The 274,032-nt window shown below is 47.8% G+C and overlaps 5 protein-coding genes, 3 long non-coding RNA genes and 1 other non-coding gene across 14 annotated transcripts; 4 read left to right on the top strand and 5 right to left on the bottom strand.

Moving 5' to 3' along the window:
- Nucleotides 1-41,443: 41,443 nt before the first annotated feature.
- On the bottom strand, nt 41,444-58,930 carry LOC108933052 (sentrin-specific protease 7). Of its 4 annotated transcripts, none has more exons than XM_018749859.1 (23): nt 58,891-58,930; nt 58,074-58,183; nt 57,610-57,714; nt 57,137-57,258; nt 56,527-56,754; nt 56,339-56,439; nt 55,553-55,689; nt 55,111-55,450; nt 52,285-52,391; nt 51,052-51,201; nt 50,064-50,097; nt 49,102-49,275; nt 48,407-48,657; nt 48,207-48,286; nt 47,326-47,442; nt 46,991-47,110; nt 46,258-46,350; nt 45,523-45,707; nt 43,113-43,174; nt 42,840-42,883; nt 42,324-42,392; nt 42,002-42,152; nt 41,444-41,887 (listed from the first exon to the last, which is right to left on the bottom strand). In XM_018749859.1, exons 2-23 carry the CDS (start codon nt 58,146-58,148, stop codon nt 41,756-41,758), a joined length of 2,877 nt encoding a protein of 958 aa, XP_018605375.1. In that variant the 5' UTR covers nt 58,149-58,183; nt 58,891-58,930; the 3' UTR covers nt 41,444-41,755. The 4 variants fall into 4 exon arrangements, with proteins under 4 accessions (XP_018605375.1, XP_018605374.1, XP_018605376.1 ...); XM_018749858.1 differs by having other exon boundaries at nt 58,790-58,908; XM_018749860.1 differs by having other exon boundaries at nt 56,527-56,742; nt 58,790-58,908.
- A 24,908-nt stretch (nt 58,931-83,838) lies between these two features.
- Nucleotides 83,839-85,310, top strand: LOC108933119 (uncharacterized). The gene is made up of 3 exons (XR_001966040.2): nt 83,839-84,332; nt 85,129-85,169; nt 85,276-85,310. It is a non-coding gene; the product is annotated as an uncharacterized LOC108933119 (long non-coding RNA).
- trnaw-cca (transfer RNA tryptophan (anticodon CCA)) lies at nt 84,061-84,132 on the top strand. Its single transcript has one exon. It is a non-coding gene; the product is annotated as a tRNA-Trp (tRNA).
- An 85-nt stretch (nt 85,311-85,395) lies between the features above and the next one.
- LOC108933115 (uncharacterized) lies at nt 85,396-90,242 on the top strand. Its single transcript, XM_018749940.2, has 6 exons — nt 85,396-85,789; nt 86,860-86,969; nt 87,058-87,390; nt 87,787-87,873; nt 88,164-88,237; nt 89,109-90,242. Exons 1-6 carry the CDS (start codon nt 85,740-85,742, stop codon nt 89,196-89,198), a joined length of 744 nt encoding a protein of 247 aa, XP_018605456.1. The 5' UTR covers nt 85,396-85,739; the 3' UTR covers nt 89,199-90,242.
- Nucleotides 90,243-91,412: 1,170 nt separating this feature from the next.
- On the bottom strand, nt 91,413-93,074 carry LOC108933118 (uncharacterized). The gene is made up of 3 exons (XR_001966039.2): nt 92,889-93,074; nt 92,317-92,418; nt 91,413-91,937 (listed from the first exon to the last, which is right to left on the bottom strand). It is a non-coding gene; the product is annotated as an uncharacterized LOC108933118 (long non-coding RNA).
- A 6,651-nt stretch (nt 93,075-99,725) lies between these two features.
- Nucleotides 99,726-107,727, bottom strand: LOC108933120 (uncharacterized). 2 transcript variants are annotated; one of them, XR_001966041.2, is made up of 4 exons: nt 107,516-107,727; nt 107,156-107,303; nt 100,640-100,807; nt 99,726-100,407 (listed from the first exon to the last, which is right to left on the bottom strand). It is a non-coding gene; the product is annotated as an uncharacterized LOC108933120 (long non-coding RNA). The 2 variants fall into 2 exon arrangements; XR_003798004.1 differs by lacking the exons at nt 107,156-107,303; nt 107,516-107,727 and adding an exon at nt 106,610-107,068.
- Nucleotides 107,728-115,019: 7,292 nt separating this feature from the next.
- LOC108933117 (BCL-6 corepressor-like) lies at nt 115,020-155,695 on the top strand. 2 transcript variants are annotated; one of them, XM_018749943.2, is made up of 14 exons: nt 115,020-115,110; nt 125,143-125,246; nt 127,670-127,748; nt 128,685-131,627; nt 133,522-133,675; nt 135,035-135,298; nt 137,022-137,333; nt 139,921-140,177; nt 141,603-141,857; nt 148,459-148,625; nt 149,096-149,241; nt 152,083-152,163; nt 153,398-153,554; nt 154,608-155,695. In XM_018749943.2, the coding sequence occupies exons 2-14, from the start codon at nt 125,161-125,163 to the stop codon at nt 154,900-154,902; spliced, it is 5,196 nt and encodes a 1,731-aa protein (XP_018605459.2). In that variant the 5' UTR covers nt 115,020-115,110; nt 125,143-125,160; the 3' UTR covers nt 154,903-155,695. The 2 variants fall into 2 exon arrangements, with proteins under 2 accessions (XP_018605459.2, XP_029112169.1); XM_029256336.1 differs by lacking the exon at nt 137,022-137,333.
- A 13,214-nt stretch (nt 155,696-168,909) lies between these two features.
- LOC108933112 (cyclic AMP receptor-like protein A) lies at nt 168,910-258,800 on the bottom strand. Its single transcript, XM_018749937.2, has 13 exons — nt 258,648-258,800; nt 256,125-256,177; nt 252,551-252,605; nt 241,986-242,042; nt 241,689-241,749; nt 235,226-235,313; nt 222,439-222,528; nt 219,729-219,767; nt 212,130-212,208; nt 206,043-206,090; nt 186,761-186,843; nt 172,828-172,975; nt 168,910-169,904 (listed from the first exon to the last, which is right to left on the bottom strand). Exons 1-13 carry the CDS (start codon nt 258,732-258,734, stop codon nt 169,740-169,742), a joined length of 1,053 nt encoding a protein of 350 aa, XP_018605453.1. The 5' UTR covers nt 258,735-258,800; the 3' UTR covers nt 168,910-169,739.
- A 5,550-nt stretch (nt 258,801-264,350) lies between these two features.
- On the bottom strand, nt 264,351-266,150 carry mid1ip1a (MID1 interacting protein 1a). Its single transcript, XM_018749941.2, has one exon. The coding sequence runs from the start codon at nt 265,394-265,396 to the stop codon at nt 264,965-264,967; it is 432 nt and encodes a 143-aa protein (XP_018605457.1). The 5' UTR covers nt 265,397-266,150; the 3' UTR covers nt 264,351-264,964.
- Between the last annotated feature and the right edge of the window lie 7,882 nt (nt 266,151-274,032).

Raw genomic sequence — 274,032 nt, 5'->3', positions numbered from 1 at the left:
TAAAGCAGTTTGAATTGTCTTAGTACCAAGAGCCAAAATAATTTTCTAGCTTTTGATTTTTTTTTTTTTTTCCAATTCCAAAAGGCAGCTATCGCTGGGCCGGAAAGCACCTGGACTGGACGCCTCACCTCACCTCAACTCTGCACAGATGGGCCTTTCCACCCATCATGACCACTGTTTGCATGAGCACCAAATGGGACACCCACCCACACACACACACACACACACACACACACACACACACACACACACACACACACACACACACAAGCCCAGCAAGAGACAGATAGAGGCAGACGTCTCATGTTATTTAAATTACACCAGGTCACATTTTGCAAGGAAATGCATTTCTTCTTTAATCCTTTGTCCGCCATTCCACTAAGTCCTCACGGTTTCACTGTGATTAGGGCGCTTTGTGTCACCTTGTGCTCCCTAGCGCCATCCACAGCTCCCTTGAATACAGCAGCCTCCATGGAAGCGTCTTGGAGCACAGCTCCCCAGAGGACATGTATCTTACGCCGACTGGACTTCTTGCAGTCGCTTTCAGGGTCTAATAAGGACATGTTTCGCACTAAGAAATTAAAAAGGCAGAAATGCAGCCAAAGGCACATAGAATGAGCACAACCAGAGAGAACTGCAGAAATCAGAACGGCGCTATAGGGCATATCAGTTGCTCAAAGATTCTGTTATCCCACTGCCCATTTTATTACATACATAACTTTTTGTCTTGGGATAAAGGAAAATAACTTCTTTGGTCTGACATTCATCTGGAAGCCACATGTCTATGGAAGACAATTGAGGCTAATGGCTGGATGTTTGCCACTGAGAGCAACTAATATCAGGTTTGCAAACATCGTCTGAGGCCAACACTTTCAGCCAGACGAAAAATCCACAAAATTAATCTCAGAATTTGTGTTGCACATGCAAATAAAGTGTGCCTCTAAATGGCCTTAAACCAGTTCTCATTACCAATGTTCCAGTGTTCATTGTGAAAATAGAAAAGCAGCAATTTTTTTAAGCTCCAGGAGATTTCTATTTGCTTCTCGGAAAAGAATCAGCTTTATTCCACATTTAATTTCTAGGAACATACATATGATATTTATATGAAAATTAACAGCGTATTTCCGAGCTCACACTGCATTATCTGTGCACGTGTTTCTACATTTGGTTGTTTCTGCAAAATATAAACGAGTTCATTTTTATAGCGCGCTCTTCTCATGCAAGGGGGGTGTGGCGGCGCGCTGGTGCAGTGGGTTTGGCTGGATCCTGTTCTCTGGTGGGTCTGAGGTTCAAGCCCTGCTTGGGGTGCCTTGTGATGGCTGGCCTGTCCTGGGTGTGTCCCCTCCCCCTTCAGCCTTGCACCCTGTGTTGCTGGGTTAGTCTCTGGCTCGCTGCGACCCTGCTTGGGATAAGCAGCTTCTGACAACGTGTGTATGTGTCTTCTCACTCTTTGCCGCAGAGTGCTTATACACAGGCAAAGAAACAAATACATCAGCCAAAGTAAAAACAATCTACAGAATTAGCATAGTATGTTATCAATGCTTTTATAAAGCTATAAGTATGCCTACTGGCCACGGAGGAAAGGAACAAAAAACTCCCAAACGAAAGTCAAGGGAGAAAAAAAACCTCTGGGGCTCCAAGTGCCAGTGGCTGCCCACCCCTCCTGGGCATTCTAGATTAAACAGGACTTCTAAATCAGATTACAGGTAATAATGACATTGTGGCTGTATGGTAGCTTGATTTCCCAGTTCAGCAACGTACACCTTGTCCATCATTGCAGTTGGTCGTCATCTTCAGTCAGCATGGGGTGCTTGTGTGACGGCTGGCCGGCCTCCTCAGGTCTTATTGTAGGGAGACAATGCTCAAAAAGAAGAAGTAGTTAGTAATTTATAACTTAAAGAAGTAAGTTAAATGCATTTTGATACAGAGGTTGGAAAAACAGACAAGTGGAATTACATTTCGAGGTGGAATGCCCGAGTGAACATGTAAGTCTTTATTCTGGATTTGAAGACTGAGGCAGACGGGGCATTTCTGATAATAACTGGTAGACTATTCTACAGTTTAGGTGCTCTATAGTTAAAGGCACGACCTTCTACTGAGATCTGATAAAAATGGTCATTATAAACATTTTAACTGACTTGGATGTTTTATAAAATTAAAGGGCGGTTTTTAAATTATGTCAACTGGCCATTATATTGCTCACCTACTGCAGCAAGATAAATTCATGGCGCTGGTGTTGTTGAGGGCAGCAGCTGATCTGGTGAGCACTCCTGCCAGGGTGCTCGATGTGAATTGCAGGTATGTAAGAGAAACAACAGGACCGCTTTTGCACTGGAAAGAAAAATGCAGACCAAAAAGGCATTGCAGAGATTAATTCTTTTCTTCCCGATGGAAAAATTAAATTCAATGAAATAAATAAATGCCTTCAAAAAAATCTCCTGAGCTTCTGGTGCCAGCAATCCATTATGGATGACCTCATTAGCTTTCATACGTGCAGTGCTGGATAAAATATTTAAACATGTTGCTTTTCAGGACTATTTAAGTCTCCCACTGGGCAGCCTTTGGAAGAAAAGGCGCAAAAGTGATGGTAGGGAGTTGGGGAGAAGCCTGAAAATGTGGCTGCAAGTGTACAGAAGTAGCAGCAATATTTTACGAAACTAACTGTTCACTAATCAGGATCAGAAGCACTGGGATTTAGAGATCCTTTTTTCACAAGAGATTCACTATGTCCCATACATACAAATATCCAAGCAGAAACAAGTCAAAATTAAATACTGTAAATGCGCTTATGAACAGTCTGTGGACAAGATTTCAACATCTCACCTGCAAAATTGGGACTGATGGATTTTCACTGCTCCGTTATTCTTTTTATTTGCAGCACAACTTCCTGCAATTTAGATGCAGATGCGTTCACACACACACACACACATTTTCAGAACCGCTTGTCCCTTACGGGGTCATGGAGCCAACCCGGCAACACAGGGCGTAAGGCCGGAGGGGGAAGGGGACACACCCAGGACGGGACGCCAGCCCATCACAAGGCACCCCAAGCAGGACTCGAACCCCAGACCCACTGGAGAGTAGGACTGCGGTCCAACCCACTGCGCCACCGCACCCCCTCAGATGCGTTCAATACTCGCAAAAATATTCAGTAAGGGTTTCACATTATATTCACCGAAGACATTCCTTTTATATTCTTTTTCAAATAGAATAGGCCAGAAAAGGTCAAGTCAAAATGAAATTATGTCTGTGTGTTTAACAGTGAAAGGTGCCGAAAAGAAAACAAAAACATTTGATATCTTTACACCTTGATAACTTTTTATTGGAGCAATTCACATTAAATACTCTGCCGAAGGGTAGTATAGCTAGAAGGTGATTCAAATCTGCAACTCTGGGGTCCCAAGACAGCAGCTGTAACCATTACACTACCAGCTGCCCTAGTGAAAACCAGACCTAGAGTTGCAATCATAGTTGTGCTAGATTAAAAATGGTCAACTGCGTAACAAAGAATAGGAGATAAACTTACACACACACACACACTTTCTGAACCACTCATCCCATACAGGGTCGCAGGGAACCAGAGCCTAACCTGACAACTCAGGGCGTAAGGCTGGAGGGGGAAGGGGACACACCCAGGACGGGACACCAGTCCGTCACAAGGCACCCCGAGTGGGACTCGAACCCCAGTCCGACCCAGTCCGACCCCTGTGCCCCCCGAGATAAACTTAGACAGTATGAAAATGTTACATTTCCAAGAATATTTATTAACCAAAATCCAAGGCCAAAGTTGTTACCTTTTGTGAATTTTGAATCACTGTTAAATGTAACAGTCCAAACATTTATAATTCAATCAATTCAGTTCAATCAAGGAAAAATGCTGGTTTTTTTCCACTGCAAGGAGGAAATCGAAGATTGAGCTTTCAACTTTCTGTTTTACCATGTTTCTCAGTTAAATAGCAAATTGAAACAGTCATTAGAATAAAGTGCAAAAAAATTTTAAAAGACCTTACACTCCAGAAATTTACACAGCAGGCTGGAGCTTCAGGGTCACGACGCAAGAACTTTAATGAGACGAAACACTTGGGAGAACTTCTATTTAATTTTTATAATAGTTGTGTATAACGTGAATCCAAAATTTGGTACAGTTTAGTTATGTACAAAACGTCCCTGGAAATTTTGTTTCATTTTTTACATCAATCATAACACATTTCAAAACAGTATTAAGTTCTCCCACACAAGACGACCATGGAAGAAAAAATTACAGACGGTGAAAGCCAACAGAGAGAATGTAATAAGTGCAAAACAAGACTTGTGCTTTGAGGTTTTTAGCTTTCAGTCTGGGCTCAGTTTTGGAAATCCACTCACCCTTTGCTTCTTTTGTGTTTACACAGCTGAACCGCTTGCTTTCTTTGTGGCTCTGGTTTACTTGGATGTGATTTCATATTTTTATCTAGCGTTCACTAGTATTCATAGTCAATTATTTATCCCATGGCTGAAATGATAAAATATATTCCTCCATGCATAAATCCCGTTTATACGTGTATGGAGGTATGTCACCATGCATATGGTCAAGACCCTTCAAATACACACACACACACACTTTCAGAACCGCTTGTCCCATACAGGGTCACGGGGAACCGGAGCCAACCCGGTAACACAGGGCGTAAGGCCAGAGGGGGAGGGGACACACCCAGGATGGGACGCCAGCCCGTCGCAAGGCACCCCAAGCGGGACTCAAACCCCAGATCCACCGGAAAGCAGGACCCTGGTCCAACCCACTGTGCCACTGCACCACCGCACCCTTCAAATAACGCATATTAATTCTAAAATGATTTTTTTCAGAGGGGTGCGGTGGCGCAGTGGGTTGGATCGCAGTCCTGCTCTCCGGTGGGTCTGGGGTTCGAGTCCTGCTTGGGGTGCCTTGTGACGGACTGGCGTCCTGTCCTGGGTGTGTCCCCTCCCCCTCTGGCCTTATGCCCTGTGTTACCGGGTAGGCTCCGGTTCCCCGTGACCCCGTATGGGACGAGCGGTTCTGAAAGTGTGTGTGTGTGTGTGAGCTCAGTTCCAGGACTTCTCATGTCAGTGCTGGCTGCAATCTGATCCTCTGATCCCATGAAAAAAGAAATGTACACTGGAGATACTTGTTCTTTCGTTCTCCTTGAAATATCTCAATCACTTTTACCTTGATTACAACGTTCTCTTGAAATAAAACACCACCCATGTTCCATTCCCCTCTTCCAAAGCGTAGGTAATGATTGCAATGGCAAAGTGTACAGCTCTATTTTAACTGTTTGTTTGGTAATATGTCAGTTTTGATACCCTAGCCCAGGTAAACAGGTTGTATTAGTAGTACATTCTTAATGACAACAGTAGCTAGAAAATGCAATTTTTCAGCAAACCAGTGTTATGATGTGACTCTTTAGGTGGGGACATCACTTTCCAGCACCTCCTGCTGTAATAATCTGTGTCCTCCCCTTCATTTGATTTACTCTCCTGCGCCTTGAGATTTTCAAACCAAGCACAGGTTAACAGTTTCCCAAAGACAACCCCATAGATATAATATTTTGAAAGCCGGCTGTATGATTTTCTAAAACTACAGGTTATGAGCAGCCTGACCATTCAGGTAATTTTTCAGCGACGGACAGACAACTTTTTAAACTTGCCCATTTCAATGTCAGTAAGAAATTAATATCTGAAATAATATTATGATTATATTTATTAATTGGAACGTAATATTACACATCACCTCAGAGCACCCTGGGGGAGAGGCACGGACAGGTATCGAACGGCAATGGTCCAGGACAGGATCAGGGCTCCACCTGCACCCTTTCCAATAGTCTTTAGCACCCTGGTCTTGCACCCCCCCTTCCCCCTGTGCTGGCCCATTTTATGGGCTTCAGAAGCTCCAGCACAACTGGCGCACTCTACCCTGGGAGGCCTGCAAGATCCATTAGGCCCTGTATAACTCGGACAGGGTTCCAGACCAACATTCTGCGGATCAGAGCCAGTTACGCAATGCTATATTTCAATTCCTCACAACGTAAGGGCTTTTTTTATCATTTAAATGACAGTCCGATTTGCATCAAACAAGTCAGGTTTCTTTATGGACCGCTGCCCCGATAGCACTGCATCCTTAAAAAAAATCGCTCAACGAAGAAATCGAACCCTGCAAACAAATGAGGGCGGCTGTGTAGAAAAAACCTGGGGGACTTCACGTGTAACATTATACCTTTCAGGAGGCACATTTCGTGAGTTCACATCCCTCTCTTTTCCCATGAGGGTGCTTTTGGAGCGAGAGCTGTAAAGGCTGGGCTCGAGGTTGTGTGTGAGTGGCAGAGTCAGAATGGGGCCAACTCCTATAGTCTGCCATAAGGTTTGCATTGGCTCCCCAAACATCAGAACCCGATGTTACATAACCACCCGTTCTCCCAGGCACCTTGGGTTACATAAATCGCTTGTCTCCGTGACGACATCTCGAAATGAAAACCGCAAAAATCCCTTACGTTATGGAAACTGAGAAAGCAGCACCTGACGTTCCTTGTGAATACGATTATTGTGATGAGAGTGACGGCGGCACATTTAATCTCTTTCCTAAGTACACTAACCAGTTATGACCATAAAGCATTGATCTCAAATGACAGAAGCTGTTTTCAATAACTATTTCCCCCAGGGGCAGAACTCTGCTAGCTAATGCAAAACTGCTTTGCGCCAGAATTACATTTATGATTATCATATGAGTTGTGACTTAGGTCAGTCATCTGGTGAGATACACCCATTCGACTAATAAGAAGAATTTGACGTTACAAGCAATTTCAGTCAAGACCCCGAATTTGTGCTTACCACCTCCCCACAGCTGAATGGCATGAGACATTTACATTAATTTACTCAGCAGACACTCATCCGTAAACCAGTTTCCAGTGTTACGTTACTCACAATTATTTGTCAATTTACACACTTGGAGCAATGTAGGGTAAGAATCTTCCTCAAGAGTCCTACACCAAGAGGTAGGAATGGACTCTGGGTGCTTTGGGTCTAAATTCAGCTCTAACACTACCTGCTGCCCCCTCAGTAAAGCTGTTTGTACCAACTAGTATAGTCATCATCATTACCATAGATCAAAATGCATCCGCTGTATCAAGAATTTAGTTTACCCCCTTGACCTCCTCCAACACTTTTTCCACCTATTGAATTGTCAGTCTGTTAAAAAGAAAGCAGACAAGGGCCCTACTGTCCTCCACCTGTCTTGTGCATTTGGAGGGGTTTTAGATCTACTGTAAAACCTGTCAGTTTTCAGTTTTAGCACAATGGAATCCATCTGTCACTCAGAACTCCTGAATCCTTTCCAGTATTCAGGACAGATCTCAAAACTCATTGTTTTTGGATCCATTTGTCTTCCCAGCTCCTGACCACTTTTTTTTTATTTGTATGCCATTTCTGTAGGTAGCTACTGTAATATGTGCACTATGGAAATGGCTGTATCAAACAAAGAAGCTGAGCTTCAGTAGAGGTGGTCCCCAATTTACGAAGGGGTTACCTTCCGCGAAACCCATCGTAAGTCGAAAATATCGGAAGTCAAAAATGAATTTAATACACCTAATACACACCTCTGCATGACAGACTCTGAGACGTGGATCGCTGCTGCTGCCCACCATCGTGAGAGAGTATCGCACCACATATTGCTTGCCCAGGAAAATTCGAAATTCGAAGTACGGTTTCTACTGAATGTCTATCGCCAGCACACCTTTGTAAAGTCAAAAAAATTGTAAGTCGAACCATTGTGAATTGGGGACCATCTGTACTCATGTGTATGTATCTCAGCCCTTTTTGTCACATGTATTTTTGCTTATTGTGCTGCACATCGCTTTGGAGCAAAGTGTCTTCCAAATACGTCAATAAAAATATACAAGAACATAGCGATAATTAACCTACAAAAGTGATTAGGTACATTTAATAAACGCTTAATAAACCACTCATTTTCCAAATGTGATTTAATTTCGGACACTGTAATTCAGATTTAATGCAGATTTTGGTGGTATGTGGGCAGAAAGAAAATATTTTAACTTCAGTAATTTCATTTTAAATATTGACTCTCAGTCAACATTCATTACAAATATTCCTGATTGCAGTATTTTGTGGTATCTTGACTGATTTGCTTGTCTTCCAGTCAATGTACATTTTCCATGGCACAGAACTCAGCATTGTACACCACACACGGTAATCAACTCAGTTTATTTCACTAAGATTTGCCTGTTGGTAGAACTGATGAAACAGCAACCATAAAAGCCCTGGCAGTTCCATTACAGCACATGCTTTCCTCCAAAGTGACATATAAGTTTTCACCCATTAACACAGATTGGCAATTTTGCTGCAGTGGTACTTTAGAGTAAGCACCTTACTCAAGGGTACTATAGCCAGAGGTGGGATTTGAACCTGCAACCTTGAGGTCTAAAGGCAGCAGCACTAAGCTCTACACCATCAGATGCCCCCTTTAAACTTCTAAAATATATTTTTTATCCACTGATCATAATCCAAGTTTACCCAACCCTTCTAATTACCTTCTTGTAAGCAAATAAAACCCTACTTAAAAATGGCATGGGATTATTTGTGCGAGGACAGCCATTATTGAGTAAAAAAAGAGAATAATGTAAAAGGGTGCTTTATTAAGAGTTTTTGAGGATCTTTGACCAGGACCTGGAAGAGGCAAAACATTCAATATCAGAGACCCATATCGATCTGATTTTAAATCCAGTGTTTATCTGATGTACAACGTATCTATAGAAAACAAAGTGTTGGTCTTACTTGTATACACAGGTATTTCTACTGGCGCATATCAGGACACACACTTTGCTCAAGGGTAATGTGACAATGAGAAAAAAAAAAGAGCTTTCACACACTAGCATTCTGCCCACAGTCTTAACCACTGGGTTACCTGCTTTCCCATACAAGGCTTTGGTACTCCAGCTGCACATCATCTACCCCTTAGAGAAAATATGATATGAGACATACAGCCAACATTTCATTATAATTCAACATAATTATATGCGGTAAAAACAAAGAGAGGCTTGTCCTTCACAAAAAATGATTTAAATTGTAAAAGCAAAATTGCCATAGAAGTATCATTTGCACATTGACCCAGAGCCGGGGGAGGGAGACTCATTTCGAATCCACAGCTTCAGCTGATTGCTTTTCCAAGAAACCGTTGACTTATAAAGGTGATTTCATAGCACGGACTTTCCACTGTCTGAGCGAATTAGGCTCACAGTGGACAATCTCAAAAAACATGATCAGCCTCTTTCAGGATGGAAATCTAAACTACTTCTCCTTCAAATTATGTTTAAAATAAGAATTGTGGAGCGATTCTTCTATTTCCCTAAATAGATTAGTATTTTCCAACTGTCAAATGCTGCCTTTTGGAAACTGTAAAAATGGTATTTCTATTTTAGCGTTTGCTACAGTAATGAACAGTCCCACCCAAAAAAAGTCCCACAAATCCTAAAGAACTATAATAGTCCTGGAGATGAATGCACCCACGTGTGTAATGCAGCCCAGCTGAGGGATATTGAGAAGGGTGGACACAACTTTGTGATTTTTTTTTGGGGTGGCACAATCAACAAGCCAAGGAAAGGAAAGATTTTGAGTATCCATATCCCATGGAAACGGCAGAGACACAGGTTGCCATACCAGGGTAGATGGCAGTATGACATCTGCAGGAATGCCAGTCACCAGGGCAAGGGGGATATGATGTTCTTATAGACTGCTGAAAATATTCACTTTTTTTGACAGCAAGGGAAGACATGGAAGAGTATGAGAACTTCACTAGGTGCTTATGTATGGATTTGTGCATGCATGAAAAAACAAACCATTTAATAATTATGAAATATTCTGTATATGAGAGGGGCATGGTGGTGCGGTGGCACAGTGGGTTGGACCAGGTCCTGTTCTCCAGTGGGTCTGGGGTTTGAATCCAGCTTGGGGTGCCTTGCAATGGACTAGCGTCCCGTCCTGGGTGTGTTCCCTCCCCCTCCGGCCTTACGCCCTGTGTTGCCGGGTTAGGCTCTGGTTCCTTATGACCCTGTGTGGGACAAGCAGTTCAGACTGTGTGTGTGTATTCTGTATATGGAAAAAAGCAATTGACAGCATACTGGTCACAGAAAGTAATACATATTATCAGCCATCATCTTGAATTCCAATTAAAAATGAGTGTTGGCAAAATCAAATGTAGGAATGAAGGCAGGAATAATTCATTTTTTTATTTTCTAAGGCCATCATTTATAAAATCATATGGCTTGGTTCACATGGATCGAGAGTTTATATCGACACAGAGCGGAAACTTTGTACACAACTCATATGTCTGCAATTGTTCACGAAAAATTCCGTTTTACAGAGAGCACTCCACTCTCCTTTGCAATGAGAAATCCTCCTCATGCATGGTTGATCATAATTCATTTTTCCACATTTTCTTCCTCTTTTCCATATCTCTCTGCACTTATTAACAGCTTCTCCTCAAGTTTGTGCTTCCAGTATTTCAAAGCGACTGTCAAGATAATAATTCCAGGTTTTGTATGAAGTTTGAGTCAGTTAGCATGTTGTTGGATCCTTTTTCATATCCAGAGTCACTGGACTCAAGAATTTCCACTTTCGGACCCTTTTCTGAGATTATGAACAATACCCCTTTTTTAAACAGTTGGGAAAGTTAGTGGTGTAGTAGTTAGAGTGGATGCAAAGGTGTGAATCCCACCTCCAGCTGTTGTACCCTTGAGCAAGGTACTTACCCTAAATTTCTCCAATAAAATTAGCCAGTTGTATAAATGGATAAATAACTGTAAGTAGCATAACACTGTAAGTCACTTTGGACAAAAGTTTCAAATGAATAAATGTAAGGTATCTTTAAATTGTTGGTAATCACTACTTCTAAATAAGTAACCTCCACACACTGACATCTTTTCTACTTAATTAAAGCTTTAATGTCTTATTTGTAGTTTGGATGAGGTGCTGATAATATTCTTATGCACTCCTGAACATGGCAGACTTTCACTAGTTTCTAAAACAGAGATGAGAAGCTCATGGCTCAGCAATGTCTGGTCTGCCAAGACCATTATCATCTAGTCCATAGAGTCCTTCTTCTCCCTCTGCTTTATTATTAATTTTGAATGAAGCATCTACTGGTAATGGGAGGTGGTTTGGTATGACGTTCAAAAAGTACAGCATGTGTCCTTCAACACGTTTCCAAACTCATCATGCAGAAAATGACGATTCTAAGATGCTGTCAGTCCTCAGTGTGCCAAAGTAGGGACAAAGAATCATCCTGTCATCAGAGAGCAGCCTAGGGGGCTGTGACATTTTTCACGCTGTGCTTGCTGAAAATATGGGTTTCTTGAGGTGAATTTGTTCCAAACAAGAATCAGCAACACATCATCAACACGCGTGGGGAGGAAAGGGATCCCCTACACAGGCGGGATGAGTTATCACAAGGCATCCTGCACACTGCTCTCCAAGTGAGACACACAAAGCGAAGGAGCGAAATAGGAGTCTGGGAATGAGTTTAGGGAACAGGCAGCAGAGGGGAGCATCGCTTCTTCTTGACATGGCTTGACAGTCCTAAAAAAAGGCACCCTGAATTTATTACTTAAGAATTTTTTTCTTTTTTCTTCGAAACGTTCTTCGTTCCTCAGCGAGTCTGAAGAGACATAAAAGACATCTTACTGAAAGCTCATTCAACTGAGTTCCTTTGATCATGAACTCCAACGCCAGGCTGTTACACAGATTTACACCTCATAGTTCAGGTGAAATACCTCAGTGTACAAATCACGGTCATGTGGTCCACAAGGACCAAAATCTGCTCACCGTAATGCAGCCAAACATTTGCCACTAGAGCTTGCTGTATATCCCGTGTTCATAAAGTAGAAAGGGCAAATGCTCACATGGTAGGACACATGTAGGAGCTAACTGGGGTTTTAAGTCTTCTGGATGAGATCGCGTCATGTAGGAAATGGAACCAGTTTCCTACATGACGCGGTCTCATTCAGAAGACTTAAAACCCCAGTCAGCTGACACCAGCCGCGGAAGCATACGTGTTTTGATATGTTGGAGCTAGTATGAGATATACAGTATAAAGGTGTCTGGGCTGATAACACTATATAGAGTTCACTGGAAGTCTATTTGGAGAAAAGCATCTGCTAAATAAATAAATGTAAATGTAAATAAATGTAAACTTGATCCAGTCAAAATGTAGATGCAAACTTGGGGGGAAACCAAATTATTTAGTGTGACGACCGTGTTTATAGTTGGTGAAGTAGTAGTGAATAAGTAAATATACAGGGCCCCCTAGTGGCAGAGCAAAGATTCTTGAGGATGTGTGGTGAGAATAATTGATCTCTTCAGTGTCAGAATATAGACTCCCACACCTCTAACTTAATACACACTCTGGGTTCCTTACCTGAGTCTCTTGACATGAGGTGACAGTTCTAGGAAAACTGGGACCAACACAGGGAAATTTCCAAAACAGCAATTTTCCTTGCTGTCATCCAGAGAACAATGCTGAGTCAACTAAATGAGGTTTTCCCATTCTTGCAAAGGTCATTCCCTCAGTTCTTTCTGTTTCCTGTGTTAGTAACACACATATTGTGACACCAGAGTGGAGGATGAGGGCTGCACAGTGGAGCACCAAATATCTCTGTTGAGTCTAAGGTACTGAGTTGTGGGCTGTGGTAATACAGAAAGACGAGTGAGCTGGAGAAAGTATTAAAAAGTGTTAAGTGTTTCGCCTTTAAATCCTGACTCTCTTACTGACCAGGAGGAAGCGATGTCTTCATCACACAAACAGTTTTGTCAGTAGTTTGGTCAATTTTAGCTCTGCAATCAAACAACAATAGACATGTACCCCATTTATTCCCTGGGAACTTTCTGTAAAACTTTCAAATATAGATTTAATAAATAAAAATACAGTGAATGCAGTTTGTCAGGAAAACCCTTGCAAACCACCTTTCGTCCTGCATTCCCACTCTCCCGCCCCACCCCGGCCAGTTCCTCCTGCTGTTCCCCCAAGAAAGTACCGCTAGAAATTAATAAATAACCTCTGAAGTATCAGTATCTTTGAAAACTGATATACTTGAGTACTGAAGACAAGAGACAAATGCTGCTCAGTATGATGGTGTTATAATACTTATACTCTTCAAAGAAATGCTGAAACTTCAGTAACTTTCGCAAATTCAAACTTGGGAAAGTGACTTGAACTGAAAGAACTCAAAGAACTTGAAATGTGGAACTCAGCATGTGATCATGTAAAAACGCTGAAGCTTTATTTAAAAAAATACAAAGATGTCAGACAGCAAAAATTTATGAACTACATCAGTGCATGGTATGTTCCCATGAAAACATGTTCTCCTCTGAAGCTACCCATCTAAAACATATTTTCAGCAATGGTCTATGTTGATCAGATGTTCATAAAGAAGGAAAACATTTACCTGTTTCTACAAAAATAACAAGACAAGTTCATTGAGATGTTATATTATGAGGCTGCATTGTAATCCCTGAGGTTAAAATATAGAATCCACATGCAAATGACATGTACAACTCATTTCTCTAATACCAGCCTCATAATGTATGTAGACACATAGTGCCCACTACCCTGCAGAAAATTACAGAAAGTCATTTTTTCAAGAAAACACAGTCCCACAAACACATTCTCGTAGCCTACAGCTTGTGCTAAAACTAATTAAACTGGTTTCTAAGCAAAATACAGTGGACAATTCCTTTTCCACTGTGACCATTTGTAAAAACAAGTCTTTCCTTGCAGGTGGAAGATGCCCCAACAAACAGGGTACAAGAGTTCAGCCATCCTACACTGTTCACTTAGCAAAGCTTTCTGAACCAGAAGAAGGCACTGGCAAAGGAAAATCTCTGTGGGAAGTTTTAGCCATCATGTCCTTGTATTCAAATAAGCAGATGCCAAAAATATCCAGAGGTGGGATAGGCTGAGGGATGGAAGTATGCTGAGACAAAAAATGGTAATGAAAGAAAAGACAACCCAATGAACTCAACCAAACCGAACTGGCAAAAATCACCCATGAAATCAATTTAAAAAAGCATGAATCGTTGGAGATAAAAGGTCTGCAACACCCCATCTTAAACATCAAGCTCCACTGTGACTTAATGGATTGCTTCTGCTTCTTTCTTTCTCTTCATAGTTAAAGGCAAATGTCTAGAAAGAACAAAGTATGGTAAGAGTTAATAACATGATATGGGGTAACCACAAAATAAAACCAGATTCAATCTCTTTACATTATATAAGAACCCAATGCCCCAGTATTCAATAATGATATTTTCTTTGCTCTGTCTAGTCTACAAATTCCAAAACCATCTTGCAACTAAAAACAAAAACTGGGCCATAGTTTAGAAAATAACTGTTTTCCATTTTTCTGCACTTAGAATTTTCATTTAGGAAAAAGGTCTACTGAGCGATTTGGAAATTCCAAAAATATGGACTACATCTAATGGCCATTTAGAGCATTTGGTTAACAACGAAGTCCATTTCATTCACCGTGCTTGAAATTAGGAGACGAAACAAAGTACCTCACTGTTCACAACCACTGTTCCCTCAAGGTCTATGTGGAGGAACTTTCTCGTCGGATGTCCAGCGCTCTGTTTTTTTACAAAAAAGACAATTTGGTAATTTGACCAGGAATGACACAACAGACTGAATGACCAGAAAACTGCAAGCAATCTAGACAAAAACACATCAACTGTTGTGAACATCAGTGAGCCATTTATGGTGGAAAAATTTACAGATTCGCCCTTCATTTATTTTCTCAGATTGTTTTATTGTGTGTTCTACCCTCTATCCTTATTCTTCACTACACATTTAGAAAAGTAAAATGTCAAATACTATGTCAGTTTATGAGAAATGAGCACAAAATGTAAGAGATGATGTCATTGTTGTTTATCATTGCAATTTCCCAGAGGTGATGCTCATTGAGCTTCTCTGCGTATTTAATAAAGGCTTGAGGGAGGTTAATTAACAAGCACTAAGCTTCAACCTCTTCAGGTATTTTTTGTTACAGACCTTTTATGCTATTAAATAGACTGGCTGAGTGGTGCAAAAGGCGAAGGAATCTCCATACCCAGGGCAAAAATGCAAAGATCGTGATAACCTGTGGCAGAAGTTCATCCCTGGTGAGACAGTATAATCTCTGGAGAGCTTTGGTGTGTCAGTCAGACTCATTAGTAAACTATAATAATAGCTGCACTTACACTTGGTGCTGTCGCACAAAGTCAGCAAATTGCCGGTCTTTGGCATACAGCTCAATTATCCGAATCCGATCTTGGATTTCCTGTAGACGGGGAAGGGGGCAGGGGAGAGTGGAGTAAGAGAGAGATGCTTATGTAATCGAGGCCTTAAGAGCATTCCATGGATAAAAAATAACGTGAACACCCAATGCAAGCTCTCAGATTTACATACATAACATTTATTCATTTAGCTGATGCTGTTCTCCAAAGCAACATTAAAGTACTTACAATTATTTACTTATTTATACAGTTAGGGGGGCAGGGGTGAGGTGATGCAGCAGGTCTGGCTGGGTTCCACTCCCTGGTGGGTCTGGGATTCAAGTCCTGCTTGGGGTGCCTTGCAGTGGACTGGCATCCCATCCTGGGTGTGTCCCCTCCTCCCTCCAGCCTTGCACCCTATGTTGCCAGGTGAGGCTCTGGCTCACCACAACTATGCTTGGGACAAGCAGGTTCTGACAACATGTGTGTGTACAGTTAGGTAATTCTACTGGAGCAATTCAGGGTAAGTACCTTGCTCAAAGGTACTAGAGCTGGAGGGGGGATGTGAACCAGCAACCTTTAGGTCCAGAGGTAGAACTACTAACCATTACACTATTAGGTACCCCTATTGCTCAAGAAAATTGTAACCACCTGTATAAACTTCAGGTCTCATTCCTGATCAATGACAAGGGACATCAAAATCCTACTGTTATTGATTAAAGGCTCTTCTAGCTGACATACAAAAATCCCAGTTGCGTTGATGACTGTGTACAAATATTGCATTTAACCTTGAACGTAAAAGCAACTCTCACTGATACATGTACAGAAAATTACCTAGCTGTATGAATGATAAATTATCTTCTTTGAAAAATCGTTCAAACAACTTTAACATTGTACATTGCTGTGGAGAAAAGCACCAGCTAAATGAATAAACATGAACATGAATGGAAAGTGTGGTGTGTTTAAGTGTGTGAAAGCGTGTGTTTTCAGTTAAAAATCTAAATGGGGAGTACTAATCAATGTCACCAAAAGAAATGCATTATAAAGTAGCAGTGTCTGTGTGCTCATCTTGCTGTGGTGTTTGGAGACTACACAGAGCCTACCGTGGCCCTCAGCATGGAGACGAGTGCTGAGGTCATGCCGTACCTCTTTGGTGAGCTCACTGTTCTCGTAGATGTGGCGAATCTCCTCACTGCTGAAGTCGGAAGATGCCTCGCCGCTGGCGCTGCTGAAGCAGGGTGCCTCCGGGTAGCGCCGGTAGTAATGGCTGTAGCCAGTGGTGGCGTCACTCTCATACATGGGGTTGTACTTAGTGGCCCGCTCCATGGACGGCAGGCTGTCCCCCCGCCTGGGGATGCCACAATGGAGAATAACAGTCTACAACAATACACCATCTGTGACCCAAGTATATTAAGGCTCCAGGGGACCAGGGAAAGTTACCATAGGCCCTGTGCTTTGCCACATCACAGCTTGACCTCTCCATGACCCAGAACTCTTCTTTTTAGCAAAAAAGCCATAAGACAAATAGATTTTCCTTTCACAGTCCAAAAGACACCAGGCAATTCTCCCTAGATGATATTGCCTCTCACCGGACCGGATCCTCCGTCTCGTCCTTGTCATATTGATCGCGCAATGTCCTGGCCAGGAAAAAGATGATTCCTGAGGCAACAAGCAGGAACCCGGCCACCGAGGCAATGGCGATGCCCACCACCAGCGGCTCCGATACATACTCCTCACAGTGCTCCCCTCGGAACCACCAGTTCTCCCCGACTCGACACCTGCAGGTGGCACAGTGGCAGAAAATCCAGGACGCAACCTATACACACATCTCTGCACTGCAACCTTCAGTACCAGCAACAACTCTATTGCACATTGCGCTACAAAAGATGGGTGCAGTGATTGTCCTTAACAAAAAATATACACAATGATACAAAACAGTAAGTGCACCTTTGAAAACTCTTGGTCATCTTAAATATTCTAAGTAATCAACATTTGGTCTTCGTTTAAATCAATGTGTTACATTGAGCACATTAAACAAATGACACCTGAGATTTGTACTTTCGAATTATTCACTGAGCAGAATTCAACAGAAAAGCAGTTTATGTGGAAAAGTGAGTACAACTCTAGTTTTATCGTCTCATTAACGAAATATACTTTGCCTGTGGAGCACCAAAATGGGTGTAAATGATTTACGAGTTAATAGCTTTATGGGCTCAGGTTTGCACACAGATGAGAAACTTTCTTTGGTTTATATGGGCCAAATTGCTAAGAGGGAATATAGCATGACAAGGTCAACAGAGCTGTCAGAGGAGCTAAGAAAAAATTGTTGATGCCCATGAGTGTGGGAAAGGATACAGAACCATTTCAAAGGTCTGGAAGTCCATAATTCTACTGTGTGAATATTAATTTACAACCAGAAAAAATTACAAACAGTAGGCCATTGCACTGACAGAAAGGTACACCAAGATGTCTTCAGGAACTCTGGGTTACCATCAATGGACCTATGGGCATCTCTTGTCACACTCGGTCTCAATGTCAACAAGTCAAGAACCGGAAAGAGACTGAGCATAGTTGGGTTTCATGGGCAAACGGGGGGGAAAAAACTCAATCTGAAGCTCTATCTATCTTTCTATTGCATATCTGAACCATCACCTGGGTTTAGAACACGAGCAAATCCACAGCTGAATATCTCCAAAAGAAGGAACAATGACTTTTGGTTTCACCAATTCAAAGTATAGATTTACCTCCAAACAAAACGTTGTGAGTGAACTCAATGCAAGCTGTGCATGCATGAAAGCCTGTGAATAAGACACACTTGAAGCTTTTCTGTGTGGAAGAGAGAACCAAAATCCATCCCAGAGGATGTAACTGACAGACAGTTAAAGAAAACACCTACATGCTGTTATTTTTCTGCCAAAGGGGGCAACACACACTGCTGATTCCAGAGGTTTACTCATTTTTTCCACCTCAGGAAAGTGCATTACTGTTGAATTTTGTTGGATTAACATTTGCACAGTACAAATTTCCCATGTTATTTGTTTACTGTGGTCATCTTATCCCATAGATCGTATTTATTTAAAACAACCGCAAAAAAAAAACCCATTAAGTTCTGGGGGTCCAAGTACAAGAACGTGCCTACTCCTCCTTCCAGCATATTAGAGTGGGCCTGTGTGGGGTGCTTCTCTTACCAAGATGATTTTGAATCCATAACAGTGATAATGTGGTACTTTTTGCCCCACACGAGCAAAATGGATACAAAGACAGAAAGGAAGGTGACTATTATTTTCAGGCTAAACTGACCTGCAGATGGCCCCCTGCCCAGGAATGATGTCACACTTTCCATCATTCAGACAGAAGTCCTGCTGCAGCTCACAGATGCTCTGACATGGCAAACCATCCACGCTGAAGTAGCCAGCGTTGCAGACGCATTCCGCCTCACCGGACCACTGGTTCACCAGACACTGAGAAAACTCATTGCAAGCCTGGAATTTACAGGGGTCCGCTTGGTCACCTGGCACACACATGCAGTGATAAACATAAGTTAGAACATGGTGGTCATCAATCACTATATTTACATTTTTTTCTGCTTTTGTTCCTTCTGTTAACCCATGTGATCTGAGTGAGTACATACTTAACGGCATAACTACATTTGTGGACAGATAAGCAATTAAAACCTGCAAAGTATGACACAGCAAGTTGAGATGAACCTTGATGTTGCTCCTAAACACATAGGGTAACAAACATTGTCTCCTGCATCTCTAACTTTGTTTAGAAAAGTTTTGGAAGAATGCAGCATGAACTCAAATGAAATGCTTTAGAAGGAAGCTGACCCTGTTTATGATTATAGGTGTCACTGGCTCAGACAGATTATAATAGATAATCTTTTCAGCAGCAGTCATGGAGCATAAACAAGTACATGAATCATCTGCCTAGCTCTTATTTATGGAGGTGTAATATAGATCAACTGTGGGAGTCTCATTAGTAGCTCAACTGTATTGGGTCATTTGGTCATTTGGTCATTTGGATTTCTATCTCCTAGTAACCACAATAGTCACCCAGCAAAGTTAATTAAAGTGCTCAAGGCTGTATTCACAAAATGTTGACCGATTTTTTACTTTTAGCTTTTACAAAGATTTGCCTGAACTAATTCACACGCTTCCTTTAATATACAATGTGGATTGTTTTCTTTTTGTCTCATCTTGCAAATTCTCACAAATTTTAATGAAAATAAAATTATTGTCTGTTCTATGTAGAACTTCAGTAGAGTATGACGTTGAATAGCTATACATCACATAGTTATTTAAAGTGCTTGTATGACATTTAATATTCAAAAAATTATCTGTTGGTTCCAATTAATTCCTTTAAGATAGAAAAACATACTTTTTTGGTGTATGATGAGATGTTTGAGTATTGTGCCACGAAGATGAAAGTCTTACCTGACTCCACATCCAGAGAGTACTTGTCAATGGCAAGGTTCATAGTTTGATAGGCTGTGTTACAGAACTCCTCCAAAATGAGGTAGACTGCGTTGTTGACACCACGGGGCACAGGCTTGGCAAACTTCATCCTGCTGTTAACCACAATACTTCCATTCCTGAAGTTGAGGATTTCAAGGTTCTGGAAGTTGCTGAGATTTGACTGTAAGTAAGGGACAAGCTGCAAAAGTAAAGAGAAACTTATTACTGTTTAGGGTCAATACACATTGTAGGACATTCAGACCTATCGTACATTTGATACCAGACATAAAAAGATATTAATGAAAATATATTATGGCAGGTTATTTATACCATTTTCTATAGACAGGACAAAGGAATCTTTGGACACATGTATCCCAAGTAGCCCTGTGCTTCTAGAATAGCATTGGATTACCATTTATTACCACTAATTACCACATCTACCCTGAATTTAACAAGCAGTAACCAACACCGAGTGAGTGAGTGAGTGAGTGAGTGAGTGAGTGAGTGAGCGAGTGAGTGAGTGAGAAATTATACTACTCTTTACTCAAGGTAAATGATTATCTGTTAACAATTCAGGGAAAAAAGTTTAATTACCAGTTCCAAAAATCTCTGCTCCAGTGATTTGTATTCAGGTGAGCTTTTGTTAAAGAGGTCATCAGAGAAAATCATATTGGTGACCCTAAGGCTAAAGAACACAATTAAGGCTCGGCCCCGGTTTGTTGGCATAGCAACACTGGCTACATCAGTTCCATGGGCAATACTGGAAGGGTATGCACTGCCATTCCCTTCTGCCTGGGTTGTTCCATAATGAATCACTTCAAATAGGTCTGAGTCAGTGACATTGTCAGAGTCTAGACCATAGGTTTCAATCTCCAGCACTGTAGTCTCGTCAAAATAATCCTCTGAGATGTCTGGTAACGTAGGATCTGTGACAGCAGGAGCTACTGTAATACCAAAGTTGGCTTCTCCCTCTGTTGAGAGTTTTGCTGAGTTAATCAAGTTCTCTGTTGGTCTAAAGGTTGGCTGATAAAAAGGAGGAATATTGGTGTAATTAATCTCTGTTTCTATGCTGTCCAAATTATCAGAGATGACAGTGTTTGAGTTTGACTGTGATATGTCTGATGACATCCTCACAGAGTCCTCTTCTTGTGTCACTTGAATTTCTGAAACCATTGGGGGCTGAGTTTCAGTGTAGGGAATCCCCGTAGGTGAGGATAATGCATGAGTCTCTTCTTCAGGCACAACTTTGGATATATGAGTGAAAGAAGACTCCTCTGCGGGAGAGATCGGAAATACAGGGCTGAAGGAATCTGTGACCGGTGGTTGTCTTGTCACGTTCGCTGCTAGATCTTCATCCTCCGCTAAATGTCCTACAGAAATTTCCATGGGAGGGGCTTCAGTTGTCAAGGGCTCTATAGCCTCCACTTCCTCCATGACCTGGACCTCTTCAAGGCCCTCTCCAACAGTAGGACCAGAAACTAATAGCCCATCTGTGAAGTGTTCAATGACAAGATGATTATCTGTGTCAGTTTCATTAACTGGATTCTCCACTGTGAACTCTTCAACAGCTATGTTTGTTGTTGGGGCTGGACTGGGCTCACGTTTTGTTGTTTCAGTTGGTTTTGATATCAAAGTAGTGTCAAGCGCCTTTACAAAATTATCTTCCAAATCTGATTTTGTGGTTGACAGTTCTGCTACGGTTTCTAGTCCAAGAGTTGGCTGATTAAACTGATTTGGGTTTACGTGAGCATCAGTCGCAGTGATGTCCAAATCAGATGCAACAGTGGGGACATCACCAGATACAGCTCCCTCAAAGTCACTGGTGAACATCACCTCTGCTGGTAATGGGATGATATATGGAACCTCTTCTTCCTTAGACACATCAGACACTTGAGTGAAGGTTGCCCCTTGTTCAGTGGAGTATGAAAAGGGGGAGGCAGGACTCAAGGGCTCTGTGACTGATGGAGCTGATTTTGTCACAGTAACTACTGGAATATCGTCCTCAGATAAAGCTCCTTTGCTGATCTCCACAGCAGGAGCTTCTGTTTTCACAGGTTCTTTATCTCCAGTTTCCTCCATGGTCTGGACCTCCCCATAATCCCTTTTAATAGAAGGTATCAAGGACAGTTCAGTTTCAGTCAAATCATCAATGTCAAGTTCACTAAGGTCTCTTCCAACAGTTGTAACTTTTGGTGCTTGTGTGATCCCCAGCTCAAAGTTTCTGTCTAAAGACAAATCAAAGTCATGATGACCTGAGACAACTGGCTTAAATGTGGGTTTCTTTGTAATTGATGCTGAAGTTGCAAGACTTGCTGGAAGTAACAGGGCCTCTTCATTCATTGCAATGACAGATTTTTTCCTTGAGTCACTGTCAAGTATATGAGAAGGACCTTCCACAGTGATGCTGCCACCTGAGTCTGATCCAGAGGTTGTTAACACCTCCAGACTTTCAGCTGGTTTAAAGGTTAGTTGATAAAATGAAGGAACATTGGTGTGAGAATTGTCTGAAACAATGCTGGGGGTTGACAATGACACAGGAGATGAAAAAACGGTTTCAGGTGAATCCCGGTCCTCCTCAGTAGCCATAGTTGTTTCACCAGAAGACGATGGCGCCTGTCTGGATAAATTAACCCCTTCTTCATCAGGCACAACATCAGAGACTCGGGAGAAAGGGGACTCTTTCTCAGGGGAGAGTAAAACTGGGGAGTCAAGGCTGAAAGACTCTTTGACCAGTGGCCCTTGAGTTGTCACACTAACTATGACAATTTCACTCTCAGTTAAATCCACTTCAGTGATCTGCATAGAAGGAGTTTCTGTTCCCAGTGGTACTTTAACCTCTTTCTCCTTCATTATCTGGTTCTGGTCACTATCTTCTTCAGCAGCAGGTATTAGGTATGGTGGAGCATTTGTGAAGTCTCTGATAATTAAGTGGTTACTGGGGATCTCCACTGTAAGGTGTTCACCAGGAACATGTGTCGATGTATGTGTGATACTCTGCACAAAGTTTGTCTTCAAAGTCAGATCAAAATCAGACTGACTTGGGATAAGTGATTCTGTGTTAAATTTATTTGTAGTTGGGGGTAGATTGACAAGACTGTCTTCAGTAGATGGCATTCCCTTCGCAGCAGAATCAGTTGTGTCAAAAGACCCTCTTGTAATGATGCTCTCTTCCAATTCTGAAACTTTTGTTTTTGGTCCCCCCAAGATGGGTGTTTCAGGTGTAATATCATTTTGAAGGAAAGGGTAGTCAATAGTTGGCATGATCATGGTGGGAGGTTCTCTTACATAATAATCATCATAAATTCCCGAGGCTTCAGTGGTCTGCATGGACAGCTCCACTGTAAGAGTTTCTAAAGTCCAGAACACTGGTGCTTCTTCGGTGGTTGTGTATTGGTGGTAGGTACTAAAGCCCTGTGTCACCAGAACTCTGTCCAAAAATGGCTCTTCCACTGACAGAGCTATTTCTTGCTTCTTTTCTGTAGTTATAGCCACTCCTTGCTCTGATTCATTATAATCCTCTGATACAGGAGTCTTAAACTGAAATGTCTCTGGGGTTTCTGTGGGTAAAGCCAAACGGTCTTCTGATGCTTGTCTCATTGTTGGAGAAAGTGAGGAATCGTATGTTCCAACGGGCTCAGTATGATGTTCTCCTAGCTCATCTACAGGCATTGCAGGCAACCATGGCCAAAATTCAGGTCCTTGGTAATCTCCAGAAGGTCCAGTTCCAGACTCTGTGTCTAGTGTGTCATCCAGGAGATTCTTTAACTCATTAAATGGTGCTTCAGTTGGTACAGTGGCCTTGGAAATTAAAACAGGGCTAACAACCTCTTCAGCTGAGGTACTGCCAATAACAGAAGGTCGTGAGGTCATCTGAGTTATGGTTGGAGGTACCCAAGAAGGAATACCCATTTCAACCACTATGTTATCTTTCCCTGGACTATTAGTTGGTATGGCTTCAGAAACCACTACATTGTTAACAAGGAAATCTTCTGCTTCAATGTCTCCATCACCTGCCAGAAAAAATAATTTATAACAATTAAAACAGAGTGCTATTAATGCTGCTATTTATACTTAAGAATATATCATGAAAAAACAGTATGGGTTTGGTACTTTTGTATTCTATTATATGAAAGATGCAGTCACTTACCATCAGACTTTGGCTGATGAGCACCAGAGTCAGATCTTGGAGAAGTGTTCTCATTCATGTCAAATGTCCCATTAGGCAGCTTTGTGGGGGACAGCATCAAGCTTTCCTCCATGATCATTATATCATTCTCACCTGCACCCACATCCTGGGATACAACCCAGGGGTCAAGGGGGTGGGGAGGGCCTGGCAGGAGACCATCTTTGCCAAAGCTGCTGTTGAAAATGTCATTGTTGTCAGGCTTTTGTTTCAGCTCATCTGGGGGTATTTCTGCAGCAAGTGCATTATCCTGCAACACCCCAAAATACAACATTCTGTTATCAAAGTATTGAGTAACTGGGAGTGTAAAGAGAACATCCGAACACAAAGTAATGCATTAAATACACTTCAGATTATATGTACTCTATAATTTAAATACTTTTTATCTAAAATCAATAAGCTGTACATTTTCCATATATTGTAATATGGCATATGAACTCTAGGCCTCAGGTACCTGCATTTAATTAGTGGCATAACAAAACCAAAAATATAGCATTTGCATTTGTTTTTAACAACATGAATAACTTTTTAACAGGCCTTAAGAAATCATTCTTGAGACACTGAGACAAATCTGTAAATCTTTAGGTTACAGAGAAAGAAAGAGTGCAGTCTATTAAGTGTGATCAAAAAGAGATGTAGATTATTAGGACAAGGGTCCTGGAATCTGTACCTAGTCAATAGGATGTAGAAATCCCCTTAGGAAAAAGGAGCACATTACACCATCAAAAATATCAAGCATGACGAAATACACATTCAATTTAAGTACTAAGATTATCTATTCAGTGTGGTGGTGCAGTGGGTTGGACCACAGTCCTGCTCTCTAGTGGGTCTGGGGTTCAAATCCTGCTTGGGGTGCCTTGTGGTGGACTGGTGTCCTGTCCTGGGTGTGTCCCCTTCCCCCTCTGGCCTTATGCCCTGTGTTACCGGGTAGGTTCTGGTTCCCTGTGACCCTGTATGGGACAAGTGTGTGTGTGTGTGTGTGAGATCTATTCATGGAATGTCACCTCACTGGAGGGGAAGGAGCCTGAGCTAGTGCAGGAGGTTAAGAGATAAAGTTGGGCTCACTTCCACTCACAGCTTGGGTTCTGGAACCACTCTTCTTGACCAAGGGTGGACTCTCCACTATTCTGGCGTTGCCTAGGGTGAGAGGCAGTGGGCGGGTGTGGGCTTATTAATAGCCCCCCAGTTCAGCCGCCATGTGTTGAAGTCTACCCCAGTGAACAAGAGGGTTGTGTCCCTGCATCTTCGGGTCAGGGAACGATCTCTCACTGTCGTTTGTGCTTATGCACCTAGGGGCAGTGTAGAGTACCCGGCCTTTTTAGAGTCCCTGGGGGGCGTGCTGGAAAGTGCTCCCACTGGGGACTCTGTCGTTCTATTGGGGGACTTTAACGCCCATGTGGGCAGCGACAGTGACACCTGGAGGGGCGTGATTGGGAGGAACGGCCTCCCTGATCTGAACCCGAGTGGTGAGTTGTTATTGGATTTCTGTGCTAGCCACGGTTTGTCCATAACGAACACCATATTCATGCATAAGGGTGTCCGTCAGTGCACTTGGCACCAGGACACCCTAGGTCGGAGGTCGATGATCGACTTTGTAGTCGTTTCTTCTGATCTTCGGCCATATGTCTTGGACACTCGGGTGAAGAGAGGGGCTGAGCCTGTCAACTGATCACCACCTGGTGGTGAGTTGGATTCGATGGTGGGGGAAAAAGCTGGACAGACCTTGCAGGCCCAAACGCATAGTGAGGGTCTGTTGGGAACGTTTGGCGGAGGCCCCTGTCAGAGAGGTCTTCAACTCCCACCTCCGACAGAGCTTCAACCAGGTCCCGAGGGAGACTGGGGACATTGAGTCCGAATGGACTATGTTCCGCACCTCCATTGTCGGGGCGGTGGTTCGGAGCTGCGGCCATAAAGTCGCCGGCGCCTGTTGTGGCGGCAATCCCCGAACACGGTGGTGGAAACCGGAGGTAAGGGATGCCGTCAAGCTGAAGAAGGAGTTCTATCGGGCCTGGCTGGCTCATGGGACTCCTGAAGCAGCTGACGGGTACCGGCGGGCCAGACGGAACACGGCTCTGGCAGTCGCCGCGGCAAAAACTCGGGCCTGGGAGGAGTTCGGTGAGGCCATGGAGGAAGACTTTCGGTGGGCCTCAAAAAGATTCTGGCAAATCGTCTGGCGACTCAGAAGGGGGAAGCAGTGTTCCGCCAACACTGTTTACAGTGGAAGTGGTCCGCTGCTGACCTCAACTGAGGATGTCCTCGGGCGGTGGAAGGAGTACTTTGAGGATCTCCTCAATCCCTCCAACACACCTTCCGTAGAAGAAGCTGAGGCCGGGGACTCAGAGGGGGGCTCGTCCATTACCCTGGCTGAAGTTGCTGAGGTAGTCAAAAAACTCCTCGGTGGCAAGGCTCCGGGGGTGGATTAGATCCGCCCCGAGTTTCTCAAGTCTCTGGATGTTGTGGGGCTGTCTTGGCTGACACGCCTCTGCAGCATTGCGTGGAGTTCGGGGACGGTGCCTCTGGACTGGCAGACCGGGGTGGTGGTCCCTCTTTTTAAGAAGGGGGACCGGTGATTGTGTTCCAACTATAGGGGGATCACACTCCTTAGGCTCCCTGGGAAAGTCTATGCCGGGGTACTGGAGAGGAGAATCGGACCGATAGTCGAATCTCGTATCCAGGAGGAGCAATGCAGTTTTCGCCCTGGCCGTGGAACACTGGACCAGCTCTATACTCTCACTAGGGTGTTGGAGGGTTCATGGGAGTTTGCCCAACCAGTCCATATGTGTTTTGTGGACCTGGAGAAGGCATTCGACCGTGTCCCTCGTGGCATCCTGTGGGAGGTACTTCGGGATTATGGGGTTCAGGGCTCGCTGCTACGGGCTGTTTGTTCCCTGTATGACCGGAGTAGGAGCTTGGTTCGCATTGCCGGCAGTAAGTCAGACCTGTTCCCGGTGCATGTTGGACTCCGCCAGGGCTGCCCTTTGTCACCGATTCTGTTCATTATCTTCATGGACAGAATTTCTAGGCGCAGCCAGGGAACGGAGGGTGTCTGTTTTGGTGGCCGCAGGATCTCGTCTCTGCTTTTCACGGACGATGTGGTCCTGTTGGCTTCATCGAATCAAGACTTACAGTGTGCACTGGAGAGGTTTGCAGCCGAGTGCGAAGCGGCGGGGATGAGAATCAGCACCTCCAAATCCGAGACCATGGTTCTCAGTCGGAAAAAGGTGGATTGCCCCCTCCGGGTTAGGGGGGCTCCCTCAAGTGGAGGAGTTTAAGTATCTCGGGGTCTTGTTCACGAGTGAGGGAAAAATGGAGCGGCAGGTTGACAGACGGATCAGTGCGGCGTCCGCAGTAATGCGGTCATTGTACTGGTCTGTTGCGGTGTAGAAGGAGCTGAGTCATAAGGCGAAGCTCTCAATTTACCAGTCGATCTACGTTCCTACCCTCACCTATGGTCATGAACTCTGGATCATGACCGAAAGAATGAGATCGCGGATACAAGCAGCAGAAATGAGTTTCCTCCGCAGAGTGGCTGGGCGCACCCTTAGGGATAGGGTGAGGAGCTCAGTCACCCGGGAGGAGCTCGGTGTAGAGCCGCTGCTCCTCCGCATCGAGAGGAGCCAGTTGAGGTGGCTCGGACATCTGTTCCGGATGCCTCCTGGACGCCTCCCTGGGGAGGTGTTCCGGGCATGTCCCGCTGGGAGGAGGCCTTGGGGCAGACCCAGGACACGTTGGAGAGACTACGTCTCCCAGCTGGCCTGGGAACACCTTGGGGTTCCCCCAGAGGAGCTGGAGGAGGTGTGCAGGGAGAGGGAAGTCTGGGGGGCTCTGCTTGGACTACTGCCCCCGCAACCCGGTCCCGGATAAGCGGAGGAAGATGGATGGATGGATATTATCTATTCATTTTCATTAACCACTTGCCCTGGTCAGGGTGGTGCAGAGTCCATCCCAGAATCCCTGAGCACAAGGCCAGGGGGTACACCCTGGACAGGACAGCAGTCCATTGCAAGGTAGCCACATGTACACACACCCACACTACAAATAATTTCCCATCACCAGTTCACCTGAAGTGCATGTCTTTGGACAGTGAGAGGAAACCAGAGAACCCTGAAGAAACCCATGCAGACAACATGTAAACACCACACAGAGCAAGCCTGATTTAAACCTATGCCAAAACAACTCAAGCACTGTGAAGCAGCAGTGATACCCACTGCATCACTGTCAACAAGCAAAAATATTAATATATTTAAAATGTAAAAGCACTAATAATTATGCATAAATTACATATACTTTAAATGTCACCACTAACAAGACAAAGGTATTGAGTGAATTTGAATCAAGGATTTTAAAAAAGGCATACTGACAGCTGGCGCTGATTTGCCAGTAATCTATATTTGCAAGTCTTTTTATATTTGCTTATCAAAAAAACCTTTCTCAATTCCTCTTGCTTCACGCTTTTCAGGTTTAATTCTTTCATATGCCATATGATGATGCAACAACCGTGTGTATGACAGTGTGTTGTTATAATCAGTTTAGCGTCACTGAAATATGAGAACTGCCCAGCTAATTTACCCTCCCAGTAAATGCAGTACATAATATCTAAATATTTAAGTTCACCATGTACCTTATGTAAGAGTCAAATTTACAGTATCATGGAGACATGAGAATCTGATATTTTCAGGTCAATACTATAGTGGTGCAGGTAATTGTGTAGCAGGAGACACATCAGCCTAGTTAGAAGGGTCATCACACAAGTTGTTACTCACCATGTCCACTATGGTAAAACCAGAGGTGGGTGTTATGGGAATCTCAGCTGTAAAGAATGAGGAAACAGATGCGATCAAACCAATAATATTTTTATGTTCACAGTATTAGAAACTTTTGAGGCAACATAATAAAATTTACATATAAAGCCCTCGGTTGAGCTTGTGCTTTTGTAGTAATACCTCTTACATCACCACACTGTAGAGGTAAGCATTACAGCTAAGCCGTATTAGTTTGCCTAAGGCGCTGTCAAAGCTGCATTTTTTTAGTTTCCCAAAAAACATAGGGGCTTTAAGGAGTTTTCCTGCTTCCTCACCATAATAAAAACTTCATGTGAGCCAGAAAAGGCAAAAATAAAATCAGGTAGAGCCTCTCAGAGCGAAGGTTCAATCATGGCTGGGGCTGGAAGCACAACTAATTTAAATTTCTGCTTTACTGCTCCACTAAGCTACCTTGATCATTATTGCAGTCTCAGAGAGAACTGGATTGGAATTTCATCCAAACTTTAACATCAGATTTCTGTCTCACCCCACCCCACAGCTGTGCTGATGTTCTCCTACCATTTTCCAGCTGCAGTGAGTCTGGGTCCAAAACCAGAGTGGAGTTTCCAACAAGGTTTTCCTTGTGCAGGGCCTCAGTGATGTAGCTGCGGAGGTCAGTGACTGTAAAAACCACGCTGGGCTGCTCCTCAGACCCTGGGTACGACACCTCCACTGCATTGGACGGTAGGTTGATGTGATCCAGTGTGTTATTGCCGATGCCCCCAGCATCAACCTCCAGGGTCACAGCATAGTGGACCACCACAGTGCTGGGCCTTTGCAAGAGATACACAGGACCATCAGAGCTAGGGGACCCTCCATCATTATTTGCATAGGGAGTAAAATCATAACTCGGAGCACTTATTCTATGTATTCGACCCAAAAAGCTCTTGGCAGCTGTTATTTGACACCGCATTGAAATAATAAAGTTCTGTTTCATTTCCAAAAATTATACTGTAACTATACTAATTTGATTTTGCATAAATTGTCCAAGTGACAAAAAATTTCCTGAGTTTATAACACAAATGACTTTCTGTTTTAACCATTGGAATGACTCTTTTTGCAGCTCTCCCCCTTGTATAACATGGCACATTCAGAGTATACATTTAACGTGCAGTTTGAATACACTGAAAGCACACGTGGATTTCAAAGACCTCGGTAATCTTTCAAAGTGCATTCAGCTGGGGAACGGCTTGCCTGAAAGCTGGTGATTAGCCGTGAGAAGCGCCTGACTGTGCCAAAGGTTGACGAAGGAGAAAATCAGTCTGGCCATAAACCCCATCGGTTAATCCAGCCCTGGGCAGCCCAGCAGTGGGTCACGTTGTAAGCAGGGCTTCATCCCTTTTGCGGGAAGGGGTGGTTGGCCACAATAATTCCATTAAAATGAAAACAGCGGAGACATCCGAGGGCACACCTGGCCTGACTGAAAGCTCTTTACGAAGTACACGTATGCAGCACTTTGACTGACTTGAAAAGCCAACTTCATTTTAATACAAATACTCACCCCTTGGTATCCATGTGTTCCCTATGGAAATATCAGAAATTAGCAAAATTAGTATAAAACAATTATGAATTTTTCTTTTCAATGAATCACGTTTAACGTTTTCTTACAGCAAAATCGTAGTGTTCGAAACATACCTGAACTCCAGCACAAAGACACCCTTAAACCAAGGAAACCCTTCAAATGCGTCTTCGATCTGTAAATGACACCGAAAGAAATAAAATGAACGATATTCAAATGCAATTCATCAGCTTCGTTCTCGTCATTTTCAAATCACCTGGGCAAATATGTCCAGTGTTTTGGGGGGTCTCCTGTGTCAGCTGGACCCTCCTGCAGCAATTTAGCTAAAGTTGAGCAGCAAGCTCAAGGAGTCATTCCCTTATTCAGTGAGTGACAAAGTGCTCCCTATAGATAAGCTTTTTCCAAACTGTCATAGTACATGGACAGCATAAGCTATCAGCTGGAAAAATAGTTCTCTACATGGAGTTTGAAATATGACCAAAGACCTCATAAAACAACTCACATAAACATTGTCAGAGAGCACCCATAGGAGTGTGGAAATCAGTGCAAAAAATCAGTTTTGAACTCACCACCATTAAAAATCCCCTGACAGGTCTGTGTTTGGTGGGCTCAGACCATGCTATTTCTCCAGATCCTGTACAACCCCCTTAGTTACCAGGGGATTCAACCATATTGTGATGCATGTTCATGTTCACACCTTGCTAACCCCCCAGCTGTGGAATTCTCATATAAAATCTCTGCAGGCACCCACCAGAAATGGCAGCTGGTATATATTTGGTTTCCAAGCAGCAATAAAGTTTCCAAACCCTCGCTCATGCAGATGCTAGAAGGCAAGTTGACTCACACACACACACACGCTGTCTGAAATCACTTGACCCAAGCGGGGACGTGGTGAACCAGAGCCCAACCCGGCAACACAGAGCACAAGGCTGGAGGGGGAGGGGACACACCCAGGACGGGACACCAGTCCATCGCAAGACACCCCAAGCAAATCAAACCCCAGACCCGCCAGAGACTGGAACCCAGCAAAGCCTGCTGCCCAACATGCCCCCTATGTAAGTTGACCCATGGTGCTCAAATAGCTGTGCATTCTTCAGTTAAGACCCACTTGTCTATGTTACAGCACAGCCTGTAGTGTAGTGGTTAGAACAACTGCATTTGGACCCCAAGGTGGTAGGTTTGAGCCTCACCTTTGGCTGTAGTACCATTGAGCAAGGTACTTACCCTTAGTTGCTCTAGTAAAATTACCCAGCTGTATAAATGAGTAACTAATTGTAACCTTAACATTGTAAGTTGCTTTGGAGAAAAGTGTCAGGTAAATTTACATAATACAGGTAAGATTCTGGTTGAACTGTATTGATTTTCTGTGGAATAAGAATATAGATCATAAAAAAAAATATTTGTCTGAAAGTCTGCCAATCTTCATAATGTCAACCAAAACTGTATATTTCAAAGGACTTAAGCAGGAATGAAAGGGATCCATGAAAGAGGGAGGTAAGGAGGACATTAGGAGCAGGCCCACCTTTTCGGTGAACTGCTGGGCCAGGTTTTGATACTGGGGGCTGGAAGGGTCCTTCAGGTCATCACTGTAGACCTCTCCCATTAAATGGACACTGAACTCTACAATCTGTTCCTGCAGATGTTCGGATGGCCACACACCAGCCTCCACATTGATTTCATTTATTATCTGAGTACAGAAAGAAGGAAGAAATCAGATGAAAACCATTGAGAATGAGACAAAGAGCTGATTCAAATAAATCTTCAGTGGTTTATGTATGTTATCACTAGTTTTGGTAACAAGCTTAAATTACATTGCTCAGAATACTTTTGGAAGTGTGCTGTTTGGTTGATCCTTCATAATTGGTGTACACTATCATTACTTTACTTCCGTAATGTGTCAAGACATCTCCAGATTCAAATCCACTTCTGTCCCACTCACCACAACATCCTTAAACTTGCTTAGACTTACTGAAGTAGCTGCTGTTTCTACAGCTGTTGCTCCAAGACTGGATGTCAAGGTGTCCACAGCTGTACTCCCTGCAGTGACCTCTCTGGGAATCTCTGCAGTGGTCTCAAAAGGAACTTCCACAGTGGCTTCCGCTGGAACCTCCAAAGGGTACTCCACTGAGTTCTCCACAATGGGTGCAGCATGGACCTCTACTGTGACTTGTGCTGGAGCCATCACCATAGGATCCACCACGGTCTTTGTGGGAAAATCCACAGTGGGTTCTAAGAGAACCTGCACTGTAGGCTCTATAGAAACTCCACCAGGAATCTCCAGAGAAACCTCTGCTGTGACATTCTTCAAGTCTGTCTCAGGCGAAAGGGTATTGACCATCGCAACTGCTAATGAAGAGGACAGAATACAGACGTTAGAAGTACGAACAACAGGAACCTGCAGTGTATAGTTTAAGTGTACCCCTATTTTTTCCACCTTTTTGATTTTTTTGCAACTACGTGCTAAGACATTACAAATTGGGTCTCGTTATATAAAAAACTGACATAGTAAAGGATTACAGAGTTGAGTGCTCCAATCTCAATAAAAAAACACTGAATCCATAGGGAAAAGTAGTTAAGGAATTATGCTAACTAAAAGTAGGTCAAAATCCTATGATTATTATTCTGAGTGAACTCCATAGGTGACGTTTCACAATTGCATCTGTAAGTCAGCTGTTATATGACTCTGACTAAGTACGTTGGTCTGCTTGGCATACTAGTTGTCCTGTTGGCTTGCGCTGTATCACTTTCTGAAGGTGTGAGGTCACACGGGTCTACTAACATGCTGGTGCACTGCCACAGAGTTTTTCACCAAACAGACCTTGCTGGGTCATAGCTGTGTCCTGCCTGGAAGGTGAAATCGGCATATCTGGGCTGAAAAATGATAAAGCATGCAATTCGAGGATGTAAAATGGTGCAGAACAGCCATTTAATTTCTGAAATTTTACATATGTCACAAGATCACACATGACATTAACGCGAAGCCACTCCGAAGAGTCTTACGGAGAAAAGACCACAAAAAGTGGCTAATGAGGAGATGGAGCTCTACAGAGGACGTAGAAAAGAGGACCACCGGTTGCGTTCGGCCTGATGTAGCCATACCTGCACAGCTGCAGCCAGGGGTTGGTGCGTTCACTAGGGTTGGTTGCATAGGAACGAGAGAGAGAAAACACAGTAGGGTAAATATATGTGTACATCTCAGAGAAGAAACGAACACAGATGAATATGAACCAGCTTGTGACCTAGCAACATTGTCTGACTGTTGGACCACTGTGTGTGTTTTTTTGGGGAAATTTGATTGAGTCATACCTATTTGTCTCAGTCGGTGACATTCTCTGAAAAACAGTAAAGAGAGAGTCAAACTACAAACATAAATGGAGTAAGAGCAACACAATCAGACCCAGATATCAGGTATCTTGTGACATGTTTAGACAGCCGGAAGTCTTGCTACTTCAGAAGAGTTATTTAGTTCATTAATACACTCAACATTTCAACATGTTTATGTCAAGCATGTTAGTTCCTGAAAGGCAAATGCAAGATCTCATTCTACTCACATTGTGCACCAATAACTGATGCTCCTCGGACTGGCTAAAGTGGTTACCGATCTCAAAGATGCTGGCAGTGCCTTCCTGGCACAGAGTTATCCAGCTCTGGTATTCATCATGCTGCGGTAGACGGTCCCAGAAAATCTTAAAAGCCTCCCACACAGTCTCCTGGCACACTGAGGGACGACCACACACATGTAAGGGGAAGAGGGGACAACTGGTAGCGGCATGGTTAGAGGTGCTGCCTTTAGATCCAAAGGTCATAGGTTTGAATCCCAACTTCAGCACCCTTGAGCAAGTACTTACTCTAAACTGCTCTGCTAAAATTACCCAGCTTTATAAGGAGGTAAATAATCATAACTAGCTTAACATTGTAAGTTGCTTTAGCGAAAGGTGTCAGCTAAATAAACTGATGTAAATGTAAATCTTCTCAAACTGAAAGTCATATGCATTCAATTTAGCCTCGTTTGTTTTTGGAGAAATTCCCTGTACTTCCACATAATTTGCAATGCAGCTTTCCTTCATTTTTGACTTCAACTTATTCACACCATCAAATCTTCTAAATGGCGTAGCTGTCTCAGCTGACAGTGTGGGCGGACACAAGCCAAAGGTCTGAACGTTCTGGCACAGCTAACATGCTAACAAAGCCAATGACAGACATCTTCAACAGGCGAAACATTGCAGAACTTGCTTCCAAACTGACAGATGTCTAATTTTTTTATGCATATTTTGATATTCCATGTTGTGGCAGAGACTTATTCAACAATATTTAGGAAGCGGGTGGCACGGTGGCACAGCGAGTAGCGATGCTGTCTCAGCGCCTGGGTGGTGCAAGAGGACATAGGTTTGATCCCTGCTCAGTCTTTGTGGAATTTGCATGTTCTCCCTGTGTCTGTGTGGGTTTCCTCCGGGTGCTCTGGTTTCCTCCCACAGTCCAATGACATGCTGTTCAGGTTCACCCATAGTGTGCGAGTGACAGAGTGAGTGTGTTCCACTGATGTATGGATGAGTGACCCAGTTTAAGTAGTATATCTAGCAGTGTAAGTCACCATGGTGAATAAGGTGTGTGGGCTGATAACACTACACAGAGTTCATTGGAAGTTGCTTTAGAGAAAAGTGTCTGCTAAATAAATAAGTGTAAATGTAATTGTCACTGTAAGTGACCCCTACTGAGTCTGTCTTCAGGGCAGAGCACTACATAACAGTAAGTCATATTGTATGGCATTGCAGATGTTCCCAGTTTAGTTAAAACATAGATCCTTTTCACCAGTGTGTTTTGGAGTCTAGGTGGTGCCATAGAGGAGTATCTAAATTGGTGACAAGTCTCAGCACCGACATGGAAATGAAACCAAGTAACATGAGAAACATGCTGGAGTGTAAAATAACATGTCTTAAAAGTTCCCCTTGGAGTTCATCTGAGATGTACTCTAAGCATAATTGCCAAAACTGGATATCCCGGTGCGTATATCCAAAATAAGTTTAGAATAAGCGCTGAAAAAAATTACTGGAAATTATTTAAAAAATTGTGGGGGCGCAGTGGGTTGGACCGGGTCCTGCTCTCCGGTGGGTCTGGGGTTCGAGTCCCGCTTGGGGTGCCTTGCGACAGACTGGCGTCCTGTCCTGGGTGTGTCCCCTCCCCCTCCAGCCTTACGCCCTGTGTTGCCAGGTTAGGCTCTGGCTCCTTGTGACCCCAAATGGGACAAGCGGTTCAGAAAATGTGTGTGTGTATTTATAAAATTTCATCTACAAGAAAATTATCTATACCTATATTGAAGGCACTAATGATACTGCAGTTGTACTTTCCCTATGTGTTTGACTCATTATACCTTACAGTAATGTTAATCCAACTGTTGTCTACAACAGCTTTTTTTTCATTCGTTCGGTTGACCCTGAGGTCAGAGCGGTGCTCTAAGCTCCTGTACGAGAGGAGAGCCATGTGCTCTCAGAGATTTCACTTGAAACACTTGTCATTGTGACCTCCAGGGTCAGTGTCACCCGGCATGACCACTCTGGTAAAACGTGACCTGGCAAGCAGTGCACCTTTACCAAACACCCTTCACTATCTAACAAAGCAAGTATTTCTTTCTGTATATCATGCATACACCTCCCAAGGGAAATTAACACGAACTTTGGTGCACCTTCCACCTAATGTTGTCAGAACAGTCATCGTGAATTTATTTGTTAATCTATTGTTGGACTTTGGTCATTAACTGCATCTTTCCACCATATATTCTTCAGATGTATACAACTAAAAGGAGCATCCACAGTACATCACTGAAAATTGCAACGAGGTATCTCACTTTTTAAAAATCCTACATTAATATGTGAATATAAACAGTATTTTAGTGAGAAGGTGAAAAGAAACGTACCTCGCAGGTGGAAGTAACTTAAATGGTTCGCAATTGCTTGTTCAACGGTCTCTTTTGCACAAAGTTTCACTCCACTGGGAAACAAGATGTTTCGTTTTCTCCTGGAAATTGCACCAAACTCTGGTTGTGGCAGTTTGAACACTGAGGTCTGAGTACTTTTTCGCCCAGCAGATGAACTTCCCACAACGTCCTGACTTTGAACATGTATATATCGAGAAATAGGTCCATTTGGTGGAAGCGTACGCATCGAGTCTGTAATAACCAAAATATATCAGACATTAAAGAATAAATTTACACGCAACTATAAACTACAAATGTTGATTAGAAATACATACCTGCACTCGTGTCGGAATGACTTGTTATGCAAAATACTGCGAGAAGGCAGAAAAAATGTTTCCATGAAAGTTCCGGCATTCTTAAATCCAAAGTCTGCTTGAGCCCACAGAAGACAAGCTATTTTAAGACTATCTATTCCAGTTTATTTATTTATGTTTTTATAATTTGCACTTATATTCCCCCCCCTCAGGATACAGAGGCAAAGACACAAGGAACAATACAATCGTTATTTTGGCCTTGGTGTGTGTCCAGGAGAGGAAGGTGCGGCAGTGCCGAGGACAGTTCCAATCTCAGGTAGGCAGATGGGACGTCATAAGATTTTCTTTCTCTAATCCTATTTGCAAAATCCTTGAGGGAAGCTCATCAAGAAGTTAGCAATACTGTAAGAGTGTTCAGTACCACACAAGACACACGGCGATTCATTCGGAAACAGTTAAAACAATAAAATTCACAAACTATGCAAAGAGAATAAACTTCCAGTTACATTTACATGTATTCATTTGGCAGATTCTTTCGCCACTTTCTTTCAGAGAGCACCATTTGGGGTAGCTGCTAAATTAAGGAAATTTAATACAATAACTACATTGTAATTATACAACATAATATAATAACGCCTTTAGTCTTTAAAACATAGTCCTACAATAAAACTACTGTGTGAGATTGGCTATACACATGTTGTATTTAAACATTAACCATTATAAAGATGTTTCTACTTGATGTTTTTTACTGTTTCCCATTTCTACGAAGGCTATTATAACTACGTAAGTCAAGGAATTAAGGGTTTTCGGTATTCAGGACTTCACACATTACAACTATTCCGCTTCTCGGGATTCTTGCATACAGTCATCACTGAACTGCTGAAGCCCTTAGGAGAGTTTTTCTCTAAGGTTCAACATCAGGTTCACATCAGTGTTAGCTGCACCCTTCTTCATGAAAAGACACTGGGATCTGGAGCTGATCTCCTGTTCCGTACATCCCAGAAGGGAAAGGGTACAGATTTTGGCAGGTGCTCGAGCTGTGAACATGTTATGTGGACAGTTTTTTGAAAAGAGAAGTATGAATTTTAGAAATCATGTAAGTCACACGTGGAAGGGCACTGAGAATTCAGAAAAAAAATACATGCAGTTGTCAGGTAGTTAAGTCCCAGTTAAGCACTTGATATTTTCACCTTAAGACAAAGTAATTTGTATAGATTTCCTGTAGATAGGATGGTAAAAGCAACACCCACAAGTCCATAACAGTGGAACTACCCATTTGCTTAACAGTGAAATTTAAGAAAATTATTTTCTCGGGGGTTCCGCCATACTACTAGACGCCAGGTTAGGGTTTCCTACCCTTTAATCCATACACCTCCTCTGAAAGTGAACTTCATATTAACTCCTCCAGTCCTTACCCAACTTAATCAGTGAACCTGTTATGATTAATTTTCTGGGAGGCACCTCACACCTTGACTGAATCCTCTTTGCAGCACCTCTCCTGGGAAGGCACAGCCTACAGGTTAAGAACCCCAGCTCTAGGCGAACAGACGGTCCCATTAGGACCAAGCGAGCTATTCATAGGTCGAAGGCTTAATGAAAATCCATCTAAGCCTTCCATTGATAAATGCACCTATCACTGACACACACAAACACTCATAATGAGACTTTTTCCAAGATCCAGTCACAAAAAGAAAAGGTTTATTAAAAAGAATTCATTTCAGTTTTGTGGAAAAATTGTCATATATAGTAGCGGAGAGTGCTTGGTCAGTAGTCTGGATGGGCCCTCGTACCTGGGTCTCGGGTCTCGGTTTCAGAGTGAGGAAGCTGTGTCATGGGACCCTCCGTTTACACAAGAGAGCAGGATCCAAGGTCATATTTCCCAGAAACAGGACAAAAATGTAACCCTGCAGTCCAGTTCTCTGATCAAATTAGCAAACCCTGAACACACAATTACGTTTAGCAGTAGTTTAAAAAAAAAAAAAATCATCATTCTGGTTAAAATGCAAGAAGGAAAATTTTTGTGCATCACATATGTGCAATATGAATTCAATAATAAGCATAACTGCAGAAGTATTGGACTAAACACCATTGCAACAATCAACAGTGTCTATAACAGTGTAAATATCTAGTATTTCAGGTGATTCTGAATACCGTGGTCTCAATTTAGGCTATTATGACTTCAGTTAATCTTCTCTTCACCTGGAGCACTTGGGTCTGCCAATACTTTGGAAGAGCGAAACATTTCTGCTCCACTCTCTTTTAACAATTGTTCAGGACTAAAAGGAAAACATCATAAATTGCCCAACTTGCCACTTGCAATGGCTTTGGATGAATTACATATTGTTACAGGTGTAATGCAATGTAATCATCTTAACACGCTGCAAGAGCCTTACAAAACACTCTAAGGTCCGTGTGGAATAGGTACGCTTTGTCAGAAGGAGCATTCCATTACTTTGACACGAAAATTCACAAAGTGCAACTATTCCCCAAATCCCCTTAGACCTCAGCACCTTCATCTGTTTGGATGCATTAGTCACCTGGTCCATCAGCTCAGTCGCATTTCCAACCCTCCGACCGTTTGATCAAACCCAACACAAAAACACATGTGAGCCATTTAAAGATGGAGAGCAAGGGAAACTATTCACAGTGAACACAAATCCCGAATTACTGATGCACATGATGCTCAATTTTTGTACCAGTTTTTTATTTACATATTTTGGTCTCATACACATAAGAATTTTTTTTTTTACTGGAATAAAACTAGTTGATGACAAGAAAAGTGAACAAATAAAACTTTGATAAAGTAAACCAAAGGAAGTAGTAAAAGTAGAAAAAGTAAGAGTCAACAGGAATAAGATCTGAAAATGTTTCTCCCTTTTATTTCTCCCTGAGATTTTACATGTAGTACCCGATACGTTCACCTAAAATTGAACAGCTCTGCGATCCCAGACGTGAATAGTGTTAGAAGTTAGGATGGTTTTTACGGAAATGGACTAGTTCAAGCAGCACTCCCTATTACTAGTCTACTACCTTTGAGTAAGGGAATTAACCTGAGTCGTCGCAGCAAAAATATCCAACTGCATAAATATTTACTGCAGGTCTCCGGAGAAAAATCTCACACAAGCAACAGTAAAAAATAAATAACATCTTTAACCAAAAATTAACATAATAATTAAAAATACACTAAAACTACATTCACTGAAAATTATTAAAAATATTTTTATTTACAGAATAATTTGAACATAAGCTTTCCTCCTGTGGTGCTGAATGTTAAATAAACCCTGGTGCAGCAGGGTAAAGGCAGGTTAGACTAGGACAGGACTGGGGAGGGAGGGAAGAGGACGTGGCATTTGGGAGCTCTTTAAGGAAGCATCACGAAGCCCTCTGATAGGGCACAAGTTGAGCGCACGCGGTCATATTTGATCACAAACATTTCTTTAAGCAAACACTCATTGCAGGAATGGCTATTATATTTGCTCTCCCACTAACCCCAATGAAACTCTAACAAATGCCACCAAACTCACAAGTTTGTTACCCTCCACACATTAATAACCCACCATTAATAAACTCTCAACTTCATAAAATCCACAAATGATTGCCATTAAAGACAGTGTCAAAGTTCTTTCAATATTGACTCCAAAGCAGACTATGAAAAAAATCTTATTTAGGGATCTAATTTTGAGACAGCTGGTAGCACAGTGGTTAGAACTGCTGCCTTTGAACCCAAAAGTCACAGGTTTAATTCCCACCTCTGGCTATAGTACCCTTGAGCAAGGCACTTACCCTAAACTACTCCAGTAAAAATCACCCAGTTGTATAAATATGTAAATAGAGAGCGTGTGTTCCATTGATGTATAGATGAGTGACCCATTGTAAGTAGTGTATCTAGCAGTGTAAGTCACCTTGGTGAATAAGGTGTGTGGGCTGATAACACTCCATAGAGTTCATTGGAAGTTGCTTTGGAGAAAAGCACCTGCTAAATAAATGTAAATTTTTCATAATATTTTTTCCGATCTGCTTTTTCAGAATTTCTAAAAATTCCTTTGGGTGAAGGTGGTGGACTCTAAAAACACTTTTTTTTTTTTAAATGAATCGAAGTTGAATAATGATTCATTAACCACTGCTTTTGAGTTGATTTTCACACTTTTAAGCATATACTAATGCAAAGACAAACCACATCTCTGGCAAAAGCATGTCACAGCTGCTAAAGACTGAAAAATGTGCTTCTTTTTACTCAGAACAAAACCTTTAACTACTCTATCATAAGTAAAGGTACAACACATGCTTTTTGTCAAAAAATGCAAAATAAATCTAACTGAAGTATAAATAATTATTAAAAATTTGATTTTCACTACATAGTTACATATTTTACATATACATACACACACACACACACACACACACACACACACACACACACAAAACAGTGTCAGATCTGGCAGGTATTAATACAACCTGTTGAATTATTTTAAATGAATTTGCTTTCACAATGAGGGAAGTCATCTTGTAACAAAATTAAGCAGACTTTATTAAAAGAGCATGGGAAAACCAGTACTAGAACAATCATAGAAACAATATTATTTTACATATAAATAAATATGAATCAGCTTCCCATCCCTTAAATCCCATTTGTGTACATTATCTTTTATTTATTTAGCTAGATGATGCATCTCTATCCATGACTGAAATGGTGACTTGAAATGCTAGGTTTGTATAAATAGCTGTTTACATTTACATGTATTCATTTAGCAGATACTTTCCTCCAAAGCAACGTACATCTTAAAGAAAATACAATGTGTGCATTACATTAGCAGGAAGAGACACATAAATGCAGATGTGTGATTCTTAAGTGCAGTTAGTTTGTTTCCACTAATGAACTAATGTTCATCACACAAGTAGCTGCATAAAACTATCAGAATATCGACGATTCCTGATTACCTTCCTAGTAATTTTTTTTTTTTTTTTTTGGAGACACAAACATTTACGTTACATTAGAGGAGTAGCTGCATAAAGGTTGACAATGTTGACAATGATTTACCCATTTATACAGCAGGTTATTCTCACTGTATAGATTCACGGTAAGTTTCTTTGTTAAGGGTACTACAGCAGAAGGGGATTTTAACAGTGAATCTTAAGATTGTAAGGCAATAGCTCTAACCACTCTGCTATGCATAACCCTGAATATTTCCATAACAACAAAAAATGACATCTATCTTATTAAACAAAAATACATTTATATAATAAGTGCACTATCTAGTTTGCTGCTTCTTGCCTAGTGGAGGGTCTGTCCTAGTTCTTGTGCAGCTCAGGATACACCTTTCTGCTTCCTGTAAAGTTGCAGCACCAGCTCTCGAATCTCATCCCGTTTCCTCCGCACCTGTTGCCGTGGAAACCAGTTCTCCAGGTTCAGCGGGAGGTCAAAGTGCACCACTGGGTTCTGAAGAGACAAGGCCACAAAAAAAGATGTTAAGGGATGTAGGGGTGGGGTTTTGGTATCTTGCTGAACACAGTTCCTTGAGAACAGGCAGTATTTTAGTCTGGGTGAGAGTACCTGCAAAAAGCTCTCGGCAAACTGCAGAAGGTACACTCCACAATCACTGCTGTTGTCCTGCAGAGGTACACGGCAGAGGGACCCCTTCATCTGCTCTGCAGTGAAGTTTCGGGGGGATCCCCTCCGCACCTCCCACTCCACCTGCAAGTACCTGTCGGACAGGTTACACAAACTGCCGTGTGTTCCTTCACACCCAACCAGTTTTTCTTGACATCAAAATACAAGACTTACTGAATGGGAAAAGTCTCATTGTGTTCTGACACACAAACAGCCAGATGAACTACCCAAAAACCCACTGTAAGAAAGCAGGATGATGGCTTACTCCCGTAAGAGTGTGAAGATCTTTTCATGTAAGGACAGTTTCAGAGAGTCCATGATGAGGATACAGGGCCTGGAAGACCAGGACACATCTTAGTGACAACAGCGCATCAGAAGAGGAAAGACAATAATGGCATGTGAACAATTACTTTTGTGGGTTTTTTTCAGCACTTATTACACTGGTGGAGTCAACCCTGGCAACCAGAAACAGGAAGCCATAAAAACTGCTTGATGTCAAGCACCCAAGTTCACATATACAGTCACTAATGAGTTTCAAGAATCCAAAACAATTAAAAAGCAACTTAAACTGATGTGAACTATTCAAAAATTTGAATACACACTTGCATTATAACACAAGAAATTTAAACATGTAAATGTACATTTATAAAAACAAAACCATAAATTATGAAGCCAGTGGTGTCAACAGAAGGAAACCCTCTAATGTACACTGCAAGTTAGCAAAAATGCACATTTCGTAGTCCTTATGACAGTCACAGGGTCTCTGGAGTTATACACTTACCTCTTACTCACAGTTTCCCTTTGGCAACCGAGCTGTGTACATTTCTGTAGAAGACAGCGAAATAAAAGCTTGAGCCATGTAAGCTTTGCCTGCATTTCTTGTTTTCAAATGCATTTTCTTGCAAATAAACTTATCTTGCTAAACACCACAAAAAAATAGAGAAATACTAATGACATAATGCCATGTCTGCCACAATCCACCTTTACTCTTCCACTCGATACTCTGTTTCCCCACTTTCCATATTTATGATGAGATGAACGTGATAAGTCTTACCGGCACACTCTTCAGCTCCCTCTGGCCACACACTGAGTTGTCACCTGTCCTCTCCATGACACCTGCAAATAATAATAATGTCAGTGAATCTCTTATACCATCACTATTTTTACCAAGGTGGTACCACAAGAAAAATATTCAGAGAACTTTGTAAAAATAACTTATTAAACAGTAAGGCTATGCAGCAAGATATATGTACTGATCTATACTCTTAAAATCAGGTCTTTTGAAAGTTGTAGTCTACAAGAGCAATGAGACCACTTAGGTTCTAATCCAGACCACACATTTTGGCAGACCTTAGTATTCCTGGCTGCCAAGCAGGTAAACTACTGCACCACTGAAACAAGTTCTGATGACAGTTACTTTCAGTTAACCACAAAAATATACAGTACATCCATGGATACTGAAATATCAGCATGTTTATACATGCACAGGACTGCTATTACAATAACATTTCTGGCTATCCATCTGAATAATCCTCCCGACTATATTTGGCATTTCCCCTTTAAACTCGTAAACTCTGGCTTTAGATACCTAGGAACTGTTGTTACTCCTAATTTTGAGCATCTTGCAGACAACTACTACTGACCGCTAATTAAGCAGTTTAAAGAGGATCTGGCCCCATGTACCTCTCTAATCAATTTCAACTCCTGGTAAAATCAGTCTTGTTCAAATGAATGTTTTACTTCATCTGCTATACTTACTTCAAAACATACCGTTACCTTCCCAATGATTTTTTATTACAACTGGGTTTTAAGATTTATCTGGACAACAAAAGTCCCAGAATTAAACTCAATAAACTCTCAACTGAAAGACGAGAGTGAGGATTCTGTACCAAATGATGAGACTTTACTACTGAGCAGCACAAATTAAATCAATGACTAACTGCTTCCAGACTAAACCAGATTTTCTATGGGTAGACATGGAGTCTGCTTCATGTTACGAAAGACTATTAAGATCTCTTCCTTTCACTGAGAAGTTTCACAAGATCACACTTTTATCCAAAGTATCTGTCATATTCAATACTCTTCTAGTTTGGAGAATCATTAAGAAATACCCAGGGACTCAATGGACTATCCTTAAGGCCTCCTGCTGTTCTCAACTCAGACCTCCCCTCAACTATTCACAAAATTTGGCTCAGAAATGAATGTGCAAAAGGTGAACTGGATATATCATTCTCATTCACAAATCAAAAATGGCAAGTTTCAACCTTGCAAGAAATAACTTTGACCTCCCAAATACAGGCTTCTATAAATATATGCAACTGCAACAATTTATTGCAACCATAGAATGGGAAAACCAGACGAGGGACAGAATTAACTAAAACTGAGAAACAGCTCATGAAACCAAATAATTCCAGGCGTATGATCTCTGTATCTCATCTTTTAGTGACTATGAACATATGTGATAAAGTCTTCACTGTCTGCATCTCCCTCAGCATCCAAGAACAAAACTTAAAATGTAATCACAGAATCCACCCCACTTCACAGAATATCCCCAGGAACATGTCAACTGTGCTTTAAATGCAAAGCCTCTCCAAGCACTTTGACACACTCTTCTGGTAAAGTGATAAAACATGACTGGAGTTTATGCAACCATTCAAAAAACCTTTTGACAATATTTCAATTTGTCTCCATCTACTTTTTTGTCAAACCACAATCCAAGTTGTTCTTGTGATGATGTTATGTTACGTAGGCTAACGCAAGTAAATGTATTTTAATGTTGTGATCAACCCCTGAAGCTCCCGCTGTAAATATTTAGATGATTGAAGTGTTTGAATTTCTTCCTCTGGAAAAATGACATTTGATTTGCGTAACAATTTTAATGAATTCTGAAATGTTTGGACACCCTTCTGGGTGTTAGAAAGCATTACATGAACATACCTGTGACCTTTTCACCCTGAGCCTTAACTATATGCATGTGGACACAGTATTTAGAATCCCTCAGTGTACTGTCTCTATCTGTATGTTGGTGTGGGTGGTACAGTGGCACAGCTAATAGCACTACAGTCTCACAGCACCTTGGTGGTGTGAGAGGACATGGGTTCACAACCCACTCAATTTACGTGAAGCCATCTTCTCCCTGTATCTACGTGGGTTTCCACCACGTGCTGTGATTTCCTCCCACAGCCCAAAAATGTGCTGTTCATCTGGATTGGGAACTCTAAATTCACCCATCGTATGTGAGTGACAGAGATAAAAGTGTGTTTCGCTGGTGTATGGATGAGTGACTCATTCTAAGTAGTGTATCTCTTGCATCATAAGTCACCTTGAGTGAATAAGAAGTGGGCTGATAACATTACATGATGTTCATTGGAAGTCGCTTTGGAGGAAAGAATTTGCAAAATGAATAAATGTAAATCTTGTGGCCTAGTGCTGTTCATAAATTTTAAGAAAGCCTGCTTGTTTACCCATCGCTCTTTTGAAATATGTAGAGGTAGTCTTAGAATTGCTATTCTGGCTTCTGTCCTCTAGAGCCGGGGATTCAGTTTTCTTCTTCGCTCCAGAGTTTCCCGTAGTGGCTGAGTTTCCCCATTCTTCATACAGGGGGTTCAACAATGAGGGAAAGCAGATCACCACCAGATACCAGTGCGCCCTAGTAAATACAGAAAACACAACTTAAAGTCACAGCTAAGACAGGCAGAAAGACACATGTATACATGCAAAGGGAAAATATAAAACAGCTGCATAGCTGTTACCCCCTAGACCCCATAAAACTGTGCACTAAAACACACCAGAGCCAAAACACTAAAATACACAGAGGTCTGAATTTTCAGTCATTTATTCAAGTAAATTTCACATGTGAATACGTAATTTTTCACGTGGAAAAAGCTTCACAATTTCCACATACAAATACAAGCCAACAAATATAAGCAACATACCACACCACAGCACTAGTTTCCAAATGTAAATCTGGCCCCACAAAATTTGAACAGGGAGCATCGTCCCAGAGTTCAGAGTAGCATAAGTTTCTGTTTTACGGTTTTAAAACTTAATTTTCACTTTACATTCAGATTACTGTTCAAACACGAGACCAGTCTAAGTGAAGAGCTAAGTGAACCTGAACAAGCTCAAGTTTCGTGAGTTTCTTTGGTACATTTTGCATGTGTGTTTGTATAATTGGCTGCACGTATCGACACACTTACTCTTGGTTGACAGGTACAAAGAGGTAGTCTTTTTTGAAAATGTCCACATGCCGAGTCCACGTCCTCACTCTCTGGTGGCGCCTGTGCTTGGCTCTGAGGAGACACGGGAAAAACATCACTATAGACACCCAACAACAGATGAGGAGTCCAAAGCGATCCTCCGTGTGAAAAGTAATTTCTGGAAATTGGTGATCTCTACAATTGCTAGCATGTAGGCAAAATTGGAAGAACAGTAAAATGATGTGCAACCATGCAAAACTTACTGCTGCCCTCAAGCGACTGCTCACAACTGTTCTATGATAAGTGTCCTCAAATAAGTATCAAAATCAAAAAATTTCAACAGCATTTTGGGCAAAATCTAGGGCCAGCTGGCAGCTTACTGATTAGAGCTGCTGCCTTTGGACCCAAAGGTCACAGGTTCAAATCTCACTTCCAGCTATAATATTCCTGAGCAAGGTACTCACCCTAAATTTCTCCAGTAAATTTACCCAGCTGTATAAATGTGTAAATAACTGTAGGTAGCTTAACATTGTAAGTTGCTTTGGAGAAAAATGTCAGTTAAATGAATAAGTGTAAAATATTCTAATGAAGATGCACTAACTAATACACCTCAGATACTGTTTCCCATCACTTCATTTCTGCTCATATCGGTCCTCCAAGGAACACAAGTGTCCATGTACACTTGGAGCATGACCTTGGACAACCCTTGGTGTGGGAGAGGTGAGCTACTTACGCGACACTGGACACCTCCTCCCCGGAGACATCTTTTCGTGTGAGCTGCTTGTAGAAGAAGCTGCTGAAGATGTGAGACCTCTCCACCATTTCCTTTGGTGCCTTTTCTAGCATCAGGTACCTGAGCAGCAGGGTGCAGTTCAACAGATAAGGTCAAAATTCAAGGTACGTTTCAACAAACCACTTAGCTTTTTGTTATTGTTTTTAAACCGTTCTCAAAGGACTAATGGATAACAGTACATCATCATCTGTTGGAAAAAAAAGCACAGTAAAGGTTGGACTAAATGTGAAAACGGTAACATGGATACAGTAGCAATAGTGGTCTGCACAACTAACTTCAGGTAGAAGTCAATGATGACATCATTCAGGAATTCGCCACTGTTCAGACATTGCAGGTCTTCTGTTGTCACAGCAATCCCTCCTTTCAAAGGAGGTGGCGGGAACAGAATGAGTCTGAAAATAGAAAAAGTAAAGATAATATTTAAATTCTTCCAACAGCTGGCTTACTTTCACTTCGTACTGACATGTTTAAGATCCATCCAAAAATCATCAATAACCACCACACAGGTTGTGGTGGTCCACAGCCCATCTCAGAAAAATAAGCTACAAGGCAGGGTACACCCTGGATAGAAGGCCAGTCTGTCACAGGGCAATCACACACTCACACTAACGCTAAGGACAATTTAGGACAACCTTGTCACCCAAAACATGCCTTTGGACTGTGGAAGGAAACCAGAGCACCTGTTAGATACCCACACAAATACAGGTAGAACATAAACATCTCACACCCATGTCCAAACCCTCAGCCCACAAACTGTGTGGCACCAGCACTACCTGCTGCCCTACCATGCTGTCCCCATTTTTAACATATGTCTGAAACATGAATATTTATGTAAAAGGTTCAGTACTACTGAAAAGTCTGACTTCAGTTACTAGAGAATAGTTTGTTCGCAATGCATTTGGTTAACCAGTTTGATCAGGGAATGAGCACACATCTCTTCCCAGCTCTTCTGCAGCAAATCCCTGAGATGTGAGACACTTAGGGGTTGCTTTGCTTTCACCCCCGTTTGTCCCAAATTTGTCCCATACAAGTGTTGCATAGGCAGCCTAGGCATACTCAAACTTTTGACTGGTACTGTATATAGAAACCACATAGTACCAGCCAATGAAGAAACATAGAAACATGCAGTTGACAAGCAACGTGTTTGATGGCTCACCTCTGCGATGGACCCGAATCCTCCAGGGTCACGGCAGAGCTCCTGGTTCTGCCTTTTCTGAGCCCTGCTTGATGCTCTTCCTGGGAACACGGGAAGAGACAATCCAATCAGAGTGCAGGAATGTCACTCAGTTACAGACCTCAGGGCTACTTGCCATGAACTTCACAGGAAGACATAGCTCCATGTCAGATTCCATTGACCTTTCCACTTTGTCCTTTGTGGTCTGGTGGGTCTGCTGAAGAGAACACTTCCTCTCTGAGGAGCAAGAGAAGCCTTGAACCCCAGCTAGAACCTTGCACCAGGGCCTGGGCTCTGTCCCGAGAGAGAGGCTGTCTGAGCCCCAACCTGCCACTGCGCAGACCCATCATATCCATCAGCGAGGCCAGCAGTGCCTCCTGCAGGCTGTCCAGGTCTTTGGTCAACTTCAGCAGCATGAACGGACTGGCCTTCCCTGTATGGAAGCACACAACACCCCACCACACATCACCAACATTAGCAGGAACAACATAACACACATGCAGTTCATGCAGCAGAACTTTTATCCTAGCTAACAAGTTAATGGAAATTTGTGCCCAACAGTTCAGTAGGTAAGTTAAGGTTTTAACTTATTCTTTGGATGTTTTTTCAAGAAACATAAAACTAAATGAGTGTTGCTATTCAGTCACCACCTATGAGCCAGCAATTCTGCTTAGCTTCAGTGTACTAACAACCAAATGCCCAGAGACCCTTCTCTGGACCCCCCCTTTCTTTCTCTGACTATTCTGCAAAGTGTACTCCGCAAAATTGCTCAACATCCAAAAAACATGTAGCTAAAATGTAAACACAAAAATAAAATAATCTGACAAAGCTAACCTGATGTTCTGAGAGATGCTGTTTGCATAGGAGCGAGCCTCACCTGGAAGGTCGACAGAGCAGAGGGCCGAAAGCTCTCGCTGGATGACCTGAGCAAGAGCATCTGAGACCCACAGGAAAAGGAGCGGTACGGTAGGCGTCCCCTGACCCCACATGCCATATCCACGCATCTCCGAAGGTACCAGAGCCAAGGACACCTCTGCATCTCCCTCAGGATCTGGGCATGCGGAGAGAAAGGGAGTCAGTAAAAGTATGGCATCCGACAGGTCTCCAGGGTCTCCACCTCCATCCAAGACTGCTGTAAACTGATTTATTCTCCAGATAAAATATAAATCATACTAACAGACATGAGTAACCAGTCACTTTCAGTAACGTTAAAATGATTTTGTGCTGACACTGAAATGAGCTTACATGAATACTACAGTAAATTACATTCATTAATCAGTTATCAGTCATTCTTGTTATTTAATTCCCCAACAAATATGCAGGCTTAAGGAGAACAAGGAGGGACAAAGAGCAACACAGTATGTCACCTGCCAGAATTTTTATATTTTTTTTAAAAAATCTATCCTCAACACCTTGACTGTATTTTTTTTTTTTGAAAGTCTCAGTCATATAAACTGTGCTGTTTTGCTGCTGTCCAGCAGGAGCAAGCAAAATACTTAGATTATTTGCTCCTGTAACACCAGCCAATAGTTTTTCCAACCCCATAGTTTAAAAAGTAATGTATGCATTTATAATATGGAATGCATTTTTCACGTTAAAAATAAGTGTTCACAGTTGGTAAAGGGGGGGGTAAAAATAAGCTCTTTAAAATGCAACAAGAGCACAGGTGAAGAAGAATGGCAGCTTCTTATCCAGCGAGGGTCACAGACAGTTGAGAAGTCATTGCAGAGGTCATGGTGCCTATTTGTCCTGCCGCTGAACCCCCTCCAGGACACAGACAGGAGTAAAGCTTACCATTATCATTAATGCTTTAAAAGACTGAGGATACAAAGGGATTACCTTTCAGGGGTATTGTGATACAATCTTCAGTGACCTAAGAGGACAAAGAAAAGCATTATATAAGTAAAGCAAAAAATAAATAATACACTGCAACAAAATAGTACGTAAATAACGATTAATATAAAGACAGTTAAATTCCAGAGAAGGGGAGGCTCGTAAAAAAGTGGACAGATAGCCAAGTGACACACTTCAATTAAGTACCTGATAAATATATTTTGTTCAAGTTATGCTGTCATAAAGTTGCCTCTGTACACAGCATATAACAACACCCCATTTGGTACCATTCAAACTACATTGTCACAGCAGTGTAAAACTAAAAATTTTCAACACACTGTCCCTCAGAACAAAGGGGGGGGGGAAACTTGGCCCATTTTTTTCACAATCTAATTATATCAAGTCCACAACAGTTCTAAATTGCTCATGAAGGAATACAAAACAACTTTTAACAGTCTTGCATTCTTTGAAGTAAAAATATTCAATAACATTAAACATGAAAAGCATTGCTATGAACAAAGTTAACAGCAGGCTCTGTGGATAAAATTGCCCCAATATAAGCAACACACACTGTGATCAGGCACGGTGGAGTGTTTCAAATCAACCATATGAAAATATTTTTGGTACTTTACAAACACAGGCACTACACACAGTTACCCCTCTACCAGCATTTTTTTCCCTCACATCTGCAAGACTATGAAGTTGTTTTCATTTATTTTTTTAATTGTTGGCATAAATTCCAGTCTGGCTTGGCCAGACATCTGGAAGATGACATGGGAGAAAGAAAAAAGAAAAAGAGAAAAAAAATGAACACACCATAGGGCCAAAGTACAACATGTACTGCAGGGAGGGAAAGAGTAATTTTGAATGAAATCAAGCAAAACGCATTAAGAATTGCAATAATCTTATACTTTTCTCAGAATTAAAACTTTAATTCTAATAGTGACATGACGCCTTCTCTACCGCCTTCGCTCCCTGAAGAGAGGTATCTTACCATAATATTCCCGTTAGCCTTTGCCTTCATTTTCCCAGTGTACAATGTAGAGAAAGGCAGCTCTACCACAGATGGCTCCTCATCGGGGTGTTTCACGCTTCCTGAAGGTTCTTTGTTTCCAGGTCTGAGTACCAATCTCTCTTCTGCAGCCTACCAAGTACAAAACACACCATGCTGACACTTACTACCAGCAGAAACACATGCGCATACGACAAGCATGAGCTCAGCGCAAATGGGCTCCAGTACTGTACCAGTGAAAAGTGTGGGTAAAAGTGGGCAACAGGACATACTTGCATATGACAAACTAGACAGGAGAGTGAAAGCAAAGTAACCAACAATGTGTCCTACATCTCTTTGATGTATCTGCTCACCTCCTGCTCAAACTTGTTGGCTGAATGCCTTGTGGAAAAAGATCAGTTTTCAACAAGTAAACACAAATGTTTACTGTTGGTTGTTGGTCTTTTTGAAGACAATCATTCCAAACAATGATGACGGCAAGGACTATTTCTTTGTTTTTCTTTTATTACCTGACATACAGCTGCCTGTCTCTAACAAACTTTGATTGACTTTAACTCAGAGTCTAGGGATATGCACAAGGTAGCCAACAGCTTTTCCCTGTCATCCAAGGACCAGCAGCAAGCGGCAGAAAGCACTGTAATAGCAATCTTTTAATCCAGACACTTTAAGGCTGGTACACCATAGTAATGTCTCCTCTTCGAAAGCCAAGGTGGTACTTGGACAGCCAGCGTGGAACATCCTCATTATGTCAATGGCTGAACACGCAGCAGATTTAAAGTGACTCATCTGCTCCAGAACATTGAGGTTTGAGAGCTGACTTCTTTCTGACGCAAGTTCTGACTCTAGATTGTCATTCACCAGCCACCTTGACCATAGTGATGCTACATAAATCAGAAGTGGCTAAAGTCAACAGCCAAGTGCTTAATGTATCGTGCAGCAAAGTGTCTGACCCTGTGTGATAAAACGTATTGTTGTTCTCCTTCAAAAATTACATTTAAATGGCCATTTCATCTTGGGACTAAGTAATTAATGAAATGGCACAGAACACTGGAATATCTGAGATCTACAGACAGACTAAGGATTTTATAAAACACTTAATATCATGAGTAAGCATTTATGTGCTTGTGGACGTAATGGGTATCTGGCTCAGACTCTCCTAACCTGCACCCTAACCTGTCGGCCAAAAGCATCCTTCTGACCATTCCTTGTCCTCACCTGCATTTCCACCTGTTTCTCCTGGGCGAACTCAGCATGCACTGCTTGTACACTAGTGCGTCCTTCATTGTCTTTGTCCACCTCCTCTTCATCACTGGACAGCACAACTGAAACAGAGATGCTTGCTTGAATACAGGAACAGCTCTCAACACCATTAGAAGTATAGGAAATGTGACAAAACACTGTGCTGGGAGCTCTTTTCAGTATAAACACAGATGGTCCAGGGATTTAATTAGTGTGACAACCTGGGTAAGCAGGTTGCCCAGTAAAACCCTGGCAATTTTAAATTCACAGCTGTACTGAGATGTTTTACAAAAGAGAAGAAACAAGACTGATAAAGACTGAGGGCAGTTTTTTAAGTTAAGTAGGGCAGTTTAATTAGAAATACCCAACCAAAGTCCCATAACAAGTTAAAGAAAGAAAAATTTGTTACTCAATGTTAACAATGTCTGTGGTGTTAATGACATAATAGCAAAATGGACCACTTATTTACAAAATACCTGTGTGTATATAAAATATACATACACAAAGACACACATATATATAAAATCACTAAAAAAAGTGATCAAGGCAGTACAATTTCATCCAGTTTTGACCCAAGACCGCATAGCCAATAATGGTCTATAATGTGCTCTCAGACCACTCTCCCCATCAAAAAAGAAAAAAGCAAAGCAACAAAAATGCCAACTCTAATCTTCTTGCTGCTTGACCAGCCATAAGAGACACCCCAGGGTAGTACAAATTGACTAGCACAAATAAGTGCATAAATGACTCGCTGCCAGACAAGCATCCCTAGGTGCAGGGGTCTTTTTGTAGGCTGAAGCCTGAGTTCCCTCTGCCACAACCTTCAGTGGCCCTGCTTGGTTTGGTATCTTAATGGGCTTTAGGGGAGAGTCAAGGATAGGCTTAATCCTGCCAAGGACAAACCCCGAGCCATATCTCCTGGGCAGGTGTTCGTGTAACAAGGCTGCAGGTACTACAGACCAGCAACAGTTATTCCATAACTGTATAAAATCTTATTTTTAGAGCTCCTTCGGCCATTAAGGCAGTTTTATCGCCGCCCTCATGCCAAAGAAGGGGACACGGGGCTGGCAGGACAAGTGTGCGGGCACCATACTTGGATCTGTCACTGCAATAAGCTTTAAGGGAACTCTGAGGTGACGTGGGCCTGCGGAATTCACTCTGCTCATACCTCACTGCACCGCCAATTAACATTCCCAGAATACCGAATGTGGCAGAGTGAGTCAGGCCGCCACAAATCACTGCACACACCGTGCAGGAGCCTTATCCTCTCCTCTAAAGTTTAAGTAACATAACAACAACCAAAACCTACAGTACCTCATACAGCTTGGATTAAATGAGGCATTCCTCAGGCAGAATTAGTAACAACTGTCAGTTAGTGACACACACTGCTGTTAATACTGACCTCCAGCAAGAGAAAGAGGTCAAAATAAAGGATGGGTAAAAATCAGTCCAATCAGTAAGGCAACAAATGGGCCTCCAATATCCAGAAAAACTGTTTCTCAAAAGGAAACAATTCTTAACAGCTCACTAGCATCTTGGAAATACACAAATCGCACAGTGACGACTGTGCGATTTGTGTATTTCCAAGATGCCAGTGGGCTGTTAAGAATTTATCATAAGTCTCAAATTATGGTAAATAATCTTGTCTTGGACACTTTCCTAAGTCAATCACCAAACACTGTGGACGTCACCCAAATAAGATATTCGAAAATAAAAAAAAATTAACACAACTAAATCGAATAAAAGAGAAAAAAAAATTTTAAACAGATCATTGGTGAATGTTTCTCCTTTTGCTTCCAAGCATGTGTCATACTTAACAGCTGACAAACAGAAAGTACTTCCTAACAACAAATTAGTTCCACAGTAATCACAGATTTGTAGACATAACACAGCCAAGCAAGAGTTATGTTCAGTTGCAGCTTTATGTTTCCCATTAAAAATATAACTAGCAAGCAAAATGTTGTAAAACAAACATAAAGGGCTCTCTAAAATTAACTACAGCAATCAGTTATCTTTAACCATGCTTTTCTGGATAGGAAACACAACCAGGCTGTTAACTATGCAACTGTGTTATGTACATTCCATAACATACTTCTGCGAACAGGTTTCATTCCACAAGTGCCCATCCCTGTGCATCTGAACTCAACTTTCCAATGGCTGCCAGTATCAAGTTCAGAAATCTTGTTCTTTGTGGCCTACAAGACAGCCAATGTTCACCACAGTACCTACAGGGCCTGATCAATCACAAGAACAGAATGCAACATTCCTCCACCTCTGACCATCTGGTGATCCCAAACACAAGAGGCTCGCAATCTACAACCCCATCAGTTTTCAATCTTGGCCCTAATGTGTTGGAATGAACTCTCTGTATTGCTCAGAAATGTTGAATTCTTCCAGCATTCAAAAAAGGGTCTCAAAATACATGTCCTGAAAAGTTCCTGAAACATTTGTCCTTCACCACCTGCTACTTTTGGACCTTTCCTGTGTCACTCCTATAGGCAACTACTGGCATTTGTGCACTATGACAATGGTGGTATCAGGCAAACATGCTGTGCTTCAATAATTGTGTGTCCATATTTAAGCCCTCTGTCTGTTGTGGGATGCCCCTTTGTTTACCCCGTGTTATACACTGCCTTTTCTAGAAAAACATCCACCAAAGGCACAAATGTAAAAAGGAAATGCCCCTGGGAAACCAGTATGTTGAGCTGAAGCCTTTCTCCATAAGACATTCTGGTAAAGATGGGGCCTCAAAGAGAGGTAGACATTGATAGCCAGGACCTGTGACATGACAGAAACACGTACTGGGTTCTGCAGGCTTTGGCTTAGCCTGTCTGAACTGACTGAAGGACAGCTGCAGCCTCAGTCTGGGGTTCTTCCTTTGGGCCAGGAGCTTGGGGGGATGCCAAGGGGTAGATTGCAGCCCCTTCTCCTCTGACCTCAAGTATGGCTGGCCCCCACTCTTTAGGCCAGTGGATATGGGTGTGGCACCAGACTTCTCGAGGCAGATGCGCTTCGCTGCTAAAGCTTCATCCTGCTCTCTGGGTGGCTGCTGCAAAACACCAGCAGACTGTGCAGGATCCTTGCTAATCTTTGCCTCCCTTTTCTCCTGGGATGACAAAGCAGCTCTGCCTATTCTCTCAGTCTGAAAAACACAAAAGAGTAGAGTCCACTTCAGCAGCCACAAGATCTAGCAACGCATTAGTGTAGGATCACCTCAACAGCCACTCCAGAACCCACATGCTACCTCTTCAAGGCCTTCAGAGGAGAAAACATTGCCATCTACTGAGACCGGTGACTTCACCACTCCATTCCTTGGAGACACTTTCCTTTTCCAGGGTTCCTCCCATTCAAGATCCCTTCCTCTCACCAGCTGAGAAGAATCTTAGGGAAAAACATGAAACAGGAACTGACAATTGGCATATGAAAGAGAAAACTGGTGTTGGCAGTTGATAAGATCATCCTTGATAATGTAAATGAGCCAGTAAAATTCTGGTGCTCAGAATGAGACACTGAACGAATAACTTCAATTCAGAAAAAAGTACAATAGCCATCATCAAGCAGCACATAAATACAGTGTGTGATGGATAGCACACAGTATTGGTCCAGATTTTTTATCTGAATTCATGAGAAAACCAATAACCCAGTAGTAACCATAGAATCAGTATGGAACCATTCACAACCCTGATACCAAAATAACGTAAACAGCAGTACTTCAGCAAACAGAGGGATTAAACTGTGTTATACTTTTCAAGCTCGGACACTAGATTTCCAGAAAGGGGAAAGAAGGGCATGAAATAGAGAGAATCGCAAGCTGGGCTTTTTAAAAGATCTACAAAGATCAGGAGGGTTTAATTTAGACAAGAAGTCTAGAAATCAAATAATAAATCATAAGCTCTCATGTTGGATGAAAAAGTAAAAGATAATATAAACTGGCTTGGCATATTATTCTTATAAGGCATTATTAAACTCCAGAAAAAAATAACAAAATTATTTTTAAAAAATGTGTAGGTTTTACAAAACCTGTTCTAACCTTTTAATCTAATGCTACATTTCCTGTGTCGAGGAGAGGAATGGCCCCTCTGCAGGTTCTCATCCTGGCACAAAGTGTCCGACGCTCTCTTTGGCCGAAATCTCCAAAAAAAAAAAAAAAGGACACAATCAGTATCACTATAACACAGTAATAAATCTGTTTTTTTTCCTGCAAACCTGAAAATTTACCCTTTGGATGCACTGGACTGAGAAGAGCGCAGGAATGGCCTCTGCTGCGATGTGTCTGTTGAGGGCTCTGAGCAGGTATGTGATTCCACAATCTTTCTGAGAGCTGGGGAGTCATTTTTCTGGCCACTTGTTCCTATCTTCACAGCCAGACTTTTCCTCTCCCTGTTTAGATCGTCCTGGCCATGTTCCGTCTTCCGGACATCAGCCAGCACCAACCTACAACGAACACTGAGGACAGTTACACACATCAAGCATCACGGCAAGGTGGTGCACCTGGCTTTCAATATATCTGGTCTCCATACAGAAGCACATTCCAACACATCGCTTTTATTTAATAACTAGCTGCAGTAAAAGGAAGACACTCTTAATCTAGTTTACATGCGCCACCTAGTGAAGATTTTAAACACTGCACCAAAAATCCACAAACACAATCTCAGTTACTGGCATATTTTAATGGTAAACACAAATAAATAAATAAAGCCAGCCTGACATGGATGTCTGGCAAAAAATTTATACAATGTTAACCTCTGGGGTTAACTAAGTAGGTGTTTCTGTAATATGTGTGTATCTCACACCATTCCAAATCAACACATACAATTATAACACTTACCCATCTGTACCGTCCTTGGTATTAGACATTTGTCTGCAGCTTGAGGAACAACTACCATTCAGCTGTCTGAATCCAGGGAGCTTCCTTGCTCTTGCTCTCACAGTGAACTGGGTCCAGGAAATCTGTTTGATGAGGAACATATCTCATCATATTAGTATTGGACAAACAGATTATGAGAAATTAATAGTAAATGACAAACACAATGGTGAATACAAAACCAAGCAGACTCACTGGTGTTATTCAGAAATAAAACGCATAAATTACAAGAAACAAGATGGAACCCAGTTTTTAAGCTTATTTAGACGTTTACCAGATTTTTTGAAAGTTTAAAACAAGAAATATATGAAAACACAAGCTGAAATGTTTTAAATTTTCTTTTTCTTTAACTAAATTTCAGTATAAAGTTTTACATGATGACAGATATAAGAATAAAAAGTAACAGCACAGTGTGCAGAAAAGAAAGTTCTTCTCACCTTGCTGCTGCTAGCATCTTTAAGGCGAGACAGCGGTGACTCCATCCGCAGGCACGTGGACTCCACCGGTGACTTCTTCTTGGGAATTCTGAAAGAGATTCCCGACTGATGGGGAAAAAGGAGGGGCGTCACTGCCGCAACATTACCCGATTTCTGTAAAACATATGCTTCAGTGAGCAGAACAAAAGCAAGCACCGTTCCACTTAGAACCTCAAACGTCCCCATGGTCATTATCAGTAGTCAGTACTGCTCAGGGATTTCTGAATGGTGGCCTTGTCGGTACTGCTCAGGGATTGCCAAAGGGTGGCCCTGTAGGTACTGCCAAAGGTTGGCCCTGTCGGTACTCCTCAGGGATTTCTGAATGGTGGCCCTGTCGGTACTTCTCAGGGATTGGGAAAGGGGGGCCCTGTCGGTACTGCTCAGGGATTTCTGATGAGTGGTCCTGTCAGTACTGCAGTACATACGCTGGAGCCAGCAGATCGGTCTGCAGGGAGTGAAGAGTTCAGGGTCTTCCTTTGGTCCATCAAGACGGCACTCATGGTAAAAAGACCTGAGCTCTTCACCTAAGGAGTCCCTGGTATCAAAGACAATAGGTACAGCCATACTGAAGTAATATTTTTAAAAATTCTACCAGTCATTAAAAAGCAAAAATCCATGTTTTCATGTACTTTTACATTTTACGTTATACATACTCTGTACACGACACGTGCAGAAACTAGTACACAGTATCCACTGAGTCACTTAATACAGCAATTACTCGATTCTAACATGCCTGAAACAGGTATCTAGTTGACAACAAGGACATACACAAATACACATTTGTAGGACGACTGCGACTGGAAAAAAATAACTACAAATGTGATCATCATGGTCGCCTCGTCTCGAGGCTGTAGTGTATTCACTGACGCCTTGGCTTACGTCAAGACTTCAGTAACGCTGACGTGTACAGTATTGCAGTGAACAACGAGGTAAAATGGTAGTACAATAAGTAAGTACTTTTATTAATCTTGCTTTATGTTGTGTTCTTAATAAAATTACTTGCTACGCACGGCACGCAGCGTTATTTTTGCGCTACGAACGACGTCGTCGCCGCCGGTACTTCTTGAGTTGAACGAGGCTAAATGAATAACTAACTACGTTTATGCAAGCTAACGTCATGACAACCGATTTTCAAACTTACCTACAGTAAAGTCATATTCAAAAACAAATCTGAACGTCCAGAAAAACTGCACCCGCTGACTGAAATACATTACTGTTTTTAACACCCGAAAGCAGACTCACTTCCTGTTTTGACCGGATGCCTTCTTCTTCGGCGCTGGGTACAGTATTTCACAGCGGAATTGTTGCTGAGACAATACTGCTACCTGTCGGTGGTTGGTGAAATAGCTTATTTTTCAACACAGTCTCCCCTGGCAACGAACGCGCACGTTACTGGGAACGCCTTAATTAAACAGGAGTACAAATTATTTATAATACTTGTACAAACTTTACGTACCACACAAGGTAAGCATTCTCCCCCATGTGTGGTGTGCTACTCCTGTGCCTCTCAGTTGTCTTATAGTATCTCTCCGAACTCTTGTGATTTCCTTTTATCAATCAAGTGGAAAACATTTCCCGTTAATAACTGCACTCACTGTTCTTCTCACATAGTGACACAGCATGAACAAAGGTTCAGAGACATAATACAAATGAGAGGCTGATTTTACATTAAATTACTACAGCAGTAATAGTAATGTAAAACCTAAAGCCATAATAAACATAATAAAGTACTAAAGCAAAAAATTTTTAAAGGAAATGCTAAAATTGAAAAGGCAATGAAGCCTTGTACACTTTAAAATGCTGCATTTCTTGAAAGCATCATTTTATCTGGCTTTGTTTATGTAAATTGATTTACTTTTCATTTATTGCCAGTGATATTCTACAGATAGCTCAGGATAGAGGGGTTGCATGCCTTACGATGGATACAAAGGGACTATAAACATCCAAAATCACAACAATAAAAAAAAAACAAATGTGTAAATAAAAAAACAGTAAAACTCTGGATGCTCTGGTTTCCTCCCACAGTCCAAGCCATGCAGTTCAGGTGATTTGGTGACTGTAAATGCCGTTAATTTGTGTGTGACTGTGTGTGTGTGTGTGTGTGTGTGTGAGAGAGAGAGCGAGAGAGAGATGAGAAAGAAATTTTGAAACGGAAACTAAAAAGTTTTTCCAGCTATCCGTGAGAAGCAAAGCAAGAACAATACTTGGTCAGACTGTGAAGATTCATTGTACACTCATTGCTACGTAGTTCTGAACGTCTGTAAGCAAATGAGATATGACAGCCGTCCAGAACACACAACAGGTCTGACTTGCTCCATCAGTGGAATTTTGGAACAATGGCTTCTTTGCAGAGAGAGAGGACAGAGTGACAGAACAACAGTAAGACAAAACGACTACTCGTTTCTTCCTAATAATATGTGAGAAATGGCTGATTTTGACTTATATACCAGCAAAATTTTTACTTATTTAGTATCATGTTTTGCTTTTTTCTTCACTTGCTCAATATCTAACTTCCTTTAGACTATGCTGTGGGATTTTAAAAACAGGCAGTTTACTGAAGTACACGGTGTTGCTGGTTTTTGATGAAGCCATAGTTCAGCAGTATTCGCCTTTACAGCTCGGTGGTACAGTGGTGCAGCAGGTAACACTGGTGCCTTGCAGCCCCTGGGCCGTGGGTTTGGATATGTTCTTCCCGTGTTCGTGTGGGTTTCTTCTGGGTGTTCATTTCCACTCACAGTCCACAGACTTTATTAAAGTCAGTTGGTGAACCTAAATTCCCTTTAATGAGAGAATGAGTTATATTGCTGTCAGTGTGTATATATTAGCTTTATTTAGGTGTGTATGTTAGCTTTATTCATTAGAAATTATTCTACTTTGCATATACTCTGGGTTCTCAATTTGCAGACATAATTGGGATAAGAAGATTGTTTATAATTCGATTCGTTCATAAATCCAACCACTGTCAGTGTCATTGAAAGCATAATAAAATAGTCTTTTTTCACGGACTAGGTTCTGTAAAAATGTTACACTAAACTGTAATGAATAAAACATTTATTGTAAGATTTTTTATTTGTTCACTCCATTTTCATCAGCCACTCATCTTATGGAAAGTTTCTGTGTTCAAGAGTCTATCCAGGGTAAAAAGTGCATGAGGCACGGAACACCGTGGACAGGACAAGAGTCTATAGTTTTTATAGAGCTATTTATTTTTCTGATTTATGAGGAAGTTGAATATAATGTTTTAAGCACGTACATGTATGTTCCTGTAATATATTAAATACTTTCGGAAGTGATATAGGGCAGATGGATTTGTGAGTGTTGCTGATGAATAGTGTCTTATTTCTTTGTGATACTAATATAATACTAAGTAACCCAACTGTTTCTTCAAACCCTTCATGCCCTTCTTCCAACAACAGCACTACTTCTGTAGGCAGTTATATAGTGTTAAGGCACTGACAGTTGGTCAGTGGCTTCAACTGCTTTGATCTGAATCCATCTGTCTTATGTTCCATTAATGTTTAATCAGAAATCCATACTCAGAAAGAACCAATTTTTAAAGAATTTTATACTTAAGGCTGAAATAAGAAATGGCATTATTTCACACTACCATGCAAGAAACTAAATTCGGTGAAGAATATTGACTCTCTTGCTTCTTCACTTCATTACTAATCAAAAACGAAAAAGCAACGTTGATCTCACTTCTACATCTGACTCAGTATGAGCGCTACAGTTCATTTTCATTACTTGCCTACACAGTTTGTCTCGCTTGGCTATATAGTTTATTTATTTATAAATATTGATAAATACACTTGGCTAAATAGTTTATTTTTATGATTTTTATAATTAAAAACAAAACTAACCATTTTAAGAGCAAGTTTTAAAGCCATTAACTGAGGCCAAATAATGTCAAGTTCCTTGTAGAATTTACTATGCTGTTTAAATATTGCATATATGATGCATAATTTCAGTTTCATTAATCTGACATTACAACATGAAAAAGTTGCATAAAATAGATTTAGCTTCTCGGATAGGGACAATTAGCGCATTCTACTCATTCTTTGTAGAATGACAAAACTGCTTAGCATAGTTGCTGAATTACTCACAATGTGCCGATCCAGTTTAACAAGAATTACCACTCAATAGCAAATCATTCTACGGATCACCTTTTATGTTGACGTTAAGTCGATGGATGCTAAATACCGCATTACTGCTTTTCAGGACCTAAGAAGAGCATTCAGCCACAGAAGCTGGTATCACGTTTTTTTTTTGTAGAGAAAGGGAGAAAAAATGAACAAGTGTATGAATTCTTGCTTTAATTTTTTCAGGGAAATTTCTCTACCGAAAGAATTATTACACTACGCTTGATAACAGCATAGTCTTCTATGCACTGTATAGTAAATAATAGAATAAATAGAGCTCATCTAAACAAAATAATAAAAAAATCTTTAAAAATTAAACAGGAAGAGAAAAAAAGTGTCGTTGCGGGGTTCTCCGAAGCCCCAGATAACTTTGGTGAAACATACAATACAGACTAGTAATACTGTTGGTCAATATTCAGTCGACAGCTGGTAGTGTAGTGTTAGAGCTGCTGTCTTTGGATCCAAAAGTTGCAGATTTAAATCCCAGCTGCAGAATCCTTGAGAAAAGTACTTACTCTAATTTTACTCCAGTAAAATTGTCCAGCTGTATAAATGGGTAAATCATTGTAATTACCTTAACACGGTAAGTTGCTTAGGGTTCAGATCAATGCATATGTGCTTTTCGGTCACCTTCAAAACTGCAGTCCACATTTATAATCATTTCATATAAAAAATGTAAGCATCCAAATCAATGGACAGCCTACATAGATTAGTGAAGATGTAGCATTTTTACTCTAGAAAATTTACTGTTACAGCTCATACACAAGCAACAATTTATTATCAGTAACTGCTCCTGCAGTGCTTAAATATACAGCATGAAAGGCTGAATGCTACAGTGTTGAGACTACACGGAAGGCACTTCCTGCTGTTATTTGAATGTGACACATTTGTATATTCAAACAAACTTTATTTACAAGTCTAATAGTGATAATAATCTTTTCTGACACAAGAATGACAAGAAAACGTCACAGTTTCACTGCTGGAAAAGGTCACTTGCTCCAGTAGAAGACCTGCTTAAGGAACAGATCCAAGGTCATCTTCAGAACTGCAATCCACATTTATATGTGTCCCATAATCTTCAAATAACACTTTATAGCAGCATCAGTTCCTCCAATGAGCAAGCAATTAAATCTTCATTGATGGTTTTTCATTTTGACAACTGATCCACAAACTACTACGTCTGGGATTGAGTGCCGCATTGTGCAAGTGGATCCTGGACTTCCTCCCAGCAGACCCCAGCGTGTGCTGATTGGCAGAAATACCTCCTCCCCACTGACCCTCAACACTGGCACTCCACAGGGAAGCGTCCTGAGCCCAGTGCTATACTCCTTGTTCACACATGACTGTGTGGCCAATCACAGCTCCAACACTATCATAAAGTTTGCTGACGATACGACCATTGTGGGTCTGATCACCAACAACGATAAGACGGCCTACAGAGAGGAGGTGAGGCTCCTGGGAGAGTGGTGCCAGGACAACCTGTCCCTCAATGTCGGTAAAACTAAGGAGTTGCTGATTAACTTCAGGAAACGGGATACGGTTCATGCACCCATATACATAGGATGGGACCGTTGTAGAGAGGGGTCAACAGCTTCAGATTCCTAAGGGTCGCCCTCACTACGAAACTCACATGGACTGAGCACACAGCATCAACCATCAAAAAGGACCATCAACGCCTCCACTTCCTCAGGTGTCTGAAGAAAGCCCGGATGTCCACTACAGTCCTCACCACTTTCTACAGGTGTGCTGTGGAGTCCGTCCTCACGGGGTGTATTACATCCTGGGGTGGCAGCTGCTCCACACAGGACAAGAAAGCCCTACAGAGGGTGGTCAAAACGGCTCAGGGAATCATCGGCACACAGCTACCAGCAGTACAGGACACCTACACCATATGCTGCCTCAGAAAGACTGCATCATGGAAGATCATAGTCACCCCGCATGGGCAATTTTCTCTTCTCTGCCGTCTGCAAAGTGGTTTAGATCTATTCGAACCCGCACTGCTAGGTACAGGAACAGCTTTTACCCCACTGCTGTAAGAGCATACAACACCCACCAATGTGCCTCACTTTTAAGTATTCTGGCAGTCGTTATTTATTGTTACTGTTATTTATTGTTATTGTTATGGGGGTGCGGTGACACAGTGGGTTTGGCCAGGTCCTGCTCTCTGGTGGGTCTGGGGTTCGAGTCCTGTTTGGGATGCCTTGCAATGGACTGGTGTCCTGTCCTGGGTGTGTCCCCTTCCATCCTTGCACCCTGTGTTGCTGAGTTAGGCTCTGGTTCGCTGCAACCCTGCTTGGGATAAGCGGTTTCAGCCAGTGTGTGTATTATTGTTACTGGCATTATTTATTGTTTTGTTTTTGTGCAGTAATATCTATTGTTTTTTGTTCATGGTCTGTAGAGAAGCGCTCAAACAAGAAATTCATAGTACTTTGTACAAGGTACTTGTACTTACGACAATAAACCTTGAGCTTGAACTTGTTATTAATTTTTAGAGCTGATATGTGTAAAAATCTCCAGAGGTCAGCTACATAGGGCCAACAGGTAGCATAGTGGTTAGAAATTCCATGTATCTGCCCTTCTAATCTCTTTCCATTTGCTTCCTCTTGTTGCCAGTATCAAGTTCAAGACCCTAGTAAAGGCATACAAGACCATCAATGGATCTGCTCCCCGATCCACTCGCTATGCTCCTGTCAGACTGCTACGCTTCTCCACCTCTGCCTGTTTGGGGATCCCACATACAGCAGGTCCAAAATCAAAAGCCTGAAGGTTCTCCGTTCTGACTTCGATGTGGTGGATTGAGCTCCCGCTGTTCTTCAGAATTGCTGAATCCCTCATCATTCAATAAAGGTCTGAAAACGCCGCTCTTTGGACTCGATTCTCCCGATCTCCTGCACACATGATAATGTTATCTGTTAAAAAATACACCTTAAGCCAGTATTCATTACACGGGTAGCTACATATATCCAGCAAAAATTACTCAGCTGTACGAAGCGGTAAATCATTGTAAGCATGTTAACGCAGTAAATGCAGAAAAATTTCTTGGAGAAAAGATTACGAAACATGGAAATTTTGTAAAGGTAACATATACTGCCTTTTAGAAAAAGCAACTCAATCATTACCATACGAAAGGTAATTTTATTTATTATTATATTGGAGGGGGGCGTGGTGGCACGGTGGTGCGGCGGATCTAGGGTTCAGCCCGAAGGCTTCGGTGCCTTCTGACGGACTGGGCGTCCCGTCTTGGCTGTGTCCCCTCCTCCTTCGCCCCTGCACTGCTGGCTAAGGCTCCAGCTCGCCACGACCCCGCTCGGGGACAAGCGGTTGTCGCTAACAAAGCATTTCTCATCTCGATCCACTTCCTTGCACGTGACGGGAAAAGGTGTGTTGCGTTTTTTTTTTTTCTAAATTCTTATATTGCTTTGTTCACAATATGAATATACAAAAAACATAATATCCAAAAAATCTTATAATGTTATATTGCTTAAAAACAAATCCAAGTAAAATGTAAATTAACCTTGAACCGGAAGTGACCGTATGGCAATACAGAACTTCTCAACTCAATGCTTGACATGCTTTCGATGATTAATAGCTACGTGTGTTTTGAGTAAACTAATTAAGTTGATTTTAAATATATTCACACATGATGGTTGTGCGGTAGGTATTGCTCATTTACGAAGCATGAGGAATAGGCTACTGCATTTTTCGTGATAACTTTGTCAGTACAGCTACATATGCGGTAACCTATTGAATTGGTGGAAGACAGCAAATATACGGAAGTGGCAACTCAATTCTTTGCACGCTTTCAATTTTTTCCATTACGTATTTAATAGCTATCTGTGTTTGATTACACTAATTAATTTGATTTTTAATACATAATACATGACGATTATGCAGTACGTATTGCTCACGTAAAGGAGGCATTTTTCCTTAAGTTAATCTTCTTGTTTGTCAGTACGCCGGTACGGCTAGCTAGCTAAACAGGTTTGCCTTAAGTTCGGAAGACACGAGTTTTCGCAGCTATTAGCTACATGATTTTTCTGTAATCTAGTACGTGTTCCTCTTTCACCAAACAGTGAGTGAGCGATCTTCTTGGTGTTATGCTGGGTCTAAGTATTTGAAACATACATACCCAGGCCATTTGATTTCATTTGTTTCCCTTTCACATAACCTTTTTTATTTTATTTTAAAGTTAAGTTAATTGTTTCATGGTGCATTACTTCTGCTAGTTAGGGGGAAGCATTTCTGATGATTACACAACCTAGTATAAACATTGGTACACTCTTAGAGTGTACTCTAGCTACATGTGTTGGGTGTGTTACGGCCTTTTCTGCTGTTTTTCGCATTGAATTTTTGTGACACAAGTAAACCCTGGACATAATCATTGTACGGAACTGAACAATTAGGTTATTCCCCGATTTTTATAAGCACGGTCGGGACGAGCTGGAAATGAGAGCTATGTCAATGTGTGAAATTCTGCACCGGCCTTAAAATGCCATGGGAAATTCGGAAAATAATGTTACAAGTACCGAAAAATTACACAGATTATGTATTCGGTGTGGTGTTTGCGTTGAATATAATATTTCAAGATTGTACATGTATAGTCCTGTAATATACAGACACCCCTCGACTTACGCAAATTGACCATTCTTCCACCTTACGTAAGTCGAAATGTACGTAGTTGGATTCCCCCACCTCTGTACAGAGCCAGGCTTCTCATTGCCTTCGCATTTGTTGTAAACACAAGAAGTAATAAATAACACAATTTTTTTGTACTAAAAATACACAATATAATTATCTAGTAAATGTTAGACTTATTAAATACTGTATAAGGACATAGGCCTAGTCAATGAAGCAAATTTTTGTGTTCTATAAAGCATAAATTTAATTAAAAAAAGACTACTTCATACGGTATGTGTACGGTATTGTACTGTGGGTGTTTACTTTATATCTAGTATTATTCTGGCATACGAGGGTGCTTTTACTGCATAGTCTATAATTTTTCCATCTCAGTTATTGCACCTTGACATTTCTTCATTATTATTGTTTTCATGCTAGTTGTTGCTTTCAGATGCTCCTTTATATGTGCGGCATTCTTCACTATTCACAGTCAATACAGCTAAACTTTCTTCCCGTACTATAAACGATAATCTTTGTCCACCTTTATACTTCCTTATTATGTTTAATTTCATCTTCTAAATGAATAAATGTATAAATAAATAAATGTAAATTGTATTTTTATAGACGTATTTTTTTTAACTTATAAACATTTCTTTCACATTTCACAGGTGTTGGCTGGTGTTAACAGTCTTGTGGAACATAGGTATGTTCCATTAAAGAGCCTTTTTGTTTCCTGTTAAAATTGTACTTTAAATTCTCAGATTTTATTAATATTTGTCAATCTGACCATTTTCATTGTATTTTATTACAGTCTCTGCAGATGAAAAAGTGGAAGCATATGAGGGAGACAAAGTAATCTTGCCATGTGTTTTCAGTGGAACAAATCTGAAAGATGTCACATTATGTTGGGAATATAGAACACTAGGAATAACAAAAAAGGATGTCTATACCCTCAATGTTGGAAAGGAAGATTTGCTGGACCAGGACATCCAGTTTAGGAATAGAACAAGGATGTTTCCTTCAGAGTATGCAAAAGGAAATTTCTCTCTGTTGTTAAATGATGTAAAAAAATCTGATAATGGGAGCTACTTATGCAGCTATGTGGACCATAACTTTTTACGCACAGTTCAACTCACAGTCAAAGGTATGTGTCCCATAATCTGCAGATAAATATAGAGGAGCATCTTGTGTAGCTATAGTTGTCACTCTTAAAACTTGAGCATTCTTCAGATGTGTGTAAATAAATTTATTTTGTGTTTGTAATATGTATATGACATCTGTCTTTCAGGTAAACTGCCACAAGCCACAACCAAACAGCCAGAGAGTAACACAGCAGAGGCAAGAAGCAACATTATTGTCTTGCTGCTTGCCCTCTTTGGAGTAATTTTCAACACTGTGTAATGTGTATACACTATGGAATGGCTTGCACGGCTTAATCTTCAAGTGCCTTTTATCTCCAAAGATGGAGCAACTTGTACTTTTACATCACTTCTGTTCATTGTATTTGCATCTGAAACACCTGCTATACTTGACTTTATGTATCATAACTCTCAAACATACACTGTAGGTCAAGTAGTTACTGCTTATATTGAGTAAAGCAGATTTTCATTTGTCATGTTTCCTCGCTGATACTGCCATAGTACCCATGAGCAAGGTATTTGCAATCAATTTGTGTGTTTTTATAGAAATGTAAAGATGGCTACTGCACCAATTGCCTGTATTAAAGCCATCAGTGTTCACAAATGTTGTGACGTTGCCATTACTGAAGGATAGAGATCTAGAGGATACATTTTATGAAAGGACAGGGCATCCAATGTTGCCAAACTTGCCACACGATCACATAAAATGTGATTACAAAAAGAAAATAAAATTAGAGTAAGAATGTCAGAAGCCAAAAGCATCATGGTCTGTTGAGGCTGAACAATTGTTTGAGATTCACTGTATATGCAACTTCACACAGGCTAAAAATCTTAAGGTAGCAGTTCTGTTCAACAGATATTTTTATATTTCTGTAATAGCTCTGCACTGTCAAGCTCTGCAACACAGCTACAACAAACTTGAATCATTTATAGTTTAAAATCCAGATGAATATTAATTACAGAACACCAGTGACTTAATATATTGAGTATTTTAGTGACTTTGTAAGGTGTACAATATAGATTCAAATTCAATGTCATTAACTGCTTTTGTATTTTGTAAAGAGATCATATAAATGTCTTAACATATGATCATTTCCTGCATTAAAGAACCTGGGAAGCCAAGAATGGAATCAAATGAAGATTTTTAAATTATGATTACTGTTAGAATGTTTAGTTGATTATCTGACATTTTTGTCTAAAATGACTTCTGGTTAAGGGGGACACAGTGGAGCAGCAGGCTTGGCCAGGGCCTGCTCTCTGGTGGGTCTGGGGTTCAAGTCCTGTTTGGGGTGCCCAGTCCTGGATGTGTCCCCTCCCCCTCCAGCCTTGCGCCCTGTGTTGCCAGGTTAGGCTCCGGCTCACCGCGACCCCACTTGGGACAAGTAGTTTCAGTGTGTATATTATTGTTACTGGCATTATTATACATAATAATAAACATAATAAAGTACTAAAACAAAAATTTTTAAAGGAAGTCCTAAAGGAAACTGGAGAGGCAATGAAAAGCCTTACTTGTCAGTTTAAAACACTGAATTTTCTTGAAAGCATCATTATACATTGCATGACTTTGTTTGTGTGATTTGATTTACTTTTTATTTATTGCCAATAATACTCCACAGATGTTACGCCTCCAATCAGTGGACGATCAATGACACCTGCTGCTGATTCGGGGAATACCACATAAAAGAGGTGCCCAGGAAGCACCTTGATGCACAATCTTGTAGATGTGTCCCCTTGATTTTCCTGGTCTGGTTCTTCTGGTATAGTTCTTTGGTCTGTTTTTTGGATTTGCCCTTTGTCTTCTCCCTTCAACAACGTTTGGCAGTCGTTTGACCTCGGCCCATCCCCGGACCAGTCTTGTGCGAAATCCCAGAAATAAAGAAAACCAACGCCTGCACTTGTGTCCGTCCTCTGTTCTGGATCCTACCATGATGAGATAGGTCAGGCGAGAGGGGTTGCAAGCCATACAACTGATTACAAAAGGGGCTATAAGCTTTCAGAGCACAACAATAAATAACCAAATGTATAAATAAAAAAAAACAGTAAAACTCCGGTTTCTTCCCACAGTCCAAAGCCATGCAGTTCAGGTGATTTATTGACTATGTGTAAATAGCCCTTAATTTGTGTGTGTGGCTACACTGTCTTCGACTGACCGCCCCAGCCTTGCACCCAGTGAATCTAGGATAGGACCCAGACCTCCACAACCCTGACCAGGACAAGCAGTTCAGTGAGTGGTTTACAAATATAAATTCTCTAACATGAACTGCTGTGTGATACTTTTATCAAGTTTGTGAAGTAAATATTATTTTAGAAATACATTTTGTGAATTGTTTTCGCCTTCAATACCCACAGAAAGCCAGTCTCCTCTGGTTAAGAACTATACTAGCCTGGACCACTTTACTTACTCAACCTCTTAATATTTTAGCACAGCACAAATGAGGGACACCTTAGCCTGTCTCAGTGTGTTATTGACAGTTACCTTCTTGTCAAACAGATGATGCGGAAGAAGCTGGACCCAAGTGCAGGATCGTTTATTCAGAATCAAAGGACTAGACATGTTCTCGTGGTTGGCGACGAGTAAATGGTCAGGCAGTCAGCGAACTGAACAGAGACGTGGATCCAAAATCGGGGTCAAGGGACAAGGAGTGCGGTTGTTATCAAAGAGACGTGGAGCAGGACTTGGGAACCACAAAGTAGGTATGAGACCACAAAGGGGCCAGTTGTCTCTCAAGTGAGATTCCACAACTGGCAAGAGTCCGAGTTGTGTTTTATAGCTGAGTGTATGTAAGAGAGAGAGAAAAACAAATTATAAAACTATCAACCATCAGATTCTACTCTCCTCTCCTAGTCAGCTTGGGATCAAAGGAGTGGCATTAAGATGGTTTGAGTCCTACCTATCTGGCAGATCCTATCAAGTGGTCTGGCGGAGCTCCCATTGTTCTCCTCTGCCTCTCTTGACTGGTATCATCCAGGGCTCAGTATTGGGTCCTCTTCTCGATCTACACCTCCTCCCTTGGCCCGGTCATAGCCTCTGCAGCTGATACAGAATGCTGCTGTACCAGTTGTGTGTGATTTGCCAAAGCATTCCCATGTATCTACTCATTTCTCTGCACTGGCTTCCTATAGCTGCCTGGATCAAATTCAAGAGCCTGGTTATTGTCTACAAATGCATCCATAGCACTGCTCCCAGCTATTTACAGGACTTGATCAACTGCTACACCCCAACCAGAAGCCTTCGCTCATCTACTTCTGTTCACTTGGTGGTCCCGCGCACAAAAAGTAAAGCACAGAGGTTCTCAGTTTTGGCTCACTTGTGGTGAAATGACCTCCCCCTCTCACTCAGAACTGCGGAAACTGTGTCTACATTCAAGAAGGGTCTGAAAATTTGCCTTTTCCGGACTCACTTCACCCAAGATCTCTCCAGCTCTAACTTTATGATCATCCCCAGATAAGCCTTTACACAGCCGCTACTCCTGCACTGTATGTAAATGATTGCGTACCTTATTAAAAAAAAATTATAGGAAGGTTATCAGGATTCATCTAGCCTGCATTTTATGCACCTGCTCGAGCGATGGACATTGGTGCATCAAGTGGAAAGTAACAAACTAGGATTACTTAAGAATCACATGTCTGCAGCCATGTCTTTCTCTTAATGTAATGCACAAATTGTATTTTCGCTGAGATGTACATCACTTTGAAGAAAAGCGTCTGCTAAATGAGTAAATATAAATGTCACTACCACTGCTGTGCTGATGATACCCAGCTCTTCCTCTCCTTTCCACCTGGCGCATCAGACATTTCTGCACACATTGCTGCCTGCCTGTTAGACATCTCTGCTTGGATGTCTGATTATCACCTCCAGCTCAACCTCTCCAAAACAGAGATTCTTCACCTCCCAGCTGGCCTGTCCTCCTGTCATGATCTATCGATCAAACTCGACAACTTACTCATTTTGCCTACCTCCTCAGCTAAGAGTCTGGGAGTGACGATTGACTCAAGTCTGTCTTTCTCTCAGCACATTGAAGCCACAACCCGGTCCTGCAGATACATCCTTACATCACAACTGACTCTGCCCAACTACTTGTCCAGTCCATGGTGACATCCCATCTGGACTACTGCAACTGTCTCTTGTGTGGCCTTCCTGCTACTGCCATCAAACCTCTGCAGCTGATACAGAACACTGCTGCACGAGTTGTGTTTGACTTGCCAAAGCGTTCCCATGCATCTCCCCTACTCATTTCTTTGCACTGGCTTCCTATAGCTGCCCAGATCAAATTCAAGACCCTGGTTATTGCCTACAAATGCCTCAATAGAGCTGCTCCTAGCTATTGACTTGATCAACCTCTTCACCCCAACCAGACTGCTTTGCTCATCTACTTCTGCTCACTTGGTGGTCCCACGCTCGAAAGGTAAAGCGTGGAGATTCTCAGTTCTGGCTCCGTTGTAGTGGAATGACCTCCCCCTCTCACTCAGAACTGCAGAAACTCCATCTACGTTCAAGAAGGGTCTGAAAACTCCTCTTTTCCGGACTCACTTCGCCCGTGATATCTCAAGCTCATGTATGGTGTAAATGTTCATGCACCATAACTTTATTATCATACCCAGATAAGCAGTTACACAGCTGCTACTCCTGTATTGTATGTAAATGTTTGTGTACCTTTAAAAAAAAATTATAGGAAGGTGAGCAGGATTAGCCTATCCTGAGTTTTGTGCATCTACTCATGCGATGAACGTCGGTGCATGAAGCGGAAAGAAACAAACTAGGTTTACTTAAGAATCACATGTCTGCAACTATGTCTCTCTTTCTCCTAATGTAATGCACAATTTGTATTTTCTCTGAGATGGACATCGCTTGGAGAAAAGCGTCTGCTACATGAATAAGTGTAGATGTAAAAGTTTTTGCAGCTATGGTACCTGTGAAAGCCACAGCAAGAACAATACTTGGTCAGACTGTGAAGATTCAGTGTACACTCACTGCTACGTAGTTCTGAACTTCTGTAAGCAAACAGGTTTAACCAGTAAGTGTGTAAATGCCATTGAGATATGACAGCCGTCCAGAACACACAACAGGTCTGACTTCCTCTATCAGTGGAATTTTGAACAAAAGGCTTCTTCCAAAGACAGAGAGAGAGAGGACAGAAAAACATAACAATAAGACAACAGGACTGCGTGTTTCTTCCTAATAATATATGTGAGAAATGGCTGATTTTGATTTATATACCAGTAAAATTTTTACTTGTTATTTAGTATCATCTTTTTTCTTTACGTGCTCGGTATCTAACTGCTTTCAGACTATGCTTTGGGATTTAAAAAAAAATGCAGTTTACTGAAGTACAGTGTGTTGTTGGGTTTTGATGAAGAAATAGTTCAGTAGTATTCACTTTTATAGCTTAGCAGGGGATACCTGTATTTTGAAAAATGGTTGTGACTTTAGACCCTTTACTTTCAGTTCTCAACATTGAACTTCACATCAGAGGTTTACATGAGAGAAGTGACATTTTTCTTCATAACAAAAAATAACAAAGCGAGTCACGCGATGTCAGGGACAAACACTGGAGACAGGTAAGTTGAGGACCGAAGTGCAGGTGAGTTTTCATTCAAGCAACTAGGTTCCAGGGACAAGGCGAAATCTAGGTCGGGGACTGGCGAAGGTCAGAGAGGCGCAAATGTCATAAATGGGGCAATCCAAGTCGTGGTCGAGGAGAACAGGCAAAAGGTCAGGAACAGGAAACAGGCAAGCCACTAATGGCAAGAATGTTGATACTGCAAAGCATGAGGCGATTGCAAGAATCCGCACCCGAGTATGGACGCGGACCCCTATTATGCCCCGTCTTCTTGAGTGGACGCAGGTGCGGCTGCCTGGCTCCTTCCCGGTGGCGTGACAGTACCCCTCCTCCACGGGCGGCTCTAGCTGCCCGCCAATACCGAAGCAGACGGCCCCGACAGGCGCCTGGCGATCCGGGTGGTCCCTATGGAAGGAGAAGATGAGATCTGGGTCCAGGACGTCCGCCACCGGCACCCAACAGCGCTCCTCTGGGCCATAGCCCTCCCAATCAACCAAGTATTGCAGGTGGCCATGACGGCGACGGGAATCCTGGAGTGCCTTCACCTGGTAGGCTGGGGACCCATCCACCTGTATCGGTGGAGGCGACTCAGATTCCACTGGTCCTGCAGGTGGGACGTCTTGTAGGGCTTGACCAGAGACACGTGAAACAACAGGTGCACTCGGAGATACAGGGGAAGACACAGGCGGTAGGTAACGGGATTTACCTGACGGACAATCCGGTATGGACCAATGAAGGGGGGACTGAGCTTACGGGACAGGAGACGTACTCTAAGGTTCTTACAACCAGACCCATTGTCCGGGGCGGAAGGAGATATGACGCCGGTTTCGGTCTGCTTGCTGCTTGTGGCACTGAGCGGCGTGGCTCAGCTTGTCCGCGATGGTCTTCCAGGTCTCCCAGCTGTTTCGGTGCCATTCGTCCACTGCCAGAATTTCCGTTTGTTCCGGGTGCCAGGGAAACAGGACTGGCTGGTAACCTAGGACACACTGGAAAGGTGAGATGCCAGTGGAGGAGTGGGGAAGGGAGTTATGTGCATATTCCGCCCAGGGCAGATATCTGGCCCACTGGTGCTGTTTACGGCTGCAGTACGACTGGACGTATCGGCATAGGTCCTAGTGTAGCCTCTCGACCTGACCGTTCCCCACTGAGTGGTACCCCGACGTCAAACTCATCGCCACACCCAGTCTCCGCCAGAAGGCCTTCCAGAGTCACGAGGTGAATTGCAGGCCGCGGTCCGAGAGGATGTATTCTGGAAGGCCGTACAGCGGCACGCCTTGGAAAACCTGTCCAGGACAGTGAGTATTACGGTGTTACCTTGTGACACGGGTAGGTCCGCCAAGAAGTCGATCAACACGTGAGACCAGGGACGTACTGGGACAGGCAAGGGTTCCAATAGACCGGCGGGTTTCTGGTTGGGGAGTCCATGCTTGGGCACACATCTCACATGCCTCAACGTACTCTTGCACATCTTCCTCCATGGACGGCCACCAATAATGGCTATTGAGGAGTGATAGGGTCCGCCGCACCCTGGGGTGTCCTGCTGCTGGGGAGTCATGTGCCCACTGTAATAGAGACAGCTGGAGTCTGACATGTACGTACTCCTTACCCTCCGGCTGGTTCGGTGGCTCTGGTGGGCATCCTGGAGCTCCTGGTGGAGGTTCCATTGCACTGGGGCCACCATCCACTTTTCTTGCAGGATTGAGACTGGCTCTGCCTGGTCTGTGTCTCTGCCATGCATCCTCGGCAGCGCATCTGCTTTGCCGTTTTTCGACCCTGGTCTGTAGGTCACAGTAAATCAAAACCTGGTAAAAAACAGGGCCCACTGTGCTTGCCAGGGGTTCAGACGCTGTGCCTTCTGCAGTTATTCCAGGTTTCTGTGATCCGTGAACACAAGGAATGGGTCCACTGCTCCCTCAAGCCAATGTCGCCACTCCTCCAGGGCCAACTTGATCACCAGGAGCTCCCAGTTCCCGATGTCGCAGTTCTGTTCTGCGGCTGTCAGCTTCCTAGAGAAATAAGCACAAGGATGGTGCTTGGGTGGGTTACCTTGTCTCTGGGAGAGGACCACTCCCACCCCAGTTTCGGAGGCATCCACCTCCACCATGAATGGGAGTGCAGGATCGGGGTGTCGCAAGACCGGAGCTGTGGTGAACCTGTCCCTCAGGGCTCTGAAGGCCGCTTGTGCCTCCGTAGTCCACTCCAGTCTCTTCTGGTTTCCCCATAAGAGGGCGGTGAGTGGGGCGGCCACCGAGCTGAAACCCCAAATGAAGCGACGGTAGAAGTTGGCAAAACTCAGGAATCTCTGTAGAGCCTTGACGGTTGTGGGTTGGAGCTACTCAGGGACTGCCTGCACTTTCCTGGGATCCATTGCCACCCCCTCCTCAGTCAGAATGAACCCCAGGAAAGGGACCTGCTGTTGGTGGAACAAACACTTCTCACCCTTCACATAGAGGCAATTTTCCAACAACCGGGATAAGACTTGTCGGACGAGATGGACGTGTTGCGTCATTGTGGGCAAATAAATCAATATGTCGTCCAGATACACCAAGACCCCCGGTTCACCAGATCACCCAAGACATTGTTCACATATGTTTGGAACACGGAGAGTGCATTCGCTAGCCCGAATGGCATCACGAGGTATTCGTAGTGACCTAGTGAGGTACTGAATGCTGTCTTCCACTCGTCACCCTCCCTGATGCGGTTCAGGTTGTATGCGCTGCGTAGGTCTAGCTTGGTGAAAACGCGAGCGCCGTGTACTTGTTCCAGGGACACGGTAATCAGAGGCAAGGGATGTGGGTACTTAACCGTGATGGCGTTAAGCCCCCAATAATCAATACAGGGGCGCAGCCCTCCGTCTTAGCAATGAAGAAGAACCTGGCAGATGAAGGAGAGGTGGACAGCCAGATGAATCCCGAAGCTAGGGCCTCTTTGATATAATCCTGGAGCGCTTTTAGCTTGGGCAGGGATGGGGGTATACACCGACCTCTTGGAGGGGTAGTGCCCGGCAACAGGTCGATGGCACAGTCCCAAGGTCTGTGTGGCGGCAAGAAAGTGGCCTTCCTCTTGCTAAAGAGCTCGGCCAGATCTCGGTTTTCCAGGGGATCACAAAATGGTCGGCCGTACCAGGACTTTTGATGGAGGTGGGCCGACAAGGTATGACAACACATGAGGCTTTGCAGTTCGGTCCCCAGGCCACCAGTTCCCCCTTACTCCACGAAAAGACAGAGTCATGATTTGCCAGCCAAGTGAAGCCCACTGGTGTGTCCGGTGCCCTGATCAGGTAGAACACAAGATCCTTAGTGTGGCAAACCCCTATTCAGACCCGTAGCGGCTCGGTGTGTTTTTCTACCCTGCCCGTGCCCAGTGGCTGACCGTCCAGGGCCTTGATCCGGTAGATCACCTCACACTCCCGTATTGGTACCCCGTGGGACCGCGCATAGTCAATATCCATAAGCAGCTTGCAGCTCCCGAGTCAACCATCACACGGGCTTGTATGCACAAGGATCCCCAGCTCACTTCCAGTGGCACAGTTAAGTGAGCATCAAAGAGACAGGTGGCTCTCACCTGCGCTCCCTGGCGCGGTCCGCTGGGTGGCCTCTCGGAGCAGCTGACTCGGAAGCGTGTTGTTCTTCCACAGTACAGGCACAGCTGTTCCCATAGCCACCGCTCACGCTCCTCTAGCGAGAGGCGCCCCTTACCTAGCTGCATAGGTTCCGGAGCCTCCGGGGCTCCTCCATCTCCGTTGGGCTCAGCCCTGGACGGGGTAGGTGTTCCTGGGTGAGGTTGTCGATTAAGATGGCGTTCGCAATAAAACGGTCCAGGGTCCAATCCTCTCCGCGGAAGGCCAGTTCCACCTGAACCTGAGGTTTCAGACCACAGAAGAACGCGGCCAGGAGATACGCCTAGTTCCAGCCGCTCTTCTCCGCCAGCATCCGGAACTCCAGGGAGTAGGCGGCTACGGTCTGGCTCCCCTGCTGGATGGTCATGAGTCTGGGTGGTTAAACACTGCCTGAAAATGCTCAATGAAGTGTTCAAAGGAGATATTCTTTTTTTTCTCCCATACCGCTGTCGCCCAGTTGAGCGCGGGACCCGTCAGCAGTGACATTATGGAAGTAATCTTACTGATGTCCATCTGATATGCCTGGGGTCGGTTCGCAAACACCAGCTCACATTGCAGGAGAAAACCCCGGTACTTTTTGGGCATACCTCATAGGTGCGACAGGCCTTGACGGCCAACCCCTAGGGTCAGGCGTGGTGGACACCTGCACCATCCCGCTCCAGATTGGGATAGGAGCGTGTCACCCTGGCGGCTCTTCTCTCAGCCCTCACTGCCCATAAGGAGCGCCGACTACCCTGGAGTGATGCTGCCAAGAAAGCACGTTTCACCTCGGCACCAGTGCTCATGCATCCCGATGCCTCCCTACCACTCGTGGTGGAAGTCGATGCCTTGTCTGTCGGAGTCGGGGCCGTTCTCTCCCAGAGGCAAGGGAACCCACCAAAGTTGTTCCCTTGCGTGTTCTTTTCCCATAAGTTGTCCCCGGCCGAACACAATTATGACATAGGAAACCGGGAACTCCTAGCTGTCAATCTCAGTCTCAAGGAGTGGCGGCACTGGCCCACTGGGCCCTGTTTTTCACCCATTTTAACTTCACTGCAACAGGTCGATAGCACAATCCCAGGGTCGGTGAGGAGGAAGTTCGGCTGCCTAGTCTAGGATCCATGACCCCGAGTTTACGTGAGACCAGACAGAAGGAATCCTACCCAAGGGGTGTGCCGTGGGTCCCGTCCGGTGGCAGCTCCTTCAAGAACTGCAGACCGCACAGGCCACAGAGACTGAGCCTCTGGGAGAACCCACTGGAAAGGAGTATGTGCCCAGCCGACTGAAGGCCCCCTTGTTGCAGTGGGCCCATGAAGTGCCTGGAGCCAGGCATCTGGGCATCTGGCACACTCTTTCTCTCCTGCAGGGGCGGTTCTGGTGGCCCTCCTTAGCAGACGATGTCCTGGACTACGTCCAGGCATGTGTCACCTGCGCCCAAGCTCAGAGCCCATCGGTGAAGCCCACCGGCCTTCTGGAACCGCTTCCCGTGCCGTCCCGACCCTGGACCCACATTGCAGTGGATTTCCTGGTTGACCTTCCCACCTCGGAGGGTAAGACAGTGGTGCTAAGGGTGGTGGATCGTTTCTCCAAGGCATGTTGGATGATCCCACTTCCCAAGCTACCGTCCACCTTAGGGGAGGCTGAAGCACTCTTCCACCAGGTCTTTTGGCTGTACGGGCTCCTGGAGGACATTGTCTCGGATCGGGAACCCCAGTTCGCCTCTAGACTATTGAAGGACTTCTGGGCGCATCTGGGAGTCAAGGTAAGCCTGACTTCCGGGTACCACCCACAGGCCAACAGCCAAGTAGAGCGACTACAAGATGTCTCCAGGTACCTCCAATCCAACTGCACCCAGAGACAACACCAGTGGGCCTGGTACCTACCTTGGGCGGAGTATGCCCACAATGCTGCTTCTCACTCCACTACAGGGCTCTCTCCCTTCCAGTGTGTACTAGAATATCAACTGGCCCTGTTCCCTTGGGAGACCCCTCCTAGCCAGGTCCCTGTTGTGGAGGACTGGAAACGGGAGAGCAGAAACGTATGGCGGACCGTCCAGAACCACCTGCACAAGAGCTGGGAGAGGTATAAACAGCAGGCGGACCGCCACCGGCACACCCTCTCGTTCATGCTCGTGCGATGAGTTTGGCACTCAACGTGGGATCTCCGGTTAAAGGTGCCATCAAAGAAACTCAGGCCCCGTTACATAGGCCCGTTCAAGGTCTTACGAAGGGTGACCCAGGTTACGTATCACCTGCAGTTACCTCCGGACCTTAGGGTGCACCCCACCTTCCATGGGTCTCTTCTGAAGCCCTGCGGCATCTCGCTCCACCGCCGGCCATCACGACGTCCCAGCCCTCTCCGGTGCTGGTCGATGGAGATCGAACCTACACTGTCAGGGCCTTTCTCAACTCCCGCCAACAACGGAGACGGTTACAATACCTCGTTGACTGGGAGGGTTACGGTCCGGAGGAACAATCCTGGGTAGGTGCCCCTGACATCTTAGACCCCGAACTAATTACTGCTTTCCACAGGGACCACCCAGAGCAACCGGCCCCTCACCCCCGGGGGCGTCCTCCTTCCCGGCCTAGGGCGTCCAGAGCCACTCGTCGGTGGGGGTGGGGATACTGCCATGACCCCATCTGCCAGCACATCAGTGACACCTGCTGCACGCTGATGGGAGGGCAGATAAAAGGCAACGCCGATGGGTCCTCCACGCTGAACCTCAGTAATGAGCGACCACTGTTTCCCACTCGGCCCATGTTTGCTGTAACACTTTACAATTTAATCATTGTTACAGCTCCTACATTGGCCATAGTTTATTGTAGGAAAGTGTTCCTGCAGTGCTTAAATATATAGCATGAAAGGTTAAATCCTACACAGTTTAAACTACAGAAGGAACTCCCTGCTGCTGTTTGTCACGCCCCCTGCTTCCACACAACAAGTGACACCTGCGGCTGATCAAGGGACGGGAGTATGAAGGGTGGCTCTGGACGCAACGGTTTGTGGAACCTTAGTTCAGCCTAACCTGACAATTGTGTTACAGCCTATTTTCCTTAACAACCTCCGTGTTCCCAGTTTCTTTGTCTGTTTGCTTCATCATTGCCTTCCCAGCTTCCACGACTCACAGCTTGTTTCTTAGATTTTCTCCTTGTAACTACGTTTGTGCCTCGGTGACCCTTTGCCTGTTCTTTTTTGACTATGAGATTGAACTGCCCTTTGAATAAACCACCCTGAGCGCTGCAGTTGGGTCCGACGCCTCACTTCCATGTGGGAAACCATGGCACTGTTATTTGATCTAACACATTTATATAGTCAAATAAACTTGATTTACAAGTATAATACTGATAGTAATCTTTTCCTGACAAGAATGACAAAACGTGAGAGTGTCATTGCTGGAAAAGGTCACTTGCTCCAATAAGACCTGGTTTAGCCAGAACAGATCCAAGGTGTTTCTACTCCAGTATGAAAGAAGCAGTTTCTCCATGTTTTGAATGATCTTAAAAACAGATGTTGTGGACTACTTTTGCTTTTTCAGCAAGACAGAATTTTATTTTATTTTTCTACAAATAAAAAGTATGTGTCTTATAATTTTCAAATAAATACTGCATAGCAACTGTAGCTTCTATAATGGGCAAGCAAGTAAACCTTCATCAACAGTTTTGAATTATCATTGTTTTTAATTTTTACAGCTGATAATATGTGTAAAATTATTGCATTTCCAGCTCTAGAACTCAGGTTACTTCAGGTAGCGTGGTGGGTAGACGTTTCACCTGTGCACTCAAAGGACTGTGAGGTTCAACTCCCTCTCCCACTGTAGCACCCTTGAGCAAGAGGGTTACCCTGAATTACTCTACTAAAAGCTACCCAGCTGTAAAAATTGGTAAACCACTCTAAGCAGCTTAACACTGTCAATTACAAAACATCAGATTAATCAATATGCATAATAGGCAGCTGGTAGTGTACTGATTTGAGCTGTTCCCTTTGGACCAAAGGTCATAGGTTTGAGCCTCATCTCCAGCTGTAGTACCCTTGAGCAAGGTACTGACCCTAAACCGCTCCAGTAAAAATTATCCAGTTGTATAAATGGGTAAATAGTTCTGTGCTTCTTTGGAGAAAAGTATCAGCTAAATGAGTAAATGTACATGCTTTCTTCAGCACTGTGTGAGAAGAGCGCATTGTAAAATAATTGAACATGTAATGGTAACATATATGATACTGCCTCTTAGAAAAAGCAAACCAAAGACAATTTTATTATTGTATTATCCTTCACTGTTTGCTTTGTGGGGGGTGTGGTGGTGCAGCAGGTTTGGCCAGGTACCGCTCTCTCGCGGATCTGGGATTCAAGTTCCGCTTGGGGTGCCCTGTGACGGACTGGTGTCCAGTCCTCGGTGCGTCCCCCCCAGCACCATGCCCTGTGTTACCTGGTTAGGCCTCAGCCTGCTACAACCCTGCTCGGAACAAGTGGCTTCAGCCAGTGTCTGTATGTTTCCTTTGTAACAACATTTTGTAGATTTGCTAAGCATTTCTCATCTTCATCCAACCAGTTGTTTAGCAAACTTAAGTAATTGTGTGTTGCATTATTTGTTCTATGTAGTTCCTGAATAATCTTTCTGTGTTCAGAATGTGAACAGAGAATGTTGCCCAACAATGTTTTCTGACTTAAGGCGCATGTATACATAGCATAATGACTCGAAACTGACGCAAGTACAGGAGTTGACCTTGCACGCTTTCCGTGAATGCTTTTCTATTAACTGAATGTACTAAAGTACTTCATAGCTCGCTATCTTTGATTGCACTAAATTTTATTTTTTAAATATTCATAAATGATGAACATGCAGTAGGTATTTTCTATGTATTAAGAAGGTAAGGCTCCCCACTTCTATCGTTTTGGTCTTTGTCAGTACGGCTAGCTAACAAACCAGTTTGTTTTGAAAGACAAGATTTTTTGCTACTTTAGAGCTTTATCATTAGCTACATTAGCTGCATTGGCTAAGTTAAGGACAGGAACTGATATTCTTAGTAACTGCACTTAACCTAAAAATGTCAGTATACACTGGCTACATACGGTGGTATGGATATTATTGTGAGACGGGGGACGAGACGGGTATCCTGGTTGGGGACGGGTGAAGGGTCAGTCCTATCAGCATATGTTGTTCGGAGATGTGACTCAAGGGACGTGGTCTAGGAGGACGAAGCGATGGGTCAAAACTGTGGGAGTCTTGGAGATGGGCAGGAGTAGAGGGAAGAATGATGCAAGGACAGGGTTGATGTGCACTGTTCTTTTCATAATTGAAAAGAACATTTGTCATTACCAGAAGTAATTTGGGTGCTGGTAAATAAATATATACAATATGTATTTAATATAGGGGGTGCGGTGGCGCAGTGGGTTGGACCGTAGTCCTACTCTCCGGTGGGTCTGGGGTTCGAGTCCCGCTTGGGGTGCCTTGTGACGGACTGGCGTCCCGTCCTGGGTGCGTCCCCTTCCCCCTCCGGCCTTACGCCCTGTGTTGCCGGGTAGGCTCCGGTTCCCCGTGACCCCGTAAGGGACGAGCGGTTCTGAAAGCGTGTGTGTGTGTGTGTGTGTGTGTGTGTGTGTGTGTGTGTGTGTGTGTGTGTGTGTGTGTGTGTGTATTTAATATAAATTTGCAGTTAATGTGAATTATATTATAGGGTGGCACAGTGGTGCAGTGGGTTGGCCCGGGTCCTGCTCTCTAGTGGGTCTGGGGTTCAAGTCCTGCTTGGGGTGCCTTGTGATGGACTGGTGTCCCATCCTGGGTGTGTCCCCCTCCTTCAGCCTTCCACCCTGAGTTGCTGGGTTAGGCTCTGGCTCCCTGCAACCCCACATGGGACAAGCAGTTCAGACTGTGTGTGTGTGTGTAAAACCAGGAATGAGAAAAAAGGATGTCTGTACCCTTGATGGTGGAAAGGAATATATGCTGGACCAGGACACCCAGTTTAGGAATAGAACAAGGATGTTTCCTTCAGAGTATGCAAAAGGAAATTTCTCTCTGTTGTTGAATGATGTAAAAAAATCTGATAATGGGGACTACTTATGCATCTATGTGGACCATAACTTTTTAAGCAAAGTTCAACTCACAGTCAAAGGTATGTGTCCCATAATCTGCAGATAAATATAGAGGAGCATCTTGTGTAGCTATAGTTGTCACTCTTAAAACTTGAGCATTCTTCAGATGTGTGTAAACAGATTTATTTTGTGTTTGTAATATGTATATGACATCTGTCTTTCAGGTAAACTGCCACAGTCCACAACCATACAGCCAGGGAGTAACACAGCAGAGGCAAGAAGCAACATTATTGTCTTACTGCTGGCCCTGTTTGGAGTAATTTTCAACACTGTGTAATGTGTATACACTATGGAATGACTTGCATGGCTTAATCTTCAAGTGCCTTTTATCTCCAAAGATGAACAACTTGGACTTTTACATCATTTCTCTTCATTGTATTTGCATCTGAAGCTCCTGCTATACTTGACTTTATGTATCATAACTCTCAAACGTACACTGTAGGTCAAGTAGTTACTGCTTATATTAAGTAAAGCGGATTTTCATTTGTCTTGTTTTTCCCTGATACTGCTACAGTACCCTTGATCAAGGTATTTGCAGTCAATTTAATGTGTATTTTTATAGAAATATAAAGATGGCTACTGCACCAATTGCCTGTATTAAAGCCATCAGTGTTCACAAATGTTGTGACGTTGCCATTACTGAGGGATAGCGTTCTAGAGGAAACATTTTATGAAAGGACAGGGCATCCAATTTTGCCATATTTGCCACACAATCTCATAAAATGTGGTTACAGAAAGAAAATAAAATGATTTTAGAGTAAGAATATGTCAGAATCCAAAAATATTTTATGGTCTGTTGAGGCTGAACAATTGAGATTTACTGTATATGCAGCTTCAGACAGGGTGTCAGTCTTAAGGTAGCAGTTCTGTTTCAACAGATGTTTTTATATTTCTGTAATAGCGCTCCCTGCACTGTCAAGCTTGGCAACACAGCTACAACAAACTGTATTGTGAGAATACTGGAAGGGCGTGGCAGGTTTGGCCAGTGCCTCATGTGTGGGGGGGCTTGGGGTGCCTTGTGGCGAACTGGTGTCCTGTCAAGGGTGTGAGGTTAACAACAAAACAAGAAGAACAGAATACAGTTTGTAACTGGTACAGATAGCGATCGTACGCGTTGTGGTGTTACCATGGAAACCAAAGTAGTGCTAATACGAAAGCGGCAAGAGGATGATGAATATTGAACATCATCAATCTGTCTTTATTTTCAGGAATTTTCATTGTATGTGACACGCTGTATGTTATTTTAGCGTCTTTGGAAGACTTGCGGAAGTAAGACCTCGTGGCGCAACGGTAGCGCGTCTGACTCCAGGTCAGAAGGCTGCGTGTTCAAATCACGTCGAGGTCACTTTAGGTGTTAGGTATTAACCGGAAGTCGCCGCTGTCAGCCACACTGTACGTCACTTTACGCGCCGGAAGTTCTGTCTGAAGCGTGTCTATTTCTGCCATATAGTAATACTCGCGCTTTTAGTTGCTGTGAGGTAGCTGCCTTTGTTTTAACTAAATAATTGTACAGAATAGTTTACTTTTACACGTCATGACTGTGTGGTAAGTACTGATTTTCTGCTAGCCCAATTGAATTGGCCAAAAGGCCTCTTTGCCACTGGGTTTGGTGCAGAGAGAGCCACAGTAAAAAAAGGAAAGGAGTACCAGTTCAGTTGAGTGAACCAACAACCTTTACTAAGGCTTTAGAGCCACTTTGCCCCCCTTTCTGGAGGTTATCAGTTACAAAATTTAATTTTTTTATAACATCTATGTTCCTCATTCATGAGGATAGTGTTTGTTTTGTGGAAAGAACAATAATTCGAAGCAATTTTTTCTATATAATTAAAATATTTCAAGCGAAATTTTAGGCAGTTTTAGTTTGCTAGTATCTTATCTTGATGTTAACAAGCTAAGTAATTCTAAAATAAGTTTCAAAAGACATGTTATTTGTGCAAGGATAGTATTTTTGATTTTTTTGACAACTGTAGTTAACCTAAAAAAAGCAGAGTACACAGTACACCAGAGTATATGGTAGTAAATTCAAGGTTAATCTGATATTGTACTTTTATACTCATCTGCAGTTTTTCATTCGTAATTCATTCCAAAAAAGAGCTCTTGCAGGAAAAATCCAGATAATGGGCACGACTATTGTGTTAAAAAATTTGTAACACAGTCATAATTAAAGCATACTCTACTGTCAGTCATTATATGAAAGTTTCAAATCAAGTATTATTGAGCATGTTGAATCCCTATTGTAGAAAGTTTTTCTAACTATTAAATAATAGCATTATGAGTCATGTCTTTATTACAGATATGTTATTGCATGTTTTAGTAATAAGCAAATACCCCTTTCCCACAGGTATTGGTTGGTGACATCACTAATAGTCCTGGTAAACAGAGGTATGTTTAGTACCAGTACATATCAGTGCTGTGAAGACTGTACTTTGCATTTTCACATATTATGAATATCTGTGAATGTGATTGTGTTCGTTGTACTTTATTACAGCCGCTGCAGACGAAACAGTGGAAGGATACACAGGATACAGTGCAATCTTGCCCTGTGTTTACAGTGGAAAAATTTCAAAAGATTTCTCATTATTTTGGCGCTTTAAAGACAGCAAGAATGTCTATGACATCAGTGCTGGAAAGGATTATTTGTTAAACCAGGACTACCAGTTCAGGAACAGAACAACGCTGTTTCCTTTTCAGTATGAAAAAGGCAATTTCTCTCTGTTGTTGACTGATCTTAAAAACTTTGACACAGGGGAGTACACATGCTTTTATCCAAAAGAGAGGTTTGTAAGAAAAGTCATACTCCAAGTCAAAGGTATGTAGGCTTGTGCAGTGGATAAGAAACTTGATAATTAGTAACTGATGACTTTGATTATTGCTGTTAATTTTTTATAGCTACTGTGTGTAAATCATCTTTATTTTGTACTTCAAACTTCTCTGTTACATATTGTTTTTCAGATGGACCACCCCCAGCCACTCCCAACAGCTCTACAGAGACAAGAGCTGAGGTTATTGTCTTACTGCTGGCCCTCTTAGGAGTCGTTTTACACACTGTGAAAAATATATAGATTATAGACGACTGGCATGATTTCAAACTTGTGTTTTTTGCAAGGGCAGAACAGCTTGGCTCTTTACAACATTAATATTTTGTTTACTTTTCTGTTTGCACCAAAAGTCACTTTTCATACTTTTCTCAGCCCTTTTTGCTCTTTCCAAAGTAAGAGATTTGGCACTCTTTAATTTAAATTGTCCGTCACGTATTTACTGCTTTCAATGAAAGTTACTGGCTTTTCCCACTTCTGGTACAGTCCCACACCCTCCTATTGCTGAAGTACCTCTGAACACAGCACTTGCTTTCAGTTTAAATAGTAATAGTAAATAGTAAAGTAATAAGTAATAGTAAATAATTTACTGTATAAGGAGGACAAAGTCACTTTGTATAAAAGTGTCAGCTAAGAAAGAAAACATTTGACTATGTGGTATGCTTTTTTAATATTTATTTATTTTTTACAGAACTTTTAAGATGCTTTACCATACTTATATTAATGTATGTTGAAAATTAAATCTACTTCAGTTTATTATTTGTCCAGTTGTGTTATCACAATACATTTTATTTGCTGTCCCTTCATGTTCTACAAGGGATGAAGAGTCTGCCTGTTTTAGTATTCTAAGGACTCAAATTATTTGTAATTTTAATTTAAATAGATTAAATCTGACTGTGTAATGATGAATAATTTGCTAAGTGGACCACTTTCCAGAGAGTATCTGATCTTGACTAGGTGACATTACTTAATAATTGTAATTAAGTACATAGCTGAATCAGGTTGGCTCATGCTGGAATAGGACAAATATGTGTAACAAAAAGTAACAAAAAACTTACTTGAAAAATGTCCTCAATAAAGGCAAATGAAATGATGGCTTTTCTTTTTGATTCTGTAATGTCTGTTACAGATTGTAAATTGCTTTTCAGGCCCTTTGCAGAGCACAAGTTTCTAGTTCTGAAAATGTAGAAGCAACTGCTGCTTCCTTCAAAAGGAGACAATGTCACGTCCTGTTTTTCTTCATTGTGGCTTTGAAGCGAGCAGGAAAAACAGCTGCTCTATAAAGGGGAAGCTGTCCAAATATTTTTACATGGATGCTTCAGACCTAAGGAGATAGTCATGCCAAGGATTAGCAGTCTGTATTTATGTAAGTGTTTCTTTTATACCTTCATGTTCTTGTACTGGGGCTTTTTGGAGAAATGGGAAATTGTGCTTAATGTGCTTATTTTCTCCAGGTATGTATGTCTGCTCTCTAGTGACTGAGAGCTTAACAATGGCTCCAGTGCGCCCTGGGCACAATGTGACAATCAATTGTTCTCTCAGCACTGAGAATATATACTGGTACGTACAACAACCAGGCATGGCTCCACTGGCTGTACTTAGATCATTTGCAGATGTTTCACATGAAGCCATTTATTTCAACGACTTCAAGGGAAAATTTGTACTGCAAACCCATGGAAGATTGCTGATTCAAAATGTCACAAGGCAGGATTGCATGGTTTTCTACTGTGCTGTAACATCGAATGAATCACTTGTTTTCAGCAATGGAATCAAGCTGAACATTGATGGTAAGAGCATTCCTGATGAACTGAAAAAAAACAGAACACAGTTAATATTTTTTTAATTAATGTTTATGTTTTGAGGCTTTTAACATAGACTATAACAACTGAGAAATTCAGACAAAATGTATGACAATTTTTATGCAAGATTGATAGCAATTTAAAATTGCATTATAGACACAACAGTAATATAGCCACACTATACTAAGAAAATAGAATAATCTTGTGTTGGTTATTTGGGGCTGCACTGAAAAAAATGTAGATTTTTATACTGGGAAAACTTCAGAAATGGTGTGCATGTTGTACTTAGGATCAAGTTTACAACACCACTGTTATTAAATGTCAGTTATATATTCAGATATAACATTGGTTATTCTAATCAGAAACTCTGTTTTTCCCTTATAGACATGTGTCCTGAACGTCAACTCAGTACATTTTCTTTATTTATTGCATCCGTTGTTTCAAATTGTATCTTGATTATTACAGTAATCGGTGAGTTACAGAAATAAGTATACAAGTTTTATATTTCAGAATGAAAATTGATTTTACAGTGATATTTAAGTTTTAAATCAACATTTTTGTTAGTTTTCTATATATGCAATAGATACACATTGAAGGCATTGTTTGGTAACATGAGCAGCATTTTAGAAAGCTAATGTTTGTGACCTAGTTCTAGGTGTTTGTTTCACCCAAAATTCTGCTCATTCAAAACATTATAAAAAAGCAGTTGTGAACACATTGGTAAGCTATGTGTACTTGTACTGACTCTTCCCACTTTGCAGTGCTGGCAAAGAAGCTCAGCCCACACAGGTATAAACCTGTGAGGAAACTGGAACCAGTAAGGGATGAGGCACTGGTAATTTAGTCCTTTCTTTCATCTCTACACTTGCATACTAATAACCATATTGGAAGGGTTTTATGTTTTTTTACTGTTTTATGTTAATAGGTATTATAGAGCAACAGTGACTATCTGCAGTTTGTATTGACAGTAGGGCAGTTACAAGTCCAACTTTGCTCCCAACTTTCTGAAGTTGACCTGGGCAGCTGGTAGTATAGTGGTTAGCAAGGCTGCCTTTAGAACTGAAGGTTGCAGGTTTGAATCCCCCCTCTGTCTGTTGTATTCTTGAGCAAGGTTCTTACTGTAAATTTCTCTAATAAAATTGCCCACCTGTATTAATAGGTGTAAGTACCTTAGCAAAAAGCAAGTTTCTAAATGTACAAAGATCAGAAGTGTTTACTTTAGACAAGAAGCTCAAAAATCAAATTACAAGTCTTAAGATATCACTTTGTATGAAAAAGGTGGAAGAGGACAAATTAGCTTGGCATATTCTCTTAAGGCATCATTCCATACCATTAAAAAATAATAAGAAAAATGTATCTAGGTGTTAACTAAATTAGTAAAATCAAGTTAAATTTTTGATTATAATGCCCAAGGAAAAATATTTGTAGGGCCATCAGATAATGTAGTTGGTAAAACCCCAGATTTGTAACTTCCCAGGTCACCTTGCTGTAGTGCCCTCGAAAAATGTAAAACTGAATTGCATATAACAATTTAATGAGTCACTAAATAACTTGTGAATAACTATAATGTGCTTCCCAGTACATACATACATGCATACATACATGGACACAGGCATTTTTTTTTTCAAAGTAGTAGTAATAATAATAATAATACAATACATGTTATTGTGACTGAAGTTCTAAACCTTTTTTTTGCTGCTCTGCAGTATTCTGTGGTACAGATACCTGGACAAGGAAATGAAACGAACACCACCAAACTGATCACAAGCACTTACGCAGTACTGCAGCATCCATAACTACACAGCCAAGATGACTTCAGTGCAAAGCTGACGGTCCTCAGTACAAGGAAGTCTGTGACATACAAGAGGCCCCGTTTCCTGTCACCCAAACAAAAACTGTTAAATAAGGGCTTTTCCATTATTATTCTCAGCCAATTAGATTTCCTCTTTCTGTAGGTGTTTCTTTTGTATTTTTTCCTGTTTATACAGACTAAACATTTTTTTTCTCAGTAGAAAAATGAAATGAGAGTGAAACCAGCAGACAAAACAATTTAATTACTTGCTATGACAAAAATAAGTGACATAGCAAAAGGGCACATTTTTTTTAACTGAAAATGATAACTTGTGTAACGTTGCCCATCATGGTTTGATGTATATTTCTGTAGAGCTATAATACATTTCTGATATATGCAGATTTTGTTATCTATAGCTCAGTCTCGTTTACCATATAACGAGGAATGGTCAAAAAGCTTAGTGCTGTTTAAATGATCAGTTTAAAAGTACATGATTTTCAGGTGTTTTACAGGAGGTCATGAGTGTACAGTTTCTTTGATAGAGCCCAGTCTACTCTTAGATGCAGGTACAGTCAGAGCGCTGCACAGTAAATGTACCCATTGTCTTCTAAAGTCTTTTTCATTATTATTTTCATAGTTTCCTCTGACACAACTAGAGAATAAAATATTTTAGCTATTTCAACGTCATCTGTACATTAAAAAGAGCTGAAGCCGTTGCTCTGGTTTTGAAAACATGGTTGTTACAGACAAAAGAAAAGCAAAAGTATGTGGTAGATGATCATATTTATTTTTAGCTAGTGTACACTGTAAGGTAACCAGAGCAAGGAACGTAACATATTGTAACTGCTGTGTTCTTGTTTTATGTCTTTATGGTTTTGTTAATGATGAGTCACTGTGAAAGAGGACAGCTACAATTACTTACCGCTCTGTAACTGGGAGGGAGTCTCAGATGTGGCATATTTGTAACTCACCAGATATATTAATATCTTATTTAAGTGGTTAAATTGATATGCTTATTGGTTTCAAGGTTGACTAAAATGTTAAAAAATTAAATTAATTAAAAAATGTTATTTATATGCCTTTTCTCCTCGTCCCAGACGTGTGTTTACAGCTCGAATTCTACACGGATCAAAGGGTGTGTCACAGGATGTTCCGGTGAATCGCAAACAGGTTTCCCTCATTTGTACTACTTTTGTGTTGTCAAATAGAGAAGTCGCAGCTGAAGAAGTGGTCAACAGAAAAGGTCATTATTTGAGTTAGACTTTGGCTCATACATCAGTGAGGCCTCTACATTTAGTATAATAGGAAGAAACCGATGAAGTAACTGACCTGGGTGATTCTCACCTTTTCTTAGATACCGTCATCTCGTCCTGCTGTGGCTGTGGAAATTTTACTTGATTATGTCACTGCCAAGAGAAGTCGATTTTGTCAGGAAATGAAAACGTTACCGATCCCTTAACACATTCACACTAATTTAGGAATCGTAATTTCGCAGTCATGTACAAATTCTTCATTAGTTTAGTTTTAGTATTCACTCCAATTATAAATGTATTTATCAAGTTGGTTCTTTCACTGCAAGATCAAAATGAACACATCTATGTTTTGTGCTGTCATTTATGGTAGGACAAAATCCACATCTCACATTCTGTAGAACACCAACAGTAATGTTTCTAGAAACGGGAAATAACATTGGGTCATTTCTGCTCTATTTTTATGACATTTTCATTCTGGGGGGCTGATTGTTTACAGCTTAGTTTCGGATTTCGATATGTTCCTCTTTGTTCATCTCTCTGCTTTCTGCTTCACATGTTCTGGATTTTGCTTTGATACAGCAGATTATTACTGGAGTTAGTCTTGTGCCATTTTATGGTTAAATGATTTGTTCTTTATTTTAAAATTACTACTTTAATTAGGAAGAATGCAATATGTTCAAATGCTCTTTAATTGAAAGACAAGTCTTCATTGCGCATTTGAATTTAGAACTAATCTTTATTTTCTCTAGTTTTATTTCAGTAGTAATATTTGGCTCTGCATATAAACTTATATGAATGCTCAATTCTTTGTTGGATAGTGGACTATGCTAATAATGATATAGGCTATATGTCCTTGTGCTATGAATGCTGTGTACTTGCATCACATCGCTGTTTCAGTTTTTTTTTTGTTGTGACCCACTGTTGGTGCTGTTGGCAAAAAAAAAAAACCCCAAGAGACAGAAAGCTGAGGACACCAAACTCTTTATTATACCAGATTGCATGGCTACAGTAGGAAAAATCAGGCTTGCTCGGTCCCTAGACATAGGGGTTGGTGAACAGGCCATCACTCGCTGCAGCACTGCATGGACTGCAAGCAAGAAGCAGAGTGAGCAAAGCTGTCACTGGAGTGCCATAGGTAAGGGAGCTGGGGCGGGTTCAAATTACTTTCACATTTACCCTACTGAAACTGCACTTACAGTTCTTACATAAAAGATATAAATCAGCATAGGTGTTCTAGGGCTTTACAGGTACAGGTGAATAGGTAAACAGGTAAACCAGATTTTGCAATGGCTGGCTATAGTCCCCTACGTTAGAACCAGATCTCTCACTCCAAACTCCCTACCCTCCATCATGACACCCAGTGCAGCGCTAACGTCACGTTCCACATTTCTGCACTGCAGTCTCAGTCGATGGGGCGGCAGTAGCTCCCTCGGGGCCAGAGGTCAGCATGGCGGCTGGTGGCTCAGAACCAAGAGGCACCTTTGCCTTATCTGAGGAGAGACGGAGCAAAAGCCAAGTGATCAGAGCACTACACATGGTCACACATCTGCCAAGAAAGAATTTGAACAGTGCCAAAGTTAAAGAGATTTTCATAATCTACTACTTAGAAGTCTTTGTGAATGCCATTTTTGACTGATTAGCCTGAGATTAAGAGCCTGGTTCTACAAATACTTGTGAAATGCTTTCCAAATTTACTAAACGATAACATTTCAGAAGTATTTTTCCAGCCCTGTCAAAGAAGTAAACATTCACACGTTTGTTCAACCTGTAATTTGCCAGTCCATCGTAGCCCTCTGGCTGGAATTTCAGGAATTTCAAGACTCTCAGCTCATCAGTCAGGTTTCAGTATGCAGCGTGGGCCATTCGTACCTTTAGACCTGCTGCATGGTGTGAAGACCTTCCCCTCGCCCTCCTCCGCCTGCTCCTTCTCAGCGATCGAGGCTCTGATCTTCCTCACCACGTAGCTGCTGGCTGGAGGGGGTCAGCGACATCGCATCATCATCACAAACACATTTCCATCATCATCAGTGCACTCAGTCATCATGGATGCTCATCACAGGCATAGTAAAAGCACACAAAACTCATCACCATCAATGCACTCATCCCACAGCTGATCATCATTCTGACATTTTATTATCACAAACATACTTTTAGTATAAACACACGTGTGATGAACTCCAGGACATTATTAAAGCCAAACTTTCTGCCCTCAAAGCACCAGCAAGCGGGGTTTAAAGGGCACTTATTCGTTCCTGAACAAGCCAACGCTCAGGAAATGTTTGTTATTCATTAAAATCAATACCACCATGGGATCAAAAACAAGCAGAGAGAAAATTTGTATTTGTTCGTGTAAAAACAGTGCGTAAGCTCAGCTGCAAATTGCCTCTGTAATTCATGTTTCCGCGATGCTGGCAAGACCCAAGAGGAACAAATTGTCCTACCTTTAATAAGAAGTCATACCATTTCTGTCCCTTTAACGGCCACTTTCCAGGTGTACAGCGAGTGTGATTTCTTATCGTTTGACGAAAACACTTATCGGAGCCGTTCAACCGGACAACCGCGCACTGCTGCTCTCGTTGCTGTTGTTATGAAACCCTGACATGTAACTCAGCCAGGGAGGAGCTTCCCTACTCTTACGTCATCGTAGTTGAACTCGCACGCTGCAACTGCGCTGCAACTGCCCTCTCAATTGCGCTCTCAATTGCGCTGCAACTGCGCTGATCCGTAATAATACAAAGATAATCCAGCCAAAGAGTCAACAGAGAGGAGTATATTTAATGCTGTCGCTAATGTGCTTGTAAAACGAACAAGGGTTTCGAAAATGTTTCATCATGGCAACAACTTCTACTGAACTCTGAAAGGCTGAGAATCAATGGACATTAAGTCTTTCTGTTCCAGTTTATGTCTTATCGCAATTAAAAAAAACGACAGCGCCAGCAGGAGGACACGCGGTTGGCCCGTGGTTAGCGTGAGACTGGGGACAACAGCCGACCGTGTGGGCGGAATTTGGATTTCATTTCCTTTAAATTATGTGTTTTTTAAGTGCACTGTCACTTCCTGTTATGAACGTTCGAGTTAGGAATTGTCGAAAGATACGAACCTTTTGCAGATTATTTGTTTACGTTCCGTTGCTTTTCTAAAATTTCGGCCTGTTGCGGACTGGAAGGGACCTGCGCTTCCACACCCAACCTGTAGTTGGCAGTAAAGAGTAGAGGAGGCTGAGCCTTCCTTCAACTCCCTTCTACGGTGTTTACAATAACAAGACGAAGAGCTACTTGTGTTTATGGGATGAATCGCTCCACAGTCTGTATTAAACAGGAGTTCATGCAGACTATACATTTTTTTGTACTGAGCCACTTACTTTTAATTTAGTTCTAAGTTAATAAAATGTTTAATAGTTATGTGTGATTACAGTAATTACATTTAAAGAGAACTGTGGTGTTATAATAATAATCACACAACCACAACCCTGTATTTGACAAGCAGCTCAGCAGGAATGGAATGGAATAACAGTAATCATTATTTTATATAGAGCATTTAAGAGCAACTTCTGAAAGTACCTTATAAAATAGAAGATATGAGTTACACCTCTAAGGCAATTTATAATAAATATCAGCATTTATAAAATTAAAGCAGTAAAAGAGCAATATAATAAAACAAAAACAGCATTAAAAACAAAACAGAAACAACAGAATCCATCCAGTAGTAATTATGTAGGGGAGAACGGGGTAAGATGAGCCAGTGGGTAAGTTGACCCACCCCCTGTATCTAGGCAACTATGCACATTTGCTGTCATGTGACCATAAATTTAGGAAGCTTGGATCATTTCTGTAATGGATTGAAGCACATGGGAGAAGCAGAAAGTATTTTTTTGACACCAAAAATTGTTTTTTGCATGCCTGGTGTAGTGTCTATTATTTTAAAGCAAATTTATCCAGGTATAAAATAATGTATCATACATACTGATGATTTACTAATGTCTAAATCCACATGGATAACTTAGCTGAAGATTGGCCTGAATTGCTACAGTATGCATTTTTTTTTACAAAGTACAAATTGAGCCGATGGTTCAAGTTTATTGTCATAGATACAAGTACTATGTACATGTATCATAAAAATTTTCCTGAATGCTTCTCCACAGACTATGGACAAAGACAATAGCAATACTGCACAAAACAAAACAATGACAATGACAGTGAGTAGTGCAACAGCAATAGCAATAAATAATGGTAACAGTAGTAATAATAATGCCAGCTGAAAATCAGAGAACTCAGAACGAGAGAATGAGAATGAGAATGCTTAAAGTGGCAGTGTAATTGGCCAGTGTGCTTGGGTGGAGCAGTCCAACTCTAGTTACTAAAGGTGGCACATTGGTTAGTGTTGTATACTCTTACAGCAGTGGGGTTAAAAACTGTTCCTGTACCTAGCTGTGCGGGTTCGAATAGACCTAAGCCGTTTTGCAGATGGTAGGGAAGAGAAAAGTGCCCGTGCGGGGTGACTACGGTCTCTCACGATGCGCATCATCTTTCTGAGGCAGCATGTGGTGTAGGTGTCCTGTACTGCTGGTAGCTGTGTGCCGATGATTTCCTGAGCCGTTTTGACCACCCCCTGTAGGGCTTTCTTGTCCTGTATGGAGCAGTTGAAACATCAGGATGTAATACACCCTGTGAGGACGGACTCCACAGCACACCTGTAGAAAGTGGTGCGGACTGTAGTGGACATCCGGGCTTTCTTCAGACGCTTGAGGAAATGGAGCCGTTGATGGTCCTTTTTGATGGTTGATGCTGTGTGCTCAGTCCATGTGAGTTTCGTAGTGAGGGCGACCCTTAGGAATCTGAAGCTGTTGACCCTCTCTACAACGTCCCATCCTATGTATATGGGTGCATGAACCGTATCCTGTTTCCTGAAGTCAGTCACCAACTCCTTAGTTTTACTGACACTGAGAGACAGGTTGTTGTCCTGGCACCACTCTGCCAGGAGCCTCACCTCCTCTCTGTAGGCCGTCTCATCGTTGTTGGTGATCAGACCCACAATGGTGGTATCGTCAGCAAACTTTATGATGGTGTTCGAGCTGTGATTGGCCACACAGTCATGTGTGAACAAGGAGTATAGCACTGGGCTCAGGACGCTTCCCTGTGGAGTGCCAGTGTTGAGGATCAGTGGGGAGGAGGTATTTCTGCCAATCCGCACACGCTGGGGTCTGCTGGTGAGGAAATCCAGGATCCAATTGCACAATGCGGCACTCAGTCCCGCCCTGGTAGTTTCTGGATCAGCTTGGTTGGGATGACAGTGTTAAATGCTGAGCTATAGTCTACAAACAATAGCCTTGCATAACAGTTTTTATTATCCAGGTGAGACAGAATGGTGTGAAGTGTGTGTGATATCACATCTTCAGTGGATCTGTTGTGGCGGTAGGCAAACTGCAGTGGGTCTAGAGTGTCTGGGATGGTGTCCTTAATGTGTCCCAGCACCAGCCTTTCAAAGCATTTCATTGCAATGGGGGGTCAGTGCCACTGGGTGATAGTCATTAAGGCAGCTCACTTTGTTCTTCTTAGGAACGGGGGTGATGGTGTTGTTTTTGAAACAAGTGGGTACGGTTGAGCTTTTTACAGAGGTGTTAAATATGTCTGTGAAGACAGTAGCCAGTTGCTCACTGCATGTTTTTTAAAACTCGCCCTGAAATTCCGTCCGGTCCAGCAGCTTTGCGGATGTTGACTCGGCTAAAAGTTTTTCTCACCTGTGCCACAGAGACGGTGAGACCGGCGTTATCATGTACTGTGGGGATGCGCAGCGGGAGGTCTTTGTTCTCGAACTCAAAGCGTCCATAAAATGCATTCAGTTCGTCTGGGAGAGACGCAGCGGCACCTGTCAATGACCTCCTTTGTGGCTTATAATCCGTTAATGTTTGGATTCCCTGCCACAGCCTATGTGCATCTTGAGTGCAGTTAAACTGTGATTCCACCTTCCTGCTATATTCCCGTTTCACGCTGGCGATGGCTTTGCGGAGCTCGTACTTGCTCTTCTTGTACGCATCCGTGTCTCCGGACTGAAACACGCAAGTTTGCGCGCGGATCTTATTTCGGATTTCGGCGGTAATCCACGGTTTTTGGTTGGGGAATGAGCGGACTGTTTTATGGGGTATGCAGACACTAGCACGGTAGCGGATGAAGTCCGTGACCACTGTGGCATACTCCTCCAGATTGGAGGATGAGTTTCTGAACATGTCCCAGTCTACAGAGTCAAAGCAGTCCTGGAGCCTTTCCTCCACTTCTGGTGTCCAGCACTGCACAGTGCGCGTCACAGGCTCTTCTCGCTTGAGTTTCTGCTTGTAGACCAGGAGCAGCAGAATCGAGGCATGATCTGACTGCCTGAGGTGTGGACGCAGCAAGGAATGGTACGCACTTTTGTGTGAAGTGTAGCAGTGGTCGAGGGTGTTTGAGCCTCTGGTGGGGCAAGAGATGTGCTGATGGTACTTGGGGTACACGTTCCTGAAATCGGCTTGGTTAAAATCCCCAGAGATAATGAACAGTCCATCTGGATGTTTGTTCTCATACTTAGTGACAACTTAATTCCCCTAAACATGATTTATAATGTTGATGAAAGAGGTGTGGCAACAGTGCAGACACCAAAGCACGTAGTGGCAGAAAAAGGAAAGAAGCAAGTGGGAGCCATTACATTTGCTGAAAGAGGAGATCTTGTGACTGGACTATGCAGTCAGTGCAATTGGGAACGCAGTCCTTCCCATGTTTATCCTCCCAAGGGTTAGATATAAAGACCAATTAATTACAGGTGCACCTTCAGGATCAGTTAGTATCTCCACCAGATCTGGCTGGATGAATGAAGACACCTTTGTTGAGTTTCTTGAACATTTGGTTCAGCACATCAAGTGCTCCTCTGACCAGCCCATGCTGCTAATCCTTGATAACCATGAGACACACATTTCACTGAAGGCAGTGGATATTAGAAAAACAAAAGGTACTGTCATGCTCACAATTCCACCCAATACTTCACATCGCTTGCAGCCTCTAGACAAGTGTGTTTGTGGTCCATTTAAGACCTATTACAAGAAAGCTCTTGATGGCTGGATGAGATCAAACCCAGGCAAAACAGCCAGTATATACCAAATCCCTGGATGTGTGAATGAGGCTTTCATGTGAACGACACCACGGACTATCTCTTCTGGATTCAAGTCCACAGGGATTTTCCCTTACGACAGAGATATTTTCTGTTTGAACCATCCATGGTGTCAGACAGGCCAAACCCTGAGCTGAAGCGTGCTGCTCCAGATGATTCACCCATGGTTTCAACCTCTATCTCTGCTGAGCTGCCTTCACCATCCCCTCCATATCCAAGTGCTTCACCAAGCAAGCCAGATTCATAACCCAAACACACCAGATATGTGTCTCTTACTGAAATTCTACTCTAACCCACAAGTCAGCATCCCAGGGTACAAACAAAATGAAAGCGCATAAAAACAAGGATACTGACTGATACACCTGAAAAACAGGCAATTGAAAGGGCTCAACAAGAGAAGAAAAATAAACAGAAGGGGAAAAAATAAAGTATCATAAAAGAACAAGGACAGCTCAAGAGGAAACCAAAGAAGAAAAAGTTTACAGTGTGCAGCAGCTCTGTGGACAGTGGACTCCAAAGGAGTCTTAATTCTGGCCACAACGCTCCGAAATATCTGTAGTAGTGAGTCCATTTAGTGCTCAGTTATCAGTCATAAATATGAACCGTGGTACTAGATGGTAAGAGGCCCTGCAGGGACAGGCTCCAAAAAATATAGACAGGTAAGAACCCAGCATGATTTGTGCAGTTGTGCAACATCATTCCTAATTGCAGGGCTTCTGTTTTTCTCCAGATATTGAATATTCAGTCACCCGTTCTGAAATTTTTGGTTGGTCTGGGCAGGTTTGAGTTTTCCGGAATCCCGCCGTAGTTTAGTCTGTTTCGGACTGGACTCCATTCTTGTCTCTAATGGGAGTCAAGTCATATTTATTTAACCAAGTTTGTTTAACCCCTCTAGGCTCTGAAGCTCTTCCTTCCTCTGCTGGGTGTTGCATTGCAACTAGTGCAGCCTTTTCCTGCGACACTTGCATTGGGAAACCTGAGTACCCAGCAGCCCTAGAGAAAAGTATTGACAGAATCAGTTTGCAAGCGATTTGAACCTCTGCAATGTCAGCTGACTGTTTACATTTACATTTATTCTTTTAGCAGATGCTTTTGTCCAAAGCAACGTTCATCTCAGTAAAAATACAATTTGTGCATTACACGAAGAGAAAGAGACATGGCTGTAGACATGTGACTCTTAAGTAAATCTAGTTTGTTACCTTCCACTTGATGCACCGATGTTCATCGTTCAAGTAGGTGCATAAAACACAGGATAGATGAATTCTCATAACCTTCCTACAAGTTTTTTTTTTTAATAAGGTAAACAAACATTCACATACAACGCAGGAGTAGCAGCTATATAAAGGCTTATCTGGGGATGCTCATAAAGTTACAGTGCATGAACATTTACACCATACGTGAGCTGGAGAGATCTTGGGTGAAATGTTTATCCAAATTATCACTATTACTATTTCTATTACGAGCCACTAAGAGGAAGTAGGGTGAGAGACCTTTGTGGGTGAGGCGCTGTGAACAAAGGGTTCAGGATCGAAAGCAGCTCCATCAAAGCAGACCCAGGTTTCAATCGGCACCGTTCTTGCGGCAGAGTGGCAGCTCCACACACCTGGACATGTGGAGGTAACCAGTGCTTGGTTCCTGCTGGATCAGCAAGACGTACTTGAGATACTTTAGCGGTTCCTGTTTTTGTGTCCAATATATCAAAGTCAACTTCATCGTCCTTCTGCTTATATGTGAGCTACACATACAGGAGTGCACTTTGTAAAAAAAGATAAATACAACAGACGAGTGCAGAAACAAGACAAGACAGTACAGCACACAGGCCAGAGTCTGGCAACAACGTACACAGCATATAATGTACACACACACACTGACTGAAACCGCTTATCGTAAGTGGGGTCACGGCGAATCGGAGCCTAACCCAGTAACACAGGGCGTAAGGCCGGAGGGGGAGGGGACACACCCAGGGTGGGATGCCAGTCCGTCAGAAGGCACCCCAAGCGGGACTCAAACCCCAAACCTACCAGAGAGCAGGACCCAGCCGAACCTGCTGCGCCGCAGCACCCCACTATATATGTACGTAAAAATATAATATAAATACAAAAAGGATATACAGGACATGTAATTTAACTGTAAACTAGAAGAATTAAACAGACACTGGAGACTAGAAGTGTAACTGTCAGTCCCTGCATTTTCAACAGGTCAGGTGTGTCTGTGTGTGTGGAGAATGCTGATGCCTATAACTCCAGATAAATCATCGTCAGAAACCCAGAATTCTACATTGAACGCTGTGTAGTTCCCTCCTGATTTGCGTCCATGTGCCCTGCAGCGGGAGCTCACGGCAGTTTTACCATTCAAATTCACAGTACTATACAAGGTATGGTACTCAAAGGCTTTGCAGGATTCAAATGTCTCCTTCGTTTCCTGCTATAAAAATTAGACTTGGTCCGAGGCAGCAAATCAAATCTAAATAATCAAATTCATTCCAGTCAAACTTGTTTAATCTTTCGACTTTTATCCACATCACAATTTCAGAAGGATTCGGAGACAGATTGTAGCAAAGGACTCATATAAAGAATAAAACTGCAAGCACATCTCCACACACACAAGACACACACACACACTGAGGCTGCAACAGAAATATAGCCTCCAAACAATGTATAATTAACTCTTTTAGGCAGCAGTAGAAGAAAATGCTTTCATATTTTTTTCTGATCGTAAAAATGTCATGTAACTGTTCATCGGGCACATGTTGCAAAATCACAGGGGTGTCATCTGATGAGCTGAGGTCGTCACAAGACTCATGGTGAAGGGCATGTCGTTCAGAGACTGGGAACAGAATGTGACCCAACGCTGCATTTCAATATCTGTGCACAACAAGATTATGCTGAAGAAGAGCAATATGATATAATCAATATAATCAGCAATATAACCTGTACACTGTTTTTTCAATCCATACTTAATTGCTGTTAATTAGAGACACTCGATGAGTGCTGCCCACATGTTCCATTTCACCAGTTCTGCCACTGAAATAGAAATACAGTGAAAGCAAATACTTAACTGTAGAATACAGATTAAGTGGAGGGTTTGTTGGGGTTACTGTCGTTCTCCACAGGACACACGCTGAGTCTGCAGTCGTCCGTCTCCTCTCCTGTTCATCAGCAGATACCGGATCAAGGACGCTGGACCCAGTGGGCCGAGCTCGATCCTGCTGGCCTTCATAGCTCCTCTGTGAGCAACGAATACACACAGTGCAAAATAGCAACAACTGATATGGAAAAAGAATATTAGCAGAACATGACAGAGCAAAATTTCCAGGATTTCTTTCCTGTCATTAGATCTTAAAAGCACTAAGAATTTTAACAAATAAACTTTCATGCAGTTACTCATGTGATATAAATGTTTGTTTAAAAAATATATATTATTATTATTATTATTATTACTATTATTCTTGTTATTATTATTGATAATAAGAAAATTTAATATACTGATAATAATAATAATAATAAGAAGAAGACGAAGAAGAAGAAGAAGAAGAAGAAGAAGAAGAAGAAGAATTTCTTTTTATTAATTGTTGATTACTTGGATAAACATTTATGCAACTACTCATGTGATGAACATTGGTTCATGTGGTGGAAAGAAGCAAACTGCCTGTACTTTAGAATCTCGTTTGGGAGAAAGCATCCGCTAAATGAATACATGTGAATTTAATATAGAAGGTAACAACTGAATTCTTTTGTTAAAGATCTTTTGAATAGTTCAGCAAGGACTGTTACAATAAGCTTGTATCATATTCCCAGTGTAAATGTATTAAAGTACTAGGAAAGGCCTTACATTTAAAAAATGGTAGGAGTGTCCTGGAAATACCTTATGAAGATGGACTGGAGGGATGTAGACTGTGAACGAACATGAAGGGAGTTGCAGGCAGGGAAGACTCAAGCACATTTAGGAAACCCTCATCTCTACAGGTCAAGTCAAGGTCATGCCCCCATGTCTCAATGCATCATAAGAACCAGTACCAGCACTTCTTAAACCAGTACAGGCTAAACAGTTCCAAGACACCTCTTGATTCATTTAATCTGGGCTATTAGCTCCTGGCTGGACCATCTTTATATTTACATGTATTCATTTAGCAGATGCTTTTCTCCAAAGCGATGTACATCTCTGAGAAAAATACAAAGAGTTCATTACAACAACAGAAAGAGAGACTCGGATGAAGACGTGATTCTCAAGTCCAGTTAATTTTCATTGTCCACCATATGAAGCAGTACACATTGCATGACTAGCTGCATGAAGGTTTATCCATTATTCTACAATCCTAAACACTGAATTATTAAAGATAAACGTTGCCTCCACTCGGGAAAGAAGAGGTGACTGTATGGCCACCCACAACGACAGGCTGAAAAAGGGGAAGCGAAAACAACATGGTGACCTAGGGATTTCTGTAAGACTAACATCAGTGCAAGAGTCTAAATATTTCCAAATTGTTCACAAACTGATGGTGAATGAAGGGTGAATTTACCTGAAGGCCCACAGTGAATTATAACATCTATATATAGTATATGGACAGCGCTTTACTCTAGTATGACAGGCATTGTGCTCTTAAAACATGTACATTTACATTTATTTATATAAATGACACTTTTCTCCAAAGTGACTTACACTGTTAAGATACCTACTGTTATTTAGCCATTTATGCATCTGGGTAATTTTACTGGAGCAATTTAGAGTAAGCACCTTGCTTAAGGGTACTTCATCTGGTGGTGGGTTTTGAACCTGCAACCTTTCTTATCATAATGATGTTGAGATATCAGAATAAAAGGAAAGCTAAATATATAAAAATAAAAAAGCCTTAATGTACATGACACTGTCTCACCAGCAACTGTCAGCCTTGGATATTTTGACTAATGTGCCTGGATTGAGAGGTTTATTCTTTTGTAGGATGGTACACCAGCCTCATTTTCCTAACTGCATGAAGAAAAATGTAGGATGTGAACTATTCTAAGCGCAATACCCCCATGAAGTCAAAAACTTGATCACTAGTCTGCATGCAAGTAATTTGCGCAATCCTAATATTTGTATTCTTTCAGCAGCACGTGAGCTACAGCACGTGCGTCTGTTTTTTCGCTGCACTACTAATAATGTCCACTTGGTGGCGACATAAGACCACGTTCCACGGGAAAAACAGCGCAGAGTCACTCAATTAAATGCAGAAAATGTAGTTAATTACGTAAATTAATTTAAGGATGACTAGGATCACGAATGTTAAATGGTAATAATACTGCTGAGATTTGACTGTGGATTGAGCAGATGGATGGGATCCTTTCAGAGCATTTCAGGAGTTTTTGAGTTACGAATAAAGATTCGACTTACGAACTAAGACTCGGGAGGGGCGCTGCTGTGAGAGAGAGGAGTGAGAGAAGAGTCACTCTCCCTGTGGTTCTCGGACAAGGTGACACATTACCATACCCTGCAGTCACGTGGTCTGCGTTTCATTTAACTTCTCATCATAAGCTGGACACCAGTCTGAGTCTCCTGAGGATGAACCAACTTTAAAAAAACAGCTGTCGTTTTACTCTATTAAATTTATTGATTTTAGTCTAGAATAGAATATGAATATTCTGTTTATCAACATTTTTCCATCAGCACACCCCCTAACCCTAAGCGTCACAAAAATAACTAAACAGTGACAATGCGCTGTTTCAGTGAAAGAAGATTCCACATGTTGTCCAAGTTGTCAAACACAATCTGTCCCCTTTGTTCATTGTTGCAGGGGGTCTACAGCTGATCACTGCCCTCACAGTAACCATGAATGAGGGTATTGTGTGGGGTCAGAGCCTGGCAGAGGTGGATTACCCCATCTGATCGATGACATGGCTGGTTAACTTCTACATCTTAACAAAAAATATATAATATTTTTATTCACATTAAAATTACTTTTATTGCAATGGTGAAGGAAGGGGGACTGGGAGGGACAGAGCGGTGCACAGGAGGATGAGACGGGAGAAGATGGTTGAGAGCGCACATGTGAGAGCTAGCAATCTGGATGGGTCTGGACTCTTTCAGTAAAGTGCTGGTTCCCCCAAGTCCTACTGTGTCATGTCTTATCTCCTTTCTATGCACTACGGGCTGTCTTGGACAGGCCAAGGTCGAAAGTGTTGAAGAGGTGAACCAGAGCCCTGGCCACCTCTTTAACAAGTTCATCACACTACAAACACAAGTGGGACCAGAAATCTGTTCATAACTCAATTTGTTTTTAAATCAGGAACCACTTTTACCACTAATTTACAATCAGTAAAACTGTAGTATTACAGATGTCCTTCAATTTATTTGGTTAACTTAATTGAAACTATAAAAACCTCAGATAAAGCTCTAATTAATAAAAACTTAATACATTGTGAGATCAGTAAGGACTTAATACTTTTTCAAAAAAAAAAAACAGCGACACTGACATTAACATAAAATTAGTGAAATTAAAAATATCTGCAATTCCCACACCCTCCAAATTAATAACAGTTGCTGAATAATTCATCCTGTTAAGCCTGTGCAGTGTTTGTCAGCCTCTGGTCACTTTCAGCTTTCTTCATTTCCTACAGAATGAAAAGTTTAATCAACATCCCTTGATTTATTTTCAGGTTAGGTTCTGTAAAGGTATTAGATATAGCTATAATACACACACTGTCTGAAACCGCTGTCCCTAGCGGGGTCATGGCGAGCCAGAGCCTAACCCGGCAACACAGGACCCAAGGTTGGAGGGGGAGGGGTCACACCCAGGACGGGACACCAGTCCATCACAAGGCACCCCAAGCAGGACTCAACCCTCAGACCCACCAGAGAGCAGGACTCGGTCAAACCCGCTGCACCACTGCACACCCTCACAGCTATAATAGATTTTTAAAAACACTTTGATTTTTATTTTAACATTTCATTAATTTTGAATCACATTAAAAATTAAACTAACTTTAATAAAAGAAAAATGTTTTAAAATATATGGTGTCCACACACCCCTATTTAATGCCACCTTTTGGCCGATTACTCCTTTAGATAAGTGCAGCGTCCATCATGTTGTCATTGATCAGGGAATCAAACACCAAATACAAACATCGTGCTATGAGAAGGGGCCCAAACTGCTGCTGTTACCCTGCCTTCTACTGACAGAAATTTTTGACAGGCTTGGTAAAGAAAATTGAAAATATAAATAAGTAAATGAATCTGAAATCATGATGGACTGGCATCCAGTGTAGTGGTCCTGTAGCCTTGCGCTCACTGAATCTGAGATCGGCTCCGGACACCCGCGACCCTGACAAGGACAAGCAGTAAATGAAAGTGAGTGAGTGAGTGAGTGAGTGAGTGTTTTGGGATTTACTTTCTGAAAAATTTCTTATAACACAAACAAGGGCCGGTGTGGTACAGAAGGGTTCATCCGCACACTCTGAATTACAAAGCCCTGGATATATCGTGAGCATTTAACAAAAGGTCAAAATTCAGTAAAACAGACAACTAATCCAGCATGAGATAATAAACAAAAAGAAGCAGGACAACAGCGACACGTGAAATCGCTCCATCCAGTTCGCTAGAGGCCGATCCCCGCTGTACTTTCCTGGTGCGCATTTACTCCACATAATACGGTAACAGGCTGTTACATGGAGAAAACCGCTTAGGGTTTTTTTTAAAGAAATTATCACAATTATGTAGAATTCGTTGTGTGTGTAAATTGCAGATCGTATAATTTCAGCAATTTATAAGTCAAAGCGTTGCACCAAGCGGACAAGGAGACCATCTGTACTGTAACTTCACTGAATTTCAGTGATTTTACTATAGAGAAAGTCGTCATAAGGAAGAATTATGAAGCTAAATATGTAAATTACATAACAGGAAATTACATTCTGTCAGCTTTATCCCGGAGGGCCATCAGTATAGCGCCTTCAATGAATACGAGGAGATAATTAATAATCATTAAATTAAAATCATTGAAACTTTTTCCATTTTTTAGCACCGAAAAACTTTCATTAGTATTAATTAAAACAACCATAAACAACACTATTGGTCTTCCCAATATGCAGCCATTGCCTAGAACTTTAATTCCGTGAAACGAAAAGACACATGAAATTGTCATTGGAAAATTGCGGGGATCATGTGCACATCGCCTGCCCACACTTATCCTGACTAAATGTTACTGAGGAAAAATCTTAGCTGTGCGATCAGACGTGGGTTCGAATCCCACCGTCTGTGTAGAGTTTGCATCTTCTCTAAATGTTGCTGTAGGTTTCCACCCACAGACATATGTTTCAGATGGACTGGTGACTGTAAGTTGTCCCGTGTGTGTGTGGGATGGCCTCAGGGCCCTCAAAGCCCCATACTTTCGATACAGGCTCCGAACCACCGTGACTCTGCATTGGAGCCAGCGCTTACTGACACTTAAGGATGGTGTTGCTTCTTTTACTGTGTAAACCACGTGGTTTTACATTGAAATATTACCATATCCAATGTCACAACTGTAAAAATAACTGTCAAAATGAAGAACATTTTACAGAGTTATTAGCTAGTGAAAATAAACATATTTTCGGCACATTAAATCAGTGTTACATCGTCAGATACGTCCCAAAATGTCCCGCAGTGGGACGCATTTTTTAACTCGGAAGTGCGAAGTTACACGTGTTTTAAAAGTGTCATGTTCCCTGGAGTCCTGTGACGGAGGGGGACGTGGACGATCAGTCCATTCGTGTCCTTCCCGCAGTGTGTGGGGGTGGGGGGGGGTCCTATAAAACAGCTGCACCGGGGGGGTGTAATTACGCCTCGCGCTGCAGACCGTCACTGTACAGTAACTGACGTTGCCTCCAGCTCAATGACGAACGTGAAATTACCGTTTTCAATAATATCCAAACAGCCTAGTTTCCGGCTACTGTAAATCACCTGACTGAGGATTTTTAATATCAGAATTATTCATCCGAGAAGCGGGTCATTTACAAGGGAGGATTTAAATTTAAACCGCATCCGGCGGAGTATTGGCGGCAGAACAGCGTTCGCTCACCGAAACTTGTAAAAGAGATGGGAAGTGTTCAGGAACGTGTTTGCGCTGTTGTGTTTCGGCTTCGACGCCCGCTGCGCGAGACAGAACATTTTTCGGATAGCGAGACTGGTGGTCAACGGCAGCGAAGCGAAGCGTTAGCGTCGGGCTCGCGTCAATTGCGCCGCGAAACACAGAGAGGCCGCTAGGAGGCGCTCGCGTCACTCGGAAGGAGCGGCAGTTCGGCCAAGAGCCGGAGGGCAGCGAAGCAACACCGCGCCGGCCTCGGTCGGGAGGAGCGCTAATAACCGTGGAATGTTATTCTAGCGCAGGTCCGGACCCTTAAGAGGATTGACCTTGATGGTCAAGTCCTTTACACGTCCCCTTTGAACGTGCCTTGTCAGAAGAGCGGCCTGCCGTGTCCGGGGCCGCTGTGCGGCGGCGTGTGATGCAGGTGGGCTTCCGCCGCGGGGGGACCCTCGTGGTGCGCGAGCCCGAAGAGCCCCAGGTAATATTGTGGTAAACGGTAGCTGTGGCTCAGGAATGTCTTTCCTGCGTTTTCCACTTTACCTGTAATTCTTAGCATTCCAACATCCACGTTTGCCGCTCCTTCTTTGGCGCCTGCTTGTGCCTGATGGTTTTGATGGCGAAGAAGATCTGGAGGCTGAAACCTGAGCAGGTCTCTCGGACAGACCTTCCGTGGTGCGAATGTGGGATCCTTAAGACAATAAACCTGTAAATGAATCCTCTTGGAGATCCCAGCAGAACCGCTCCCCCATCGCGAGGAAATTAAAAAATAAAATGAGCTTTAATCTGTTTTCCCATATATGCTTGCCCTTCAAACACAGCCGTGTCAAATAATAATAATAATAATAATTTAGCCGATTAATTCTTCCAAAGTGATTTACAGTGTTAGATTTGCACACCGACCTGCTGAAGTGAAATTCTTTTCACCCATTTTTGCCCCTTTGTAGAGCAGGGTTCTGTTTTTGCTGGAGCAGTTCGAGGTAAGGAAGGACTAGTAACTAATATGGAAAGTCCGCGCACAGGCCTGCGGATCTCCGTGTTTGTTTTTAGGAAAACACGTTTCATTGATCTTGCACCACCTGCAGACGGGCTGCGCGTGCGTGTGCGCAGTTGCGGATCGTATTTTGCCTCCCTGACACGATCCGTGTTGGGGCACGTGAGTTCCCCCACCCCCAGCTCTGCGAAGCGTCACATGAACGGCGGAGCGCGCGCCGGTTATTGTTTCACTGCACGCGGAGATTCCACAGGTAGATCGCGTTTCGGGACACACCGCAGTGTCGCCTCGCGCGGATGCCAGCGCCCCGTGCGGCACTTCTTCACTGTCCTCGCGAGCCCTAGTCTGTGCTTGGAGGTAAAAATTGCCCCGCAGTTCCACTAAATAGCCTTTATGTTTCATCGGGATGCTGAGTGAGTGCGAGTCCAAACGTCGTACACAAATAAGCTGGTACATTGGGGGAACATTTCTTTACCCTACGGGTCCCCACGGATCCCGAGCGGGACTATGCGGTAAAGCCGCGAATCTGCGCAGAAGAGCATCGCGGTCGCTGCCCCCGCGCGCAACGGTCACAGGCGCGCGCCCGCGCGCACGCGCTCCTCCGGGGTGATGGATGGCGCCCGCCGGTGGTGATTCCGTGTTGATTGCACATTATCGCTGGCAGGTTGGGCTCCGGCGTTGATAGACTGCTCATCGCAGCTTTTTTTTTTCCCTCTCTCTCTCCCTCCCTCCCTCTCTCTCTCCTTCGTTCTGATTCTTTGAGGGAAATGCGCGCCCCCGCCCCGGCACTAAACACAATGGGGGTCGCGGCAGGGGGGGGCGCAGGGGTCGCCGGGTGTCAGTAGAGATTAACCAGTGAACTACCAAATCCCTTTACCGTGTGTTCTCCTGTCCTTCCACAGCTCTATTGTTTGGAGTCAAGGAAGGAGCGAAAGGGGGTCCGTCGTGGGGGGTGGGGTGGGGTGGGGTGGTACTCCCGTTACTGTCAATACTGAAGTTTTACTATTTAAACTTTAAGTTAAACCAAAATGAGCTGATAATTTTGGTGAGTTATTGTTTGGGAGCAAAAGGGTCACTTGTGTTTTCATAAAAACTAAATTGCATTTAAACGTTATAGTTAAAGTATCAATGAAACTGGTAGGTATTTTGCTACTTTATTTCTGTTAGAAAGAGCAGTCAATGGGAGCCAGTGTGGTGTCTTGACTACTACATTTTACCGCACTGAGGGAACTATATTTGGGGAACACTGTGGTAGGCGGTGTTTTATTTGTGTGGATTTACTTAAAGAATGTGGCACATTTCCGAAGTATGATTACATTTTAATTCTGGCCTCTACCTTTAATTACCACAACTCCAAATCATCCTCGGCCTATTTGAATCTAAAAGGGCAGAAAGCAGTGCAGTTTTAAGGTGCATTCGAACCTGGTTTTGATTCTGGCGAACTGCTGCTAAATGTAGTGTAAAGTCTTTAAAACATTTTTTAAATGATATTGGCATATAAATAGAAGGGATTTATTCTGAGCAACCCCAAGTAAGACATCTCTCAGCTAAGATGTCTGTACTTATTGGTGGTGGTGTTTTTAGTGTCGTTTTTTAGAAGAGTCCCAGAAAGCTCCAGAAAAAGAAAACCCAACTCACAGCCATTACACACTCGCCTATGGATTCATACATAAGGACAACATTAAATAATCCTGGAGTTATTATACAACCCCATGGACAGAGCAGCCCAGTGATGATCAAGGTGATTAATCTGACCTCTAAATCTAGAACGCAAACATCATCTGAGGCTCAGTGAGAACACAATCCCACGTTCTATAACCTGTAACCAGCACCTCAGAGCCCTGCAGCATAAAGCCAGAAGCTTTTTGCAAACTAAAGGTAAATACATACAGTAATGCTGGTGAAACCTGAATGGTGATGCTGTGGTAAAGTATACACTGTCAATATGCAGGCAGCATTTAGCAAATGAATGAGTAAAGCGGAGGAAGAATAACTGAGCAGGGATCTGAGACCTTATGAACTCTTACTTCTCCATCACCCCTTCTGATTTTTGTGTATTTAGAGCTGCGGACTGCAGTGCCGTACTATAAATCGACAAAACACTGAGCAGGCTGAGATTTGTCAGTTGCACATTTCCTTTTGTTCATCAACCTGATTTTGATTTTGACATTTTATTGCAAAATATTTTCTCTGACATCCGGTGAAACAAGTGCTGACTGTGTGGAACTAAATGACACCCTGCTATGTGTATTGACCACGGAACCCATGTTGCATCTCTCTATCTCCATGGAGACTGTTTGATGTTGCTTCATAGATAATATGGAACCGAAAAACCTGATATGCTTTAAGTGTGCAAAATAAAATGTAATGGTACGTAACACTAAACCACGTGTGTTTGCTAGGGTTTGCATGTCTTCATTACAACCTTAGCACTCAACTTAATCTCGCACAAAGACTTTGGATCCAACAAAGTGGTGACTGAAAGTCAGTGCATGGTCCTCCTGTGAATTCTTACACTTCCCCTGCTCACCTGTGCTGTCTTGACATTTAGTATTATTGCCTTAGAGTATAGGTGTCACAAGGGGGATGGGTCGCTGGGGGGGGGGGCACCCAGTGTGGGGTGAAGCCACTGTATAACTTTTATGAGCATAGTTGCAAACCTGAGAACTACTCTGGAGATGCACCTAAAACCAGAAGTCCTGGGGGAAAGGGATGTCGTGCGCAGGGTCTCACTGGTTTAATTAAAGGGGGTTATGAAAAAAAAGTTTAAAGCACGTGGTTTCTACACTGCTTTACCTTGAAATGTAGGTAAGGTGGCGGTGCGGTGGTGCAGTGGGTTTGGCCTGCTCTCTAGTGGGTCTTGGGTTCGAGTCCTGCTTGGGGTGCCTTGCGATGGACTGGCGTCCCATCCTGGGTGTGTCCCCCTCCAGTTTTTTACCCTGTGTTGCCGGGTTAGGCTCTGCCTCGCTGCGACCCTGCTTGGGACAAGTGGTTTCAGTCAATGTGTGTGTGTGTGTGTGTGTGTGTGTGTGTGTCGGTAAGGTAACTCTTCCACAACTAGGAACCTCACCTCTCGCAGCGCGCCGAAGTGCGCGACAGTCGAGGAAGTGAAACGGCTGCACTTGAACACAATGACTCCGAAACAAAAAAGGAATTTTTATGTGCCGTTGCCCAAAAGTGGCCAATCAAGTGAAGCGAGCACAATGGAAGCGGACACGAAGGTCCAAGGAAACGTGACTTGAACGCACCTTCAACAAAAGAGCTGCCCGCCTCGCCTGTCACCAACCCGCCACCTCCATCGCCGCACCTGCGAAAGGATGACTCTGCTTCTCCTCGGGTGTCACCTACACTCAGCTGTTTTACAGCTTACGGGAACACGCGGAAATGCTCAAAGCACTTTTAAGATTTGTGTCTTTTTTTCTGTCTTGTCTTCCCCGGCTTTGTTGTCTGCTTTGTAGTGGGGTGTCGCGTAAAAAAGCGCAGCGCGCGCGTACGAGTAACGAAACCTAGGAGGGAAAGAGAAAATCGAGAGTCTTCAGGAAAGTGCTGCTCGTGTCTCTCTCTCTCTCTGTGTGTGTGTGTGTGTGTGTGTGTGTTTTCTCTCTCGCGCTATATGTATTCCAGTAAACGCAAACGGTCTAATGGCTCATTAGCCTTCACTGCCCACATCTTCTGTTTCGTATCCCACACATCTCTCAGTCTTAGTAAACACTGAAAGTTAACAGGCCGTCGCGCCCAGTAAATGTCGGAAGGAGCGCTTCAAGTCGAGATCACACTTCTCACGACGTTAGATTCGTTGAAATAACCGAATAAACAGACGAAAAGGATCGATTTAATGACTGTGCGCGAACCGAAAGCCGGTCGCCAGCTTCTCGGTCACATCATTGTCCTCCATCTCTCACTCGATTAACTTTAACTTCACCGACTTCCAGCGTCACATAACCAACCTATTTATACATCGCAGTACTTTTACTGTATCCATCCAGTCTAGTGCCCAAAATGAAGGGTAGCGGGATTCGAACCGACAACCTCCAGATTACAAGGCGACAGCCTCATGAGATGTAATTTGAATCAAATTATGATCAAATCATGTTTTGCTTCTCATTTAAATTTTAAGTTAACACGCTGTTTTTTTTTTTTTTGCGTTTGCCCGGCTCTATTTTGGCAGCGCGCGCACACACACACACACACACACAGTGAATTCGGCTTGTCCCAAGTGGGGTCCCAGCTAACCGGAGCCTAACCCGGCAACAGAGGACGCAAGGCTGGAGGGAGAGAGGACGCACCCAGGACAGGATGCTAGTCCATCGCAAGGCGCCCCAAGCGGGACTCGAACCCCAAACCCATCCGAGAGCAGACAGAGGCAAAGCCCGCTGCGCCACCGCACCCCCCATTTTTGGCAGCAGTTGATTTTTTTTTTTTACATTTCCCATCCTATGTCGCTGTTAAAAGTTTGCTCTGGTTTGTACTACTAATCCTTAAACGGAACGTGTATAATTAAGATTCGGCGTCGTACGTGCACGAGCCCTGGTAATTATCCTCCCTCTGTTTTGAGGACGCGTGCTTGAAATGCTGATCGTACAACTGAAACAAGAAGCCGGCGACCGATACCTGCGGCCACCGAGGGCAGTGGTCGTGTTTCAGCCTCCCTGCCCTGGGCGGTCCCTAATGATCGCCCCCGAGTGTGAAGGGTAACGGCCCACGCGTGGGTTGTGTGTCCTGTTTACCCACCCTCAGCCTCTGCCGGGGGGGAAAAGGCTGTTTTGAAGAGCCTGCGTCTTGCGCTCTGGGGTTCAGCGGGAGGTCAGTGGAGGTGAATGGAAACGCATTTTGTGTCACGATTAGGGCCACAGGGGGTCTTTTTTTATTTTTACTATAGTTTAAATTCCAGCACCAATATTCCACGCCCACGCTTTTAATTACTGTGCCGCGTCCTCGTACAGTAATGTGATTGAGAGGAACTAGCTCGGTTACATTTTGTTGCTGTTTTGCTGCTGTTGCGGGTGATGGTGAGATGTGTATGATGTGTATGATGCACTGAGTACATTACAGTGGACGAGGAGGGTGACACTACACTTCCAACACAAGCAACCACAAAAGATCTAACAGTTTTTATTTTTGACTTAATGGTAAAGTCGCGTGCTTCATTCACACAGATCATTTTCACCCGCCGACTTGATAATTCCTTGTAAACTTCCTGGATTCGGGATGTAAATTTTCTTTTTTTAAATGAACTGAAATGAAAAATGAGCAAATATATTCTTTGTGTCAATAGCGTCACGTGAAACGTAACTGCGGGGGGGGGGGGGGTGCTAATCTGAATCTGCTGTCTCAGATTGAACTCGGCAGCCCTTGTTCTTTAATTGTAAATGTACCAAGGTTTCGGGTAAAGTTTGGTTAACTTTGACAAGAGACGACACCTAATGGGTTCACCTCGAGCAGCTCCCCCAGGTAAGAAATTCTATCGAGCTGATCTATCGATCTGTCCTATAAGTACACGATGATAAAACAACAACAACAATAATAATAATAATAATAATAATACACACACCCACACCCACTTTCTAAACCGCTTGTTCCATACGGGGTCGCGGGGAGCCGGAGCCTAACCCGGCAACACAGGGCGTAAGGTTGGAGGGGGAGGGGAGACACCCAGGACGAGACGCCAGTCCGTCGCAAGGCACCCCAAGCGGGACTCGAACCCCAGACCCACTGGAGAGCAGGACCCGGTCCAACCCATCGCGCCCCCATAATAATAATAGTAATTTTTTAAATATACGTTTACTCATTTACCACAACGTACTCTATTATAGAGGTTCGTTACAGTGCCGTCGCGTCGATGCCGCTGAGCTCCGTTCCGGGCTCTGAGCTCCCGCAGAAAGCCTTCCCGCGCTATAAGCGCATTGCGTGGCGCTGTGACCCGCAGGTCAGCTCCCGGAGGGACGCGGGAGGGGGTGGGGCTGCCTGTCACTCCGTACTGGCAATCCTATTACGGCCACGGTGTGCGCGATTATCCCCCCGTAAGGCATAAAAACGCCCGTCATTTACTGCGTGCTTAAAGGTGGAGGCGTTGCATAAAGTTGGCAGTGTAACACACATCTGCATCTGATGTGGTCTTTCCCGTGGAACAAAAACATTTACGTATTTCTAAAACGTAAAATACCTATATTCTCAACGTGCGCGAGAATTAACCGGATCGACCATCACTATTACCAAAATTTTTGCAGTGAATGCACATCTGATTATCCACTGGGAACCTGGCCATTGTTCCATTGTTGTGCGTTTTTCTATTTATTCCGAGAGAGGAAAAAAAAAATTATTTGAGATATGCAATACTGAGTGAGTCGGTGGAAGCATTACGTTTCGCCGAGAACATCCGTTGAAGATACGCTACAGCGACGTAATAACAATCAATCATATTTGTTTTGCGGTCGCGTAGACAAAGGAGGGCGAGCAAAGTGCGCAATAAAAAGTGCGCGCTATTTTTAACAGTATAACATATATTTCTGCCTTACGCGAGCAGGAAGGACGCGGAACGTGCCAGCCCGTCCGCTCGCGCCCCCCTCCCTCGCCTCCCTCGCTTCCCTCGCTCGCTCGCTCGCCCGACCTCTCTCTCCCTCCGTTGTTTTGTTTTACACGTCCGTCGAGCGAAGTGCGCCGGAGGTTTATGGTAATTGCGGTTCCCCGACTGGCCTTCTGGGTAGAATCTGTGAGTGGGGGCGACTCGCGCTCGGCGCTCATTCTCCGCCGCGCGCACGGCAGAGACGGCAGCACTTTGGTTGGTGTCTCGAGCTGCGCCGAGCGACACACGCGAAACGAAAGGGAACTGAAGTAATTTTTTTGTTTTTTTCATTTCCCCCCAGACAAACGGCACCCGGAAAGAAGAAAGGATACGTAAAATGGACATAATACGTTTGAAAACGACGCACGAGACACACATATAACTAATAGCTGTATTGTGGCACGGCGTGCTCGCGGAGAGCTGTAGCCCAACATGGCGCTGTGAGGCACTAGCAGGCTCAATTGATAGTCGCAGTCGAAGCCGGACCGTGGCCACCTGTACCCCTCGAACCACACAGCCGAAGATCTCGCCGAAGGACCAAAGAACACATCGACGTGGATACGGAACGCGTGGCTGGATTTCCGAGGATGTCTGTGTTCCGCCTCAGTTTCTCTCCGCTTTTCTCCAGTCGGAATAACGCGGCGACTGTGGATTGCTATAAAAAGTGTTCTCATCGTTACTTTCCGCGAAAGTAAACTGGTTATACATCGAATTTGCTTCGTCTGAGAATAAAGAAGAGAAAGGTCCACTCACTGGGACGGGGCGGGCGTTTTTCGGTGTTGCTCCGACCGGGATGTTGAGCTCCTGCGGTACCTAACAGGATTGTTTCTGGTTTGAACTGTTCCAGTCGAAAACTTGGAATACGGAAAAAAAAAAAAGAAAAAAAAAAACGTAAGTTCAGTGCATTGGATCTACTCTGAAGGACTTCGCTTTTCTCTTCAGGTAAGCTCGTTTTTACGCGCGTCTGTGTTGCATTTGCGCTTTTGATCATTTTTTACCCCGGCGCTGCGTTGGTGGCTCCCACCACGAGCCGGGCGGGCGCTCCGAAGTGTGCGTTCCCAAATTTCTCCCGTTTCGCGGCTCCCCCGGCGACCTTGCCCGACTCAAATGACTCCTGATATTTCGCGTCAGATATTTTATTCGTGATTTGAAGAAACATTCGCGGCGCGCGGTCCCGCTTCGAAATCCCTTCTGAACTGCACGTTCGGACAACTTTGACGAAGTGGTTTTCCACGTAAAAAGATGAGTTGCGACGAGTTTTCTATACGTGTAGTTAAGGTATTGACACGTGGTTTATAAATGACTCATTTGATTCTTATCGATTCACTCTCATCTGACGGAACGCTAACAGTAAGTAATGAGTAATTTCCAGAGTCGCCGGGGCTTCCAGGTTAGCGGACGAGCTCCGGAGACGCAGGAAAAAAACTGACATAAGAAATGACACTTAAAAGAGGACGTTTAATCATTAATGACTTAAAACAGCTAAAATGTGGTGACATTACTGGCATCAGAGTAGGTACGAGCGAGGTTGTGTGACGCCGCTGTGCCTTCGCCGGAGGAATAGAAGTTCCAGGGCAAAGCACGAGGTTTCGGCGGGAGGTTCGAGCCTCGCCCTGTTTACGGTGCGCCGTTAAAACGCGGATTTATGGCTCCGCTCTGAAGGACGTCCTCGAGCCGCTCGTCTGCGCGGCGTTCGTGTGGGAGGGAGGGAGGGAGAGAGAGGGAGGGAGGGGGCAGGAGGGTGCGGGAAACGAGCTCGGAAGACGGACTGCGGCACAGACGCGATCGCTCAGTGGAGTTAAACGTTGAACCCCCCCCCCGCCGCCGCCGCCGCCGCCACCACCACCACCACCACGCACCCCTCCCCACTACAGCGGGCGCGCGCGCACACACACACACACACACACACACACACACACACACACATACACACACAGAGAGAGAGAGACGCGCGCGCGCGGACTCTTGCAGGTGCGAACTGACAAGAATTATTTATAGTCGCCACCCCGCCATCCCAGTTTAGCGAGCAGAAATGAGATGTGTCACTTTCTCGTGGCTCGATCACCTTCACGTGCCTTATATGCTTTAAGTCCTATGTCGAAATAAGACCTTTCGTTGTCCGCGGGGTGGGAAACTGAGCGCTAATTACGAACCAGTCACAGGATCTGTGGGTTTTCCAGCTCATTAGCCGTCTTGGTTGGGTATTTTACTTTGATTACAGTAAGGGAGTCGCGTGAGCGGACAAAGGCGCCGTTGTCTCATTTGCTTTGTGAAATTGTCTAATACACCATAAGTGTGTCAGTGAAGATTATTTTGGGGTACAGGAGCTTAATCGCAATCGTTTTATAGGGTCCTTAATATGGGAGTGTTATTGTGAAGATGTCGAGAAACTTTGGGCTATTCTAAAGCTTATCAAAGAAAGAAAAAAATCCTTTTGGATTTTCTAACATTTTTCACAGCCGGAAAGGAAAGTTCCCAAAGTTCAGTCATGAATAGTCAAAAAACCGTGCTGTGTTCACATCTTCCGGGGATCTTTTTTGTGCTTCTGCAATGGGAATTTTGGCTGTTTCAGTGCGTGGGGCGTTTTGAAAGCGAGCGGATCGCTGAGACTGATGCCTAATCAATTCATCCCCAATATGGTTATTATTAGGGGCGGCCCGTTGCCCTCCGACACCGGACTCTCCACCTTCTCTGGATACATTGTGAAACACTCACTGAAATGTAAAGACAACAAACAGTTCAGCGGACATTGATTAGTTAATCTTCTTTGTTTCAACGTGATACTGTTATCTCACCAAGGAGTTTTCTGAAAAGGTTCATGATTAAGACCTTCCCGTTTCGTCTTTATAAAATATATTAATAAAAAAACTTAAAACCTAGAAAAACAAACGAGATAAAACCAACGGTATAAAAATGTCGGGTGTGACAAAGTTGGAGAATTCTATTACTCCGTCTGGAGCGAAACACAGAAAGAATGATATTTAAAACGCGTTTCCTCAACTGTGAAAGTAAAGGAAAATCAGCTGCTGGCCGTAGTAGCGTTTAGTAAGCAACGTTTAAGTTAATGTGAAAAGCGGAGTTAAAGAATAGTCTTTAAAAATGTCTTTAAGGGACCCACCCGTCCCAGAGGTTTGTTTATTTTTAGTAAAGTCTACTCACTTCACTCCTTGGACACCCAGGCATGGTTTCTCCTGGAGGAATGAACAGTCCTGATCTGAGGCTACGGAGAGTGTTCTCCTGCAATCAAGGTTCATTTTACATTGTTTGTTTGAAACGAGGTAGCTTGCTCATCTTTTAGTTGTTGTTTTGGGGTTCATGTGGAGCTGTCGTTAACCACTGTTCGTCTGACGTGTTTATCTAAGGTGACATAAAATCTCAGAAGTTTCATTTTACAGTGTTGTACCCCTTTACGCAGCAGCGTAGTCCCATCTATTCGGTGTAAACACTTTGATCAGTGGAGTGGGATTCTAAGCAAAAACCTCCAGATTGTAAGACGCTACTCCTAACTACTGTCTGACCCATTACAAAAACGAACGGAATATAATCTCGGGTTCAAGTTGCCTCTTTCTAGAATTCCGCCGAATTCCGAATATTTTCCAGTGCACTTTGACGTATTTAAAACTCTCCGTTGCATAACGTGTTTAATTTCGTTTTCTTGTTAATGGTAAAAGAAAGGACAAATATTGATTGACGGAGCACCTATATATTGTATTGGTTTGCAATATAATGATCAGCCCGTAGGGAGGGTGGGCTCACTGGCAGCTTCGGTGTGATGCTCTGCAAGTGTCCGTCAATTAATACTTATCCATCCTACCAACCAGCCATCCAATTTACGGTCACGGTTTTCTTTGGATTTCCATGCAAGTGATTTGAATGCTTTAGTCGTTAACGTATCTACTTAGAGGATGGCTTTTGGTTATTGTTCTGGGAGTCTTCCCTGTGACAGTCTCCCCAATGATCCCTGCGGGGTGATGTCGAAATGTTAATTTGCAACGCAGAGGGACGATTTAGCAGCTATTATCTCCAAACAATCAATCGTCCTCAAACAGTCCTAATCTTTTCAAATCACGATTATGTAAAATCACAGGCAACAGAGAGATGGCAGAGAGGGCGTGAGCAGCTTGCCGTTTTCAGGATGGCCTGTGACTTTAACACCGAAACCCTTAAAAGAAAGATAGGGTGGCCTATTTGTTCAGTAGCAACATTGTTGAGGCAAAGGTGTCTTGAGTCTCTTGTTACATTGCAGATGAACACATCCTTATGTTAAATACTCGTCACTCGTCTGTAGTGCATTGCTTATACTACTAGCAATTGTATGTGTGGTTCCAAATAAATGTTACAATTTCAAGATGAACTCAGTCGGAAAGAACTGAGATCTGGAAAGTCAGTACGTTCAAAGGTCAGTTCAAGACCGAGGTTCTGTTACGGTCATTTGCATGTTCGTTCACGTAGGCCGCTGAAGAGTTGAAGTGTAAAACTGTATTACTTCATACAGGGCACGTGGCGTGTGGAGGAATGGACGGGGGGGGGGGTCGCGTTGCGGCGTTTCGCGGAGGGTGCGTCGCAGCGTTTGGTCCGAGGTTCCTGCGGGACGGCAGCCTTGCAAAGGCGGAATTTCTCTATTCTTCACCATGCCTTTGTATCTGAGGACCTCGCGCCACGGCTCGCTCCCACGAGAACGAGCTGCTGCCCACGCTGGCGTTGTGTTATTAGGCTGAATTCGCACTTAGCATAGGTTATGATTAACAATTATTATGCTCTGCGTTGCAATTTGTCCAGTTTTCGATGTTCCAGTACGTTCTACCCACCACCTTTCCAAAATCATGCGTCAAAATATAACACAAGTCCGATAATACGACGTTAAAAACATCATTGCGACGTGTCTTTTCAAATCTATGTTATTAGCACACGTTAAGCACCACTTCACGCTGGTGAAGTTGAACTCAGCACCTATCAGACAGAAACCCTCTGATCGGACATCATTTTCAAAAGTCGGTCATAAGGCCCTGACTGCTGATGAAATACTGCAGAAACACAGGACAGGAACACTTTGAAGTGCGCAAAACACCCATTATTTCTTTGAATTTTTGTAGATTCCCCCCTTTCAACTAACATAAAACTAATGCATTTTAGTTTTTTAACCGTTGAAATTATCCAATCATTTGACTTCACGCGCCGTTTTTTTCATTTCCGTCACTGACTAAAGCGCAGCCCTCTGTATGGCTGGTTGTGCCCGTGCCTTTGCACTGGATATTCTATACATTGAACTGTATAGTTCAGTATAACCGTACAGTAAAATACCGGACCATCAGATAGACTGGCACTGAAAACCGGGTGTGCACTGCGGCTTTATTCTGTAGGAGAATTATCTTCTTCGTGTACAGTTCGTGTGTGCGCGCGTGTGTGGGTGTGTGTGTATATAGAAGCGCGGTCATAAAACGCCACCTGATGCTGCTGTTAGTTTTGTTCTGTCGACTTGAACGCCTCTTAAGGACAGAATGCGAGGTCTGTTTTGTAGCGAATGCAAATAAGGCACGGGCCCGCCCGGCCCACACACGCATAATCCTCTCTCTCCATTACCCCTCACACATTGCCTGCATTAATTTGCCACTTCACCTTGCTACGTCGATAAGCATTTTTTATTGTGATTTATTATCAACCTTTATTTAGCTGACCCATTTGTCCACAGTGACTTACAGTGTTAATCATCTTGACAATGATTCGCCTATTTATAAAGAATGGTATTCTTACTGTATCGGTTCCGAGTAAATATCCTGCTCAAGGGTACTACAGCAGGAGTGGATTCGAAAATGGAACCTAGAGATAAAAAAATGACACCTAAACACCTCTAAACGCTGCGCTACGTGCTGCCTGAACTTTTTGTCTCTTGCTCGGCTTTGGGTTCTCCAAGTACATAATTTCAGCTCAAATTAAGTCAGTAATCTTACGGGATTCCCAAAGGAATAAAAATCTCACCGACTGAGTTAGCAGTTAGTCACGGTGGTAAGTAAAAATAGTTTTAAAAGTGTGCGAATGTTCCCTATAATGCTGAATAAGAGGGTGGTGTGGTAGGGACGTCGAAGGTCAGCTTGTGCCAGACACCGCGTGGCAGAGCACGGGAATGCAATGCACGGCGGTGCTGGAGGGCGACGAACGGCTCCAACGATGGACTGACTTCCTTCGCTTAGTTCCGTTCTGTGTAGAGTTCTGTCCGTGTGCAGCTAAACTCTGCTGCATCTTCCGCGTGGGAAAGGTCGGCTGACTCTCTCTGTCTCTGTGTGTGTGTGTGTGTGAGAGAGAGAGAGGCCAGCGCTGATCGGTCTGCTCCGAATATGCAGACTTCTATTTATTTATTTATTTATTGGCACTTTGATCCGTCAGGCTGCCAGCCCATGCGTTGATTAGTTATATCCATCAACACGGCTAAAGCTTTAACATTTAATTTAATTTCCGCTTTGTGTTGTTTACCCCATTTACCGGCGTCCTTCAGTGATGTGAAGAAGAGCAGCACTGCAGTTCTCGTCATAACTTTAGCCAAATGATTTCTTTTTCTGGTCTACGGAAAAGCTAGAAGAGACAATGAAAGGTATATGAAGCAAATACCCATTATGTTAAAACAATTACGAGTTATATGTTTCCCGATAGGGTCATGCAGAAATCTGTGTTTGTTCCGTCCGTGCATGCCTTTAATTGCCCTTAAGATGCCGAGGTGTGCGTGTGTGCAGAAGGATGGGGAGGAAGGTCCTTTGTGTTCTCGATTTTGGATGGTCCATTTTTCTCAGCCCCATTGTCCCTTCACTCCATGTCGATTTTGGTTCGTGTCACCACAGTGATTCACTTTGCTCGTATATAGAGAGAGCAGGAACGCTGCGATTGTTACGGTCGAAATATAACGCAGTCATAACCTCTCCAGAATAGTGTCCAAAGTATTTTATTTGGCGTTGTTTTATGTTTGAGGGCAGTACATCGGAAATGTCGCACATTTACTGCAGAGGATCTGAGGCTTAACATTACACCATTAAGTATCATCTTAATTTAGAAAGGGAGAATTGAGGAGCCACATTAAGCGAAGTACCGAGATTCGATAAAAGTCCATATGACGCCCATGTGAAAAGGCCTTTCCAGAACACGAATGAACCACAACATATAAAAAATATTAGAGGGATCACAACTGTAAGAATGGTTGGGTCAATGGTGTTGACTCAGTGTTGTACGAACAAACTACGCAAATTAAGCAAAGCGCTAGATACGTTGAGTACCATCTGAGTGAGACGCGTTTATTCGTTCGCTTAGCGCTGTACTGTTCTGCCGTTTTCTTGTGTGGCTTGAAACATACATGTTAAGAAATTAATGGGCGCTGGAATTGCAACTACTTTTGAATGCACTTCTTTTCTCCAGTGGAAGTGACCCTTGCAGAAACTGATCTGCTGTGGATCTCTTGCTTCACGTTGCTTGCTGCTCTCAGTTGTTTAATAAATTGTTAACCGAGGCCTTAGAAAAGCTCAAAATTCACCACCTGTCCGCATTTCTAATTCAGCCTATCCGCAGTGCTAACATTGGTGTCGATAAAGTAACACTGGGCCTGTAGGCTTTAATCTAGAATTAGTTGCACAACTTAATGTATGGATGATGTATGATGCATGGATGAGTGACCCATTTGTAAGTAGTGCATCTAGCAGTGTAAGTCATCTTAGTGAATAAGGTGTGTGGCCTGATAACACTACACAGAGTTCATTAGAAGTCGCTTTGGAGAAAAACGTCTGCTAAATGGATAAATGTGAATGTAAAAAAAAAAAAATCAAGGCATCCAAATACTCTGTTTAGTGAGGAAATTGCTTAGTCTCGTGATGATTAAAAATAAAACCACTGACGTGTAAAAGTGCGAATGGCATGCCTCGCTTCTTTTAACGGTTCTCTCGTACGACTGCCTATACCAAAGGCGGCCTCGGGACGCACCCTGCATTTACACAGCGAGCTGGGTGGCCGAGTCAAGCTCAGTATGTCTTGTAAAGTCAAAAAAGGTGAATGGTCCGATGAAAGTGTAATGAGATCATCTGAAGACAGGCGTTTAACAGAACTTTCCAACCACCAGTGATAAAGAACGTTAAAACAGCGTAAGGTGGAACAATCCATGATGAGGGTATAAACAATGTCGCGTTTCGGACACCACGTGTTACTGTCCCGAGGAGAGGCGCATCTCTGTTACGTTCTCCAGTTGCTCTAATTGATTTCTTAAGGACATTCGACAATGACAGCTGATCTGAGAACAAAGCGAAACGCATCGGATGCGGCGGTTCAAATACTGGAAGAGTATTTATTGAGGGAGATACGCCCATTGTGTTCGTCAAGGATAGAAAGAACATTTAAGTATTTGGTGTATCTATCTTCGCGATTTTTACCCATAAATTAGTAGATACAATGGCTTTCACGTTCTTTAGCCTTCAGCATGCGTAATATTTTGCCGTAATCCGGGTTTTTTCCTCTCCGCCGCCTGCGATTACAGAACGTCACACTGCATCTTTAAGAGCCGCTAAAGCTCGAGCGCCGGATAAAGCTGGCAGGCGGCCAAGCTCGGAAAGCGAGAGGGCGCCAAAAAGCAGCTCCCGCGCCGATACGGCCGACTTATCTGGAGCGCGCGCTCCTCCTCCCTCAGCGCTTCTCGTGTGAGGGGGGGGGAGGAGTGTGGGGGACTCGCGCGGCGCGAGCGCTGAAATCTCACCTTGGGAGCCCATTAGTGCTGTTCACAAACCTTGAGTCCCCCCCCCCCCCCACTTCAGCGCATAGCCTCGCGCGGCCTTTTCGTGATTAGTCCAACAAACTTGATGAATGCAATTCACGAAGTATTTGTTTATTCATTTATTTCACCGGGTTTTTATGGGCAGCCCGATTACCGGGTGTTGTGTGCGATTTTTTTTTTTTTTTTTTTTAAATTTGGCCGCTGTCGACTGGCAGTTGCGCAGCTCTGAAAGCTGGTACTGCGCGCATCAGTTGCAGATGGTACAATTATTGTCATTGAAATGAAATTTCAAGGCAAACATGTGTCCGCCGTATTTGTGTCATTGTAATTATATTAAACAGGTAGCGTAGTGGTTAGGGCTTCCTTACTGCAACCGGAAAGGCCAGCGTTCGAATCCCTTTCTGCTGTTACTACCTTGAATTGATACAGTAACAACGGCGGACTGTGTAGCAAAACGTTAAGCACACCCAGTATGGTAAGTCGCATTGGACAAAGGCTTCAGTTCAGTTAATTCCCAGTATATTCTTTTGTAACAGGCTACCGGTACGTTCAGCGTGTTTGTGTACCTATGATTATCTATGGATCGTAAATGTCACGGGTATTTATGACAACTGGCCCTTACGGCTTTCTTTAGCTGTGTTGTGCCAGTCGCAGATTGACACCTTATCGTCGCGCTTTCCGAGCTACCTGAGCTCTGTAAGTGGCATGGAGATATTGCAATGGCGAGGCTACTAAGAGCCGCCCGACACGTGTGCTCTGACCTGCCCACTTCCCGTTAAACAAACCTTAAGCTGGACAGGAAAACTAGTCTAATGGACCGATGCATGACAAACACGCGCACACAACACTACTAGTAATTAGTGAGCAGTCCGGCCCGGTTTGCTGTGTCAGCTCTGAAAATGGCAACCTAACGCTGCGCATTGACCGCATTTGATTTGACAAAAGGAGGTGGAGTCCCGATCGTATATTTCTATACCGCTGCACATGATTTATGGTTTTTAAGGATTCCTGAGAGGCTCGACGGTGCCGAGAGACGGAGAATCCAGGCGGTAGCGACTGCGCCGCGGCTGTTTGTGTAGACACAGCCCAGACGAAGTTCAAGGGCCGATGTACTGCGGAGATCAGAGCGGAACGAACCCAGCGCGCCCTTCGCAGGTCCGATAAGGGCTCCGATAAGGCGTGTGTGACGCCATACGTCTAAGCATGTCCGTATTATTATTTACCCTGATCTCCGCGCGCTGTCTAGATCGGGTTACTACTAGAACGCTACTGAACCGAAGGCAATCGGTTTTTTTTTTTATTTTTGCGACACTCCGTATCACTTAGTTATCGGCCCGCATTCTTTTTTTTTTTCCCTTTTGAACGCCCCGCATTCTTGTTCAACGCCTGATCCGGCGACTCACGACTGTGGTGAGGGAGCCGGTTCCGTGTCTTCGCTTTGCCAGCGATTCGCGAGGGAGACGCCGCTTGTTTGTGGTGCCAACTATTTTTAGCGGCGGGAATGGGTGTAGACCTCTCTGCCCCCCCGTGTACACACACTCTCATGGCAGAGTTCAGACATACACTGCGTTCCTTCAACTGCACACCTTGTGCTACTGTGTTTATTGAGCATCCCACACACGGCCGCATCACTTCTACAGGGCTTGGAGAGCTGGCGTTGAGGGGAAGAGAGAACGGACAAGATCAGTATTATTATTTATTTAGCTGACTCTGTACTTAACCTTAAAAAGACTGAAGGAGGCAACATATTGTGACAAAGGGGTAATGAAGTAACAGATGCCAGTCACGTTGACATACCAGGGTTAGAGTACTGAAAATGCTTTTGAATTTTAAATCTGCATGTTTTTAATAGGGTCACAGGTAAACAACAGGTGTGTTGTGGTACTTTGGCTGCACCATAAGTTACCTCTGCTCCTCCCTCTACTGTACAGTACTGTGTGTGAATGTTCACCTGGCCCCAAGGGGTCTTCAAAGGGAAAGATGACTGAGTGTCAATGCTGTGTTCAGACATGGAGTGTCCCCAGCGTGTATGAGTGGGATAAAATACTACTCTAAAAATTTATAAATATTTCTAAACCAGTCTCTCACCAGTGTGTGTCACCATGAACTTCAGGTTCATTTTTTCATGCACACAAAGGTCAACATTTGTTCAAGGAATTGATGGCAGTTGTCCCCTATTTGTGAGTTATACCTAAGCATGGAAGTTGTCCTCAGGAAGCCCTTTTGCTGTTTTTCAGAAGCCAGGCTTGGACGCCATGCTCTCTGCAACACCCCTGTATGGACCATTTCACAGTTGGATGAGCAATGAGCGGGTTCACATGTGTGGGATTAATGAAGACAGGTTGGTTGCACTTTCCTCCTATTTGTTCACTTATGCTGGTTAATAAATTTTATTAAGTGGGCAAAGGGAACACACCCACTTTTTGGGAGAGGACTCAAATATACACACATGGTTGATTTTACTGCTGGATGTGACTGACTGATTCATTTTAGAATAATGACTTGGTTTTTTCGGATTTGATTTTGTTTCTTACATTAACACTGGCATCCCAAGTGAAGTAAAGTTTTTTTTGTTTTTTTTTTTTACCCCCCTCTCTCTGTCTAAAATTCTAGTACAGTGGGTATCGTATTGCTGTCGTACTGATTTTTATCATGCCAGATCAGTACATATGGCAACATTTTCCTACAAACTGGCCAGAACAAGGGTTTGACACCTTTGACCTGGAGTGTTTCAGTTTCATTTGACAGAGATGAGAATTACTCCAAATGTGATTAATGGACCTGAGGTAGAGTTGCAGTGTTATCGGGCAAGTTTTTCTTCAAAAGAGGCACAGCAGGAGCGCACGGTTTGTCTGCACCTACATACCACTGGCACACCCCTGTAATGCAAGTAATTACCGCTGATGATGAGAAATTCTCAGCTGCTTTGTGAATTCACATCTTGTCTCCAGATGAAGTTTCCTGACCAAGTGGGATGCCTGGATAATTCTGTTCTTGAACAGTGCCTCGTGTTGGGGAACAGCCTGACTGGGAGAACACCTGGAATTGCAGATTATTTCCAAGGAAACAAACACATGCAGTGCTTAAGGATTTCTGTTTCCATGTCCCGTTTTCATAACACAATCCCAGAAAGCAATTAAAGGAAAGAATATTTACTCTATAACCAGTTAATAATCATTACAAGTTTATCCTGTAGAAAGGTAGGCCTACAGCAGCAAAATAATTAACTACTGCAGAACATAGATATGCTTTGATTAAAATCATTTTCAGCAGTTTGTTAAAAATGTGCAAAAATACCTGGGCAAAAAACTTCTCTTTAATTAGAAATACGCAGGCCAAATGCTTCAACACATAAGTCTATCAGGAGAATTTTCCCCACTATGTAGTAATTTTGTTTTAGTAAGCTTTATGCAACTGGGTTCAGGTTAAGTACCATGTTTAAGTGTTTTACCTGCTCTCCTACACTTATGTGCATATATATAAAAAAATTCTAAGAACTGTTTTTAATTTTGTCAAATGTATCTTCACCCAAAACTTGCCATTTTAAAGAACTACATTTTTTATGTATTTAAAACTGAAACAATGATTTTGCACATGTGCACAGCTTTTTTTGTAAACAAACCATAAGTGCATTATGGAAATTAGGGTAACTACTTATTCATTTTAAGCAGGATTAGTTATTGGTGCCCGGTGAAAGCCATTCCTCCATCACAGGGGGTAAATGGCCTCCCACCAAAAAGGCCTGTGATGTATAATCTTCCCTCTCACTGTCGACTGGCTGAATTGCAAAGGTCAAGGAGGGTAGGGAAAATGAGTGTGGAGAACGTGATTCAGTGGCAGCGCTTCCACAATGCACGTTTGCTCCCCCGGGCTGGGTGGGATTGGGCTCGGGGGTGGGGGTATTGGGAGGGGGGTACTGGGAGGGGGGCACGCAAAGGGAATGAGAATAGGCTCTGCTGTGCTTTCATTTCCAAAGGGAGCCTGGTGGTTTAATTGGAGCAGGGAGGGATGGAGGAGGCTGTGTGATAGATGTAGCAGGGCTGTGTGCCCCCCCTTCCCCTCCCGCGCCAATCCTGCCGCGCTGACAGCGACAGCAGCCGTGTCGGAAGATAAGGACAGGCCTGCATTATTGAAATCCTGCACCCGTAAAGCCATCAATAACGGAGGCACCGTTCAGCGGCCCGGCAGCGCTTTTTCTCGTGTCATTTCCCCAGCCAGGGCCTGGGTGGCGGCTGGGACTGATTGAATCTGGCTCGACACAGCAATGATGAAAATTTCCCTCTGGCAAATGACAGCCATTTTGCCCCTCCCCCACATCCTTCCTACCCCACCAGCACCTCCTACCCAGATTATGAGATCTGGAGCTGAGGTATACCTTATCAGTGCTTTGGGTCTGTGATAGCGCATTGCCGCGCACAGATTGAGAGAAGGATGCATGTGTGCGTGATGAGCACGGACGAGAGCAAAGCTCAGTTTGCTGTCCAGGAGGTGCGGTGCCGTTACTGGGCCTCAGTGGCAGCAGGCTGCACAAACATGCCAGTTGTATGCATTTTCCTGCTTGCGGTAAAAAAAAAAAAAAAAAATTCTATCATATAGCAGCTGGAGGAGCTGACTTTGGCCACTTCATCAGCCACCCATTAGGTTTTTAGGTTTGGGCAAATGATTCTCCAGACAGGTCTGACAAAAATTTTGTTCTCGGTTTAGATAAAAGTGAAGGGGTCTTCATGTCAGCCCGTTGTATGGTTTTGATTTTGTCGTCGGCAGGAAGGTTCCTGTTAGTGATGGTGATACCCAGAAAAGCTGCCTGGAACTGACTGAAGGGAACCCCATCACTCAAGGCATGGTAAGGCAGAGTTCACATTTGGCTATGAATTTTTAACGTTGCTTCCGAACGCTGGTAACATGCTCGCTCTGTAAGCGCAATCCAAGATGTTGTGTGATTGTTCCTCTTTCATTCTGGGTGAATCGGCAGCAGCGGACATATTTGATTGTAATCTACCGGTCTCCTGCTTCACCGGTGCAATTTGCAAATGGGCCCACGGCTTATAAAGTATGAACTGGATTGGGCTGCCGTACAGCAGGAAACTTAATTAATCTGCTTCCTGGCATTAGTATTCTCCAGTGTCTACGCTGGGCATCTGTGGGAGCGAAACGGCCGGATCGGCACAGCATGTTAGTCATTCAGGAAGAGCTGTGCTTTCTGGCAGAGATGTGTCGAGCAGATCTGGGTTCCGTGCCTGATTGCCCCAAGGCATAAGTCAAAGGGTTCCCCCCCAACCTTCCTGCCCCCAAACAAAAAACCAGCAGCAGCTGACTTTTAGAAAAGACCATTCAACATTTATATCATACTTGTGTAGACTGATAGGGAGCCCTTAATGACCTTTAGATATATATAATTGCTCTTTCTGTTTAAAATTTTTGAGCAAGAATTGCATGTGTGTTTTTATGAAGCAGAGGGGAGCAGTGTACAAAGCCCTGTCATTGATTTAAATTATATTTTTTTCAAGGTGAGGGTTTTGGTTAATTAAAAATGGTCAGACTTTTTTAATGTCGTACCTAATTGGCTGATATTACTACGACATGGACACATCTACCTGTCATGAAAGAGAAGCGCAGCTTGACAGTGCTATGGAAATTATTTTTATATTAATATGCTTATGCTTTTACTCATTCAAGCTGATACTCGACACCTCTCTGCACCATTAGAATGGGGCTGGTGGTTTTGCTCCTTCTGCTCGTGTCATGCTAACACACCGTTTGTGTCCGTCCCCCTTTGTAGGTAGATGCGAGTACAGCCTGTAGGATGAATCCATTGGCTGCTCTCAGCATGGACCGTACCGCGCTAATGAGAGAGAGTCTACGCATGCACGGTGGCGTGGTGTACCCAGGAGTACGGGCCCTGTCGACTGACAAGGCCAGGGAAGGTTCTAGCGTGCCACTGGGCTATGTCAGCGACCACCTCTCTGACCTCCACTACAAGCCAGACATCCCGCTGGAGAGCAGGAAGGCCGCCAATGGCTACGTCGGGCTATACAAGAGCCCCCCACCTGGTCTGCAGAAAACTGTGCTGGTGCCAGCAGGGGGGGGAGATGCCCTGGGGCTCGACCGCCATGTGGGGCCCGCTGACAAACCATCCGAGCTGGGTTTAAACGGTAGCAGCAGCTATTTGCGCATGCCATGGGTGAGCCCCTACCCAGAAGCCGCAATGTACCCTTACTTGGACTCCAAATATGCTGCACTCAGCATGTATAAAGCCTCCTTTATGTCGCAGCCCACACCTTACCTGCCCCAGCACCTGCCCTACCAGCCTCTCTGTGCTGGAGCTGGGGGCAGTACAGCTGGTGCAGAGCGTTTGTTCTATGTGCCCCCGTACCCCCCTGCCCCCATATCATCTCCACTGGCGCCTCCCATGCGAATCCCCACAGCCACAGTGGCACCAACTGCACTCTCACCACTGGTTCACTGCCAGGACAAGGGCCTCCAAAGCATGGGACCCAGGATGCACCATGAGCCCTCAGCCTTTGGGCAACAGCTGCACCAGCAGCCATCCCAGACACACCACTTATCCCACAGTGGGGGAAGCGCGAGCAAATCTAGCCGCATCTCTTCTAGTAAGAGCTCGAGCAGCAGCAGCAGCAGCACCAGTAGTAGCAGTACTTGCAGCCTCCCTGTGGACTCAACACCAGCCAGCCTGATGCAGTCCCCCCGTACCATCACCCGCCTTCCGCAGCCCTCGGTTCCACCACCACCCCTTCTTGTGGACAGCAGTTTGGACTTCCAGAAGCCACTGCCTCCAGGTCCCCCTCCATCGTCATCTTGCGCAACATCCTCACCATCCACTCCACTTTCTTACTACATGACCAGCATGGGCTCGGAGCATGGGCATTCTTCCCCAGCTCGCTCCACCAGTCAGAAGTCCAAGCTGAAGGAAGGAAACTCTGAACGTGGTGGAAGCGGAACTGAGAGAAGGCCGAGCAAGTCTCCCTCCAGAACAGCGGAGAAGCATCCCCTGCAGGCCTCTACCAAAGACCCTGTGGATAAGCCCTTGGATTTGTCTTCCAAAATCGATTTTGGAGACCTCACCAACGGGTTTCCTGCTAAAGCAGAGGCTTTTGCAAAACTTGGTCACTCGCCATCCACTCGCTATGGACTGCCGCCCAGCCGGGAGCACCTAAAGGAGACTTTCTCCCCGTCTTCCTCGGTTAGCGTGTCCTCGAAGCCTTCTCAGAGGCCAGAAATCATTAGCACTTTGCACTCCTCCTGGGTAGTGCCTGGGCCTGTCCCTGCCCTTACGCCAGAATCTGGCCAGACCAAAGGTCCTTCAGTCATCAAAAACATGAATCTGGAGCGTGTGATGCCACAGCAGCGCAGCTCCTCATGCCCCAGAATCGGTGAGTCAAACAATAGCCCCGCTCCCAACCCTGTCCCGGCTGTTGTCACTCCCACGGGTCGCCCAGCCTCTGCTTCCCCCTCCCCCAACATGAATGGCGAATGGTCCAAGCCCACTGCTGCTAGTGTTCCTGAGAAAACCTCCCCAGCAAGCCACATCAGCAATCAGGTCTCCTCTGGGAAACCATCAAAAGCCCCTAAAAGAACAGAAGCTCAGGAGGTCACTTACAAGCCACAACAACCCCACCTAGAGAACGGGCACACTCCAAGCCACCTGTACCTGACCCCGAACGAACCATTTCTACCTCCGAGCTTGGCATATAACAGATACTTGCCCTATTCGGTCCCGGACAGCATGTCCCTCCCTCACATACAGTTGCCAACGAAAGGTCCCGTGTATCCACCCCACGTACTTTTGAGCAACACTAGCCTGTATCCACCACGTTTGGCCCCAAAGCACAGCCTCCCCTACGGACTCCCTCCCAGTCATGGGGACTTTCTGACCTACCATGACTCCCAGGAGATGGTCCACCCGCTGATGGCTCCTCACTTGGCTCTGGAGACCAAGACCAGTGAGCGGCTGGAGAAGAGACCCCAGTCACAGGAGAAGCCCCGAAGTGGTGATAACAGCACCCACAGGAGTCGGCACACCGTTGAGGCCACAGACACACCCCCCAAGCACGATAGGGACACCAAACTGCCAAACAAGCCCCCAGCTGCTGAGCAGGAGAAGGTCGTCTGCATTGACCTGATCCAAGGCGACACAGATGGACACTCGCAGGCAGCCAAACACACAGCTTCCGATGTCAGGAAAGGGGATCCCATTGGACACGAAGGCAGCGGGAATGCCAGAAAGGAACCAGAGCTGATGCAACTTTTGATGTCCAGCCAGGCGGGCGCCCAGGGCGCTGCTGGTCTAGAGGATGCCTGCCCACCACCGGCCGTCCGTCGTGACTGTGGGTCTCCAGATCACAGCCAGGGTGAGGAAAGCCCAGCCGAGTGCAGCCCATTGCCTGACCCTCTGGAACAGCAGACCCTGCGGTGTGCCCGGACAGCGGGTGACCGCACCGGCGAAGAGTCCAACTCCAGGGCTCGGTCTGAGAGGCATGGCCTGCCCTGCCACGCAGAGCTAAGTCACAGCGCTGTGGAGTACAGCGATTCCCATCCAGAAGACGACGATGACGGCAGCATCCACATGTCCAGGCACAAGAAGTCAAGCCTGGCCAAGAGGATTGCCAACTCATCTGGCTATGTGGGTGACCGCTTCAAGTGCATCACCAATGAGCTGTACACGGACTCGAGTAAACTGAGCCGGGAACAGCGTGCCCTGCAGGTGAGTTCTCGGATCCGTGTTTGTGTTGCCGTTGTTGTTTATTATCGTTAATTACGTCTGATTTTTGTAATTGCCCAGCAACTGTCCAAAAGGACTTTCACCCAAAGATGTGAACGTTCAGATCCGATACTTGTATTTACACAGCTGGATTAAAAAAAAAAAGAACTTGTTCAAATACCTATATAAGGGCTGGAACAGCAGGACCCCAACTGTTCATGTAACCAGGAACCTCATGATCACAAGTTCATTTCCTTCACTCGTCTGCTGTCTGTTTTCGTCCCTCTGTTTTTTACTGCACACAACAGAGTGTGGACAGCGCAAAATGAGAAATGACGCATTCAGGTTGGGCACGGTCCCAAGTATTTAACGCAATTTTTTTTTTGAGAAAAATACCGGCATATGTGGGCCGTTCAGAGGGGTGGTTTTCTATTTAAAGCTGCACTGCGCACACTGCCTGGCAGCACCACAAAAACCCCAGCTCAAGATGCCATTTTTCCCTCTGCCTGCACACGGTTCGCCGCCACGGCCGCCTGTCTGCTCGTTTCGCTCATAAAGAACGACTGCATGCTTTGTTTGCACCCCCCCTCCCCGCATGGCATAGCCCTCTGAGGCTGAGGTTTGGTTTTCGGGGAAGGGGGCGGAGGGCTGAGGGGGGTTAACACAACACGAAGGCCGCCTTTGCTGCGCAGCGGAGCGGAAGCCCTGCCGCCAAGCGTGTCTCCATGGTCCCCGGGGCGCTTGATGCCGGAGGCCACTGTTAACCTGCAGGTGAGCTGAGGAAATCGGTGGGGGCAGGGCAAACCCCCCCAAAAGGGCAATTCCCTCCCCGTGAGAGAAGCGCCGTGTCTCTTGCGGACAGCTGCCGCATTGAGTGTCCTGGCTGTTCCGCTCCTCCCCACCACGGTTTGAGGCCCTGTTTCTCACGCAGCATAAGATTAGAGAACCCTCCACGTCGCTGTTAATCGTTGTAATGCACGCAGATCTTGAAGCTTTCGGAATGACTCACTCGCAGACGCACAACACCGTTTCCCTCGTCACCGGGTACCGCTGCTTTCTGGGTGTCTGCTTATATGTTTGCCCAAATTTTTTAATTCTTCTGGCTGCTTTAGAGATACTGAGAAATTACCAATTCTGATAGATAAAGTCAGGCGTTGCCTACTTAAGTTACTATGTGTCCTTTTTCTAAGAACTGTGGGTACGTTTACTTTTATTTTTATCTGGACTCTGAATACAAACTATGGAGCTGAATTTCAGCTTACTTGAACCCTTCCCTCAGTTCTGTGGTCTTAATTTAATATCAAAATCCTGGTGTAGACAGGAATGTACATTCATGTTGATATTGTCACCATCCACAAATCAATTGTGTAAGTTTCCACTCGTGTACTTACATAACTGTTGTTGTTTGTTGGACATTCTTCGTGGCTTTAGGACTCCGCTTTCATGCTCCTGATTGTCAAAAATGCGATGAAACATATATCGAGCACCTATTTTATTTACTCAGATCAAAGTCCTATCACAAGAAGACTAATTTTGGCCTTCTGCTCACTGCCAGGTCATTTCTTTATATTTCTTGGCACAGACGTAAATCTTAGTCTGATTTTTGCAGATTTATGACACACAAGACATCAGCTGAATTTTTTTTTGTGCCACTTCGCTGTCGTAGGACTCATGTCATGAGCTGGTCCAGGAAAGCAGTAGAAAGAATGACAGAAGAAGATTGTGTTTCTCTTTAGTTCAGCTGTCTCTCTGCTGCCTTGATGCTTTTCTCGGTATCTCGGTGTCTTTTCCATGAGGATGGTACCAGTACCAGCTCCCAGCAATGCAGAGGTGGTGGTGCTGGTGAGGAGCGGAATATGCTAGGGCCACACAGCATGTGTCGTGTGTGTGCTTGCAGCGCGCCATGCTGCGCTTCTCTGAGCTGGAGCTGAAGGAGAGAGAGGGAGGCATCGCGGTGGGCCAGGAGCTGGCAGGGGGCCAACCCAGGGAGGGCATCCAGCGTATCGGGAGGCTTGGGGACACAGCCCTCAGAGACGGGGCAGAGATGGACGGTAAGGAAGCGCGCCCGCACGCACACACCACGGTTCTGGGAACAACATACTTTTCTGTGTCTCCAGCTTACTCAGCTTGCTCTCTCACAGTCACGCACACACACACTCCCAGCAAAAAGGCACACTGTAACTTACTAGTCATCTTAAGTAACCAGCAGCAGCCGACCTTAAGCCAGGAGCGGTTTAGCGTAACAGAATTTTATTGAGCGTGGTATATGGGGCATTAGAGCTTTAGATATCCTTTCCTTCTCGGGGGTGTTTGGTTTGATCTCGAGGGCAGAGGTGGAGAGATCCATTCAGCTACCGGGCTGAGATTTAATTCAGACGTTATTGGTACATTTTTGTCATCCTATAAATTGGTATTCGGTTGCCAGTTCCCGAAAGCGGTCTGATAAGATCATGTTATACATGTGCATTTTTCATAGCTCTACTTTATGCAAAGTTTGCACAAATGAGTTTCTTAGTTAGGCAGCTAATTGCAATTCCAGATGAGTCCAGATGTGAGTCGGCGCCCGCACGCTTTACTGAGCATGTTGTTTAGCCTTTGTCTCGGCCACACTCCGTCTTCGCTTGGAACATCTGGACCTGCGCTCGGAATCAAGCGAGGACGTCGCTCGCTAGACATTTTTACGTGAATGGCCAAGGTTTCCGGTTGCTGTTAACGGACACTTGGGTTCAGGGAGTGTAAACATGGTAATAAATTATGCAGTGACCAGTATCGTGAGTCATATGACTGTTGCTCACAGATGAGATTAAAAACCGTGGGCCGCCAAATAGTGGAGCATATGGAACAGGGCCGCAGCATGGGGTGGGGTCACGCTGCCATTTCTACCCAGGCCGGCACAGGGGCAGCTCTGTGTGGCGAGCCAGGGTAGGTCCAGCTTTGATCCGCAGCTCCGCTTTTGGCCGCAGTCAGACTTTCTGGAGGCTGTCTTCCTTGCTGAGCGCTGAGAACAAAGTGAGAGGGGTGCTGAACTTGTCCTTGCACAGAGCGGTGTTTGGAAGCGGGCCTGATCTGACATTTTTGGGCTAATTAAGGCTCAGAGAGACGGAAGGAGCAGGGTTTAACTCGCCAAGTCCCCGTTACACTCTGCATGGGAAGGGTGTGGTGGAGGTCGGAAAAACAAGAGACTGGAGGGTTTGGGGGCTGGGAGGGGGTGGGAGAGGGAAGGCAGTGGTGAATGAAAGGTTTTGTTTCAGATTGAATTTTCCACTCTACACAGCCATTACAGTCCTAAGAAGCTGGTCTGAGCGCAGTTTGTGTTGTTTGAGTGACAGAACCTGTGGCCAGTCACATGGATGGATGGCTGTATTGGCACTGTGTCGTCGATGGTGACCCCTTCTTCTCCTGACCCCCAGGTGTGCAGCTTATGTGCAGAAACAACAGCGTACCCGTGTTGCAGCGGTGCGCCCCGCAGTCTGTGGCTCCGCCTCTTCGGGAGCAGATTGACAGGGCATGGGAGGGGTCCTTGGAAGCCTGCTTGCTGACGGCAGAAGTGCCAGCCCTAGGGGACAGGGGCCATGGCACAGGGCCCACCAACAAGCGTCCACATGGCGTGGAAGCGGAGGAAACGGAGGAAGACCGAGCGGCTGCTTTGGCGAAGAGACCCCGGCTTATTGCGGGTGAGAGCCATATTTCACGTCCAACCGCAGCACCATGTCCTTCCTTGGAGGAAGGAGAAAATTCCTATTCCCTTCTTTCATGCTTTCAGAGGCAAAGGAAGGAAAGCGCTGGTGCTCGTCTCTCTGTAGCGAGTGCGCTGGCTCGCTCTCCACTTCCTCATTTCCCATGCATGAATTCCGCCCTTTTAAGTGTTTCCGTTTCTCTTTTTTCCACTGTCTAATTCTGTGCGTTTGCTATATGTTTTTACTATATTCAGATTTGTTAATGTCCTAAACAAGGTGGCCAAGCTGCCACCTCCGTTGGAGCGGCCATTCTCGGTTCTACCCTGCGTAGGAGTCCGCTTCTCTGCAGTATCAGTCTAGCTCTCTTCACCTGCCTGCGATTTCTTTTTATTGCTGCGGTCGGACACAAACTGCCACGGTGCAGGAACTCAGGAACCCCCTTCGCGCACCACGGATTTATAATGCGCCGGTGTTGGGAAGCTCTCTTTGATTGAATGTATTCATCGCAGTCCAATAATCACACTTCTTTTAATCCTCGCACACAAATTGCACGTGGCGGTCATTTTACTTCTCCTCCTTTCTCCGTTAGAGAGATTGGCCAGATGATGGTCACCTGGGCTCGTTTTTCATATCCACGGGAAATGCTCAAAATTAGCATGAATTTCCAGCTTTTGAGGGACGCAAGCGACCAACTGAAACATGTAGCCTGCAGTTAAATTAAGGGCAGAAGGTCCCAGCGTTGTTGTTTACTAGACTGTGCTTTGTTTGCGTACAAGTTGGAGCTGAGGAAACGCACTGCTCAGCGTTCGCTTTGAGTCTGAAGCCTTTCGAAGGGACGAAAGGTCAATCTGGATTGAGCAGCACTGAAAGTGAGTGGAAAAGTCAGCACCAAGGAGGACACGTACCACCCCAGGGCCCTGTAGAACAGCGACTTTCAATCCTGCTTCCGGCGACTCGCGTTTGACAGTTTTTGTTCACATTGACCTTGTAATTAATTAGGCTTGATAGAGCCATTCATCAAATGAATGGAAAAAATTAAAGTCATTTAACCTAAATACTTTTGACTGTATAATTTGTATTACAAGTGGAATACCCACACTGGCAAAAAAGATAATTAAATAATTTTTTTCCTCGTATAGTGCAATAAATAGTATTTGTAACTTCAATTAATAAAAGCAATACGTACAGTTCTCCGGTGGAGTTTTATGTTTAATTATGATTCTTTTAAGTTTCACAAATGAAATGATGGAAATGATTTTTTGGCAGCAAATCTCTCATCGCCCTAACTAGTATGTTCAGTGCAAGGGGTCAGCAGGTGGCGTAATCATTAGAGCTGCTGCGTTGCATCTCTAGGACCCAGGTTCGAACCCTTCTCCCAATCCTTGAGCAAGGTACTTAACCCTGAATTGATAAAGTAAAAAGTACTCAGCTGTATAAGTGGGTTAATCATTGTATGTTGCTTTGGAGAAAAGCGTCAGTTAAACTAATAACAACAGTTTGATTTTAATCTTTGAATAACCACTTGGCTGGAACAACAACCAGGGGGCCAGCAGGACCAGCACTGCAAACCACTGCTGTGAAACATAGGAAATTATTGTTGAAAATGAATTCTCCATTTTGCTTTCTCGAAACTGCTTTCTAGTATGCGGTGTCGGGGCAGAGAGGGAGGAGAAGGACGTCTGTGGCGTGTTTTCTTTATTAATCCAAGTTGTCTCTTCAGATGGCTGGCCGGAGGGGCCCCTCGGTCACCCCTGCAAGCCCCTCCCAGAGGAGGTGCGAGACCTGAAGGTGTGCATCGAGCTGAAGGGACTCAGGCTCCGCAGGCCGCGCCACCTGCAGCACCTTCTGGAGCTCTGGGAGAGGTCAGAGGTCGACCCTGCCCTCCCCCTGCCCCCGCCCTCGGAGCGGGAGGGCGACCCCACTGACAGAAAGGTCAGGGGCAGTCCCCTGGAGGAGAGGCCCACCAAGAAGAGGTCAGAGGTCAATAGGAGCTGGTGCAACGTGGCGCTCTATAACGCTGATGCTGGAAAAGGTACGCAGACCGGGCTATCGGCTCACGTGCGCGTCCGTGTCTAAGTGCTCTTATTTCTCCCGGAGGTGCACAGGCAAGATGGCCAGAGCTGGAGCGTGGAGCTCCTCTTTGTGAGAGCAAGTTGTTCTCATGGCACAAGCTTCAGTGTGTATGCAGACGTTATGATGCGCGGTGCGCATCCAGCGACGCTGGAATCGCTCACTGCGTTGTGTCCGTCCGCTTTGAAAGCCTGCCCAGACTTGCAGGGTGCTAAATTTAACTTTCTTCCAACAGCGGATCTGTGTCAGCGCTTAAGGTGCTTTTCCACGACAGGAAGGAGGTGTCCTAGCCAATGGCTTCGTCCTCGCACGAGGCCCTTGTTTTTCTCCCTTCGTCTCATCGTGGTTAGTAGGAAGCACCCTGAGACGGCGGGTCGCCGGAGCCGCGTCAGCCAGGGTCACGCACCCGAGGTTCGCCTGTCACAGCCGGAGCGGCTACGGGTACCGCCACGTCAATTGGAGAGAAAATGTTATCGGCAGCTCTCTTTCCGTTTCTGACTCAGCCGGGTCTGGGTCGAGGGATTGCTCATAAAGAAAAAAACGGCAGCGAACATGAAAAGGGAAGTTGAAAGCTGGAGCGCGATCCCCCGCCGCTGCTCTCAGCCCGCGATCTCAGCCGTCACTTGCCGTAGCGTTGCAGAGCCGCAGCGCAAGCGGAGGAGGGGAGAAAGAAAGGGCAGCGGCGAGTGCGTTTCTGCTGCCGGCGCCCTGCTTTCCTGGCCCCACGCCAGCAGTAATGTCTTAAGTGACTGACAGCAAAGCTGCTGCTCCCACCCATCTCCTTAATGGCAGCGCTCAGACAACGCATGCCTCCGAATAATGAGCTGTGAGATTCCGGAGACGCGCAGATCGCTGGCTCCGCGGCGCCCATCCGCACTCAACATCCCGAATATTGCAGCGGCATCCCTTGTGCCGTTCAGGCGGCCCCGAGGCTTTCAGCTGACGGGGCCCATTTTTTCCCGTACTTCTCGTTCACGTTCTCATTTTTTCCACTTCTCTTCCGCTCTCTCTCCGCGAAGACGCAGAGGTTACACGCGTGGCGATAACCTCAAGCCCCCTCGCGTGTGCTGCTGATCGAGTGTGCTCGGCGATGTGTGCCGGCCCGCGGCTGCCATAAATCAGTGCCTTGCCTTGTTGCATGCTAATGGGGAATCAAAACGCATCTCCGGAAGCAGCGCCGCATATTCTCGAGGAAAAGAAATGTTTGCTGCCGCGGATACTCACAACATGTAAGGGTAGAGAAGAGCAGTCGGTCAGCGTTCACCTTAATTGTGTTCTCCTGTTAATCCTGGAGTCAGAACATCAGGGATTCCATAGTCATCACTTTGCCACTGTTCTGGTTGGATGGGTGACTTCTCTTGGTGACCGGAGATACAGCGAGCCCGTTGGCGCCTGTTACACTCAGAGAAAATGTGTGCGTGTGTTCGGGGGAGGGAAAAAAGTGTTTTACCAGGGCTCCCCAGAGATGTGTATGGTAGGGCATTCATTGGGCCTCACTGCAAAGGGGAGCGTTCATACCGGCCTGGGGAGCACTCTTCACGTGGGCCTGTAGGAACACCACCCTTCTTCACAGCGAACATATGTGAGTGCCCATACATACACCACACCGTTTCTCCCTTGGCGATACAACACACCCAGCGGAGGGACCAGGTGGTGTGGTAAACTCAAGAGGGGGTACTATGTACTTTAACGGCATAATTCTGCTGGCATTTATGTTTATGTACGTGGATGGCTGATGTGTGTACACAGACTGGCTGTGTGTGTGCGTGTGCGTGTATGTGTGCGTGTAGGTGTGTTTGAGACACACCTTTTGTGCCTGGGTTCTTCGCTAGCCACAGTTTCCCTTTCCCTGCGGAAGCATGTTTGCTTGGAGAAGCGTCCCAATGAATAATTTACCAGATGTAAGGGGGCCGCTAAGGGGAGGGGGGGGCTCATGACTGTGTTTCATAAAAGGCTTTTCTGAGGAATGCTGGAGAATGTGGCCGGGCGCTCGCAGCTGCGTTTGCAGGTCGGGGCAGACGGGGGTCTTTGAGCGTCGCGAGCGTGAGCATTTGCGGCCGCCAACAGCCTCCTGGCCCTCTTTCAGTTCCTCTTGGGCCGCCGCTGGGGCTCCATCGCAGTGTTGGCCTTCCTCTTCACCATGTGGCGGGTCAACTCTCTACGAACCGTGTCACGGTCTTTCCAGAAACACACGCACGCACACGCATGCACGTCTCCCTAAGGCCCATCTGAAGTCCAGTATTGTTTTTATGGCTGTCGTTGCTCCTCAGCTGCAGCTTGCTTTCACTGCGCAGGAGAATCCTATTAGTGTTAAGGTACATTAAAAGATTTACTATTCCCTCAAGTCCACAGTTTCCCATGTCCGATCAGATTACCTAATGAGAGCTTGAGAAGGTAAGCTTTTTCTGGAAAGGTCTTATTTTATTGTTTATTTCCTTTTCATCTGAGCAGCTGCCTGTGGTGTTCCGCCTGAATTTCCATTCCCCGGCGGCGGCGCCTCCGTTTGCCAGAGCTCTGCGGTAACGCCAAGCCCCTCTCTCGCCCCGCAGGTCTGACTGCTGCTCCGCTGACCGGACATCATGGCCGCTGCCCGGACTTGCCCTCGCCGCAGGATGAGATGGAGCGGGCGGCCGGCGGCGACGACACAGACGAGGAGCCGGCCCCCAGGTTGCGGCGGTACGGGGACCTCGAGAAGCCCAAGGGCAAGCGGCAGTGCAAGACCAAGCACCTGAGCCTGCGGGAGCGCAGGAGGGCGCTGGAAAGTCCCGAGGAGCGAATGGAGCTGGATCGCAGCCCAGAGTACCAGGTGGGTCAACCGGATCTCCTCTGCCTGCTCCCTCCGTAGGGCTGCGCAGGTCGAGCGATGGCAGACAGCGTTTTAAAATAGATGTGTCGCCACGGCAGCGCTGGTTTTTCCGTTATGGTGACGTGCAGGGAGCCGAGTGCGGCGGGCTGGCGGCGGGTCACGCGCATCGCCATCCCCTCCCGCGCAGAAACGAAACGGGCCGCGTGTGCCGCCGCGCTGACTCCGTGACCTCCTCCTGCACGGAACCGCAATCTTCCGGCAGAAGGACGGGCCGCGGTGGAGAGCTTTGAAAATCCTGCTCGCTTGCGGGCCCCTCCCTGCAGGGCTGCTGCGCTCCACTGCTGGGACAATGTGCGTTCTTTGCTGAAGAAAAGCTTGCTGTGTTTGCGCGGTAACCTCGGCCGTGAGTGCGCCGGCTGAGCGCCCCATAGCCGGCTCCAGGCCTTTGTCCTTGTTTTGAAGAATGCGTCAGGCCCCGCTGTCGTGTGGGCGTCGAGGGCGCAGCGGAGAGGCCAAATAAAAGGCTTGTTTTCGCTCGACGCCGATCCTCCCCCTCCCCCCCTGGGGCCCCAAGCGGAGCCCTGTGTTCTCCGGGAAGAGCCGCGCAGGGCTGCCAACGGCGCGCAGACAGCTGCTCTGCCGTGTAATTCCGCCGGGGTGGGCGGACGTCAGCCGCAGCCCTCGGAGTCCGCTGCCAGCCCCCCGCCCGCTGCTCCCCCCACAGCGGGATGCGCTCCAGCGAACCGTCTCCCGCTTTCCTGCTCAGCTTTTCCTGGCTGTGAAAGGATCGCTGACAGACATTTGTCCTGAAACAGTAGGACCAAGTGAACACCTCCAACGGGGGTGGAAAAAAAATGGATTTTCGAGATTTCTGACCCCCCTCAGCCCGACACACGCACACGCGCGCACGCACACGCACACACTCAGTCCTTCCTCCACAACCGCACGGTTCTCTCACTGTGAGGCGCGCAGATCTGGATTTACTGGCCTCCAAGCATGTGACCAGGACCGCCTGGCGTCGGGAGCCGCAGCGTGACAAACACCCCCCCGCGTCCCCTGCGGGGAGCGGTGACATTTATTAACGTGCGCCATGTCCGCGGGCCTCCAGCACCGCACTGCCTTGTCAACTCGTGGCTGGGAATAATTAGCGCCCCCCGTGGCCCCGGGCCGCCGCAGACGATAACCTCCACCGCAGTGGGGAGAGGGAGGAGTGTTCCTCTTAAAGGGCCTCCGTTTCCCAGCGGCTCCACGACGGGGCCCTCGTGCTGCCGAGCAATCCTGCGAAGGCGACACGCGGAGATGGAGCAAGACGTGATGTAAATTGCAGGCATATTTTCTTTCCTTTTTTCAAGCGGGTGATTCAGGAGCTCGGAGGGGGTGATTATTGCGATGAGCTCACCCTTCCTCCTGCCTGCCCCCAAACAGGTCGGCATGAAGCTCTCCGCCTCCCCAGTTCATTACCAGGACTCTCCGGTGAAGCCACGCCCCCCGTCGCCGTGCCCGGCCGCCCCGCTGACCACGCTGCAGTCGCTCCCCTCCCAGCCCTCTCCCCTGGCGGCCGGGAACCCCCCACCGGACACGCCCGCCAGCCGGCCCATGCCACCAGAAGCGCGAAGGCTCATTGTGAACAAAAACGCCGGCGAGACGCTGCTGCAGAGGGCTGCCCGTCTGGGCTACGAGGTAAGCAGCTTTGCGAGTGTTTTTTTTTTTTTTTTTTTTTTGTCCCCCCTCCTCCTCCAACCCCCTCAGCTCCTGTCTTGTATGACGCGTGAGGCCATCGCAGGCCGTGAGCGCAGCCGCCGCCACCTCGCTCCCCGCCGACACAGCTGGCCCCCCTCTTCCACCCTGCACCTCATTAAATTCTCCGTGAGGCCGAGCGTGACATGCGAGAGTCTCCGGCAAGCGCAGCGCAATCGTTTAGCCGCGCGCTCTCAAACACGCACGCACACACACACACACGCGCGCGCACGCACACGCTGGCACTCTCTCGCTGCCTCTCTCTCTCTCTTGCTCGCTCACGCACTGGAATACATCACAGTTCGACTCTAATCTCCAGCAGCTCTTAACCCTTCGCTCACTACAATCTCGCTCTCAGCTCTTACACAAGCACATCCCGCGGCGGACGTTTCTTTTCCAGACCACTGGCGTACCACACATGGCACAATGCTCACTGGCATATAGCGTAGTGCGGCAGGTGGAATAGTAGTTAGAGCCGACACCTTTGGAGGTTGCTGTAGTCCCCTTAGTCCCCCTAACAAGGTTTTTACTCTGAATTACCCTACTGCATAAGTGGCTAAATCATTATAGGTAGCTTCGATTTGTATGGTGCTTTGGAGAAAAGCTTTGAATAAATGTAATGTAAATGGCGTTTACCACAGTAACAAGGTACAGGATGAGCTGCAGCACGGCTGTTCTGCTGGGACCAGTGAGCATCCGGTGGGACGTGTAGGAAGATTCTTGTTTCTGCTCCTGTCTGACAACAGCAGTTTAAATTTGAAAAACAAAACATGTTTTAAGAGCATACATGGTGACTTCTTTTAAAATGCATAACTTGTGGAAAGGTGTCGTTTTTAAAAGTTGTGATCCTCAGCATACTGGACCACCAATGAGGAAGTTCTACTTTAGCAGCGATCATGTTGAGCAGGTCTGATCAGCACGGGTTCACTCAACGGAGATATACCGGAGTAAAAGTGGGACCGTCACTGTTTCTGAGTGCAGTTTACAGTCCCGATACTCTCAGCGCCCTGCTGGTTCCTCCAGGTAACGGAGTCAGGCTCAGCGACGCACACCAGTGGTGACCAGAGCACTAGAATGTGTCGTATGTTCAGCGAAACACCAAGTGTGTTTAAAGGGCTGCATATGGCACGCCTGCTTGGGGCCAGCGCTCATGGCGTGACCGGGAGGGGGTGGCGAGCAGCTGTGGTGTGTCAGCGTGTCGGCCAGTTGCGAGCGGCCACCTTGTTTACTGGGACGGCGCCGGGCCCAACTGTGGTTCCGTGGCCGTATTGCACTGCGCTTACTGATTGCACGCACCGCTACCCCACTGCGCGCTCCTTCCCCAACCCCCACCCCCCACCCCCTCCCACCCCTCCCCACTTCCTTCCCCAGGCAGCTTACTCGGCACCCCTCCTTCCACCCCACACGCAGACGCCAGCACACACACACGCACACTCGCTTGCTCTCCGCTGCGCCGTAGAGGATGAATACTCCCCTTTCCTTCCCAACGCTCCTGCCTTTGTTCATTAAGTCACTCTGGCTTCTGTGACAAAAAAAGACTTCTTCAAATTAACCTCCTAAAACAGCCACATGTTCCTCCTCGTTCCTTTTTTCCGTTTGTCCATTTTTTCCCCCCTTATTTCATTTCCACAGAATTCGTCTTTGTCTGCTGCTTCTCCCAGTTGCCTGTAGATAAGAGGACTGTGGGCGGCTGTGCGCGCTTGTGTGTGTGTGTGTGTGTGCGTGCGTGCGTGTGCGTGCGTGCATGTGTGTGTTTGTGTGACAGTATGAGCATGCCTGGCACCCATCTTCCTCCCCCTTCTCCCGTACCGCTCCAGCAGTTCTGCTTTCAGGCGAAATTGCTCTTTGCCATTAAAGCTCAATCAGTTATCTGACAAGTGCTCTCCGCCATCAGGGGCTCAATTAATCTCCCCGGCGAAGGTGCTTTGTGGGGAAGGTGCTAAATAGGTGCTGTTTTAGGCCATTAGCCGCCAGCCACGCATGGGCCCCGCCCTGTGAAATGGCCCCTGCCTCAGGCCCCCTTAATTGGTGCCACACACTGGAGTGCTGGGGTTTGTGGTTGCGGCAAGACCCCGTACAGCACCGGGGGGCATCCCTCTCCACTGAGCTCTCGTGGGGATTGGCGCGGGATTGGCCCGGCCCAACTCGGCTTGCCAGCCTCAAACAGGCCAGTGCGGCTCCAAAAGGCTTGGATTTGCATTGCTCCAGCTAATACCCTGGGTGCACGCATTCCCCGCTGGTGGGGAAAGTACCGAAAGCGCCGTCCTTATGCTATGCAAATGCGCATTTCCCCTTCCTGCAGCGAGAAGGGGTGACGTCCGGGTCTGTTTATATATAGATATAGATTTTTCCTGACAAACATTCATCACGGCCAGGCCACGTGCAGGGGCTACGGTCTTGCCGCCCTTGAGGCCGGAGGACGTAGCCAGTGTGTAATTACATTCTAATGGCTTTCTAATGCGCCTGCGTGCCGTCGGATCAGAACCCCATGGTGGCCGAACCGAGCTGCCGGAGCACGACACCTCTTGCGTTAATCCGTCTTTTGGGAGCTCTTCAAACCAGCGGGATCTTTCTCCCTCTCGTTCTCTGCGAAGCCGGGCATGGCCGCTCGCGGGGCCTCGGCGGTCCAGGATGGGGGCCGGGTGTTGACGGCACAGTTGGCCGATCCTTGTTTCCTGAGCTGCACCCCTCCCCCAGTCAGGAAACGGTGCTCGGACTGCCCTCGTTCGATAAGCGTTCGGCAGCTCCCCGGGGTCCGGGACGAGGCGAACACAGCGGGGCTGCTAGGCGGGGCCTCTGAGCAGCTGTGCCCCCCCCGCAAATGCTGAGGGTGCGAGTGCCACAAACAGAAGGGCTGCAGGCAGAAGCCGTTTATTCTCCACAACTGCACTTGTCTCATTTATCTGCAGTGTAATCTTCTGTGGCGTACGGCCTCCGCTTAAGACTATAATCTCTGGGTTTACAACAGACCCCTCGTGTACCCTGCTGTCCGTGTGCGTGTGTGTGTGTCGTGAAATGCTGTGAAATACACACATGTTCATTTACATGTAAAATAAGAAAGGATGCCTCTCCCTGCAGCAGTTGGGTTCAGTCTTCCTCTGTGCATTTCAGAGAACCGAAACCTGATGACTTCGATAATTGCGAATAGAAAGAAATGTTACATTGACATTATATTGACATTTATTCATTTACCACACACTTTCCTCCGAAGCGGCACACGACTCAAGAGTAAGCAAAAGTGCATTTCGCAAAAAAGACCTGGCGATGCAGACACGCGAGTGTCCGAGCATGGTCGGTTTGTCCGACACGACCGTTTCGAGTCACAGGGCGTAGACCTGTAGGCAGGCCGCAGATGCTGTGACGAGTGTATGGAGCAGCGGGTACATCAGGAGAGAAGTGCCTCTGAAAGAGGTGTGTTTCGAGAGCCTTCTTGCACGTTGAAAGGGTTGCCAGTGTATGGAAGTGTGTGCTGCGAGACCTCATAGCTTTCGCCCACCCTCCCTGTGCTCGGGCAGCGCCGGACCATCTGCGTGCGATGGCTCTGGCGACATGTGGCCGTTCCCTTCGGCGCCTCGTCAGGGTGTGTTCCTTGTGACTGCGCTGCTGTTTGTGTCGCCGCTGGACTGACCACAGCCTCCCACTTGCAGACACAGCCCTAACAACCACTCGACTTGCGTCACGCGACTGGCCGCTCCATCCAACATGCCCTGCACAAGCGTTCCGTTAATGTTACTGTGTGAAGCTGCATTTATACAGCTTGTGGAGAGGGGTGTGAACTGGGGGGTTAAATTAATGTCTTCCTTGTGCAGTAATAGCACTGGGAAAGCGGGGCCATCCCTCTTCTGCCACACACACACACACACACACACACACACACACACACACACACACAGCTGAGGCCAACCCTGCCACGGCCCAGCCTTCTCACACCCGATTGGTCCTGCCCACCCCTCACAGTCCGGCTCCTCCGGCGCGGTTCTGCGTCCGGGAGCTGTCAGGCGAACTGCCCGCCGTACTGTAATGATACCCTTCCCCACACACCTCCCACTCTCCGTCCGTCGCTCCTCTGCCTGTCAGCGCTACTCCCACACACATGCAGCCTGGCTGTTTGCTCCTGACTCGTTCAATTAAAAGACCCACTTAGCAAGCGGCGCTCTTGGCCGGTCCCCCGCCTTCGCCCTGCCTGCTGTTTTCCAGCGCGTGTGACGCGCTGCGTGGCTCCAATTGGCACAGAGGTGTCACTGGGAGCGACCCTTGCAGAACAGGGGCCTCCCTCCAGGGTCCTGCCAGCGCTCCTTCAGGTAAAAGCAGCTTGATCCGGTCCAGTTGGAAGGGAGGAATGAGATCTGTGCTCCGCACCAGCCACGAGTCGGACTCGCTCAGAAAAAAAAAACGGCTTAGATCTGACCTGTGACCGAGGGCCACGTGATGCCGCTCAGGACACACAACAGCTGCACGATGGATGTAGCATTTTTCACCTCGCACGACTCGCATTCTGTACAGTTCTAGAGAGAACCATTGTCTCTTAAAGCGTGTTTGTCCGCGACCGAACGCTACGGTCCATTGGGGGGACGAGCTCTTAGGAGAGGCGTCGATGTGCCACGTCGCCGCAAAGAGTTAAATGTCTGCTGAATTAATTTTGATGCATTGATTCCAGTTGCGCGCAGCGAAGCTCTAGAAGAGGAGATTAAAAGGGATGAGGGGAGACGGGGGAGGAGAGGGGGAGGGGGGGTGCCCAAGCGTCTCGCTTTACCTCTGAGACTACCACGGCTTGGCGAGATCCACATCTCGCAGTAACAGCCTGCTCTTTTCCTTAAGCTATTAAAGGGCTTTATTGTCCGTTTAATGCGACGCTTAACGCCGTGGGGCGAACCCCTCGCTTCGCTGAAGCTGCCATAACCCCCCCCCCCCCCAGGCTGCCTGCGCGCTTCTTGTGTTGTTCGGGGGTGGGGAGGCGGGTCAGGCTTGACACGAGGGTGGGCTTTTCCTGGCAGGAGGGAGGACCTCGTGGGCAAGTCTCCGCCGCTTCGCTATCCAGAGCGCTGCCTCGCCGGAGTCTGCGCTCTCCTCTCTGCCCCCACACCACCCGCCGCACCCACCTTCCCAGTCCAATTCACGGGCACAGATTCAATTTAGGCTTGCTAAACCGTGGGGGGGGGTGTGTGTGGGGGTGCCGCCGACAAAGGCACTTCTGTTCAGGCCGCCCTGCCGCTGTGGACCAAGGCCAGCCGCGTTCCCGAGGTTGGCCCTAATTGGCCTCGGTGCGCTCAGTCGGGGGTGGAGGGGGGCGGCATGTGGGTGAAAAGGGCAGAGGCTGTCGCCCGCTTTCATCAGCGGCAAGCAGAAACAACCGTCGTGTATTTTGGATGTGTACTCTATTTTTAACATGTTGTGAGGGCTATAGCAGGCAGCAAGCAGGCCCCCTAAAGACCCGAGGGCCCCTCCGTCACGTCCCGCTCAGCCGGGGCTGCGCGCGTGCGCGCGCACACACCACTGCCGCCACCTCCGCTGCTCGAGGAAGGCACAGGATCCGAAAGGGCGACCCGTACGGCCGCCGCGTCGACAGCCCTTTGTGTTGCTTCCGTAAGGGACGCACTTGTGGTCCGAGACGGAGGGTGTGATTTATGCGCTAGATTTTCATCGGGTGATGAAAAAAGTTATCCCTCTTCCTCGTCTGTGGCAGGCAAACAAAGCCGCGGGTTGGTCTGATTGAAACCTCGTAGCATGTAGAGACTACGTTTTATTATCCAGATGTCCAAAATATTCATTTGACCATTGTGGGCAGATCGGATAAGGTATTCTCGGTCGCGGCTCACGCAAAGAGGAGAGGAATTTTATGAAAGCCCAGGCCAGGGCCGTCGAAATTTGCATAGAAATGGAAATTTGAAAAGATTGCACGAGTTCAAATGAGCTGTTTTTTTTCCCCTCCTCCCCGAGTCGTGGGATATTAAACGGAGCTCGTCGCGCTCAGCCCTGCTCCTGTCAACTAAAAAGGGAGGACTTGTCTCACCCCAGCGACCCGCGCGTTAAACCAATTAAACGTGTTCCCGCCTCGCTCGTTCCTCTCTGCGACGGATCAAAACAATGTAAGATGCACGGAATTCTTACTGATCTCATTATATTAGGGGAAAAATGTGTACAGCAGACGTGGTGCCGCAACTGCGCCATTCCTGTTAATTATTTTAGCGCTCAGCAGTGCTAAAGACTTTCCGTAGCGGTTTTGCAGACAGAGCTGCAACAAATGGCCGTTTGTGCCATTGTCTCTTAGTATAATTAACAGGTACCACATGAGGTGCACCAGCAGCCTGCCCCTCAGCATCTACAGGTCTTCTATCTATTATACTTGATTTATTTATTATTCACCGTAATGGGTTTGTAGGTTGTTGGGTGTTACAGCATATCGATTGTGTGTAACGTGTACACACACACCAGGCATCCGCGGCGTGGCCCGAAACGCATTTCTTAATTCCGGTTACCGGTGCCGAAAAGTACCCAAGTCTTTGTTCACCCATCCCCCGCTTTCTCCCGCTTGCTCCTTTCCCAGGAAGTGGTGCTGTACTGTCTAGAGAACAAGGTGTGCGATGTGAATCACCGTGACAACGCGGGCTACTGCGCTCTGCACGAGGCCTGTGCCCGCGGCTGGCTGTCCATCGTGCAGCACCTGGTGGAGCACGGGGCCGACATCAACTGCAGCGCTCAGGACGGCACCAGGTACGGGGTGGCGCGTGCACGCACACCAACTCACACGCGGATGCGCGAGGCACAGTGCTGGGAAGGACAGAACGAGACAGAATCTACATTCCTGACATGTCTGTCGACAGCAGACTCCTCTCCTCCCCGAACACGCCAAGCCTCCCTAATTGCATGTTGTGTAATTATGGGTTAACATCACCAGGAGGCTTTCAGAAACTCAAGTCTGCTATTTCACAGTAAGCTAATTAGAGTACACAATACATAAAAAATTAGCGTGTTGTCATTGTTGTAATCGACTAAATGTAATTAATGTGAAAAAATCGCTGAACTATTATACTTAAGTCCTCACAAGGAGCGCTGATGTGCTGGAGGAGATGTTGTGAACTGGGATGGCATGGCACCCCCTCCCCAGCTGCGCGCTGGCTGACTTGGCTCAGCTAGGGGTCACTTCTCAGTCTCTCTGTGCCCTCCCTCCCCCCACCCCCCAGGCCGCTGCACGATGCCGTGGAGAACGACCATCTCGACGTGGTGCGGCTGTTGCTGTCCTACGGCGCAGACCCCACACTGGCTACCTACTCGGGCCGCAGCCTTCTCAAGATGACGCACAGTGACCTGATGGCGTGCTTCCTGTCAGGTGAGGCCGCCGACAGCACCTCCGCATCCACCAGCCCTACCAAGGCTGAGAGAAAAAAGGAAAAGAAAAACAATCAACGTTTGGCTTTTACAGCGATTCGCTGGGGTATCTGGTTACTTAGCAACGCCTAGTGTATATACTTAGCCATAAGTTGTCGTGGTGCTGGGACGCGGCTCCTCCAAAGAGCGCCTGGTGCTTCACGCTGACGCCCTGCGGTCTGCTGGGAGAGCAAGGCTTCCTTTTTTTCACCACCGTGTAGCACACCGCTTCACGACACAGGCTCATAATATAAAGGCTGCAGGTCTGAGAGAGCCTGCTGTACTACCTGGAACTTGTACTTGTCCTGAATTACTCTGGAGTCCAGCAGTGTAAATGGGTAAAAACTACAAGTAACTGCAAGGGGCGTGCGTTGGTCTGAAGAGAACACACTTTGGGGGAGGTGTGAACGCTGCCGGGGTGTTGTGACCGGTGAACAGCTGTCCTGCGGGAGTCACCCTGCTGTGTGGCTGGACGCGTGTGTCCCAGTGGAGCTCCACTCTGTGTGTGTGCGTGCGTGCGTGCGTGCGCGTGTGTGTCACAGCACAGCAACACGGCTATCGGTGCTCAGAGCCCCGTGCTGTTAACACCTCATCCCCACCCCCACCTCCACCCGCTACTAGGTCGTCCAGGAGAACGAGCCCTGGGGCTCCAGTGTGTCCTTGTTGTGTGTTTCTCATACAGGAACACACACACAGTCTGACTGACTTACAGACTGGACTCATATTGGCAATGGCGCTGGCGCTGGTGCTTCTAACAAGGGCTATGGGGACGGGGGGAGGACGGGCGGACGGACGGGACTCAGCACTTGAAAAAGGGAGCCTGTAGGAGGGGCTGTGGGAGGAGCTCAGGGGTGTCTGCTGACTGCTGTTTATAGACAACAGCCCTCCCCCACTCACATGGGGTCTCTTATCCCAACACACACAGTGGCCACCCAGCTTTGTCAGCTGCGACCCGCTGCCTAGCACACGCCTAGACTCCACACACACACACACACACACAGGCCCACCCCATTTCAGTGTGAAATGCCGTTCTTTCTTCGCTGCTCCCTGCTATAGACAGTTGCTGCCCGTGTTTATCCCTGCTGAGCTGCGGGGATTATCCCGAATGAGCGCAGTTTTGGGCGCCTGGTGGGTTCAGGGTTACTGAGGTGTCACAGCAGGGTATTCTGAGGTCCGCTCTAATCCAGAACAGTTGGAAATTCTGATGGGGAAGCGCTTCTCGTTTTGCCTTGCTCCTGGGCCCACAAATTTCCTGTGAATTTTGGACTTTGGTGCATGTATGTGTGTGTGTGTGTGCGCGTGTGTGGGCCAAAGGCGAGGCATATGTGAGGAGAAGCACTCGGCGACCTACATCGGTCAAGTGTGTTGCTCCACATCTCGCCGTTGCAGGCAGTGGAGGGAGGGGGAAGGGGGAGGGTTACACTTGCTGGCCCGCAATTAGCGCCCTGCACCGTTCATCCTCCACTCATGTCCTACTCAGCGTTTACAGCAGTGGCTCCTCCCACTGTCCAGTGGCGCCTCGCTCTGCTCCCGCAACTGCAGCCCCGCACCCTGCGTGCGGCTGTATGAGATATGCGCGTGGATACAGTAATGAGCCCTTAATGTGCGCATAATGAGAACAGAGTACGGGGCCCAGAGTGCAGAGTGCAGCCGCTCACTGGTCTCCCTGCGAGAGCAACAATCGATCCATCTGCATTTCTGCAGCCACTTAAACGTGTGTCAGATTTATTTACTTATTCATTGTTTTATTAGCATAGTGGTTACATTTGCTGCTCCCACTCTGAGGACCTAAGTTCCGATCCTGCCACCTATTGCAGTGAGAAAGGTTCTAACCCTGAAGTGATGCGGTACAAATTACCCAGCCGTGTAAATGGGTAAATCATAGTAAGCTGCTTTGGAGACAAATGTCAGCTAAGTAAATACGATTATTTTGAGATAAGTGATGCCTTATGGATGTATGGCGAATGGCGCATTTAAGACGTGACCCCAGGAGGCAGGACAGGGTCGTTCTGTCTCTCTGCTCCCCGCCCCCCAACCCAACCCACGGTAACACCGTGTCCCGTTTCAGTCCCCTGAGGGCTGTTCTAAATGTGAGCGCAGGGCACTGGTGGCACCGCTGCCTTCGCCTCTTATTTCTCACCCCCGCCTGGGAAAATGGAGAGTTTTTAATTGGAAGAGGGAGGAAGCAGCGTGTGGCCACGTGACCTCATGTAACGGCGCCTCTGCGGGGAGTGCAGCCGAGGCTCTGCCGTCATGAATAGTTAAGCAAGACCTCCGGGGGGAATTGCCGCTGGGGCGCCTCGGCCTTTTGCGCGCTCGAGGCTTTCTCTCTCCTCGTGATTCATCCTCCTGCGAGGCTTTCCGCCGGCGCCAATCGGCGGTATATCAGCGGTGTGTCACGGTGCCCTGTCCCCCACGCTGATTTACACCCCCATCCCCTCCCCTCAATTTGTTCACTGTTGGCGGGATTTCCAATCAAGTGCGGCGCATCGGTCCCCCCGAGCCCAGTCGCATCGCCCCTGGGGTAGGCGTGGGGGGGGGGGTGGTAATGGGAGGTGTCCTTCACAGCCAGACCCCATGGCAGAGTCCTGCAGCACACACTGCCAGCAGACAGGGAGGAGCAGCGAGGTAGAGAAAAGTGTGACACGCACCTCCCCCATGGACCTGTATTCACAGTAAACGGTCAGACGTCAGTACAAACACTGTTGTAATGAAGGCTTGGCCTGCTGATGGGGGGAGGGGTGCCCTCTATGTGTCCCTGTCTGTTTCCTCACAGAACGCACTTTCCACCCTCTCTCCCCAGATTACTTTGCGGACCTGCAGGGCCGCGCCAACGACGACGACCCCGGGCTTTACTGGGACTTCTACGGCAGCTCGGTGTGCGGTGAGTACCGCGGTAGGAGGGGAGGTCTAGGGGCAGAAGTGCAGGAAACCCAGACACACGCAGGCCTGGGAGGAGGAGGAGGAGGAGGAGGAGGTGGTGGGGGGTGCAGCGCAGCCCAGGCAGGAAGGGGGGCAGTTAAAAGTGAGCCGGAGCCCTGGGGGCACTTCCCTGCTGGAGAGCGGAGCCTGCATGGAGGAGACAAGCATTGATCCGGAGGAAAACAAGCTCCCCGTGTGAAGCGCTCCGCTTTCCCTATTGATGTTTTTGCCTTCCTCCTCATTAAAGAGACGAGCCAATGGCGAGAGAGCATGAAAAACACATGAGTGTTTCTTCCCCATAATTCAGAGGGAAGCTTGGCGGAAGGGGGTGGCTGGGGTGGGCACCGAGGAGGCGCGCTGCGCTTACTGTGTGCGGTGTTGGGACGTCACGTCACCGTGGTGCTTCTGTTGAAATTGGTGGAATGTGAGCAGCGCTGAGGTCCGACCCCACCAGCCTGCTGCCTAGTTTTGGTTCTCTGTTGAGGAACGGCCCTCGGAAAAAACACAACCGAGCTGCACGCACGAGTGCCCGCCGCGCCTCGCCCCACCCCGCCCCGCCCCGCCCCGCCCACCTGCAATCTGCATGCCGGGGGAAGCTACAGCCTGAGCCCGTCTTTACACCTGGGACTGCAATCCAGTGCCTTCCTAGTGGGACAGTCTAGCTGCCTCCCTGAGAAAGCGTCCCGTTTGCTTGCTCGCTGCGCAGCAAACTCCCGATCGCCCGCAATAAAACGTGCTCGCAAATTGAAATGAGATTTAGAATAAGTAGGTATTTTGAGAGGACCGGGGGAATCGTTTTGCCACGAATAGAGCATTTCCCAGCTCTGTGAAGCTCGTCTGCCGCCTGGCCCCCGCACGTCAATTATTCAGGAAGCGCCTTGGGCCGTCAGGGAGGTGCAGGCAGCTCCGGGGAAACACCCGGCAGGGCAGGAGGCGTGTCGGAGCAGCGGCGTGATGGAAGGGCTCCCCCCAGATCAGTCATGGCCCCGCCTACGGCCTCCTAGCTCCGCATGCGTCTCTCTCTCTCTGTCTCTCTCTCACTCGCGCTCGCATTCACCCTGTCGCTATTCACAGGCGTGTTTATGTTTGCGCTTGAACGCACCTGCGTAGATCCGCTGATGCCGTCTGTCAGCCGGTGTTGGCCTGGACAGAGTGAGTGAGTGAGTGAGTGACCTCTGTGTACCTGGTTTTTCCAGAACCCACTGAGGACCCATCTGCCTTTGACATCCTAGCGGATCCGCCAGGCCCCGGGGACAAGGACGAGGAGCCACAGCACAGAGAGGTCTTTGAGTTTGAGTTCTCCGACCAGCCGCTCCTTCCCTGCTACAACATCCAGGTCTCACTGTCTCAAGGGTGAGTGTTTCCTGCTGACCGTTCATACAACACTAGAAATTGACACAATACCCAAACATTAATTCTGTTTTAATTTGGACGGGATCTGAAATTATCTTTGTAATTTTAATTTCAGGGGAAGTTTTTTCTTTTGCCTTAACTGGCATTTGGCTGATTTAAAATCCACATTTTTACTGACTGCAAACAAGCAGTGATGGTAGAGTGTGTAAATCTTCTGTAATCAAGGGCCAATCTCTCATCCTGCCTTTTTATTAGGCATTCAAGCCTTTTAATTAAATGGCCGAGAATCGCTATTAGCCGCGTATTGATATGGCGCCAAGTCTCACCCAGGGGTTAGCGGGTCATTAGGCTGCTGCCAGCTGGGGGAGGCCACGGTCACAGAGGGTGTCTGGGAGCTTCCCTGTCAGCGCGCAGACGGCGGTGGCGGCGGCCCCGGTGTGGGGGGGATATTTACAGCGCTGCCGCGAGGGCCGTGCACAGCGTTCGAGAGGCAAACAAAAGCAGACGTATCTAATTGCCTCCCACACTGCCTTACTCAGGGGCCCTGCTCGCCCAGCCCCTGCCTGCTCGCTCGCTCTCTCTCTCACCCGCTCCCCCCCACTCTAATCTTCCAGCCGCACTTCCACCCCCTCCCCCCAGCTCTCCAACGCCCACTTCATCCTGATGCAGTATTAATGGCTCTCCCGTGCTGCCGCGCTCTCTCTTGGCGCTCAGCCGTACTTCCGCCCTGCGCTACCACTCCGCTCGGCCTGCAACCAAAGGGCTCGGCCTTGAAAGGTCGTCAAGTACCATCGATTGGATGGTATCCGTCACTTTTCGTTTGTGTGTTTTGTTTGTGCGCTTGCGAGAGTCAGAGCCTGTACACAACAGCCCAGGGGCTGCTGCGTAACCTGCGCAATGGGGGGGAGAGGAGCTCCATGCTTGGAAAGTGCTTTCCGAACACTGACAGCAGCAGGAACACGGTCTAAAGCACAGCAAACTCCCGCAGAGCAATGGGGGCTCCTGCTGTAACTCTCACGTGTCTCACTCCCTGCCTGCCTCTCGCACCCTCAGACCCCGAAACTGGCTGCTGCTCTCAGATGTGCTCAAGAGGCTGAAGATGTCGGCGCGGGCGTTCCGCACGGCGTTCGCTCACATCGAGGTGGCTACCATCGCCGAGGCCGAGTTCTACAAGCAGGCTTCCCTCAGCCAGCTCTTCTCCTGCCCCGAGGAGCTGGAGGGCTTCCTGCCCAACAGCACAGAGCCGCTGGACCTGGTGGAGATCAGCGGCGAGCTGGCCACACTGCTGGGGTCCTCCATCGAGTGCCTGGATGCTCGCTGGGACCCTGTTCCCGTGGCAACCTCGTGACATGGCCACCACCCCCTCCCCCCATGTACATTTGTGTAGATACAAGACACCTAGCATGGCCTGGGAGGCCCTGCACACAGGGAGACACTCTCCGCACCACACAGAGAGACTTAATTATCTTATTTTTATAAATATAAATCCTTTTGCTTTGTCTTATTTTATACATGCGGCCCGTTTTTCTTTTCCTGGTGAAAATGTCAGCATTTTCTACAGCGTCTTGTAGAGCTGAGACTCTGGGCTATTGACTGCGGCTGATTTCCGAGAAGGCTCCAGGGTCACGTCCATCGACAGCAGCGGGCGGCGCTTTTATATATTATTCTAATTTAAGCAGTGCACTTCACCTTTGGTTTACAGACCTGCCTGCCTCAGCAGGTGAATAAATATTGTTTGGAAACTGAAGCTATTTTTGAATAAGGAGTTGAAGTCCACAGGAAGCTCACGTCTTTCTGGGAGCTCTTCCTCAGCACTCGATGTTCAGGACCCATTTGGTTCAGCCATCCAGATTTGGCTTCTACTTTTGCCTCTTATTTAAGATAAGAAATTTAAGATATTTTCAGGTGTTTTTTTTCTGTAAAATACTAAAGAACTAAGATACTAAAATAAGCTGTTTGGCAGGAAACATGCTTGAACTTGTAAATAATGAGGTGACAATTGCAGTAACTGTTTCTGACTGGTGTGTCTATTGTTTTTGGAGATGTGCTTAAACTTTGTAATTAAAAAAAACTACCCTCCCATTTGTATTTATATTTTACAACAAAGTTCCTTTAAAATAAATGGCAATAAAAGCATAAAAGAATCCCCACCTCCTGTAGAAATTATTTTGGGGCAGGGATGAGCAGATGGGCCATCGTTGTGATGTCGTGTTTACGCAAAGCACTCGTGATCGTAAATGTACAGCATTTATATAGACTTTAAATGGGTAAATGTCAAAAATAAGATGGTCTCTTCATATGCTGTACCCTATACACGCACACACGCACACACACACTTGATCAACCAGCCAGATTACTTATTTCAGTTATTTTAACCAAAATTACTGGTGACTTGTAGCTTTTACTCATATCACTCGCTGAAAGACGTGCACGCGCGCGCGCACACATATATTAAAAGCCCACACACTTGATTAACTGCACCACTGTTAATCCACTGACAATGCTAACATCTAAGTAGTTTTGATGGGACACACTTACCTCAGGGCAGAAGCCATCCTATAATAATGTGTACTAATTATGGAGAGCAATTTATGGGGGGAAAATAGCTTTCAAAGATGCTCCTCTGTCCGTATTGGAATTTTATCATCAAGACAACATGGCAGCCGTTTTGTGGGTCTGAGCACTGGTGCCCTTCTCCACATGGTAAAATGTCTGCTCACCCTATTTACTGGACCCTTTGAAGCCTCAAAATGGAATTTAGAAGCCGGCAGCCTGAATAATTTCCCAGTACCGCCGGGCATTTAATGGCCACATGAGGCATAATTAGATCTGGGTTAAATGTGGTAAGGTTTATAAGGGGGGAGGGGGCAGAGGCACTTTGGGTGGAGACTAAACAATACGGTTTTAAATATATTGGTTTTTGCCTCCAATAACTGCAGTGAGCTTGTGTGTAGTCAGTGACCCAAAGTTCTAACATTTCACCGCTTCCATTGCTGTGACACTGTTTACTACCTGTTCATGTGATTAAAATGCATAATAAGGCAACTCATAGCAGAGCCATCAACTTTTTAGTGTATTTACCAATATAAGTACATAACATATTGGACATCAGGTGGCTGATGTTAGGACCCTGCTTGTCCAGGACCAACTTCCTCACCAAAATCCTGACGAAAAAACACAAATACAGGCCACAGAGAAGCAGTGAGAAAAGCCACTGCATGATAAAAGCACAACACACTGTATATAATCACGTGAGAAGGCAATGTGCAGTTTACCACAAGTACATTCCATCCAGGAATGTTCTATAAGATGGACAGCATGGGATAATCATCCAGAGCTCCGGTCACTAATAAACACATGACGAGGTATCAACAGATTTACTTCACAAGCATTTCTATGTAGGACTCAGTGGGAAAAAAAAGAGTCACACTTAAGAACAGGTGAGCCGAGCAAGGGCACGGCAACACCAAACTACAGCGACGTCATCATGATTGTGACCCTGGGGGTCTCTTGCTGGCTGAAGACACAAAATTTTTTTAAACAGATTTTTCCCTTTCTATTTTCCCTCGACTTTCACACGGATCCCAGTAACACCAAAGCGAGACGGCTTTCTGTGACCAAACCGGCTTCGCGGCACAAGCATCACTCACACAGAGCTGAGCAGATCCACATCAAAAACGTTAATGCAGTATAATATTATCCACAACTCCAAATGTAAGAAAAATAAAGTTAAGAAAATACCGCTGTACACTAATTTTGTTGAGCTGTAACTAAGAGGTTCCCCTACCGCCTGCTCTCCTGCTGCCGCTTTGGTTTTTTTACGTGGTAGAAGGAAACGGCAACAAATGTGTGTGTAACTCCGTCGCCCACTGTTTACAGGCAAGGCTGTGGGGGGCGAAAGGCCTGATGGGATTACAGATGGGGGGCCGAGGGCGACCGTGTCACGGCACCGTGCAGTCAGATTAGGGCCCGTCGCTCACAGGCACTGCGAGTGCGTTCATCTTGAGGGGTGTGTGTGCCTTTAGACAGCCTTTAGGCACATCCCCAGTGTGCTGCTCTGTTAATACTTGGGTTTGAAGGCAATGCTGCAACAGTACGCTTAAATACTATAGTAAAAGTAGCGTCATTGCTGTGTAAGGACTGCAGCATGGGCCATTTGAAACTAAGGTGGCTTTCAAAAACAGAATGCGAAAACCCATTAAATGCAAAACAGCTTTTCAGTTTTAACCGTATCTGAAGTTCATGTCTACCTGGTACTTGGCGAGTTACTCTGCTTTACTTATTTAATGTACTTCTTTCGGGGGTTCGGGGAGCGGCACACAGCACACGGCCAGCGCACGTGGAGCGGAGCGCCGCTTCCAACGTCACGTGGATGAAAAAGGCTCGTCGCTACAGCGCTCCGCTTCTTTCTCCCCGCAGTGACGTCAGCCGACGCCTCGCGCGGAGGCTCGAGACGGGGAGCGCGAGGGTATCGACGCGCGCGGCACTTCGGCTTCCTAGGCTTTAAGGTCGAATGTGAAAGTACAGGAGCGTCGATTAAGTAAAGGGTATCAGTCTGTAACCGAAAATCATAAGTATTTATTTAAAACCTCACAGTAATGTTTAAACATTTATGATTTTAGTCCCCCTTGGACACATTCGGAGTCAACATCAGCACCTCGTTATTGTGGAAAACAACAGGAATACTGTAGTGTAGTGTAAAAGACACGAACTGCTTCACTGTGTTACCCAAGACACTCGCCTTCAGCGCAGAATCATGCAGTTTAAACGAAGACGTAACATGTTGGAAATTCGAGATACCGGCTGCTGCACGCGCACTGTGTGAGACAGACGCGGTCCCGGATACGGAGCGATTAATTCATGAGCACATTCACTTTTACTCATTTAGCTGCGGACACTTCTCCATTGCTATAGCTGGCTCATTTTACTGGCTTTAGGGTAAATTCCGTGCTCAAGGGAACTACACAGTCAGCAGGAGTTGGGATTTGAACCCGAGACCTTTGGGTCCAAAGACAGGAGCTCTAACCGCTACCTGCTGAAGTGACACTTTTATTCTTATTATTATTGACAGTGAACACACCACCACGTTCGGAGTGCTAGCAATGCAGTAGGTGCGGGTCCCTCCGCGCGAACACACGGCTGTCTGTTCCTTCCACTGCCACCGGGACCACATGGCAGCCGCTTTAAAAGCAGGAAAAGTGCCGCCCTAATCTGCATGTCTGGACGAAAAACAACCCTCTTGGCCACGTAGAGCCCCGCAGTATGGGTGCGCGAGCCAGGAATTACCCGGATTAATTTAACTCAAGAACGTCCAAGGTGTTAATTAAAACATTTAATTAACATTGACTCAAACCAGGGGACAGGTCTATGTTTCCGGTAAAATAAACATATTTCTCGGGTCACTCGAAAGGTCGACACGTGTTTGAGACAATTACACAAAGTAAAGTGCGTCTAAACAGCTTGTGAAACAGCCCGGTTTTACCACCCAGAAAGTCCGTTTCCACAGCAGCGCCTCGCGCCCCCCCCCCCCGGTATTGAACTGTGCGACAGCGGTGCGGGGAACCACTCAGCAGTGTGACGTTTAGTGGGGAAGGAAACAGGACGAGGCCACAATAAAATGTTCCACCGCTAAGGCTATTACATTATCTGGAATGGAGTGGCATCCCGTCCCGTCCCGTCCCGTCCGGGGAGGACCCTGCCTCGCCTCGCCTCGCCTCAGCTCACACTCCCTCAGCCTGACCACCCCGTGCTTCCGGGATAGACTCTGAAGCACCATTTCCGCCGCACCGGACAAAGCGGGTACCAGTAGTTCGTTCGTTCGTTCGTTAGTTAATGACCATGTAACGATGAGAAGTGGAGGAGCACAAGCTCGTCGGTAAAACTGAGCTATGAGGCCCACTGTGTGCGAGCCATGACACAGTTGGGCGTGGGGTTAAGGCTCGGGTGAGCAGATGTTCTATCTTAGTGGAAAGAGGAGCGTTTCTCTGGTTCGTTCTCCGCCGTGAACTGTATGGATTGAACTCAGCGCGGTCCTCCATTTCTGATGGGACTTTTAACGGTGGACACGCTTCAGCTCGCAGCGCTACGTAAGAGTTGGGGTTACCCTTGCAAAGCTAGCTAACCTGTTCGGATTCACCGGAACTCCCTGACGGCGACATCCCTGTGGTTCGGCTCCACTTCCGGTCAAAGGAGGCACATCTCAGGGTTGTCGTTAGAGTCCTGTTGCCGCGGGCAGTCGCGCGGCGCTTTAGCTGATTGGAGCAGAAAATCCGCCGAACGTCGTTCACAGCGTTTTAATGAGGGCGGGGGCCGCAGCACAGGCGACCGCTGAGAAGTGACAGGGATAAAAGAGGCTTCCGCGTGGATTCATTAGTGCCCTTAATGAAATACCTGGGTTTTTAAGTGCTCAGTTTAGAATAATTGCGAAGCAACGACGATATTATTGTTGTTGTTGTCAATAATAATAATAATAATAATGATGATTGTGGTGATCATCATCATCGTCATCATCAAAAATAAGATGTCAACTTTTAAGCACGAATTCGACAGATCTTAAAATTGTATTCATCTGGGTGTGGGGGCATTCCCGACCTCAAACGTATGATCCGTGTTAAAACATCCTTAATGCTGACGCGACCGTTCGTCACCCTGGAATATTTTCTGGTTTTAAAACACATTCCAGACATACTTGTATAATAACCCCGCGACCACGGACGCATGCGATGAGCCCGGACTGGTCCTAAAAGAGTTATCAAAAACCGGACTGTGTGTGTGTGTGTGTGTGTGTGTGTGCGTGCGTGCGTGTGTGGATAGCCGCGAGGAAACTGAGAGCGTGGAGTGCGGGCGCGCGCCGCCTAATTGCCCGGCAACCCAGAATGATCCGAACGGCGGGAGAAACGTGTTCTCCATTGTTGACAAAGGAAGAACACCGTTAATCTGCTTTCCCTCCCGGGTCAAGGTTACAAACTCTTAAAAGCATACCATTTCGACGTGGCCAATTTGTCATGTTCGCAAAGGCCAGCGCGCGTGACAGCTTGTGACGGACAGCTGACGGGAGAGGCGAAGCGCGCGAGGCTCAGGTATTCCCGAAACGACCTCGGCGCATGTTGTTGGGTGGTGTCAGCGCCGCTGTCAAAACTGCGCGAGAAGATTAATGTGTGCCTCGTCTCGCGCTGTGTGGTGCCGCGTGTGTGCGCGCATTTCAATTCACCCGTAGCTCGCGCGCTGCGTCCCGCATCCGAGATCACTGAAGGCAAATGGCCTTCACGGAGCGCACGTGCACGGAACGAAGCACGCATTTCCTAGAAGGAACAATAGCGTGATTAGGATAATAATAACAGCGATTAGGCGCTGCGCTGTCTCGGGGCTCCCCGGTCTCGCGCTCTTTCCCAGGAAGCCGTGCAGTCACAGCCTGCGGCGCGAGCCTCTGCTCCGCGTCGCGCCAGTTTGCGTGAGGGACCCGCTGTTTACACAGGCTGATCACTGTGTTTTTACACACCAGGGCAAGCAAAACAAACACCATCCACCCATTTACACAACCGGCTTCCGCATTGCGGCTCCGCGCTATTTTCGGGTCTCGGCTAAGAAGGGAGCTGCGCAGTTTTTCACAGAAAGCACAACAATGAAGGAGTGAGGACAGCGAGACGCCGCTCGCGCGCACGAAGTCATAACGTGTGTTGCTCTGGAATGGCCACTTGGCACTAACGTGTAGCTGGATTCGTCTCCAGAAATTTAATAGACGCACAAGGGATCCGCTTAAACGCTGTGAAAGTACCAGCAGTCAGTCTCGGAGGGGCGCGCGAACGGACAAAATTGTTCGCTGCCGCAGGATGCCGCTTCACCCTGAAAGCCCCGCGGCCGCCGTTGGTTTACTGCCTCGAGGCAGCGGTGAAACGAAACGGAAGCGGCGTCACTTCCGTCGCCTACGCGAACCAGATGTGTGAGGGTGAATTCCGAACCTCCACGTGCCGCCTGCTCCCCTCGCGACGTTCCGAAGCACCGGTTTTCCCGGAAAGGCTCCGGAGAGCGCGGTCACCAGCAGCACACAGGCCACGGCGGCCTATTTACACTGTATTTGCACTATATTTTCTTGCATTCAGGGCTCCTCCGTCGAGTGCGACCCAAATTATCAAACGTTTGTATATGTATGTATGTATTTCTGAAATGTTCTGCCCGCATCAACATGCTCATAAAGTTTACATTCAAAATTAAACTGGCTACGTTCAGTGGCCTTAAGTGACCGTTACGTTTGTACCCAATTCCAAAAACATATTAATTTCTCGAATATTAAGTGCGAAATGTACAGCCAGGTGCCGCACCGTGCCAAGGCGGGACCCTGATCACGTCTCTCCTCCGACGAGGGAACAGCAGCAAATCTGTTTACATGCACGTTAAACGGTGTGAAGCAGACAATGATCAGACACTCTCTGGTGAGCAGCGTCCTGTTTGTCAAAGGGGGAGGTTAGAAAAACACGTCTTAGTTACTTAAAAAACAATTAGATGACATTAGCCAGGGTAATTATTCTACCCCTCGTCAGACCTATTGTAGCGACGGCTAATCCCCTCCTTATCTATTAGTGACATTGAAAGCCGCCGAGCACCGTGCCGCATTCCAGCGGGAGGCGGGGAGACGCAGCGCTGGGGCGCATCTGTCAGGGCTGGGGGAGAATGAAGGGCGAGTTGGGGGGGAAGGGGGAACGGCGGAGGGGTGGGGGGGGAGGCGCGCCGGGCGCCTTTTATTACAGCTGTCGTGGGCGGTGTGTGGAAAGACTGCTCGTGAAAGGGACAGCCGGAGAAACAGACATTTCCAGTTTTAGGGGCAAGAAAAATGGTCTCCGGTGGATTAAATAACCTCTAAACTAATTAATTCAGCGGCGGCCTTTCACAGCGGCGCGCGGTTCCGCAGGGTGCGTGTGTGCGAGCAGTTTCAGGCGAAACCGAGGGAGCCTCAGTGAAAAGATCGCATTATTCCGCTTTGCAAAGGAAATCGGAGACCGCGGGTCTCGGGGGGGGGGGGGGGGGAGGAGGAGGATGGGGGGCGGGGGGGGGAGGCTCGGGCGGCGTGTTAGAACAGCGTGCGGCGCTCTCAAGATGTTGCCGTTTAAAGTGCGAGGGGCTCTTGGGGCAGCGTGGCGCGTGAAAGGAGGGGGTCGGAATCGGCGAGCCGGACCCATGGAGAATACCCTCTGTCCCCTGTGCCCGCTCGCGGCGGTCCTGACAGGCCCCAGCTGGAACCGGGATCTGGCACGCAGTCGCGGAGACACCCGCTGTTCTACGCCGGTTCTCCTCGTTCGCGCGCACGGAGTTTCACTGGGTTTTAATCCCAACAGGATTTACACGGCAAAGATTAGACCGCCAGTTAATTAAACATGCAAATTAAACATCTGAATACTCAATAAACAATGATAACCCAAATCCTGGCCATGGCGACATCGAAATGGTTCATCAGCACGTTCTGAGATTCATTAATTTATGGATGCATTTTGACACTGCGGTGGTGCGGCATCCAGAGCCGCGCCAGCGTGGCCGTTAGTCAGGAACTAAACCGCGGTCATCGATAGAACTCTCCTCGGGGACGTTTAAAGCGATTCAACGCACCTAATAAATACCGTGTACGTCCGACCAAATGTGGAGCACACACATCACCCGCTTTGAAAGGGAAAGAGGGTTCGAACCAAAGATCAGGACCAAGTATAAAGGGACAGCAAGGAATGCGGGTTACATCCAGGAAGCTCATGACCGAGAGAATCTTAATGGATGAAGTGATGTCATGTGAGATCAGCAGATCGGGAAATGCGTTGAGTTGTGATAGTCATATTGCTTTCCTCGTGGATGTATTAAAAATGAATCGGGAACGTAGTTATATATCATCTACACGTGACGTTAGTCCATTTCACGGCTAGTACTGTCATCTTGAAACCTGAAAGTCCGGGGCTCTAATCCCACCGTTGCCGTGTTGTACCCTTTACCAAGGCACTGGTCCTGAGTTGATATAATATAGTAATATTATTAATATATTACATATATATATATTGTAAGAATAACGTATATGTATAAATAGGTAAATCATTACATCATACTTTAACACCGCATGTCGCCTTGGACGCACATCAGCCGATGAAAGGACAATTCCTGCTATTTAATTAGTAACAGCTGAGAAATGTCACCAACAAAACGTGACGGTGACAACACTTTTTGATTTGCGTTTTGCGAGGAACCCGCGGCAAGAGAACGTGTTTCACAGCACAATGTTCCGACAGCAGAGCAGCACGAAGACCTTTCTGGTTCCACTTGTCAGCTGAGCAGCACTCGAGCTCGTCGCCGGTGAAGGGGTTCGACTTCGCACGGGAAGACAGTCTCGCGCGCATCCGAGGCCTCGTCCTCTTTCCAGTGGAAAGGAAAAATAATAATAATACAGCGCCGCATGCGCACACGCACACACTCGTGTAGGAGTCGAGCTCTCTGGGAGGTAACAATGATCCAGCCATCTGTTCCTGCAATCAAACACGCGCAGCAGCGACGGCTTTTCAAGCTTGCTTGGCCGCGAGCTGCAGCGAGGGCGCTGGCAGAGGCTCAGGCGGGGCCAGACAGCGGAGCGCGAGCGCGAGCGTGAGCGCGAGGCCGGCTCCGGCGGCTCGGGTTGCAGGAAGTTCTTTGCACGCACGGTGCCTCGGGCGGCCGTTATTAACCAGCACGATCCACCTGCAGGTCGTTATGGGTCTTTTACAACGATCCTCACAGATACGCCGCCCCCGTAACCTCTCGGGGCCGCGCTATTCCTCCGCCCTGAGTAATTGCACAACAAGCGCGTTCACGCTGGCTTCTCTCCAGCGCGCTCGGTTACGAGGGAGCGCTCAGTCGTAAACGTGCCATCGTGTGCAGACGGCCAGAGTGACGCGTGTACCCGAGTCCGGCGTTCCGCGGTCCGCCGGAGCGCGCTACTTAACCTTTGTTATAAACAAGACTTTTAAAATGCCGTATCACCATAAATGTTCATAAAATGAAATCCTCTGAATGACGTGGATCTGCTGGACATTCATCGACATTCTAGGTACACCGTTAAGATTTTAAACGGAAAGCTATCGAAATCTATAAGCAGCATTGTTTTTAATTTGCCTTTCCTATTGTGCTAATTCACCCCATTATCCTCATTAAGACAATATGCATGACAGAATGCAAATGTCTTTACTGTGATTTCGTATTGTGTATTGCGGAATTTCTCTATAAATGTTTTAAACGCCTCCTTTCCATCTATGCTAAAATAAGGTAGTGGTTTTTTTATCCAGGCTGCCGAGCCGTCCGACTCCCCCCCCCCAGTCCTCCTCCTCCTCCTCCCCACCCCCCCCCCTTCCCCCCCTCGGGCTTTGTGCGCGCGGGCTGGGGGCGGCAGCTCTCTTTGAGGCTGCGCTCATAAACACCTCCGTGCTGCTCGCGCTCAGAAGAGCCGTCGGCAGCGCGTTTCCTTCGCGCGCCCGCGATTACCGGTGGCAGGCTGCTGAGCGCGAGGGGCTGAGCGCGAGGGGCTGCGGAGAAGGCGTGCTGGTGCGAAAAAAGCGAAGGAGACGCGCGACGCTCCCCCTCCCCCGTGCCCCCCCCCCTTCCCCTTTCCGACTCCGCGATGGAGGCGAATAAATGAGTGTTGTGAAAGGCTGCAGCTGCTGTCGGCGGCGGCGGAGACGGAGCGGGTCCTCGTGTTTCTGGAGCAGGAAGGGAAGCAGACAAGGTCGCCCGTACTGACGTTGTCAAGCACGAGCCGAGCCGAGCCGAGCTCTACTGCGAAACACAATTTCTTTGAAAACGTACGGCCAAATTGCTTCGATCGTGATAAAAGTTCGGAAAAGGAGGGGCAAAAAAAAAAAAAGTTGAGGGTGAACCGCGCGCTCGATCGAGGGGTGGGACACACACACACACACACACGCGCACACACACACTTCGCAGTGCTCCGTGCCACGACACAGTTAAAGGATAAGCAGAGTCCGTCCTTATGACGACGTGCTTCTCATTTGGGTTTTAGCTACAGGTCTGATCGCTATCCGGTCCTTTCAAGACAATGCCGCTCCACAGTCTGCAGTGTCCTCGCTGATCCCGAGCACGTGCTGCTTTCGTAGCCATAAAGACGAGAATTTCCTCCGTAATCTAATCTGAACATTTTTCAGGAGGCTGCTCGCGCACGATAAGCGGACGCGGTCCTGCCGCCACGAGTGCCACGTACGCGCCGCGCGGTCCCTCGTTTCCGGGCGACTTCCACGGGCCGAACAGACCAGATGAACCTGCAGCGTCTGTACGAGACAGAAATGAAACTGAAAAAAGAAGAAGAAAAAAAAAAAAAAAAAAAAAAAACATAATTAAAAGCGAAGCGCCATTTTAAATTGCTCCTTCGGGGAATTAACAGCCAGGCCTGTGTAAACAAACAGATTGGGGGTATAATAGCTACAGCGATGATCACACAGTGAACCGCACAAATTGTTACCCATTTGTAAACGATGCATCGGAAAGGAGCGAGGAGATCATTTAAATTAAGAGATGTGGACATGGACGTAAGTAACGGAAAAGCACAACTGTGTGGGAAACGCAGCCGTGTTGGCATCGACCGGCACAGCGACAGTCCACAGGTGCCTCCTTATACCTGTCCTACCCTTCATGCCCCGCGGAGCGCACGTTTCCGCGCTGTCTTATAACGGCGACACTCCAATAAGCACGCGCGCTCAATGGTATAAATACCCCGGTCTATGTTGAGTGCTCATTTGCAATCGCCCGCGCGCGTTCCCTCTCGCTCTCTTTCTCTCGCTCTCTCTCTCTCTTTCTCGCTTGCGCGCTCATGCACGCACATGCACGCAACGCGGTGATAAATTGTCTAGTTTGTGTGCACGCACGCTCCCTCAACGACGATCTGTCTTGTACGAGCGCGCCCGCCCGTTCGCACGCACGCACGCGCGCTCGCGCGCACACGCACACACACACACACTCACGTCACACACTCGCTCGAGACTGTTAGCAGATATAAACGACGCGAGCGCTGCAAATCTATTGAAAGCAGAGACGCATAATGAGGAGCGGGAAAATGAAATATGCATGGGCTGGGCGAGCGCGCCTGTGTTACCGGGCGGCTGCAAGCGAAACTGACGAGCTCAAAGGGGAACTTTGATATTAAGCCGCGGCACACCGAACCCCCCCTCCCCCCCCCTTCCCCCCCTTCCCCCGTCTCCCTCCCCCCTTCCCCGACAGCGACCGCGGCGTGGAGCTTTGCTCTCCAGGGGCGATTTTTCTTCTTCCAGCCTAAACAGGCAGCGGGCCGCGAGCTCGCACCACATCCATCACCGGAGCCGGTGCGGAGGCATTCCCGCGCGCCGCAGTCAGAGACACCTCCTTCCCTCGCGTTCGACGTCGACTCTGAGTAATCGAGGGATGCGGCTGCGAGGCGTGATGTCAGCGCGCGAGCTCGCGAGCCCCTGCGCCGGAGCCGGAGCCTGAGCTGGCAGACAGATTGCGAAACGGGAGGATGCGCCGGAATCCCGCAGCAGCAGCGCACGGCGGACAGGAAGGGTCAGAGGCTCCTCGTGACGACGCATTTGACACCGCTTGGCAGAAGCAAGCCCTGTAATAATCGAAGATGTTAGCTTTTTTTTTTTTTTTTTTTTACATTCTAGGGTTATCTGAATACTCTTTAGTGCAATTAGCGCGACAATCTATCTTCTCTTAAAGTGTACATCAAAAGGAGCATTAAACAAGCTTTGTAAAAAAAAAAAAAAACTTCGTGAAATTTTTTGACACCAACCAATCCACGCTGCCTTTTGTTGTATTTACACGCGGAGCTTTGTACGTCTGCCAGCCCAGAACGCCTTTTAAGTACGCGCGGGCGCGCGAACAGGGCGACCCGCACTGTGAGGTTTGAAAACACCAGTACAATTAAGAGTTACGGGACTCTCGGGAGGCGGGGTCATGGACACTGCTGTGCGGACCCCCGGACCCCCCGCCCCCCTCCCCGCGAAGGCCACTTTGGTGTGTATCCAGTGTCACGCACGCGAGCCCTCTCTGGTCTCTACGTAGCGGCCGCGGTGGTTGACGGGTCGTTTACTGAGCTGCCCGTCGCCCGAGAGCTCGCGCAGTCAGCCCCGCAGCACGCGCTCGCATAACTGCGCGCGAGAAACCCAGAACGCATTAAATTTAATGCTTCCTGCCCAGTCTGCGAGTCTTTCATATCGGGCCAGCTGCGGGATTCAATTTTAAATTCTTTTCCCTGCTGCGCCGTGACTGCCGCTCTTGTCCCTTAACCTGCACCGCACCGCTCCGCACCGGACCGGACCGGATCGCTCTCGGAGAGCGAGCGCTGCGCGTTCCAACCTCCCCGCTCCCCACCCACATTTTAATTCGTTCGGCGTGCAAGTTTCTCCTTTTTGTTCCTTACCAGCTTTACCAGCACTGAAAGAAAAAAAAAAATAATAATTTGACGGCGGGGCCAGTTTGTGGCAGCCACAGCGCGCGCCAACTTGCCAGGGGGCCGCGAATGTTAAATTGTATCCAATTACAGCGCGCGCGGCGACACGGGAGAAATAATTCTTTCCGCGTGACAGCGAGAGATTCGATTATTCCGCGCGCACCGCGCCTCTTATGCCAAGTTAATAACATCTTTGAGCATATGAAAATCCCAGCGATTGGGCAGATTCGCGGATTTCATTTTTTTCCCTCTTTCATCAAAGGGTTCGGTGATGGTGGAGACAGAAGCAAAAAAAATGGTGGGGGGGGGCAGTTGCACCAGGTCCCGTGGTGCTGCGCCCCCGTGGACACCTGCGATGGTTAGGGGAGACGTGCGGGAGACACACCGTGCTAAACACAGGGAGGACACAAAGGCGCGCTGTCCCCACTGCTGTGGCCGGGAGCCCGTGTGTGTCCACACCCCCCACATGACACTGACAGCACATTTCGGGTTTGATTCGTCCGATAAAGGCGTTTTAATTTCTTCCCCACTGAAAGGTAAAAGGAGGAAGGAGCCCCTTTGTTGCGCGTCCTTTAAGAAGCCTAGAGGGCGAGGATAAAGGATACAGCAGAAGCTGCTCTGCTGTCCAGCACACTGTGGACACACTGCTGGCCCAGGACCCCAGGCTACGACTCCCCCCCACTGAAAAGTTCCCATTTGCACAAGGGTCCAGTGTAAATTAGGAGCCTAATAAGGTGTGTGCCAGACTCCACCACCGGACAGCTCACGTACACACACACACACACACACACATCCTTACCACTTGCCTTAATTACATAATGCATTATAGAGGCCTCACAGTCATAGAAATGAGTGTGAAACAAAAGGACACATGAGGCAGTCAGATGTATTTGGTATGTTTTCTTTACTGAGGAACGATGGCCCTGGTGGGGTCACTGGGATGCTCCCGAGGGCCACGGGGCCAGCAGGGGATTCCCGGTCACTCGTGGGCAAAACTGAGGCTCAAGAAAGGGCAGAGCCAAATTACTGGGGGGGGGCAGAGCCTCGTGTCTTTTGTCCCTTAGCTACCGCCGCCTCTAACCAGCTGCCAATCACACGGTGCAGCGGCTGACAGGCTGTCAAGGTGTCTCCTGACGGGGCCGTGTCTGGCACACGGTGGCAGCCGCTACATCAAAGCGACAGGCGAGTCTGCGTGTGGCTGCTGGGCATGGGGAACGAGCCAATGTGAGGCCCCCGCTGGTGGTAAGAGGGCTCGGGGCCCCGTCTCCCAGGGGCCCCTGCCACAGCGCACGCGTTGCACATTTAAGAGGTACAAAAATATGCCGTACTTACGTATATTTTATAAATACATAGTGTAAAACATTACATGCTTGTCTTTGTGAAACAACAAAACATTAGTAAATTGAAAAAAAAAAAAAAACAAAAAACAGCAGATACAATACGGTGAAAACTAATGTAAACCATGTAAGCAGAGCAAAAAAAAAAAAAAAAAAAAATCTTCAGAAACAGATGAGTGTCTTTGAAGCCACCGTGAGGTTAGGAGAGCTTGCCCCCCCCCCCCGCCGTACCGAGCAATGTCCTCCTCCCGGCTCCAGGGCCCACAGTAGCGTGGGGAGCTGCACTTTTATGACATTAAATATTAAGAGCCGGGAATTAATAATGGAGGCTGACAGCTCGTCTGCACAGTGTGCCTGGCTGTCCTCCCGACCCGGCTCTCTCGCTCTCTCCGCACTCCCTTCCCCCGCTCCCCCTCACGGTCCCCTGTCCTTCAGAGCCATGTCCGGGGAGTAAAAGAGCACGTTGGTGTCGTCGTCCGAGTCGGAGAGGTCCAGCTGGCCGGGGGGCGTGTAGCGGACCGTCCCTGGGTGGTACTCGCGGATCTGTGTGCTGTCACAGAGGCGCGAGTGCAGGGCCAGCTGTGGGGGCACAGAGAGGACGGGTGGGAGGTCAGCAGGGGGTCAACACAGGGTCGCCCCAGACACACTGTCATACCCTCACTCTGCTCCAGAGGCTCAAACCTCCCACACGCAAGTGTTTTCCCTCCAAAGGAAAAGAAAAATAATCGCTTTGCCGTTATGGATTTATGTGCGCAATCAATGAGCTTCATCCCTCTGGTGTCCTGTCTGAGCCACACACGCACAACCACACACCCCTATACACAGTCGTGTGCGCGCGCGCACACACACACACACACACACACACCTCCCAACAGCAGGCTTGCTGCACACAACCACGCCTCCACAGGGAGAGTTGGCCCAGCGCTGTCAGGATGAGTAACGGCTGCCTGAGACTCGCTACACATGCACGTACACACACACACGCACTAAAGGCACACTTAAATAAAACAGACCCAACGATAAACACACACACACGCGCCCGCACACACACACCACAGATATGCGCGAGCACACGCGCGGAGGCAATCACGGCGCGGCGGCGGAAGCAGCCAAGTACGGCAGATCTCAGTCAGGCTTGCCCTTCAGCGGCGGCTCAGAGAGGCAGCGCTGCGTTAATCACCGCTGGAGCGCTGGAGGCTGCAGCTGATTGACGCCGAAGCGAGGCCCCCCCCTCCCCGCCCCATCTCCTCAGCCCCCCAACAGATCCGCACTGCAACGAAAGAACGAGGGTTGCGCTTCTGTGGCGATGCGCTCGTGAGATGTGGGTTCCGCCTCCTGCCCCCACCCCCCACCCCTGCAGCGAAGGGCAAACGGCCCCCCCGCTGCACGCAGACACGTGCCCGTCGCCGTCGTCCCGGCTGACATTTGCGCTAAAGGTCACGGCGCGGCGTCCTCTCCGCCCGGCCGGCGTGCTATCAGCACGGCCCACGCAGCGGCCGGAGAGAGAGGCCAGCCGCAATTTAACGCCCTACACTGCTAATCACTGGCTTTTGTGCCTCGCTCCGGCTGTGTTTGAGGTAATGGCACGGTAAATACAGCTATTTAACAGCACAAATGTCAGCATAACAGTTGAGTCGCGCTCAGAAATGTTCCCTTCTGGCTTTTACGTTTTATCCGGCAGGTCTGTTCCCCGGAAGAACAAAAACCTACCAACACATATATGTGAGGAATCACAACCGACGCACAACAATTAATTCCTAACACGCTTTGTCATGTAACAGCATATGCTTTAATGCTTAAGAAATTAAGTGTTGACCTTAAAAACTAAACTTCATATTAAAATATGTAAATTCCACATAGCAGTACAGACAGAGGAAATGATTTTTGATTTCAAAGCACAGCTTTACATTGTGGGAACGTGTCTGAGGGTCTCCTTGTAGAAGCTTGTAAAATATTCAAAGTCAGGGGCTGGAGGGGTGGCTCCTGTACATGAGAGAGAGAGAGAGTGTGTGTGTGTGTGTGTGTGTGTGAGGGAGAGAGAGACCGAACAGAGCTCATCGCTGGTGTTCCATGCTGGGGCGGACACTTTCATCTTAGGGTGATACGGCACATCCTACACTGCATGCAAGCCACCGTTCGGTGAGCATGTCGGAGAGAATGCGCAGGGGCAGGAAGTGGTAAAGCTGTGTGTAATAATGGGATGGGGGGGGGTTGAAGGGAAAGACTGACAGTTAAAAAGAAAGAGTTAAAAGAAGTGGATCAATGTAAATACCAGGGAGCAAATGACTGGGATTAGAGCTGTAAGCTACGTGCACTTTGCGGCTGCGCTCCTCTCTGGCTAATCTGATTCCGCAGCCCCGCCGCCACTAATCTCTCAGAAACAATTTCCCAGCCTTCCCCGGCGAGGGACGCAGCGCGGAACAGCCCTACCGTTTACCAAGCGGGCTGCTTATCTGCAGATCTGGACGCAATAGTTATGATAATATTAGAACGGTTTCACACTGAGCACGGCGCCGATTACGGCAGCGGGCTGCGTCGTGTGTCTCAGATGAGAGAGGAGGGTGGGGGAAGACGGGGGGGGGGGGGGGGGGCCGGAAGGATGGGAGCGAAGAGCCACGAACCACCGCCAGGAAGAGCCGGTCCTCCTTATCTGGTCACGGAGCTGCTGGCCACCCGCTCTGTGTTAATACGGGTTTATGCTGCGCATATTCTCAAAAGCCGCCGCCGCCCCCGGCCCTGCTGAAGCTCCTTTTATTACCCCCGCCTGCCCCCACCACGCGCTGTGCAGCCGCTGTCACTGACCAGCACATTTCCAGGTGTTCGCTCTGAACTTGATGAGTCCCTGGAGGCAGCGGGGAGGGGAACTATGGCATTTGGGGAGGCGGGGGGGGGGGGGGGGTGGGGGTGGATAAGGGGGAGAGAAAGAAAGCTGAGTCTGAAATCCGACCCCCCCACGGAAACCTTCGGCTGGAACTGAGAGCGTCCTGCCCGCGGAGGGTCCAAACCACCTGACCGCACATCTCCGCCCGTCCGCCCTGAGCTTTTATTAGCTGTTATGACTTGGAAATTTATTTTGCGGCTCACCTCGCTTGAAGGGGGAAAACATCCACCCCACCCTGCTCCACCAGCCCAGCACCCACACGTGCGCGCACATGAGCGAGTCAACAGCATAGAAAACGAAAAAAGAGAGAGAGAGGGAAGGAAAAAAAAAAAAAAAATCAATAAGGCAGTCAGGCTTGAGCGATGTGAGGAGGAAGCTCTGCACCCGTGCGCTTTCTCCTCCTTCCTGGGGGCCGTCTGGCTCTGCGTGCCGCACAGCCAAGTTCACCCTGGGCCACCTCCCTTGAGCGCTGACCCTGACTGCAGGGCAGTCGGCACCGCGCTCCAGAGCACATTCGGCATGACCTCAGTGGCGACCCCAGGCCTGCCTTCCTCCGCACACCCTTTCCCCCCTTTGCCGTCCCCGCGGTGCGGTTGCTTCGGCGGTTTGGCGGAGCTGTACCTGGATGCCGGTGACGCTCAGCTGGCCCCAAGTGTCGCGGTCCAAGCCGAAGACAAAGGCGTTGGCCAGGCCGTGCAGTGGCGCCGACAGCACGTGGAGCAACGTCAGAGAGAAGACCGGACTCTGAGGGTAGAAGGCATTGTGGAGCCTGAGAAAAGGGGGAAGGAATACATTACCGCATGAACGCAGACACACACACACAGAGCAATCCTTTGAGCAAATGACCCCATGGCAGTTCAGACAGCCATGAGACTGGTGGTTTGCGAGCAGAATCTGAGGCTAACGCGCACGGAATGCCGGGCTCCACAGACAGCAGCGGCCGCACAGTGCCCGCACAGCGCCCCGTGGAACGCATTACACTCCGCTCTTCAGAGGACCTTTCAGACAAACCAGCCAGCACCGTTTCCCACCAATGCATAAAATCTCCATAAAGCTCGCCAGCGGCTGACATGTTTGAAGGTGTGCAGCGTGAGGGAACCGCTACGCGAGACAGCCAGAGGAACGGCCCGTCCTTCCCGTCTCCATTCCCCGCGCCGACGCGGCCTCCTGCTTCGGTGCCGGCAATTACTCACAAATGTCAAAACAAGCAGCGTACGTGGCTGCACTAAAGAGCAAAATGAGGAGGTGTCTTTGTGGGCGTATGTTTGAGACGCCTGTGTGTGTTTCGGGAGACACCGCTGTGCGCTTCTCTGAGACCGTGCACATGTTTGTGACGGAGGTGATATCTGTTTGTGTGTGTGTGTGTGTGTGGACTTGCGGGATTTGTGTATCTGTGTATGTCAGGATGTGTGCGTGCTTGAATTTCATAAAGAGTCCCAATACGTTAAGCAACGCATCCACAGCAGATTCACTGGCTTCTGGGATCTCCCGAGCTACCTGTGGACTCACCACCTGGAGCTCACCAACCCAGAGGGATTGTGTTTCATTAATAGACACACGCTCAGTGCCACTGCGTGCTTTACGCCGCGTTTAAAATGGACACCCATTAAAGTAGCTCCATCGGAAGTTAACACCGAAGTACGAGATGCACAAACAGTTTCAACGAGGGCCAGAATGGTCAACCGGAGATTGGAGGAGATGCTCTTCTCACGTCCAGATGGAGGTTTCCTCCAAGTAAAGACAATGACATGAGGTCACTCGCCGACTGTAACCCTTCCGTCACCTTTTGAGTTCTTCATCTGTTGTGGTCGGAGACGGCGCACTGTGCCATTCGCTGCAGCGCCCAGCCTGGGCCCACTCTGCGGAACGAGGGAGCGGGCTTGGCGGCGATCGGGAGCCCCTGCTCAGCCTGCCGTACGCTTTATGAGACACGGAGAGAATAAAAGAAATCATGGCTCCGACATCCGCAGCCCACATAATGAGGCGAAAGCGGTGCTCGGCAGCGCGGGGGGGCTTGGAGAGTAATGGAGGATGGTAATGAATAGGCTGCGCTGCCTCTCTGATTGCTGTTGGCGTGTTGATGGAAGGAGCTCAATAAAGCACCGTCTGAGTCAGGCTCCGCTGTGACGGGGAGCGGAGAGAGAGGCGGCACGAGCGCAGGGCTCAGGCACCTCTCGTGAACCTACCCCACATGACCCCTCCTTTTTTATTAAGCCAACAACAGGTGCGTCGCGCCTCACCCTGTCACATCACCCTCCCCGCGCCGTGCGTTTGCAAGCACCACGGGCATGCGCCACCGGCAATTTGTTTGTCTCATTCTTTTACATTAAACGCGCCGCCTCGCGATTCGCGCCAATCCCTGGGAGGCCGTCGCAGCCCATGCAGGATCAAGGCCTTGACACATTCTTGGCAGCTCTCGGAGCGGGAGTTGGAGACCTGCTGGGTGGGGCCAAGCGGCACCGAAGCCGGCATTCCACCGTGGACCAGAGGGAAACGGGGCTATGTGTATTTTTAATGGAGACACTGGAGCTCCTCCCAGTCACGGTCTGCTCTCTTTGCCCCACTCACATAAGCCCCTGCATTTGTGCTGCCCGACCCTGGACGGGGTCCTGGCCCTGCACGTGGAAACAGACACCCAGATATAACAGGCATTTAAACTGGTCTCGCATTATTTGTCTCTTCCTCCCTGGAAGCTGCAGGTAATGACAGCTGAGCGCATCTGAAGATAATGTCTTTCCCCCCTTCCCTCGCTCCGCTACTACCCAAAATGCTTTCGACTCCGCTACTAGGTTCAGAAACAGGCTGCTCCGGATTAAAGCTTGGTCCTAGCTTCACAGATCATTTTATTTTACTTTTCTTAACTATGTCTTGGCAAACCTCCTTTCATGATATTCCTTTCACGATATTCCTTTCACAGCTGCTGCTGCTGCCTCCGACTCTTCTCCGCTGCCTCTCCCCGTGGATGTGAGCTGTGACCCAGCCAGGTGAGAAGTATACCCCCCCCTCCCCTCCTCTCCCCTCCCCCAGTGCCCGCGGTGTCCTGCATGAGCGCAGCCAGCAAGCGCGGATCTGTGATCAGTTGCTTGGGGCTGCAGAAGGGGGGAATTAAACGAGGCGGTCGGCAAGCGCTGGGATTGATTTCACTTCCCATTAAAAGCTAAATAAATCAAGATGCCAGGACAGCCGCCGCTCCGCGCATCGGCAGTCTCCTTTAAAATGGTTAAAACTGCCAGGTCAGGCGAGGAGGATGACAAACAGGTTAATTGTGAACGAGCAGATGAGCGGCGTCACGACTGCGCCGTCGCCGTCGTATCCCGCCGCTGCGTTTTGAGTGTAACGGAGGCTGACTGCGCATGGGACACGTGGCACATTCCTCGGGGAACGGCGTCGCTCACTCAGGCTTACAGATTGTGTCCGATCTATATCCCACCTGCAGCGCCATCCACCATTTGTGCCCTGCACTGCCCCACTTAGAAGTTCCCCGTGTGAGCTCTCTCTATCGGATCCTACCTCTGTCTGGACAATTTCCACAACTGAAAGCTTTAAACATGTGGGATGTTTCTTACTTTGCCTACTCCAGCAAGTGTGGGTCCTTCTATTCCTTTACTTTGTGTCTCACAGGGTCATGTTGTTCTGGTGTCCTGTCTGGCGAGCTGCAATCACAAAACCTTTAGAACCACGGTGGGGGGAGAAATCAATAATGCATTCCTCTGCGGGGGCTAAAGAGGAAAGCTGCTTGGGGTTGCATGCTCTGCTGAAGCTGCTTTCCCGGGAGCCTCTACCTCCGGCTCCTCCCCTCCTGCCACTCAGCGGACCGTGACAAGGCTGTGACACACAATCACGGCAATAAACAACAACAAAGAGGCCTTGCTTGTTATTCTTTTATGACTGATCTAGGAGGAAGAAATAAAAATAATCGCAAACATCACGCCTAACCCACCCACAGCTCCCCTCGTCCTCGCCCTGCTCGATCTAATGGCGGCTTCGTGTCTCTTTATGGAAATGAAAACAAAAGCAATTCAATCAGAATTTTTTCCCCCCCCTGCCTGGTGCCCATTCTTGCTTGTTCAAGTGGAGGTGGCGTTGAAAGCACTCTTTGTTTTGCAAGCCAAATCAATTGGTCCCGATCTGAGCAAACAAAATCCAAATGTCAATACGTAGAAGAGACGATGCGATCCCCGGTCCTTGACCAGAAGAACGGCGACCCAATCCAGAACGCACCCCAGGGTAGACGGTGCGGCTCAGCTGTAGGGAGCGAAAGAGGGATGATTGTTTGTTGTAAACACAGAGGTAAACCAGGCACGAGGAGCGGAAACAACATCCATTATTGATGGGGGAGGAGCACCGCATTCATGGCCAGACCCAGAGCCGGAGGGAACGGGCCTGGAGACAGGCGGCCCGCTGCGGCACATCCTAGGCGATTATTCATTCCCGGAATATTTAGCGGAGCTGGAAAGATGCCGAGCGAGGGGGTACTAACACTGCAAACTGAGCAACGGCTCGGTCTGGCGGCCTGGGCGGGCAGAGAGGTCGTAACAGATGCTCCTGTGGACACACTGCATCAGGCCCCCCAGGTCCTGCAGGGGCTTGGAGTGCAGCCCAGACCCATGACCTCACGGGACAGACAGGGCGCCGCGCCGGTCTGGGCGGCAGAACGCCAGCGACAGGAGGCTATTTCTGGCCTCTGGGCACCCTCTCCCTGACACGCGAGAAACGCCGCTGCTGCCCTGGATACCAGACCCGATGTCCGGCGGTCAACAGGCGCCCCACGTCCGTCACTCCGTGGCCAGGAGCGAGTGGAGCTGCCTGCCTTGCTGCACCATGGCAACGGAACGGCTTCAATTAGAGGAAAGAGAACGTTTCCCTTTTCCTCTCGCTGGGCGAAGCGAGCAGGTTTCCGCGCGGGCAGAGCAAGCAAGCGAGCGAGCGAGGGGGGAGAGCTGAAGACAGACAGTGTTTTCTCCCGCGTTGCTGTGGGTGATAAAAAATAAATGAGGCAGCGGGAGGCAGGGTGCGCGGCCGGGCACAGCGCCTGGTTCGTGTTTCTGCCGGAGGCTGCCGGGGACTCGGCCGCAGGGGCTCGCCTTTCAGTCAGCAGGGGCGCCGGGGTTAAGCTGCGGCAAACAGGAGGTGAGCGGTGTCGGGTTGCGGTCGGGGAGGGGGGGCTGCCACCCGATCCGCGTCTCTGCGTCACGACTCGCGGCGGGTCCTTCTCGCCGCCCACACGCTTTTGCCATTACTGCTGCCCCTCCCTGACCCCCATCCCCCCAGGGCCCTACACTGTCATCGACTTCCTGCCTGGCCACCCTGCCCCCCCCACCCCCGCTCGCCCCCTTGCATGGATTCTCCTCTCTCACCTTGTTCTGCTCTTTTCAAAATCCCCTCCCCCAGCTCAACACCTCAGCCTCCTGCCCTTTGCCAATGAACAGGGTAACTTAATGCGCTGGTTCACCGCCAGGACCCACACCTCCCCTGCGCCTCACACCTCCCACTTGTCCGACGGGGGGAGGGCGTGGGGATTAACATCCAGATCTGGCCCCCATCCGTCTCTATCAGCTTCAATCTCCTCGCAGCTGTGGTGGGACGCCGGCTCTCAATCTCACAATCTGTGAACGCCCGTCCTTCTTGGGCAGGCGGAGGCTCCCGTATCTCGTGCTCTCGCTCACCCGTTCGCTCCCTCTCGTCCTTTCAAACAGCGTTTCGGCGGCAGACGCTCCAGACTGCCGGACATACCGTTCCCCTTGTGGCTCCAAACAGAGGCCCTAGCTGCTTTTACCGTTTCTCCTGACTGAAAACCTGGGCGGTTCTGTCTTTCGATTAGCTTCCATTGCTGTGCAGTGATCGCGGTCGACTGGGAAGTTTACGGTGTGTGACATTTTTCACCTCATGCAAAATACCTTAACAGCTATTTTTGACACGATGCTCTCGTCGTCCTTTTACTTCAGTGCTCAAGTGCACAGGGTGACGTGTGTCTGGAACAGGTGAGAAGTCTGCTGGTGCTTTGCGGTCATTCTCACCTCCTCTCTCCCCAGAACCCCGGCCCCCCATGCTGTGCGCTGCGCTGCTCCTCCCGGCGCCCCGCTGTCGACAGCAGCCACCTGTGCTCCGCTGGGGCCCCAGACACACCCACCCCCTCGCGTAGCTCCATGCAAGTCTTATCTCATCGTCACACGTCTCCACCTCGCCACGTGGACTTTGTTCTGCTCTCATCGGCACGCCATCCCTCTTTGGCCTACTTTACACACACTCACACTAGCAGACAAGATGCACATATACACACAAAAGTTCTCTCTCTCTCTCACACACACACACACAGACACACACACCAGCTATGAGAGACCTCCTTCCATGCACTGCCCTCTATAGAAACCATCTGTTTTCCTTTCTGTGTGAATACGGGTGTGTGTGTGTGTGTGTGTGTGTGTGTGTGTGTGTGAGGCGTGCTCGTCCACAGCAGGTCTCTCCAGCTGGAATACTCAAAATGTGCCAGATCCTGCACTCCCTTCGTCATAGTGACCCAGTCTCTTGCTTCCTGTTCGCCATCTTGCTCCCTGCCACACGGACCTACTGAACCCTGCATGGAGACATGCTGGAATAGTGAGTTAAGGGCGCCAAGGGGTTAGAAAACTAGGACCCCTCCTTCCGAGGACCCCCCAGAGTCTTTTGACCACCACCACGTAGAGCCTGTCACACTACCCACCCTGCACACTTGCCTCCACACACTGTTACCTCTGTGGACACACAACTCCTGGCTCTTACTTACACTCAACAGTGTATATATATATATGTATGTGTGTGTGTGTGTGCGTGTGTGTGTGTGTGCGCGCGCACGCACGCATGAGAGTTTTCATCTTTCCATGCCAGCGAATGTGTGCTTTTATGTTCATATTTCCGCATTTATCTGTGTGTGTGTGTGTGTGTGTGTGTGTGTGTGTGTGTGTGGCTTTCCCTGCGAACGGCTGTGAGCACGCATGTTTGTACGAGTAAGTGCATGTGCGTGCAAGCGTGTCCCCCGGTGTCTCAAGGGGCTACTTGGACTGGAATCTGCAACCCCGCCCTCCATCCCCACCGCAGGCACAGCTGGATGGAGATGACGCGGCGAGGCCGTGCGCGGCTGCCTGGCGATGCTGCGGGTGCGCAACGCGGAGCCCTGATCCTCTTTGATGAGGAAAGCCGGGGTCACGGCGAGGTCACCTCCAACGGGCCGCTGTCCAGACGCAGGGAAATTTATTATTCTCCCCACATTTCATCTGTCTATCTCTGTGTTTCCTTTAGCCCACCCCCTTCTCCCCGGCCTCACGCTTCCCCGCAAACATCTGTGAGTGATTGTAGCATGGCATAAATTATTTTAGAGGCTGCTGGAAGCGCTCCGTCTCTCTCTTTAGTCTCTGACACCGCTGCCATGTTGGCTTCGCGGCATTAGCGAACGCTCGCTCGCACGCGCATGCAGCCAGCCACTGACACACAAGCGCACGCACACGCACCCTCGTGCGCTTTCCTGTCAGCCAAGTGCGGTGCGCCTGTGGCTGAGAGGGAGTCCACGCGGGCCACGCGAGCGCGCGTGTCGCCGAGCGTTGCCCCTGACGGCGTGTGCGTGCTCGTCTATGTCGCCACTTCCTTCGGAGACGCTGGTCCCGGGGGCGAGCGTTGGGGGCGCTGAGATTAGCGCAGCTGCCAATGTTGAGCAGCGCACTCGAACACAAACAAAGACACATCCTGCTTCCTGGAACATAACAACATTCCGCCTTCTGCGTGTTTTCCTGGCAGCCGGCAGCCTTCGCAGGGCTCACATGGGCTGAACTCCAGTGTTTACCTCCTCTCCCCTCCCAGTCCTCCACGGCGGCGCTAATGATCACAACAGGCACACGACGCGGAGCTCCGGCGCTGCCGTCGCACCCGTCATCGTTTGTGTACGTGGGGTATCGACTGACCGAAGGATGGAAGCAATACGGGCAGACGGGGCCTGCGCGATACGCGCACGGTCAACGTGACACGAGGGGCCCCCACCCGCCCTCGCCGCACACACAGCGCTAATTACAAACCCCATCTCATGGCGGTTTCCCGATCCTATCAAATTAGCAGGATAGTTTATTAAATTATTGGATGGAATTGTTTAATAATGGGAGGAACAGGGTGCCGTTAATGACGCAGCGCTTGCTGGGACATTCCGCGCAGCTGTGCCCCCGCGGTACGCGCCGCGGATGGAGACCACCTCCTCGGGAGCAGCAGCCGTGGCATGAAAAGGAAAAAGGATTTTCGGCAAACAATGAAAGAAGAACACCGCGCCAAACAGGAAGAGCGCACGAGCGCAGGAAGAACCCACACGCATCCGTTTATTGGGGAAAACAAGCGAGGCCTCCCTGCGCTTCCCAGGTACCTCCAGATGAAAGGACAGGTTTTTGCATGTCTAATGTGCTAAACAGCGTCTGCGAGGACGTTTACGGCATGCCGCGCGCAAGCGAAGACTAACAGCGCAGCCGGCGTGATGAATATTTAAAGGCAGCAAAGGCAGCGGGGGGGTGGAGGGGGGGTGGGGGCGGGCTGTGGGCGCTGCTATCATTTATTAATACCAGCAGCAGGAGAGATAAAGAGATTGGCTGTGTACACAACATGGGAGTGGAGGTGGAGTGGGGTGGCAGGACGAAGGGCTGCGCAGTATCACCGGAGCGCACCCGCCCCCCCCCGCCCCCCCCAGCCCTGGCGCAACGCCGCTAAATATAGCCGCTGCACATCCATTAGTAATCAGAGCAGCCGGCAGCGGTGGAGTGGGGAGCGTGGGGGATGCGGGGAGAGAAGAGCGTGCGCTCCGAGCCCCTTCCCGCGTTTAACCTCACCGCCCTTCCGGGAGCGCAACGCTTCGGTGGCGGGAACGCCTCAGGACCTGGCGCCAGGGACCAAGGCACGTGCGCACGCACACACGCGCGCACACGCACGCACACACGCACACGCACACACACACACACCTGTTTTCTTATGCACACATACACAGAGAAACACCTGCTGTCTAAAGCACACACCGGCTCTTTCTGCTCATTAACACAGACAGACTTCCATCAACGCACTGAGACATGTGTCTTTACACAAATGCCACATCTGCAGGCAGACACACACACACACAAACAGATCTCTTAAGCTACGCAAAACCCATCTGAACCATAGCGCTGACACCCAGAAACGCTCACACACTACAGCCTACAGGAGATATGCAAATTGCCATCACTTTGTTAGAGAGACATTGACAAACACTCGGTCCTGACAGTCGTGCTGTAATTAACCTCACAAGAGCTCTCAACCATCAAATTCATGCCCCCCACCCCCTGGCCACAATTCAGCCCGTCTCCGGCTTCCACAGGAAAAGCCCCCGGCCGGCCCCTTCCTGGCCGTCTTCTTCCTGCCGAGTCCTGACCACAAAGCGCCTCCGAAAAGCTCCGAGAAAAACTGCTCAAAACAACTTGAACGCCACCGTACTGCAGCCCGACCACAGTGTTACCTACTATGCGACAAACTGACGCTGGTGGGGAACCTACCTACGGCCACAAACACACACACAAACACACACAGAGCCCTGCAATTTCACATCCGGAAACATGACAGGTCTTATCACATCTGCTTAACCGCTGTGCTGTCATTTGCATAGTAAATCCCGTGGTTATTTTTAACATGCGTTGCAGTGAAAAGTCCCGCTTCGTGCCTGTAAGAACGGCCCGTTTTGATGAATTGAAAGCTATTTGTATGACCGATGCGGTCGGATGACTCATCGGTAAAGGGGAAGGGGAGATTACGGGTGTTAAAAACAGGCCGGGAGGAACACACGGGCCTTTAAGGGTCTGTAAATGACACAGCTGACATGTTTAATGCTCACTGAGGGCTGGGGGTGGGGGGGGGTTGGTCAGGAGCTGCTGGCTAATTATTTTTTACCAAACGCAAAACAGCGTTGATGCACAGCGGGAGGGTGCAACAGCTACAGCCTCCGGTGAAAAGGACGCCCGACGGTTATTGAAAGGAGAACACGAGCGCGTGACCTCTGCGGCACCGGCGGTGGCCCCCAGTCCAGTGGAGACCTGGCAAGGAGGGCTGCGGGCCACTGCGCTGCTCGTGCAACGTGGCGCTCCGGTGGTGGGTTCGAGAGCATCGTGCAGCAGAGCAGGGTACAACGAACGCAGCAAAGCGAGCGAGCGAGCGAGAGAGAGAGACAGAGAAACTGAGCGAGCGCCTCTGGGTCAGATGGAAGCGCTTGAGCGAGCAAGGAAACGTGAGCGAGCGAAGCGAGAGAGCGAGAAGAAGCTTGGCACACGGAGCAACGAGGGCCAGATAAGAGTTAATGGAAACTCCTCCCCCCACCCCCAACCTGTTTGCAATCCCGGCTCGCTTTGTGAGATGAATAATTACCAGCACTCAGTGCTTCCCTTCCTCATTTTTCAAAGCCTTGCTGAGAAATTATTTTCTGAGAGGCGTAAGATCTCCGGCGCTGACTGTTGCACAGGTTTCCGGAGGGAGGGGGAAGTTGGGAGGGAATTAAATCTCCGCAAAGAGGAAGCTGGCTGGGCCGCCTCGGGGACGGGGAAGGCGGCTGTCGGCACCGCTGGGAGACCCGCGGCCCCCACGCCACGCAGGGGCCCCGTACACAGGGTAGAGGGGACAGCCTCTCTCGTAACACTGAGACGCCGACACACACATGCTCCCACATTCAAACACGGAGCTAAACGCATCTTTTGTGGAATTGCGTTATTCCACTGAGAATTAATGTGGCTTAAAAACACATCTTGGTAAAACGGGGGAAAAAGGGAACAGACACACAAACATTTCCTCCCACTTGAAAGGAGAAATGCGAAGTTTCCGACTTAAAAAGGTTTTTCCTGATGGGAGGTGGGGAACAGCTGCAATTTGGAGAACCGTATAAACTTCTCATGAAATATGGAGGTAAATGCAGTTTTGTATGTATCATAGAGCGCACTCACACACACATGTACATACACACACGCGGAGGAATATGACTGTTTTCAAAAGTATTACAAACACTCTGAGTGTGAATGTGTGTGAATGGGAGAGTAAGTACCGTGGTGCAGGAGGTAACACTGCCATCTCACAGCACCTGGGCTGTCTGGGCTTGGGTTCGAATGGAGTTCAGTCTGTGTGCAGTTTTAGTGCGCTACCTGTGTTAGTGTGGATTTGCTCCAGGTGCTCTGGTTTCTTCCCACAGTTCAAAAACATGTTTCAAGTGGATTGGTGACTAATTTGCTCACAACGTATACGTGTGTACACGTCCCTTACGATGGACTGGCATCCTCTCCAGGGCACATCCTTCCTAACCTAGTACCCTGTACTTCTGGGACAGGCTCCAGACCACTGCGAACCTGACTTGGACAAGTAGTTAGTGAGACTGAGTGAATCGGACTGGAAAACGCAGTCGCAGTGCGTACAACAGCAGTCGCCATGTGAGAGGAGTTGCAAGGAGGTGCGTCAGAGAAGTGGTGGCTTCCAAAGGCTGCACAGACCTTGAGGGTGGGGGCAGGACCTCAGGATGGCAAGCTGAGCGAAAGCAAAGGGAGGGACAATGAAAGGGAAAGACCTAGCAGGCGCAGACAGACGACAGAGTGCCCTTGGTCTTACTGGCAGTCCCCCCCCCTCGGCCACATCCCTCGTACTGTGTACCCCCTTGTGGCTTTGAGCTCATTAAAGGCAAAGCACATGGGCCGTTTACAGTTGGCGGTCCTCTTCCTCTGCTCCAGCCAGCGAGAGCCAGTCGGAAGGGTTAATCTGGGCCCGCTGCACACTCACAGAAACAATGGAGAGAACAGCTGTCACGCTGGGTGGGTGGGTGTCGAGGTGGAGGGGGGCCGGAAGAAAAGATGTGGCCGAGAAAACACAGGAGCATTTTACATCGAAGCAACCAACAGCTGGTGTGGAATTTCAATGTGCTTGTCAGCACACAAGTGTGTGCACAAGATCGACAGGGATTGGGCGACTGAGTCTTGGTGTGTGCGTGTGTGTGTGTGTGTGTGTGTGTGTGTGTGTGTGTGTGTGTGTCAGACAGAGACAGCACTGAAGTATGCTGGGTTGAATGCTCGGCTTCAGAGTGTACCGCACGTGCAAACCCTACTTTGGGGGCAATTTTAAGGGGTATTAAAGCAGAAAAGTGAAAAGGACCATCATGATGCTGACCACGGCGGACAGCGACTGTACATGATGGATGGAAATGCCACTAGAAGACAGTGACATGAGTCTGATGGGTTCCTAGACCTGGGAAAGATAGAGGGAGGAGGGCTCGATGAAAAGTGTTACAAAGGATGAGAAAGAGGCAGCAAAGCTGTGAGACACAGAGGGTTGGAGGTTTGCGAGGCACTTGCTGTTCCCACTTCACGGAAGCAACGGAATGAGAGAACGGCATCTTTCCCTACTTCTCCTCAACTGGGCCAGCTCTTCAGGGTAACCAGCCTGAACGACAGCCTGGGATCATTGCACGACTTTGCGCGTGTCTGGTAAGCTGTCACTCAGCGGAGCTCCTCACATGGAACACCTCAGAGGAAGGACAGGAAGCAGAGCTCAGTCTGGGAGTGTGTACTGTGTCAGGGCTAACACACACAGACGTGGGCTGAATGCAGGTGGAAAAGTGGTTAGAGCTGTCTCCTTGACATCAGGACTTCCTGGATGCGAATTCTAATATTTTAAGTTGGTTTGGACAAAGGCATTAGCTAAATGATTAGTAACAATAAAAACTGAATTTTAACATGTGTGTTCCTGCACAGGCTTACTATTACGCGCATGTATGTAAATGTGAGAACGAATATACGATATTAGATCAAAATCCCATTTCTTGCTTACAGGGGATTCTGTACGTGCATACGGACTAAAGAGCCACCTGTCTGCATGCGGCCCGTATTTCGCCACGCGACACAAATTGTGAAGAGTCAACTCTGTCGCCAAACACAAGGTCACACCCTTCTAATAAATCACACACACACACTCACACGTTGTCTGAAGCTGCCTGCCCCAAGCAGGGTCGCGGTGAGCTGGAGCCCGACCTGGCAACACAGGGCATAAGGCTGGAAGGGAGGGGCCACACCCAGGATGGCACCCCAGTCTTTCGCAGGGCACCCAAAGCGGGACTCCAACCCGACCCACTAGAAAGCAGGCACAGGCCAAACCTGCTGCACCACCACTAATAAATCACAGCCCACTTTTAAAATTCTGTTGAGAGACTGATCAGACCGGCATCTTGGGAACGTATTGGAATGGAACGGAGGTGAACGGGGGGGCACTGCAATTCCACTGTGGATCCAGTATAAATCAGTAGTGGGCCCACAGGAAAAACAATGCAATTGGTTCCATGTGGTGGCAGTCAGGCAGAGTCTTCACCTGGGCTGAGCCTGGTAATCTCTCTGTGCTGATTAGAAAATACATAATTCATTCACAATCTACCAGGATGAAGGGGGGGCACAGGCAGGGGAAGTCATTATATTTGGCATCTTTATCTGTAGGGTGGCGGAGCGAGCGGCACAGCGGCTGAGCAGAGCGGAGCTGGGGGAGGGACGGGACCTGTCGCCGGGACCGTTGGGAAACGTTGACCCTGCAATTGACCTGTAGCTCTAGGAACATTTGCCTCGGTGCTGCAGAAGCTGCTGGAGCTAATCACTTAGTTACCCTTCAGCCTGTCACTCAGCTGCATCCGTGGGGAGGGGGGTTGGTGGAACTCGCCAGCAAGCGATTACTACCCACCACGCCCTCCTCCTCCTCCTCCTCCTCCTCCCCCCCTTGGACCATCCTGCTGATGTGGCTGAAATCTCGGGCTTCGTGCAACAGAGGCCGCTGGGCTCAGCATAGATGAGACACGTCACAGTTAAGGGGGAGACGGCGCAGACGGTCACGGGGAGGAGAGGCAGATGGGAAGATCTTGCACGGAGTCCACAGGGCCCAAGGCTAGCTGCGAGAAGGAACGCCCTTGGCGGTGGTGGTGTGTGTACGTAGGGGGGGGCCATGACGTCATTGGGAGCACAGCCTGGCTGGGCTCTGGCAAGAGGAAGCACCCCAACTGGCTGAGAGAGCCAGCTTCACAGTTGTTTGGAAACTGTGAATCCCACATGCAAACCTGCCACAGCAGACAGCGCCTATTTATACTCACACCGGAGGAAAAAACAGCGAGGGAGAGGTGCTGCAGGATATCTGGGATGGAATTCATAGGAGCTCAGAGGGAAGAGCCTGGAAAGCACAATAGCCAATAGCCTGAACGCCAAGAAAGGCAGCAGCAACCGAGGACAAAGATCCATAGCAGCATCCAAACTGGTTGTATTCCCTCAGAAATACAGTTCAGACAGAGAGATGCCCACTGGGACCAGGAGCTTTAACTGTTCTAAAGACAGGCTGTGCCACACAGACAAACGCACTTTTATCTGACATTTATGTTAATTAATGAACAGTCTGAATTTTAGAGTAGCAGATAAAAGGGGGAAAATTCCGGTTTCAAGGTATCTCCCATCCTTGCTGAAGAGTGACCCAGTAGGACATGGGATGCGAGGAGGTGTAAGTGCCATGCCGCACACTCAAACCTGTACCATACCTGTTGATGAGGGGACACAAGGACACCAGCAGGTAGACGGAGGGGTACCACTTCAGGGGTTTGATCTCCTCGCTCAGTGACACCTGTGTTTAGAGAAACAGCCTATTTGCTTTGGCAAACAATCATCGCACACACAATGCATGGAAAGATGCTTATATGAATAACACAACTCACGATATTTTAAATTTAGGGTCATACGGCAGACATGCAATATGAGGATTCTGAATTTGACATAGCTGAGTGCTTTAAACCTCTGTGTGTGTGCGTGCGTGTGTGCACGCAAGGAACCACACGGAAGCCACAAAAAGAAGCCAGTTCTTTGGCAATGGAGCGAACTGTGGGGGAGATGAAGAATCAGGACGACTGCCACCTTCTCCTCTGCAGGTGTATGGGTCAAAGAGAGTCAACTGGGAGGGTGCTCGCAGGGGGGGGCTCCCTGTCACTTCTCAACATAAACCCCTGGACCAGCGGATCAAAGAACAGCGTGGCGGTCGTGCGGGACTGTGTTTTATTTACACCGGACCCCTCCCTCCCCCTTCACGGCTCACGGTTTGGGGAGATCAAACGGCTCGAGGGAAGCGGCTGAGAAGATATTACAAATGCCAAGGAGAAAATCCTTCCAACCGCACGGTTCAGTTCTCCGGAGGAACAATCTTTCACATATCGCGTGCTTGGCCGAGTCATCCTGGAACGTGCCCGTTAACCCTTTGCATATCTCCGCACTAATATTACACTACATTACACTAATTTACGCACTTTTACAAAACAGTTCTAGAACTATTAAAGTTGACATACAATTAAAACAATCAAAGACAAACTCAGGAAAAAGAGCGAGCTAAATTAAAGCCACCATACCGCAGAATTTTTTAAGAGCCCTGATACGCTGTAAGAAGCAAGAAAGTACCTATATATATGATATGTGTTTTTACACCGGGAACATTTTATTTTTTGAACAATGTTCCTCTCATCAGTCCACAGAGATGCATTTTAAGGTCTGAGGATGAATTGATAATAGCGAAAACTTGTTTTAAGCTTCATTTTCATCTGCTGAGAAAAAGAGCGGAGAAAGGAGAGAGAGGCAGGGGGACGCTTTGCTCATTGAAAGAAGAACTGGGTTTGGTCAAACGAATTAGGTGTGTGCTGAACAGACTGCAACAGTCAGACAGGCACCCACACCGTTGTTTCTGCATGACTTCAAATCTACGAGGGCAGCACGGGGCATAGTGGTTAGAACTGTCGCTCTGCAACCTGAAGGAACCCAGTCTGAATCCCCATCCCACTGCTGTTCCCTTGAACTGATACAGTACGAACACCATCCATCTATCGTCAACAGCTGCTTGTCCCAAATGGGGTTGAGGTGAGCCGGAGTCTCACCCGGCAACACAAGGCCGAAGGGGACACACCCAGGACCTCTATGCCAGTACATCGCAAGGCACCCCAAGCAGGGTTCGAACCCCAGACCCGCCACACAGTGGGCACCGGCCGAACCTGCCACATCGCCACGACCCCCCACAGTAGGAGCACCTTGCTGTATAAATGGATTCAATTCAATTCAATTTATAGAATTGAAAATGGATAAATCATTACATTTACTCATTAAGCTGATGTTTTATTCCAAAGTGACTTACAATTATCCACCCCTTAATGCAGCTGGGTAATTTTTACAGGAGCAATTTAGAGTAAGTACCTTACTCACGGGAACTGCAGGTGAGATTCGAACCTGCCACTTCTGGGCACAAAGGCAGCAGCTCTAACCATAACGCTACCAGCCATCCATTGTAAAGTTGCTGCTCTAACATTGCACGTTGCCTTGGAGGACAGAGTTAAATAAAAGAATAACAACAGTGTGCTGGTGGGCTAGAACCACATGTGACCTAGAATCTGGAGCTTGAAAGCGGAGCACAGCCGATCACGGGAGGTACTGACTGGCTTAGAAACCGGAGTCCACGGCCCTCTGAGGCTTTATGGACTAATAGCAGATCTTTACAAAATGTTGCTTTTGTTGTGATTCAGTCCCTGGAGGTGTTCTAGTTGCTTTATTGGTCTTCATCCTGCCCCTATTGGAAAGGAAAAGAATGGTGATAATTTTTTAAAGAGCAAATTTACTGTTCCGGTTTTTTAACCAAACACGTTACACTGGGTTTTATTCGTTATGCGCAAATCTGCCGGAGCTTCTCGTGACGGCGGAAAATGTGTCAAATTCACGCATGAGCACGTGCGGCCACGGCCACAAGGCTGGAGAAGGGGATTCGATTTACACGCATGTGAAGAGGCAGACCGAGTGTTCTCACGAGGAAGGAACCACGCGGCGCTCAATTATTGATTGTACTCAGTGCACTCTGGTGCCCCCCTCCCCACCTCCCTCTCCCCCTTCTCCTTTTTCGCTCTGAGTCTCACCCGCTGGCTTGATACACACTTCTTTTATGACGGTATATTTAAAAGCAAACCAGGCATGCTGGTGATCTTAAAACTGAATAAACAAGTGGCTTCTGAAGGCCCTCATCGCGCCGTCACTTTAGTGGCGTCAACCAAACCGCAGCTAAAACTGACAGCTGTGCAGCAATGGAATAGCAGAGTGATAAAATAAATGACTGCATGGAAAAAAAGAAAATTATTCAATTAACTGGCTATGGGATCTGAAAGAGGACCTGGTTCACCCATTACCAGGAAACAACTTGCATTCCCTTTGTCTAAAATTATTTGTAGCTCTGTGTATTAAATTGAAGACTGCGCTGCACTCTGTGGGCTATAAACGTGATATGATGCACAATAATGACAAAACTGTAAAACAGATTATTTTGCTACTGTCAGAGTCAGCATTCATCTGTCAGGTAAGACTGACTGCTTCAACTACATATTTAATTGGACAAAAATAAATATCTCAAAAACAAAAAAAAAACAAACACCCTCAGTAGAGTCACATCACGGTCATTACAACGGTACCCACAGACGAGGCAAGCTGAAACATTAACTGCCACTGAAAACAATAAAAAAAACAATGCGTCGTACATTCTCTTTACGACCGCGGAAGCGTTTACTTTAACGGCTTGTGGATACATTCCCGGCCGTGAAAGCAAAGCCCATAGTGCCGGTGTTCTGCAGCAGAGTGAGGAGATGGTTGCTGAAACCAGAGCGCTCTTTGTGAGGTGAGGCAGTCAGAAGCCCCGACAGGTCAGCATTCGGACCGTCGGCCTTGTCCTCGGCAAAAAAGAAAGACAAAAAGCCGGCTGATCCCTGAGCGCACGCAAACCACAAAGAAGCCCGAGACCTCAAGGCTACTGCTGAAATTAATCAACGGCAAAAAAGCCTTTCTGCAAACTTTCACTGCTTTTATCAGGTTTTTTCTATAGTTAGCAAAGTTTGAAAATAAGTTCAAGATTTGCAGCAGGTAAGATAACTCTATAAATCCATTTTCTTACAGCCTAAAAGTTTACAGTTCAGATTCAACTTCTCATATAATGTCCTTAATCAAGGTACTAACATTGAATAGATTCAATAATACACCCAGCAGTACAAATGGGTAACATTGTAAAGTGATGATCTGACACTATTAGTCACCTCAGACTAAAAAAATCTGATAAATAAGTATATTTATAGATACTTTTAGATACTATAAATAGTTTAGGATACTACAGATACTTGCATTTGCTTGTTTAGCAGATGCTTTTCTCCACAGCAACATTCAAAAAAATGAATAAAAGTCAGTGTTTTGAGCAATTATAATTTGAACCCTAAAATTTGCATGAGGAGCTGCAACACTCACCTACAGGAAATCCTTACGCGAATGGACATTTCAATTCAAATCACATGCCTTGGTGACATCAACCATTACACAAAGCAAAGAGAATCCCCCACAGAGGGCATGGCTTCTGCTGTTAAACGTCAGACCCGTGTGCCTACAGGCAAACATTGCTGAGAAATCTCATAGCGCTTCAGCATCTATAATCACAGTAATGAGTCCTAAAGCAAACAAGTTTTAAAGAAAGTGTGAGAAGTTGAATCAGCAAAGGAATGCACTATAATACCTGAAGCGATAAAACATTTAAAAGATTCTTGAAAGGCAGTATCATTACGGATGATTGGGTGATTTGATTTACAAATAGCTCAGCACAGAACAATTACAAGTGGTATAAGTTATGACAACAATTAAGAATATTGCCTGGTTTGATAATATTCAGATAATAACAGAAATAATCTTTATTTAATACTTTACATATATCATATCTATTTTACATCGGGCATCCGATACCATAGTGGTTAGAGCCACTGCCTTTGGAGCCCAAGGTCGCAGGTTCAAATCCCACATCCGGCTGAAGTACCCTTCAGTAAGGTACTTACCCAAAATTGCTCCAGTAAAATGACCCAGCTGTGTAAACAGGCAAGTAGCTTAACAGTGTAAGTCACTTTGGAGAAAAGCATCAGCTAAATGAGTAAATGTAAATGAATGGAGCACATGTAAAAGCAACTTCTCAAAGTATTTTACAGTAAAGTATAAATACACAGGTTACAACTACAAAGATATTTGCAAGAAATATTGAAAAAATAACAATAAAATAAGGACATCCATGAATTATCAATAACCACTTGTCCAATGCACACGCCCACACAGACACTAAGGGCAGTTTACATTCACCAATTCAACTGAAGTACATGTCTTTGCGTTATGGGGGAAACGAGCAACCGGAGAAAACTCATGCAAACTACATTGCCAGAGTTGCGAAAATAAGAGAAATAATAGTTAGATAAATGAGAAAAAGGGGGAAAGGAGAGAGGAAAAAAGCACGGGGATGTGCTAAATACAGTATATATCAATGATTTTGAAAATGTGGGACTTAAGCCCGGATTTAAAGCTGTCCAGAATAGTTCAGATGTTCTGGACTTGGTTTCGAATGAGATATTCTGAGCATCTAAAAGAAAAGGCAATTCTGCCAGTTTGGTGCGTAAACATGTACTAGCGATCCTAAATACTGAGGTCTGCGACAGGTGGAAACAGAAGACAGTCGTTATTCCTCTGCCATAAACTACGTCACCCACGCTCCTCTTCCCTCTGTCACACGTCATAGCTATCAGAGTACAGCAGCGGCACAATCCACTTTGAGTTACGGTCTTACAGATCAAACTTTTGGGGCTCGGGATCACATCATTTTTACATTAACGTTAATGGAGAGCTCTTTTTACAACAATTCAATTCACAAGCAAATCTTCGGGAACAAGTCACATTTGTTATATGACTGAAACCTGTTTTGTTAAATCTTCATCCTTGTTTTTTGTGTCTAAACAAAGCACCAAGCATCGTTCCACATATGGCCGATCTACAGAATAATGGGACGGTGTGTAATATACCGGGTTCGTTACAACATTTCTAGCCATTTGTTGTAAACTCATGTGTCTAGAGCAGACACTGAAACTCGTATAAGAGGTGGCACAGAGGATCATGTTCCTAATAGAGTACATAACCTTATTTCCTTCCAAATAATAATAATATCGTTATGCAGTAATGTAACATATATTTATAAAGTAACACAATAATATAGTTAATGTAGTAGACAGCATCTGGTCTGTCTCATTAAGCCTTTAAAGGAACATCATGGAGAACCAATATGCAAAAATCCTATTGGCATTTTCATTAATACATTTGATAGGCTATAAAGACGTAGCTTAAAGATAACTATTTTGCAAAGATAATAGTAACATAATGGTCACGGCATTGTTATTGAAAAACACGTCTACAAAACAAACATAATTCAGCATTATTAGGGGGCAATAAAATAAACCGAACAGCGGTAATGTAAAGATTGCCCGGGCCCAGCTGACGGTAAAAATAAATCTTGGGGCGGCCACCCCCTTTGCACAAGCTAATCAAGCATGGAGCCGTGTCCAGGTCAACGGCACAGAGCGCTCGCCAGAGTCCGTCGAACAAAGGCCCAGCACGGCAACCCCGTCCGCCCTCCGCGAGCGCCCCTCGCGCGCCTCTGCCACAAAACAAATCACTCGGCCAGCTGTGCGCTGAAGCGCCACCAAAATATTATTAAATGAAGCGAAACAAAAAGGGACGTGAGACATTTCTGATCAGACGCTCTTTGTTTGTCTGCCTGAGCATAATAATGTACTGGACACAAAAGGACGATAAGGGGCCTTTGTGTCGTGAAGCACTGCGACACAGGGGTCATCCTCATGGAAACGAGGCGTAGTCCACGCCACGGATGACGAGAGCTGTGCGCGCTTGAGCAACGGCGCTTCCAGCGTAGACACCGAAGCTGCGCGGCGCCGTTACGCTGTCTGCAATCTGATCAAACAGGGGTGTAAGCTGAGGAGAGCTCTTTGGCCAGCTGCCATGGTGTTTTCTTCCACGTGCAGACTGCACGACTCTGTCTGAGACAAAGAAAGAATAAAATAAACAACAATAAGAATGTCAGATGTGAGCCATATTACTTAAGGATAAAGTCGCCGGGAAGATTACATTGCAAACCCCCGTGCCATTCTTCATTAGCTGCATGTGTAGAACACGCCGAATTGTTTTTCCGTCTAAAATGAGCCGCTTCCTGTCTTGAAGAGGGAAGGAGCGCGCTCGGCCCGGAACGCGGCGCACCGAGAGAGCGGCCCTCGCGGTGCTCGCTCACGCCTAAAAGCCCTCGCGTGGCTCTGTGATGTCCAGCCGACATCGAGTTATTTTCTAATAAACTGTGACGGCGAGGGCAGTGGGCGAAACAAATGGCTATTACGGAGCGCAATTCTAAGGGCTTGCCATTTCGACAACAGCAGTGGGGCGCCTGGGACAAAACAACAGCATCATTTGCTTCGCAGTAGGTATTCATGACCTCCAGTAGCGGCGTGCGTCAGAGCAGGCACCAACATCACTGTAATTAATTACATTAGCAGAATAATTAAATTAATGACAGGCAACCGAGGACACAAAGGCGTCTGATTACTCTTTAAGAATCTAATCAAAAGCTGTGTAAAAGATTATTACTATTACCAGTGTTTTACAATATTACTGATTATTGATATCGGAACCGTGCTTCAACAACCATATGAATTCTGGGTAGGAAAGAAGTCCCGAGCCTCAAATATGCAAAAAAGCAGCTGTTCGCAAACCTATCCGTGGATTCACACAGACCCACAGGTCCTGCAGGACTGTAAATATTAAAGCACTTAGCGCCTCGAGTGGACATTTAACACAAAAACAGTTCCAGTTAAGCGATTAAGGCTTTGAGGGGAACGAAAAGCCGAAGTATCTCCTCCGCTGCAGGGCTGCGGCCGTTCAGATTACGCGCACGAGGTAGAGCCAAACACTTTTCTCGTTATGCATCTGATAAACTGGATTAAAGACGCAGCGGTGCGAGGGTGTCATACCTCCTGATAAATATCTAGGACTAACGCTGGCCTGATTTAAATGAGCTCACCCCGAGCACGCTCATTAATTTCAACGCAGCTGTGCCTCGTCTGCGTCTGTTAATCACTTTCACGTGTCGGTCTATGTGTCGGGCGAGCCGGCGTCTGCTGCGCTGGGGTGGGCCGCGGCGGGCCGCGGCACTACTGAACGTGCACCGGGAGAGTTTGTGGAAGATGTTACCCAAGGTCATAATCCCAGGCCTGTTCCCATCAAAGGCCCCGTGTCCTTCTGCAAAGGGTAATAAAACGATAATTATGCGGGCCATGTCGAGGAGCCTCAGTAAGAGACTCATGAATGAAACTAATCAGCTGTTTTTTTTCCCCCTCTACAGCTGGATTGTGGAAAGCACACAATGCCACTAAACATGTGCGCCGACTCCATTTTCACACTCGTGCTACAGTAAACATGAAGAAAATTACTTTTTCACAACTAGATCACCACTGGGGAGGTGCTGTGGCGCAGCGGGTTTGGCCGGGTCCCGCTCTCTGGCGGGTCTGGGGATCGAGTCCCGCTTGGGACGGACTGGCGTCCAGTCCTGGGTGTGTCCCCTCCCTCTCCTGCCTCGCGCCCTGTATTGTCGGGTTAGGCTCTGGTTCGCCACGACCCTGCTTTGGGATGAGCGGTTTTAGCCCGTCACCACTGTCCTTACGTTGGATGTCATCCTCCAGCTTTTAAAGTGACTGTCACCCTAGGTTGCAACAAGGGCAACAGTAATAAATACGCGTCATTGATACTGCATGGGGGGGCGCGGTGGCGCAGTGGGTTGGACCACAGTCCTGCTCTCCGGTGGGTCTGGGGTTCGAATCCCGCTTGGGGTGCCTTGTGGCGGACTGGCGTCCCGTCCTGGGTGTGTCCCCTCCCCCTCCGGCCTTACGCCCTGTGTTGCCGGGTTAGGCTCCGGTTCCCCGTGACCCCGTATGGGACAAGCGGTTCTGATAATGTGTGTGTGTGTGTGTGTGTGTGTGATACTGCATGGCCAGATGTACCTCAATATGTACCATCATAATCTGCCTACTGTAAATAAAGGCATGCTTTGAAGAATGGACTTCGGATTCAGAAGATAGAACTGCTGTGCACAAAACAAGGACCGCTCGGGCAGCTGTGACAAGGTTTGCACTACTGTGTTTAAACCTCTAGGAAAGCAAGAAGACCAGGGCCTTCGAGACACTGTAAAAAGCATCCAGTGACGTGCTAAGGAATATTTTCTTGTTGAAACGGTCCAAAAAAAAAAAACCCAGACAATTGATCTCCGTGAAGTCCAATTCGCACTACAGAGGTGACATCAAATTTAACAAGCAGAACGCAATGGCAACGCTGCCGCCTGACTCGGATGCGCCTGGGTACGTGGACGGAACAGACCCTGATTTCCCACAAAGACACAGAGACGACACTTCAAAGGGGAGCGTCTGCATCTGCTGGATAAGAGACAAAAGCGGGAGATGGAGCGTGCAACGTAAATGTTCCCTCCTTTCGTTTCTTCCCCTACAGAGGAAAAGCGAAACGCACCTCAGGTACTTGGTTCTCAGGCACACGGTATGGAAATAAAGCCTATCTGCCGATTGCTCGTGGGCTGCATGCTCAACATCCAGCCGGAATATTTAATGAGTCTTTTTTGTACCGCAGTCTTCCGGAGATGCTACGGCTGCACCCAGATCTAAATGCAGCCTTTCTTTTCCAAATCATTCCTGGAATAAAGGCAAGCGCTAAAACGCGTTGCGATTTCTGCGTGGCAGCCACTGCTTATCCAGTGTGGTAGATGCCGCCCCCCTTCATCCTCCTCGATTTCATAAGTCTGTGTCTGCGAGGTGGTGCCGAGTAAGGACACGCAGCTCCTTTCTTCATTATCGTATATTTATGGTTACTCACACCCGGAATGACACGAGCAGGGAGAAAGTGCATCTTACAGGCCTGGAGCCCACAAGGCAAGCGGGGCACCATCAGGGCGTCCTTTGTTTTGTCCTCCCGCACAAAGGAGTGAGATAAGAGCCACCTTGGCATCGATGCTGCTGCCCTCGCCGTGTTGCTCCTTTCCAGAGCTCCGTGAGCCGGGAACATCTCCCCCGTTGAGGGTTATTTAGTTTAAAAAAAAAAAAAAAAAATTTCCTCCGACTTGATGGAGCTAAAAGGGGGGCCCATCCTGGCGTTCTGCTCCGTGGCGAGCAGCCAAGCTTGCCCCTCCTGCCACTTGAACCGTGAACCCTTCAGCCCGGCTCCGGGAAGCAGTTAAACGTGGGGATCGAAGCGTCACGGGGAAAGAGTGCGCAGCAACCCACCCGGACAACGCTGCGGGGGGATGGGGGAAGGTCAGCGCACCCGGAGAGACCCACGATAATTGCATACACAGAGCCATGAGACCCGTGCCAGCGGAAGTCTAAAAATAAAGCGGCTCGAGCTCGCTGTCATGACGGTAGCGCTCCGTTCGCTTTCCACTGATACCATCGAAAACGCGTGACAGCCGTGTCTGTCCAGGGACCCAATAATCTATATTAATTTTATTAGCGTGCTTATCACTGCCGTAATCCTGCTCTTCCTTTCTGTAAATCAGAGCCGTCAGAAGGCGGCAGGCGGCGCGGGGCCCGGTTTAAACAGCTACTTCCCTCCTGACCTCGGGCTACGCTGCTGCACCACGGTAAACAAGCGCCGCACTGCCGAAACAACCGCCGTTCGTTTCAAAGTTTGTTTCCGCCGAGCACTTTTTCTTTACCTTTTACGGGTTGGCGTCAAACAATGTCTGAGCTCCGTAGCCTCTGGCTGACCTCTGTGTGGTCTGTGTATGGCTTCTACAACTGCATTGTGCATTTCGCTGCGTGTGTATAGGTGTGTGCCTTTGCGCTCGTCTCTGTGCACGTCTGTCGGCTCAGCATGACCTGCACGACTGCCGTGTCGACCTGCGTGATTGCGTGTGTGTGTGTGTCTGCCCCTAGGCGTCTATATCACTGGCGTGCATCTCATCGGAACAGCCCGTGTGTGTTTATCTCTACGTGTACGTGTGTTCAAGTCTATGGCTCTCACGGCGTGTACGTCTCTTACTGCGTGCACGTGTGACGCTGTTAGTGCGCATGCTGATGAGCTGAATGGTGTATGCGCGCGCACGCACACACACACACACACACACACACACACACACACACACACACACAGACAGACACACACACACAAGCGCGCTCCTGCAGAGCCTTCAAGCAGGCGGTGTCGCAGCCCCTCTACTGACGGCCCTGATAACCGATGTGGCAGGCTGTGAACGCCGGCGGCGTGCGTCAGCGCTCTCGCGAGTCCCCTCGCTCACCCGCACTCCAGTAACACGGTGGCAAGGGGGGCCACCGCAGGCGGCGGTTTCCGCTGCACCCACAGTGGGGTTTTTTTTCTCTCGTTTACACCTGCTGGTGGAGGCGGAAGACATCTCCCCAGAGCGAGCGGTTGCTTGTTTCCTGAATGACTCACTGTCAGACACCGCAGGCCTGTGGGCACGGGGACGAGGCCCGCTCTCGCCCGTGGCCCTCGGAGACCAGTTCGGTGTTTTGCTGTCTGTGGAAAGTTCCACAGCGAGACGGTTTGCCCGACTGGTCCTCCCATCCTCGGGGCACAGGTGCGGTGTGGCAAGCCCTGGCTGGGCGACAAGCGACACACACACACACACACACACACACACACACACACACACACACGCACACACACACACACACACGCACTGCAGCCACAGCGTGAACGGTTTAGTCTCGCTGTGTGAGGATCCCATAAAAAAGGCGAAGCGTACTTTCCCTCTGTGTCAGAGAGGTTTGGTCGGCCCCGCCAAACATCCTGTGCCTTCCAGCTGAGGATCTAGAGGCCACGATAGAGGTGCATCGCACAGTGCAGCGGGGCTCACGGGGACGCTGCTGCAATGCCTTCCAACCGGGAGTGGGGGGTGGGGGATTTAATTATTTTCGTACGTCCAAACGCACGCATACATATTCATGGCCACGAAGCTGCCCAAGTGTTATATTATTCGCTGAATGAAGGTCCAACGCTGAATTCTTTAGACCAATTAGTGTGCCGGAAAGGCTTGAGGTTAAGTGTGCGACAGCAGGAGAGCGCGCACAGGGAGGGCCGTTACGCTCGCTCTCTCGCTTGCTCGCTCTCACTCTCACTCTCTCTTTCAGTGGTACCGGGGTCGGAGAAGGGGGGAGCCGCATCACTCGCCCACCTCCCCGGCCACGACGCAGGAAGCTGATAGGCCCAGCCCGCCTCTGTCACCTCTCAAGGTCTCCTCTGGTGCGCTCCCCTGGGGAGCTCGGGGGAGGGGGAGTGAGAATCAATTACAGCGCTTTGCGGCTGACATTCATTAATAACGGTGGTCATAAAGGCGCTGTTAGATGACCATCCATCCCCCCAGCTGGCGAGGAGCCCCGCTGACGGCCCCGCTCCGCCCGAGCGTTCTCCCGGCCTCGGCCTTGGGCCCACTCCAGCGCTCCTGTTCTCGCTCTCTTTGAAACGATCGAGACGGCTAATTTCTCCTAATCGCCCGGCTGGAAGAGGAGCAGGGTGCGGGGGTGCGGTGAGGGGGCTCCCTCCTCTTCCTGCTCCTCCCCCTCCCTGTCCCCCTCTTCGTCAAAGCCCTGCAGCGTCGGCGCAGAGTGCGGGACGTGAGGCTCTGCCGGCGCAGTCCCCGCTTCGCCGGGCCACTGAAGGACGCCGAGATGCACCGATAATAAATTGGACGTCTGGACAGGACGCGGACAGAGCGCAGCTCCCGCGTTTGCATTACGGATGCGTGCGATAGTGCGGACCCCGGTCCCGGGATCACACGGATCCCTCTAATTGTCTGCTTTGCATTTCACAGGCGAACCTGAGCTTTAATTAAGACGGGACTCCTGTGAAAGTCTCTCCGGCGCGCACGCAAACAGCGCCGATGAAAAGGCGGGCGGGCGTGGAAGCGTGCGTCTCCCTCCGTGTGACGACTGCAGACGTGGAAACGCTCTCGTTAGCGACAGAGGTGCGGCGACATGTAACCTTCAGGGTGTCGGCAACTCTCGACGCAGCCGTCGCAGTCATGGCGTATCTTTGCGCGGTGTGCTGTTGGGATGCCTGTAAAAGATTAACCTTTCCCACAATGCAACCCACTACACGCGCACACACACTTCACCAAACACGAAATAAAGAAACTGGGGTGGCATTTACTTCCTAAATCAGGTATTTTCAGAAGTGAAGCCATTCCAGTTAGGTGAGACAACCTAGACCTGCTTTCAGTGACACAGGAGAGGAGCCAGCGTGGGGCACTGGGGCACATCCTGCCCACCAAGGGCTCCTCTCCGTAACCCTAGAGCATTATGGGAAGGGACAGCCATGCAGGGAGCCATTTCGAAGCCTCTGCCACCATTTTGAAGAGCCTTCAGCAAAGCATTCCTCCTCGTAGCACATGTATATGCAGTTTGCATCCTATATAATAGACAGAGAGAAATGCAATCCTTTCTTCAGTGAGTCCCCCATCCCCCACCCTCCAAACGTACACTAACCAACGGAAAAAAGTGTGACCTGCTTCTGATGAATACATCACCGATGCCTGGCAACCAAATCACAATAATTAAGATTCAAAGCTAGCGAACTCCGGGTTCCGTAGATAACAGACCTGACGACTGTGCCAAACAGCAGCTCTTAACCACCTGTGATCTGAGCGGGCTGGGGGGCTGGCAGCACACAAACACACACACACACCAGAAACTCAGAGGCTCACACACTTACACAGCTAAGGATAAAGGACCCAGACATGCAACACTGAGGGATGCATGGGATCCTTCTCGATTTCTCTGGTCTGGTCACACACACCCTCAGAGTCGACACACACGCATACTGGGACCGGCCAATCCTCAGTCCAACGTCTCAGCTGTTTATTTTCACTAAGTTCAAAAGAGAAAAAAAAAAAAAAAAGAAAAAAAAGGATCGGGACGGAAAATAGGAATTCCACACGGACACCAACTTCCTGAGGAACGCTGAGACTCCATGAGGCTGGGATGCCATCCAGGGAATTTTTTGTGCGTGAGCAAGTCTGTCTGTGCATGTGCACGTCTGAGACCGGCGAGCGAGACTGTATTTCCGTGCGAGTCTGTCACTGCATGTTTTTGCACGTGGGCGTGACCATGGGTCTGCGTGTGTGTGTGTGTGTGTGTGTGTGTGTGTGTGTATGAGCAGTACGGAAACAAGTGTGTTCCTGTTTCTGCGGAGGCAGCCAAGAGAGAGCAGCGCAAGGACAGACCGCTGACATGCTCGCTGGTAGGGGGCTGGCGGGAGGGCGTTACGCAACGGGCCTTAGATCGTCACCGCGGAGGGCAGCCGATGGCCACAGCCACGAGCGACACGTCCAGCCGCAGCTGTCACCAGGGCTCTGCCGTGTGTTTCTCACTAAAGGGGCACAGTCAGTCTGAGGACGTGCCGGAGACCTGCGCTGGGGTCACGCCTCCTTCCGAGGCCACACCCCAAAAGCGCGGTCACACTCCGCACCGGCATGCTAAACGTTTCCGCCTGGTGACGGCAACACGTCTGCGTGCTTCTTCCCACAGCCACTTCTATATTGCTCACACACGCAAACAAACCTGCTTCCCTCACACTGGTACGCAGAAGCACCGGTACGGCAGCGCACAGAGGGTAGCGTAGTGCTGCACGCCACGGCTCTTCAGCTGTGCGATCGCACGTGGTTACAAATCCCCCTGTGTGCAGAGTTTTCCTGGGTTTCTTTCTACAGACCAAAGACATGTATTTCAGGTAAACTGGTCACTCTAAATTGCCTACAATGCAGAATTGTGTGTGTGTATGTGTTAAGAGTGTGTCAGAATGAGCGTGTTACACTTCTGTGGTCAACAGATGGGTGAATGACTGAAGGTGCTTTACTGCAGTGTGCCTCACACTGGAAATCACCATGAAAAAAGGTGTCAGCTAAATACTGGTTAATAATCTCGAAATGAGTAAACGCAAATGTCCTGTCTCTGCCTGAGACGAGGCCACTGAAAACTGGAGCGCCCGATCAAAAATGCCTGGGTAATCCGGAGAACGTGGACTCTGGCGTACGCGTGTGTGTTTTGTATGTGACGGAAGGTGTGGGCTGTGTGCGCGTGTGTGCGTGCGCGCGCGTTTCTGTGTGGCAGAAGATTGAGGCTGCGCGTGAGCCCGATGAATGACAGCGCCGTGGCGAGCGCTGGAGTGGGGCGGCTGTGATAATGGCGTGCCGATCGCTGGAGCTGTGGCGCGCTAACGAGGGAAGCGCTGGACGCATTCGGCTGCTGTTAAACGGTTCCGTGCGGCAACACCGCCGACCCCCCACCCCCCAGGGGGTGCATCCCTGCCTGATGGTGAACGTCTTACGTGTCGTGACATTAGTATTCTCACACAGAGCCCTCCCCAGTACCTGCTGCTGTTCCGTGTGTATTTCTATAAGACTGTGTGTCTGCCCATGTCTGCATGAGAGCGTATTCATGTTTCTATGCATTTGTCCATATGGTTGAGAGTGTGTGTGTGCACGCACGATGCTTCGCCTCCTCCTCTGCAGCCACATCCATTTTTTCCCCTCTGTGCAAATATTGCCAGGGATTATCATTACTCTCATTACTGTCTGATGATATTTACACTCCGCCGCTTGCAGACACGCAGCGTAAATGCTTATTTACACATGCCCTCAATACCCCCCCCCCCCCCCGCTCCTGACAGGCTGCCACAGGACGCTCTACTTATTCAGTCCTGACATTTAAGGTTCACTGCCTGGACCTTCTCTCAACAGCAAGAGCAAAAAAAAAAAAAAAAAAAAAAAAATTGCCTCTTCCACACGCTCCTCGTACGCTCCAAAACAGCTGATGACCGCAGTGGATCAGTACGTGGAGGACATCGCAGCTGGGCTGCCTCTGCCTGCGGGTTGGGTCTGGTGTGTCCTTCCTCCCGCGGCCCGTCTCACCGTCCCACGCGTTTCCCGGGAACTCCTGCCGTCACTGTTCTGGAATTTCTGGTCCCAAGGGGACTGCCTTCTGATGACAGTTTGCCATGGGAGCAAAGACCTGGAGGATGAGGACCTCTGACAGCGCAGGAGAGCAGAAGGGACAGAGGTGACTAGAAGGCCGAGAATGGCAGGGCCGTATTTAATCATCGCTAACGTGGTTGGTCTGCGAACACAGCCGTGGCAGGGGGGAGGGGTGCTCTACCCAGTTCTGCTTTCGCTTCTACCAGAAGGCGCAGGATGGAAGGAAGGATGCAGCAGGTCTCTCTGCTCTGTGCATGCTGATTCTACTATGTTTCTGAGGCAGACACCATCTAAGTGAGAAGGGTTCCTGATGCCCCTCCCCCACACCTTCCTCCAGGATCAGCTGCTGTTGGACAGCCAGTAGGGACCCAGTGGCTTGTGGGGTGCAACAGAGTGAGCGAGCAGTGAGTGGTGCATCGGAGGCAGCAATTTTGCTGTGGGACAATGAGGTTATGACCGAGGTCAAGTGGGTAAAACAAGAAGTGTTGAGTGTGGCGTTGGGAAATTGGTGCAACAGAGGGAGTTAGGATTGTCCTGGATAGCACAGGGCGGTGGGATGGATTCAGCAACCTTGCTGCCAGTCAAAGAGCATGTGACACTCCAAAACAAGCCCCTGAGTTAGCCCCACCCCTTAGGGCTAACAGGGTTCGATCACCGATTCTAACTAAACAGCCAGATTCGTCAGACGTGTTGCCTAAGAGAAGGGGGGTTCTAAAAGTGTGCAAACACACATCAGTAAAGCAGGAAATGGCGCGAGCCCATCAACCGCGGGAGGCTGCTTCCTTTATGACCATAGGTGAAGGCTCCACATCCCCTTGCAGAGGTAATTCCACCCTGAGCCGTATCTGCGAGCCACAGTCGCCATGGCACACCGAAGCTCGGCGTGGCCCTGAAGTTCACAGCGGGAAAAATTCACTGTGCTGCTCAGCCTCTGCAGACTGGAAACAGCGCTGGCCTCCCACCACCAAGAAGCCTAGAAAGAAACGAGCGCTGAAGAGGACTGGGAAGGGACCCTGTGTTCCAGGAAGACAGCAGTATGAACTACCACACGTGGTTGGGAACCGAGAACATGGATGCAGTGATAACCCTAAGGACATTGGGCCTTTTTAAATGCATGGGGGGGAAGACAGGTGGTGCTTAGCATGAACTTCCCACTGAGAAAGTTCCTCCCTTCGGCCCTCCTTCCAAGGCTCCTGGCGGCTAACAGTGACCGCCAGGCCTTTGGGGCGCAGCGATCGCTGACTGCCAAGCATCTCCGCTGGGGTCCAACTGCTCAACACGAAGCTGCACATGCTCCTCCTGGACTCTCAGTGACCCCCGCACCGAGACCCTTGAGTGGGAGGGGAGCGCACGTGTGTGTGTTTGCACAGTGTATGTGTGCACATGTTCCTGACACAAACAACGCTCTGGCTATCTGTTGCTGCCTCCCTGACAATTAATTTCTTTATTAATTTGTTTGTGTCGCTCCATGGCAACATGCAATAATTAGGTTTACCACTTAGGGGCAGCATTAACATAAACTTTAACCGGGTGCGGGAGCGGAACTAAACAATCAGGCGTCCTGACAAACGATTAGAAAAGATTGCCTCCAACACAGGAAAGTGAATCTGCCATGTACACCGCTGGTGAGTCCACATGCTGTGAGGAAGGCAGGCAGGCAGGCAGGCAGGCAGGCGAGCAGACAGGCACGCACGCTCACAGTTCCAACAAAGATGGCCCGATCTGTCTTTTTAAGGGATACTAAATACAGCAGTTCTAATGAGGCAGGAGCCCACACGCACCTCCACTCCAGAACAGCTGCGGTGGGGAGACGCTGTGTCCCGGTGGTAATGCAGCACAGTAAATACAACAACAGGGCCGCTCCCCAAGGAACATCCCTCCCCCCTCCCCCATGAGCCTCGCACCGGCCTTTTAATAACACTCCTGAATGAATGAAAAGCTATTAGATCTGCGGTGGGTTTGCGAGCGCCGCGCTTCTGGGCCTGAGCAATAAACAAAGCAGCAAAGGGGAGCAGCACCGACCCTGGGCGGAGGGGGGGCTGTGGGCGGAGCTGTTGGGAAAAGCAGTGCAGTTTCAGCTTTGATTTCGACAGAAGCAACTGAGCCAAGCAAGTCGGGCTGGGGAGACTGGAGTAGCGAGCGCAAGGATGACGCCCTGCTGGAGTCGAATGGAGAGCGGCGCAGTGCTGCGGAGAATGGCCCGCTGGGAGGGGGACACAATGAAATGGGGGGGCTGGTGAGCCTAGCCACACGGAACCAGCACATGGGCAAGCAATTAAAGTCCCACGGCATGTGCCTCTGTGCGTGAGCTGATCGGCCTAGATGGAAGGGAGGTGAGGCAGGGGCTCGTACTAAACTCATTATTCCAATAGCAGAGAGGAAACTTGCTTACCCATGTTTACTGAGCAGCAGCAGACCCCCCCCCCAACCTGCTGTCTCACCCCTGCCTGTCAGTCAGCTGCCCACCCCGTCACCCCCCATTAGCGGGCTCGTCACCTGGCCCTGCCGCTCCTCTTACTTGCTTCTCTGTCCGCTGCCGCCGCACCCCAGCGCCCGTGTCAGCTACAACCGGATCGATGCGCCTTCATTGATCCGGAGGCCACAAGGTAGGGGGCAGCGGGGGGAGGACCTGGTGGGCGTTAGAGGGGAAAATGAGGGATGCGAAGTCACTGCCAGCCCGTTTTACCGCTCAGCCTTCAGGGATTATGGGATCCGACTCGACCTGCGTGGTAAAAGCGGTCTGGGTGAGGGCTCCAGACAGACCTTGGCAGCCCATCGACTGACCGGCATTAACACTGGAGCCGGCTTAGGTACAGCTCCAATATCCCTCCCTCAGGTGACAGGGCATCTTCTCGTGCCTCCGTGCTTTATTACATCCCCACCCCCACCTCCCCAGCCGAAACGGCTCGTCTCCACATCGATCTGAGTTGCAGGGGGCGCCGTTCCTGTCACTGTGCCGTGCCGGAACTCATTTGGGCCAATTTCCCCTGTTCCAAAAACAACTCTTCAATAATGAACGCCCAGCAGGGTGTGTGTCCGTACTCTGGTCCCATCCTCTGGCCTCATGGAGCCCCACCCTGCACGAAGCCCGACCTTAACCCACACTCGTACATTCAGGCACATCTGGAGAGCATAAGCTCAATTTCCAGCCTGTTCTCAGTGTCTGACCTGAGAACCTGTGTAACGTGTAATCCCTGTTGACACTTTGGTAAAAATACCACTTTTGGGGAGCACATCTGAACAACATATCTTCGCTTTGCATGAAAAAACGCCACCCAATAATCCCCTGGAATTCTGTGGATTTAACGGACTGGCGGATCGGGGTGACAGAGAGGTGGGGTTTTAGACCCCACCCGCTACAAGTGCAACTGTGCAGAGGCAGGACCACCTGCTGCCTGCAGACTCTACGTACAAATTACTGCCATTTTACCAGTGACACGTACAATGATCACGTCAACAACCGCAATGCACACCAAACTGTTTGGAGGATCGCGATAAAAACAATTTGCCGCCCAAAGGAGACCATGCTACCGAGCGAGTTGTCTAGTGCCAAAGGGACGCGCTCGTCCCAATACAGGGACAGATCCCCTTGCCGTGTGCAGGTCCGGTGGCTCGGCCACGCGCCAGCAGGGCCAACAGGAGGCCTGGTAACAGATGGCTCCCTGCTGGTGTAGCGTTACATCGCTGGCTGTGAGGAACGACGCGACCAGACGAGGGGGGGAACAGATGTGTTTTTGTACGGCTGAGCGGAGCAGCAGAATGGGGGCTGCTCACTTTGGAAGCGGATTGGATTTCCTGTGCGGATTGTCAAGGGCTTACAGCGGGGTTAGACCACAGAGGGGCTGGGCAGCCCCTGAGCCTGTGCTTCTCTTTACCTGGGGGCCAAGGGCTTGGCAGGGAAGGGGTCTTACCTTCCGCCGCTCTCTCTCTGGGTTGAACGTCCCAAACCACGACCGCATCTGTGGGGAAAGCAATGGACAAAAGGTCATTGGCAAAGGCTCCTTTGGACGGAGCCGTGCAAATCGGCACACGCTGCATATACCCATACCCCCCCCCCCCAAAAAAAGTGATCACTGTTTACAAAGCGCTCCGCTCCATGCGATCATCACAACGGTCCCCAAATTGGTGCCTTTTAATAACGGAGAGAAGCTGGACCTCCGCGAGCAGGCTTCCAGTTAATCCTCATGGAAGATATGTGGGTAAATAGACATCGCTCAAATTGCTGTTTGAAGAGGATTGCGTGCATTCCCTGGGGAGGAGCTGCAGACACCACCTGCCAATCTTCCTCGAGAGCTCATTAAACCTGGGCACACTGGGGGAGAGGAGTGTGTGAGTGTGTGTGTGTGTGTGTGTGTGTGGGGGGGGGGGGGGTTCTGGCCTCGCACTATAAGCACCCAGTGCCACTCATCTTCAGCACCCAGCAGCTCGACAAGGACATGTAGAAGCAAGTGCAGAAGACCTTAACCATATTCAACTTATATACAATACAAAGAAAAGAAGACAATGATGAGTTATAATAACCATAGGCTGAGTTCTTTGATGTCAGTGTTTTCATAGAGGACTTTGCATCCATTCCAGCGGAGTCGCACAGTCACAGCTCCAGCGTACAAGACTCATGGCATGGCACATTTCAGGGCCCCTCCCCCATGCTATACACCCGTCCAAGGAGCTCCATTCCCACCCGAAAGGGCACCAATCTGAAGCTGCCCCAAGTTAATTTAATTGTACCTGATGCCGTGTTAAAAGACAGATAGCGTGCTATCAAGTTAAAGTAACCCCTTTATTTGTATTCTGTTAGCAGCAGGCACAGAAACAGGGCATCGGTGGCAACACGGAGGGGCCAGAGGGTCAGACCCCATCCGCTCCGGCACACACTGGGGAACAAATGAGCAATAAATTGAGTGTAAGGGCTAGAGGAACAGAGATGATATTGCAGCGCCACAAAGCGGCACAAAGTGACACAGTGGTGCCCTGCGGGTGGCATGTGAGTGACCTCCAGGTACCATACAGGTAACCAAACACATGACCCAGCAGTGACCTTCAAGCGAGCAACGGAAACGGCCCAAAACGTACAGAGCCGTGGAGAAGCGTGAAAGTCACCAGCACGTACGTGGAATGTCCTTCGTGTCTGCCATGTCTGTCCTCGCGGTCACCACAAGGACGCTCCAGCTGACCCCTGACAGGTGGACAATGGTCTCTTGTATTGTCCCCACTGGGGACAGGCAGGCAGGTAGGCGGGTGGGAAGCTGGCAAATTTAGATGGGTCAGATGAATGTGCAAACTAGTGTCCCATGTTGTGCTTCTGCTTCGCTTCCCGGGAGCTGTGCCAACGCAGGTTCGAACAGCAGGACTGATAGTGTTAGTGCTCCTCCTGCCCGCGTTCCAACACGCCTCTGCTCATCGCCCGCATTCCCTGTCTATCAGTCACACCTGCTCGCCCTCCTGCTTGCACTCCGCTCTCTCTCTCTCGCACCATCGGTCCACGCTGGCTGCTCGGTGTGTCGGGGGAGGGGGGCTGCGTGTCCGTTCTAATTCATCATTTCAGAATCCGGTCACGGTGCAGCGAGACCTAACGCGCGGAGACATCGAAAACGAAGACAAATCCAATCGCGCTGTTGTGGCGTGGGGCGCTCCGTCGCTAGGGTGTGATGTTCGGCAGATGCTCCGAAGGCCTGTGCGGGACACGTGCGCACAGCGCGGACACACGCAGGTCCTACTCGTCGGCTCATTTATTGACCAATGTGACAAATGACCGAGCCAAAGGTCAGACGCTGCCTGGCAGAACACTGGCTTTAGTGCGCAAAAATACACAAACAGAGGGGCGCCCGCACAATGCACACACCCTGACGTGGCACCGGCATGCACATACCCACACACACCCACGCAAAGACAAAAGACCCACTCGCACATTCATGCAAATAGGGAGCAGAGTCATTCATTCATAAAGCTCTTTATCTCAAAATCAAACAGGGATTTTTTCACGGTTAAACATCTCCTGCAAAGCAAATTCGCACGCACACACACACGACCTCTCACTGTCCCAAACTCGTCCCAAAGATATCTCTCCAGGTGTGCTCGATTCAGGCCCTGTCACTCTTTCTAGCACAAACATAAACAAAACAAACGCATACAGGCACAGGGGAACACAGCAATGCAGGCAGACACAGACTGACTCTCACACAGACAATAGATTGTCTCTTACACACAGCGGCAACAAGCGTGCGCTGTTTCACAATCACACAGGCACCTATTCATACTTACACAATTGCGCTCTCTCACAACGGACAGAAAAAAAGACACAAACGCATACAGAGAAAGAAAGGGTGCGGGGGTGCAGCCATGCGGCCGTGTGACCGTGCCCATCTCCCCTGACACTGGAGTGTGTCCTGGCGCTGCGTGGAGGCGCTGCTGAAGCGCTGCTCCGCCGCTCCTGGACATTATTAACACGGAGGCTGCTGGGGCCCGCTGTGCCGGGCTAATTGGGGCTGCCTGCGGAGTGCGTGCTTCATTAGTCATGAGCGCAGGGCCGAGGGCACGGAGCACACATCTCTCTCTCTCTCTTCCTCTCGCTCGCTCGCTCTTTCTCTGACTCGTTCGCACCTCTCCGGAGCTCCCCTCGCTCCCGGTACGCAGTGCCGCTCTCGCTCCCTTTCCGACCCCCGCATTCACTCTGTCATCTGCGATGACGCCCTCCACCGCCATTCAAAGCCAATCACACGGGTGTCTCACTTCAAACGCACCGGCGTGATGAGGCCCCGGGGCTGGGTGGGCCGCCGTCGTAGCGAATGCGGCCGGGAGCCCGAACCACCTCGTGTAACTGCTAAGATCAAAGGCCCTCATTCCAAGTGCGCTTACGGCACCAGAACCAGGCGTTTCCCTGACCCATATAGCCGTCTGGAGGTCTCTCTACGATTTTCTGCTCGTATTACCTGTAGTTTTGATGCCTTGGATTGTATGTGTTTGCACAAAACTAGTCAACTGCTTTGCAAAACCTTAATTACAACAGAGTACAACAGTGTTTTTTCATTCTTAGTACTCTAACCTGAAGAGAGACCCAGTACATTTACAAGGTTACAAACAAAACTAATGACAAACTATCACATAATACACTTTGGTTGGATGTGTTACAGTGAATGAAGAAGCATGACTAGAACAAGCACAATAATTCTAGTGCAAAACCTAGAATATCTCTAATTTCCAAATACTGCCCAAAAATGAAACAAACAGCAGCACACAGATGGCCACTGTCGAAAAGACGATTATAGTGTTTACTTAACTGATTAATATGCCAATAATGTATTCGAATACCACATTTAGCATTGGCCGCAAAGTTATCTTTTCGTAATTAAGCATCGCTGCTCTAAAATTAATTAATCGAGCAGAACGTATTGTGGATTAAACACTGACCATGGATCTTCCCGAAAAGGACTGTCCTTTGAAAGAAACTTCCGGGAAGAGCCAGCTCCCATATTAACAAATGCCATTTTTTGAGGTGCGGGGAAAATAAAAGACACTTTGCTTCTTCTGCATTTAAAGTGGAGAGAGAAGGGAGACCTGTGCGGTTGTTAATAAGAGACAGTGTCTCTTCACAAAGAGCGTGGATGATCACAGGGCTCTGAGAGGACTGATGACGCAGTCGTGCCACGGTGGGGCGGCTCGTTGCGAACGGACGACGGCGGGACACGACGCGCAGACACCTGCCTCTTCCCGCAGCTCTGGTCTCGCCCCACCCCCCCTCCCCTAAAGACACGTCAGCCGCTGCCAAGGTAACTGCCGTCCCGGGGGACTGAGGTCTGGGAGAAAGGGCTTGGGGAGCCTGGGGAGGGGGACGGGGGCTGTGGTCCCCTGTGCGTCTTTTCAAGAAAAGCATCAATTTGCGGCAGCGGCGGAGCGGGCGGGCGCAGCCGGCAGCCGGGTTTATGTAACCCACAGCAATCTGTTATTCCGAAAAGGGCCTTTCACAGGCTGCAGACGCTGGGCCCAGCTGGGCACATTGATTGTGCGCGCCGCCAAAACCCTCCAGTGGAGACCGCCTCCATTAAGGGCTGCCGCTGTCCACCAATTAGACCGGAAAACCGGCAAGGGCACGTGCGGGGGGGGGGGGGGATCGGAGGGCCGTTGGGGCACGCGGGATTGTTTCTCAGCAGCCGTCCGCGGAGTCGCTGAGCGGAATTACAGCTCATCAATTAAAGCCAGAGCCGCGGCCGGAGGAGGGGGTGACATGGCCCCACGGTGCCACTTGCTCCTGCAATTACCCTCCGCATGCCACCCTCAAGGGGCTGCAACCCAGGAGGAGCCCACCAGGGACGGAGCGAAGGGGTCGGGTGGCCCCTCCTGCTGGCGAGTCTTTTCCCTACAAGTTCACTCCATTTCACTCTAGCAGCGGAGCAGTGATTAAATTGGTGTGACACGGCTGTCCCTAAGGGCTGATCGCAGAGAGCGCCTCCTCCAGGGGGCTGCAGCATAATGCACCATCAGCTCCCTCGCACATTTTATCACGGCACTCTACTGCTAAGGGGCAGAGGAGGTGACGGAGAAATGGGAAGAGGGTCAAACCGCAGAGTACAGCCTGCAGGATTCTTGCCACGTCCTCCAAACGAGCTCACATGATCCCGCGCCACAGGGGTCCAAAAGTCCCAAATGCTGAAACGCCCAATCCGCTTTCCTCCCGACATACACACATTATCCCTCAACACATCTCCCTCGCGAAGCCTTTTGAATTCTTTCAAGTGAGACGGCGCATATCTGCACATAGATAAGGGATGAGCTCTTTTTAAATACGGCATTTACTCCACAAGCAGCGGGAGAAGAGCACGCAGATGGCGGAGCGAGGCGTATCAGACCCACGGGCCCCAGGGCCACGCACCAGTGGAGGGAAGCGGTGAGAGGGGTCGTTAGCCAGCACAGCTCACCGATTCAATCTGTGTCTTGCCGCCCGGAACCCCGAATGAACCCCTTCCCCCATCCAGCAGGTCCTCTACTTTCCATCAACACCACACATCCCCGGTTGCAGTGACACAAATATCACCTGAGACGTGGGACTCTGCTATACAAGCACGAGAAACTTGTCATCTTTCACACTGCCGGCAAGAAAAACATACACACACAACCACACACATGCAGACACACACACAAACAGGCTTAAGCAAACAATGTAAAAGCAACAAAGAAGGGAGCAGAGTGACAGGAGAGCCATTTGGCGGGATTACCGCGGTGCTGGCCCTTAAAAAGGCAGTGTGGAGCCACAAACAGGAGTTTACCGGCTGCCTCCAGATTACACCCCATGTGCAGCTCAAGAAGAGAGGTGCTGTCCCTCAGCAGCAAGCATATATGTGGAGGCGGCGAACAGCAAAATGCTGCGAGAGCCATGTGACATGTGAGCCAGCCAAGAAGAGAGTCAGAGGGGTCCAGCGATGCAGTGATTTATTTAATTCCCTCCCTCTTTGGTCAAACACACAGACGGCTGCTCTCCAGCCCAGCCTGCTGGTGCTGTGGCAGCTCCAAAGACCGTGATCCCGCTGCACACTTGCCAGGGTGTCACTGCCGGTGTCTCTTTGTGTACTGATGGAATCTGAACCTCATAGCATTGAACATGCACACTGGACACAATGCACTGACTCCTGACTCCGGTAGAAGCACCGATGGATGCTGGCCATGCAGGGTGTTTCCAGGGGGCCCCCTTCCCACCACTCGGACTCCTGGGATACTGGAGCAATTTAATAGCAAACACAGTTTGGAACAAGCCCCCAAGAACTGCTTCACACAGGAAATGTGACCTACCTGTCCTTGCCTGATATGACACTGTGGTGTCTTTTTTATATATATATATATATATATAATATATATATATATATATATTATATATATATGTGTGTGTGTGTATATTTTTTTATACAATTACTGAGCTCAAGTATCCCATCACTGACACCAATCCCACTGCCGTTGAGACACTATCAGACATCTCTCTGCGACAAGTTCATCTCGACAGCTTGGCTTACCCTCGCGTTGGCCACGTAGATGATGCGAATGTAGCAGCAAATCATCAGGAAAATGAGGGTGAAGAGTGGGATGTACCATCTGTTGGGGGCAGAGAAGAGACTGTTTACACTCTCATTTTACTCGAGAAAAGACCGACTGAACTGCATGGCTTTCTCCCTCCTGATACATGAAACAGCACTGAGCAAACACAACATACACTAACTTTGACAGTGACTCAAAATATAATTTATTCTGAAAAATGTTAAACAAAAATGTCAAGGTGCCATGCAACTTGTCAAAATAGTTTAAAATTACTTTCCTGACCAATCAGAGTTATCTCAAGGAGAAGAGGTGAGAGTACTATTGAATCTCAGGACGGAGAAGTAATGTCTGACTGAGGGCGATGGCCGAAACCCATGTCAAATGACTTCCTGCGGCAAACAGGCTGGGCCACAAGCAAGGAGGGGCAAGAGGGAGCTAAGGGGAGCCCATACCCTTCTAATCAAAAACCGCCTTAGAGGATGACCAAGCAGAAATGCTAACGGTTGCGTGACACTGAAGCAGACAGTCTACCCACAGCGGCTTCGGGAGGAGGAGGCAAGAACGCCCTCAAGGTGTGGGATTCCTCTTGCGTTAGATATTCTCTCTGTAACAGGGCTGCATGATGCAACACACAGCTCACTCCCCTGGCCGCACCGCTCTTCTACAACCTGCCCCTGGTGTGTGAGCTACACTCGCACACAGCTATGCAACTCATTTACTCTCATTAACCTCCTTTTCCAACCTGAATGCTCCAAACTGGTGATGATACAGGGTAGACACAACATACCACTTTGCTCTCCATCAGCACTCTGAAGATCCAGTGAGGAGGCACCACTGGCTATTCTGTTAGCTTTTCCCTTGCACTCAGTGATAGAAAACACTCTCAAGCGGCTGTGAGAGCTTGGGGACTGCTGTACAGCACAGAACTACAGAACGTGAATAGTAAACCCACTGGTTCGGGGGGGGGGGCTATATTTAATGTGTGGCAGCTGGTACTGTAGCAGTTAGAGCTGCTCCCTTTGGACCCAAAGGTCGCAGGTTCAAATCTCACCTCCAGCTGTAGTACCCTTGAACAAGGTACTCACCCTAAATTGCTCCAGTAAAATTACCCGGCTGTATCAATGGGTAAATAATTGTAAGCAGATTAACATTGTAAGTCACTTTAGAAAAAAGCATCAGCTAAATGAGTAACGTAATGCAGATGTCTGATCTAAACTGAGCCCAGCCCTCTCAGCAGTGTTTCACACTGGCCTCCCGCATGTTAGCCTAAACCTAGCACCCGGCACAAATTTAAACACAATAAACTGGAAAAATGCAATGTCCACACGATACGGCCAGCGCCCAGCCCAGCCCAGCCCATGGGTATCTGTCCACAGCTTATTGAGGCTGCTGCAATAGGGTGTGTCTGTCAGCCAGGCCTCTAGGGTGTGTGCCTGGGTCTCCGCTGGTCTCCTGAGCCTGGCTGCCTGGAACAAGCGTGGGAGCGGAAAGGCAGTGCAGCGGGACAGAAGCAGCAGCAGAATGTATGGGCCGACCCTCATCCTCCTGAAAAAAGCCCTACGGTCCAGCCCTGCTCCAGTTCAGTTGGCACACCCCCATCTCTCTCACTCCCGCTATGGCTCACTCTCTTAGAAACAGAGAAGAAAAAGCAAAAAAACAGGAACGGGAATCCAGAATAACCGTTCATCCGTGGGCTCCCTTTCCTCAGCGCTGCTCGCAGGACGTGGACGTGGTCTCAAGCGCTCCCTGCCCCCACTGTGTGTAGACACACCGCGGCGAAGCTACCACCTCTACACCCCCCTCGCCTAAATGGCAAAATTGGGGACGGAGGGCGCTCCCCGACGCGCGCCTTAATAACCTGCGAGCCGAAATAAATGCCATCCAATTTCACTGAGCGCGCCATTAATGAGCGGGGCACTGACGAGCGGGAGTTACAAAGTGGCTTAATTAGCATGATAATGATCTGTCATTTAGTAGCTTCTCCCTGCAGCTGTGCGAGGGGCCGTGCTCCGGGGACGAGCGGAGCGTCGTGCGAGACAGGGAGGGGAGGAGGAGGGAAAGAGAAAGAGAGTGAGGAGGGAGGAGGAAGGCTGGGGGGGGGGATGGGGTCTCGTGAGCAGGACTGGGGTCGCTGCTCTCTTCTGTTTCCCGCAAAGCTCTGCTGCTGTCCCATGACTGCATTATTACATTATTATTAATAAATGACAGGATTCGGTTGTTGAACAGATGCTTTTATACAACGTGACTTGCACCGGTCGGTTTTGCTGCGCTGAATTCTGTGTCTGGAGATTGTCGTTAGAACAAAACTGGCTAAGAGCAACAGCAGGGCTCCTCCTGCTACTTGAACCAATAGAAGATGTTTGAAAGTAAGGCCTTTTAACCACTGCACCACCTACAGTCCATGATGCAGAATTTTATCTTAGCAAGAGGAATGCATCACATTTACGTTTACTTGTTTATCTGATGCTTTTCTCCAAAGCAACTGACAGTATTAAGATACTTACAATTACCCATTTATACAGCTAGGTCATTTTTAGCACAAGGGAATAGGATTTGAACCTGGGTTCCTCAACTGCAAAGATGGTGGCTCTAACCACTACGCCACCCACTGTGCCACTGGGAAATGTCACTCTGCCTTCCAGTGACCCGAAGTTCTCCATGAAAAACCACATGCAGCACAAGGGGCATCGCAATGGCAGACAGGCCCTGAGCTGAGATTCACACAGAGCAGGCAATGGGATTGTCAGGGATTAAGAGCCAGAAAGCAGGATGAGGACAGGGGGCCGAGCGCACTGTCTCAGGAGGACGACATGCTGAAGCGCTCTGCAGCTCAAGAAACACACAAATCGAACCTGATGACTTTCTCATCAACACCTGATTTCCTATAATCCACAGCGTGCATCACATCCAACATTTAACAGAATAAGAGCAATGCAGACCAGGGACACCGCTTTTGCATTTTTCAGCATATCCAAATTCATCAGTATTTAAATACGATATATTATAAAAAGCACCATTTAGCGAATGTTATTTTAAAAATTACACTGCCGTGCTAGGTGTATACAAAAAAACAGATGAACGACTTTAAAGACGGGGTTTGTGGATTTGTATAAAATTTGTAGGTTACTCACGGGGAACTGACTAACCTCAGAAAAATTTACACTTGTTTAGCTTTTCCACTAGTAAGAAGAGGGCTTACAGAAAGAGCCGTGAGCGCTCGATAAATCTCTCATAGCGTAAAGTCTTTAACTTTGTCTTTAACTTTGACTGCTAGGTTCTGCTTTCTTTTGACAAAGAAGTGTGCTGGTTTTGCGCAGTTCAAAGCCTTCTATAAATAAAGCCCCCAGAATTCCTGGCTAAAGCTCTCACCATAACACCGTCTTCTCACAAACAGACTCGAACCCGGTCCAAAATAGAATGGGCTGAGAGAAGGGGGTGGGAGCACATCAAAGATGCACGCTTGTGGACGCTGTGCCGGACGTCGGTTGGGGGGTGGGTTCATAAGTGCAGCGACGACAAAGGCGCCGCTGCTCCGGAGACTTCAAATGCACGGTTGCACAAGGGCTGCATTGTGCGCAGTCGACGGGAAGGTCGGCCAGGGCCGGGAAAAACACAGGTACCACATTACAGCCACTCCTGCAGACAGCCGGTTCAGAGCCGTTCTCGCACACGGAAAGAATGTTTGTCGGGGGGGGGTGCGGCGGAGGGGATGGAGCCGGAGGGTCTGGCGGATGTTTCCCCTGCGTAGAGACGCGGCTCCGGGTGAGGTTCGCAGAGGCTGATCCCGCTACAGCGCAAGGCTCTGGCGCGTGGTTAAAAATGCATGACACAGAGGCAGCTTGAAAGGCAGCGACCTGTGTAAATATCTCGAGTCGATACGGCCCCGGCAAGCCGCCCCGCTAATTGAAACACGAGATCTACGGGAAATGGCGTCCTAATGGAAGCTACTGGTGTGGGAGGGTGCCGAGGAGGGGCCGGGAAGCGTTCCGCTTCGATCGGGTCGACATGAGAGAAAGCGACAGCCGGCCCAGGGGCCTCGGGTCCTCACGTGGTTTGCGGGAGCCAGATGATGAGAAGCGCGCGGCCACCGTGGAAATGAGAGCGGCACACAGGCCATCAGAGACAGAGACATCAATCCTGGCGAAAGATAACATATCAGACCTGGACACATCAAATGGATGAATCAGAATCAGGAAGAGAAGCGAGAGAACAATGAGCTGTCATTCATCTGAGGGCGGGATCAAAGAAGGGCTCTGTGGGTCTGAGGACTCGATGTCCTGTTCGGCGGGCTGCACCAGCGAGCTCTATTACCAGCCCCAGGTGGCAGACACTGCCCCAGGCTACAGGCAGCTCCCCCGCACACCTGCCGCGCCACAATTCCAGGAGCAACTCCACACTCCATCTTCGGGACCCCTGTAAACGCTTGGCGCTCCTGTCAAACTGCGGGACAGCGGTACCGCACACTGGCTGCTCGCCACACGATTACACCCACGCAGAGACCTGCTAAAGACGATGTCGCAGGGTGCATCAGATTGTTTACAGAGCACCGTAGTTACTGTCGCCATGGAGCCCAACCAAACACAAGGCGCGAGGCAGACAGGCAAATGACGAGTCCAGTAAAAGACATTTAATTTACGGCTTTGGGTCCCCGTCCTTCCCTTTAAAATCTCTCTTCTGCATAACAGGCTCATCAGCCATGATCTCATTACTCCTTCGCCGGGCCCTGCAGTTTCTCAGTGCCGTGGTGAAAAAACGTCCCTGGGAGCTTGGGAATACGTGATGGGAGGTGGGGGGGGCTTTAAAGGACCAGATTAGCATTCACTGAGGATGTGTGACGAACTCACGGCAGCAGGGGCCCCGGGGGTCAATGTGTTAGGGTCCCTGGCAGTTCAAGAACAGGCGACCAAGCCTGGAGCGAATCCTCTCCCATTGTGCCCTACGTGCTGCACTGAGAGGCTTGACCAGCACAGATGGCGGGGACAGCGTGGCTAGTCTCTGTGTGTGTGTGTGTGTGTGTGTGTGTGTGTGTGTGTGTGTGTGTGTGTGTGTGTGTGTGTGGGGTAGGAGGATGGGCTGGCTTGCTTAGCGTCCACCAGGGGCCATGCGCGTGTGTTTCCCCGTTGCCGTCAGCCTCGCTAATCCCCATTCTCGTTTGATGTAATTAGACTTAATGAAGATTCACAGATCACGTCAGCCGCTTAATCCCCGGCAGTGGCGCTATGGAAACAAGCGGCGCGGGAGCCAGCAGCGGAGGCTGCAGCGCAACGGCTTTTATAGCCCCGTTTATAAAAGGAAAGATCCGCAGCCAACACCGACGTGCCGCCTGGTGAGAGATGGCCGCGCCAAACTCCGATCCCAAAGCGCACACCTGGCTACCCATGTGAATCCCACAAGAACACAGCCACTTTTTCAGTCGCCTCTGGTACTATGATGAGGAAAGGCGGTGCTGAACAACCCCTGGCAGCAGAAGGGAAGCTGGAATAGAGACCACACATCCTTTTCTGAGCTGCTCAATAGCGCCACCAAGCTGCATGTCACTACATTGCCTGAGATACCCTCCCCTGGCTGATACCACCCTGCCTGTCTCTTCTTGAGGCCTTGCATGCATCGCAAACACCTCACAGGGCGAGTCTTTAGGAGAGAGTGTCGTTCTTAACTGGCAAATTCCAATCTTTAGGGGTGCTCCATTGTGTTCCATGTATATTTTCTGCTTTCTTTTATATCTATTTCTCTAACTTTTGTACATATAAATATTGTGCAGACAAAATAATCAACAGGCAATAACCCCATTGATATAAACTTCAATCAATCCCAAAAAATATCAACACATAGACAACTGTCTTGTGTTAAGGACATCTGGTCACTGGGGGGATTTATCCCAGAGAGATCAATTGTGTAGTCACCTTATCTGCTGCAGGCAGACAGGCAGGGCTGTTAAAACAACGCCCTGGTCGGTGCCCACCAATGCCACGGCAGCCAGGCTGGCGGCGCTTCCCGTTTGCTCCGGCCTGAGAGCGCCGCTGGCCACCCTCCAACGGCCTCGCTGTGTCAGAGCAGGCTTGCCTGTGCGGATCGCTCAATTCCTCCCCTCACATGGCATGCTATTCGGAGACAGATGGGCCAACAGTAGATTCGCTCCTTTGGCCATGGAGAAGGAACACACATACACACACACACAGTAGCGTGACGTGTGGCACGGAATCAGCACGAGCGGAAGCTGCTCTAACAATACAACCAAAAGAGTGTGGAAAAGTGAAGGAGGGACAGAGCTAGGAAGAATGAGAGATGCTCGGCATATGAGAGCTTCGGCCAGGGGGATGGGGGAGGGTGTGATTGTCCAAAAAGCCTCCAGACTATGCGAGTCCCGACCTCAGCAAAGACAGGTTAACAAATTTGTGCAGGAGAATTTTGGTTCCGCAGCAAAGGCAGCCTGCCAGGTGAAGCAAGAGCCCCACCAGCAGAACCAGGCCGACAGAGAGTCCCACCCCCTGAACCCCCCTGCATCAGCTGATGCTCCTCAAAGGGGACTTGATCCATTCCACACGATGTGGGCTGAGACAGAGGAGTCCCACATGTCTGCCATCACACGCAAACTATATGGTTTACAAATGGGTTAACAGCTGAAATGAAACTGTGCCAAACCATCCTTTTTCTGTGTGTTTGTGTGTGTGTCTGTGCAGTGCTGCGTACCAGCATGTGCCTGTGCGTGAGGTGACATGCACTGTGACCGTCAAGGCTTTCCGAGTTCAACGAACACGCGTGGCGCACCCGCTCCTATGCGCGCGCGGCTCCGGAAAAAACACTGTCGACAAATTTAGCGGATGCCCCCCTTCCGACCCCCCACTGCTCTTCATTTTCCGGTGAGGGAGACATGATGAACGACTGCGCTGTCGCGCTCCCTGTCGCTTGAGGAAATAACGTGACTTTGACAAACATTTCATTTTCTCGCGCTCTTTCCCCAATTTGGCGTGTAGTGTTTCACCCATCGTCTTTAAGGAGATCAAAGCGCGGAAGAATTGAGGTATTCCGCTCGCTGAACGCTTTTAATGGAGGCGGTGTGGGCTGAACGTGCCGGGCGAGGGGGGTGCCGATAAAGAGAGAATGAAAGAACGCCGCGGGGATGGGGGGGCTTCAGATGTGCCGCGGATGAGGGCTCCGAGCGAACATCAAAAGGGGCTCATCAAGGGAAGGTCTTCTGAACCGGGTCGGGCTGGGCTCTGCCGTGCTACCAGATGTCCAGAGCCTGCGGTCCAACCGGTGCTACGACGGCAGGGTCCATTCCCCACTGTGAGTCGCTCCAGCAGGCCGGCGCTGAGGGGTAGGGAGCCAAAGAAAAGCCCTACAAACAGGGCAGACTGCGAGTGCCGTCTGCAGCGCCAGATGTGCTAACTGTGGACCGTACCTCTCCACATGCGGTCTGCAATTTTCCCGCAGCCACCTGACTGCGATGGCCCAACCTGTTGACCTTGGTCACAGCGATGGAAGATCCCTCCCCCATGTGTGACATTCCCCCACCCCGCACCCCGCTCATGGCCGGCTGGCCGCAAGCTTTGATCCCAGAGCTGAAGTGTACTTACATTCCAAATCTCCAGGCTACGTGATTGTCTGTGATCCAGCTGGAAAGAGAGAGAGAATTCTTTTACTACGCTGGGAATTGGGGCACAGCTGAAGCTATTAATACACCCAGTGCAGCAGCCCCCAGCGACACACACAGAGGGAACAGGCGCGTGAGCGAGGGAGGGAGCGGGGGACTCCCCCAGAGGAGGGGGTGGTGCTGGGACGAGCAGAGGGGTGTTTGGCCCCCCTGTGACTCCCGCCTACGAGCGCAGCGATAATTGCAGTAATGCCGTGGGACAGTGATTAATGATGCGCGAAGCTGCCGTGCATTGACTGCGCAGTGCAACAGCGCAGCATAACAGCGCAGAGTGCAGCCTCCCGCAGTGAGACCCTCAACGACAATATGCCCTTCCACAGGTTTACCTCTCTACTCTGTGTAAACAGGGTGCGGGAAGAGGTTCCAAGACCCCAACCCAGAGCCATAGTCTGAGGCAAACGGGATCAACGCTCCCATTATTGCTGAAACCTGGAATAAAAATTCTGCGGAGGGGGATTTATCCCCCGAATCGCTCTCGTGCCCTAGCAGCGCCATCGCTGCGGGAACTGGAAGCCGGATTAACCCTGGAGCACAGCTGCGTTGGGCCACCAGGACTCGTGCGGGCTTTCTCGGCACAATTTGAGCCCAGCTAGAGGCCTCGTGTTTACACACGTCGTCAGGGAAACACTGCTCTGTGGGAGGTTCGAGAGCTGCTCCCCATCCCTGCCACCTCCAGCAGTCACACAGGCAACTGGCAACAATTAAACTGACACAACATAAGCAAATAAAAGAAATAAAGTGAAATGCAGCGGAGGAGGGGTCTGGATCGGGAATTTGGGGAGGGGGGGCTCAGCTGACGGCCCCACCTGTTGCCAGGGGACCCTACACTGAACGGTAAGAACAGTAAACATTAGCGGCTATACACCCGTCTCATTAGCCAAGCTGTACGTGTGACTCTCTGTAACCCTGAGGATGATGACCGTTAACTTGTCTCCACTCTCAACCCACAGCGAAGGGAATAAGAGACGTGCGCGCACTGTGCCTCCAGGACGTTCTCAGATGCAACAAGAGCCAAAGGCCATTCTCAGGTCAGCCTCCCAGGCGAGTATTAGGGCTACAAATTACACAAACACAGACGTTCTTCCACATCATTAAACAGAAACAGCTTTACGGGCTTTACCCTGAAGGTTCTTACCCAGAGGGCTGCGCGTGTGCCGAAGCAGCTTTCTATGTTTGCCAGGAGACCCTCCCTCCTGCAATGCATCATTTTTCTCCACATCCCCTTTTTCCATTAAGTGGCTTAAACCCCGCACTCCTGCAGATAAGGTATCGGGGGGCTGGTGCCCTGAGCTGCTATAAGCCACCTCTGCCACCAGGGAATGTGTGGGAGCTGTCAATCACACACGGGCGACGAAGACCTTGTCGTGCGGAGGACGACACCACGGCAGCACGCAAGCGCTGTGGCCGGCTTGTCTCCGAAGCTCAGATATTCCTACGGAGAGAGCCCTCGAAAGCAATTATCGTAATGCAGAATAACACCGCAACGCAGTGCTCATTATATCAGCAAAAACTGCTCTCCTCCGCCATTTCTGTGTGATAACCTATTAACCACGAACGCGAATTGAGCCGCCGCAGGAAGTGGGCCGCGTCTGCCGGAGCACACAGATGGTTCCTCCGCAAGGACCTCGTGAGGTTTCCTGCAGACACACAGAACCGCACACGGACAGAACTTCAATAACTCTTCTTTGGAGAAAATTTATCCTCTGTTTCTTCCTCCGCTTCTGCCAAAGTCTGTCCCTCTGCTGCACAGCCACACAAAGAGCAAAAATATGCAATAACTTTGCGAATGTATACTCCCACGTCTGCGTTGCACAGCATAATGAAAGGAAGGGGGGGGGGGGGGGGGGGAGACTCCTGATCACCATGGCAACACTGGCAAGCCTACAAGACCAGCACACTCCCCAGCAGCGCCCCTCCATCAAACCGCTCTACCTCAAGGGCATCAAAGGTTGTGTGAAGGTGTGCGAAGGTTAAGGAAGCCAGGGCTGAAGTGCCACAGGACCACATTGCTGTTTTGAACACGCCTTCCCTGGGGTCAGTTCTGTAGGCTGGGTGGCAGCACTGAGTTTGGATCAGGGCCATGTTCACACCTGGCCGTTCCTGCCCAAGGGAAGCCCTAGAGGTGCCACCCAGCTCCAGACACACGGCCGCAATAGCAGAGAAGAGCCCTGCAAGCACCGTCGTCTTACTGCGCTGGGAAACTGCACTACATCTCCTACTTCATCCTGCAGCCGTCACGCTCAGCGCTCCGCCCCACAGGACACGTCTAATCCCCCCATCCCCTACTCTTATCTGGGACGCAGCGCGTCTATTTTTAGGGGACGGCATTTGGGTTGCCCGCTAAGAGCAAAGCGCTCAAACGTCAACGAGAGGCTAGCCGGCGCCATCTGAGAGACTGGCGCTACGCGTCACTAGTCAGCAGGTCAGGAAGTTAAGGACCCCAAGGCCTGCTGGGACACCCGGTCCCTCGAAAGACAGCTCGACACCAGATAGGCCAAGAAACTAAGTGGCCGGTTCAACAGCTCTCTGCAAATTTAACAAACAGGCCTGTGGGTGACTGGGGAGCGTGTTGCGCAGGACCTCCAGGGCAGTCCCCCAAACCCCCGTCAACCCTGGCGGGATCTGACACTCACCACCAGGGTCCAGCCGGACCGTAGAACCCACCAATCAGGGGAAGGCAGGACATCAGGAGAGGAACCCCCCAGGCCAACAGATGGTAGAATCTGGGAGGGAGAAAGAGAGAGAGAGAGCAAGCAAGAACAATGATGAGTTTACAAGCGGTCGCGCCCACTCAGCCACGGTGCTTTCCCTCACACCTGCCAAGCCCCCCCAGCCTCATTACACACATCCGTCTTTCGTTCTGACGCAGTGGACCTGGAGGCAGGAAGTCCCCCGGTTCTGCGAGCAAAGGTGCGCGCACGTCTCACACCACAGTCACATATTACTGTTTGGTTCCAGGTTTGACTGAAAGCACAGGCCCATATTCAAATGTCACGAGTGGGGGGGGAGGGTTCAGCCCATGGAGGACCGCTCTCTGAGCGGCAGCCGTTTGCCTGGAAAATAATGACTGTGATTAGGAAGCCAGAGGAGTCGGGGGAGTGGGGAGAGGCCGTGCTGCTGGAGCCCGCCATTAGAGAGCCACATGGAGTGGGGTCAAGGGGGGGACTCTGCTCTGAGTGTCTGCTTTACTGCTGCCTGCGTTTCCTCCGAAGGGGGAAATGGCGACCGCACACACCACCTGACACAGGGATCTTATGTGGCCCCACACACACACACACACACACACACACACACACACACAGAAACACGCACACATGTTTTCCTATCACTGCGATGGAGTTCAAGCTGACTCTCCCTTAAAAGAAAAAAAAATTATTCCTACCCCCACCGTACTGAAACACAAAAACACGCAAAAGCTGAAAAAACCTTTCCAAACACTTAGCCTGTTTAAAAGAAATTATGAAAAATGTGTTTTAAATTGTGGGGACATCCCCACGTGGTGTGTTTTTTTTTTTTTTTCCTGAGTTGACTATCCTGGTGCACGTGGGGAGATTTTCCTCAGAAATGTCCCCACAAGGCTAGAGAAACACGTAGACAGATAAACACTCGTTCGCACGCACACACACGTGCACACACTCGGCACTCTGAAGCCGTCTGACCTAGAGCGCCCACACACCCCGCTCCTCCCTTCTCACATTGCCACAGCGCAGCCATGAAAACCCCCCTGCTGAGCTTCAGACCCTCAGCCGTCCCGATGAGCACGAGCGCGGAAAGCAGAAAATCTCCTCGATGCAGAGTCTTCTGGGACAGGAACAGCGAATTCAACACTGTCGCTCTTACCTAAACAACAGATGACTTTCCCTACTCAAATAATTCATAATTCATAAACAAAACAGTGCAAGTAAGCGCACAGTCGACCAGCACATGACGGTGCACCTCGCTGGTTCAGAACGAAGCACACTTGTGTCCATCGAAGAGCGTCAACTGGTTTACAGCCCTGGTCCGTCCTCACTCTACAGCCACCACAACTGTCCCACCTGTGCCAACGCCACTCGGGGAGGAGGATGGGCAGACAGACAGAGAGAAGACAAAAGGAATAAAGAAAGAGAAAGGGAGAGAAAGGAAAGGAACACGTGCGGGAGGAAGGGGGAGGCGCACTGCTGGATGGGTCCAGCTCCGTCACCCGCCGCACACGTCACATGTGGCAGCATTTCCATGCCTGACTAAGAGCAGACAGCAATTAAGGAAGGGCAATTTGCAGCACCTATTATACTCTACAGAGACTGTGTGACTTGAAAAGGGGGGCTTGTCATCCGCTGTACTGTTAGAAGAACGCGCTACTGAAGAAGAGAACTCCGAGGGTGCGCTTCGGTTTGCGGACGCTATCGTTCGGTGTGCGCGCATATGCCCGCTTTTGACCTCCGGGGGCTCAGCAGCACGGTGTTTCCGTTTTCCTTTTAGGCTGGAATAAGTGATGATGACAGACGGAGAAACATTTCCCGTCATGCCTTCCATCTTCAACAGCAGACAGAGAAAACGCATTACACTTGAGAGAGGAAACCGGGAAGCAGGACAGCCTGGCTGAACACGCTTGTGCAGGAAGGCCGTATCGCCGCGCCCCGCACACACCCACAGGTGGACAGCAGCTGACACCGCTCCCGACACTGGACCCGACAGCGCCCCTGCTGCCTCCTCCCTCGCTCACGTCACTCGTCCTCCACCGACGAAGATTGGGCCTCGCGCTGCCACTCAAACCTGCAGCGGCGGCCACTGGGGCACAGCCCCCCCCAGCTCTTCCTACACGAACTGAAGGAATGTTTCCAGACAAAGAGCCGCCGGGCGCCTGCAGGTTCACGGGTTTCAGGGTTTCCTCTGCGCTGCCTGTCACCCGGCTGTTAATGGCACTGACGAAGGACCTTGTGCGAGAAGCAGGCAGACGACAGCATTACCGGGAAATGGCAACACAAAGCCCCACAGACTGCTGGATGGATGATGCAAGGCTTTCATAAGTGAAGGAAAAAACAACTATTTGTATCCAAAGGAAAACAACTATGAGAGATAACCTTTTCATCTCCTTCCTCCGCATTGATCTGCCTTCTGTACGATTCCTGGCACCAATAGGATCCGAGGCACCAGGCGGCACATCCACACTCGCATCCTCAGAGCCAAAGAATTCCAACATCTCTCATCATATTGCTCTCCTCTGTTCAGGAGCCTCAAGCGTTGTTTTGGAAAAATCCCGTTCGTCTCTCACAGCTGGCGGCGTGGAGCGAGGCAGACCGATGAGCTCTTATCGCTTTTTCTGAGGTCATGCCGACCAGTTTTATTAGCTACAAATCATCTAAAAATTTGGTCTTTAAGCTGATATTAAACCAGGCCTTGAGCACTTTCCCAGACCACAGACACGTGACGTTACTTAATTTAACTGGCGCTTTTCTCCAAAGCGACTCACAGTGTTAAGCTACCTGTAATTATTTACCCATTTATACAGCTGGGTAACTTTTTACTGGCGCAGTCTTTAGGGTAAGTACCTTGCTCAATGGTACTACAGCCATAGGTGAGGCTTCAACCTGCAACCTCTGGGTCCAAAAGCAGCAGCTCTAAGCACTGCGAAGAGAATAAGAGACAAAGTCTCAAAGAGGGAAAGAGAGGATCAAAACGCATCCCTTTCAGACCCACTTCTCTCCTGATATCCCCTCTGCGACATAAACTTGTATCACATCATCTTCTACAAACACCTTTTAATTCCCTATCGTTCAACACGCAGCTACCCGCACGACGTGCCCCGGCCAAAAACGCCGGTATCGGACAAACTAACTCTCCTTCGACGATCACTCTTTGTCTCTTGTGAAACACACTTCCGTTTACTCCGAGTCATGTGCTGATTTGAAGGAAAGTGTCGGCTAAATAAATAAATGTCAGTGGGGGAAAGGGATGGATGGTGGGGGGCCACACATTACCAACTGTTTGGAGTCAAGCTGTCTGTCTAAACTGAGAACCAGCACCTTAAGCATGGCTCCGCTAACGCGCTGTGGCAAGGTGATTGCGCGTGTGTGCGTGCGTGTGCGCGAGAGAGAGACTGTTGCACAGCTGTGTGGTGGATACAGGTTGGTAATAAACAGCTCCATTCAGTTTGCTCAAACTCCGGGGACAGTTTCCTGCTGAGCACTCCCAACTGCGGGCTGTGCAGCGAGATCCTCAGGAAGTAACAGAAAGGCGTCCAAACAGCAGAGTCCACCCCGAGAGGGACGAGTTGCCCATTCCAGCAAGGACGCAGTACGGCTCCTGTATTTTTCCCGTGCCTGCCGACCACGCCCACCCTGCCCCTCTGTACGGCCTTGTAAACACAGGAATTAGCGACTGCCGGGGCGGCCCAGCTCCACAAGCAGAGCAAGAGCACGCGGCTGTCAGGAAATCGATGCGGCCCGCGGTGCTCGGGGGAGATGACGGAGTCGGCAGCGGAACACGGGCTTAATGAGGCACAGTCGTGCGGGGAGATGCCCCTCCCCCACCAGCTACACGCTCTCTCTCGCTTGCTCACGGATGAAAACACGGCCTCTCGCACATTCCCTGTGCGTGTTGCACAGCACATACGCATGCAAACGCACCCCCTCTCAGCCTTTCGCATATACAATTCTTCCCTCTCTCTCTCACACACGCACGCACAGTGGCAAGGGCACATGGCTGGGCTGATGTAAAAGCCTCAACCCGGAATATCACCCTCGGTGTTTCAGTAGGACAAGCACCCATGTGCGCAAAATCTGTGTGTGGCGGAAGGGTTATGATTAATGTAAAAACAGCAAATGAAATAGGGAAAACAGAGAACAAGTAAACAATTCCAGAACATGCTATTTTTAAGTCAAGCTTTGTTTCACAAAACACTTTCAGACCGTCATCTCATTCCTTTGGTTTTAATTAATATCATTAGTTACACTAATAATAATAATAAATAATAATAATAATAATAATAATAATGTTTATTTTAATTAATACATCTACTCAAATGACAAATCCAGTAGTCTTTTGCCAACATTTCCAAGGGTTTCTTAGGAAGGGTGGGGGGAATCAGAAAACCTGCTTAAAAAAACAGATAGGGTTTTATCAATCTCCCAGGAATCTGAGCTTCACCACTCAAAAAAAAAAGCCTTGTGGCGCCGTTGTAACCTTCCGTCCAGACAGAATAAAACCCGAAGCAGGATGCTCTCGGCTCCGTGTCAGCAGCTCAACCAGCGGCCTGTTTTCCTTTCGCAGTGTGACGAACAGAGCTGGCGCTGCGCTCGCTCACAGATAGCGATCGTACAAGACCTCTAGTCGAAACGTGGGGGGGGGGGGGGGGGGGGAGCGGCCGCATTGCTACTCGGTCTCGCCTGCGCATTTGAAGCACACGTTGCTTTCACCACGCTCTCCTGGAGGTGCAAACTTTCCGCCGACGTGACCCCTGCTCACCGATAAGTGGAGAAGAATCGAGTTTCAAAGCGTTCGCCGCCGCTTATTGCACAGTAAGCCGTTGGTATGGCAACGTCTTCCGCCCTTTTTGTTTTCATTTCCACCACAAAGGCTGCGATGTATATTAACTCAGATCAAAAGCCTTTCTATGACATTAACTGAATGTGTTTTAAAGAAATATGAATCGTAAAATGTATTCCGCACCTATATGTGCTTGTGCACAAAAATCGGAAAAAATGGGTCTGTTGTATTTTTATGTGCGCGCGCTTCCTTGTGACCGTGTGTACACTTTGGATTGGCCCGTTTGTAGTCTGAAGAGCCTGACATATCAACATTTCTCCTCCAGCACAGCAGGCTATGGATCGGATATGGATTAGATAAGCGCCCTGCACCGCTTGGCGAGGGCGATCGATGGCCTGTCAGCCATCAGCCACGGCTCCAGGAAATAGCGGCTGCTCATGCAGCGGAGGCAGTGGAGGTCTGTTCCCACTGTCCCTCTGGGATGACAGCGCCCAGTCAGGAAGGCTGGGAGCAGCGCAAACACTCCAAAACCACACATCTCCACTAACAGACACCAATCTCTACAAAGGCGCCTCCTGCTCCTCACACACCGCAGTTCATATGGGGGGCGGCAGCGTGTGACGTACTGCTAGAACTGCCACCTCAAAGGACACAGATTTTGATCAAACCACCTGCCGTGGTACCTTTTATGAAGGTAGTCACCCTGAATTGACACAGGAAAAAGTACCCTGCTGCAAAAATGGGTAAATCACTGCAAATAGATTAACACTAAGTTGCTTTGTAGAAAAGTATTAAAAGAATAAATGCAATTTAAATGGTTTGCAAAGAGACAGTGAAGACTCAATTTTCCTACTGGTATTGTAACAGTACACAGAAGACTGTGTGTGTGTGTGTGAGAGAGAGAGTGAAGCTTCCTGCACTTTGTGCTGTAGTTGAGGTGTTGCATGACCGCACCCCCAGTAAACCAACACCAGTGTGCCTGTGTTCACCACAGCGCAGTGCCGACGATGCTCATGGGGCGCCCCTTCCTTCTCGGTCTCGCTGCGATCATCGCAATCGTGTCGTTCCCGACATCAGATGAAAGGCCCTCCCACCAGTCACCCTCTCTCTTAGACTGCGTTGTAAGAGTGGCAGTCTAAAAGGACATCTCATTTCAGCTTTACTGCTGCAATTTCCCCCTCATTGTGTGCCTATTGATCAGCGGAGAGCCACGGGGGGAGCTGGGAGGAGAGTACCAAATGCAGTTCTGCTGTGACCCACTTTCCCCACCCGGGGTCTGGCGGGAGGACACTGCCTGCGATACGCAGCTACTGGTGGCTCTGACACCTGACCTGACCCTGTCCTAGTCCCGAACACCATGGTTCCCATCCCTGTGCTATGCGGGGTTCTTTCCCCAGTTGTGTGCGCTACCATTACCCTGTTGTGTACACCATCCCTGTCCTGCACTCCCAGTGCAGTACCCTTACCCTGTTCTGTACACTGCCTCCCATCCCTGTCCGGCACTGACAGCACAGTGCTGATACTCTGTCCTGTACAGTGCGCTTACCCTGTCTCCCATTCCTGTCGTGTACCGTGGTTCTCTGCCAAGCCGCTGGAACTACTGCTCCTCATCATTCATCTCCAGCTCCCCTGATGCCGCAGGCAGCTGGAATCTCATCTGCTGTGAGCGGCGCCATTACTCAGCGGCTGCCCCGTCTCGCCATTAATCAGAGCCCAGGACTCGCAGGAAGCCACGGTGCGGCTGGCCTTCCTCTCCCGTCCCGGGAACATTATGAGCTGCGGTGTCACCTGTCGGTACCTCCCTGACCGGGCCTCAGCGAGCGGGTGGAGGGGACAGCCAAGAGACGTGTTTCACGGGAGGAGGGGTGGTGGAGCTCCGGTAAACACTCGGCACGGACAGAGAAGGAGTGCGGGTAAACAGCAATACATCAGCCCACTCGCCCGCACGTGCTTACAAATAAAAGCCGGCTGCGAGAGGCCTCCCCCTGAGAAGGACACAGGGATGAGGGCGGAGGGAGTGTGGGAAGGACACACAAACACTGACAGGCAGAGGTCACGCAAGGAAAGACAAACAGCAAAACTCTCCTACTAAAGCCGCACGTCACACACACAAAGCTCGTCCTGTGTGTGAAGGACGAACATGGAGCTTGTTCCCGGTGGCCATGCACACAAAGCAGGAAACCATCGAATCGCATTTTTATGAGTGTGTGTTGAGGGAGGAGGTCCTGGAACAAATACGGTTCTGCACACATCAGTTGGACAGCGTGGTACTGAAACACTCGGACAGACAAAACGTTGTCCGCTCGTGGTGTGTCACCCCCCACCACACAGACACCTGCACTCTTCCCCATGAGGCGCCGTGGCGACCCGTCAAACAAGCTGACTCCACCCCTATTCCCCGTTCATTTTCCCCCGACTGGCGCTGAGCCCTCTCACACACTTTCTCCGAAACAAACACATTCTTGTCCATGAAAACAACCCTGAAGCAACTTCTTTGTTTTAATCAGTCATGAACATTTCGTGTAGGAACCAAGACCCAGAGACTCAGCACCGTCGAGCTGTGTGTTTGGTGAGCACAACAACTCCACACTATGGCAACCGCTGCAACCTGTCCTCAAATGACCGGAGCAGGGGATACGAGAGGAAGAGGACTTGCTTCACATCTCAGTCTGAACCGCTTTTTTTCGACATGCGCCTGTCAGCGACGGCGTACGCATTTCCTGTTTTCCTCCTGCAGCGCAAGGGTACACACCGTGTGGAAGAACACTTCCAGAGAAACGGCTGGACGGGAGTGGGTGTGTAGGGGTGGGAGTCTGAGCAAGGGGCTGCGAACGGCAGGTAAACATTGGGACGCACGTCACCAGCACTTAAACGACTGCAAATGGAGCGCCGCTAAATGTTTCAGATCTCTGGTCCCTTTATTGCAATTACCTCCAGCAACAGCCAGATCCGAATGCACAGGAGAGTCATCAAACAAACAGACAGTCTCGCGCATGAGCGCGTGCGCGCGCGCACACACACACACACACACACACACACACACACAGAGAGAGAAAGAAGCTAATTCAGCAGCTGCTGCTTTGAAAACACCGGCTCTGTCGGAAAACTCCTCCCTAAGCTCCACCTCTCTCCCAGGGTTTGTGCTGCCGTGGACACATCGAACTACCCCAAACACAACCACCCAGGAGCTGGCTCCCTTAGGCTGCTCCTGCCGGAGTTACAGCAGATCGCGACCCACATCCTTTTCAACCATGGTGCAAGACCAGAGGCAGCAGCACCTGTCCACTCGGATCCTCGCTCCTTTCGAGAGACACTGAACAATGAGCTGCAAGCGCAAACAACTGAAAAGCGCCCGTTGCACGTGTCACGCTGCCAGCTGCACGACAGGCCATGAGGTGCCGGACATCCAGCCTCACGGGGACCTCTGGCGGCTGACAGGACGAGAGGTGCAGCTGCAGAGGGGAAAGAAGCAGCAGATTCGCCGTAGTCGCACGGCTCATGTGGGAGGCAGGGACTGCGAGTGGGGACAGGGTGTGTGGGGGAGATAAAGTGCTGCATGCTGATAGGCCAAGACTCCCGTGGCGACTGGCACCAAGCTGACCTGCTCTCAGACCCTCAGTGCCGGAACAATGCCTCCACTGTCCGCACACACAGTGACCCTGTAGCCATCGTCATTCCCAGGCCAGACCTGGGACAGGCACTGCTGTCAGACTCAAGCTGCTCTTCTCTTTGCCAATTGTCACATGACACCACACTTACGCCTCTAGTATGACAGACTGGGGCTCAACCCGGGTCCCAACTCATTGGCCAAATGGACCAAGCAGGATCCACGAGGTCCTGGTCCAGGTCGAGTGGCGCTCTGAGCCAGGCAGGCAGGAAAGCGATTCAATATCACCACTCCTCGACTGCTGCAGCATAAAGTACGGTGTCTGCAGTGTGGGGTCACGCAGAAACACCCCCTCCACCCCCACTACTCCCAACAAGCTGCAGCCACATTCATCATCATTTGGCAGCTTTAAGCAATGAGTACCCAGCCCTGCTAGGTCTGTTTAAAATGACATTTGCATTTCCTCTGTTCATGCCTAAGGAGCATTTCGTAAACAGGACCCATGATGCTTCGCTGTTAAAAGGCCACTGGAAGGGGCAGGGCTGTGCACTGGAGCTTGTATCTGTGCTTGGGTCTCAGGGTCTCACGGCACAACAGGGAGGGCAGCGTCTGAGTGGCCCACCAGGGGATGAGGACCCTGCGCTGTATCAGGTTGCTTCCAGCTACAACACGGTATGCCATTCTTTCTATACACCCTTCCCAGCATCACAACCCAATAAAACCCCCTCTCCACTCACCGCTGCTGCTTCTTCCACACCCCCCTACCCTAGGTTCTTCTATCCCTGGCCACAGAAATAGGGCACCTATGGTAAAGTGTAAGAGGTACCGGGTCTGCCAAACGGGAGAAGTGGAATTTGGGAAGCAGACCTTGGTGGGTCCATCAGCTTACACATGTGGACCTATGAATGCACATAAAGGTCAACAGATGACACAGTGGTTAGACTCCTCATATTATACAGTAGTGGAAGGCATAATACTCAGTAAAACTGCTCAGATGTATAAATTTGGTAAATAGCTAAGTAGCTTAACAATGTGAGTGGTTTTTTAAAAGGCAGCTAAAAAAATAATGATAATGATGATAATAGTGATGATAACGATTACAATAAGAATAATAATAACAAAAACAATAATATAGTGCGTATATGTGCATGCTCATTTGTGCCATCCATCCCACCTCCACAAAAGACCAAAAAATGTTCTAAAAATAACTTGTTTTTTTGCATTATTTCCATTACACTTAAAAAAAATAATTAGTTTCAAACACAGAGCTCACAGACTGGACGAATTCTTAACGTTTTGAAATTGCTACAGGGTGATGAATTTGTCCAAACACCCCTGATGTTGATGTTGTTTAGGATATTCTCATCCAAATACAACAGCAGGCAAAAAAAAGTGTCACTGAATGCATTATGTGTGTTTCACATAGTGTACGCTTTGTGTGCGTTTGAAATGATGGGTGTGTCACGTGGAACAAGTTTATTCCACGTGTGTTAGACTGCATGCCTCCAATGAAGTCTAATGATGCGTATGAATGTGTGAGGCAACGTGTGCTCTTGTGTGTGTTTCAGTGGAAGGGTGTATCAGGCAAAGCACATGGAAAGGCGATGAAACCACCATGGTCATCTCCTGAGCCCCCAGGGGGAGCCGTGACCCAGCAGCAGGGCCCTCTGCCCGTTTGCAGTTTGGCTCTAGTCCCTGTGGCGTCGAGCCAGCACCCCCCCGGGCCCTGCGAGCCCCCCGCGCTGCGCACACTGACGCTCTCCCGCTGCTGCAGGGCCCCCATTAGGCAGCGCTTGGCTGCCGTCCAGCCCAGCACAGAGCCCCAGCGAAATGAGCTTTCAACGGAGAACTGCGGGATGAGTGCCCGGCACCCAAAGGGGACCGTGTGCGTGTGTGTGTGTGCGCGCGCGTGCGCGAGTGTGTCTGAAAGCGTGTTTGTGTGGGTGTCTCACACAGCGTGGCAATAAACGAACATTTTGTGCAAGTGTGTGTCTCTGTAAAGGTGTGTGATGCATATGTGTCAGAGTCCATGAGCGCATAACGCAAACGCACCTCTAAGCCAGGGAGATTTTTACTATGGTAGTCAGTCTCCCCACGAGACAGACTGGGAGCCCAGCAATGTTTCCTTACAGGGACTGGGGTACAAGAAAGAGCAGGGTGCTAAGTGGAGCCCACCTTCACACCCCCGAGTTCCCGAAAGCTACAGCTGCCTGCCACTGTGGCACGAAAACATTAGCGCTAACAAGCAGAGACCAGTAAATGAACAGTAAATGAGAATTTCCTAAATGAATGAAAAGGCGCAGTGGGGAAGAGAGCGAGGGAGAGAACGGGTGGAACAGCAGAGCGAGAGACGAGACCCTGACAGGAGCTGTGATCGCTGCGATCGCTGCACACGTCTGTCAGAGGCACCGGACAGCTGAGTCAGACTTGCAGAGGCTCCCGATGACTGGGCATTAACCCTAGCCCCCGCCCCCACCCCCACACACCCACAGCCCAAGTCCGACCCCCGTCCCCTCTCGCTGAGCCAATTAAGCTGCTGATCATTAACTCATCATAGAGTGATGGAAGATTGCCCCCTGCCAGCACTTCTGTGAAATAAGATTTCGTGGGGGGAGAGGCTGTGGCGGTTGAGTATGTTTCTCCTGCGCAACCTGGTGACACGCAGGGTGGGGGTGGGGGGTGTCCACAAAACACACAGTCTATACATACACCAAAACAGCTTTGACTGTAGGTAGAGCAGAGATATCAGTAAAACCTGCATCCAAAAGTGGTGGTACACTAAGGATAGACACACACAAACACACACAGCAAACTTTTTACGGTGTGGGCGCCTGGACACTGGGGGAGGTGTGCTGTTCCGACAGGCCCTCCTGCCGCCTTGTGCTCGGTACTGCGGTCTGAAGAAGCCAGCGGTATTTGAATGGAACTCGCAGCCAGGACCGCAGACGTGCATCAGTCGAACCACGGGCGCTGTCCAAGCCCATCAGCCCCCTCCTCACCCTAATCAGGGCCAGCTCCAGGGGATGACTGCCACTCCGCTCCAGATCCCAGGAGGAGAACGCTAACAATAACTCTTGTGAAGGACTGGGGTTAGTTGGGCCGCCAGGGTTAACTGCCCACAGAGGAAAACAAGCCGTCGCCGTGGGCCCGGTGTGTGCGTGCACGTCCGCGCAATCCGCCAAGGCGTTAAATAAAGATTTGAAAACAACAGGCGGCGAAGCTGAAGCGGAACGACAGCCGGGGGGAGGGGGGTGGCAGGGATGCTGTCGGCACGGGGCATGCTTCCAAGGCTCCACGCTCTTTTCCGTTTTCAATTAGCGCACCGGCGCCCGGGCCAGCAGCCGCACTCACGGAGGTGTGTAAACAGGACCTGCGGCCTGCCCTTCACCAGCTGTGCGGCTGTGAATAGATAACAGCGTCGGCCTCCCATGCTACCGCCCGGAGGAAGCGTGTCCCTGCACTCCAGGGAGGAAAGCTGAAGAGGTCGGATCGACAAATACACGAGAGATCAATTCTCCCTCCGCGCAACTGCAACCCACGTGCCCAGTTCCTGTCCGCACAAACAAGCGTAACTTCTACTATGGTAAAACCACACACACACACACACACACACTCACACACACACCTCACTTTACCACATGGGTCAGACAAAGCTGAGACACCCCCCCTCAAGCAGTACGGAGCCCCTCCGTCCCACAAAAGGACGGCAGACAGCGAGACACACGTGCCAAGTCTCCAAATGAGCGATTCGGGAAGGCTCTTGGGGAAGTGCGCCGGAGCGCAACGCCAGCACATCAAACGGCGCTGAGCGAGCAGACGTTGGAGCGGGTGGGGAGGTGTGGGGGGAGAGAACAGCGGGATGGATGTTGTGAGCCTGTCGCTGTGGCGGCAGCCCGCGGCTCGTCGCAGAGCTCGACAGACGTGGCGGACGGGCGAGACAATGCGTGTCACGCAGCGCCTGGCGTGTTAGCGGAACGGGCGGCCTGTGGAAGCCTGGCGGATCGCAGAACCGCTCAGCCTGCAGCGGGAGGAGCTTCCCGGCACAAGGGAAAGGGGAGGGCTGCTGGGAGCCAGCAGGAGCACGGCCTTGGGCACAGACACATACATCGTACACTAGGCACAATGGACCCTTATAACTTAGAGCAGAGCAACGCAGTCCAAAGGAAGAGCTCTCACACAAAGCGCGCGCGCGCACAAACGGACACATGCAATGACATATGCAGCAACACAAGACACACAAAAAAACACACACAGACACATAAGCACATACATTAATGTACACACAGACACAAACATACAGTCAGAGAAGCGGGCGTGTATGTGTGCTGGGGAGAAGGGACACTCACATGTGGTACTGCTCCGTCCGTGTCTCCTTCACTAGGTTGATGTAGAGGTTAAGGGTGATGAGACTGACCCAGGCCAGGGCACTCCAATCTGTGTGGGGGGGGACAGGGACATCCTTCATCACCACATCTCACACCTCGTCTGAGAACAGGGCACAAACACGACTCACTGATGGCAGGGACACATTTAATTATCTATTTAATTATGCGGCTCATTAACATGCATCAGCTGTGACTGTTTGTGAGGCAGCAGTTACATCACACTGCAGGATGTTTGCAGAGAGGCAGGAGGTGGGTGGAAGATTTTGTGTGTGTGTGTGGTGTGGGGGGGAGTCCTAGCACGCAACATCCACAGCATCTACCGAGGTTCGGCACGAAGAAAGGACGACCTCAGCCAGCGTCATGCTCCCGTATTATTGGATTGTTATAGAGCCATTTCCTGACGCTGGGCATGCTGGGATCGGGGGCTGGGGGGCCGGGTGTAATCTGATCCGTCTGCTCGCTGTGTGTCCGGAGGCTCCAAGGCTGAGCGCTGAATTATTCAGTTAATGGCTGATTGGTTTCAAGGATAACAGTCGTGGCATCACTCAATACGCCGAGGTTAGAGGAGGCGTACACTCGGTGCCAGGAAAAAAAAAAAGCGGGGTGCTGGGAGGGTTATTTTCCTTCTGCTTATGTGAATCATCTCGGGTGGAAGGCCTCATGGATCGCTTCTATCATTTTCCCACCTGCCCTCCTTTCGATGACTCCAGGTCACCTGCATGACCCTACCATGAGATGACAACATGGATTTACTGCCCACGGGCCCTGGGTGGGCGATGGAGGTGGGGACAGAGAGCAAAAATGTGACCTTGACCCTGGGTCCAGCTGGCGTGCAGGCGTCACGGGCGTCCGCTGAGCAGACGACCGAGCTCTGAAATACGACGGGAGCGAACATCTGCTGGAGAGAGAAGCCCGGGCCCCCATCACCTCCGGAACAGTGTGGTGGGGGGCGGGGGGGGGGAGATGCTCTGTTCCAACAGGCTCGCTAAGCGTTTAATGAGGCCTGGGAGAGCCTTGGCAGGAGCTGGAAGGCCGAGCTGCGAAGGCAATCAGACACAGGCAGCATGCCGCCGGGTAACTTATCAGCCGAGATTCCGGCACCTTCTCCCTCAATGCAACGCAGACTCACATGTAACTGGCCTTCTGAACCAATGGGAACACAAAGATGCTGCTCCTCTTGGGCTCAAGCCCACGAAGACCCACCAGACTCTTTTTCCTGCTCTACTGACAACACAAACACACTGCCCATCTCTTGTGAACCAGTCTGGACTTACAGAGACTCCTCGAAAGCTCGTCCCAACACATTCACCCTTCTGTCTCCTACATGAATGACGGAACACAAACAACACAAATGAACCTATGAAGGAGACGTTATATATTAGCATACTTTGCAAAAATAGCACCGTAGTTGAACTGGCTGCCACTCCAACGACTGACCACCCACCCACCCACCTCTGCCCAGCAGGCTGCAGTATGAACGGGTGGCACCTGGGTTACTGCTCAGTCCAGTGGACTTGACGAAGCTTAGCTTGGAACCCCCTAATTATTACCGCAGTCATATCTAAAATTTAACTGTTGGGAAGAGCAATAAGAGCCAAACCCCATTCAAAGAAGAACTGGGACACAACCATCTTGAAACATCAAGTCCCGAGATGACTGCTATGAAACTGGCAAACAAACCAACAACAAATGAACACAGGCTCCCAGAGGGTATGGTAAACATGGTAGCTAACCATCATTATAGTAGAATTAAAGAAGTGCCATTTCCTGACAAAGTGTGTAGTCTAATGACTCCTTATAGTTAAACATATAGGGTTTTTTAATAAGTCTTCTGAATATATGGCTGGTTGTTGTGTAATTGGCAGTAAGACTGTTCCGTGTGATAGAGGCCAAGGGGTAGGATTGCCAGGCTGAGAAGAACGGCACAATAATGAACAGCAGCAGATGGAAGAGGGTCACTTCAGGTCGGCTGGCGTGTCGAGGTCGCAAGAGAACATTATAGAAGTGTGAGCAAACGTGTGAAACTGGTCGGGCTGTGTCGGCACCCTTCACGGGCGGCTGCGCGGGCATGGAGTGGGAGGGAGGGACGGCAGGGAAGGAAGCGAGAAAGAGAAGGAAGCCGGGCAAAAGTTCTCCCATCGCTCATTTAATGTGGTCTGAGGGTGGACATCCTGCCGGGGAACGGATACGCTGTCAGACACCGCCAGCGAGCGGACGGGAAATTGCTCTATCTTCCAGGAGAGCTCGGCTGCCGCGCTTTGAAATCCTGCTAAGCTGCTGGCGGATGAGCGATGTTGCGAGTGAGGGAGGGGTGGTGAGGCCAAGGGGGAAACACTAGAGCCACCGCCAAGCAGCGCTTGTCAGCACCCACGTCGGACACACCATCACATTCGCCGCGCTCTGCTCTTAGGTGACCGAGGGCTCGCATACGTAGCCCGTGCAGATCAGCACGGCTGCAGGTCTCGGACATGGGGACACACAGCGACAGCACCGTGACCCCGGGGCCACCCGTGTAACGACGACGGGAGGGAGAACTTCGGCCAGCAACACTAAACATCGACAGGCTCCCCGCTGCCTGATGAGAGCCAGGAGAGCTACAAGCAGCTGACGGAAAGCGGGAGTAACCACGCGGCTGCGCGCTCAACACAAACTCAGGCGCTCCCCATTCATCAGAACGATTACTGCGGTACGGCCCAGTCAGAGTAGAGACGCACTGCTGCGCGCGCGTACGCACGCGTACAACTTTTCCAGCGCAATGCATTATTCAGCACCCCTGTGCGAGCACTGAAGAAGCTGGCACCTGTCAGATTTCCGCGGTTTTACCAAATGCGTGGAGACGGACGGCCCGCCGCCTCGAGGAGGAGGGAGAGACTCCGCGTCCTGATGACTGATCTCTGACAGCCTCCATCCTGCGCTTCCCAGGAAAATAACCTGCAATTTCCATTTACCGCCCAGGATACCACGCTGAAAGAACACGTCGGGACCTGTCACCTGACGACTGTGCACACTGTAATTGAACAGGCAATTAAAAAATAAAAAACAACGCAATGGAGCGGGCCATTAAAAAAGTTTGTTTTGACTTAAGGTCAACAATATTAACTTGCTGCGACACACGTAAACTGTTTTCCAAACACGACCAATCGTTTATACACATATATATGTTGTTATGAGCATTTTGAATTTTGCTTTCTGAATGTTCTGTATACACACCTCCATCAGAAAAAAGTCTTTGTATAAAACACGGAAAGCATGTTCGTAAATATATCAGCGGTGTAATCAGCAGGTGTTGGGGGGGGCAAAAACATAACAGTATTCCGTGGAATTATACACAAATATTGGGGGGACACCTCCCTCCAAGTTTTTTAACAAGGTCCTCCTCTGCACAGGGAGCATAGTGGTAAGAGCCGCTAACATGGACTCGAAGAACCCAGGTTCAAATCCTAGCTCCTGCTGTAGTACCCCTGAGTAAGGAACTGACGCTGAAATGCTCCAGTAAAAATTACCCATCTGTGCAAATGGGAAAATCACTGTAAGCAGCTAACATTCTAAGATGCTTTGAAGAAGAGCATCAGATACACATGTTAACGTAAATATAACATAAATGTTAGCAGCAGAGCCCAGAAAGCAGGACCCCCTAGGAACTGTGTGCAGACCAGCGAGAACCGCAAGGCCATGGGGGGGCTATCTCCCACACAAACAGCACTCTGTCCCCGTCACCGGTCACTCCTTCTTCAGCCGTGACAGCTGTCTGTAAATCTATATGGTACCAGCCACCAGAGAGGGGGCTCTGCCCTTTCCAACTGGGCTGAGCCACTGCCAGCTGTGGGACAATCAGAGACAGAGTAGCAAACACAAAGGTCTGCTCAGATGGCACGATGGTGGAACACATGGGTGCGCGCAGAACTCAGCAAAGTATTGACATCTCCTGTGTAGCAGAAGCCAGTCCTTAATGGGCAGCATCGTGGAAACATAGTGACCTTCTCGCCAACTAACTGTATGCATTCCTAGAACCACACTCCTTTCTGTTCGGGCGGCTGCCAAGCACAGCCCTCCTTTACAGCATAGAGTGTACTGAAAAAAGAGGGCAGCCAAGACAATGGTAACGTCAACCCAGCGGAATGTGTTCACTTTAAAAAGAAAGGAGGACTCCAAACCTGGCCTCTCTAAATAGTCATATTGTGGCATTCGTCGTTTGATATCATTTCATAACGAAAAGCACAGTGGGGCTGTTGGCCTGGTCCTCTCCGGGCCAAGAGATGGGCCTTGCTGAAGGAGGCCATTGTCTGGGACTTAGCAGGGATTTCTACAAACAGCAAATCATCATAAATAAATTACCATGGTGTGCGCAGAGGGTCCTCAGAGAGAGGGGTACCGACCGAAGACGGGCAGGCGAGCCCAAGTGGCGGAGTGTGTGCGTGTGCATTAATGGAATCTCAAAGGCTTTCGTAGCTGTAAGGGCTGGATGCCTCCCCACCCACACCCACAGATCCCCATTATGCTGGGGTGGCGGAGCGATAAATCACTGTGGCACAGGCTAACATGCTGTTTGTGAGCCAATAAGATGGCCTCATCGAAGGCATCGCGGCCCGCCGTGCCGGTGGCACACCCGCAGGGGCGGGAGGTTGAAGGACTGCGAACCCCCTGCCGACTGGGCAGCAGCTTGCGCAGGTGAATGCCTATGAGATGGACTGTGGGACAAACAAAAACCCCAAACCAGGGCAATACATTCAGAATCCAAAGCGCTCCAAAAATGCATGTGTGCTTTGTGGCTTCCCCCGGCTGCAGGAACAAAAACTCCCTTTGTGCTTCTTTGTTTTTCTATCGTGCACCTCGCAGCGCTGTGTTTGTGCTCCTCTCAACAGGGAAGGAGCAGAATGGAGAGCATTAATACCTGTGGCTCTGAGTGTGTCCACCCACAGAGAGAGCTGGCAGGGGATGGAGGACAGGGGACAGGGAGGGGAAGCTGTGCTAGAATGCAGTCCTGGGGGAGCAGTGCTGCTGACGCGCTCACAGAAGTCCATCATCTGTGCACATGTATGCGGGTCACTGTCTGCACCGCAACGCTTAGAAGAGTAAGAATGTTACATGAAACACCCGTCATCGATTGATCAAGTACAACAAAGCTGTTTGGGGACAAAAAACCTTGGTGCCAGATAATGCACATGAGAATATGGCAAAAGCAGGATTGTGAAAGAGCAGGAACTGCGTGTTGATTGAAAAGTGTCTTCGAGACATGCTGCGGCAACAGACGCCATATGCGTGGTTACACTCATGGGTTGGAACAAAAAAAGCAAGTAAACCTGCTTGCTTTCATTCAGCTGCAGTGGAGTATCCACCCTTACACAGTCCACTAATGTCGTTCTCATAATAAATCCATGTCAACATACAGGGAAAACAACGCCCTCCCTAATCCCCTTTGTAGCGTGACACTGATACAAAGAGCGCCCTGGGGATGACTAGTGCCGCCATGTTTACATGGGTCTGAAACTCCCCGGGCTTACTAAACGCAGAGGGGTGTGGGGTTCTACACCCTTTATCTGGAACAGCATTCCACCCATCTGACGAAAGCTGAGCCACCATCTTGAGTTTCTGCTCACAGTTCTTCCTCCCTTACCTTCCCAGAATCTCCCCCGGACCCTCCCCACCGTGGCTTCTATTCTGGTCCTGGCGTGGCGTGCACTGCAAGGATGTTTGGTTTACAAGAGCCTGGTGTACACATCAACTGGGCGCTTCTAATTTTAGACACCACATACTCAATGCAATCATTGCTCTGACTCAAAAACAGCAGCCTGGACGTCGCTGGCATGCACCACACATGAATGCCTCCCGCTGCATCAATAACTAATGCAGAAGTTTCCAGCAGGTTCGCAGGCCTCTGTCTCAGCCATGTACTTGCAGGTCCTGCCATGCAACCAGAACAGAGTCCAAATTCAGCGACACCCAATGGAGGCAGCCTCGACGCAGAGGACCGTGATTCGGCACCTTCGGTTTAAGGCAGTTTTTGAGACAACCAAGTTTTAACATTCTGCGTATCTACTCAAGGTTGGATTTACATTGACCCAGAAGAAGGCAGAGAGATCACGCATTTTAAATGTAAAACCTTTCGCTTCAGGAGGTATTCCAATTCCCGTTGCACCCTCACGCAACTGCCTTCTGGGTGCTTTTATCAGCTGAAAGTGATTTTGCAGAGTCACGTACAATGTTTTCTCACGACACCATCTACTTCTGGCTTCTCTGTCCATTCTTTCCATTAATCATTAAAAACAAAGGTCACCGGTCTGACTAGAATACATATGACCTCTGAGATCCAAGCTCCCAGGCATGACCTGTGCCATACCTAAAAGCATGTCCTCAGCGTTACTGTTCGCAGCACTGCGTTCGTGGCACATGTCTGCTGAAGGTGTTGACAATCCAGCAAACTCACCAAAGTATGTAAGCCACCAGGCTTGAAAGGTGCACAGCGGTCCTTTGGGATGGTCCTCACCCTGCGCAGCAGAGAGAGAGCATGAGCAGAAACAAGGCGTTAGACCAAAGTGGTGACAAACACAAGACATTGCGCGCTGTCTTAGGGAGCGGCCAAGCATGAATGCACAGTTGGGATGTGACCGTGACTACAACTGCTTTAATGTACCCTTGGAAGTGAGGGGGATCTTTAATAGATGGAAGTGTGACCTGGCAAAGGCCCTGTGTCTGCAAGCAAGATCGATGTGGCGTGACTCACCATGACGTAGGCAACGCTGTCAAAGAACGCAGCTACAGTCAGGCTCACGACCATCTTCTGTAGAGAGGAAGGAAAAAAAGAGATGGCATGGAGGGAAAAAGACAGAGATAGGGGATCAGTGCTTTGTCTGGGCCCACAACACTACAGAAAATATCACACCTGGCCCACTTCTATGTGGGATCAATATTTGCTGCACGTAGCTGGTTCAGTGGGGTGTGTCGTGGCCCGGCCCAGGGTACATAGTCGGACACCAATCAACGCAACACATGCGGAATCTAAGAGGATAGTGGTCCCTGGGTATAACCCGCTGGCCAGAGTGTGTTTGCGTGGGGGGCATGGAGGCTGAGATGAATATTAATGTTCACAGCTGCCTCTATAAAACACTGTTTTGGAGGGGGGTGGGGGGTTAGGACAAAGGACTGAGGAGAAATAGTTGGTGTGACATTTCAAGAACTGAACAGACTGTGATGAAAAGGGGTATTCCGCCGATCCGGACGAATCCTTCAGCTCCCTCTAGCAATGACCAGAGAGCGCCTGCGTCCATGGTCTTCCTGCTTTTGTAAACACGGCTGCGATGCCGCGTTCGCCGTCCCATCTGTTACACTTGCGTTACAAACACAAAAGATACAGCTTCCAATGGCAGTTTACTGCGCGCTTTCCTTTCAACGCATGCAAGTCCATTAAAAAGCCCTTTCTAGGCAAAACAAAATCTGCAGGAAAGAACCAGAAGTGTTTACTTCACAACTTAACTGCAGAGATCACCACAGTGCACCTTTAAATGTTAATCCTTTAATATACATAAAAATGCAGTACCATTGGTCACAACAAAAAGTACTGCTAATATTAATTCACTAGCAGCCCTCATATCTCCATACCTCCGGCAAACTTCTTACTGCGGTATTTAAAAGCAGCGAGAGCGTCACCCTCCCATTTGTCAGAGCTTGTGTGTTTCCCGTCTGTGCTACTCCTGCCTGCCCTCATCTTTGCAAAACCCAGCGCTTGTTCTCTTGCCCATTCACTTGCTCTTTCTCTCTCCCTCCACCGTTGCGCTTGCCTGGGAAGCGAGGAAGGGATCTGGCGCGAATTGGCGGCCGGCCCTCCCACAATCCCCCTACTGAGCGGGGCTTTATCGGCACCGAGAGTCGGGGACTCGGGGCAATGGGGGGCTGGTAATGACTCACTAAACTCCCACTGTCCTCCCCTGTCACACAGGGACATTTAAATATTTAAAGTCTTTGAGCTTCCTTTTTTATATCTCCCCCACGTCTCCTCCTCACAGGGCCAGAGAACAATCATGCGTCCCCTTGCGGGGATTTGAGGATTTCCTTAAATGAGTACAAGCTGCCACCCCTCCGCTGCCACCCACCGTCCGAGCTCGACAAACAACCATGGGCACCGAGAGGGACATTACGTGGGCCACTTATCCGTACATCTGAACATGGCAGGAGGCTGATCCCATCCCGAGCCACAGCTTGAGCAGGCAACGGGGCGCAGACTCTTTCAGCTGTCCCTTATTTATTTAGTGTGCTTTTCTTTTGTTCTGTTTGTTTTTCGTAAATCAATTTTATTGGGTTTCCCCGCCCCCCCTTTTCGCAAGCCTCAAAACCAGTCTCTGGCAGGGCATAACTCCTCTGCTCCAGCAGAGAACAAATGGTCGCAGCTGTTTGAATGGCTGCCCAAGAGCGTCGTTCATCTCCTCGGGGTTTAAGAGATACAACAATCACACTCTACAGGCGCCTACCTCACTGCTACACTCGTTCGAAGGTGTTGCAAACTGCGGCCGGACAGAGTTCCACCCCGGCCAATCGGGGGAGAGCACGACAGGCCGGTGGCCCCTCCTCTCTCCAGCTGGACATCAGCCTTCCTGTATAACTGGGATGAGCATCATCAATAAGCTCATGGGTGACAACAGCAGTGTGTGTATTTTATTTTTGTTTTTTTTTCTATTAAAACACCCTCTACCAAAGTTATTTGTGAAGTACACTTAAATTGTTAACAAGTCCTTGCCGTTATAGTGCTGTACGATATCTTACTGAAGAGGTGTCATTAATATATTGACCACGTGTGTATGTCAACAAGCAGACAGACATGACTGTGAAAATGACCCGTTGCTCCTTTATTTCTTATGTAAACAGTCCAAAGAGAGAGAGATTTAGTGAGGGTTATGTGAGGTCACCGTCAGAGCAGAGCCACTGCAGGTAGGTCAGGATGGACTGTGTAGTAACACCGCTGAGGGCTGCGCACGCCCTTACCACGCTCTCAGAGGAACATAATGACCGACTGGTTTGCTGTCCGGGGCCACAACTCCCCGGTGTACCCTGGCCGAACAATACACGCAAACCTATTTCCCTGACCAATGAGGTAACTGTTACCCTGGTAACCAAAGGGCTCCCGTGGTGGCCTCCCTCGATCGGCACGCTTGACCCGAACAGTTTCGGTAAGCACCGCAGATCAGCAAACAGCGGAAAACCACAGAAAATCTGCAGTCTGGGCTGTTCGCACTGCAAGCGAAGGGCAGAACACGGGGCACGAGCGGGAGCAGGCAGCAGCCTTCACACTCTGACCAGAGCGAGCGCAGTGCCAGTGAACTCTCCCCACACCGCCAACGGCACAGCAGCACACAGGAACACCACGCTCTCAGTGTTGACTGTGGAGTCCAAACACCAAAATTTCAGTTCTCAAAGCACATCGTCCTGGTCTTAACCCTCTAAGTTGCCCAAGATGTGCAACAACCACTAAACTGGTGATCAGTGAGTTGGGACCTGGAAACTCCTTACACCGCTAGCCGGTAAACTGGTGCACTGGATGATGATCACATACATGCGGGTTACTTTTTAAAACAATTAAAAGCAGAAAAGTCACTTGTGTGTTTAAACAAAGACGTAATGTCATTCATTTGCACAGTGATAATCAAAAAGCACTGGCCTTCACAGAACATGGGAAGCCACATGTTTCCGTAATACTACCGACACTGGTGTAAACAGTCCCATAAGAACTTGAAATCATTAGCATTCCATCAAGCCACACGTGTTCCTGATTTCACACACACGACATCACAATCCATACCAAAAGGCATCATTTACACAAGCAAAGTCCAGAGTCATCTGAAAATGAGTGTGCACGACAACAGAAAGCATGTCATATTTTATTCAATTGTTAGGGGATTAAGCAGGAAAAAACTGAGAGACTTCCGATTTAAAACTAATGGCTACGCTCCGCTTCCCTCTCTCCCCTCCACCACTACCTCCGTGACACGATCTCGGGAGGGACGAGGCCAGACGATCGCTCGCGCTCCCAGTCGCCTTTGTTCACCACGCTCCCGGCACCACTGTTCCAAAGCACCCCCATCCCCCGCTAAGCCTGACAGTTCTTGAACTAAATTCACCCTTTATCGTGCTTTTTAATTCTGCATTTACCAGCCATTTTCCACCATTTTCACCCAGAGAATTTCCTGTTCTCTCAAATTCCCCACAGCAGGTCACCCTCTCCGTAACAGGAGCTCCGAGTCACATAGCAGGGACAGAGACACGGCTTCCGTACCTGGAGCGTACCCGTGATCCGACGGGCCTATTTCGGAGGGCTTCCGCTCTTATTAATTGGACCTGGGGAGTGCTGCTCTGACATGCTGGTGACACAAGCAATTAATGTGAGGAGTCCAGCTTCCCTTTAGTGCCTAACGCTTTTAATCATTGACTTTCATTGCTGCGCACTGCGGTCATGGCCGACAGTCTCAAACAGTATGAAAAACGTTTGATAATCAGCCTATTTCCTTATTAAAATGAATGGAGAGGATTCGTGTTTGTTAAGAACCCTGGGAGAGTCCACTGGGACCTTCCCAAAGTGTTCAAATCAGGGGTGCCCACTGGTCGCAGCTCATTAGCATAAAGACGGCCGCCACCCCCCCCGGAGCAGGCATGCATGCCTCGCCCTCTCCACAACACAAGAGGACCCCCGCTTCAGAGACTGCCCCGTTCCCTCCACCTCTGTGATACTGGGGCAAAGCAAAGTGGATGTGTGGAAGCGGCGGTCCGCCAGGCACACAGGCGCCTCCTGCGTATGTGTCCGCCACAGAGGGGAAAGTGGGGAGCAGAGCAGGGAGCTTTTAAATGGCTGCCCGTCAGGTTCTCGCTTATTATTCACCATCCGGCAAAGGCGCATCATTAAACTTTAATCAGGGCACTTTTGTTGATTCCCCCCCAAACCCCCCCCCCCACCTCCCCACCACGGTACCCTCTACCCCCCCTCGCTCTCTCTGAGGGCACATTTAAAGTCTGGCACCCACTCAATCACTCAGCCACCGATTTCCTCTCCCTCTCTGCCCCCCCTTGCTCGTTCGCTCACTCTCTCCGCGTGGTGCGAGCTGTCACTCAGGACACACACGAGCGCCCGCGGCAGCGAGCTTGTCAGCCATCAGACAGCACGAGACAGGAGACCGACCCCAGGGCTCAGGCTGCCTTGCTCCCCCCCCCCCCCCACCTTGGCCCCCTGCCATGCTGGCCCCTCTTCCAGAGACCTTCCCGCAGCCCCCTCACATCTCTGCACCTCCCCACACACAAGGCATACGGAGAGACACACGCGCGCGCGCACACACACGCGCGCACACACACACACAAACTGGTGGGTACGAAGCTCTCCGCTCCGCAATCAAAGCGCAGCAGGCTCGGCGTCTCGATCGGCCCCGGCGCGTTGCAGAATACTAAATGAATACTCGGCTGGGCTGTTAGCGCTTCCGCCAGCCGCGGGCTGCGGTAGCCAGGGGAGACGGGAACCAACGCAACCTATTATTTTCCACCGGCTCTCAGCCAGCCTGGAGGTTGTTAGAGCTCTCTCTCTCGCTCTCTCTCTCTCTCCCGCTCCATCCGAGTGGGCCTCGTTCATTTGCATATAAAAATGCTGATTAAAAAGCAGCGGAGAGTTCCGGAGCCTGTGCCAGGATAAGCAGTCGATATTATTTGCCGCGCGTCTGAAAAGACACCCTCTGCTTAAAAAAAAAAAAAAAAAAAAAAAAAAAAAAACGTAGAGAGAGACACTGTCAAGCCAATTTACACCCGCATGCGTGGAGAGATAAGATGCTCAAATTTCACCATGTGGTTTGGTCACAGCCCCCTCACAAATGTACAGTGTGTAAATACATTGAAGCATCTTGTTGCAGTATTTACAGTCATGTTTATTTAATGGGATTTCGGTAAGATAAAAATCACAAGACTTCTGCTTTACCTGCTTTAATGTAAAATTTGGGGAATTTTAGCTGTGGGCCCGCGCATGGGGATATTCTGTGACACAAAGGTGGAAACACAAGGGACAAAATAATGTGAAGTAAGTGGCAGTTATCACTCAGCGGGGATCCGTAAATCCTGATCGATTAGGGACAGTACGTACAAACGTCTTTGTTTTTTTTTTTTTAAACAGTAAGCAGGAGCTGCTTGCAATGGCCATCGCGCCCACTGCTTTCCTGACAGGCAGTGCTAAGTAAGCGTGAATGAGAAGCGCGGTCGCCAGTCGGGCCGGACTGGGGCCTCTGCACGGCTGACCAGGCACTCTGCTGGAGGATTACGGAGCGTGGTGTGGTGCTCTCAACCGTGGGATTGTAACAGTGACAGCTTCCCTCCTTGCTAATGTCACTGAGAGGCTGGACAGCGAAGCACACACTCTGTCTCTCACACACACACACACACACACACACACTCTGATATGTTCACACATTAATATACACAGCGAGAGAGACAAAACTCATCCTTCAGAGATACATGCAGTCACATCCCCTTGACAGCACTGCAGCAAGCAGCACACATGCACACGCTGCTATATGGTCTAACCTTCATGAACGGTAGAGCAAGGTGAGTTCACCCATAATGCCATTCATCATCTCCCTGTGTTGCGTAGTTAATGGAATTGATATGTCAAAGTACCGACATGTGTCAAACTCTGGGAAAGACAACGTGGGCTTTAATTAACAGGGCAGCGAAAACATTTTTTAAATCAAAACCCGTAAAGAAGAAAGAAGGGCAGTCACTGGTATAACTGTGAGGGCAAACTGAAATAGAGCCCTGAAAAGTGGCAAAAAGCTGAAAAGATTAGGGTGAGGGGAAATGGGGGGGGGGGGGGGGCAGCATAAATTAGGGTGAACCATAATAACAACGGTGTCGAATTACTGATGCGGCACGAGTAGAAACACAACCCCATCAGAAGACTGAACTGCAATCGGAGAGCAGCAAGGTGGATGCTGGGGCTATCAGCAGAGGATGTACGGAGGCAGGGCTGGTGGAGACACAGCCCGGATATTCACCGTGACCGTCCTGGCCTGTCCCGGCAGCTGGCAAATCACATTAATGAGGCTCGCAGCGACGTGGTCACGACACCAGCCTCTGGAAGGTCAGCGCTAATTAAATTAGCCTCTCGTGCGGAGGCTGTCGGGTTGGCGATCGTTTTGCTGCACCTCTGTGCAGCGCGGCCCAAGCTGATTAGAGGTTTGATTCACAGCAAGGCCTCCCCGGGGGCTGACCTGTGGGATGATAAACGGCACCGGCAGGACGGTGGGTCGGCACATGCAGGAAAGCCCTTTAATTAGTGTAGAAAAGTACGCAAGGCCCTTGTAATGAACCACTCGTCAATACCCATGCAAGTCGGTCACTTACAGATAGCTAAAATGTATGTATTTTTAATCACTGAATGCACTTAGCGCACAAAAAGAATTCCTCTTCCCAAACCATAAAACCCTGCTGTTTTCTTGTAAATCCGCCAGGCTTTGGGGGAAGGGGGGGGGGGGGGGTTGGGGGGGATGCAGCACACGAAAGGTTGAGCGGAACAGCGTTGTTGCGGGGGAGGTACCTGTCACCCGGGCCTGGGGTCCAGGGGTCTAACGTCGTTACCGTGGCGCCAGGCTGTCACACGAGGCGGGCGATTGCGCTGGCCCTCCTTGCCGCCTCAAGGGCAGAGCATTTATCACAGTAATCCTTCATCTTCATGGGCGGGAGGGCGGGGTGGGGGGAGGGAGCAGGCGGAGTGGGGGAGGGGGAGCGGGAGCGGGGAGGGCAGAGAAAGGGGAGGCAGGCAGCGGGGAGGAACGGCTCGCTCACTCGAAATGCGATGCAGGGGCCTCCTCTAGCGATCGCTGCAATATCGTTTTCCCTCTTACTGCTAGTCCTGGTCCACAAGAACACGCACTCCACGCGCTGCACTCGAAGGCAACCACTGCGTACACCCTCCACAAAACGCAGGAGCCCTTCTTTCAACTCTCGGAGTCGTTATAAATTCACTGGAAGACGACGGACCACGTGGCCTTTATTAAGCAGATATGCGCAAATCAGCGGAAGAGCCAGAAAGCGCACGGAGGGAAACGGCTCAGCAGATCCATTTACACAGAGCAGTGGCACGTGTGCATGAGCAGGCACACACACACACACACGTTATACACACGGAGACACATGCATGTGCTCACGCGAGCGCAGCCACCCACGATGATGCATATGCAGCCGCAGGCACGCGTGCCGTGGCGCTGCAGACAGAGACGGTCGACGCGCAACAGTGATAAACAGGCCTGATGCACAAACAGCCTGGACAAACAGCGCGCGGGGCCACGCCAGGGCCGCTGTAAACACTCTCCCGCAAAAACAAACACGCCGCCATATGCTCCGTGCTGGCCTGCTACCCGTCGCCCCCACCCCTGGCCCTGGGAGTCCTCCCGTAATTTTCACCGCCGCGGACGCGGTCCATTTTCATTAGCAGCCTCCAGGGGCTGCCTCCATCTCTGCCCAACCTCTACAGCTGGGAGGGAGGTGGGCATTTAAGTCTCCTTTCCTAGGCCCGACGGGGCAGGGGAGGGCTGTTCCGCCCTTAGCTCTGAAAGAAGGTACATCCCCATCGTGCACTGCAAGAGGATTACTGGGAAAAATGAGTCACCATCCGGTCTGATGCTGTTCCGCTCCCCGTTCCGCCATACCGCCGTACCGCTAATCACCACAGCGGGCAATGGCCTCGCTTCAGCGGCGCTGCTCCATGTCGGGCAGAAAATTCCCGCCCGCTTCAGTCAGGAATAGAAGAACGAAGAACAGGAGTCAGAGAGAAACACGGGAACACAGCTGCAACCTCGGTTTCATGCCAAACTAATCAGAGGCACCCCAAGAGGTAACGCACATCACTACACTATTTTAATAAATGCCAAAAAAGCTCCCACTGCCATTCTCCACTGCCGACGTTCACAGTGACACGTGAGCAATTCACCAGACTATCCGGTCACCTGACCTGCATGCTGTAGCATCACCATGACACTGGGACACTGTTCACGCAAAACAGAAATCAGAAAACTTGTCTATTCTGGACTCAGATAAGTTCACTGAAAACAGAGCAGAAGTGACACACTCCCCATGAATGCTTTGTCTGGATGATCACAGAGCCTCCAAATTCCTGCTGCTTTCCTGAACTCGAGGGTTCCAGTCCAGGTCACTCTGGGTGTGGTAAGTAAAATAAACTAAAATATGGGCCTTCAAAAACATGCTATGTAAATAATCTTAATCAATAGTGTTAGCATGAAACTACTGTGATCTGAGCGCAGTGGTGTTGCTTAAAATGCCAACATGCATTGAGACACACACACACACGTCCATTCAAGCGGAGAGCCGTGTATTCCAGACCACCAGGAGGTGATATTCAGTATGATCATCGGCACCACTGCCTGAGACTGCTGGAAGAATTCTGCATCAGGCCCAGCGAGTGACGCAAGAAAGAATTTCCACACGTTTCCGAGGCAAAGGGGTTAATTAAAAACTAATTAAGCAGAAAAAAAATTTCCCGCATGTGTAGCGGTGGACCTCGGAGAACATCCTTCAGCCGGAATGGGCAGAGGAGTGTGAGAGAAAGACTCGGAACACGAACCTGTACGCACAGAATGCTGTTGACACTTGGAGAGACGAAGTGGGCCACAGAACCATCTGCTGTCGGGGTTCAACAAGTTCGCTTCGGGGGCCACAGTGTCCGTTTCTCTAAACTTACTTTGTGCATTTCCACAAACGAGTGCGTTTTTCTCTCTATGCGAGTCTGCATGTGACGCAGAGCGTTTGCATACATGTGCCCACGTGTCTTTTCTCAGTGACACCACTCCATCTGGTACTAAGGACTTGGTCGCCTGTGGGCCCCTAGCAAGGCTAAGAGAGTGTGTCGCTGTCCAATATGCTTTGCAGAGAGCAAATGCGGCTCTCCGTTTTATAAGAGGAACCTGCCCCCCGCCCCCACCCCACTGCACCGCAGGGGCCACGCATAGGCCATCCCGCCACCACCCCGTTCACCCTTCTCATCAGTCCCCCTGCGGAGCTGGAGAAAGGCAGTGCCAGGGGATGGGATTTCAAAGTGCTCTCTCACGCCTCTACAGAGCCGGCAATTACAACTCCCTTGCCTCCCCACCTCCTTCCTCTCCGTCTGCCTGCCTCCTCGCTCGCACTCCCCCCCCCCCTTCGCTGTTCCCTTGTAAATCAGCCAGGCTCCAGGGGGAAAATACAGCGCAGCGCTGGCTGCCAATTTTATTAATCATTTTTGCATGCCTCAGAGAGGGAGCGAGGGAAGGGGGGGGGGGGCCGAGTCGCCAGCTCTTGCGTGCTGAAAATGATCAGAGCGTTCCATTTATCCGCTCAGCGCGGCAAGATGAGAAACCGCACGGAGCCCTTTAACTCTTGCCCTGCCAGTCCCCTCCCGAACCCCAGCGGCGAGCAGCGCGGCACAGGTTTTTAATTACGCACTTGCCGCAAGGACGCACATTCGATCCGTCGCTGTAGAAAGCCCTCTTTAATTTTCATGCGAGGCATCAAGCCGCAGAAACGCTCCTCTGAGCGACCGCACTGTAACGATGCAGAAAATATCACGTATTATTAAACTCATAACAACATCAAGAAGTCCAAGCTAAGGCAGTCTGACACAGGTGCGATTATATTACGCTGAATTTCTATGTTTCCAATTAAACTTAAATAAAAAAGCAAGTCTCAAATGTAAATAAAGGAATCAATTAGGAATATAATTCTGCTATCTTATTAATTCAAATGGCCCTATTTTCCATACTTCACTTAGCAGCATTTCTAGTGTGCTCTTTCCAGAACAGAGGAGGGGTTTGGAATGATATGTATGCAGAGGCACACAAACCCAAACTGAGGTGTTTAGCGATGACAGAATCCTGCCAGGCCGCATTCCTGTCATTTCCTCTCTGCGAGGGAGTGCCCTGAAACAGCCATTACGCTGTCGCATTCCGCAAGCTCCTTGGAGCGTGCCACAAGTCAAGCCTCTGCTACAGGTCACCCAGAGGCAGCTCTAGAGGCTGTTCCAATCACCCATCCGCCCATCCTGGCGGACCTTTGAGAGGGCGAAGGTCGGTCGCAATGCTTCCTGGGGGTAGGCTGCAGCTCGCAACCTGAGCACAGAGAGCAGACTACTGCATTGCCACCGCCAGCCAGATGGGACTCCCACCTGGGGCAGATGGAGGGTAGATGCAAATACATACACACACACACAAACACAGAAATGCACATGCTTTCGTGCAAATGCAAAGTCGTACGCGTGTATGTACACACTTACGCAAACCTTACCTGAGCCAAGGAGTGGTATCTGCGGAAAAGCCAGATCACAAACAGCATGAAGAGACTGGAAAGAAAACAAAGCAGCCATAAAAACACTGAAACCCTTTTCCAAAGAAAGAAAAATGAGCACTTGTGGAAAAACAAGCTTGCCGAGATTTGAACAAACGCAGAGCATTTTCCACCGCATTGAGTCGTTTGAGGGATCCCTTGATGGTAACTTATTCCCTCGGTCTGGAAATCCGCTCCATTACACCGCTCACTCATCCGTGTGCAGTTTAAGCCAATCGCTAGCAGCACACGCTCACGCAATTCATCTCTGCTCAGGTGAGAATTACTGGAGACAACGCCATACACCCTTTTCAAACTTTTTAGGACACTTACAATCATTGCAGTCATTAAAGACAATCCTCGTGTCAAAATGAGCACCGTGCTGCACTGTAAAATCTTTTTAAAAAGTCAGTACAGATGTTTTGCTTAGGCGCTGTATCTGGCAGCAATTAACACTGGCAAGAGTACTTATTAAATTATTTTACGTCTTTTTCTGTCAATTTAGCTGCGGCTAATTACCTAATTTATACAGTGTATATCCCAGAGAAACACCGGATGCTGGCGGCCACGCCAACTCAGGTGGCTTGAACGCAGACACGCACATCCTCTGGTGTGTGTGCTGAGAGCTACCTGTTTTCAGAGTACAGACTGTAAGCTTCGTCGAGCAACGTGACACAATTGGAAGTAAGCCTTATTTGTCCGATTCCAACTCCACCCTGCAGGTTCTTGCTTTGACGATAAGTGGCGCTGTGATCAACTATCTAATCCACCCAGCGGGAAAAAAGCTCACTTGTGGCCAACTCGCCACGGAGAGCTAGAGAAGCACAGTGACAATTTAAACCTGGGTCCTCACCATAGGCTGCACAGCAACATACTGATGTGAGAAATGGAAATTTGCTCTATAAAGAGCAATAGGTACCACAGTGGTTACAGCTCCCACCTTTAAACTCAAAGAAACCAGGATCAAATCCTACTTCCTGCTGTATAAATGGGTAAGTAACTTCAAGGTACTTACCCCTAATTGCTCTGGTAAATATTATCCAGCTGTAGAAACAGGTATATACAGTTGAGTAGCTTGACGATATAAGTATCTTAGGAGAAACGTGTCAGCTAAATGACACACACACACACTTTTCTGAACCGCTCGTCCCATACGGGGTCACGGGGAACCGGAGCCTACCCGGCAACTCAGGGCGTAAGGCCAGAGGGGGGAGGGGACACACCCAGAACGGGACGCCAGTCCGCCACAAGGCACTCCAAGCGGGACTCGAACCCCAGACCCACCGGAGAGCAGGACCCAGTCCAACCCACTGCGCTGCCGCGCCCCTACACGTCAGCTAAATGAATAAATGTAATTTATTATGCACTTCTTTCTGTGCCATGGATCAGGGTATTTTTCTCCAAAATTTGAGCAGTTGGTCGCTGTCTAACAGCACACATCCTGAATTGTTTGGAAAAAGCTTGTCATCTGCTGGCAAAAGAAGCACGTGGGCTTGTCCCATTAAGTGAACTTCCCAGGGAATCGCTGTCATGCAGCAAAATTCTGGGGAGACCCCTGTTGTAACTAGCCATATGCTGTTGCTGCTGGGGTGGGAAGCCACAGGACAGATCCCCAAAACATTTCTTGACATGAACTCATAGTAGACCATTAACGCATCTGGCTGTGTGGCAGATTACAAGACGCCAGATCAAATTCTTTCATAATGTAGCTCACAGGATATTTAGATAAATCGCTTCTGTCAGTCTGTCCTTTCGAAAAGGATGCAACTCCTGAGCTAAAAAGACAAAAGATGCACTGTGACCTTTATCTCCAGTGATGCATTCCAATGAATGCAAATTTTAAGACTATGAGAATAATTAAAACTCTGCACAAACAATTCCCCTGGCATTGTACAAACAACTTACAAGTTAAGACAACCTACAATTATTTACCTGTTTATACAGCTGGGTAATTTTTACTGGTGTAATGTAGTGTAAGTACCTTGCTGAAGGATACTACAGCAGTAGATGGGGTTCAAACTCGCAACCTTTGGATATGAAGGCAGCAGCTCTGTCCACTAAACTATCGATTGATCCAATGGACCAATAAAAATGACCAGCTGTATAAATGGGTAAAGTGCTATAAGTGCAGTTAAGCAGATAAATGCAAATTACATGCATGTGCTTAACTGCACATTTCTGTGCTTTATTCTTGTTTATTTTGATTTCCTCATCTACCAAAAGAATAAAAGAGAAAGAAAAGCATGAGCAAAAGTATTAGCACAAAAAGTGAAAACAAAAAAGAAACAAGTCATACGGTTAGTGTCAGGGTTAGCGCTGATGTCAGGTACTTCCCATGAAGTGCTTTGGTACATTTACTTTTGTTTATTTAACCAAGCTGCTTTTTTCCAAAGCAAGTTACAATATTAATGGGCTTTTTACTGAAGCAAGAGGTGGTATTTCAAAGTTGGGTCCTTCAAGTCCAAAGGTGGCTGCCCTACGCACTTCAATACCTGCTGCTCCTAGGCTCAATAAATACCCTGCTGTACAAACACATTCATTGCATGTTTATTTCTGTACTAAACTAAAACTGTTGCATTAAAAAAAATGTGGCAACTCAATAAAAAAATATTACACGTTATATACAAATATAAGTGTTAGTAGTATGAGTGTAGTAAGAGAAGCAAACTTGAAACAATAAAAGCTGTGCTCCAAAATCCCATAGAACCCACTTGCCATTTTTTTTCCTCCACATGACATTGTCCTTAAGTCCTCCTTGTGGTCTCCAACAAATCATGTCCACAATTCACCCATCCATTTCTGCTTTCCACTTTGACATTAGAACTAAATTACATCTACTTCATACTTACACTCTTTAAACAGCCATTAAAAATATGGTGTTAAACAATTGTCTTGTGCTACTGTTTCAATAACTCTGAGAAAAATGTCACAAAAATTTACATTCCGTTACTGGACAACACCCATAATACACCAACTTCCATCGTTTCAAACTGCAAATAGTACAGATAGTAGCACCTTGTGGAACAGCGAGAGCTCATTTGACTAAGATGCTCTTTACCATTTTTTACAATAATAATATTAAGCCCTGTATATGTTCAGTTGCTATTTATGAGTGCATTTGTGTCATCTGGGAACACATTAAAATTATTCCACAAAACATTTAATGGGAACATCTTCTTTGGTGTGGGGGGTCGCGGTGATGCAGCAGGTTTGGACGAGTCTGGGGTTCGAGTCAGGCTCGGGGTGCCTTGCGATGGACTGGCATCCCGTAATGGGTGTGTCCCCTGCCCCCCTTCAGCCCTGTGTTGCTGGGTTAGGCTCCGGTTCACTGCGACCCCGCTTGGGACAAGCGGTTTCAGACAGCGTGTGCGTATGAGCTTCTTTGGTGTCTGGATATTTGCCTTGTGCACAGATTTTCAGGAAAGAATTAGGTTTGGATAAAGAGGGATGGCTGTACTTAATGGTTTTTAAAGCACACATACATTTGCCTTTAACATGAGCACTTAAAACGTACATCTCCTGGCAAAGTACTCACCATCCCACTAAAGAGAATGTAGCTGTTGCCCTTTTCACCATGAGAATCACCGTCTGTGGACACAAACACAACACATACTGTTGACAAGATACAGCATTTTTTTTGGCACCAGGTAATCATGAAACGAGTCAGACTTTTCCAAAGATTGAGACTGTGTTCACATGTGAGAAGTAAATCTTTAACAAGTCATAGTGAAAACAGCCTTTTTTACATTTATTTATTTAACAGACACTTTTCTCCAAAGCAACTTCTGATGAAATCTATGTAGTGCTATCATCCCAGACACCTTACTCAAGAAGGTCATTTACACTGCTAGATACACTACTTACAATGGGTCACTCATCCATACATCAGTGGAACACACTCTCTCTGTCACTCACACACTATTGTGGAACCTGAACAGCATGTCTTTGGACTGTGGGAAGAAAGCAGAGCATCCAGTTGAAACCCACGCAGAGACTGGGAGAACATGCAAACTCCACACAGACTGAACAAGGATCGAACCCACATCCCCTCGCACCACCCAGCTGCTGTGAGACAGCAGCGCTACTCGCTGTGCCACCGTGCCCCCGGTATATTTAAAAAATACTGCAATAAAACACCCATCACAAATATTAAAGAAACTCACTTTAAATCTAAAGGTTGCTGTTTTGAGAAACAAAACAATAATTAGATACATCTAAACATGCTGTACAACACATAATGTCATTAATGTGAAATACAAGGCAGTCAACATATTTGCTGTTGCATTACCAGCTTTTGGCAGTGAACCTGGTAACCTTACACTGATTCAGACACGTCGCAAGGAATCACATCACGCACAAGGCACTCTTGAGGCCTCGCACGTGCAACGGCAGCGAGCGCTACATTTGTGACCTTTGAAACACAAACACTTGCTCAGTCAGCAGAGCTGGGTTCGCAGCACCTCACACTAGGGCACCAATTTTCTACACCGCATGAAGAGAGAGCGTGACAGAGGGAGGGCGAAGTCACGACAACGGTAAAAAAATAATTTTTAAAAAAGTTAATATATGGTGGACCTCTGTACAAGGTAGTTTGTCACATTTCTACATGCTGGAATTGCCAGCTGTCTGAAGCTTTACTTTTTTAAATGACTGTCTTCGAGGAGCAAACGCTTCACGTCCTTCATTCTTTGTATGGCTGACGCGCCCCTGAATCAACCATGCGGCCCGGGAGGCGTTCTTCCCACATCCCTTCACAGGTAGCGTGTCAACAACGATGAATGAGTAATCAAACAAGCCAAACGCGATAAAACAAAGGACATCCGGACAGCACGGACACCACTCCCCGAAAATAATCCGGCGTATCTCGTTCCGTCTGCCATTCTCTCGCAGCGAGTATACAACGTTTAACAGTTTCTGCTTCCTGCAAGCAAGACTAGGCTCTTGGGTTCTTAGGCAGGAACACAAAAGCCACACATACAAGAGCGGAGTGCCAATAAAACGGACTGTAGTCACATAATAAAGTCGTTTCACACGCTGTCGCAGCCTGGTACCTGGACAGGGCAGGTCAGTGCTCGCGCAATGCATTGTGGGTAGGCCAGCCTCCACAGGCACGCGCCGCAGGTGTCAAACGTGCACGTGTTTGCCACACTGGTGGCGGAGCACTTTGTGACCTTATGCGGAGGTTTTAAACTGAAAATATCACACCGACCAATCTCTGCAATATTTCCGGCTAATTCGTGCTGGGATTTTTATACAAAAAGAAGGCGCTGTTTGACAAAGGCTCTTGGAATGTTGAGAAAATCGTAAAGTCACTTAACCTGTGACAAGGTCAAATGGTATTTAAATAAAAAATTTAAAAAAAAAAGCTCCAGACAAGTTAATAAGTGTCCTTCCATTTAACCTACAAAATTAAGCCAGAATTGCTGTTTTTAGGGCACCGCCGCGGCGGTATTAAAAAAAAATCTTGACTCTTACTCAAAATCTCGATTCTGATTCAACTAAAAATCTGCTTTGCTCTGCACCACAGGACACATAATGACAGAAGAGAGTGCAACGCAAATCGGGAAGTCGCTCTTGCGTAGCGAAGTCAAGATGTGAAGAACTTAGGGCCAGGCTTTTTTCTCCCTACACAGCTGCGATCTGTCTAGCTAAAATATGTGCGTATAATAAATACATGGCTGCTGTTGAATATTTCACATTGTATTGTCTACTCGGGCGGTTATGGAAACGCGGTGGCAAAAACGGCCACCTCTAAAAAACGTCCTTCGCATGATCTCTCACACACTACTAACGCAGCAGAAAACACACACACAGCTCAGTAACTCAGTTGCCGTCGCCAAGTCGAGCGGCCGGTTATCCGCTAATCGCTCCTTATCGGACGCTATCTGACGTGATGTGGCTGACGTTCACTCGGACGGCTGTGTACACACGCGCGCGCGCACACACACACACGGCAGCGCTGGCCTTCCCGCCGCCGCCGCGACACACTGCCTCAGCCTGGCTGGTCTGCTCGTGAATTCACGCAAAGCCGCTGGCTGCGTCGTTGCTCCGTACTTACACATTGGTAGTCGTCAAAACCAGTGCTAACATGAACGCAGCGACTGCTGTCATTGCTGCTTGGACTCATTAGCCCTTGGTTTGCCATTGTTTATTGCAGTTTACTGTCTGTGTTTGTCACACTCATCGTGAGGTCCGACTAGTCATCGACAGCGACTTCCTACAGGGAGCACAGTGGGACAAACGGAGCGAACGGAGGGAGTGAAAGAAACGCGCTTTCGCGAAGTGCGCTGCCGCGCATTTTCCGTCAACCTGGAGCATGAAAATTACAAGCTGGTGTGTTACATGTATTTTTTTTTTTTTTTACATCTAACTATTCACTTTCTTTAACAGTTCTTTGCTACCCTGCCCGAATTTGATAGATTACTGCATCAGCTCTCTCTCATAAATAAGGTTTCTTTCATCAGATTGCCGCATGAGATCCTCCGCACCAGGCATCTGAATACATTAAAATAATGATGACACGTTTCGTTGAATTTTAGGTATTTTATTCAAATTTCGTACATCTGTGGTGTTTCCTTCCTTTCTGACATGGCCAGCCATAGGAAATGAATGAGACTATAATAAAGAGCACAGAGGATAAAATCCAGAATTCAGGAGTTCACACACACACATCTATCTACCTACCTACCTACCTACCTACAAAGCTGTAAGCAGCTATAACTCTGACCCCATCCCATCGTCCACCTGGGACTAGTGTTATTTTCACTGCAGTAAAAATGAGAGGAAAACATAATGAGTGATTATCAGAAACTGGTATGAGTCAAAACTGAGACGTGACACACGCTTTGAAACTGCTCTAATTTTTTAAATAGCACCGCATAGATGACATACAAGTTGTGCGTGTGTGTGTTTTTTTAAACTAGTGGTATAATTTCACAGAAATGAGGTCTATAGGTCATAGATTCGAAAAAGATCTGTTCAGTTCGTGATAATGACCAAGGCTAAGTTCGGCTATAAAATCAAACACAGCATTAGTTGATAATCTGTGTTTTACAACTGATTTATAAACAGGTACAAAGTGCTGCCCAAATTTAGATGTGAATACCAAAATAAAAAGCTGTCCACACAGCACAAAAGTGACATTTAAACATTTGCTTTGGCTCTCAAAAATCTCACCAGAACTCATCAGCAGATAGCAAAGGTGTATGACTCCGCACTGCACATACTAACAAAATACCTGAAAGTTTTCAACATTACTGCTGTGGATTGCCTCAGTACCCAGTACTGGGAATACTTGTGTGCTGTTAGAGACACTAAAAATGTATGCTCCCAGCCTGTGTTGTTTCTGCAGTGCCATCTGCTAGGATTTACACATTTGGTCTCTAGGGGGTGAGGATTTCTGAGTTTAACGTATGGAGGTATAATGAAACTTGGCTGCTGAGTGGCACCATGACACCGGACGCAGCTGCAGATGTCTTCGCCTGATTCCAAACTGCGCGGGGGGTCAAGGCACTACTGTCCTCAGTGCCACGGCAAGCCAGACCCACATCATCAAGCAGTCACTGGAACACCGGCACAGAGCTAGAGGCCGCTCCCGTGACGACCATTGTCGCGACTATCATGACCACTCCCGCGACTATCGTGACAAACCCCCGCGACAACCACTGTCAAACTGTGTAAGGATTTTGCTTTGTACTATGAATGTGTACTGTCTGGGTTCTTTCGTTTTGATAGACGTACAGAGAAACAAGCATATATCATTAATTTATTAATCATTTTAGTTAAATATCATATACACAGATCAAACTCAAAGTTTGCTAGTGAAAAACCGATGTTTCTGTTTTTCTTAAAGAAATTAAGCGGTACATAAACACTATCGAGGAGTGTGATAATATGAAGGCCTTTAAGACTGTTTATTATTGTAATATTTTTAAGGCCTTGATGTTATGTCCCATTATTGGAGTGTTTTTTTTTTAATTCCCCCTGGCTAAGTTGACTGTTCTGAATTAACGTTCTTGTGTGTGATTTGTTCAATTAAAAAAAAAAAGAAAGAAAAAAAATCACGACCACTGTTGCGACTATCGCGATCACGGGCAGTGTCGCGACTATCACGCAACTTTCGCGACCAGTGTCGCGCTCGAGATCAACTGTCGCGACTATCGCGACCAGTTGCGACTATCGCGATCGCCGCACGCACACGCACGCGCGCTCGCTCACTTTGAAGTTACTCCCGCGCAAACGAAAAAAAAACTCGCAGAAGGCAGAGACAAAAATATGTGAGGAATAAACTTGATATTTCTTGACTACAAGCTAAATACGTGGGCACCGTTTCAACAAAGGTCCATCTAATTTCTTTTTTTTTTTTTTTTCCCCGTAGAAATGAAGCTGTGATAAACCTAAGTGGAAGCACGCATTCGCGAACAGTGCCGACTCGGAACATACTGAAGCCAACATTTTGATTTTCTGTCTTGTTTTTATCATCTCGAATGAGGTTTTCTTCTTTTTTCGAGAAAAAAAGACAGAAAAAACATGTAACCCTATGTCATCTGCATAACATTGTTAATTATATTTATTATTAATTACGTGTCATTCATATATAATTAATAAAGTGATAGAATGTTAAACTATATAATAAATTATAACTATAAATAATACAATATACTATATAAATAGATATACATTTTTAATAGAGCTTCCCTTTTTCAGTTCAGTTTCGGCAACACACTGACCCAACGAATATTATTCACATAGTCCCAACACAACTGGATTAAGTAAACGTAGATGGATTGTACACAATGAAATTGAGACAAAATGCAAAAGAATTGTGTTGCACTAACTGATTTTAATTAAGTAAATTGAACAAGCAATAAAAATCATGTTGAGTGAACACCGTCTGTTAGAAGTCTAAATAGATTGGAACATTTTATTGGAGCGTGATCATATTTTTTGATGACTGTGTTGAATTTCACTTGGACTCTATGCAATATGATTATGTTCTCATCTCAAACATACATGTATTAAGTTGATTGTAAATGTATTGTTTCAGTATTTTCAGTAGAGCTGCTTTCCATTTTTTTCAGTGTGCACCTCCGTGGAGATGCTGTATAATGAGACAAAACTCTAACATATGTCACCCTTCCTCTGCCGAAGTCCCCTTCCCTCCCCCACCCCCTTTTACCAGTTAACTGCTCCAGTTACATCGCTTCCCAGAAATTGCATTTTCCATCATTGTGAGCTGTTCACCCAGTGGTAGTGCCGCAGATCTGGCCTGGCACTGCACGCCACGTGTTTAGAGCTAAAGTCCTACAAACACTTACCACTTCCCTCTTCACACACGTATATTAAATATTCTCCCTTCCTCACATTAAACAACAAAACTAGGTGGTTTTATTTAATGAATCATTGTACAATTTACAGTGGCACAGCGGGTAGTGCTGGTGACTAAGCGCTCCTGGGCTGTGCAATTTGATGCAGGGATTGATCTGCATTCAGTCTGTATGGAGTTTGCATCTTCTCCCCGTGTTGGTGTAGGTCTCCTCCAGGTGCTCTGGTTCTCTCCTTCAGTTCAAAGACATGTGTTTCGAGTAATCTGTTCACTCTTAATTCCTATTAGTGCATGTATGTGTGAGTGTGTGTGCGTGATTGTCCTGTGATGAGACGGTGTGCATTCCAGGATGTAGCCTGCCTTTTGACCTATGTCTCTGGGGCAAGCTCCAGACCACTGTGACCCTGTATCGAGCACATTGATAATGTGTCGCTCTACTATCTGCGACATTACAGTTGACAAATTGTGAAAATTTGAGCCTGAGAACAAAATATTGTCAAGTTTATTTCTGTGAGGTGGGGGGCGTGGCGTGGCTCAGCCGGTGTGGTGGGTCTGGGGTTTGAGCCCCGCTTGGGGTGCCTTGCGATGGACTAGAGCCCCGTCCTCGGTGTGTCCCCTCCCCCTTCGGCCTTGTGCCATGTTATTGGGTATGGCTCTGGCTTGCCATGACCCCCGCTTGGGATGGGCGTTACTGACGATGGATGGATGGATGGATGGATGGAGTTCTGTGAGGTTGCAAAGTAGAACCAGGAATATGACTTTAAATGTGTTAAGTATTTGATTTGCTGATATATATATATGGATAAGGGGCTGCGGTGGCGCAGTAGGTTGGACCACAGTCCTGCTCTCTGGTGGGTCTGGGGTTCAAGTCCTGCTTGGAGTGCCTTGTGACGGACTGGCGTCCCGTCCCAGGTGTGTCCCCTCCCCCTCCGGCCTTACGCCCTGTGTTACTGGGTTGGCTCTGGTTCCCTGCAACCACGTATGGGGAAAGTGGTTCTGAAGATGTGTGTGTGTGTGTGTGTGTGTATGGATAATGTAAAATTATGAACTTTGTAAATCTGCATTGATAGAAGGAAGTGAAACTGTATGGAATGTTCTATGTGTGTGTCATGCAGACTCTGGTCACGCTACTCCTGCTATGACATTGCCTCTGCAGGACTTTGCACATGCATGTCTTCCATGTTTACATCATGCACTGTACACTATACGTGTACATAATTCTGCCTCTTGCTTTTGCACTAGTAGTTATTTTGTAAATTTGTAATTTATGTCCTGTGTCTTTTTTTCCTTATGTCTTTATAATCCATGTCATAAGATGCTGTTTCTTGCATTTGCACTAATAGTTATTTTATTTAGTAAATTTGTAACTTATGTGGGGGGTGTGGTGGTGCAGTGGGTTGGGCCGCAGTTCTGCTCTCCAGTGGGTCTGGGGTTCGAGTCCCGCTTGGGGTGCCTTGCGGCGGACTGGCGTCCCGTCCTGGGTGTGTCCCCTCCCACTCCGGCCTTACGCCATGTGTTGCCGGGTAGGCTCCGGTTCCCCGCGACCCTGTATGGGACAAGCGGTTCTGAAAATGTGTGTGTGTAATTTATGTCTTATGTCTATAATTCATGTCATAAACTGCTGGGAGGATTCACAGAGTAAGGATTCATTGTAAGGTAACAGACTGCTTACTGTACATATGACAATAAACTCTTGAATCCTGACACATGCATGAATGCCAGCTTCTACTAAACTGCTAAGCATATTCACACAGGGACAGAAAAAGTGCAGTTAACGCTCTGAACTCATAATGGTTTACTGAGCTTCGCCTTCAGCAAGGTCTGTCATTTAGCAACAGGTCTGAACTCTCCCGCACTCCATTTCTGGTTTAATGACATTTTGAAAATGTGGTTTCTGAACTGACATGCAAAATTTATCTTAGCAAATTATCAGAGACTGAACAGGGATTGTGATCTCAGAAGCTGGTATGTTGAGATAAGATTGGCATTACTTCGTTTGCGCTTTCTTCGACATGGGTGAGCTCGGAGGCGACTCCCCGGTAGACCAGTCAGATGTGTTTATTTTCATAAATGCTCATGCACTGTGCCATTATTTTACCCTAGGCTCATATTTATGTTACAACCAGACAAACTTATTTCTGGAGATCTAAAACATTCTATTGTGAGGCAGACCACTGCTACCACCTGGAAAATGCAACATTTGAGGCAAACAATGATCTTTTAAAATAAGGTACTCTGTATTGCAACTTCTTCCTTTTCCCTGTATCTTCATTGTAGTTGTTTTCTCAGTTTTGTAAAGTCCTTATGTCATCAACTATTTCTTATAAGCAGCAGCATGTGTAACACCTTATAATTAAGGAAATAAGTAAAAAACGTGTTACTGTGAGAATAATTTAAACAAAAATACAGAGAATTCAGAACAAACTGATGACGGCATTTTTATATTTAAGAAAGCAACATTTATTCTGCGGAGAATAATTTTCAGTACAAAAGAATGCATGAATATAAAAGCTCAAGTGCGGCTGAAACACAACGTTCACGCGATCTCGCGGAATCCATGGATCCTTTGAAAGGCAGACAAGAGTCATCATAAGATTCCAGGTCACTGATCATTGAGCACATCGAACGGTTGAGCGCTACACCATCACAGCTTTCAGGAAACGCTACAGCATTTGACCCGTTACGTTAGAAACGGTTCGCTTTGTTTGAACGTCGTTCGGAACGCGCTCATGTTTAACCCGCGCGCGCGGTGCGGGGGGCGCTTGAGCCCTTTAAACACACACAGCGCGCGCCTCGACGTTCGGAACATGTTTCCATGGCTACGTACATACATGACAGGTAGTGCAGCGCATCGCACGTGCGCCGAACCCGGCAAACCGCTACATTGTGACCGTCGTAAAAGCAAAAGGTGCGAGCAGAGGAAGAGTCGCCGCTGGAGGCTGAAGGGACGCGGGAGCGCGACCGTCCCGTCCGGCTCTTCGGGGCTCCTGTCCCCGTGGGCTCCATCCGACCATGCGGGGCGGGTGGGGTCGGGGCCGCCTCGCTCGCCCTCAGTATCCCCATCCTCCGATGCCGAGCTCCTGCTTGTACCTGTTGGTCAGGGTGTGGGCCTTCCTCGTCAGCTTGGACAGCACCGCCTGCAGCCCCATCAGGTGGAAGCGGAAGCGCTTCTCCAGGTCCTCGTCGTCCGCCTCCAGCGCCGTCACGCCCAGCTTGTCCTTGCGCCTGTCGTCGGCCTGAAGGACCCCCCACTCCATGTCGTTCCTGATGGACTTCAGCAGCACGTAGTAGCTGTACATGTTCCCGTCGTGGAAGTAGGAGGGCGAGCCGCTGTCGGCGTCCTTCTCCACCTCCAGGGGGACATCGCGCAGAAGGCTGGGCACCATCACCGTCTGGTCCATGTTGTTGACGGCGCCGATGAAGCGGTTCATGGCGTGGAACAGGGAGTTCTTCTGGTTGTAGGAGTCGGAGATCTGCATCATCTTGGGGCTGGATGTTGCCGCTGCCGGTGGACCGCGCGCGCGCGCCACGCGCCTTTCCTGCTTCTCTTCGAGGACGGACGGGCTTCCGCCGAAACAAGCGCGCGGAGGCTGCGGAGTCGGAGTCGCGCACAGCTCGGACGGACGACGAGTGCGATGCCACCCTCCTTTTCTTTTACAGCCACCGTCACCGACCGCGGGGCCTCCCTCACACTGATGTGTGGTGGTCTCTGATCACTGAATCCAGGTTGCTATGGTGCCCTTTATATAGGACTCGCTCGAGTCGCTACAGGTACAGAAGGCGTTGCCAGAACCGGTTCGTCCGCGTTTTTGTCCCATCCATTCGTTTGAGAAGTGAATACCGACGATGACCTGATGCAAGAGGAAGGCGGGAGGAGGGTGTGGGGGGACCGGTTCGCACACTTCTCGTGCTAGAAAGATCTGCGGAGGGTGAGGCTTTCACTTACTGCAGTCGCTTCGGATGCTAAGGATGGGACGAGATGATACGGACGCAGCGTGTCCGAATAATCAATAAACGGCTGCTTCAGTTCTCCACGACCGCAGTTGTTGCGCAGCTTTGCTTCGAATGCAAAATGACACACTTCGCAAACGTCGAGACAAAACGCCTCGCAGTTTCACACCGACCAGGTGTCTCACATCCCATCGGAAACTTCACCTGCTTCAGGAACTTTCCCAGGACAAATACGGCGAAGAAAACGTTATTAGCGTAATAAACAGATGCAATGCCGCTGGTGTGCCGCTGCTGAATATTCATAAGAAGAGTCATCAGCCCACTACGGCGGTCCGCGCCTCGTCCAATCAGGCTCTTGCCCGTTGCTCCTCTTTTGACACCGGGCCACGTTCCCTCCGGCCAATCAGAGAGCGCGCTGTGGTCGCTGGGCTCCTGCCAAGTTGCACAAACGACTGAGCGAACGCATTAACTCCCTCGTGTCCGAATCGCTCTGTGCGGAGTGGTACCTGGAAAATATTACGTAATCGGCGCGAGCGGGCATCGACCTGCGCCCAGCAGTTTTTCTTTTTTGTTTTCGTAACTATATTTTCCAACAGGCTGCATTATTTTCTGTATCAGTAAAAATGTAGACTCAGACTGGCCTATTAAAATGTACCGTTGCATGTTTTTTTTATTGGATAAGTTCTTTTAACATTACTCATCTTCGCTTTGCCCGAGGAATTTATAGATTCCAGTTATGGAAAACAATCTCTTTTCACTCTAATATTGCATCTGGACTGCAAAATGATGGATTTTTCTACCTTTACGCTTAATAATCGTAGTTACGTGGTATAAGTTTGCCAACATTCGGTATTACGAATACAGTTGAAGAATGGACCTCTAGTAAAGCACATTCCTTCCACCATTTACGTCCAAGTTTTTTTCTTTTTTAAGTTTTATTTATCAGACAATTTAGGCTTTTGCAATGATAGTTGGAAAAGCCGTGTATCACCATACACAGTCAGTGCCCTATCACTTATGAAAAGATGTGTGAAATGCGGTACACATTGCGGTGCCCAGCGCTGTCTTAATGTGTGTTTAGACAACCTGGTAAGAACATGATTGTTACTGACACGGGATTTATAAGGGCTCATCTCCAGTTCACTTCAAAATTTGTATACCACCCCCTTACTGTACTTAACATTATATTATTGTGCAATAGATGGTTTCCCACCCTTGACTTACTATTTACTGCTAATCATATGTTTATTCTCTGTGTGTATGTGTTCACCAGCACCCACCTACCAGGCATGCATTTTAAGAAGGAATTTTTGAGGATTACATTACAGAAAAAGTAAGATCTGATCTGCATAATATGTTCCTTAAGTGTTCTGAAGATAGTTGTGGACTGTTGGTGTTTCAGAACCCGAAGCTGCTGTGAAACAGATATTTCCTATATCCTGGGATCCCTGTCTTCTGTACAGGTACCAGACGCCTTGTGCTCAACCAAGCTGCAGAATGGGGACATGGTGCATTTCAGCGAAAAGGCTTGCACATAATTTTCAGCTTCAAAACACTGATTTTGAGGGAACGTTTCGGCTCAGCAATGGACAGGCTTGGATTCTTGGACTGCAGAAAAAAAATCAACAAGGTAGCACCGCGGCGTAATACAGGTAATTATAATGATATAGCCGAGGGAGCTGCAGAAGATTCAGGCCACTCAAGGGTTAGGGATTAAATAGCTTGTAATAAGGTCCTTCAAATAAAACAGCATCAACTGGTTCATCAATACCTGCTTAGATATAGGCCTACATGGGGACATTACTGAGCACATGTGCCAGCACACATACATATAAGGACACACTCACTGCTTTGTGAGATGTATGAAAATGAAAAATATTCAAAACATTTGCGGTTGTATGAAACAATGGTATGACAACATACCATGCACAGTCATGGCTGTGGAATTGTACCTCAAGATTGTCATACCTGCAGTGTTACACTGAACAGGCAGCTAGAGATCCAAATATAGCAATAACTGGCTAATTTACATTTGTTCATCTAGCAGATGCTTTTTTCCAAAGTGACATACAACCCAGAGAAAGTGCATTTCTCCAGCATACAAAGAGATACGTACATTTTCTTAATGGAAGCAGATATGTGATTCTCGAAGTACAGTCTGTCTGATTCCACCATTTAAACCAATGTACATTACACAGGGGGCTGCATATAGAATTGGTGGAGAGTACAACATTTTTAAGACAGATAACATTAACAAAACATAAGTGGAAGCATATAGAAACGATAGAAAATACAAAAGTAAAATGGACAAATTATGTAATGCAAATTTATGGAGCAGACAGGAAATGCAAAGAGAAGTGAGGCTCATCCTAATGCAGTAAAGGATGTAATTATAAGAAAAATGTAAATGGTAATTAAATAAACAAGTATGAAACAAAGAACCACCAGAGAAAAAATAGCTCTGCCAGTATGGTGACCCAATACTGTAAACAATGTCTTCATTCAGAAAAACTTTTCCATATTAGAAAGATCTGAAACTGCATAAAATCACAACAAATGATATTCTGTGCACTTTACACCTGTCTAGAAGATATTCCACCTATTTTTTTCCACATGGTGTCATGAGTGTCTCATTACCCAGTACTACAAATACCCTGTGGGATAAAGACCCACATTCAGCAATTAGGAGCCCCATAGAAGATGAATAAGTTCATCTTCGTGTTTTTGACACATCTGGCATCAGTATCCAGCCTCTAGCCTAAAGCCTCACTTCCCAGAAGAGACGTTTCTTAAGATGAAAAGGCAGTTAAATAGGGGGTGCAGAGGATAACCGAAAACAATCACCCACTATGTTGTGCTCAGCTTGCGCTATAATGCAATTACTGAAGTCAGACCATTAAACCAAAAATGTGCTCTTACAATTTTTGTCCTTTTATACAGCTGGACATTTTAGTGGAAGAGTCCAGGTTCCTTGCTCAAACTTTCTCAAAAATAGGCTACAGAAGACAGGTCAGTCCTGGGACTTTAATTTGTTAGCCTTGACTTGATAAATCCATGTCATTTACCGCTATTGGTCTGGTAAAGAAGAACTTCCCAGACCAGTGCTACATTCCCTCAGTCCACCGTTTCATTTCTTACACTGACATGGAAGGAGCCATAGCCAAAGGTGGTGAGTGCGTTGTGCATACTGATGTGTCTATGATGTCTAATAATTTGGAGGTCTACCTGGTCTCTGAGAATCCGGAAATATCCTTAGGTCATACACCTGCTTCGCTGTATAGACCAGTATTCCAACTCGCCAAATGTTACTGGTGCTGCCTCCAGTTAGTGCTACCTCTATGCATCACATCTGCTGACTGTTGAGCATAGTTCATGATGCTGCTCTTTTGATAAGGACTGTTGTTTCCCAAATATACACTTTTTTTTTTTTTAGGAAACATTTTTCCCCTGCGGTGAAGACTGCTCGCTACAGCCCATGCAGTCATCTTGGGGACTTGAGTAAGAAATGGTTAAAATCTGATGAAAATTACTACAAATTTACAATTAAGTCACTTGTGCATGGTATCTTATGTCAAGTAATTTGATGGTTCCCGGTTTTCTAGCTGGATACTTGGTCAGGAGTGTTACATGACATGAAGCCTCAAATCTTTTAGTGTAAATACTGAGAGCAACCTATCATGAACCCTGGAAGCATTCTCAGGCAGGAACTAAAGAAACTGCGATGGAAACAGAGATTTAGGGTTTTATGGTATTCTTTCTGCAACCGCTCATGAATTTGTCTTCATTTGTCAGTGCTGACAATTACCATTTCTCTGTGGTTGTCTGTGGTTTTAAATGGCTCGAACAAAACACAGACATGGGCCCATTGTTATTGTATGGGACACCAAAGTCTTTTGTTGGGAGGAAGGTGATTGTTATGGGAACTTCCATGGCAACCAAGGGAAGGGAGTATTGCTGACATTGAAGCTAAGGGCTAAGGCTATTCCATGTTTTCCTTTGTGGAATCCATGAATATTCACTTAAAACCTGTGTCAACGCTGATTGTATTGCCCCGATACAGACTACACACACACACACACACACACACACACACACACACACACACACAGTATATAACTGTGCGCATTATATAATACGCCATAAATAAAGAATGAAGAATGTTATGGTCTACGTATGACACATTAGGTTTTATGGCCAAGACATGAACGATTTTTTTCTCCCCAAATTACCTCGTGCCACGGCCTCTCACACCACGGAAACGAGAATTAGGTGGAAATATGTGCGCGCAAGATAAATCGCGCCCTTTCTCCGGAGGTGGCGCGTCTCGAGCTCCCCGCGGTAATGGGGTAAGCGCTTTCCTCTCCACGAACGATAGGAAATATAATTTCCCCTCTCCATTAAACAGCGACGACGTCGGGCGCTGGGAGCCGCGCTTGATTATCAGACAGACTGCTGATACACGGTAATTTGCTTAACAAGATTATGAATCCCAGTTATCTGTCTCCCTCGTTTACAGATTCTTATCGCGCGCGCTCATCAGTCTCCCCTCGCAGGGCTCTGCGGGGCTCGCGGAGCGGCCCGGGACGTCCGGCCGCCGGAGCAAGACGAACGGAAATGGGGAAATGGCGGGAACGCGAATGGTGCGCAAAGCGACTGACGAGAATTATGATAATATGCTAATGGGCGCTTATATTCACGATTATTGTCACACGCCTTCACACATGTGTTGCCACAGCATGCTCGTATTTGTGGCTAATATTTTCTTCCCAATTTGATAACGTTATAGGAAAGTGGCTCAACAAACGAGTATGTGGGAACGAGCCTAAAAAGTGGGGGGAAAGCGAAACATACGGAGAGATTTTGACAACCTGCTTTCTCTCCAGCGCGCAAAGCGCAGACTAACTGACAAATATAATATTTATCGCATCAGTTTCTCTGCGTTAGGGAAAAAAAAAAATCTGCTGACCGCCAACGAAACGGCGAAAAGGCGCCAAATCGTTATTGGGGTAGCGCTCGCGCACGCGGCGCCTGGTCTCCCTAATCCGTCTCGAGGCTCGTTCCCGCGTTTATTAGCTGCCAGAAGGCGCGGGGCGATCCGCGTCGCGAATGCCAGCGTGGAGCCGCGTGCAAACGCCCGCAGCTCGGCTCTCAAAAGATAATAAACCATCCCGAGCGGCGCTGAGCGACCGCCCGACGCGCCTGTGTTTACCGCGAACTGACGCACGGTTTGAGCGCGGGCTCGAAGGGCTGGGCAGCCTGCCAGCTCCGCGCTGCCTGCGGTTTCAGCGCCGGTTCTCGGCCGCCGCGCTCGTACCAGATGGAGGGGAGTGACGCGGGGTGGGGGTGGGGAGAGGAGCGGCAACTTGGCTCGCGCAGCGCACGCCGACTGCCACACGGGCTCAGGACCTTTCCCTCTGTGCTCCCTGACAGCCCCCTCACTCCTCCTCTGGCCTCCACTCGATCAGCTCCACATGTTCATTTTCTTTCCGTAATTAATATGACGGGTAACGTCACGTGGTGGCACAATACTATTTTAAATCGTGCGTTACGAATAACGATTTCATAAATTAATTATCAATTGATTTATGCAGCTACCGTCGTTATTCATATTTTACGGCGCAGGCTCTAAAATTTTGAGTGGGCGATTACATTTTAGTATACAAGCCTTAATGACTATTTAATTGATTGCCTCGCGAGCGTCGCGAGAGGCTGCGGACTCTCGGTTTCGCAGTCACGGCAGCGATGGGCCATGGGGGGTCCGCGCGGCACTCCGTTTTTCAGCAATGCGTCAGTGCCACCTAAGGGCGACCAGGGGAACTGCACAATGGCCGCATCGTCCGCAACTGCTAAGTGTGTTCGGTTTACCGCACGTGATTAAAAAGATATCGTTTTAAAAGACGTTTATATAAATACTGTATATATATTTAAATCATAACCTCGGTTGTCATAAAATAAAAGTAGAGCAATTTTTACAGCAAGCGGGAATCTTCAGCGAACCTGCGCTCGGCCGCGCGCGTGCTCGAACTTCTCGCGCTCCGCACGCGAACACCCAATCGATTCCTCGATCGTCCTTCTGCCATTTCGGGCCTCGGTGGGCTGCGCGGGCGAGCAGCCATTCAGCAAAGCCCCCGCTGTTTTCAATGTCCCCCCCCCCCTTCTCCTCCTCCTCCTCCTCCTCCTCAAGTCAATGTAGCCAATTTACTCCAGTACCGCAGGGGTCTTCCTAACCACCAGATAATTTGTAATGTGGGTAATTTGCTGTGAACTCCGCGGGGGCGCGCGTGTTTGCCCGCCGTGACAGCACCCCCCGCGGAGCGAGCGCCGCCCGTCCCCTCCGCAGGCCGCGTCCGCCGCTGCCCTCTGCGCTGCGGCTCCAGTTCCAGAGCGCACGGCCGCCCACGAGCAGTTAAAGAAATGCACTTTTTTCTTTTTGTTCGATTTCTTGCCCTTCGGCCCTTCGGCAGCGCACTGGCCGCTCCGCACCTTCGCACCCGCAGCCTGCGGCACAGGCGCCCTCGGTACTGCCAGACAGTGCTGGGTGAAACGCGATGGGATTTAATCGTTAATTCATTATTTCTCCATGTTTTATAGCATGACTAACACACCCTGTCTGTCCTCTGCGCCACCAGTGCTGACATTAACAATGCGCAGCTGAAGTTATAAAGTGCGCACTTAGTGCAGAATTAACCTTATAATTCACTCACCCGCTATCGACTCCTGCTCATAATTAATGGAGAAAATTTCTACGGCCTGCCATATCATGCCTGCATATTGCAGTACACAGAACTGTACACGGGATTTTGCCCCACCTTGTAAAAAAAAAAAAAAAAGGCAGTAGCAGTGACACCTTGGAAGAAGAAGTCAATTTCAGTGCTGAGCACCTTTGGTTGATATTGTCCCGAAAGACGGTAAATGGACGCAAACAGATGTTTCAAGTGTGTTGCTGTGGCACCGCTGTTCAGTGACACATCGTGCAGATGGAGCAACGGACGTGTAACCGGTTCCTTCAGATATGGTACGAAGGCTGCTACAAACAAATGAATAAACAAGAACAGGGAACAGCAACAGTACCTGGAAAGGTGCTTTTATTCATTCTGCAGCCTAATGGTACCTTTGAAATAAAAGCAGATGAGTCATTTGTAGAAAGTCCTAAAAACCACTCAAATCACTTTTCTGCTCTTAGGTGAGGTCAAACTTATTTAGCAGTGTGGGAGAAAATTCCACTCTCGATCCTTTTAGCCTATTTATTTTAGGTATCCCTGTGCTGATGGATGTATTCCAGTAAACAAGAAAACAGTCTAACAATTTTTAGCCTTATTTTTAAAGGAATGAAATGTAGATTTTGGCCATGGATAAATAACTTGCTCGTTCGAGACTTGCCAACTTTGCTGGTTTTCTTCGAGGAGCTCAAACTGGCACAGTCTTCCGTGAATGAAGAAGAACCAAGTTGTATAATAAACCTTCATGGGTAATTCCCTTTTCATTTTCTATGATGACTATATAAAAACCTAAATCATTTCCAGAATATATCCATGGTGCTCAGCTTAAAATAAACAGCGCCCACTTTCCCAACGCACAAAACCCATGGGATTTTTTTTCTCCCATAATAATTTATTGTCAAATGATTTGGAAATCCCTGGCAATAAAAATGCACTGGAGCCACACGTAAGAATGACAAATAGCGAAGCGGTAATTACCGTTTATTAATACAGAGATCACAAACGCTTACAATATCAGTTTTGTTGGCATGCTAGCTGGTGCTAAGTTTTAAAAAGTTGTCATACAAAGTCTTTGTGGTGCCGCTCACCAGCCTCTGGATCGCGGCAGCTCTACAATGCGCTCCTTGCAAGGGCACGTCCAGCCCTGGCGTCTTCAAAACACGGCGATAACACATGAACACAGCGATACAAAGGGCCGCTCACTGAATCCCCAGCCCACTTTATTCACATCACAGTAGTACTAAATAAGGTACGTTGTCAGTGACTTCAGTATTCTCCTCCTCCCCTGCCCCCGGGCCCCACGTCCCCTGGTCTCCAAGACCCTTCCATCAGGCGGATCGCGATCCGACCCTTCCGGGCTGCTGCCGCCCTAAGCGTGCTGCCCGACCTTTCGAACCACCCGGGGATACGTTTCGGTGTCCAGCCCTCCCCCTCCTCCCTGACACCCT

The sequence above is a fragment of the Scleropages formosus genome, chromosome 1, assembly GCF_900964775.1.
Source record: "Scleropages formosus chromosome 1, fSclFor1.1, whole genome shotgun sequence".
NCBI lineage: Eukaryota > Metazoa > Chordata > Actinopteri > Osteoglossiformes > Osteoglossidae > Scleropages > Scleropages formosus.
This window is presented reverse-complemented; position numbering and strand designations above follow the sequence as displayed.

Coding starts and splice junctions, on each gene's coding strand:
- LOC108933052 (XM_018749859.1), bottom strand. CDS start 58,148: ATGAGTGCCGTCTTGATGGACCAAAGGAAGACCCTGAACTCTTCACTC. Junction 50,098..51,051: donor AGGCTAACGGGAATATTATG/GTAAGATACCTC, acceptor TTGTCCTCTTAG/GTCACTGAAGATTGTATCAC. Junction 42,153..42,323: donor ATCTTCACACTCTTACGGGA/GTAAGCCATCAT, acceptor CCTGTCCGACAG/GTACTTGCAGGTGGAGTGGG.
- LOC108933115 (XM_018749940.2), top strand. CDS start 85,740: ATGGACCACCCCCAGCCACTCCCAACAGCTCTACAGAGACAAGAGCTG. Junction 87,391..87,786: donor AATCAAGCTGAACATTGATG/GTAAGAGCATTC, acceptor TTTCCCTTATAG/ACATGTGTCCTGAACGTCAA. Junction 88,238..89,108: donor CAGTAAGGGATGAGGCACTG/GTAATTTAGTCC, acceptor GCTGCTCTGCAG/TATTCTGTGGTACAGATACC.
- LOC108933117 (XM_018749943.2), top strand. CDS start 125,161: ATGCTCTCTGCAACACCCCTGTATGGACCATTTCACAGTTGGATGAGC. Junction 140,178..141,602: donor ATCGCAGCCCAGAGTACCAG/GTGGGTCAACCG, acceptor GCCCCCAAACAG/GTCGGCATGAAGCTCTCCGC. Junction 141,858..148,458: donor CTGCCCGTCTGGGCTACGAG/GTAAGCAGCTTT, acceptor CTCCTTTCCCAG/GAAGTGGTGCTGTACTGTCT.
- LOC108933112 (XM_018749937.2), bottom strand. CDS start 258,734: ATGGCAAACCAAGGGCTAATGAGTCCAAGCAGCAATGACAGCAGTCGC. Junction 256,178..258,647: donor GTTTTGACGACTACCAATGT/GTAAGTACGGAG, acceptor TTGTGTCCACAG/ACGGTGATTCTCATGGTGAA. Junction 186,844..206,042: donor CAGAGAGAGAGCGGCGGAAG/GTAAGACCCCTT, acceptor CTCTAAACACAG/GTGTCACTGAGCGAGGAGAT.
- mid1ip1a (XM_018749941.2), bottom strand. CDS start 265,396: ATGATGCAGATCTCCGACTCCTACAACCAGAAGAACTCCCTGTTCCAC.